We start from the raw sequence: 281,524 nt of genomic DNA, 5'->3' as shown, positions 1-281,524 counted from the left end.
CAATAGGAAGCGTCAAGCACTATTTCCCTGAAATTTTAGCATTGCATTAGACTTCTCAATCTTTCTAAGCTTGTGTAATACCAGTGAAACCAAAATAACTCAGTTTCACTTCGTTGTTTGACTAATGTAGAATTAGTAGAGCAAACTAATAATTAAATAAAAGCTTAAAAGTCACACAATGTGCAAAACAATTGTTGCTTCTTACTCCCAAAACACTGACCCATTTCTGGATTTATTTTTATTTGGACCTTGACAAAGACATCTGGAGCATTTCAGTAAAATACCTCAATAATTTCCCTGGTCACCTCTTCAGAGGATCATTTTGACTGTTGTAGTTAAAATATCGCTCAGTTAATGGAAGGACAGACTAATCAGACGTGGATTAGTCTGTCCTGACATTTAGTCCTCCAGCTCTCCTTTTTTGATCTGTGTTTCCCACTCGTGTACAAACAAGGTCACATGTCGGTTAAAACAACAAAGAAATTGTGAAATCAACACTTGCTTCATCATTTCCCAAAACCTGCACCAGTATTGAGCATAAGCTATTGACCCGTTGATTTAGTGATTCATCGAAGTGCTTCTTCAGCTCAACAGAGAATTTGTTGGTAGTTTACCCTGCAGTGATTTATATTAAACCACAAACTACAATCTACTGGCTGGAAATACAGAGGAACATTTTTTATTTAAATTTGTTCAATTAATCAGTAGACCGTTGATTTTTATGCTCATGCCATTTATGATTTATTAAATATGTGATAGATCCTCAAATCACTGTGAGGAGTCAGCCAGTGACAAATGAACTGATCAACTGATAAATAAATAAACTGAATTGTCAGCAGGGAACAACTTGTACAAAGTTTTGAAGACTGGGGATGAGTAGGCTACACATATAAAAATGCAGACACACACACACAATCACACACACTGTCACACACACACACACACACACGCACACACACACACACACTCTCTCTCTCTCGCTCTCTTAATGTTGATATGACAGGGTTATACTCTCTCAGAGCTGAAACAGCAGTAAGCCTGCAGAGTGTAATTTGATGGCCCTCTTGTGTTTGTACCTATGAAGTGTACCTTCATTGGCTTGAAGCTAAATTTCATCAATATTTTTCTGCACTGATAAATAGCCTGATAATATCATTCACTGTCCTCAGTCCCTCTCTATGATATATATATTTTTTAAGTATGAATAGAGTTTCTTCAAAAATATAATCCCTCCAGTGCTTTCAAACAATGATAGAGAATCTTCCTCAAAACCTGGGTGTTGCCGTTGTTTTCTCTCCCTGTGTGGGCAACAACGTCTTGAGCTTTTTCCTTTAATAAACTCCATGAATCACAGATGTTGTCCAGGTCACCGGATCTGGTTTTTATTAAAGAAGGGCTGACTTGACAGTGGCAGAGAGAGAGAGAGAGAGAGAGAAGATGCAGGATGAATTAAATCAAGCATGAGAGAGGCCAGAGAGTCACAGGGGATTTTGAAGATTGCAGAAGATGGAACTGAATCTAGGATTTTTTCATGTGAAAAGACTGGTAAGGCTGCAACTGGTACTACTCCTACTTCCCCCCTCTGTCCAGTTGCACACTTGCACTTTAACTGTACATATCACTGATCCTCTAATGTAACTGTACTTAACATCCATTGCACATATCTGTATTTGACTCATTGCACATGTCTTTTATTCATTGCACATATCTTTATTTTTATTTTGTGTTGTATATATTTTTTATATTTTAATATTGCCTACATTTTTTCTTATTTTTCCTCTTTTTTCTTATTCTTACTAGATTTTATGTTGAGAAATTCCTTACATTGTACTTGGCGAATAAAGTTCTGATTCTGATTCTACAACGGAAAGTGGGATTGGTAACATTGTAAGACAGTAGGGGGCGATGATACAACATATTGGTTGCCAACCGCCGTAAAATACAAGAAGAAGAAGAAGAAGAAGAGGAAATGACGCGCATGGCGGAAGTTATCGCAAACAGCAGCGGCGCGCCAAATTCGTGCAAAACGTCAACTTCCCTGCACTGCGAGCTTTACCTGCTAACTCTCTGAATTTAATAGGCAGTAGCGGTTATATCATCGTTGCCTGTAAATTACGAAAACGCCGCTGGTCGAGGAATTAATCGCAGGTAAACAACAACATTTTGCCTGTCACCGCCTAATGTTTACATCAAGTTAATTCAGTTTATTTTAGCTTAGTGCATCTTCATGACAGTTGTCAGCGCAGCGCTACCCGCCCCCATCACTCAATGCAAGGGATTCAAGAATTTAAAATAGCAATTTGACAGATGTAACGTTATGTATTTGTCGAAACACATGTTGTTTTCATGTTTGGAGTGTGTGTGGCTGATGTTAGCCTGTGTGTTTCTAGTATGGCGGTGCCTTTCGTGCAGGGCTGGGACCTGGTCCAGACTCTGGGGGAAGGAGCCTATGGAGAGTATGGTTCCTTTATCATTTTCATTTACAGCGCTCACTTTGCTCTTTCTAATACCATTGCATCTCTGACTGGTGTCATTCAGTCAATTTTCTCACATCATGACACCTGATCATGATAACCGCCTCCATCTAGACTCTCCATGAGTGTTGATGTCTTGGACGAACATCTTGAGGTAGTTTGCACGCTCTGAAGCGAAACATTCACTTGCTCAGTTACCATAAGAATAAAGAAAAGGCTGAAAAGGTCATATGATGTTAAAGTCTGGTTTGTGACAGATTTGATGATCTTCCGTGTCTACCCATTGTCACCAGCCTCCTCTTTTCAGAGCCTTTATTCATCCTCTAATTTCTCTCTTCAGCTCCTTTCCTCCTCACTTTCCTTTAGTCTGTTCTATAATCTATCATGTCCCCCCTCTCTCTCTCTGTCCTACGTACTTCCCCCTCTCTCCATCTTTCCCTGCCCAGAGTGCGGCTGCTGGTGAACAGACAGACGGAGGAGGCGGTGGCGGTGAAGGTGATCGACACCTCTCAGGCCAAAGAGTGCGCAGACAACGTCAAGAAGGAAATCTGCATCCATAAGGTAGGTCAGCCACTATGGGCTGAACTGTAAAGGGATTACACAGGTGTTCAAGGAGCCTGTCTTATTTAATCTGATACATTATTGATCCATGTAGGGATGTTTTCTTTGCGCTCGTCCTGCTCCACTGGGAGGTGGGAGGTCAGAGGTCAGGGTCAGCTACAGAACAGCAGCCCTGGAGCTGGTGGGGATTCAAGTTAACTTTATTTGTATAGCCCTTAATTACAGTTGCAGTCTCAAACAGCTTCATCACGTCCAAATTTTGAAACAATAAATGAAAGCGACCTCTCCAACCTTAGATCTTCAATGAGGCAAGGAAAAACTCATGAAAAACCTCAAGAAAAAAAAAAAGAAAAAAAAACAAGACTCAGTGTCTTGCGTACAGACACACAGGCTCTAACCTGCGTCCTCTGGTTGACGGGCCGCCCTGCTGCCCATTCATCATGATGTGGGAGTCACCTTAGAACAGTGATTCTCAACCTTTTTTATATATTAGAGCCATGGACCCCCATTTGATGAGATTTTGTCTCTCGGACCCAAATTTGAGAATATTTTCATTCTTAGATACGATTTTGTCCAGAATTCCATGACTATCTGTATTGTAGGTAGAGAGATAACAGTGACCAAAATAGTCATACTTCTACATTTTCTAATTGTCTTAAAGGGAAACTTCGCCGATTTTCAACCAGCATTGTATCATTACAATATGGGTAGTATATGCAAATGAACAATGTTTAACTTCCCTCCATGTTGCCTGCACCCTCCCCGCTCATTTGCCTCCAGCACGCTGGTTTGTTTTATGATCCTTTGAAAACGGGTGCGATTTATCCAGACTTGATGAGGAAAAACGTTTTGTAAATGAAAATAAGCCTCAGTAAAGAGATATAATGCTGCTTTGTCTCTGCTAACTTTGTCTTTGGTGCTACGCTGCCCGTGAACACACCAGTCAGTGACGTGCGCAATGCATTCTGGTTGTTGTAGGATTCCCCCTTAAGAGCGATAAGGGGAATCTACAGCCGTTTTCTCAGTTTTCTCTGGTCATAGGGCTCCAATTTATAAAAAAAAAATAATAATTTGCGTAATTTGCATTTCTACTAAATGGGTGACCGAGTTTTAATAAATCATCATATTCACAGCAGTGAAATAGGCCTTTAACTTCTTGTAAATTAAATAATGGTGAAGTTTAGCAAACCCTGGAACCCCCTCAAGGACCCCTGGTGGTCCCCGGACCCCACGTTGAGAACCACTGCCTAGAAGATGCATGCTGTCCAGTGCTTTGGTGAAATATTGGGAGCAGAAATTGTTTTGTGATGCTAGTGGAAGTCAGTGGGGTCAGAAATACTTCCAAATGTCTCAGTGAATTCAGTTGAATAGATATAGACCGACACCACTTTCCTGATTGACTGAACATAGTTGTCTTTTTTTACCATCATTTAACCAGGTGAGTTGACTAACAGCACCTTCATCACCAGGAGTCTGTGTTAAACGAATCTTGGTGTGTGTGTGTGTACTGTGTAACGTTCAACAGATGCTCACCCACCCCCACATCGTACGTTTTTTTGGCCATCGGAAAGAGGGGCCGACCGTCTACCTCTTCCTGGAGTACTGCACCGGAGGAGAGCTGTTCGACCGGATAGGTGAGACAGACGGGGCTGGCGGCCAATCACAGGGCTGCTTTCTAGTAGGGTTCGACCCATATGGATTTTTAAAGGCTGATACTGACATTTTTAGACTGAAATCCCACCAGTGCATGATTTTTTTGTGCCAATATTCAATATCTTTAAATTTGACTGTTTTCATGGCAAAAATTTTGAATATTCAGTGTTTCTCCCAGAATTGTATTCTTCTTAGGATGGAAAAGCAGGGTGGCCCGACCCACCTATTCAATGATGGGGGGAACTCTGGGATAGGATAAGGCAATAAATGAGGATTTAATTTACAAAAAACATGATAGAACAATTACATCACTAATTAATTATGAAAAGAAAGAAAAATATTATTGTAGGTTTTAAGGACTGTTGTTATGCAGTTGTGGACGACATGACTGGCCTGATTTATCAGTCTAACTGCACTTTTTGGCAACACTGTGATTGTCTGTTGTATTTTTGGATGGTGGTCATCCATTCAAGATATTACAAAAAGCTGTCTTACTCGTGTCTTTCTCTCTGTCTTAGAGCCTGATGTTGGGATGGCAGAGAAAGATGCTCATAGGTTTTTCCAGCAGCTGATAGCGGCTGTGGTGAGTGAAGCAAACGAGTCTGTTGGTCTGATCCCCCTCCAGTGTTCTGGTCTCTTTGCAATGTAGATAGAGGATATAATGATCTATACTGTTTTATGCTTCTAAATAGTCTTAGTTACTGGTTTGTGTGCGTGTGGAATATATTTATATTTTTAATTACTTTACTTTTAACTTTCTGCGTGTGTTTTAACTTGTCTTAATCTGTTGTTTGTCTATGTATTACACCTTGACTGCCCAAATTTCCCCGTTGGGATAATAAAGTTCACCTTACCATGCCTTAATTCCTTAATTGCGCTTCTTACAGGAGTACCTCCACAGTATCGGTATCACCCACAGAGACATAAAGCCAGAGAACATACTGCTGGATGAGAAAGGTGAGGGAAGACGATGTGCATGCTGCCGCTGAAGGAATAGCTTTAGCTTTGGTTTGGATCCGTTGTAGTTGTTGACGGTCTCTGCCGTTCTTCTTGACCTCAGATAACCTGAAGCTGTCAGATTTTGGCCTGGCGACCATGTTTCGTCACAAAGGGCGAGAGCGTCAACTGAGCAGACTCTGCGGGACGCTTCCCTACGTGGCGCCAGAACTTCTCAGCCAAACGGAGTACAAAGCCCAGCCTGCGGATGTGTGGGCATGTGGGATCGTCCTCACTGCCATGATGGCCGGAGGTAAGATAACAGTCTGTGTTTTACTTGCTTCTTCGCACCGATTGTGATAGAGAACTGAAAGTTGCTGCGATGGCTTACTGTGGCCGAATGCTTCTACAGCTTACTGCTTAGCCTTCTGATTCAGTGTACTGATTTTGAAAGTTGTGAAGGTAAAAATGTCCCCAAATTGAGTATGTTTGAAATGCCAGGATGTGAATTATTTATCAGAATACTATCCAGGAAGTAGGGCTGGGCAATAATTCAATATTATTCTTTATAGTCTTTCAGTGGAATCATATTGTGATGATGTGGTGATATTGTGATACACAATTCTGTTGTCTGAATTGATAACAAGCAAATTGAAAAACTGACAAAATGAAGTATGAAACATTTTAAGGAATATTATTTGAAAGTTTCAGAGTTTTGTTTGACATTACACTTAACATTACTATGCAGTTCAATGTAATTTGCATACATAAGGCATAACGTGATATACCGTATATCAATATTGAAAAAAGTCCTTATGATTATCGTAATACTGATTTGTCTCCAATATTCATAATTGATGTGAACTTTCTCCACAAATTGAGAAAATGTGCCACTCTTGCACTGCAGCTCACATCAGCAGGCATTCCTAACCTACAGTGTTATTATTTGTTTGTTATTTTGTATTATTAAGGGAATATTAATGTCATTTAGTTTTGAGCTATTTCTGTTCCTCTGTTTGTTTAATGGAACCAGCAGTCCAAGGCTTTCGGTACTGAAATGTACGCAGCATAGTTATCATGCATTAGAAATCATTGCAGAGTCTGTATGCAGTAGAAACACTTGGTCATGGTCATTGCGATGCTTTCGTTTCAGAGTTGCCATGGGATCAGCCCAGTGAGAGCTGTCAAGAGTATTCAGATTGGCTCCAGAAGAAAACCTACCTGCCGCCTTGGAAGAAGATACAACCAACACCACTCAGTAGGTCCCAAAAGATTAAAAAAAAGCACACTTGTCTTGTTACTTAGACATTTTAAACCTTTATATTCCACCTGCCACTTCTCTCTCCAGGTCTGTTGTCCAAATTGCTGTTGGCCAGTCCAGAGGGACGCATCAGTGTCTCAGACATAAAAAAAGACCGCTGGTTTACCCAGACCTACAGACCAGGTACTCAAAGCTGCTCCCAAAACCGCTCCTGCCTAACATTTCCCACTCAGTATGACAGAGTGGATTCACCATTAGGTTTAATGTACACTACACTGATTTCTGTTGGTGTGTTTGGCTAGGTGGAAAGCGGACGTCCGATTCCCTCGGCTCAGCAAACAAACTTCTTCGATCCGATTCAGGACTCATTTCCCGAGCTAACAGGTCAGAGCGTTTTGTCTTTGTCTTCCTCACTGTACCTAATTGCTGTATTTTCCCTTAGTGCTTGTAACCGTGAGCCCGTACCGTCTGCCTCTTCCTGTAGTGATGACAGGATGCAGTTCTCCAGCTCCCAGCCTGATCCTGGCTGTATGTGGGAAGCCATGTTGTTGATCGGACAAGCACACGGCCAGGTCAGCTTCTCCCAGCCCGCCAAGCCTGAGCACATGTTGCTGGGTAGTCAGCTGGTCGGCACGCCAGGAGCCAGCCAGGTGATTCACATACTCTATCCTACATTCACATACTTTATCTATATGTCAGGTGAAAATCCTGTATCTACAAAATGTCAACTTTTCAGGAACTAAGGAAAATAGTCTTGTTTTCGTTTGATCGCAATGCATTTTTAACTTTATCCTGTGGGTTTTATTTTGTTTTCATAAGCCCAAGAGGTTGCAGAATTTTCTCAACCCTCTGAGTAGCATGTAATCCTTCAACTGAAGTGAAAACATGAAAATCGCCAAAATAAGACTTGCATCGTTCTCACAGGACAATAGCGATATATGATTTTTGATAAATCTGTCAACATAATAGCAATTAACCCAGTGTGTGTGTGTGTGTGTGTGTGTGTGTGTGTGTGTGTGTGTGTGTGTGTGTGTGTGTGTGTGTGTGTGTTTGGCAGCCAGCAGTCGAGGTCACTGTTTTCATTATGTATGAATACTGTGTATGTGATTTATGTCATGTAAATAAACAAGGAAGAATACATACATTGTAATATTTTCCCTCTATGCTGACAGTCCCAGATCCATGCACTTTTTAAATGCTTCTAAACTCTTCTTGCCCGTTGTCTGTGTGCAGACCCCCTGGCAGAGGTTAGTGCGGAGAATGACGCGCTTCTTCACCACTGTGGACGCCGACGCCTCCCTCTCGGCCCTGAGAGACGCCTGCATCAGCCAGGCGCTTACCTTCAAACACAGCTGCGCCAACCAGGTACATGTATCTGTACACACACACACGCACACAGCAAGCTTAACACACAAACCTCCCACAGGTGTTAAAGTCCATCATTCACATTTCCTTTAACGCCTCTTTCCCCGCAGGTGACGGTGAGCACACTGGACAAACGCAATAACAAGCTCATCTTCAAAGTCCACCTGCTAGAGATGAATCAGAGAGTGCTACTGGACTTCAGACTGTCGAAGGTGAGCCTGAGTGTTTAAAAGGGCTACATGCTGCATCATCACCACATTCATTTGGAGACATTAGTATAATTACCATTAACAAGTGAGACCATCGGCGAGAAGATTGGCAGCCTCTAATGGCTTTTACACTGTTTTACACTGTGTGCCACTGTCAGATGTAGCAGGAAATCTGCTGGTATTGCTTTACGACACAAAAGGAGATTGATTTATGGCACAAAACAGGAAGAAGGTCGCTGTTCCTCCAGCACAAATGGAGCTAAATCTTTCAGTTTCTCATAATGGCAGATGTAAAAGAGTGATAGGCCCTTGTTGGAAAAAATCATTTCCAACAAGTTTATCCTCCTCAGTAAAGCAAAAAAGAAAACTTTTGACTGAAAAAGCTAAGAAGCAGCAACATCCTGTTTGTGAGAGGAGGCAGCAGGGGTTTATGGGAAATGTGGTCTTAGTTTTAGTAGCCCTTTTTAAAAAAACAAACAATATAAATAGTTGGGTCTAACCTAATGTTTAGGTCCAGGAGTAACTTGAACTCATCTGTTTTGTGAGAGCCTTCGTTCATGTCGGTGCGTGTTTTCTGTGTCTGTGTGTTTCCAGGGCGACGGCCTGGAGTTTAAGCGTCTCTTCGTGAAGATAAAACATAAGCTCGGTGACATTATCAGCACTCAGAAGATCCCACTCCCCATCATATAACCGCCCTCGGCCTTATAACTGTTTGTGTCTGCGTACACCCGGGGGAGAAGAACCACACGCATCAGGCAAGATCCATGCTACGGACATTGGAGAGAAAACCTGTATATAGTTAACTTTTCTAAGGAATATACTTTTATCAGAGTATTTTAATCATCATTCTGCTGTGGTCTCCCGTCTGCTTCTACGTGTTTGCGCGTTCGTTTTTCTTGTACTTCTATCCTTGTGAGAACCTGTTTAAATTTTAGACCTTTGGAGTGAGGTCATTTTGGACGGCTCTCGCTTCTTTAAGGGGCTAGTTTAGGATTAGGACTTGGGTTTAGAGTTTGTGCATGTTACCCCTTTGATAAGACTATGTTCAGTCCAGAGTCTTGAATAAATTATTAAAAAGACCAATGTTGTAAGCTAAATGCCAATGCATATCACACTACTTCAGTGTCCTCTAATGAGGATGAGCACTCATTCAGCAATGAATTATTTTAGAATAATTTTGGGTAGATATGATAAAAAATATCTTCATAGTTAATTGTAGGACAAGGAATCAGTAAGGGCTGTTCAGACCCCATAAGTAGCCCACTAAAATTGAATGTCAAAAAAGTAAAAAAAAAAAAACTACACTCCTGTCAGCTGAGTACTGTATACATACATTGTTTAATGTAGAAATGCACTGCTCACTTATTTCAATGTTTATTCTAAACAACAGTATGACACACAAGATTTTGTAGAGGGAATAATAGGAAGGGAACTTGTAACTGTATGTAAAATAATGTAAATCAATTTTTGTGAGTGCATGGTGAGCTGACGGCGCGTTGAACTGCAGGTGTGCAATACTGATGGTTCAAACTTGGGAATGACTTCTGTCAAGTGTGTACAAAACGTGCCTTAAAGGAAGCGGGGACTAATCGGGGATGAAAGGTGATTGCATCCTCAGTATGTGACTAGGAGCCTGTAGCCTTGACGGTGATGGTGACGTTGACGGGCTCGTTATCGTCTCCGGGGGGAGGGGCTGGGCCGGTGGTAGGCGTGGCACTCATGGGTGAGGCGGGTCGGGGTGAAGCTGCCCTGGGAAATGCCATGGCTGGAGCTGCAAAACACAGACGTCAGTTTCAGCATCAGTTAGGCTAGCTGCAGCAAGACTTATTGGTCCGCTCATAAACCAAATCTGATCAGCATTCAAGAGCTGAATCTCTATCTCAGCAGGGTTTCTACGGGTCTTAAAAATCCTTGGAAGTTTGTTGATTTGAGAGAAGCAAAATAAGGCCTTCAAAGTTTTTAACAAAGAATGGATGGCCTTGAAAGTACTTGATTTTCTAGTAAACTATAGGACTCAAAGTCATTAATATGCCTCAGTTCTCTGGACCTTTCTCCCTCCTAGGATCAATCCTACCAATGTCAAGTCTTATCTCAAGACATGCCAATTTTAAATCCTTTAATCCCCCCCCACCCCCACCACCAAAAAAATTACAAAAAACAAAACTTGAATTTGACGTCCAAGTGAGTGGGAACCCTGAGTTAAGAAACTGTTATATTGAACTTTGAAGTAACTCTAAAATGTGACATCTGAACAGTCAGCTTGGCTTGGCGGGTGGGATTGAAAAGGACTTACCTTGGCTGGCTGAGGCACCAATCTCCTCTATTCCTCCCTCTGACCCTTCTCTCACCACTTCATCCTCTGGGATGTTGATGTTTTCCCTGGACTGGCCGTGCTGCCTGGACACACCAGGAGAACAAACATTTTTAGTGCCATGTCTGCACACAATTGGTGGAAAAAAAACATAATTTTAAAGGGCAAATTTCAACTTAAATTTCAGTATTACATACAGACGCACAGATATACAGATACTCACATGCCGAACAGCATGTCATGTAGTCCTGTTGGGAGCAACACAGAATAGTTTACATAATTACCCTATGCTTGCTTTCAATGTAAACATGCAGGCCGTGTAATGGGACGACGGCTTAGTTATGCGTGACAGGATGCTGGTGCTTGTATGAGACTCACGAGGATTGTTGTTGCGGTTGCGTATTACGCACAGGAGCAGCAGCGCCGTGACGATGGCTGCAAAGATAGCTGCCCCAATAGCTGCTCCAATCACAGCAGGGTACGCGTTGAAGGATGGGTCCGCTGCAACACATCACAGTTACCATCGCAACATAGTACACCTATGCCGATGTAGAAACACAGTTGCTACACTCAGGTGGTATCTCGTAGTTGTTGCAGGATGTATCCCCTCCCGCAGTGGTTCTCAACCGTTTCAATGTTGTGGCTTCAGAAATCCACAGCACGCCGAATTCTCGAAATGTAAACCCTACTGTTACCTTACAAAGGGTATATAAAACCAGAACACAAGAACCTGGAGGAAGTATGTGTTCATAGGTTTGTTGAGAACCACTGGCCTATCCTGCCCTGAGCTGCGAGCCTGTCTACGCCCTCAACAGAGCCACCTACTATATTCTGCACAGTACAACACAAGAATCGTCCAGGACAGAGTAGGTACCACACAGGCCAGTTAGAGGGAAGGAGGAGGAGGAGCAGGGATACACAGGGAAGGAGGTACAGAGGAAGTGAGGGAGTGAGTGGAAAGAATCAGGAAGGGAGCGTGTCGCATGGGGAGTGAGGCGGTGTGGTGCGTGACGTTGTTAGCATGTGTGTTTTGTGTTTGTTTGTGTATGTGTCTTTCACCTAAGTGGGTAACAAAAAAAGAAAAACAAAAGGTTAGACCGTCATTGGATTATTCATCATCAGCAACAGCAATCACGGAATCACGACAAGACATCAACAAACGTATTCACATAATCACCTAACTCACCTGCCACCTTTCATCGCACATATCTCTGTTTCTCTTCCCAGCCTTCCTGTCCTTTTGTCATCTCTTTATTAAAGTGATGTTGAACTTTGGTAGTACCTTGGGTTGTGCAGCCTCCTGGCCATGATATAACCCCAAAATCGGCGATTCTCTGTTATCTGTTGCTCCGGTAGAGGCGATTGGAGAATTGCTTCTGAAAATCACACTTCTAGCACTTAAACGAACGCGAACAAAGCAGATTCTGACAATATATAAACAACTAGTCATGCTGCAGAGTTGTTTTTCAGTGAATCGCTTTCTTTATGTTTAGCATTTAGTGTAGCACCGAAACATGGTCGGAGGAAACTTTTGCCGATGGAAGGAAGAAAATGGTATGTTAGATAATACGTCAATAGTACGTCAATAATTGTAAATGGAAGATAAACACAATTTTCCAGTTGCCTCTGCCAGAGCACTGTAGCAACAGACAACAGAGAATCACCGATTGTGGTGTTACATCATGGCCAGGAAGGTGCACAACCCAAGGTACTACCAAAGTTCAAAGTTCATCACAAGATATCCCTCACTCAAGTCCCTCTCTCTTCCTCACTTCTCTGCCAGCAACCACATTTCCAACCACGCTTTCATTACTCCATTTCACTTACCTGGAGTCTTTGTTGCCGAAGGGTATCCAATGGTCCGGTGGTTGACGGGTGTGATGCGGAACTGGTAGGTGAGGATGGGTGCGAGTCTTCCCAGCGTGTGACTTCGGACTTCTGGGTCCTGGACGATGGTGCGCAGCCAGACTGGGGTACCGCTCCTCTCCTCCTCTCCCTTTGAAACATTGCTGCTTCTCCTCGCTGGGCGCTCCTTCACCCATCTGTGCTCCAAGATGAAATGCGTCAACCTTCTGTCTTTCTCTTCATCATCCACTATCTTCCACTCTACCTCCACCTCGCTGCGCTTAGGGCTGCTGTACTTCACTTTGACCAGGGTCGCATTAGGGGGCATGGGGTATCCTGAGGAAGGGACAGAGACAGCCAAACAGAAACACAAGCTACTGAACTGTGTCAAAGATTTCTGGTAGGAAAACAGGAGATAAGCGTTAATGGGAAAACCAGTTCTTACTCATAACCAGTAATGTTACGGGGATCTCGGTTCCTCCCACTGCGTTGGAAGCAGAGCACCAGTACTTGCCGCTGTCTTGTGTCCCATCTGCCTCTCGCACGGTCAGGTTGGCCCAGGCAGCGGCCCGCTGCAGCTGGTACTTCATAGGAGTGTCCCACACTTCCTTTCTCTGGTTGTTGAACCAGGTGATTTGACTGGCTGGAGGATAGTTGGCTGTCAAGATGCAGGTGAGCTGGACGTCATTCCCCTCGTATACAGACACAACACTGCGCTGTGTCATCAACACGGGAGCCTCTGCAGGTGACAAGTGAATATATGAATAAATGAATGAATGAACATCTTCCCTGCAATTCACTGTAAGAAGAACAGGGTGCACTAACCCAGTGTGAGCCTGCAGGTCTTGGTCTGGGCCAGAAGTGGATGCTTAGCATGGCAGGTGTAGGCCTGGCCACTGTGGGCGGTGCCGTAGCGAAGTACCAGGATGTTGGAGTTCTCTTCCGCCGCCTGGCCCTGGCCGCCTGGACCCTCCCACCACAGCATGGCCCTCGGGGCCCCTCCGTTCCAGGTGCAGGACAGCATCAGATATTGCTTGTTACGGGTCGCATAGGCAAAACATACTGGCTCTGCAGGGGGAGAATCTGGTGTAGAGGAGCAGGTTGGAGTAACGTGTGAGAAAGTGAAGGTTTGGATAACGGTGTATATCATATGCAAATTATGAGCATACAATACAAAATATTTTGTCTTTCTTGTAACTTCTTTCTTGCTTTTTTATTGTGCTTTGCTTTTGTTTCTACACTCACACGTGCGTACGCTGCAATATGTAGCATGCTGGAGCGCAGTGTGAGAGCCCATGCATGTGAACAAGGTATTGTTGGAAGTCTGGACTACAGACTGCAGCAAGGTGATATTGTTGGTCAGTTTATCTATTTCGTGTCCTTGGCCAGCCACATCTTGTCCCAAGTCTAGCCGGCCTCCAGTCCAGTGGAGGGAGGGGGAGGGTAGTCCACCGGGCCAGGAGCACAGCAGTCTCAGAGAGGTGTGATTCAGAGCCGGCTCCACAGAGCAGGAGGGGGAACCGTCAGGTGGGTCTGTGGGGATAAGATACGACGTAACAAGGCAGTGATGTGCACAGCGAGGATACAGCACGTCATCAGGAGACGAGAGAATGCCTGTGGGGCTACAATATTAAGTATGTTGGGGATAAGTCAGCTTGCCAAAATTATACAAGAAGAAATATGCTTTTGACTAGATGTTGTCTTCTGTCTCCTTTCAGATAAAGCACACAACCTTACTATATTTTCTAATGTGCAAGATGTGTGTAAAAAAGGGAGCGCTCTATAGCTCCTGAAAAACAGATAGGCTGGAAAGCTTCTTAACTTCTGATGTTAAAGGCAGAGGGGTTGAGTGCTCTATGGAAAAAAAGGGTCTTGTAGTCATGAGGAAAAAGTGATCCACAGCACTCCAACGTAGGTTAAAAACCCTTTATTTGGTTATTCATTATGAAAACTTACAAACTGCCTGATGTGTTGCCTTGAATCACTTTTTCCTCACTCCATAGCTCTCTGGGGTGATGGACTTTGTGTTAGATCAGGCACATGCTCTGTGTAACTAATATAAATGCAGAGTTTATGTGGTGCCAGCAAAAGAAAACAGGAGAGCAGTATGACAAGCACTGGCCTACTAGCCAACCAACGCTTGCCATGGCTGTGACATCACAGCGAGGTACCTGTCAGAGTGCCATCACCTTCCCCGACGGTCCAAACAGGAGAATAGGTCTGCTGCATTCCCACACTCTGCTGTGTGTCTGTGTGTGTGTGTGTGTGTGTGTGTGTGTGTGCCAGGAAGGGCTGGTGTGTAAGCGCATGACTGCATGTGTGCAGGTGCATTTGCCAGCTCGCACGTTAGGTTTGGATGTCTTTGAGTCGTTGAAATGTGAGAGATGATGTAATGAATGGAGTCAGAAAGTCGACACAGGAAAACAGAGAAGGCAGTGAGAGTAGAGCGGTTTATGCTTAACACTGAAATCAGGAGAGGTTTAATTATTGAACGGGTAAAAAGATCAGGTAGCAGTACTTCAGGGATTTGGTTTTAATGAAGAAGGAAATCAAAAGTGATTTGAATCCTGGGTTGCGTTCTTCAGTCCTGTAAATGATCAAGTTTGGATGATTCGCTAAAATATATGAAAATTACATTTCAATCTTTTACACCCTTTCGTATTGGCAGTGCCAAGATGGAAGAACACAGCTTAGGACTGAGAGGTGAGGTTCACAGAAGACAAGGATGGCTAATGGCACGATCCAAGGTCAAAGGTTAGAGGCTAAACTCACAGTAGACAGTCAGGGTGATGGTTTTTTTGGAGCGGGTGTTGCGGTAGGTGTTCAGTGCCAGGCAGGCGTAGGTGCCAGCGTTCATGCGGAGGATCCTGGGGATGGTGTACTGCTGTCCACCGGAGATCTGGGAGTTGTTGTAGAACCAGACGTACTGGCTGGCCGGGTTGGACTGGGCTTGACACAGTAAAGAAACAGTCTCTCTTTCCAGGGCCGAGTAGCCCCGCTCTGTCACACTGTACGGACTCACATCTATCTGAGGAACATCCGGGCCATCTGGGGAGAGAGGACATAAACACATTAAGCAACCTCTTGTTTGACTGTGAAGCATTGGATCACACATATAGGCTGATGATGAAAGAGACAGATGCAGTAAAAAAAAAGAAAGGAAAAGGAAAAGGAAAAACTCAGAAAATTGTTTTTTTCTCGCAAATTTCTGACTCAATTTTTTTTTTTTTTTCTCACAAATTTCTGACTTTAATCTCAGAATTTCTGAGTTTTTTCTCAGAATATTACCCCCCTCTCCCCGGCTGCGTTAAAAAAAAAAAAAAAAACCCTAATAAAAAAAACCTTATACTCTTCTGTAGGTAATACTGGGCTATGGAAGACATTTTTGACATTGGCATTAACACTTGTACCCATTACAAGTGTTAAAACCTGACACTTGTCATGGGCACAACTGATATCTACACAACTCAAATGTCCATTTAACAATTGCTTGAATTTATTAACTGGCAAGTTCAGATTCACTATTGACCTCTCTCTCTGTTGTCTTTTATGTCTTTCCTTGTAGCATGGGCAGGCCCCTATTTTCAAAATTACCAAATTTGGGTCCATAGTGGGCAAACATTAGGCCAACATGGGTTCGATTGGCTTGTAGATGTTTAAAATGAGTCAAGACCGCACAATGCTTTATGGGGTTCAGGACTTCTCTTGCTGAAAATACAAATTCCTCATGTCCAATGTGAGAAGGACTGATTATAAAGGCTTACCTTTTTGTAAAAGCAAAATATTTTCTCTATTGCACTACCCTATTTTGGTAAGTTAAACATTATATCAATTTTATGCAATACACTGGAGGCTGCTTCAACTATAATTCAAATTTACCTGGTCTCGCTATCCATCCAGAACTAGGTGACTTGAACTTGACTTCTGAACCAGAGTGCTCAGAAACAAATGGTCGATAGGTCATAGCAAGGAAAGTGAATTATCTTTCTTCCACTTTTTCCTTTATATTAATTGTCTGAGAAATGTGCATCTCTTGGCCCCGGTGGGTGTTTTAGTAAACCTACAGTAGTACTTTAGTACAGTAATAAACAGACAGTACTTAACAGCCGTATTCTTTGTAAAGTCAAAGCAATCAAGCATCAATTTAGCTGACTTGAGACAAGAGGACAGGCTCTGTAGACATGCCGTGTCAGTGCCAAGCAGAAGCCAATACAGACAATTGAAAAACAAGAGACCAGTAGTAAATCCAAGTCATGCAAAGTAGAGATTTGTAGTTGTCCGCAAAAGCTGAACTATGATTAAAACATCAAACAGTGCAACATTGAATTACTAGACAATGTAAGTTATCATTCAAGGCAAGTTACATGGTGACATTTTGGTTGGTTGCTCTGCGATTCGATGAGTCTGAGCATGACAAATGTTAGGGATGCATGACCTCGCAAATTATCGATTAATCACACATGACAAATGCCAAAGAGAGATCCACATCAGATTGAATAGGCGCATCAAACCAATCAGTATTCATGAATGTGACATGTGATGCGGCATGAATGTGTTATGAAGCTCTTGTTCAGGTTATTATTAATGTGTTATAAGCCAGTGATCATGAAAAGTGCTACTGTCAGTTTTACCCCTTACAAGCACCATGATTAATGAAAGGATAGTTGAGTGAAGACCCCAAAAATGCTCCATAATCTATTCTACTCACAGATGATGTCCAGCCATATGCGGTCAGAGCGCTCTTGGTTGACTTCGTTGCTGGCCAGACAGCGGTACCAGCCTGTGTGGTTGCGGTTGACATCGGTCACGTTGACCACGCTGCTGTTGCCCTGCGCAAAGGTTCTGGAGACACCATCGCGGGTTTCGTGCTTCCATTCATAGCGCAGAGGTGCAGTCCCATATTCCAGGCGGCATTGCATCCACATTGAAGATCCTTCCACTGGAGACGCTTCACTCGGTATGACATAAGGCTTACTGACCGGAACTGCATTCGAGAGAAAGTCACATAGTGTCCAATACAAAGAGTCTACACAACATTTAGATATGTGTATTGTCACTAAAGCAGATGAACAGACATTATATAGAACACCTTGTCCCAGACAGGTAATAATACTTTTTCACCTGCAGTCTGGGGCGCCATAATAGGGGGAATAGGGGTATGAACTACCCAGGGCCTCAAACTGAGGGAGGGCCCCTAAAGGGTCCGGACTAAAATGCCTTTTGTGGTCCTCAAGTGTTTATTTATAAATATTTTATACTTTTATTTCACACTGCTCTGGTTTTGAAACAGGGTTTGGTTGAAATTTACAAAACTGCAAACAAATTTAACTTTCTCAAACATGATACAGCAACTTTTGTGTCATGTGATCTGAGACAAACTGGAAGAAGCCGGAAATTGTCCTCCCTATCAGATTTTGAACAGGTGAAAGTTTGGTTATGACAGCCGCTTAATGCTATCAGGTTAGGGCCCAAAACCCATAATTTCAATTAGAGATGTGTCTGATAATTGAACAGTAAATGAATGTGTAGAGGTGCGTTTGAGTTGTGGATGGGTGGACAACTGGACATAGATGGAGTAATACTGGGGATGAGGGGATGAGAGGAAAGTGGAGTGGGGGGGGGGGGGGGGGGGCAGAGTCGCCACCTGTGCATAAGTCAGTGGTTCTAAACGTTTTTGGCTCATGACCCCTTAAAACGACTCGATGCCTACTGACGAACCCCCTTTACAGGAGTGCATAAAGAAAGAATGATATAAGGAATGATTTTCCTTTTTCAGCTCGTTTCCATTATCAGAGGAGGCTGAAAACTATAAAGTATTTCACAAGAAAAAAGCCAAAAATTAGAGGAAAAAACAAAAAAAAAATAGACATGATGACAATACATTTTTATAGTCGTTTTTTTTTTTTATATATCCAATAAATCATCTCCCGAACCCCCAAATTTATCTCAGGACCCCCCAGAGAACCACTGGCATAAGGGGCCCAGTACGCCCCTGCCTGCAGTAGGTACGGTGTGTTTCTGAGTGCAGTACTGTGTGTCTTACCACGGACAACGAGGTGTACATAGTAGTAGTAGAGTATTGCGCCCCGGTCTGTGTCGTACACGGCCTGGCAGGTGTACAGGCCCTGTGCAGCCAGCGGCAGCTTGTCGATGCTGACAGAGGCGCTGTTGGAGATCACCCTTACGCCTCCGAGCATCTGGGCCAGCTTCTGGATCTTCTGCCCTTTCCCAAAGTCATACACAATAGCTTTGATGGCTTCGGTGCCCGGCTTGGTGAAACTCCAGATGTACATGTCAGGTAAGGTGCTACCGCACTCCAGGATCACCGCTCTGTCCAACACCCCGTACACACGCAAGTCATTATACACCACCTCCCCGGTTTTAATGATGTCCGCCGCTGGAGAAGGGAGAGAACACATGGACACACGCAAACGTGCACGTGAAGGTAAAGGAGATGGCGGTGTTGTGTGGCCCGTTACGTGTTGAGTTACAGGATTGGTTACACTGTAAGATGGCCAAGAGGATTCAAACACACTGTAATGGGTTGACAGGGGGATCCCAAAATGGATACAGGATTACTCAATTAACATTTCCACTGGCAGTCAAACCACCTCTTGTTGTCTTTTTCTTCCTCGCCCTCTCTCTCTCTCTCTCTCTCTCTCTCTCTCTCTCTCTCTCTCCCTCTGTCACATGCTATCTACAGTAATTCTTATATATGGCATCAACAGAAACAGATTAAGTTAGTGGTTCTATTTACCTTTAAGTACACACTAACTATACCAATTCTATTATTCTATTGATCAAGGGTGGAAGTAACTAATTACTTTTACTCACGTTACTGTAAGTAGCTTTTTTGTGTATTTGCACTTTTGTGAGTATTTTTTAAAGTCAGTAATTTTACTTTTACTTGAGTAGGCCTACATTTTTACTGAATTGTTAGCTACATTTTAAATCACATACCACAAAATGTGTAATCCGTTACAGATTACACATTTTGTGGCTCCATTAGCATCAGAAACTGGACAATAATAAATTGACAAATTGTGGAGCCATAAACAATGAATGGCCAGTCAGCAAAGAAGCAATGGCGGTTCGGGGGGGGGGGGGGGGGCAGTGCCCCTGACAACAAGCTTGGCCCCCCCTGTGGCCCCCCTAAATGCAGAGTCTGAAATAATTATTACAGAATTATTTTTTGCGATCATACTGTGGCAAAGCGGAACACAAAAGTAACCCAACACGTGTTATGTTTGATAAATATATGATTTAAGTTGTTTATCCTCCATTTAAATTCCGCGCTATTGTTTCCTCTCCGCGCTCTGGTGCGCTAGGGCGCACCGTGCGCGTAGCGCTGATATTTGAAAGTATGTTATATAATTATTTAATGTTTATGTAAATCGCGGCTATTCAATAATCGTTGTGTTTGATTTGGCCATTTGGCCTATTGACGCCTATTGTTCGTGTAAATGTTTCCTTCGTTGCCATTGGGAATTCTTATGCAAACCGACCTGTTCAGCTTCTCATCACTCTAATCATTCAATCATTCAGTCTAATCATTCTGTCCACAATCATGCATCCCGATTACTCTATTGCTGTTTCAGTACTAAAGTTCATTCATTCTAAATATGCCACCTATTGCCACCGATATCATTGACTATGCTTATTACTCATTACTACATATCATATCTGAATGCTTAATATTAGTGATTATTCTGAGGAGTCCATTGTGTAATTGCTTGTCTAATCTCACTGCCCCTAATATTTCCTCTTTTGTTATCCAATAGAACCATACATATTCTGCTACTGCTACTACTAGTGCTACTGCCTGTTCCTTGTTCCTGTGTCTGTTCAACCCAATCAACATCCATATCATGTGTATGTAACCTCTGTAACTCTGCAAAGAAACACTAAATATTCACCTTGACCATAACTGCCTGCCTCTGCTTCAATATCGGCTTTCAAATTTAAGAAATGATGTATTAATTACTATGGCTTTAGATAAAAACAAACTGTGCACATTATAGCTTACAGTCCTGAAGAACACTCATATTCTGTCATATCTGTTACTGACCCCCTAATCAAAGCAGTCTAGAACCGGGCCTGCTCCATGGTGCTGAAATGTCCGCAATGCAGTGAGGAAAACTATATGAGAACAATAAGGTCTAATGTAACTGGACCCCCGACCAGTACAACTGGCCCCAGCCTGGCCCCCCCAGCTGAAATGGTCTAGAACCGCCACACTGCAAAGAAGAGAAGAGTAATCTGGCTTTACTTCGTTTGTGCACTTCACTTTGTTGTGTAATTTTCCAAATTTTTCAATTAAAAGAATCGAGTTTGAACTCTGTCCTCTCATCCTTTTAGAGTTGCATGGGAAAGATCACAGCTAACAATGTTCTCTTTTCTAAAAAGTAACTCAGTAACTTTTACTCTGAGTACATTTTAAATGAGCTGCGTTTTACTTTTACTTCAGTAGAGTTTTACTCCAGTACTTTTACTTCTACTTAAGTAAAATATCAGCAAAGTAACATATCAAAGTACTTCTACTTGATTGGGACATTCTAGTACTCTTCCCACCACTGCTATTGATAAGCAGTGTCACTTTAAATCTAACTTTACACTTACAGTACCTGTTTACCGAAGAACAGGTAAGTGGAAAGTGGTTTAAATTTTAGTTTAGAAAAGACTTACCATGTGCCGTAGAGGTGAACAGGCTCACAAGCAGAAAGAGGGAGTGCAGCCCTAGCAGTTGGGCCACCATGGTATCATGATGATACTCAGTCCCACAACCTCTTCACCAAAAAAATGTTTAAGCTTTTGGATTACAAAAACTATTATAAGTTTCCCCAACTTCCACTCTTTGATCCAGTAGTTTCACAGAGAATCCACTCGCAGGCACCGGCTTCATTAGACTGAGAGTAGGAAAGGACTGAGGGTCACTAAACTGATTTGGGCTAAATTATTTATGCTTCTACCTCCCTCCCTCTCTCTTTCTCTTTCTCTCTCTCTATCTCTCTTTCTCTCTTACAGCAGGGCTAGAATGACACGGTGATACTGAGCTCATCTATTATACAAGATGGATGGATGGACAGGTTAGCGTTCCATGCTCGCACGTGCGCACACACACACACATGCACATACGCACACACATGCACATTAACTAATAACTGACATCCATACTCTTAACATCAACATTCCTTCACACAGACCTTCCATACCAATCTCCACTTATATATCTCCCATTTTACCAGAATCAATAGCGATCAGTCATCGCTGTAAATAACTTGCATCCATATTCTTAACATCAGCATTCCTAGATCCTCACACGATGATTCATGGCCTACAAATTTCTCCCTGCTGTCTTTCACCCTGTACCTGCTGTGGACACAGTGGTGTGACAACAGTAACATAGTGGGAATGCTGATGAGTGCAGTTGTAAACAGCCACGTGTCTGCATACAGACATAGACACACTTGTACACACACACACACACACATTATCTAGAAAGAGGAATTAAATAGGATTTATACCCTCATAGAGATTCTTTACCCATGTTTTGTGCTTTTTCAGTACAACCTTAGGGTGAAAAAATCTCATCCCTTACACAGACAGCAAGACTTTCCAAGTGCCAAGGGAGGTGATGAGCTCAGCAAAGCCAAAACAGAGACATGTAGTCATTTGTTTAGTGAAGACAATAGTAAAGTATCCCCAGTGGTGTTGGGTGGGTTGTGAAAATGACTTGACCACTGCTGCTCGGATGGCTGCATGCACCGCTGCTCTCTGCAGTCGCGATGACAATTTGGGAGGTCATCTAAGGACCAGAGAGCAGAGTAAACACTACTGATGGGATTTGGATTAAAATAGATTTAGAAATCTGGCATCTCGTAGCAATCGCCTGTGTTTCCTCCCTGCATGCTGTGACCTCGCCCCTATACAGGCAACCATTTGGAGAGGGAAGGGTTGTTAATAGCCAGTTAGTGGGCTGCCTATCCTGTATTTACACCTAATTTCACCTCTGCAAGAATGATTCGAACGTTTTTTACACTGACTTTGTCTATGTGAATGTCAGGTCAGTTAGATGTTTTTGTGTTTATGACTGACAGAGAGAGAGAGGGAGAGAGAGAGAGAGAGAGGGAGAGCTAGTAAGTGACATTATGAGTATGTAATGTGAGACAGTCATGAATGAATGCAAGACGGCGATCAGTTTTCTTCACTTGGCAGAGAGGAGGACTGAATTGCAGCAGAACCTGGACAGACACCGAGGGCCACAGTGTGAGACGGCTTTAGCCTATCAGCCATATCCATATAAGAACAAGATTAAGTAATCAAATTAATTAAAAATTTAAAAATGTAGAGATACTTTTGAATTAGGAACATACAGTCAGAAACCTTTCTCCTTGGAATGAGCATTAAGCAGAGATTGATCGGAAAGTCTCATCCCAAAGTCCCATATCCCATTCCATTCCCATTCATATTTCACTCACTTAAAAAAAAACCCCACCATAATATAATGACAGGTATATGTAGCACCCTGATGTTTTACGTAGACTTGAATATGTCTTATAGGAAAAACATATGTTGTTTAATTTAATACAACTGAGATTTTTTAGGTGCATTTTCTATTTGTTGTATGTACCTCTACATAATGTCATCCATTATTGTACTTTAAGTGACTGAAAGTGAAAATCTTTAAAATACAATATTGATCACTTGCAATAGACATAAAATATATATACATGGTACTACACACTATATTGTTAAATAAGTGTGCTCCTCTCAATACAATGCACAATTTGAATTATGAATGACCAGCAGGACTGCATGAGTACAGATTGTGTTTCAGTCACTGACCATCAGGGGGTGACACAGTCTCTCCTGAACCTTAAAATTAAGTAATATGACACCCACTGGAGGCTTGTTGGCCAAATTAACAGAAATGAAGACAGAGCCCTATAAATCCAATTGGCTTCATCCGTGAAAGTGATTAAATCAGGAATGATTTATCCTCACTAGAGTTAGAGCAGTAAGCCAAAGCAAGGGATTGGAAAATAAGAGCTGAAGACATGAGGCAGCAACTTACAGTCCCACCACAGAGAGTCAGCACCAGCCTGAGACCTGCTGTTGTATTGCGGTCTAATACTCAGCAAACTGTTTACTTTACAGAGCTTACGGAAGGTGCAGCAGATGAGGCGCATGAAAGGAAGAAGCTTAGATACGCTGAGCTGGCAGCTGGAGCTGAATGACGAGGATGGAAAACCAGGTTACGCCCCGCGGAAGATGGGTGCTGTGGGTTTGTCGCCATATCAGGTATAGTTGACTCAGGGAGTCAGGGATTTGTGGTCAGGCCACACAGCTTCAGCAGCAGCTGGAAAGGGCAGCCAGCGGCCCTGGCTGAAACTAAAACTCACTCACTGTGTGATGTCACTGTGTGATGTCACCCCTTAGCACGGTGAGGGAGTGACAGGATTACAGTTATCTGATCACAAAAAATGGTAACTGTAATCCAATATAATCAGATACTTGTGAATAAATTACCTGTAGAATTACTCAAAAACATTTTTGAAAGGAAAAAGAATGTAAAATTAAATATTATCATTGACATGTTTGAAAACACACATCAGATACTTCCAGTGCATATTCTTGAAATTCTTGATATTATCTTGAAATAATGGTGGATACTATAGATGATGATAACTACACTGTATAAATTGCAGTCTTTTAATTGGAATAAACAAATTTTGGAGCCCGTATGGATTTTTGAGGCAAAGTAACTCAAAGGTACCTCAAAGTAATCAGATTACATTACTGAGTTTGTGTATTCCTGTGTGTTACAGCACTGATTATAATTCTGTGCAGGTAATCACTGATCTGTAATTGATTACATATTTGAAAGTAACCTTTATAGAGTAAAAAAAACAGTAGAAGAACTTGGATGGTTTTGTGGTTTTCAGTCTAGGGCACACTGTTGATGTACGTTAACATGGTCATTTTTATTTATGCTAAAAATGCAAGGTTCTTGAACAGCCAGTGTCAATGAATACTAAAACCCACAGATGACCACAAATAAAAACATCAATGTGATAAACCCACAAAAAGTCATCAGTAAATAAAAATGTTCTTTGCAAAGAAAAACATACATGATACAAAAGTACAAGTACAGTAAACGTATTACATCAGCACAGGGAGTAAAACAAATAGGTGAGTTCTTCTGCTCTCCAGTGGAAGCACTGGTCAGTTTGTTGGACTTGGGAGCGCATGATCGCAGGATAGAGAGAGACCAAGCATGAGAGATAGAGTAGGAATCTTTTTTTTTTTTTTTATAAAATAATATCATAGAGGACAAAGTATGGGGTCAACTGCACTGGACATTGGGAGATAATCTCATCCATTCAGTTTGAAGTAATTTCCCACCAGATATAATAGATTTGTGTAATATAAATGCACTCCAAACTCATTTCCACTGAAAGCCAAATCATCTGTAACTTGAACTTCATCTTCAGTGAACTCTAACCCTATGACTTAACCTTGCTGGCAAGCGTTCAACAGCTGGTCCAACAATCTCCTCTTCTCAAAGAATAGATACACAATAAAACACAGGACAGAAGACAGGAAATGTTTCACAATTGGACTTAATTCTAAGGCCAAAAACAAAAAGCTCATCCCTTGTCTGAATTCCTTTGTTCTTTGACCTCCATCTGCTGCCAAAGTAACATGGCCATCTCCGATGGGTAGACAGGCAGCGGGTAAACACTGCCTGCTACCAGTAGTCCAGTCCCAGACACGCTTGTCCGACCCCCTCATGGGAAAGGTTAGGGTTTGAATAGGGTCGTCTCATCTGAGATCACTGGAGAGGCTCGAGTCTGTAGTGAGGGTTGAGTCAGACGTATTGTTCTTTGGGAAACGTGTACGGAGCGACTCCCGGCGGAGGAGAGGACAAGCCCGGTACGGAGGGGTATTTAAAGATGGCGGTGGTGTGTGAAGGGGGAGAGAAGGTATTTTTGGAATTGGCCTGGGTGAAGGTGGTGGTGCTGCTGGTGGCAGCGGGGGGCTGTGAGGAGTGGTAGGGGTGCTGGGGCAGAAATGAGAGAGGGGGGTTGATCGGAGGGGAGTAGGGCTCCGGGTAGTCCTCCTTGTTACAGGCCAGCCTGTAGCTCACATAGTCTGCTGTGTTGGGAAGCTCCTCATAAAACTTCCCAGAATGCTGTGGAGAGACAAGAGGCATGTCAGGATTTACCTACTGTACATACATATGTGTATGTGTCAATAAAGGCTAGTCCCCAATAAAAGCCATGTAAAAAAAATAAATAAAAGTATGGCAGAACTACCAGGAAGAAGTTTAAATGTATACATTTATACCCTAAAATATCATTAAAATTACTGAAATATAGTGGAAATATAATGGCCTGTCTCAAGTAATAGTCTGTCTCTAATAAAGGCCTGGCACTCCCTTTTGTTGAGGTAAATAAAGTTATTGGAAGTTTTACGGTACATAAATACATAATGTACATACAGACAGACAGTTACACACAAACATATTTAAATTATTTATGTCTACACATTCACAAAATCAGTGTTATGCAATGACTTACCAGTTACATTACATGGTTACACTTCCGGCAACTATTTGAACACGCAATGTCTAATGAAAACAAAGACTGGGAAATACAGTCAAATCTACATTTATACACAACACACAACACACACCATACCTGGATGTCATCCCCTGGCCTTTTCCTTACAGGTTGGGACAGTTTTTGGGAGGGCGAGTCATTACTGATCAAAGAGAAAGTGAGAATATAAGTTGGAGGATGAGGATGGCAATAAGGAATTAAAAGCATTTGGGCAGAAAAGAGCATATGAGGTAAAGGGAAAGAGGTAACAGACGGTGTACATACGAGTCGTCATCTTTCCGACTTCTTATTTTGAGCACCAGGACGGTGACAGTAATGCCCATGAGCACCCCAGCAGCCAATAATAAAGCAACTACGCTGATGACATCACTTGTTGCAACCTGGGGCAATGGCTTTTCTGAAGAAAAAAAGAAGCACAGCAACAAATATTCAAACACATGCATTATTTAGCTTTGATCAAATATAGGTGCAGTAAAGGCAATTAGAGAAATGTGGAAAAAAGTGTGGAGTGGTGGAGTAGAAGTAGTAGCTGTAGTAGTAGTAACAGTAGTATTTATGTTGTTTTGTTTGATGTCATCATAGGAGCCAAGTGACCCAGTTAACCGTACCTATGATGCCGATCTCCACGGAGGCTGATCTCGTCCCAATGCTGTTGGTTGCATCGCACACATAGGTACCTTCCAGGTCGTATGTGATCGGCCCTTTAAAGGTCAGGACGTTGTCTCGGATCTCTACATTGCTGGGTATGGTACCATTTACCCTGCAGAACACATAGGAAAATCCATAGAAAACTGAGATACTAGCTCTAAGATTGAAAGCCTCCAGTGAGAAAAAAAAACCCAACTCTTGAGCTGTATACACAAAGTCCAAGGCACTCTAAATCCAGTAAGGAGGGAAGAGACTTAGAGCTTGAAATTTAAAAAGCCTTTATTGTCATGGCTTAACATAGGAAAATCCATCCTAAAATAGGAATCACACATGTTGTGACATCTATGATCGTCAATCAACATTTGTCAACATGAATAGTTCTCGTCCAAAGCCAGATTCAATGCTTTTTGGAGTTTATTTAATATTGCAATAATACCCAAGAGGGCACCCTTTACCACGATTACAGGTGCAATGGTGATGCAGTATCTACCAGGCACAGCTGAGTACCATCGACAGCACTGAAGTACTCGTAATCACAGAAAAGAACGTCCTCAACAGTAAAATAGCTTTTATACACCACACATATACTGGAAAGTTTTTTTTCCAAGTAATATACAAAAGAATAAAACAGAAAACAAGAAAGATCGCTCACTAGTTTCCTGGTTACCTCAAGAGTTTGCATAGCAACCAATAAAGTAGGGCTACTCGTGCCTTGTGGGAATTAACCAGCATGCTTGGAATGTGTCTTTGACCAATCAGATTGCTTGGATGAAACTTAGATGAAACAATTGTATAAGAACAATTAATGGCAGGTGTACATGTTTGATGTACAGAATTTTTGAGTGTGTACACCTAAATGAGCTTAATATCATAATAGCACTAACAGCTCTGAACTGGAAAATGCATTCATATTCCCAGAAAATCACCCTTGCAGTGTTTCCCATGCAATTAATAATAATTGGGCAGCCAGCCCAGGTAAATTAATGACAAGTCAATTTTCTGTTTTGGATTAATTTTGGGTGCTGTGGTGCATGAAGTTGGCGGTTGTCACCAATGTAGTTTTCAAACAATCACGATTTAATGCTGCCAAGTGCCCAAAGCGAGGTAGTGAACTACAATGACCACAATTCACTGCACCTATGACGCAGCGCACTTGTGCTTGTCCAAGTTGTGGTGAGTCTGTGCCAACACAAACTGAATGGACATCACCATTGCAATGCCATTATGCTAGATTGAGAGACTTTAGTGCCTGAAAATATGAATTACTGGGCTTGCTAAATGAAACGTCAATAACAAGTCGTCAATAACCCCCTCCTCCTCCTCCTGTCTCTTGGGAAACACTGCCTTGCTACAGCAAAGCAGTGTTTCCTTTCAGCCTCTTAATTATTACAATTGAGCAACTCCAGAAAGTGTCACTTGATTTCATAACTGATTAAAGTCTGGGCTCTCTTGTTTTTAGGTTGGGACAGGCTTGGTCCTGTACACAAATCTAGACGAAACTGTTTAAGGTCATACATGTGGTGAAAAATACACCAGGAGAAACTTCTCTATGGGTAAACACGTTAGTTTATTCAAGCAATTGCAGCGAGAGAAGCATACAGAGTGGGGTTTGGCAAGTTCTCTAAAGCAATACAAGAAACACACATTCATTATTGTTACAGCTGCATAACAGTGCACATGCTCTGCGCTCCTGAGACACAACAGGTCCAGCAGTGACCTCGCCCCTGGAAGGGTGCGTGACTAACAGACAAAACAAGAACATATGGCTCATTTTGAAACTTTCTAAAAAAAAAAATAAAAAAAAACAAGGAGCCATCAACTTCCACACACGAAAAGCCTGAATGGGAACTTTTCTTTTAGGGTGAATTCACTTTGATAGTAAAGTTGAGTTAAGCACAAACATACAAACAAACAAACAAACAAACAAACACAGAGACAGATACAAATACAGCTGTACTCACAGTCTCCACTGATAGAGAGAGACAGCTGGGTTGGCATCAGCTTGGCAACTCAGCTGGACATTCTCTCTGTTCAGGTACCAGTTTCCATCAAACCCATCCACCGAAACATCTGGCTCGTCTGGTGCACACACACACACACACACACAGACACACACACACACAGAACTAAAATTAAAACCTCTAATAGCATTGCGGCACACAGCTACACACTCCCCATGACTTCAGTGATAATGTTTATTTTTACTTGAGCTGTAATCTGTCCACCACATAGAGAGCGAGAGAGAGAGTGAGAGAGAGAGTGAGAGAGAGAGAGAGAGAGAGAGAGAGAGAGAGAGAGAGTGTGTCTTACACTGGATATCCAGGGTGACACTGTCAGTGAAGATCTCGTCGTTGTAGGTGGTGACGCAGGTGAGAGTCTCCTGATGTGTTTCCCGGCTGGGCACCAGAATGTAGTCGCTCTGCACCGTGAACGTTCCGTCCGAGTTGCGGTACTCTCGGGTCGCCGCTTCTCCCGGCACCCTCGTCTCCCACCTGCTCACATCGGCGAGGGATCGCAAGCGTTTAGTCACGACGCAATGATGCGTACATAGATACTCTACCAGTCAAAAGTTTGGACACGCCACATTTGTCTTTATTTTTACTATTTCCCACATTTTAGAATAATAGTAAAGACATCAAAACTATGAAATAACACAAATGGAATTATGCAATGACCAAAAATGTTATCTTATATTTTCTTTAAATGCATTAAAAAGAGTTTCAAACTAGGAGAAGGGCTCCATTTTTTTTTTTTAAAGAGGAAGGGGTGTTTGCATGTGTGACCAAAGCAAACCACAAAATGTGTTTTGGTGAATCTCAACTCTGCTTCTAAAAATGCAGAGCAAGAAAAAATACAGAATATGCGTTTGAGGCAGAAATAACTGGGGAGCGACAATTCATCCTTCTCCTATTATTGAGAGGTTCATGCCCCCCTGTCTCCCCTTAAAGCTACGACTATAAACACACACACACACACACACACACACAGATACACAAACAGACATCTCACCTGATGGTGCCAGGTGGTTTTCCATTAGCAGAGACACAAGTGGCCACCGGTGTTTTCAGATTGGTTGACCGGGCCACCAGGGTGGGAGTGGACAGACTCATCTGAGTGGTGGGGCGAGCTGAGCCAATGAAAAGAAACAAGAGCGCTGTTCAGATGTGGCAGGTCTTTACTTAAAGCAGGACACTATACACTATAGTATAGTGTTGTTTTTTGTATTACAGCCTATCCAAGGAGACAGCCTGGATGTCAAAAGCCCTATTCACATGGGACTAAATATTAGTAGTGGCGAGCCCATGTAGTTAATGAATCACCCCCAACCTCTGCGTTTCGTAAAACACATTCACACACAACAGTGAAATTCGCTGAAATCTGGATACAACTGTGTAAGGTCAAGATTTCATAATTTGTCACTTCCTGTTTCAGCAAAGCAAATCTTTAAGTTTGCGCCAAAAATGAATTCAAAACCTTCTTCTGTAGATTCCACTACTGCCTCCATTTTTCATGGCAGAATGAAGATAAGACATTGTGCGGCTAGAAGAAGAAGAAGAAATTGCGCGGCAAAAATAAATTCTGTCTGAAATTACTGCACAGGTTTAGCATTATCAGGGGAATTCACCGAATTATGGTAAGTAATTTGCACTGGAATCAGGGCCGGCTCTAAACTACTGGAGGCTCTAGGCAAACTGTTCTACAAATCCTACAAACTATCAAGCAATAAAGATTATTTGTAAGATACAGCACATGAACATCAAAATAAAATGTAACAACTGTGACTGGAATTTTTACTTTCCAAGTTACAGGCATGACAGATTCACACAGGATTAAAATCACAGATGATCTCTGCAATTATTACAAATCCCTGGACATCCCTGGGTAATGTTAGTCCAGTGCCAATAGGGCTTAAAGTCACAATGAAACAAAAAAATACTTTTTCACCTTGTTAGCTAATTCTCCATATTATCATATACACCTATTTAACATTAAATGTCAAAAAATGAAAAAAGTAAACATGGGTGAGAGCAGTTTTGGTTGTCACCCTGAAAACCCTGTATCCTTTTCCCTAGACACCATGGTTACGCCCTGGTGGCTGGAATTTATCATTTTCAAGAATCAGGAATTTGTCTCAAGATTATGCGTAAAGCATTTTTGAACTTTTGTCCACTCCTGAACAGTCCCTCTCTGCGTTATGCCTCACCTCAACATCCCGTTTCAACCGGAAACATGTTGAATTACGGAAGCAAGACACCATGGAAATGCTGTTTATAATTCTTTCACATATCACATGATGTCAGAATTCAGAGTGATGCTCCACCTGTAATTTGCTTAAATGTCACATGCTACACATCCGTCTTACCATAGACAGTGAGGTTTACTGTGTTCTCTCGGTTCCCTGCTGGGAACGTGGTGTATTCACAGATGTAGGTGGCTTCATCAGCGAGGCGGAGCGAGGAGAAGGTGATGGTGGTGTCTTCCAAAGTCGGAGTTCGACGGCGCACTGCTGCGTTCTTGAAGGTGACGCGTTCCCTGTAGGGAGGCGCCACCGACACGCCCAGGGAGGGGTTGGCGATCGCCACGTTCTGCTTGCTGCCGTTAACCAACTTCTGCCATGTTACCTGCGGAGGGAAGGATGGATGGATGCAGAGGGAAGGATGGATGGAGATGAAAGGAGTGATTGGGGCTGTGTAATACTACTAAACTGTAGAATTTCTTTCATCTGAACCTCAGATCTGAATCAACTAACTGAATGAGTATAATAAACAAACAAACTGATTGTGAAAATAGATCCACTTGTGCACAATTAAATGCAAATTAAATTTATTTCAATTGCAAATTAGACGATACTGGCTGCATGCATGTTACATATTTCAAACTGGTTTTGGACAATATTTCAATATTCAATATTTTACAATATATTTATTGGAGTATCCCATTTTGCCGCATGTAAACATCATATCCCGTTTACAAAAACCCAGATAAGCCCTAATCCCAGTTTTGAGAAACCTGAATATGATCTCAGGGATATGCCGATACTAGCCCGGATTCTGGGGCATGTAAGCACGGTATCCCGGCTACTGTCCTTTATCGCATGATGTGTCTCAAGTCGGAAGTCAGAAGTTGAGTCAAAACTTGGCAGCAAACCATGGTGAAGGTAAGCGTGGGAGAATTCTGATGATTCGCAGATGTGAATGGATACAGTGATATAACAAAGCGGGATACTAAATGTGTATGTAAGCAGCGTATCCCGAATGAGACCTTAAATGGAACATGCATTAGTTAGCCAATGTATTTCAGTCATGCTGTCTCGAATGGCTTGCATTCTGAGGTCTCCCGACTTAGCAAGGGTCCACAGTACATGTGAAGTCCGTTTTTTTTCTTTGCTGTGACAAGTTTGATGCATGTTGAATGTGATCTTAAAATGTCTCATAAAAATATATAGCATAAATACAGTGTTGATTTGTTAATCCGGAAGATGTTGCTATGGGTATGAACAGAACATCTGTTTGTTTTTGTTTGGTTGTGTGTGTTTTTATGTCTGCTTGCACTTGCATGCGTTTCAATACGTTCAGGCGGGCGACTACCTGGGAGATTTTGACAGGCGGGACGCTGTTGATGAACCGACAGCGGAGATCCACCTTGGAGCCCACATACCCCGACTTCCCATCATCCATCTCCACGGACTGGGCATTCATTTCTATGGTGGAAACACATGGGGAGAGAATACATAAAAACTACATTCATGCACACATGCCAGGCACACGTACACACACTGGCAGCATGAGGGCTGGAGGCTGGCATGCTGTAAGCTCCTCACAGTCAGTAAAGCGCGTGTGGAGCTTATTAAGCGAGCGGAGCTGTCAGAGGTGATGCCTGTCTCAGCGGTGTGAGAGGTGAGCCGGGGTGAAAGGTGACGGCTTAAAGTGAGGTATAAATAGGTGGAGATCTGTTTGGCTACTGTTCTCACTGACTTACTGATCCCCTTTAACAAATCCACAGCAGAGGCCGTCCCCCCTACTTCTTGACTGTACACCGCTCACGTGTGTGTGCTTGTGTTAGTCCAGAATACAGTCAGTAAGATTTTATTTCATCTGGCAGCTCCATTAAGAACACAATTCGTATTATTCTAGATGGTAAGTATAGGGAACAATGATGGTAACTTGAACAAAACAGCCCAGAACAATGGCTGCCCTCATTCTCATACACACACACACACACACACCCACACACACACACACACACACACAGTCCCACAGACCTTCCATGCCAATATCCACTTATATCTCTTATTTTACCTGAATCAGTAACTATCAGCCATCATTTTAAATAACTTACATCCACACTAGTCTTAACATCAATATTTCTACATCCTCACAGACATTTCAAAATAAAATAAATCCTTTCTTTTTTATGGCCTGCAAATTTAAAATACCTCCCACCTCTTCTTCATGCTCTACCTACTATGGATAGAGTGGCATGATGACAGCAATTTAGTATGAATGTTGATCTGAGTGTGTGTAATATGCCAATGTAAACAGCCACGTGTATGCACACACACTCATACACACACACACACACACACACACAAACATACAAATACAATCAAAAACAGATAGGAAGTATTTCCACTGTATGTATTGGAAATTGTGTTGTATTTTGTGATTTGTATTGGGCAGGTGAGGAAAAAAATCCTGATCAAATATTACTTTGGAACGTACTTCATCAAAACTTCACCTGAAATCTGGTAAATAACACATTCATAATGCCTAAATAAACGCTATCTATCTGAGCTTGTCAACCCATTTGGTCTAAAGTGCGTCCTGCTCGCTTTAGAAGAGGATTGGAGGGGTTTGTGTTGTTGTCCGTTGTAAGAAGCACTGCAGCCATGTGGCACAATCACAACAGCAGCTGAAGTTATTGGCCGTCTAATCAGAGAGGGCTGCCAACTGTGTTTCACAACAGGAATGGAAAGGAACTTGCAAAATTCTCTGGCTTGTAAGTTTAGGAATATCTTTGCAGCAGCAGAACAATGTGTCACTTTATTAGGCAACATTTTCTAAATAAATTATGTCCTTATGGCAATGGCCATTTCTAACTGCTGAGAATGCCTTGCGGTTAATTTAAAAAATATGATGTGAAGCCGTTTTTCAGACATTTCTCAATATTCATTACATGCATCTCCTCTCCAAAATTTGCATAAACTGGTAAAGTTCCAACAATTTAATGCCAGAGAGCAGAGGGCTGGAATATCTCAATACATGATTGATTCCCTCTTAGACAGCATGGATGTAACCCATTAGCCAAGGGTAATTTCCACATTTGGAATATTACATACATAAAAATACAGTGCACTGGGGGATCATAGTCCATCATCATCAAGTCCAATGTAAGTCTCACATTGTCTGTGTAAGTAAAAGGTAAGGATTGCCTCTGAATCTGCCCATCCAGGCAACATCTGCTCCAGAAACATTTCTCTGAGAAACAGCATCAATCTATTAAAACCAAGACTGTCCCTCAGCTCAAAACTTCTTCCTGAGTGACGTCACCTGACCTAGCAGCCTTCCTGAGACTCAAACCCTGAAAACCCCCAAAACCTCTGGATGCCATTCAACGTTTGTAGATCTTACTATTAGGGCTGAAAGATATTGACAAAAACATCAAATTGAGATTATTTGACAGAATATTGCAATTGTGATTTCAACTGCGATTCATATCATATCATCATGTTTTTCTTGTGATACATTTTTATAACTTATTTATATTACTTAAAGAAAAGTGATTTTGTTAAAAAAAAATAGATGTCAGTGTCCCGAATTTCCCCAAGGGGATTAATAAAGAGATATCTTATGTTAGGATTTACTAAGTCTGAGTATAGTGAAAGGTTTTCACCAATACTGTACTTGATTCATGGACCAAAGATTACCTGGAGCACTAAAACACCTTGTTCAGAAATCCATTTTGGACGCCCCTCTCTCTTAAGAAATGAGTTGCAGCCTCTTGGATTTGCAAATTGCAGAAGTACATGTTGCGTTTTCGATTTTTTTTCGATTAATGGTTCAGCTCTACTTATTATTGTCACTATTTATTACCATGCTATTTATTATTACCCAATCGTTTTTACACAATTGCTCATAATCTTTTTCATGCATCTCATTCTATTCATTATAACTTCCTCATGGTACATTGCACCAATACACTATTGGTTACTCATATTTCAATGAAAAGTTGAAATTTAGAGACTGCTTAGGGACACAGAGAGAGTAGACAGAAAAGAGAGAAAAGGGAGTGGGGGGGGTGGACAGAGGAGAAATGGGGGAGAGCAAAAGAGCAGACATTTATTGCAATAGACCGACATTAACTTTACAACAGACTCATCTTCCTGAGCTCAGAGAGTTACCTGCTCATTTAGATTCAAGTCTTTCTGCAGAACAAAACATGCAGATGTATGCATGTATAGTCCAGAACCTTATGTTACTTTACCCTTGGAAAGATCCAGAAGATCTCTGTGTGCCCAGCTGAGAACTGGTACCCTCCCTCTGGCAACTGAGGTGGGCAGGTTCAATTCTATTGTTGAGGAGGAGAGACTTTGTACTGTATGTGAACTGGGTGTTGTTGAAGATGGATTTCATTTTTTGTTTCATTGTACGTTATATGAGGAACCAAGACTGCTTTTATTTGAGAAAATGCAAAACAAGAAGCCTGAGTTGTTCTGGTCAGGAGATGATGTTAAGTTGGAATGGTTATTCAGAGAGGAAGTTTTCAGTGTGGCCAGTTTTATTGGGAGAGCATGGAAACTGAGAATGGAGAAGCTGTTTATTTGAATGTATGACTTTGATTTGTATGATTTGATTATTATTTGTATATGGTTCTTGTTTGTTTGGCGGAACTCAATGTATCTGTGTCTTGTAAGCCCATACGGGCTGGGTACCATGTGATGCACGACACATTCATAAAAATCTATCTATCTATCTATCTATCTATCTATCTATCTACCTGCAGAGGGAATCTTGGGATCTACGGTCAGAAATGGCCTTCACATTTCCGATTAAAGTAAGGAAGCTGAACAGCAATGAACTTATGAATAAAAGTCAGCCAGTGGCTGAGTCTGTACAAGAACAGACAACCAACCAGCTCTAGAATAAAGTGATGAACTGAGGGCTTTTCAAATTCTCAAATCTCATAACACTATGACGAACTGACATGCAAAGACACTGAGCAGATGCATTTGTATAAATTAATCCAGAACAGATAAAAAGGTAGCAGCAATCAGCCTTTTTTTGGACTCAAAAGTAACATAAAACACTGGACTTGAAAGCACGTTTTTTTCTAAAATAAAATCCCAAATTTAACCTTAAACTTCTTCACAAGACGCTCAATGACAACAACAATCAGTTAAATACCAAATCAATTAAAATACCAAATATTTTTTTACTAGATCCCAGCTTAATATATTTACAAGTATATATATACTTGTATGGTTACAATGTATGTTTGGGATATCTAAAGGTTTATTTCGGACCATAAGTAAACATCTTAGTTTTACCTGCAATCAACATATTATACATAATAGTTTTTCACCTGCAGTCAGGACTGAACTCTGATACGCTCTTACAGAAGAGAGGCAGTTGACAAACCACCATCATCTGATCGGTCAGGCTGAGGCACAACAGTTTTGTTTCAACAGGTCAACAGAATTAAAAGTTGGAAAAAAAACGCCATATCAATACAGAGAGCCATAGTCAATACTGCGTATCATCCTGAGCTCGAAGAATATCACCAGAAACTTTGATGGTTACAGTGAGTGTGCTGCTGCCACCGAAAAGCCAGCACAGTACTTTGAAAGAATGGCATTTGAGTATAAAACTCCGCTGGCTGACCTTAACCAAAACAATTTAGAGGAAGGCCTGTATTACAGTTGCTCAATAGTACAGGGTCTCCTCCTACAAGCATGAGACAACACACTGTCATCCAACATGCTGTCAATTTAATTTGAGACATGTGAGGTTCAAAACACGTTGTGCCATAAAATCAGCAGCAAACTTAAAAACACCAGGATTCAGATTCAACTGATGTCTGATTGAATTTTGAGCCTTATTTTAAGTGTGTGACTCCGACACAAAATGCACAGATTCACAGAGATTCACACTCAGTAAAACAACTATAGAGAATGAGTGTCCACACCACATGAGCACTTTATAGCTTCCCATTACCCGAAAGATAGCAATACAAATACAAAAACAAACAATCCAGACCTCAATTTGATGACGAGACAGTGTATGAATTCCCTACTTTAATAAATGTGTACAGCCTCTTCTTTTAATACATCTGTTCAAAGAGCATTTAATTTGCAACAATACATTTTGATATATACCTCTGAGCATGTATGCATGTATACACACTGCAAATACAGACACACGTATCATACCAGCACCGGAACCATCTGCTCTGCTGATCCCCATGTACAACCTGAGCCTTATGTATTTTGTTATGGTAATAAATATAATGGCTTTGTATTAGCGTTTACAATATCTTACATGCCCACTATCATATTTGTGTGCCTGTGTGAATGTGTGCCTGCGGGTGGCCTTGAAGGTTAGCAGTGGGAGTAGATTACAGCATTTAGGATATTAAATTCATCTGCATGAGATAAGTTATGATCTAATTGCTGCTGTACACATACATATGGACAGTTTAATTCCAAAATGTTTCATATCCATTTTAGAAAAAAAAAAGCACATTTCCTGACTGAAGTTCATCATTTAATATCTCTAAAATGTTGTGGATTCAGTGCAAATGTTGCCGTTTTTTCAGCCGTGGGCTTAAGTTGCCTACAATCCTATAAAAAGGACCATTATTAGTTAAAATTTTGTATTACCATTCATTTTGTGAGGGTAAAAATGTAACTTTTCTTCAGATCTCTCCGTGAAATAAATTCTTCATATATTGTTTACATGTGATTCTAACTGTGCACAATCGACCTGGCACTTTTTGACTGATCGATTCAACAGCACAATAACATATTTTATGTGATTTAGGCAGAACTGAGAGCAAGATTCATGAGCTGTTTCATGGCTCCTTCTGTGATGATTTGAGGCTCAGTCATCTCAGAGTTTCCCCTGCTGCTGAATAGATAGGCAGGTCAGTCTGCCTTTCGCTAACCCACCAAATAGAATTTCATTAGTCTGGGTGTCAATGGAGAGATTTAGCATCCCAGAGTGTCTAAAATCTATTTCAGAGGCTTTTCCACCCTGCCAAGAGTAAAACTCTGGGGAAACACTGAATACTTGGCATTTTTGCTATCATTTAGAGCGAGAGGATTTATTTTCGATAATGCTCAATACAGCCAAAATAATGAGATCCACAGAGGTTGGTAGGCTATGTGTGAATGACATCCATGTCTATGAAGCAAATCATTACTTTCTCATGGTTGAGGTGTATGAAGATGTCTGTAAGGATGTGAGGGAGCCTGTGGTGAATTCATGTTTATAACATTGCTATGCTGGCTTCTCTGCCTCTTTCTGCCCACTACATACATGTAGTATAATTCAGACGGATGCATGCGTGTTTGCATGGGACTACGTATTTGGTGGGTACACATCAGACCTGGGTAAAAAACATGAAAACATGCCAAAAAAATCAAGAAAAAAAAAAAAAAAAGTCAATTTCTAAATCCTGCCAGCGCTACCTCACACAGTCACTCTGTTGTGCCAGAGGTAAAACATCTTTCAGCTGTGGCAAATATTTTCAGTTTCCCAGTAGTATCAGTCACACACACACACACACACACGCACACACACACACCTCCCCCACTGAGACTTCCCCCCAGTGAGCTCTGCAGCTGATCTGATTAGGGGCTTTAGGTGAGGGTGGAACAGACATCCTACCTCTCTGACACATGTGCACACACAAACACACATACACTCACACACACACACACACACACACACACACACACACACACACACACATACACACATGCCTCTCTCTGACTGCGTTTGCCCCACATCTCACCCTCTCCTGCCTTCCTTTCCTCTCACTGGTTCCATTCATATTCTGCTATTGTTTAGAGTATGGGAAATGACCTCATCAGTCCTGATGACAACGATCCACAAACAGTGGCAGAGGAAGACCATGGGAACGCCACATAACAATAACAACAATAGTGATATTGTTTCACACTTGAATGTGCAACATTCAAGACCGGTAAGAGCATCCCGGCACGGTATTGTGCTTTGTGTTTATATGTCTGTATCCCTTTTTAACTTGTGCTGGTCTTGTATCTGCAGGTGGCTGAGAAAGACAATGAGATGTGACAAAGTTTTCTTGTAGGCCACATCGCCGGCATGATGGCTTTTTCTAACTTAGTGTCAATTAATTCAAACAGGCAACATTTTAAAAGGTTGCACACAGACGATGGATAAAACAGTTATGTACTGAATTGCATTGCTGTTGTTTGGAATTTGTTTATGTGTTATAAAGTGTGACGTTTTGTTCAGTGCTTTCAAAATGGAGAAGAGTGACTGATATCAGCTGAGTTACGCAGAGCAGCCGGTAATGGTGGCTTACGTGTAATTTACGCTTAATAAACAAAGGAATACGCTGTACCGAAGTGTAATTTGATATAAATTGGCTGTAGCTTCAGACAACCCTAAGGTAAAGGCTGGAAGTGGGACAGAAAGGAGCAGAGATCAGAGAGCCGACTGATCTCTCAAGCTCGACACCAGGTCCATATTTAAGGTATTTACAAGTCTGTGTCAATGACTAAAAATATCAGACTGTGTCTGCTCCGGCACTGTAAATAAAGATCAGCACATTAATCTGCAATGTTCTCACGCACGGCTAGACAGACAGACTACCTACTAACTTCAACCTCGCTCACTGGGTCACCATGGTTACCAGAGGGCTGCTACTACACAGACTGGAAAATGAAAAAAAAAAGAGAGAGAGAGAAAGAGGAGAGAACAGATTAACTGTTTAATCTTTAGACCATCAAATCTGTGATTGATCGGGGATTACACACTGCGTTTGTGTCTTTGGCCTTTTGACTTACTGTGTAGGGAAACCTGAAGCAGAGCAAAGATACACACACACACACACACACACACACACACACACACACACACACACACAATATTCTCAAGCTAAAACCTCCCCAATACATAACTATGGATAGCCTGAATGTAACAAAGGTTCAACTTGTTTGTGATAATAATACTGTGATACAACTAATATACAGTATACTAGTATCTACGACTAGACTCTTTTTTGCGCTAAAGCAACAGATAATACAATATGTTTATTTTGCCAAATTGCGTGTGTGTGTGTGTGTGTGTGTGTGTGTACACGTGCGTTCGATTGAGTGAGATAGAGAAAACTCTTCTTCTACTACTCTAACTTTCTAAATCGATTGTAATCTCTTATTGTATTTGATTGAGGTCTGTGTGCGCACGTGTGTGTGTGTGTGTGGGTGTGGGTGTGTGTGTGTGTGTGTGTAATCTCTGGCACTGTTGGAATGTGGAGTGTGTGCTTGGAGAGTGTTCAAGGGGAGCTCACAGGATTATGATGACTGCTGCTGCATCTGTGTTTTGGGGCAGGAGGAGATGGAGAATCAACCCAAGAGAGGAGATGGAGAGAGATGAAGAAAGGCCCACGGTGGAAGGAGGATCAACTGACGGACAGACGAGGAGGGGAAAAAACACGGGATACAAAATAGGCCAACTCTGGAGAGAGCGGCGTAGGAGACATGCATACTAACAAAAGAGAAAGAGGCCAGAAGGGCTGTGTGTCTGTGCTGGATTATTTCTCTGGGGTAATGTCTGTGTGTTTGGCCCAGTGTTCCAGCTGTGGACAGTGGATTATGCTGATATTCATGGGGGATGTCTGTCCGTCTCAGTCAGCCTTTTCTATGTCTCTGTTTTGCAGGTTTGGCAACTTTTATATGAGGGAAAATGTATCTGTGTCTGCCTGTGCACACACGCATGACAGCACTCATATCACCCTGGTGGCACCAACACACACAGGGAGTGACAGCCTGCTGAGACGCTCAAAATACACTCCAGCTCACCGAAGACAGATACATCGTAGTGACAGTGAGCGGGCTGGGACCTGGCAGCAGTAACGCTGTCACACCCTGCCCGGTCCCTCTTCGGCTCTAATCCACGGCTCTGTCCTTCAACATGACAATCCTCCACACATGGCCTTACACACTGTACGCCAACATACACACACACACACACAGGCGTTTGCAGGCATGCACAACACACACACAGACGCACGGCAACAAATTACTGCTCAACTGTCACTGGGGTTTATCACCGAGTGAAAAAAGCAATCGCAGCAGATGTCACAGCAGCTCAACGCATCCGTATGTTGCCACAATTGCTTTTGTTGTTGCGTCATATGTATACCCCCCTTTATTACAAATCCACAAGGCTCATGCCAGCTGTATGGTTGGCTCCAGCTTAGCATGATTACACCGCTGCACCTGTTACAATCAGGCAAGGGTTCGTCCATTCATTCAAACAGCACACACAACTCTACAACTGGTGGGGATGCCATCTGTAGGGTTGGCCGCATCTTAGTCTGATTACACCAGCGCACCTGCTGCAGCCAGGCGAGGCTTTAGTCGCCTCATTCAACACCCCAGAACGGGTGGGACTATAGGGAACCGGGTGGGACTGACGGATTGACCGAAAAATGTACAGATGGAAAAATAAAGCTTGTTATAATGGTTTTGGAACACCAACATCTGACTTGACTTCCTCACAGATCAGGTGTGAAGTCGTATAACCAAGAACGACCGAATTTGTTACTTGTGTTTTCAGACTTTAAATCTCTTCCAAGTGAAGATGAGAGGAGGAGTTTGATGCTCCCACACTGTCAGACACCACAACTTTATTAAGTGACACTAAAGCTAAGACTGTAACTAAGCAATATAAGAACTTTTAGTAAATTGAGATTTAAAAAAAGAGAGAATGAGAAACAGTAAAACAAACAGTATGAGAAACTTAAAATGAACCAATATTGTGAAAGTATAGTTCACTGGAAAACAACATTGTTTTCAGGTTTAATATGTTGATGATGGAAGTAAATTGATTCATTACTCTGGTAATTAACTATGTATTACCAATACTGTGCCCATCCAATTTCATCCAATCATTAAAATACTGAATCTATAATTTAAATGAGCTAGCCTAAATCTAAGCAAATTGTTAACAATGGCCATGATCACAACAATAGGATATAGAAGGTTATGAACAGTGACATAGTGATAAACAAGGTAAACCATGACCTCCGGTCGGTGATCCTTTTAGTGCAAACAACCACCAATTTTCACAAAAAACAATTACATTCTCAGAAAATAATTTATGCTTTTCCCCTTAAAAGACCCTATCTTCCTGTAGCCTAAATTATAACAGTTTGACACTATGATTTATACTATGAAATTACCTCATAAATTTGTGTCAGCCTACAAAAAATGTGGGTAAATTGAGTTTAGGTGGGTTTACCCTCCACTGTACACTGAAAGTATATTAGGGACATCATTCAGCCCCTTTTGCACAATCCACATCTCAATTGTCTTAAAGCTTAAAAATCCTTCTCTGCTTCTCTTTATCTACATCTCCTCCTTTGTGATTGGTACAGGGAAATCAATAAGGAATAATGGCTTTTACCTGGATCCTCCTCATCAGTGCCTGTTATTTTGTAAATGAGAGGTATTGAATTATAGGGGGCAAAAACTAAGAAAGGGGGGGTCGCCTACCTTGAATAACACAAGTTGTTATCAGGAATATCCAAAATCCGGTGTTTTCCATGCCCAAATCACCGTTGCCAGCTTCCCGATGTGGTTAAATTCCCAGCGTGTCCTCGCGCTTTGCCACCTGGCTCCCAGTCTAAACAAAGCAGCAGGTTCAGGTCAGGACTGTCTGTCTGGAGGTCCAGTCAGCTCTCCATGCGACAAACCCGGACCACACTGTGCTCTGCCTTGTCGGTCTGGGTGCAGTGTGGAGGAATCAACCCACAAACTGTCACACTGAAAGATCTCTTAAACTTATCTCTCTCAACCTATGGATCTCACTTTTTTCTCCCACTCTAATTCCGACTCCCGTCTGACTCGTTACCGAGATGAAGTCCCTGCTCGGCTGAGGCTTGGTGGGGATAAAGCAGCTTAACGCGTGGGCAGATTATTTCCGAGATAGCCTAGCTACCCCCTGTCCCGACCCGACAACTATCTGTCACTGTGTGAGCCGAGCAAACTGGCAGCGAGGCTTATGTGTGCACATTTGGAGAAATGGCACAGCCTAACTAGCTTGAATTATCAGAGTATAGACTCAATTATGGGCCCGGACAGGGGCGTAGTGAGGAATTATGGGCTCCTATGTAGGTTACAGGATGGGGACTCAAGCCCCACTCCACTTTCCTCTCATCCACACACCACCCATTATTATTCCATCTGTGACAAACATCTATATCCACTCATCCACAACTCAAACGCACCTCCACACATTCGTTTACTCAATTATCAGACATCACTAATTGAAATTATGGGTTTTCATCATTATTTCTGATAGAGCTAATTGGCTGAAAACTTTCACCAGTAGTCCCCTCTTCACAATCTGTCTAGGGGGGACAATTTTGTTTTAAATCTAGTTAAATTTTATTAATGCTTCTCCAGTTTGTCTCAGATGACACAACAGTTTTCTGTATCATATTTTTGAGGAAGTTTTATTTGTTTGCAGATTTGGAGACCAAACCCTGTTTCAAAACCAGAACAATGTGAAATAAAAGTATAAAATATTTCTAAATATGCACTTGAGGAGCACAAAAGGCATTTTAGCTTCGGGCCTTCCAAATCTGTTCAAATTAAAGTTAACTTAAACAGACTCAATTATATGTAATTTAAAATAGGTGTTTATTCATTTTTGGATGTTTTTTTGCTAATTCTCTGCTTGGAATTAACAAAATGCCAAACCACAGTAAAGTGAAAGCCACTCCACCACCTTGCAGCACCTAGTCTTATAGCAAGTCACATTGTTACTGCTGACCCACCAGAAGCCAGAAACCACATCGATGTGCTGCTATAGACAGCAAGACACAACTAAATTATCAAATACAAATTCATTCATTGCACGGAAGACAAGTACTGACATTTCTATGAAAATCACATTTTTCTATTGATTATTTCAAGTCATTACTTCAAGTCAAAGTCAAATCTCAAGTCACTTGCCTTTCATGTCTCAGTCATCAGTTTTGTAACTTGAGTTGGGCTGAAATACAAGTCCACACTTCTGGCCATAGACAAAAAGGAAAGTGGAAAACAAACATCTGGCTAATTCTTCTGTATTCTTCTCTACACTGACTGTTAGTCAATGTAATCCATTTGATAAGATTCATGCACACAATCCAGGTAACTCTTTAAATGTCTAAGTCACTATTAATCATTGAATATAATATTGTTTTATTATTATTTTCCATGTGTTTATCTGCAGTAAGTTCCGCTTAAGGTTTTGCTACACAGTAAGAATTTCTTCACTTGTTGTTGTTTTCAATAGTTCATATTTTTTCATCTTGTACTGTCATAGCCCTACTGACTCCAAGGTGTCAGCATTTGGCTTTTACCTCTCACTCTCAAAAAAGTGGGCATTAGTGGGATGATGTGGACGCATTCCACGGTGTGAAATCCCTACATTCTCAATGCATTTTCTATCTAGATATAGCAGTTATAAATGAAGGAGAGTGTAAAAGAGATAATGCTACTGTAAACTAATGGCACATATCCACCTTGTGATGAAGCCCATGAATCCTCTGCTTACTTGCTTTGTGAAATCCCATTCATCGCCCTTTAGGTGGAGACATTGAGTTGTGCTACATAAGGTGTTCAACATGACAGTGCTAGAAATTTCTGGGGCATCACAAATTCTATGGGGTATGCATTTACACAGTACAGGCATGATGGAAATTAAAATGACAATCTCTTGTGTTATTAATAAAAATAGATTTAAGGGAGCCATTCCTTTATAAATTACAGTAAGATATGCATTGTGATGCAGATGGGCGGCTGCATGTGATTCAGAGCACAGTAAGTGAATCTCTGTGAAACCCATCTAATACATGAAACAGCAGTAAGGCTAAGAGAGGGCGTCTACTGCATGGCGAGACATGAAGGGCAAGAGAGGAGGACAGGAGAGCCGAGGAAATGAGACAAAGGTGAGGAGAGGGCCGAGGAGGAAAGGAGACAAGGTCATAACACGCTGCTGTTAAAAATGATGAGTTTCACTTCTGCACACAGCCTGCCCACCTGCCTGCCTGGTGTTCTCCATCAGACACACACTGCAGAGGAGAAAGACGAATCAGCACTCTTCCTCACTCATCCTTATCCCTCCCACTCTTGCTCCATCTCTCTGTTTCCCTCCCACCTTCTTTTACAAGTGTGACACTCTGCAGTGCTACACCAGAGCGGGTGCCACAGCAGCAGTGAGACACACACCGCCCGGGCTGCCAGCCGCTATAAACACCCAGGCCAGACAAGAGCAGGCGGACATAAGTTGCTCCATCATCCAGCCCTACGGGAGGTAAGGCTCCTCAAAGACATTGAAGCTGTGGGAAAAGATTTGAGGACTCGGGGCGTATCCGAATGCCTTATTTATAAAGACGTGGAATATGCTAGAGGACAGAGCTACGCAGGGCAAGGTAACAGGAAATAACTATGCGCATTATGTAATATTTAGGCTTTAAATGCTGGTAAATGCAACACTGAGTCAAGGGTAATAGAAATTATGACAAACATGTGTGGGATAGTATTGCAAACAGAGATGCTTCAACTGAAAGGAGGAAACAACTGTGTCATCTTTCGTTTTACATCATGTCCAATAAACTGAATTGGCCACAGGAGGATTTGAACCAAGTAGAGACGTCTCAAGGGCATTTAAAGGAATTTAGATGAACCTTAACTCTGGAGTGTCACTGCTAAGCATTTGAATACTTATATTTGCTGTTACAGATATGGGCAGATAAACAGAAAAACACATACACAGTGACACATGCTCACACACGCGCACACACTTTGTCAAAGTGACAAAAATGTTGGTGATGTCTGAATTCATGCCAACATAATGAACATGATCTGAATGAGACATTTGAAAACATTTTTTTGATCTTGCATTAGAATTAATGTGACATGCTTTATGTAATTGCTTTTCTTTCTCCCCTTTCTCTCTCTTTCTTTCTTCTCATCCACATACACACACACACACACACACACACACACACACACCAAAGTTGGATGGGTGTACCTCCATCATGGCCAAGTCTCTGTTTGTCTATGGAGTCCTGGGAGGTGAGAATAGTTTTCAAGAAACGTATTTTCCACAGTGGTATTTAGAGGCCCCTACCCTCAGTTTATTGAATAACCCAGTGATAGAATATAATAAAGAGTTTTATATAAATAAATATGTCTCTACATCCTTGATGCTAACTTTTCTGCATTTCTCACCTACCTCTCTGTGCGTTGCCCCAGTGTTGCTGGTCCCAGTACTGTGCGATTTGATAACAGTGTGCGTTGAGGATGACGAGGACCTGAGAGTGGACTGTCGCATCGATCCCAAACCCAGCCAGTACAACAGCTACGAGTTCTCCTGGTCCTCTGGATCCAAAGAGACCCTCATTAACACCAATGTCTCAGGCTCGGCCGCAGATGTGCAGTTTAAAGACCAGAGCTACGTGGAGGAGCTGGAACCTCATGGCTACCGGATGACGCTCACCGGCTTCACACACACACTCCCATACAACACCACCTACATATGCAAAATATCCAAGGTGGTTGCCTCTGTCTACATAGAGAAAGGTAGGTGGATTGAATGTGTGTGTGTGTGTGTGTGTGTGTGTGTGTGTGTGTGTGTGTGTGTGTGTGTGTGTGTGGCAGGGTTGGGGCCATTCATGAATTGAATTGAGAATGCATGGTAAATTCCAATTAAATTCCTGGAGTTGGAATTGGAATTGAACCCAGGCTGTCTTGACTTGCTAAACATTATAAATCAAACATTATGAATCAAATAAAAGACAGTTAAACAAATCAAATGCATTCAATCATAATGTATGTATTACGATTACATGTTATGCATCAAATACAACCTGAAAGGTCCCTTTAACATTTTAGGATATTCAGTAGTGATAATATATAACCTCAGATATGTGGTAAGAAAAACAATAAAAAAACATGGAATTTCACAGAATTTCATTGAATTACATTAAAGTTCCTCAAATTCCAATTCCAGTTCCTCAGCTGAATTGGAATTGATGAGATGAGTTCATTCATGAATTGACCCCAACCCTGTTGTATGGATTTGAGTGAGTGAATGTAAATGAGAATAGGTGAATAAAAAAATTGTGTGAGACAAAGACATGGGTGAGAGATTTCTGTCAGTAGTTTACATCCTACTTTTCTCTCTCTGCAGAACATCTTCTTCCATGTTCAGCTGTCAGCGTGTTCCTCAAGACCTCCTGCTCCTGGATCATTTGTCTGCTTCTCTTCTTCTGTCACACACACAGCTGAGGGCTAGCCTTACACTGACACACACACACACACACACGTCTCGACATCTTTCCACATCCACAGACATCCCTGCAGCAACGTCACATCTCATGATCGTGTCATGATCAGCTTGCATCTGTCTCTTTTTCTCTCCTCTCGTCCGTCCCTTCCTCCTGAGGGCACTGAAATAATGGTAAATGGTTTTCTTAACATTGTTGGAAGATGTAGAATGAAGATGAATGGCAAAATGTAGCAGCACAACTTTTCAGGCAGAGGCCCAAACAGCTGTATGTGTATGAATATACTTTATAAGTTGCCATGCAAATCTTACTGTAGAAGCTGCAGCATTTATTTAATAAAGCAACTCTCATAAAAGCAATGCATTGTCTTTCACTTCATAAAATGTGTAAATAACTGTGCAGTATATAAAAAATGTTTACAATTCAACCTTTGGTCACTGGTGAAATATAATTGGTTGAATGAGAGCATAGGCCTACTATCACACAACACACAAACTCTATAATTGCTAGAGAATAAGGTGATTGTGTTTGAAAATGAGTTTTGATTTACATAGTGTTAGTGTTAGATTGTTAGTGTAAGTGTTAAGGAGTTCACAAAAGTCAAGGAATTACATAGATGCAACTGGGGTCCACAAAACGAATAACCATATCTACTTGCCACAGATTGCATGCTATGATTCCTTTACATTTAGTATAGTAGATCATCTGGTACTCTTAGTAGCCTATCACTGCAAGTTTGCAACACCTTAAAACAACTGTCATTTAAAAACATGGAGCACCCTCTACTTCTGATAGTATGATATGAACAAAATATAACTAGTAAAAATCAATTCAATATAGGTGGGTGCAAGGGGATATGTAAGGGAAAAGTGAAACGGCGACAATGCTATAAAACACTGTAAGTCATGTTAGTTCACCTTGTACTTTTCGAACCTGTAGGTGAGAAAGCGTTTGTCCCTCAGGGTCATCCGTAGTTTCCGACAACAGTGGTGCTTAATGATGGCCGCTTCCACTGGTAGCAGCAAAGGAGCCGAGCTATCTAAAGCTGAGTACCTAAAGCGTTATTTATCCGCTGACGACGATGTCAAGAAGTCGAAGGGGAAGGTTAAAAAGAAACGGAGTAAGGTTCCTGAGAAAGGGTGAGTCGGGGATAATATTTTAATAGATTTATTGCCGGCAGTCCTGTTAGCCGTTTAACTTTAGCCAACTAGCGCTACTTTTCCTTCGTTGTCAACTCGTGAATTAACTAATATGTGTAACTCTTCTTTACATCTCATATGATCCAAGGCTAAAAATAGTGGACGATGATATAGACTGGAAACAGACGATGACTAAAGAGGAGAATGAGTTTGAGGAGGACGAAGAGGAAGCTCCAGTGGTGAGTTCGCTAACGTTAGCTAGCTGGCTGCTAGTTAAAAATAGTCTGCATCCGTTCCCTTAACATGAAGTGGTTAGCCCGCTAGCTGGTGGGTGGCTTCTCATTCATTTATACTGCAAACATTATAAAATGCCATGTATTTGACTTGTTAATGATTCCATTCGGACATGTCTGGGATTAGACAGGGCAAAATGAAGAGTGGAAATTTTGTTATTTTTAAATCTCATAATGTAAATTGTCTGATGCTTCGGGCCTCTGAGCATTTAATATTATGCATTATGCTTAGCATTTTGCTATCTAACTCTGGGATGAATATCTAAATGAAACCCTGTTTTGAGTGGTGCGTTGTTTGCTAGTCAAAAAAACATTCAAGATATCAATTTGTAGTTTAATTGGTTTATTGAACGGCAGAAAAGTTATTTACAGCATAAAACTTGACATGCTTGTGTTTGTCTACTCTGTTTGTCTAGATTGCTGAAGTGATTGATGATCGGCCAGAGGAGGTGAAACGGCTAGAAGCCTTCAGAACCAGCAACAAGTGGAAAGTGATGGCAGGTAATGAACTGATGTGTTTGGGAAAGAGAGAGAGTGAGAAGTGTCTGTGTGGTGAAGAATGTAAGTTGAGTCTTCTCCCCCGGTAGCTGATGAAGAGGACGGGGAATTTCCAGAGCCTGCGGCATCGAGTAGCACTCGCCACGATTCGCCAGAGCCCACATCATTCAGGAGGAGCAGACATGATTCGCAAGAGGCAGGGCCTGTCAGAAAGACCCAGCATGACTCGGCAGACATATCACCTCCCAGGAGACGTCGTCATGACTCACCAGACCTGTCCCCTCAGAGACAACATTCGGGTAAATCTTGGAAGGTGCAAAGCAGAGGTAAGTGAGTCTGAATCTGGGCTCTACCTGAACTTAATTATTGTCGGCCCTTCATCTTCCAATTGTTCTAATAACTATGCTTGCAGATGTGAAAAGAACTTTTGGCTAAGTGTTTGATGAAGCATTTAGTGAAGTATTTGAATATGGTTTTCTTTGTCAGATTCATCCCCAGTCAGGAGAAAACCCAACTCATCATTCTCAAGTCAAAAGCGTTCACCTGATGCTCATCAGTCACCGCTGGCAAAGAGGGCTCAGACCAGGCATGACTCAGACTCTGACCAGTCCCCTCCGAGGAAAAAGTCACTAAAGGGAGGAGCGTCAGACTCTGACCAATCACCTCCGAGGAGGCGGTCAAAAACAAGACGAGGCTCTGATTCTGACCAATCCCCGCCCAGGAGGCGAACACAGACTGGAAGGGCTTCAGACGACGATCTGTCTCCTCCTCGCAGGTCTGGCCAATCACAGGTGAGCAAATGATGCTAGTTCAGCTGGAGTTGGAAACCTCATTTGCCTAATAATTTAGTGTCTCTTCAGTGACAAACTGAATGGAACCATGTTGTTTTGATTCCTTGTTTTCAGGGCCCGAGGATGCTTTCTGGAGCGAAGGCAGGTCTGGTTTCCATAGATGTTCTAAGGAAAGAGCAGGAGGACAACCGACGCAGAGAGAAATCTAACCTGACACTAGAAGGTCAGCTCAGCTTTTCTCTTAAGATACTTTGCTACACAGCTGTTGATTGCAAAGCACACAAGACTTTCTATCACACACTACCTGCACGACACATGCGTAGTCCCAAATGGTTCTAGATTCTAAGTATAGTCATAGTTCTGTTTAATCCGTGTTAAGCTGAATGAAAACTGCGATGATGTTTTAAACCCATTTACTTGCTCTCACCAGATGACTCCCGCAATGCCCAGACTGTGTTCAGAGACAAGAGTGGTAAAAAGAGGGATTTAGATTCAGAGAGAGAAGAACAGAGGAGGAAAGCTGGAGAGAAATCGGCAAAGGATGAGAAATACGCTCAATGGGGAAAAGGGTAAGACTACAACATATTTTTACTGATATTGATACTGAGTATCCTTGTGTGTAGATAAAGTATTGAAATGTGTTATGATGTGCATACTTGTTTCTGTTTAAAATCAATGTGTGTTTATAGGCTGGCTCAGGGCCAGATGCATCAGCAGAAAATTGTGGACGCACTGCATGAAGTCCAGAAGCCGCTGGCACGTCACTGTGATGACGAGGATCTTGACCGCATGCTGAGAGAGCAGGAAAGGGAGGGAGATCCGATGGCTGCTATGCTTCGACGCAAAAAGGACCGCAATATGAAGTTGCAAGGTGTCAAAGGTGAGATACTTTGTTCACTGAGGTGACTGCAGCAAAAATGGTTGGTTACCACCAAATGGTATAAAGTTTTAAGCTGCTCAAACTTGCTGTTTTTGTTTTGCAGAGAAACCACGGTATAAAGGCCCAGCGCCGCCTCCAAACCGTTTCAATATTCTACCAGGCTATCGCTGGGATGGGGTTGACAGGTATAGTGTGTGTGTGTGTGTGAGTGAGTACATGTGACACAATTGTAATGTGTTGATTGTGACCATATGTCCTTTATTTGCTATTAAAATTGTTACATTTTGGTCTTGTACTTTTGACCACATATGTTGGATCCTTGGTTCATACTATGCTCTTGCATTTCCTTGTTGTCTTTCCTGTTTTTCTTAACTGCTGAAATTGAAAAAAATATATATCTTGCATACTTGAGGGTGGAATACCCACTCCATGATTTAAAAATAAAAAAACATTGGTAAACATTTTTTTGTGTGTGTCTCCCAGGTCCAATGGTTTTGAAAAGAAGCGCTACACCAGGATGGCGGATAAAAAGGCAGTGCAGGAAGAAGCTTACAAATGGAGTGTGGAAGACATGTAATGGCAGTCGGAAACAACTGATGGTTAGAGAGCAGAGCTGAAGTACAAGATTGCCCATCCTCATCAGAATTTGTGTGATATGAAAGGCAAGAGCAATCAGCCAGAAAGAACATTTAAATCTGGCTATAAGCAGAACTGCAGACCAGACACATGCAGTTACCCACTGTACAATGTAATTCAAATTACATTTTGAATAGTAGTAGCGACTGGGAAAGACTTGGTAATCTCAGCAGAGATGAACAAATAACAGATTGATAAACTACCAACATGATAACTGTACATAGCAGTGAATTGACAGCATCTTTACGCTTTTGTAATTATTGATTCAGTGTGGAGCCAGAACAGATGTTTGTGTTTTTCACTGTTTTATTAAATAATGTTTTTGTAAAGTGTTGTGCCCTGTGTTATCACTGTTCACACATACTTTGGTTGGTAACATGTACATCCATAAGTTGACAATCATATTATGAAGCTGTATTGTACTGGCAAATATGACATATTTGGTTGAATGTTAGGGAAAAGTGCAATACATGTGCTGTTCAACATGATGTAGCCTGTTAATAAATTATTTTAGTTATTTAATGTATTTTTGAAAACAATGGGAGCCTATGACTTCCGGGAGGTCAGGCAAGCCTGCAGTAGGACAGACCAAGGAGGTTCTATATTTGGACAGACAGTAGTAGCTCCTGGCAAATACACTTCAGTGGTAATAATGGTGATAGGAACAAGTACAACTACACCGGTGTTATCCTTGTATGTACAGTACTTGCGTTGTACAAATGATAAATACAAAGGAATAGCGACATCGTGAGGCCGTTGGGATTAATCGCATCACTGATTGAGTAGGAACCATTTTCAAAAGGAACAGCAGGATTCGGTTCCGTACGGAATATTTTTGTTGATGCACGCCCTGTTGCGCGTTCCGTTCGTGAGGAGGCAGAAGCAAAACATTGAAGAAGAAGAAAGATAGGTTATCTCTGGCTTCACTTTGTTTATTCGTGATTAATGGGGTGAAGTTAGCAGCCAGAAAGGTCGTGGATGTATCCCGAAACGTGAACGGAGAACTGTTATTTAAGTTGGCCGAAAATGAGCGACTGGAGTCCGATAGCGAAGGCATACGACCCGCTGAAAGCTGGCAGTATCGACGGCACCGATGTGGAGCCCCATGACCGGGCCGTATGGAGGGCTATGGTGGCCCGATACAAGCCAAACAAAGGCGTTGTCGGGGACCCGCTCCTCACCCTGTTCGTCGCCCGCTTGAACCCCCAGACAACCGAGGATAAACTGCACGAAGTGTTTTCCAAATACGGAGACATCCAGCGGCTGCGACTGGTGAGGGACATCGTCACCGGCTTCTCCAAAGGATACGCGTTCATTGAGTACAAAGAGGAGCGGTCCGTCGTCCGGGCCCGCAGAGACGCCAATAAGTTAGTGGTGGACCAACACGAGCTGTTTGTGGATTTTGAGCAGGAGAGGACGCTCAAGGGATGGGTGCCACGGCGACTAGGTGGCGGGCAAGGAGGGAAGAAAGAGTCCGGACAGCTGCGCTTTGGTGGGAGAGACAGACCTTTCCGCAAGCCCATCAACCTCGGAGTCTCCTCGGTGCCTGACTGGACAGGCGGCGGGAGAGAGTGGGACAGAGGGGGGGCGAGAGAGAGGGAGGACCGGCACAGAGAGAGGGACCGAGCACCGTCTCCGAGACACCACGACAGAGACACTGAGTGGGGGAGCAGAGGGAGGAGGGAGGACCGGGACCGGGGCAGAGACAGGGATTTCTACAGAGACAAGGACAGGAGCGGAGAGAGAGAGAGGGAGGACAGAAGACACGCGGACAGGAACAGGCACAGGGACAGGAGATGAAGCCTGTTTTCACAGCTTGAGATGAAGAAAGTCAAAACTGATTTCACTATAGGATCAAAGCAAGTCTGACAGATGTTATGATCCACACACTAGTTGTTTTCCTCCATGCAGACATTTCAGAGGGGGGGTTTGATGCCAAGTGGGCAGTGAAATGGAGTGTGGTACAGCAGTGCCGTGTATATAAGATGTGATAAGACCTGTGCTGTGCATGACAATCCTTCACAGATCTGCCTTTTCTGTGAAAACATGACCAGTAGTAAGTGACAACAAAAGCCTTAAAAGCTGAAGCTGCAACCAAATGGAAAAGGGGAATTGTTTTAAAACTCAGCAGTACTACCTATGTGTAATCTTCCAGTTTTGAAATCTGCCTACATGTTAATCTGAGGAATATTACAATCTTGTCACGTTGTTTGAATCTTGTTTGCTTTCCCCAGATGGGCAGTCTAACGAACTAGACGCCATAAGTCATGCAAATGTTTGTACTGATGTAGATTTGTGGAGCTGCATAGTTTAAATTTGTACAAAGCCGCTGACCAAGGGGCTGTCCCATACTGGCTGCCTGCAGCAGGGGGAAACAGAAAGAAAATAAATGAGTTTAACACAACAGTATGTCACTGTCATTTTGATACACATTCTCAACCTCCTAATCCAGAAATTAAAAGGACTATGGTGAAAACAATTGGAGTTCTTTCCTTCACGGCTATCATGGGTAACATTTGGTTGTAAGCCCAAATTTTATGTTTTATGTGCTGCTTTGCCACTAGCAATTTTTGCTGTATAATTACTTGGTAATACAAAATCCAGAGCCATAACCAAAAGAAAAGTTCACTTGGGACAAAGCATCCAACAAGCAACAATTCCCACCCACTTTCTCATAAAACCAAACTTCCATTAAAAAGTATGTTTTTGTCATTCATGGTACGTTTAAATGTAGGCTGATTGTACTGTAAAATTTAACTCGTGATTGGCAACCTGAATTCCATTGAAACATACTAACACGATTTTCCTGACTTTTCAATTACATATTTTCAAAACAAAACATTGTTTTGTGATGTAGATTTGGTTTGCAGACAAGGTTTACAATGAAAACACTAAAAATACATAAATCACCTCAACACATACCATACAGACGAGCACAAGATGATTAGACCATTCAGGGAGTCAGTCTTTTGATATAGTGCAATAAAGTTACTCATCAGAATGACTCATGTAGGTATGATGTAATGACCCAGATTTCTAACATTCTATTGTGTTTTCTTTTTCTAAGCTGAAGTCTCACTTAAGCAGCTACAATCCCCAGTCCCTCCACCTGAAGCAGATGTTGTTTCAGGCATGAGTCACTGGGAGGATTGTTGTCTCTCAGGCTGACCACAAGTACGGCTCAAGTCATGGATATAAAATGTTGAAGATCTGGTGTTTGAATGACTTCATCAAGCGCTATCCAAAGGCTACATGTGCAGCAAAGCCTGGTCTGTGTCTGTGCACATCATCTGCCCACAAGCTGTCATCAAACTGAGCTCTCCGCTGGGAGTTTCATCAGCTGATATGTGAGAAGAAACTGAGAGAAGAGATTGTACTGAAGAGAGGAGATTTCTCAGTAGCATTGATATAACAATTAGAGTAAAGAAAAGCAACTAAATAAAATATACTAAATCGCACTGAATAATGAACATATTTCTTAAATTGTTAGAATTATCAGAACTAAATTGGTGAACTACCATTGCGAGCAAATATTTTATTGTCTCATGCTGGTGCTTTTAACAGCAGAATTTTTACTAGCAGGACACAAACATATGATGTTTTCAAATCTGGAATTAACTCTGAAGTCATCCTATGTCAACAGTTAAGTGCAGGAATTAAAAAAAAGAGAGGATGACAATTACATCTATTCTCATCCCTCTGTAATTCAACTGCAAATTAATCCCTAAAAGTCCCATCATTGCTTTTGTAAGCTTCCAGCAGAGGTGCATAAGAGGTTTTTCTGCTCATTCAGGGAATAGAGGGGCTGACAGTAAGGGACGAGATATCTCTGTTGTGATTGGCTGATTCTAATGATCCACAGTCTTCTATTGGACAACGACGCAGAGAGCGCTGCTGTCAGCCAATCAGAATAGTAGGATGAAAGCAACCCCAACACATGCAGGGGACAGGAGGCATGAGCTGAAAAAGTGATAGACAAATGGATAGAGTCATTCGAGTGATGTGAGGTCTCTGATTGGATGTCTACCGGCATAATGGTTACATGGATCCTGTTCCATAGAGGTACAGACACAAACACACACACACAGAGGAATGGATATGTAGAAGAGAGGGGGAGGGAGGAAAGAGGGACAGGGAACACATCGACCATATAGTCCTCTAGCTATCTGTTTCTCTAGCTAACTCATGTCAAACCCATGGAAGAACCAACGTCATGCTTTAGTTGCTTTTAGTGTAAATAAGACATTACATTATTACATGACGTTACATTATATCAGACTGTCAAACTACCAGTCAGTCATCCAGGCCAAGTACTGTGGCCTGGATTATGTGATTATGAACACATCTTATGCTTGGAAATATTTAGAGCTAACTGCAAACTGGGATTGATTATCATATTATAGAGTTGTACAGTACTGACACAAAATAGGAAATTGTACAATAAGAACTTATGTAAAGTCATTTGCACATTTTAAGTTCATAGAGATAAGATAAAGCACATTATTTTGTTTCTGAATTCCTGGGAAATGTACACGCTAGATTATTTCTACTGTACAGCATAGATGATATAGACTGTCACTCAAAAGTGGTGTTTGGTTGCCCGGACGACGTGGTTCTCAGTCTGCCGGGACGCCTGTGGTTCATCACAGGCCAACCAGCGTAAGTCTCTCTCTGGACTGTCCTGAACTCTATCCTGTGAAGCAGCACACACACACACACACACACACACACACACACACACACACACACACACACATTGATGAGTTATTATCCACATGAAGCCATAGTAAACTGTGATATTGTCAAAAGCCCTCTCACCTGAGGGCAGGGTTGATGGCGATGTTGTCTGGCTGAGGGAGGGCCGGCGTTCTCCTCCTGCAGTGCGGGGAGGGAGGAGGGAAATCGGTCTGGTACAGAGACTGCAGCTCCATCCGCTCTTCCTCTCCTTTTGCCTCATTATTCACCGCTTTCACCCCGATCTGATTACTGTTGTCTTCTCCCTCATCCTCCCCTGGTTCCCTCTCTGGGTCGTTGATCCTCCTTCCTCTTTGTCCCGAGGATGTGAGGCGGGAGTGGTGGGACTCCCGCTGGGCGGTCTGGAGGATCTGGTCTCCTGTAGGGTGACCATTACCTTGGTAAGTGTTTAATGCGATACAGATAAATGATAAATGTCCCATCCTTCCCCCTGAGGAGTGAGAGTTGTCATGATACCTTCTTGCAGTTGTGTTACTCAGTCTTCCTTCATTCATTGTCATTATCAGTTAACCATGGGCCTGTTTCACATCTTAACAGTGATTTTATTGCAGTTAATTTAGCTTAACGCTGTAGGTTACAACCTATTCAAACAGTACTTTGCTGGCAAAGTTTAACAATTCAATTTCAATGGGACGATAAATTAAAAATTGTTTTTCAGGAAAGCGACTGTGACCTTTTTGTGCTCCTTGACATAGAGGCAAAAATCAGTATAGTGTTAAATGTAAAGATGCTAACAGCATCTTTACATTTACCACTATACTGATTTTTGCCTCTTTCACTGTATTTTTCACCTCTTTTTGATTTAGTAATTAAAAATTGTAATGAAATGTTTTTAGGAAAGAAGAACCCATCAACCTTTCCCCTCTCCCGTCTTCACACACACCCCATCCTTCTCCACAACTCACACACACATACACATATCCACTAAACACAACTTCACACACAACCTTGCATGCCCACACACACATTTCAGCACCCACACACTCTTACATACACACACGCAGCTTATCTAATAGCTGATAAGACGGGTTTACCCTCCAGGTTCAGGTTAGACTGCAGACCTTTGCCTCTCCCTTGCTGTGCTCCAGGCTTGGGGCAGAAAGCTTCTTGGGATGTCGTCTCCATCTTAGCAGGAGTGTCTGGGTAGAGCAGCAATCCTGGGACAGGAGACAGGATGGTTGGGGAGGGAAAGAGTGGGAGGTTAAAGGGGCCGTATTATAGGAATCAACATTTTTCTCATTTTAAATACATATGATCAAAGATGTTTAATGGCAATATTGTTAATTTCTATTTTGTTTTGTTTTTTCAAGATTTTTTGTTTTTGGTGGGGGGGGTATTTTCCTTTATTAGAGAGATGTAAGTGGAGACAGACAGGACAGATTGGGGTGGAGACAGGGGGATGACATGCGACAAATGTTTGAGTGGTTAAATTGAGTTATTGCATTTTCAAAAATCCTTCCATTTTTACAGTCTGTTTCAGACTAACTCCAGTAAATGCATCCCCACTGCACTTGCTGCTGATTGGCTCACCTCACTAAATGTTTGCTAACATCCTTCCAATTAGGCAAGTTTTCAGCATTTGAACTGGAAAGCGTCCACACAGCAAGTTTGCCTTGTTTGAATTAGAGGAGCTGGTGTTGTCAGCCAATCAGGGTCCACAACTGTGACTGTTCTGTCTGTCTTCATATTCATTCAATCAATACCTAACTAAATCAATACTTAACTTAAGTACATTTATTTGCAAAACATCATGAAGAACATTTTCATAACCTGAATCACAGTGTATTTGAAAACAAAATCATGAAAACTGAATAAAATGGGACCTTTAAAGGAGACAGGGAAGTGTTAAATGATTAATCTCAGGACATCCTCTGCTCTATCTGATGCTGGGACAGAGGACCAGCACACCTGTACCTGCAACTGTAGGGGGTTCTCCTCTGTAGCGTCGCGTGGGCAACAACAGTTTGTGGTGGGGACGTGGGTGCAACACGTTGGCATTTTGGATGAACACGCTGCCCATTGGCTCCTGACTGTGCTGCTGGCTCATTGACATCACCAGCTCTGAATCTATGTTTATTCAACAAATGCTGTAAAAAATGATCACATCAGGTTTTGTGTATCTTCAGAGAAAATATTTTCTGTTGTGCTAGACTGACAGCTATGCATTGTGGTTGAGCTATTCATGGCATCTCTAAAGAAGACACAAAAATCTTAAAAGCCTTAAAATATAATATATGGAATATGTATTTCAAACTACTAGTAGATAAAGCCTAAAAACAGTATTGCTTACCTCACATTTAGTAGAACAAACCACATAAGATCCGGTACAAATCTTTAGTGTTTCCCTACTGTCCACATTTCTCCATGCCGTGTGAGTGTGTGTGTGTGTGTGTGTGTGTGTGTGTGTGTGTGTGTGTGTGTGTGTGTTTGTGTGTGTATGTCAGGTTATAAACAGAGCTACTTTAAGCTTGTTTACTGCAGTTGTCATGGTGTTCCATTCTTCTCTGGTGAGTGACAGATAGTTACTTGCTGGGACAATAAAGCAGTTGGACCACCAACAGAGAGCTGAAACTTTGCAATGGCTGGCTCAGAACAGATGGTTTAGAGGAGAACAGGAATTGATGTTGAAGGTTTTAGTGGACAAATGAAGACTGGCTGATAATTTTGGAGCTGGGCAGGATTGATTGGGTAGTGAAATAGTGATATTCTGGATGTCATTTACAATCAAGGCAAAACAGGGTAATGAGAGAGAACTTGTTTATTTAGAAGAGGGATATATTAGAGGAAGGTGCCATTATTGGATCAATAGTAAGTGGATCAGTGGATCAATAAGTAATTGTTGCATTTGTACAATCAAGCAGCTCCGAGTGGATCTCTTGACCATATTGAATAACAGGAGACTACAGAAGCTCTGCTCTAGGTATTCACACACACACACACACACACACACACACACACACACACACACACATACAGTATATAAATTATGCCTAGTCTTCATTCTTCCTGTAAACACCCTGCAGCTTCTTCAATCTGCACTCAGAGGCAGAACATTTTGACTGACATTTCTTAGCAAGCTAGAGGTGCTGAACTCGGGGCTCGTTTCCATGGCAGCATGTATAAAATGTTGTGTGTTGGCACAGTGATCCCTGTTTGCAATGTGTTTACAAGTGTAGTAATGATGTACTGATGATAAAAAATCTATTTGACCGCAATCATATTTCATCAGTCCCTCTTAGCTTTGACCCCCACTCCTCCTCCTCCTCCTCCCCCTCCTCCAAAAAACAGAAAAGAAAAGAAAAGAGAAAAGAAAGAAAAAAAACTGCATTCAGTTGTTGCCTTGGAGCATTTGGCTAGCTCTCAACAATGCACTGTACCCTCCCAGAGTGCAACTGGAATAACTCCCAACTATATTCCCTTCATATTAGGACATGTTTTGGCCTGTAACTTGTCATTCAAGAACCTCATGGTTATGAAAATCACATAACAATTCAAAAAACTCATTTTCATTTCATGGGGAATTTAACCTGTGTGTGTATCACGGTTGCCTTACTAGATGTAATTGTAAGGCATTTGTCCCCAAAGGGTACAAAAGATAACATAAAAAAAAATTCAATCCATATTTATAAACTTGCATTTGATAGTTATTAATATAAATTTATATAACACATAACTAGGCCTACCTGAATTGCATCAACTGTGTTAAGCATTGTTTGATTTGTTAGTTTCTCATAGCACTTTAACTTTTTGAAAAGCGTTTCACAAGCATATTATATTACACAACTATAGTAACTTAGTATTAGTAGGCTAGTAGTAGTAGTAATAGTAGTAGTAATAGTAGTAGTAGTTTTGTTATTATTGTTATTTGGCTATATACAGATGCAGTCCAGGTAGATTAGTATTAGTAGTATTAGTAGTAGTTGTAGTATTAGTAGTAGAAGTAGTAGTAGTAGTAGTAGTAGTAGTAGTAGTGGTAGTAGTAGTAATAGTAGTAATAGTAGTAGTAGTTTTGTTATTATTGTTATTTGGCTATATACAGATGCAGTCCAGGTAGATTAGTATTAGTAGTATTAGTAGTATTAGTATTATTATTATTATTAGTAGTAGTAGTAGTAGTAGTAGCAGTAGTATTGTTGTTATTATTTGTTTGTCTATATATACAGTTGCAGTCCAGGTAGACCTACTTGGCAGACTAGTGCACTGATTTCAGCACGCGCCAGCAGGAGTCTCCCGTCCCCATAGTAACCGGTCCTGCCTGAGAGCCGTACATACACAGAGTTAGTCCATTACAGTGTCTAATGACAGCTGTGCTAGGTCCAAGATTAAATTCCAAGGCCTTCGCTCAGTAACCGATAGTGTTTTCTATGCGAAGTAAATCGTTAGACTGATCACGGCGATGTTATATTTGAACATGTTAGTTGTAAATATACGTTAATCCGCGTAGTGCTAATCGTACAGCCTAGCCAAACTCTCGGTATCGCTGCCTCTGCCCTGTTCCACAGTCTGAAGTGTCCGGAAGTTCTGGGGGAAAAAAGTGAGAAGAGCATGAAAAAAAGTACTGGGAAGAAAGTTCTCACCAAGTTTCTCCGGCCATTGAAACAGTGCTTTCTTTTGTACCTCTCAGCGACGGTATAGATACCAGTTCTTAAAGATATAGTTGTGTTTATTATCGATGGGTCTGCCGACGCTGGAGTTTAGTGATTCTTTCCTGGACAGTCCAGAGTTTAGAGAACGGCTGCAGTGCCATGAGATAGAGCTGGAGCGCACTAACAGGTTTATAAAGGACCTCATCAAAGACGGGAACATGCTCATATCGGCGCTGAGAAGTAAGTAGAGTGAAATAAATGTCTTGTTTTGGGGGTAAACTGCGTGTTACAGTTAACACAAACATGCGTATTTGCACTGCTACACTAATAACAGTATAGACAATCCAAGGCCACCAAATAGACGCAGAGCTTTTGTCCTACATTTGTCTTAGTTTAGATTTCTATTCTGTTGTGTTTGGATTGCATTAGCTCTGTAGTCACATAATGGGCCATAGCCTAACAGTTGCTGATTCAGAGTCTAATGGGGCTTTTGTCTACTAATGGCACTGGGGCCATTAACATTCATTCAGTGGCACAATAACATAATGACCAGTATTTTGGGCTGGAGACTGCATTGAAATGTATTTACCATACATACCATACCATTCTGACTAGAATACACTCATGTGCTGTAATGATTAAATAATAAGACATTTACTAATTGCCCCCAAGAAGGAGACTTTGTTTGGTATCCTCCCAGACATAGCCTAATATAAAAGCATAAAGACAACATAGCACACAAAACAGACATACACATTTGGTTCACAAAGAAAGAACCATTTTGTAAGTTTGTAAGTTGAATTGTATGGTGTCCCCCCCTCCTGCTGTATTTGTAAAGAGTTTTGTACTAGAGAGGGTGGCTCTCATTTGTTTGGGCTTGCCTTTGATCACCTCACAGGAGAGCGCAGACACACACCTACACTTTGTGGCTACCGGTGGTTTCTTTGACTCGTCTGACTGCTCTCTCTTGCTGGTTAAGGTCATTGGCCCACACACTGAAGCCTGCTGTACACACAGATGATGCAGAATGTAGGTTGGGTGTTTTGGGACCACACAGGGATGAAACAGCATGGACAGTGCGTGATTAACATGAACCGCTCCTGGCTTGTACTGAAAATACAGGCATTTCAGCATTTTCTTGAATTTTAACTCAAATGTCGACTAATCAGGTTCCTCTGCAAGGAATTTCTGAGGTGATCCTGTGGCTGGCGGTGCCTTTGATGTTAGTTAAGGGTTTTGTATGTCTTTCTTGCATTGAACCTGGCCACCATGTCCTGGGTTGTCTTTATGTTGATCTCCAGATAGGGCTGGGCGATATGGTTGAAATCAATATCACAATAATCATAAGGGTTTTTTTCAATATCAATAGGCCTATATATCATAATATGGCTCATGTATCCAAAATCACGTTAGCCTAAATAATCAAATTCATGTTCATCCCATTAAACCGAATGGTAATGTTAGGTGTGATGTCAAACAAAACTGAAATTTTGCAACTAATATTTCTAATATACCTCATTTTGTCAGAGTTCTTAAATAAAATTAGCTTTTTATCATCAATTTATCAATTTACAGCAGAATTGTGGGTCACAATATCCCAAAATCACCATATCATCACAATATGATTCCACTGAAATATTGAAAATCGCCCAGCCGTATCTCCAGGCAGCTGTCTGGACACCAGGTTGTGAAGTAAGGACTGGCAGTGATGGAATACTCCACTGATGGTTGTATCATCAGTGTATAATGCAGTGGTGTGACTGAAATGGTGCCTTACAGCTGCTGGTGTACAGATTATGAGTAGTATGAGTGAGTACAGCCTTGTGTCGCCCACACATGTGTTCCCCTAAGAGAATAAAAGGTGGAACTGAGCCGCGTCTGTTGTATTCTATTTGTTATAAAGACTGTGGTCGGCCCGACACATTATTGGAATGTTGTTTGGACGCGTAAACACAATCCGAGTAAGCTTTTCCATTAGAGTTTTTGCGAGGTGTGGCAGTTTGTTTACATCAAACTTTCACTCCTCAAGTCTTAGCACTGGATCAAGTGTGAGAGTTGCATAGGAAAATGCCATGGGAGCAGTGTGACTGCAGTTTATGAAAAGTGGGAATAATTTACATTGCTTGTAGCCTATAGGGGAAGAGGAACATGACATTGTATCGAATCAATAATTACCTCATACAAAATGGCATAAAGTGCATTTTTGTGCTTTATATGGAAATAGTGTAATAAGATTATTCTTATAAACAAAGTAAGATCAATAATTAGATTAACTGTGTGCATTTTTACAGTGATTGTTTACAGTGATTGTCTCTCTCTTTCTCTCTCTCTCTCTCTCTCTCTCTCTCAGGTCTTTCTCTGGCGGTTCAGAGGTTCTCTCAGTCTCTACAGGAGTTCCAGTTTGAGTGTATTGGAGATGCTGAGACTGATGATGAGATCAATATAGGTGAGGTGCAAAATAACAACAAATGTCACTAATATGTAAAACATGGACAGTCTTTCTGGATTGGATTGCATGCTGAAACCATGTACAAAGTTGTGTGATCTCTCTTTTGCAGCTCAATCCTTAAAGGAATTCTCTCAGCTCTTGAGCACCATGGAGGAGGAGAGAAGACGATTGGTAAGAATAAATGTGTGTGTGTGTGTGTGTGTGTGTGTGTGTGTGTGTGTGTGTGTGTGTGTGTGTGTGTGTGTGAGAGAGAGAGAGAGAGAGAGAGAGAGAGAAACCCAAAATACGGGTCTGCATGTTCTTACGTTCCTATCCTTGTGATGATGTTTAGAAACAAAAATTAGGACATTTTGTTGGTGGTGTCTTTGAAAAGGGGCCATTTTAATCTTAGGGTTAAGGTTAGGGTAGGAGCTAGTGGATCCATAATATTTGGTCAATAAGTAGGTCAACAAGTCAACTACAACAAGGTATAGCAGTATACATCTGAGCAAATGTTAGATGGTATTTTACATATGAAAGACATACCACTTTGGAACTTGATGTTCCATTTTTTTCTTCATTCTTGGCCTGATTAATTACCTCCATCCATTTACCAGATGTGAAAGTGTGAAGTTTCTCTGTAGAGATGTTTAGGTCCATTTAAACCAGTCATTGTTAACAGATTTGGATGGGTATAAAGAAAAGATTGTTTTCTTTGAACTATTGACACTTCCAGTGATGCAGCATGGGTGTCAAAATGGTAGTGAAGCAGTCTATTATCATAAAAATGTACCTAGACTAGACCAGTCACTAAAGACTTCGCACTGTCTCTGTGCACTTTCTCTCTCTGCATACATTTCTAAAAAGCATTTAGGATTTCACATCTAAAAACACTGAGTCCCCGTGGTTTGAATGCTGAATTTGATTTGAGGCCATTCATATAAAGCTGGCAATGCTGTGAATATCCATCATTTCTGTGATTCTAATAATGTGCTATGTGGTAGTTAAGAGGATCGTGAAATACATATTTGCCTTGATGATTTGCATTATGAGGTTAAGGATTCAGTTACAATATATGATGGAACTGTGAAGACTTCTTTCTATATTATAATTAGAGAAAATTGTATTATTGTTGCATTTAACCGTGAATTGTAATTATGAGATTGATAATCATGAGCTATGTGACGAATCTTCTGAACATATGTATAGATTTATCTTGATTGATAATATGGGATTAAGGTTTTGTTATAACGAAGGGCCTCATGTACTTTATTTGACAACCTGCGATGAAAGGGTTGTGATGAAGAGATGAACAGTTTGTGCTGTGTGACCTGTGACCTGGTACAGATACACATAAGCAAGCAACTATACTTCCCCTGTATCACCTGGCCAAGGCCATGTAGCTGAAAATGTTTGGTGAAGTTAGTGGAAAAAAAACTAAAAGAAAAGAGAAGAGTGTGTGACTCAAAAAAGCCTCTTGTCTACACCTCATTGGATGTGCATTCTTCCTATTGCAGTTTAGACTAATTGCTCTCTCTGCAGACTTTACAGAAATAAAATGTGTGTGACTATGTATTTATTTAATTGGGACTATAAGAACCACAGATTCCCAAAGGGTCATAGAAAGAATGAACTATGGAAAGGATTCTCCTTCCCCTAGGCGTCTTGCCTTGAATACTGGACTTGATTGTGTTGGACTGAATATGCCACTGAACCCCCAGAGCTCCTTCTAAACTAAAGGAATGATTTTTACCAAGGTCTAAGCCATTAAGTTCCTTTGCCCTTTCCTCTTACTGGATAAAAAAACAGAATGGCACTGTTGTCCACCAGATTTGTTGCACTCTCTCTATTGCACTTCCTCGGGATAAAGCTGCCGCAGCTTGGAGACAGGGTAGCAACCAACAAGTGCATCACTATCTTAATGAGAAAGCATGACTTGGCAGATGTCACCATCTGGCCATCAGAATTTCAGTTTGGAAGAAGGTTGAAGTCTTTGTCAGGCATCTTTGACTCGGTGCACCATAGACACCATTTTGAGCACAATTTCCCCAGGCTCTAGTCTAAATCTGGTGCTCACACCAATCTAAATCAAAAATTCCAAGTTAAAAATGCAGGCTAACGTCAGTGTGCGCTCCGTAGCGACTTGGAAGAGATCTATGATTTAGAGACCCTGACTCAACCGGAGGCCTTTGCTTTGTGTGGGAGTGACTGGAGTCTGGCACAGTCTGCGCGTATGCAAGCTTGTGTGCATGTGTGATGTATGTGCATATGTGTGTGCTGCGTCCGTGTCTGTGTGTGTGTGTGTGTGTGTGTGTGTGTGTGTGTGTGTGTGTGTGTGTGTGTGTGTACGTGTGCGCGTGGAGTGGTTGCGGAGGAAGCATGTGGAACCTATTCTGCCAATTCCCCAATGAGACTTTGAGCACAGCCTTGACTGCCTGGGAAAGTCTATAAAAGGGGCCTGTGTGTGTTTGTCTGCTCTCTCTCTCTCTCTCTCTCTCTCTCTCTCTCTCTCTCTCTCTTTCTCCCCCTCTCTCTCTTTCATTTTCTGTCTGTGTGTGTTTTAATTATATGCTTTTCCATTTGGAGTGGCACCACCGAAACACTGCTGATAGGCCTGGACTGCTAATAATACCATCATTATTGAGTTATAAAGGGCATCTCTGGTAACTGGATTACTCTGAAAGAGTAGCTGTCTTAAGCAATCAATCAGTCAGAGTAGACTTTATTAAGATAAGACAATGCTCTTCAGTCCTTTAGTTTTGAGTGCCACCCTGGATATTGTGGTTTGTTGAAGAAATAGAAAAAAAAACAGAAAGTGAAATGTAAGTCATGATAGAGAGCTGGGCATACAGCTATTCAGAGTCAAATACTTAAATATGCTAGACAAGACAAAATACCTGACCAAGACTTGCAATATATAGTCTCAAGACTGATGAGGATCAAGACTAAATATGAACACCAGAGCTCTACTGATCTACTGCGTAACTTTTCTTACTCTTTGACATGAGACTCAACACCAACCACACCCAGTCAATTTCCTTGTACATGCAGTCAGTTGCAAAAGTATTGGGACATTTCTGTAATTCTTTGGGGTATTCTTCTGGTGAAATTTGCAAGTACAGACTGTCAGCCATTGATCCTGAAGCCCTAGTTCACCAAGTGTTTGTGTTGTAAAGAGCATATGTTATACTTAAGAAGTAACATAATTATAATGCAATGCTATTCACTAACGCTGCCCAGTGAGCAGAGAGGTAGCCTACTTACTAATAGTGGCAAAAAAACTGCCTTATTGCACCTTTGCTCGTCATGTCAATGTTTAAATCTTGATTTTCTTTGTGAACATGAAAATGACTTGGAGGCAAGGCCGTGCAATAATTAGAAGCAGCCAATTCACTGCATTTTGCAACATCACGTCCCTCAGATCATGGTTAGTCAAAAGAGTTTGTGCAGTGTGATCAGTTTGGCAATTCAGGATAGTTGCTATCAATGTCACCAGAAACACATCATCACCAATAAATCAGGCAAGGAAGAGAAGTTATCCAAGAATACATCTGTTCAAACTGAGAAACTGAAATTCTTGGGAAGAGTCAGTTGATCATGGCATTGTTGGATAACAAGCAAACATGTTTGAGCTATTTGAACTATCAAATTGCTAATATTTTTCATTTTAGTAGCATTAGAAATGGCATGAGACTGCACTTAAGTGCCTACAGGAATTCATAAACAATGACTTTAAGTCAGGTTTGTGCTTGGCATAACTGTGATATTGATATGATTAGCACCTTGGATAGCTCTCCTCTAAGCTGTTGGGCTTTTGTTATGCAAATAGTTAGTAAATAAACCATATGTATACGAGATCCATGAATTGAATAATGTTTTATCCCTGAAAACAGCGACTGTTGCAGTGAGAACTCTGTCATATAGTTTGCTTGAATGTTGATGTACTTCAACACTTACAAATGTCTCATCAGAAAATAAGGCAGTCCCCCAAATACAGTTGAGCAAAATACGGGAACAAATCAATTTCAAATTTAAAGAAATCTAAACCTGATATTTGCTCTCATAAAAGTGTGAAGTTGGTGATCCATCAACCTCAGGGCTTGATATCTTCATTTGATATACTCATGAGATTCCCTAAATGCAGCACTGTGAGATTTGAGTAGGATGGATTGTGTCTTTAGGGTGCTTTGTTTCAGTGTGAAATACACAGATGACTTGATTACTGATTTAATATCCAGGCCCTCAGTCAGTTTACCATCCCACCACTGTTCCCCAGGTTTTATTGCTGGGGAGAAACCGGCCAGATGTGACTCCATATTCCTTTTTTCTCTAATATTTCATGTCAGTCTCTGCTACTGAATAAAGCAGAAATGCCAAGAAATTAGACTGTGTAAAACAAAATTGTCACTGTATTCCATTTATTTCTTCTCAGTCCCCTTTGATACAAAACATGAGCATCTGATTAGCAACCAGACTCAACAAACTGGCTGTTAGAGCCACTTCACCTTGGCTTGTAGCTAATCAGAGAAAACACTGAGACGTCTCCATTAGGGCTGCAACTAACGATCATTTTCATTGTCGATTAATCTGTCGATTATTTTCTTGATTAATCGATTAGTTGTTTGGTCTATAAAATGTCAGAAAATGGTGAAAAATTTCGATCAGTGTTTCCCAAAGCCCAAGATGACGTCCTCAAATGTCTTGTTTTGTCCACAACCCAAAGATATTCAGTTTACTGTCATAGAGGAGTAAAGAAACCAGAAAATATTCACATTTAAGAAGCTGGAATCAGAGAATTTTGACTTATTTTTCTTAAAAAATTACTCAAACCGATTAATCGATTATCAAAATAGTTGGCGATTAATTTAATAGTTGACAACTAATCGATTAATCGATTAATCGTTGCAGCTCTAGTCTCCATCGCAGCCCCCATGAAACAGCGCAGCATACACAACACTGACTTGGGTGTTGTCTTATTTCTGTCATTGGTCATAAAGTTTACTGTTATGACTTCTTGTCTCTGAGCTGGCTGTTGTGGTTTCTTCCTCTCTCAGATCCAGAATGCAGATGACGTGTTGATCTCTCCACTGGAGAGGTTTCGTAAGGAGCAGATTGGAGCTGTTAAGGTATAGTTGTGTTGTTTGTATCGAAGAGATACTTGAACAGAAACCTTGGATATGTGCTCTCAAAAGATGCACAGTATGTGTATCAGTGTCTGAGAGCAGAACAGACCAAATTGTTTTTCTTATTAATGAATACAGACTCCAGGCTAGCTCCCAAACCTCAATAAATAGGAGTAGGAGAGTTGATTATTAACATAAAGTAATTGAGCCAGTTAACCCACATTTTGACCTTTTCTATAGAGTGCTATAAAACAATCACAGCTGATAACCAATATGTCAAAGACCCTCTGCTGTGGTTTTAACCTGGCCAATAGGTGAATTAATTGGTTAAACTCCAATGAGCAAGTTGTGTGCCTGAATTATCTAACGCTCTGAAGAATTTGTTGACCGTAGGCAGTGATCAGACAGATAGTCCCGCTCTGGTCTGGTCCGTCTCTCTCACCCAGCGGTCAGAGAATCCAATTTGTTGGTCGGACACACGATGGATCACAGTCCAGTGTCAGTAACAAGGTCATGGGAACGGACGCTCCGAAGGAAGAGAGAGAGCAAGACATTGACAGAGAGAGAGAGAGAGAGAGAGAGAGAGAGAGAGAGAGACAGAGAGAGAGAGATAGTTCAAGTCAGAGAGACTATAAACACAAAGTGAGTCTGGTGTCTGGTTTCAGCAGCTGTCTCAAGTCTTATAACTCAGTCTATCTCTCGTTTTCCTCTCTGCTCTCTCTCAGACAGACAGAGAGAGAGAGAGACAGTAGTGTCATACGGTTGGCAGGGCCCAATGAACAGAAGAAAAAATTTTCAGTGATGATCGGAGCGCCCCCTCAGCCTGTAGAATGTAGCAGGAGTGTGTGAGCAACACATGCACACACAAATGTTGTTTTCCCATAGAATGACCCAAGAGTTGCTGGGTGTTTGGAGTTAAGAGCTGCAGCTGTTCTGGAAAATAGTTAGTCATGCTCACATGCTTTCCTGTGTCTTTTGGCAATGTCTCTTTATTTAGATTACTTAATGGTCTCATTGCGCTTCGTCTTAATATATTGGTCCTAAAGCTGAAATGTTAGTTCATCCCAGAATTTTCTGAACTTTTGTCACTTGCGACAGAGACACACAGGTGCAGGTATTGGCAGGGTGCAGCTACCAGTTTGTCTTAATACTTGTTATGATAACAAGGTTTTCACTTATTACTTATTTTCAGTTGGTTGGCAGCAAAATATGTTGAGTCAACATTTCAAACATTATATAAGGCTAAATGACTTTATTGCCATTATTGCTTATAAACTGCATAGAGTGGCATCCAGAGAGAGGCATCCAGGCCCTGTTGGCCAGTCCAAAGTCAAGACTGAAAACAAGTGGAGATCAGGCTAGCCAAATTGAGGACCAAAGGTAAAAATCCACCTTTGTAAGCTTTTAGTTCATGCTAATGTCCTCTTCTCATCCATTTCTCCCTCAGGAGGGAAAGAAGCAGTTTGACAAGGAGACAGAGAAGTACTACTCTGTTCTGGAGAAACACCTCAACCTGTCCTCCAAAAAGAAAGAACCACAGCTACAGGAGGTAAACAGTGATTCCCAAAAACCCACATCAAGTTCATATTACATGCGTTAGGAAACTTGACGTATTTGTGCTGTGGCTGTTCTCGTTGCAGGCAGATTCACAGATGAGTAAAGACAGACAGGTGTTTTACGATGCCTCGCTGCAGTATGTCTTCAAGATTCAGGAAGTGCAGGAGAGAAAGAAGTTTGAATTTGTGGAGCCGGTGAGTTACGTATACACAAAGACCATTTTTATATGCAGTCTTACTTACTCCAATAAAGGTCAGAGCATTCAGAGTATTCACAATGTGCTTTGTATAAAACATAGTGCTGCAATTTTAGACAAGTTAATGGAGGGTTGTTTTGACCTGTATATTCACACTTAGTCACACATTTCCCATTTGTAATGGTTGAGATGTTTTATTGCTTATGAGAAGCAATAAAAATGTTTTTAAAAAAAGTGTGAGGTTTCCAACACTGAACAGTTGTAAACTATTATTATTTTAGCTACATGCATTAGACTGCTGACCTCCACCTGCACTCTGCACTTAAATAGCACAATATGCAAATAGGCAACTGTTAAACTGGTAACATGTCATAACATGTTTTTGTTATGTGATGTATTTTGTTTCATTGTAATTATTGTTTGTACTTTTAATTGTATTCTTTATATTAGATGGGAATGACATATTCACTAGTACACAATATTTCATCACAAACATATGTGACCTGCTCTATCATTTCCAGTCACATTGACCCTCAAAGCATTTTGAGTTTAATACACTGTTGGAAAGAGGAGAATTTAAGCTTTCTGGTGATATCAAAATTATCTTTGTACTCCAAAGATTGAGTGAGATGCACCCCTTGTCTTGACTGTTTCCAAACTATGTTTTTGAGAAAAAGGGCCTCAAAGTTTGAAGTCAATTCTGAGACATTTATTCAAATAAAGAAATCATTCACATCAGGTTGAGATGCCTGACAACTACGTTTTCCTGCGGATGAAACAATAATTTTAATTAGACAATAAAGTGAACGATGGTCAACCTGTTACTATGCAGATGTTCATTCATAATTTTAAGGGACACATAGTAAGGGAGAGAGGGACGGGGAGAAGTGTTGCCAGGTTTTTAGCGACAAAACCCTCCCAGTGCCAATTAAACCCAACCCATAAACAGCCCAATGATCAATGAAACCAGTCCAAAATAACAAGCCAATAACAAAACTCCACAATACAACCCTGACAAACTTTATAAACAACGTTTTAAGTCCTACAGCATTTATAACATTTCCAAGTACATTAAAAACGGCAAACCTGGCAACATGAGGAATGCGAGCTTTGTTGACAAACTAAGCTAGTAGTTCTGCTTGTCACCATACCTTTATGAGCTTCAAAACTATATTTAGCGTTTGAATTTCACAATAATCTTTACACAGAATGAAAGCCAAGGCTTTATTTTATTAAAATCTGATGAAACCCCAAAACAGCCAAAAATCGATCTTTTCTCATAAAATCACGTTTATCCACAAATGCGCCATTGTGACTTCCGACTGAAAATGATAGAACGGGTCACATATATGATGGATCAGTCTTTTTTGTGATGCATGTAAACAGTTTAATCAAATTATCAAGCTCAAGTTCAACTTGACCTTGAACTTGAATCAAATTATAATTGCAGCAAGGGCATTAATGACTGTGTGACTGCAAACATGATCATTGAAAGACAGCCAAGGCAGGCTCTCGCATACACACATTACACACAATGATTGGCCAAAGATGAAAGTGTTTAAGTGATAGATATCAGTAAAGCCCACTTCCTGTTACCATGTCGGAACTTCCTGTATGGAGGTCTCTTCCGCCTGAGAGAAAGAGAGAGAGAGAGAGAGAGACTCTTTGTTGTTGAGTAAACAACGGCAGCAAACTACCAGCTAACCAAACTACAGGCAGCATTAGTGGGTTTCTCTCATTAAATGTTTATTTTTGTATGTGTGATTCAACAGATGACTAACAGTCATTCTTTTGTAATTTTCTCATTATATTTCCCTCTCTCCACACCCAGTCCTTCAGCTTACATTTCTCCTGCGGTTTTCTCTCTCTCCTTTTCAGTTATTAGCCTTTCTGCAGGGCTTGTTTACATTCTACCATGAGGGCTATGAGTTGGCCAGTGAGTTTGAACCCTACAAGCAGCAGCTTCAGTTCAACCTACAGAATGTAAGTGTGTATGTTTACTACAAGCCTCTAGAGCAGACCTGGGCCAAATCACATTTGCAAATACTTTGTTAAGTTTGGTTTGGCCTTCTTGCCACATATGACAGTGCCAGACAGTTTATCCATTCACCAGAAAGTATTTGAAAGTCAATTTAGGATACTTTTGTGTTTAGCTGTCACTAGCTGACATGTCCTGATGTGGGAAACTCCACACATCTGATACTCCCTGCATGTTGAAACACACACTCTGAATTGTGTTTTTAACTACAATTTGAGATAGGCCTGGTTTAGAGTACAAATTACCAGTTTTTGCTGCCTGGACAGCTCCCACTTTCATTGACTGGTACTCCACTGTGACAACAAAAGCAAAGGGCTGTATCAAACATTTCAGTTGCCTTTCTGTTTGTCTTTTTATTTACAGATACATATAAAATATATAATAATGGGGTAAAGTGCTTTTTAATTTACTAATTGCTGTGAAAAAATGTAACAACAATAATTCAACATTCTGGAAGTAAAATATGGCTTGTCTTACCACTTATCACCCATCTAAAAGTGAAAATGGGTGTATAGTTGTTTGTGTGGAATGAAAACATGACATCTAGCACCTTCTGTGTTGCAACCACAAGGTTAGGGGCCTCAAACCTTTATTTTATTTTATTCTATTTTATTTTTTTAACAGACACACTATTTAAAATGCATGTGTTCTATGAGCCACGAGAAATTAATGTGCTGGTTGGACAATTAAAGGATGGTTCTCCATTGTGTGACTGTAATAAACAAGGGCTCGGTTTACCATCATCACAAACACACACACAGTCATCACTGCGCTTAATAAGACTTGTAGTCTAGAAACACACACACACACACCTCCACACACACAATGAGGCGCTGGTCGATAAAAATAAATGCAGACTCACTCAGCTCGTCTAAGATACTTGCCCAACCATTCGCACCATTCTCATACAAATACGTATACAAGCTTCCTTTGTACTAGTCGGTACAGTTTCTTCCAAACAGAACCATAAACTGTGTGTGTGTGTGTGTGTGTGTGTGTGTGTGTGTTGTTTAGACACGTAACAACTTTGAAAGTACCCGTGCGGAGGTTGAGAGGCTGATGAAGAGGATCCGTTCTGCAGAAGCCGACTTCAAAGCCCCTGGCTGCTTTACAATGGAGGGATATCTGTATATACAGGAGAAACGTGAGATACTCAAAAACACACACACACTTTCTTCATGTCTCTCTCCCTCTTTCTCTCTCTCACTCTCACTCACTGCAATGCTTTTATGCTCAAGGACAACAAAAGTCGTAGCTACTCAGCAGCACGTTCTTTCTCTTGTACACAGACACGCTTACATAGATATAGGCGTTAACTTGGAAAAGATTTTCTATGCAAGCAAAACTCATCTTTAGTCATCTATGCCACACTCTTCTGCTCTGTAATGTGTTGCAGGTGCATTGGGCTCTGCATGGACCAGATACTACTGTACATACGAGAAAGGCTCTAAGATGTTCACCATGAGCAACACAGAGGCCAGACCAGCCAGCAGACAGGTGAGCTGGTACACAGAAAAATCTGAAGATAGCCCCTATTGTCAGGGAGAATACCTTGAGGTTTTAAAATATTTAACTCCAGTGTTTGTTTGCTGCAATATGAAAAGCTCTCCTTTGCTAAAACCTAACCTAGTGACCCAATGACATTCAAAATCCTTACAAGACTTTTATCTTCTCTCCACACATTCAACAAAATGCTGAGTGCGTGCTGCAACCGTATCTCCATGTTGACAGAACGGCGTGGTGAACGGCGCACCTGAGACGTTCAGGCTGCGCTCGTGTGTCAGAAGGAAGACGGATTCCATAGACAAACGCTTCTGCTTCGACATCGAGGTGGTGGAGAGGTGAGCGGGGAGGATAAACCGGAGGGTGTGTGTCCGTAACACATGAATGTCTTTTGAATAAATAAATTGATAGGGAGATGTACGGCTAGTGTCGGAATGGGCTCGGGTAAAATGATCCTTTCTCTCTGCAGACATGGCGTCATCACCCTGCAGGCTCTCTCCGACTCCAACAGGCGCCTGTGGATGGAGGCCATGGATGGGAAAGAACCTGTATGAACATGTCCAGCATTAAACAATAACAATAACATCTGGAAAGCGTGTAGGCTACATAGAAAAAGTGTCTAGATTGTGATACGCTCATATGATGATAAAGTGTCAGTGATACTGGGTTCATCACTGATGAGTAAGAGCTTTTGTACTGCCCTATAGCATTTTAAAGCTCTACCATAAGGTAACTACGCAGCTAGAACAACCCACATCTATTATTATATTAAAGACAATTAACTTTGTATTATCTTAAATATAACAAATTTAAATGTATGACGACTATGTTTTTACCCTATCTTCCTTTCTTCAGATCTACACTCTGCCTTCTTTGCTGAGCAAGAAGGAAGAAAGTAGGTATCCTGATTTATTCTCTGCAAACGTGATTATTATCATATTATTTCTTAATATTTCCTACACTGTATCAGAAATGATGGTAGAAATGTGTGTGTTTGTTTTACAGCGTTTCTCAATGAGGCAGGCTTCAACTTTGTTAAGAGGTGTATTGAACTGGTGGAAATGAGAGGTAATTCATATTGTTAAATTAGGCATGATTCTGAGAGAAATGCATTTGTTCTGAGTTTTTACATTTGACAGTGTTGATGGAGTATGTTGAAATATTTGTTGCGTGTGCATGTAGGCATTAACACACTGGGACTGTACAGGACTGGAGGAGTCAACTCTAAAGTGCAGCGGTTGATGTCTACTGTGTTTGGTGAGGAACACACTGCCTCAGTATGATGTTATTTCCTGCACAGAGAAGGTTTAATCCAGCATAATGTTGCATAATTTAAATGGTGTAACAAAAAATCGGCCATCAGCCATTACGGATAATTAATTTGGTATCCACTGATATTTCCCTATAGCGGCCACAGCTCCTCCTGACGTTCACCTGGATCCAGACACCTGGGACAACAAGACCATCACCAGTGGCCTAAAGAATTATCTCAGGTAACATACTGTACATACCAGCATTTTCGAAATAAAACTGCTCATGAATTATGAACTGAGGTACAAGATGCTTACGATTTCTAATGTATGGACAGGTGTCTGGCAGAACCTCTGATGACCTACAGACTGCATAAAGATTTCATCAAGGCTGCCAGTAAGATCACTTGTTGCCTCTTTCAAATCATAAAGCTGTTCTGAACTGAGCTGAATAAACAACCACAGATATGATGGATGTAATTCTATCAAATGTTAACACGCATTCATGCAGGTGCAAGCTGTAGTTTTCCAACTCTATTTGGATTTACTGCCTCATGCTGTATCTGTTATGGAAACAGAACGGAGGAATCACCTCACTTTACTCTCCAGCCATTGACTGTACTCGCTTGTTTCACAGAGTCTGATGACCAGAAGTATCGAGTGAGAGCGATTCATGCCCTCGTTTACAAACTACCAGACAAAAACAGAGAAATGTTGGACCTCTTAACCAATCACCTTCTCACGTACGTACCTATTCACCAAAAAAAACACTTTGGCTTTTCGCACATTTTGTTTTCCTAAAAACATATTTCAAAATGCAGTAATTTTTCGTTCTAGATTTATGCAAATACTCTTATCTATGAAGCTAATTTGGGTTTTATGATGTGAGGTGGACCTTGCTTTGAATACATAAGCATTGTGTGGAATTGGTATTTCTCTCTCAGTCAAGTCCTGTTCCTGAAGTGTAGATGAAAAAATAAATAATCTTCCTGCCATTATAGGTGAAATCATGTAGGGTTAGCTTTCAGTCCATATTCTCTATGGACTCAATGGAGTCAATGGGAAAGTAGGACATAGGAAATAGGAGAATCTCGCTGAAGCGCGCACCTAAAATGCATACATGAAATCACTGTCAGCAAGTCAGTTTAGTCCAAATAACAAGCAAGTGAATACTTTTACAAATTGAAATGAATGCCATTTTATAGACTTTTAGACTATCCTCTCCAGTTGCATTGAGTAGAGTATTTAGCCCGAACAAATCCCAAATAAATGCATTCGGAAATACAGTATATCAACATCAAAATGTGCTGATAGTCAAACTGGCTGACTACATGTACTAACATTTAGGAAGGGGTTGCCTCTTTTAATTGAACGTGTCTTTACCTGTCCAACTTTATATTATACCATACATTTTAATAGTTTATTCATTCACCTTAATTTAATACATTTCTGTTATATATTAAAAATGCATGCAAAATTATGTATGTGGGCAGGGTCTCCGCTCATAGTGACCAAAACCTGATGACTGTCTCAAACCTGGGAATGATCTTCGGTCCCACGTTGATGAGGTCACAGGAAGAGACGGTGGCAGCCATGATGAACATCAAGTTCCAGAACATTGTGGTGGAGATCATCATTGAAAACCACCATAAGGTAGCCCTACACACACACTCACACACACAGACACAGATACACACACAGACACACACACCTTATTGCGGTATGTGTGTGTGTATGGTCCTCTCAGATCTTTGGCGAGGCCCCGGACCCCTCCGTCCCGCTGCCCCAGGCCCCGGCCTCTCGGTCCGCCCCTCGAAGGAGCAAGGCCATCTGTCTGTCATCTGGGAAGAGGAAGCCCCGCCTCTACCCTCCGGCTCTCTGCCTGGCAGACAACGACAGTGAGTCTTACTGCAGCTTACAGCTTATTTATCTCATTACTCAGGACTACCATGCCCCATTACCTGAATTTGAATGACCTAGTGAAAATAAACACCTACACTGCCTTCCCATTAATACATTTTTCAAGACAGTGGGTGTTCCTCCTGATTTTTTTCAAGTCACAGAAAGACAGAGAAACCTCTAAACTGGCGCAGCTGGAGGCATTGCATGCTGGCACAATAAACATTGGTCAGATGACATGACCTTCACTTCTATCCAACAAATATTAGCAGTAACCGTTGCTTAAAAGAAAACTTTTTCTGTGTCTCAGATGCAGACAAAACTCATTAGTCGATCATAGTTTATTCAGTAGACTGCTCACATTGTGGAATGTGTGGAATGTGCTCCGACATACACATTTACTATTCTCTCTTCCTGTTCCTCCAACCCAGTCTGGAAAAATCTGCCCTAAATCACTTCAGCACTGTTAAAAAAACAGTCATTGGTGATGTACCTCCATTTCTGGGCTCATTTTGTTGTTTGGTGGAGTATTTTTCTTATTCCTGTGGATAACTGGGTAAACATAGATGATGTGACGTCATGTTGAGATATTTCCAGTGCAGCTTCAATGGAGTTTGATAGCAGAAAAATGTCCCAACTATTTAAAAGATCAACAAGCTCAAGGGCTTCTGTCTGGATCACTTATGTTCAGTGATCATGCAGGGAAAAATCCATCAGAGAAGAGGCAAATACATATTACAATATATACTGAACTGTGTATTACTGCTAATGGAATTTGGGCAGTGGAAGTGGGATTTGGGTCAGTCCACTCACCTTTTTAGTATTTTATTTATTTTGGTAGTTGGAAAGCAGAGAGGGAGCCAGAAGGGGGAGACACAGGAAAGAAAGCTCTGATGGGATTCAAACTTAGGCCAGCAGGAGCACACATGTGGCAGCAAATTTGACCATTTATCTATCTGTAAGCACTGAACTTAATGTTAGATTTTCCCTCCAGTGTGCCACTTTTCTGTCTCTCCCACCAGGTGACACGTTCAGCAGCAGCCCCAGCACGACTCCGATGGGCAGCCAGGAATCTCTCTCCTCCCACTCCTCTGAAAAGAACGGCTTGTCGCAGACCTCCCCCCCCCTCTCTCCTGCTGCCGTCCCCACCTCCTCTTCCTCCTCCTCCAGGCCCGTGACATCCCCCCCCATGGCTTCCTCCAGCTCCCCGTCCCACCGCTCCTCAAATGGGAAAGACCAGAAGAGCCAGGCAGACAGCGCCACCTCCCCTCAACTCACCCCATCCTCTTCCTGGACGTCCTCCCAGTACGCCCCGTCCCAGCAGCCCTCCTCCGTCTGCTCCTCCATCTCCTCTCTACACTCGGCGGCGGAGAGGAGTCCGCCTGTCAAAGGGAATTCGACCGCCGCCTCCTCCTCCTCCTCGTCCGTGAAGGAGCCCAAAACGCCCTCCAGAGCCTCGTCCTCCGCCTCGCTGCAGCACGCAGCAGTGGAGCGCGCCTCCTCTCTCAGGGAGGAGCGACCGGTTCAGCGGGCGTCCTCCACCTGTTCTCTGAAGATCGCACACTCTCCGGACCAGAGAGTGGCGTCCTGCGCCTCCTCCGCCGTCACGGAGGCCAGAGCTACAGACACTACCTCGCCTTCCCGGCCACACAGGGCCGCTTACAGGACTGCCTCCTCCTCCTCCTCCTCCTCCTCCTCCTTGTTTCCCTACCAGCTTTCCACATCCTCCTCCCTCACCTCCCTGCACATATCAGAGGGTGCGTTCATTTATCGTCTCTTTTTGCACCTGTTTTGCACATGAAAGGATGATCAGTGATTAGGTAAAACATCAGTCACACCTCTGCTTATTTTTGGTTCTGATTGCCTGTTTTCTACTCTAGATTACAAGAGCTGTCACGGTTCGGTGCAGAGTCTGATGTCGCTGGACCCCCAAGACACACCAGCCAAACGCAAACACATCCGCAGCGGCTCCGATCTGACTGCTAAACACCCTGCAGCCACGGCCAGCAATGGCTACCAGAGGCCCGGATCCATGTAAGTATCCGTTTGTGATCATTTTACTTTGCTGTCCACCTGATATCTCAGGCGACATCTCAGACTGTCTGATTCAGACGAAACTGGGAGGGATGATGCATCTTTGCATTGTGTTCCAGCATTTAAAATATTACACTGATCTGCCTAATAGGGGCGCTATAATTAAAAGTCAAATTTTTTAAGTCAAATGTGATATATCAGACACCACTGGTGCAAATGGAGGGATGATGCATCTTGTTACTGATGTTTACTTGTTTTTTTTTTTTAATACTAAGTCTCAGGAAATGCATTCTAAGCACTGTACTTTGGGTGACGATTTCTATGTGTGTGTGTGTGTGTGTGTGTGTGTGTGTGTGTGTGTGTGTTACAGACTATCCTCCAGAGCACCACTGCGGGAGAGTGCAGTATTCTCCTCAGCACTAGATGTTTGTCCCAGAGGAAGGTATGTCCATTTCAAAGACAGAAAACAGTAACTTTTGACCCCTTTCTTCCTGTGGCCCAACCTTTTCAGCTGCGCAGATCATCAGGTGTAAATACTGCACCTTCATCTGACATGAGTCATTAAAGATTCAAATCTGCAGCAGCGTTGTAAAACGCGCTGATAGATGGAATCCTCCTTCACTCTCTTGCTATCTCACTCTGTTCCACCTGCTCAACCAGCAGAGAGTATAAGTCACTCTGACAGTCGGTCGGTTGGTCCCAAAAATTTCAAAAAACTTTACTGCACATGTGTAATGTAATGTAAGGTAATACACTATTTTGACCAGTGGCTATAGACAATAAGAAAATCAATACATTATACATGATTTCTTTATTTATTGCACCAAAATTTCAGTTTTCCTAATTGAAACCACTGAATGTATGATGATGTGCATTAACTATAAACTTACAGAGCACCATAAGCACGTTAAGGCCCTGTAGAAATGCTATGGGAATATTATACTGATTCTTTTTTTGTTGCTCAGTGTTTTTAGGCTGTATTTTAGCCTACCGTCAGCTCTGTGCCTATCAATTACTATCTAGCCTAAAGTAAACTTTTTATTGTGCCAGGAGTTTAGTTTCCTGATTGAAGCCACAGACGCCAAACGCCACACCCTCTCAAAGCACCAAGCTGGTCGCAGCTGATCACAAATGATGTGCTTGTTTCTCTCTTTAGGGAAGCAAAGGCCCTTTACTCCTGTGAGGCAGAGCACAGCCATGAGCTCAGCTTTCCCCAGGGGGCGCTGTTCTCAAACGGTAAGTAAACCACACACACACACACACACACAGTCCTCACTGCCTGCTGAATCTTGGTGTTCATGACACTGTCTTGTTATCAGACTTGCTGAGGCGACTTCTTTCTTTGTGTCTGCAGTTTACCCGTCTGTGGAACCAGGCTGGCTTCAGGCAACGTACAACGGCAGAACAGGCCTCATACCTGAAAACTATATTACATACATGTAATAAACCAAAGGGTCTCGTCACATTAACCAATAACACAAAGGTCTAAGTTTAATAATCTAGATTCTAGGGATCTACAGTACATGCAGTAATATTCTGTGCTGCTGATCGAAGATATAATATATTTATCATGTAACTGTAACTGTGACTGTTATTACTGAACAATATGTATGTTGGACTACTATGGCTGGATATGAATGATGAACAAAGATATGTATATGTATATCTGACTACTATACCTGAAACTGATTAACCAGCATGTGATAGACTAGACATTATGCCTAACTGCAGCGCCACAGGCAGCGTCCTTGGTGCCCGACTTTTCCTCCATTCAAACGTGTTGGTTTTGCTCAATCGATGTTGTCTGCTGGAACAATGTTGTCTGCTCTCTTTGACACGTTTCCACTGGTCTTGCTGTGATTTTGATACCTAACGTTAATGGTAGTTTCTTTGCTGTAACCACAAGAAAGGTACCTGCAACAGTTTATCTACAATAGGCTACAAGGAAACAAAATTTTTTATCAATTGTAATTTATGCATTTTTAAAATTATCAATCAAATTCATTTTGTAGTTGTGTGTTTAATCCCTTGTCTCTGGAACAACATGTATCCCTGCTGGCCTAGGATTGAATCCTGCTATAACCTTCTCTCTCTCTCTCTCCTGTCTCTCTCAGCCCTCCTGTTGTCTAAATAAAGGAAAAATACTTTCCTTAAAAAAGAACAAAACAGCCACTTTGTATTTGTAGATTCAGTATATGTTCTACATCTAGGAGGGATGGAAATGTTCCTGCCCTGTTGCCTTTTTTGGTTATTACATGGGTAGTGTTTGTGGAGCAGAAGTAGCTCAGTGGTTAGAGAAGCAAGCCTGCGTCCAGAATGTCATGAGTCTGAATTTCTGGACTGTCTTGGAAAATCTGGGCAGGGCAAGAGAGTGAGGAGCTCTCCCCTCTTTTTTCAGCTGCTACTGCTGTCAAAGTGCCCTTGAGCAAGGCACTTAGTCTGCATCTGCTTCAGCGGACCTGCTCAGTGGCCAACAGTACGACACTGGTAGTGCTGGGCAGCGCCTAGATGCTGCACCCCAGACTGTCAATATTAATGTGTTATAAGAATATGTCAACTTGTCTCGTTAAATAATTAAACATTGGTCCAGGTTATGGACGTTCACACTAGTCAGAGTTTGGATGTAGTTAAATGAAGGAGGTGTGGAGATGGCAGCACATTAGATTTACCAATCTACTACCAAGATAATCTAAAGAAATATATTGGTATTTTTCAGACTTTTTGGGTCATTTATTTAATTGGAGATGGCAGCCAATTAGACTTAATACAGAACTTGCCCGCTCAACTCAGAACTCTTCTCGATGCAGTGTGGGTGCAGACTCTTGTGCATACAGTTTAAAAAAAGAGGAAAGTCTGCATTACCTAATAAATTATAAAGATTTATTTTAATGCACAGCAGCAGAACATGCTGCATGTTTCAGCATTAGGCCTTAACATGTTTGTTTCTTTGTCTACTGCTGTACGTTAAAATAAATCTTTATAATTTATTCGATAGTGTGGAGTTAAATCTTTTTTGAATCAGCCAACAACACTTGCCAGGCTGAACTACCAAGATAAAGGAATATATTGGTATTTTTCAGACTTCTTCGGTCATTTATTGCACTTAAATGTTTCATTTTAGAGTAGTAAGTAATTTCATTGCATTGCGTTGTTGTTATGGTTTGGTGCAAGTCCCTTGAAGGTTTACTGATAACAGGGTGGTTTAGTGGTTAGAGAAACCCTTCCATAACCAAGGTCACAAGTTTGATTCCCATAGTGGTCAATGTGTGTGTCCATCAGTAGCCATGTGTCCTGTTGAAGTGTCTTTGAGCAAACCACTGAACCTCTACCTGCTTCCTAAGTCTCTCTGGATAAGACCATCACCTGAACTGTGAAATGTGGTCGCTTACTGATGACATCATGACTCAACATCAGTTGTGGACTTGGAACCAAGCTTAACGGTGTCTCAAATGTAAACAATATGCAATAAAGTAAATAATTACAGTTTTCAATATAAGTGCAAACAGTATAAATGGATGTTATAGCCTGGAAAAAACAAGAAAGCTCCTTTTCTGCACACTGATGATAGATTCTGGTTTCATATTGGTAAGAATAGTTGCTTGTGGTGTATTTGCTGGAAGTTCAAAATGAATGGGATCCCCTGAGCAGCAGTGTGTAATGTGACTTTAAATTACGCAGTGTACCATGTGTGTGTTGAAAGACAGTAAAGGTGGGTCAGAAGACATGGAGAATAAAAAATAGTGGAAAGCTCAACCTCAAAGTTCCATTGCTGATATGACATTTCATTTTAAAGCAAGTATTAATGCAGTATAATGTATGTATTTAATCTGTTTTGCATATGTTAGTATTAAGTATTGATGCAATATATAGTATTTATACAGTGTTGATAGTGTTTATAGAATAAACAAGGGAAGGGAGACCAGAGAGAAAGTTATTTTTAGTATTTGTTTTTTTGGTATATGTTACTATTGGTGACAACTGGTATGCAATTGGTACAGATGGTTTTTACACTCAGTAAGTGAAGGAGAGAGATAAGTAATCTGTAGATACAGATTGATAAACGTTTTTTCATGCTTGTGAGTGTGTGTGTGTGTGTGTGTGAGTGTGCATGCATGTGTGTGTGAATGCTGTTAGCTGAGACTAAAACCAAGCAACAAAACAAATCAAATGAGCCACGTATTTGAATTTATTAAGTCAAGTTAGGATTATAGACCAAAGACAGCTGTCCAGATTATAATATGGTCCCTTTCTTTTTTAGAAAAAGTTTTTTTTCATGAATTCACTAATAAAATAACCTTTACTTCTAGTGTGTGTGTGTGTGTGTGTGTGTGTGTGTGTGTGTATGTGTGTGTGTGTGAGCGAGAGAGAGTGAGCGAGATTTGGCTGTATAACTGAAGCGCACAGCTTTAACAATTCTCATGAGCTCTAATGTCAAGCAGTTCAAATAAATGTGCATTATAAACATAGAAATGACACAAAATGTAGTCATGTGACTAACAATCTGTATTTTAATGTTATATTCATATAGATACATTTTTGTTTATCATAGTAACATTTTGTCACTATTGTTCTATCTACATTTAGTGAGTGTGGGCACTTAAAACTTCTGTACAGTCGTATGTACAAGTTTGAACAACCACTGAAGGCACTGAAGTCACTGTGGATTTTCAGCAATAGAGAATCTGAGATATTGTAGTCGTAGTTTATGTTTATTTAGGTGTATACTTTGTGTGTGTGTGTGTGTGTGTGTGTGTGTGTATGTGAAGGAGAGAGGGGGGATTTGCTACTATGAGGGTGAATTGATCTCCCCTAGCCTCCTCAGCAGTGCCTCCAGTGTCTCCATGCTCTGAGATTTCTCCTCCAGCAGCTCGTAACGCAGACTAGAGATGTCTTGCTTGATCTCCTTCAGCTCGCCTGGAAGAAGAGACAAAAAGACCCCCATCAGTGGAAATGAAGAGTTTCATGCTAAAATGTAATATCCAACATTTGAAGAAAAAAAACTAACACTACTGCTCTGACAAAAGGATTTATGGCATGAAGATACAGCATATTATTGACAGATGAATTTCAGATAGCATATTTTTCCCACATGGATATATGGCATTTTGGTAAAAAACAAACAAACAACAACCTTCAAACAACTCAGTCAGTTCAGTCTCAAAATAGTGATGTTGAACTTACCTTCAGTGATCTCATCACTCTCTCTGTCTGTCTGGGCTTTGATGATGTAACGTTTGATCAGTCGCTTCATGATCTTCTGCAAGATATAATGGTCTACAGTTTAGCATTACACATTCCATCAATCATCTAGGCCAGTGGTTCTCAATCTGGGGGTTGTGAGGTAATTTTGGCGGGTCGTGAGATGATTTATAGGACAGGAAAAAAACATCTCTATTATACAAATTTACTATCATGTCTATTTTTTCATATTTTTCTAAAGTTTTTACTTTTTCTTGTGAAATACTGAATAGTTTTAAGCCTCTCAGCCTCCTCTGATAAACAAGTGAAACAAGCTGAAAAGGGAAAATTATTCTTTGGTTGAACTGTTCACCACTCTGCATATACTGATCTAGGCAATGTATTTTGACACACACACACAAACACACACACAGAGACACACACCTGATATCGGGAAGGGCTGGTAGAACCACCATATCCTGAACTTTTGCCCTCACCAAGCTTGAAAATAAGCCAAAGTGAACGTCATTGAACAAAATTCATCACCGTCTGACATTGCACAGGGTGAACTTCTTATCAACACTATGCAGGAGCCTGTGGTTTAACGTTACAGCCACTGGGAGGTGCTCAGACTCTGCCTCAACAAGAGGAGAGCCCACTGGATTAAGAAGGGAAATGTGGATATCTTCATGGTAGTACAATAAATTACTGTATAGGTTGATATATGAGATGTATATGTGTATAATATGCACCTGGTTAAGCTGTGCCCCGTCTGTGCCTTCACCTTGCCCTGCCAGGTGCTGCAGCAGCAGGGATTTGATCCCGTTGGCCAGTCCCAGCATGGCTTTAGGACTGGGAACCAGGTTAAAAGGCACCGGGAGCGTCCTGCCCTCCTCAAAGTAGGAGAACCACAGTTTGGCACGAGCAAACTTCCACTCCACATCAGCATCGTCCTGTCGAAAGGAGGAGAGAACAGAGGAGGAAGACAGAGAAAAAGAGGAAAGAGAAAAGCAACCCCAACCCTAGTCACTTGAGCTTTATACTCAATCACATATTATTTCACTCAAATTCACTCTATATAGTGGCTATAAAAAGAGTTGCCCACCTCAACATTTTGCACATTTGATTTGCAACAAAATAATTTCAAAAAGCGTTGTGCGGATGTGCTCCATGAGATCTATTCCATCAAGATGGAGAGTGAATTAAAAAATATATATACCGGTATGCAAGGGTTTAAAAAGATAACAAAAAACTGTATGTGGACAGTTTTGCTTCACTAAATCACCTCACCAGAAAAAACTTAAATACTTAAACTACAGGCTATACTGTACTTATTGAATTGTTCTAATAGCCTACTACTTTTTTAATTTCTTAAATCTGATATCAGCTTAATAACATTTTAGGGTACAGGGTGAACTCCTCGGAATATTGGAGTACAATGTAAATCATCACCCTCCCTCCTCTATTATGTATAAATAAAGAGAGCACAGTTTCTATTCTCTAATTTTAAACTGAACAGGAATAACTTATTGAGAAGTGCACCCACTGAATTTTTACATCTGGCAGAGGATGATGATTTATTTTGTCACTGAAACGTTGGGAACAGGACAAAAATGCCATTCTCTGACCATGTATTCCACACTGTGTTCAAGTATTCTTCTACGTCGTAAAATCCCACTGGAGCCTGATATTAGATGATATACCAATTCTCATAACCCCTCGCTACAGCTGTTTTGCTCGTGTGGCAATTTAACCTAACTCAAACAAGAGGGAGAGCATTTTAAATCCAACTTTTCTCTTGTTTGATATTAATACCTTTACATAAATTCCTGGAATTTCCTCCTTTCCTTCCTTCTTCTTTTCATCAGACCACCATCATTTCCACCCAAAACCCGCCCAAAACTAAAAAAAAAATGTTTTAAATCCTTTTGCAACACAGGAAAATATGCTAAAAGTAAAGGTGGAGAATACTTTTTGTAGCCACTGTCCATATCTGTGAGTTTGTATCTAACCACATGAAGGTTGGTATTCGAGTGACGAACCTCAATCTCCTGGAAGGAACTGTTAATCATGGCAATGAGCATGTTGAGCAGCACTATCACCATGGTAACGTTGTAAACCCCATACAGCACGTAACCGATGTTCTCAATGAATTTGTGCCCATTGTTGATCACAACAGACCTGACCTCCGACAGGCCAAATATAGCCCAGAACAACGTCTTGAAGCTCTCCTCCAGGCTGGACAGAGGCAGGGGGAAGAAAAGGTTGGCAAGGGAGACCAGAGAGAAAGTTATTTTTAAGTTCAAATGGAAACAATCATAATAGGCCTAACTGAGAGATTAGAGATGCTTTGTGAGAAAAGCAACTGCGACAAAAACTGATTTTTATGCTTACAGTTCACTCTTGTACTTGTATCATTATGTTTAACTGCAAGTGAGTGTGTTGGATGCCATGGTGGCTGAGTGGAAATTAACTATATAGTGACTTTATAGGTTCAAGTTAGGTCCATGCTGTTACAAATGTGTATTTCTATTTGTTGTCTCATTACTGTACAGTCTGAAAAACTACTAAAATACTGGAAAGGCAGTGTGCGCATGCCTGTCTTTCTTATGTGTGTGTGTGTGTGTGTGTGTGTGTGTGTGTGTGTGTGTGCGTGTGCGTGTGTGTGTGTGTGTGAATGCGTGTATGTAAATGTGCTTGAGCATGTCTTACGTGGTGAAAGCGTCGTTCTGTTTGGCCCCCAGGTAGTAGGAGTAGAGGTTGAACATGCCAATCATGAACGCCAGGAAGACCAAGATGAAGATGACCATGAATTTGAAGATGTCCTTGACCGTCCTCCCTAAAGAGATCTGCAGCGGGCCGAAGCTCTCGTTGGCTGGGAGGATGTAAGCAATCCGAGAGAAACTCAGCACGACTGCGACCGCATACAGGCCCTCCGACACTAGCTGGGGATCCGACGGCAACCAGTAGATACGTGCTGCAGAAATACAGTGTGAATCAATGGGTGTCGTTTTACCACTGTATTGTGTGTGCAACAGGGTTGGGGCCATTCAGGAGCTGAATTGAGAATGCATGGTAAATTCTAATTCAGTTCCTGGAGTTGGAATTGGAATGTCACCCAGCTCTAAGGAAACAGAATTGGAATTGAATTGGAATGACAGGAATCAATTGAATTCCATGAAATTCCATGAAATTCCAATTCTAAGAGAGGCTGTCTTGACTTGCTAAACATTATAAATCAAACATTATAAATCAAACCATCAAATCAAATAATATGAATCAAATAAAAGACAGTTAAACAAATCAAATACATTCAATAATAATGTATGCATTATGATTACATGTTGTGCATTAAAGACCACCTGAGGGTGCCGTTAACGTGCCTGCCAAAGTCCAAAGCCATACAGCTGGAAAGATCCTACTCATCTCAGCTATCACCAGCAGAACGGCCCTACAGCCAACATACTGCTTTGTGCTACAGCAGATGTTTATACAGCCGGTGAACTGAAGCATTTAAAGTGTGTCGGCCTATTTGTCTGTACGACTGTCTGTTTGTGTCTGTCTGCCTGTGCGAGTGTGTGTGTGTGTGTGCTCACCCAATGTAAAGTAGTGTATCTCAGGCGGCAGCGTAACATTAATCAGTGTTGTGTGGTGTGTGTGCACATAGGTCTGGGCTAGGACTGCGTGCTTTAAAGCTGAGAAGCGGCAGCTGAAGGAGGCCAGGAAGATCGCCAGCATGCCAAAGTCCAGGAAGTTCCAGGGTTCGACCAGGTACTCCCCCGGCCCCTGACTCCAGATCTCCTTCACCTCGGCCCAGATCATACCTGCAGAGGCAGAGGGCCAAATCAAACCACATAATATACAGGAAAATACCAAATACTAAAGATAAGATTAAACTTGAATGATTCTTGTGGGGAAGTGATAGGATATGGACAAGAGTACGATGAGTAAAACAAATAGAGTATGTCACTGCTGCCACTTTGTAAGTCCAATTTTGGTGATTTTCATGTTTTCTCTGACTTTTTGGTCTTATGAAATGTTTTCAAAACCCATCACATAATGTCATAAAATGCATAATCATCAAGCTAAAAACAAGGCTGTTTTTCTTAGTTCCTGAAAAGTTGACATTTTTGAGATACAAGGTTTTCATCCAACAGTGATGATACTGGAGATAATGTATCAACATATTGAAGATACAGTGTCTTCAATATGCTAATACAGAAATCCTATTGAAAGATTTACAGTTTAACAAATGTTTGTAATTTACATATCATGAATTTATAGTATTCAGGCAAATGTGCATCACTGGCTCTCCACATCATTAGATTTGCAGAGTAAATGTGCAAGTGTGCATCGTTAGCTGTCCACATGATCAAATTTACAAATGGAGGTAACATAAGCAAAGAAATGCGATATAGAATGAAAATTATATATTTGGCTGTCTTTTAACAGAAGGAAACATCCATCCATCGTAAACATCACATTCTCACCGATGACCCAGGATATGATGAGGATCTCCATCCATGTGAAGGGCGTTGTGGTCATCCGGTAGAGCAGCAGCGGGTCGAGCTCAGGCCCAGAGTTTAGTGCTCTGTGCTGATGGTGGGTCATGTTGGCCAGCAGAGTGGTGCCGGCGAAACGGTCGGCAGCATTCAGGACAAGCAGGCACAGGAAAATTGTGAAGGAGGAGGCATGGGCCACAAACTTCATAAAGGGGCTACGCATCACTTTCCCCACCTGATAGAGAGAGAGAGAGAGAGAGAGAAACCAGAGGAGGATGAGAGAAAAGGTCCTGCAGCTCTGTTGTCTGTAAAGCACTTTGTAAAGTACTTTATTTACACTAATAATAATAAAATGATTATGATTAGTTGTAGTGGTAGTAGTTGTAGTAGGAGATAAAACACATAATATGGAGAAGCAATTCAGCAATTATGGGTTAAGATGAGAGTAGTTTGAAGGGTAAATGGTACATACTCTGCTGCAAGGTGCTATCCAGTAAGCCAGAGCCAGGCCAGGCAGCCCTATAGCCACTCCCAGCACCACCAGCAGTTTGACAGCAGTGGTCTGTTGTCTCAAGCCAGGCAGACTCTCATACCAGATACTCAGTAACTGCTGCTGGCAGTTCGGATGTGCCACAAACTGAGGGGCAGAGAGAGCAGGGGGGTAAAGAGGGAGGATGGGGAGTTGGGGTTAGAGAGGGAGGTGGACGGGGGAGAAGACGAGAGAGGCAGACGAGGATTTCAGAGTGTTTATTGCTTCTGTAAAGTGTGAACATAAACAGGCTTAGCAGCCTGAACTCTAATTTGATCTTTTCTTTGTAAGAGGAACCAAGGAGGCAGTAACGGGAAGGAGCTTCATGACACGTACTAGTCTATGAAATATAAATTGTAGGAGACAGCTGAAAATGAAAACTAAGACACATGAATTCGAACTGGGCTTGAAGCTTGTGTGCCCCCCAAAACACTTAAAATGTGAAGACCCATCTAGTTTCAGATCATCCTTGCACTATTTCTTGCCCAATGTAGATGCGTGTTTGAGAAACTTGAAATACTGACCTTCTTCAGTTCATATTTGATGGCTAATTTGAGCCGTGTGAGTGAGGTGCGACCTGGTAGATCATAGCTGTCCTCAGAGTCAGTCTCTCCACTCAGTATAGCCTCCACCTCCTCTGTGCTGCGGCACAGATCCAGCAAGCCCACCACATAGTCCTTACACTGGCTCGACAGGCGACAGTAGTCATTCTAGGAATGCCATAAGGGAAAATGTGCATCAATGAGTGAAGCTCTGTGTGTGCGTGTGTATGTATGTGTCTGTGTGTGAGTATGGACAATGAATGTCTTAGTGGATGTGATAAATGAAAACATGCATTTCTGCGAGAAAAACTGTAAACCAGAATGGACCAGTAACCTCCCATTTCAAATACCAAAGGTCACCTCATGGAGTTACAACCACAACCTCAAAACTGAACGACCAACCAATCTACCAACCAATCTGTTCTCCATACATTTCTGTTAAATGCATCCATAGATGAGAGCATTGTCATTTTCACTCTTAAAGGAGCCATGTGTAGCATTTTTACATTAATAAATCATTACCACATTCATTTTTAGAGATTAGTATAATTGCTGTAAGCAAACAAGACCATCGCTGAGAAGATTGGCAGCCTTTCCCTGCGTCTACACTGCATTTTAAAGTGTAGCAGCCGGGATTTTTGTGGGAAATCTGCTGGATTGCTTAACGGCATTAAAAGGAGATTGCTTTACACCACAAAACTGGAAGAGGGCGCTGTTCTTGCACAAACATCGCTAAAGCTTTGAGAGTGGCATATGGTGGAAAAAATCACTTTGAACATGTTTAACCTCTTCAGTAAAGTAAAAGAGAAAACACGCATGCAGTGCAGGGTGGGGGAGGGGGACAAGTAGCATCCTTTTTGCAACAGGAAGCAATGGGATTTATGGGGTTTATGGATTTTATGGGAAATGTGGTCTTAGTTTCAAGAAATACTAGCACTAACAATATCCCTGGTGTGTAAGGCTACTAATCGTCTTGACCACAGTCTCATATGTTTATGGTAAAAGTACAAAGGTATCGCAATTAATTTGACAATGATATATTGGCATTGTTGATATATTGATACCTCAGGATTCCAGGCGCACCTTTAAAGTTAGTTTACAGGTTTTGCCAAGTATGCTAGACCTTCCATTTATCTTCCTGACAATTGCACCTCAGGCTGTGTTCACCAAAAAAATAATATGAAAGTGTACCTCATACTCTTAACAGTTGACATGTTTACAGAATCTTTTATATTGCTACATGCAACTGAATTGTTGGCATTACTGCTGTCAATCTCCAATCCTCTATAATGATGTATAACACACTCCTGTTAAACTGCTGTGCTCAAGCACAGTAGTAATTATTCTGTTAATATGAGTCAAACCAACAATGCCAATAACGGCTGCAGAGTCCAGGCCCCCATCCTTCTCTGCTTCCTCTGTTCCAGGGTCATAAAACGTTACTATGTTTAGTGTCAGCTTTTACTAGCAGCTGGGCGGCAGCGACAAGACAAGTATACTTTTTGTATACTTGAGCGTGGATTGTTTTGCAGGGTCTCCTGTACACTAGTGCTGCATGTACAGTGATTACAGATACTGAGCATGTGTGGCTGACACATCTTGCAGGACTTCTGTTTGCATCGTTCATTTGTGTCCCTGTGTTTCTACTGTTGATGATTCAAATTCCACTGTGTGTGTGTGTGTGTGTGCATGTTTGCATGTGTGTTCTTGTGCGATCTTTAAAGGCATTCGTACCTTAAACTCTTTCTCGATGTTGGCCAGCACAGCCAGTTCGTTGCTGAGCTCCAGCGCTGCCAGCACCGGGTCTTCGTTGGACAGGGAGAGGTAAGCCGGACTGGCGAGGCCTCTGTAGGCGTTGATCCTTGATCGAGAGTGGCTGAAGGAGTCAAACTGCTGCTGGTAGTTACAGGAGTCGCAGCAGCAGAAGTAGTCATGAGGAGGATCGATGCGAGCCCCTTTACCCAGCAGAGTGTGCACAATCTCGTATTCCTGGCAATGGGCTGCAAGGATCACCGGGGTCACATCGTGGGAGAAGCTATGGGAACGTACACAGACACACATGCAAATGTTACATTTACACAGCAGGAGAATTTAGTTCAGATCAGGGGCATAAACTGTACATGTGTAATCTGGTCTACATAAATATCCTAAGGGCTTGCAGTTTTGACAAATCACCACTCTTTCTCTGGAAGACTCCCTTGTTCTTTAAACAATGGCAAAGGAAACTATTTTTACACATCACCACAGTTTTAAAGCAGTGGTCCAATAGAAAATAATGTCAATGTGGACATCTTTCACAACTTTCATCAACTCTTGCATGTTTTCTCCAAATAAGCACATACAACAGTGAATTGCCTTGCACCCCCCTCCCCCCAACACACACAGACAACCAGACAAAAACAGAAAAGAAAAAAAAATCCTGGAGGGACCAGTCAGCAGTATCCACAACTACCAGTCTGTTCCAGCAGAGAGTAAACTGTACCGTGTCCCGTCTTCATCATAAGCATAGAAGTCATCCAACATGTCTGCCTGGGCGGGGCTCGCTGTCAGACGCCGGGCATCTCTAAATGAAGGGTGAGCCAGCAGAACCTCTGTGATACGAACATATCCTTTACCTGCAACATACACACAAACACAGAGCAAAGCCGCTGGTGTGGTTTGACAGCCTGCTTATCACAGCTTAAAGGGGCATTTCACTCACACTTCACCTTAATACTATTTTGTCCTTAACTTTCAGGTATTTGAATTCCTCTATGAAAAATGTCACGATGGTCTTTAATTCTTTAGATATTTAGTTGTAATTCTTTGTTTTGTTTTGAATTCCCTACTCACTCCTCTTACACTCCTCTAAATCTTCTTCTTCTTTGTTATATCAATCCTTCATAAACACAACAAGGGTTCAGTGTCATCCTCCATGACTTGGTGGACTAATTTCACACTCAAAACTCTTTTGAGTGTGAAATGTTTTGAGTTGTGTGAGGTTGTTTACATTTTTAAGATACAGAGGGCTTTCAGGTGACGTAACACCCACTCTGGCAGCCATGATGGAAGTCCTCAGCTCTTGAGCAATAATAGCTGTGAACTGCTGATTTCTAGACATATAATACAGCTGTCTCAACAGAACTCAATGAATGTAATGTGCTATTTTCAACTGGGAATCAATCATTTCACCACTGATAAATCTAATTGATTTTTGTGTTTAGATAGTTAGCCAGCTCGTTAGCTAGCTAACGATTATATCTGGTCAGCTAAATCATTACTGTCTTGTTGTTAACACATCTGATTTGCTCACTAGCTAACATGGAAGCTAGTGGCTAGTAGTCACATTAAGATTGGTTAATTACTTTGCTAACCTAGCCTGCTGGCTATTTAGTTAGCTAACAAATCCAAAAGCAAGTTGTTCAGTTTAACTGAGCTACTGACTACTTTCAAGCAACATTTCAGAGTGTTTTGGAGAAGAGGTTTACAGAAGAGTTTACTGTGTCATAGTAACCTAAATTTGAAAACAAATCTACCTTATCAGACTATTTACTGGTAGCCTACTCAACGTAACTGAATTTATCTACACCCATGCCACAACAATCTTTTTCAGGTATCTCTCTTTTTCTAACTAGCTGTTATTTAGCCATTATTAGCACACAGCCAATTAACCTCCATGACGGCGCCAGACGTGGTTGCTAAGAGATTTGTGATGCAACTACAAAACTTCTATATGTGAGATTTTATTGGAGGGCTCCATTAAACCTTGGCATGTACACATGCACACACACATGCATGCATACGCGCACACACGCACTCATCTTACTGATGGCTAATAGGAGGGCGTCACCCACTCTTGCCAGTTCCGCCCTCCCCAGCAACAGCTCTGTCACCTCCAAATGCTCATTAGCTACAGCCAACTGCAATGCATTCTGGCCCATGTAGTCCACAGCGTTGACATTCAAACTGGGCATGTGCAGCAGCATGCGCCGCACCTCTGGAATGTTGCCATATTCAGCTGCTTCCAGGAAGCGTTGCTCAGCCTCTGATAGGCTGATGGAGGGAGCAGAGAACATGTAGGCGGGACCACGCAGCGCCTGGCGGCGCTTCACGGCGCTGATGCGTGCCATGAGCTGCCTCTCAGAGCTGCTGTGGCTGTCAGAAACAGAATGACATAAAAATGCAGTATACACTGATGCACAAATATACTGTAAAGCCATTTAAAATCACACTTCATTCGTTTGTTTTCATCTTCATCTCAGTTTCACTGAATCGCTCTATAACAAGTGCAGTTTATTATTGATTAATCATTATATTTTGCTTGAAAATAGTTCTGATGGTATTTAATGCATGGAAAAAGATGACATCCCCATTTATCTCCTACATGCTTTTATTTAGTCCAGTTTGGGAATGCTCATACTTAATGCCCCACAAAAACCCCACCCAAGGGATCTCAGACTGGTAAATCACTCATCAAAATTAACATACAGGAGAAATACTTAAATAAGTTAATTATTGAAAACAACTCATAGAGGTTGTATGATTTGACTACAACAAATAGAAAATCCTACACAGGGTACCTTTGCATTCAATCTCTTACAAAATGTATTGATCAAATTCAAACATGGAATCTTACTGGGTGTGATAACAGTATTAGATACTAATCTTCCAATCTGGATTCCATATTGTTCAACAGAATAATGCGAACATGCTATAAGCATGAGGTCATGTTTTCTACTATCAACTGGATCGCAAAGTTTCAACATTTTGAAGAAAATATGTGACAAAGTTTTGAAAACTTTTGCAAGAGAACTCATCACATTAGAAATTTTTAAAATATCTCATCGTCAGTCAACTGAATGTGATAGTTGCACCGGTTTTTCTCATAGGGAGTTAATAGTTGGCCCTGAACCATGAAAATGAATGAAATGAAATGAATAATTGCAAAATGGGCCTACATTGTCACTACCAAAATGATGACTACCATAAGCATGTTGTTGATGATGGTGCTCATTTATCTTTATCAGAAACACCTACAAACATTTCCTGAATTCATTTTAATTGTATCTTCTGCTATCCACAAGTGATGAAGTGCAACATGGAATGTCACTACTATACTGTAGCTCTTGTTTTGATGATTGTTGGAAAACACTAAATACAAATACTAATTTCACAAGTTGCAGGACAGATGGAAAGTTTTCCGCCTATGCTGTATTAACTAAATGAAAAATTAGCATGCTGTGTTAAAATAAACACAAAAAATACAAATTGTTGTTTATTACTGTCATTTGGTTATCTCCTACTTAGTCAATAATTTCAGTTTTGCAACAGTATGATAGTAGTGACAACTTTTAGGAGATGAACAAAAATCTTTGAAATACTGAAAATACACCAGAGCAGTAAAAGCACATGGACATCTGACTGAACAGTGGATATAAAATGATAACCTACCCAAGACAATGTCCAGGGCAGCAGTTCTCCTCTCCAAAATCATCGTACATCAGCAGGTTGTCGCGGCTCCTGGCCCTGCGGTTGTTGGTGTAACCTGTGGGCAGGCTGTTGTTATTTGCTGCTGTGTGTCTGTGGTTCATCCTGGAGGTGATCAACAGACGCCTTGCTGCCGGCTCACATGCACAAGTCACTGGTGCAAGTGTCTGTGGCATCTCTGTCTCTCTCTCGCTTTCTCTCTCTCTCTCTCTCTCTCTCTCTCTCTCTCTCTCTCTCTCTCTGTGTCCTTGAGAAATAATGTGTTCTGGGTCCCATTATACTTTTATCTACGTGACTTGTTGAACTTTACAGATGTGGAGGAGGACAGCTCTGTTGTGACTGAAGACATCAAGGATTAGCGGAGATATGTGGCATTTTTCTTTTTCTTAGTTGTTTCATTGTAGAGGTTCAACAGGTCTGCTGCTCTGTAATTACTGGCTATGAGAAAACTACAAGCTAACTGCAACAATTAAGTGGCCAAATGAAAGCAGAATATTCCCCAATGCTTTGCCAACAATTTTAATACTTGGCCTGTTAAATTCTATTTTAAACTGCAGTGTGTGAGAGAGAGAGTATATGTTGAGGTTTGTGTGTGTGTGTGTGTGTGTGTGTGTGTGTGTGTGTGTGTGTGTGTGTGTGTGTGTGTGTGTGTGTAGGCATATGTGACTACAAGAGTGACCTGGCTGATGAACAGCAGATGAGATTCCTCAGGGTTTAAATTCCCAGTAGATTTTGTTTCCTGTGTGCTCCAGCTCCACTCTACTGATCCCTATCCAGTGTGGGAAAACTACTCCCCACTCTACACACACACACACACACACACACACCATATACTCAGTACTAGTGTAGTTATTTTTCAGGATAGAACAGTTTGTTGATGTGTTTATGCATCTCTGTGTGTACATTTTTAAAGCATGCAAACATACTGACGTCTCAGTCTAGTCCTCTTGTATTCACAGACACACACACACACACACACACACACAGTATTTTTAGCCTTTTTTCTGGGGGGTATGTTCTTGTTCAGTGTTTTCACAGTTTTTTTTCTTCCCTCTTTTATTCACCACATTTTTCTCTATTTTCTTGCTAACATGAAGCACTTCACACGAAGCACTCCATTACAACACATAAACATGCAAAATCAGATAAACTGGAGTCTGATATCGGATTGTGTCAGTAAAAATTGCCTTTTAAGGATCAGATTGCTGAAGATTAGTCACTTTGGACGCTTCATGGAGTAACAACTTACAGTAACATTTTATGGGGAGGATGGTAGGGGGGAAAGGGGGCGGAGTCTGTCTGACGAAGTCACCAACGTGAGTCTTCTCAGAAAAGAACAGACCACAGTTCTAAATATAAACACTGTCATCTGAAACATACACACTCTCAAGGGGGGGCGCTGCCTCTGCATGCACCTGGATGGTGCTCGTGTGTGTGTGTGTGTGTGTGTGTGTGTGTGTGTCATCTATTAACGCTGGCATATACACACAACAGAGACCACCCAAAGAGCCAGAACTCCCACAGTATTATCACCAGAATCAGACGTACTAAAACAATGTCACCACCCTGACAGTGACACACACACATACACACACACACACATACACATAAGCTAAGCATCTGGGCTTGAGACACTTCAAGCTTCTAGTTTTAAAGATCCCGGGTTATGACCCCTGCCTCGATTAGGGACGATCAAAAAAATGATGCTCAAAATGTTTTTTGAAACACATTTTCAAACTAGTTTTTGAAAAAGTGTGATTATGAGGCATTATGTTCAGAGATCACAGTTTATGTTCACACACACACACACACACACACATAAACTCACAAACACCTAAACTCAGATCACCCACCTTTTTAGATGGCCATAAATCTTGATGATGTAAATTGATATAAATCATGTAAATTCATAGTATATACCAAAGTCAGTAGTATCAAACTGATGTAATTTATATGAGCATAGGGTCTTTCTATGATAAAAAAAATCAAAACATAAATTGATGCTTTTGTGAAAATATAATTGATCTTTGTTTATATTGATGGTTGTTTGACTTATGATGATCACCTTTTTATTCACACACACACACACACACACACACACACAAGTCTCTGTGTGCCTGAAACCTGCTTGTTGCTATGAATATGTTGAGAGATACACAGCACCATCTAGTGGAATGGGTTGGTAGCAGCAGCAGACTGAGAACATTTTCACTTGACCAGGGGCTTCAGTTTGGGGATGGCCGATGGGCATGCCACCTTTGTCTGCCACGCCCATCCACCAAACCCCCCATACATGGCCCTCTTCCTACCACTGGCCTCCTCCATCCGCTCCTCCCAGGGAACAATCAGTTCAAGCTCGACCACCTGTCTTGATCTTTCTGACAGCAGCACAATATCTCGCCAAAGCATGGTCACTGTGATTGTTTCTGGGAAAATTCAAACTGCTTCCCTCGGTCATTCACCAGCTGCTACTCCTGTACTGTTCCTAGTAGCCCAGATAATACTCTCAGCTGGGGCCGGGGCGTCTCTTCCTGTGATGAAAGCAGCAGCCTGCCTTGCTGGGCAGAGGGAATTGCCTTGGACGACCGCTACAGCCTTCAGCACCTGGTTGTGGTGCCAACAATATCATCCATCTCCCAGGGTTTTCGGACAACAGCTGGGGCACAGAGGGCATGATGGCGCCCCAGACTTATCCCACCAGAAGAGAAAGGATGGGTTGGCTAGCAGATTATAGATTGATTGATTCATGAGCTTGGCGCGTTGAGGTTTGGCCCGCCAAAGCTCGGGCTGAGCGATCTTACAGCATGCCTGTTGCCTGCTAAAGCTAAAATATGGAATTTATTTGATCATCTAATTTTGGGTACATCCACATATACTGTATGTCTAAAAGAGTTTTTTCTGACGTGTATATGGAACATTTTCTTAAGTTTCTTAAGCTGTCATAACTCAAAATAAGGGTCTGCCTGCTTCCAGTTTTTGCAAAAAATTGCAAATGTAAACAGACTTTTTACAGCAAAATATATGTAAAACTCATGTTTAGCTGTCACATTAGTCCATATCTCAAAAACTCAGATAATGGTGTATATACGAATTGGGTCTATAAGTAAAGGTATCAATGGCACCCTATACTAATGTTTTCAGAATAGATAATGAGTTCCAATGAGGTAAAAAGAGACTGCAACCAAACGTCAATCCTGTTTTATTAGAACTTTTGGGTGTACATATGATGCAGTGCAACTTATACAATACTGACATTGTCCCATCGCTCCAGCTCTCCCTCTTCTCCTCCTCCACCATCTTTCCCGCCGTCAATTATTGGTTGTAATCCTCCTGATCTTCATCGTGACAGACTTGATGCTGTGAGGGACTCCGTTCTGCGTCCAGGTGTCCCAGAGGATGTGAGTGTTCTGCCCCTGGCTCTGCTCCAGGTCTTGCGGAGACCTGTTGAGGTTTGCCAGGCCGCACTGGTTGAACCACCATCCTGTCTGGTTGTGCTGGGAGCTGCAGCTCTCCACCGTCTGGTTGTTGATGGAGCAGAAAGGATTGCAGCCATCGTTGTCCACATCTGACGCGCTGAACGGAGCCGTGTCCTGGTTCTGATCCTGGTCATAGCCACGGAATGCATCGCCTGCACAGAAACACACACAGAAAAACACACGCATGCACACGTACACACACACACATATTGCAGACATCGTGAAAGCATAATACATGGTGCATGCATGATTTCAACGAGTATACACTGTCCGAAATTTCCACTGTCCTTGATTTGTGTATTTATACCTGCACTGCCTGCATATCTGCCCAGGTGTATACTGTAGAACAGTGTTTCATTGTCCAGGCGGAAATCATCATATGAGGCATAAGAGGTGATGTCATCATGGGAGACCAGAGCAACGTGGAGCTGGAACCGAGTCTCTTTCTGATTAAGGATGTGAAACACCTTTCTGAGGCCCAACCAGTGTTCTCCTACACACACACATATACACACAATATATAAAAACATAGAAAGTGAAGGAGGCCGTGCCATAACCACAGCCACTGGCAAGTGCATCATATAATCAACACCTTAAGAGTTTGTTCAAAGTCAGGTATTTGTACTGTACGACCTGGAAGGTGTCCAAAGCCATCTGTGTAATCTGCCCAGGGTCGTTTGAAGTCAGTCAATCCATCTGTCCTCCTCTGCATCACTGTCCATCCGCCGCCCATATAGTCCATCTCACAGAATACCTGCAGCACAAGTTGTCGTGTTACGCGTGGCGGACGGTGAGAGAGTGAGCGACCGACTGTGGGTGAATCATGTAGCCTACGTTTACCTCAAAGGACGAGTCGGTATTCTCTGGGTGGACAATGTAAATCCCACTGGGGATTTTGGGGACCACTGAGATGAGATTGTCCTTGATGTCACTGCAGTCTCGTCCTAATCAAAGCAAACACATTCTCCTTCGTGATCATGAATAAATTAACATTCTGTAGAGCAATGCTGTTCAATAGCAGTCACTGAGGACCAAAATGAGCATGCAGTTCACTTAAACGGGGAATAATTCTGCATGTCAGCATTCAAATAAGTTATATCTGGGCACAAGGACAGTTGATTCTTCATTGCTAAACATCTCCAACAGTTTCCCATGTGTGTGTTTGTGTGTGTTTGCGTGTGTGTGTGTGTTTGCGTGTGTTTGCGTGTGTGTGTGTGTGTGTGTGTGTGTGCATGCATGCCTGAGTGTGTGTGCAGGGAGTTACCGTGGGACTGCACAGGCTTGATGGAGTACATCTCCGTGTTGCTCCTCTGAACCTCTGAGCTGAGGGTCTGCACTTTGCTCATCAGCTCTGTGACCTGAAAACGTGACACTACTGTACGTACAGTCGGCCAATCAGACGCTTAGAAACTCTGTCACCAGGAGAGAAGCCACTTTACCTGACTGCTGAGGAAGTCCAGCGTTCTCTGCTGCTCTTCCATCACGTCTCTGATCAGCTTACGGGTGCTTCGCCCATATGCCAGCAGAGACTGCTGTAGATGGCCTACACACACACACACACACACACACATGCATGTACACACACATACACATACATACACACACAGACACAAACATACACACAGTAAACAACAGATGATGACAGATCATGATGATAGAGGTGATGATAACACTAGGAAAGAGAAAGAAGTTTTACCACAAAGTGAATGTTTCTCATCTCGCAGCAGCTTGGCAGTGATGTCACATGGGATGGAGCATGCCTCGCGACCTTTGCCCCCTCCGAGAGGCTTTTGGATTTTCACAGAAGCTTCAGAGAAGTCCTCATCGAGTATCTCTGATTGGCTGAAAGGTGTGCTGTTTCCTGTGTCCTGGCAATAAAGAAAGGACCACAACAAAAGTTTGAACGACCACGTTCCCAACTATACCTTGGATTATGTAATCACATTACAAAATTAAAGGGAGAGTAACCAGCCTGGAATACTTAAAAAAAATGTCTGATCTAATTTCAAGTACTTTATCTGGGATTACAGGTCGATGTTAGATTACTGTGAATTATTGAAATGTGGTCTCAGAAGCTAAAGTCCCAAAAATGGATATCACAAGTTGAGAGGGCAGAACAACAGAAAAATAGTCAGAAATACAACACTACCTCTAATTCTTTTTGTGTAGCACATATGGTCATCTACTGAAAAACTTTTGAAGAAGTGAGTGAAACAATGGTTAAAGAAAGATTAATTATAGATTATTTTATGGCATTTCAGCTTTGTTACATAGTTAACAGTAGAGAAAGACGGGAAAGGTAGGAGGAAGACGCAGGATGACATTCAACAACAGTCAAGAGTTGGATTTGAATTCATGATGTAACAAGTGCTGTAACTGGTTGATCCAGCCAGGCGCGTAATGAGTAGTGAGACCGCCCTTCAACTGCAGGATCTGTGTTAAAGCCCCTGAGTCAGCAAACAGCCGTCCTGCTGAAGTGTCCTTGAGCAAAACACAGAGTCCCTACCAGCTCATCCCAGTCATTGCTGTCTCTATTAACTGTGAACTGTCTGATAGAGGCAAATAATAAACTTTCACATTATTATTATCCACCAGGATGCCTGAATCCACCTCTTTAGGTTTCTTTGATTGCATCACCACTTCTTGCAGCAATTTACAGTCACCGGCAACAAAAATGAATGATGCAGCTCTTTTGTTTAAGTCGGACAAGTTGTCTGCAAGAGACATTTGTTTTCAGTCAATCTTGTGTATCAACTAATAGAACAAACTCTCATACTCCAAAAGCAGTTTAGGTTCAAAAAGCATTTAAAAAAGTAAGGATTACTTTTCAATGTTGGTAATTTTGGTAATCAGTAATTGATTACATTTGATACAAGTGATTTGTAATCATCCCAGATCACACTTTCAGTGTAATCCACATGACACTTGGAACAATACTTAGAGGTTACAACATAAGCAGCAAGCACAGATGAATCACCTATTGGCCCCCACAACACAGCTTACAGTACCAAAAATGTTGGCTAAATTGAACTGAAACTGAAAATTTCACCATGTTGTATAAACTCATAGACTAATTCCTGTCCAATCTGAAGAGACACTCACCAGAGTTCTTCAAATGTGCATTTTTCTGCCAAAAGGAAATATTTTCTCTGGCATTTGGCCGACTATAGCACAGCACTGTTAGAGGTTTTCACACTCATTTGATATGAGATAGACAAGAGTGATAGACAAGATAGATGAGTTGAGCAGATCAACTTTTACAGCATGCATATTGTACATACTATGGAGAGACTGGTGGAGGAAGGCAGGTGAGCCGAAAGCAGCAGCAGGAGATTTATCCACATCATGTTCGTCCCGTCTGACTTTGACTTTGCTGCTGTGATTCTTTCCTCCAGGAATGAGGGAGCTGAACTTGTCCACTCCTCCACCAGCAGGCAACACTCACTGAACACAATTTATACTTCTTTTTTTTCTCAAGAAAAAAAAGGTCTGTTCTTTTCTATTCCCCACTCCCTTTCCCTAACATTAACCTTTCCTTCCTTCCTTCCTTCCTTCCTTGCTTCCTTCCTTCCTTCCTTCCTTCCTATCTATGCAGTGTCATCTCCATCTCCTTCCTCGCAGCTGTCAGTGTTTTCAATCTTCACTTTCTTCTCTCACAAGCTTCTCTCTCTTGCTGAGTCTCTATTTCTCTCTCTCTTCCTCACTCTGTCACTCCCACTCTTTCTTGTAAACTCCCATGACAAAACTCCCTGTAAGAAGGGGTGGGGGGTGAGGGGTGGGGGGTGGGGGGTGGTCAAATAGGCCAACGTGTCTATTTATCAGTAGGGATAGAAGTCTGGAGGTGGATATTAGCAGGATGTGCTGATCCCAGATCTGTGGTAAAGAGTGATTACGTGGGCCCCCCTGTCTCTCTGTGCGTCTCTCCATTACTAAGCATTGTTGTTTTACAGGTATATGGCTGCATCCTGCCTCCAGCATGAGAACCAGATGTGGAAGGGAAATGAGACGCCTCCTACTAGCATGTGAATCTCTCTCTCTCTCTCTCTCTCTCTCTCTCTCTCCATGTGTTTGTGTGGATGGAGGGCTGTGCCACAGCTGAAGGTAGGGTGCAATGTAATCAAAGCCAGTGTGTCTCACTGCCTCTCTGCTTCTTCTGCTCTTGTAAGCCCCCTTGCGACCCCCCACTCCCCCCTCTTCCCCTCTCCGAACACTGAGTCAGACATCTGAAAACAGCTTCCCAGAAGGTCAGACCAATTACTCTTGTTAATTGGACAGTTAAGCAGTGAGGAAAGTGAATAGCAATAGAGAGCAACAACACATTCCAGTTCGGGTCCAGCTGGAGCCGGCCTGCTGGCTGCTCGCAAAGAAGACTGTGTTGTAAGTGCCAAGGAAAAGATTTGCCTCTGTCCTGAGCCCATGTGAGTTTATGTCCATGGTCAGTGAGTGGAATGTGAAAAGCCTGGTGCCTTCGCCCTCGGGCCCCCACATCTGTACTATGTTACATGCTCTTGTAAAGCAGTTCATTCATGTGAATGACACACAATATCTGCCAGCCAAGATAATGAGTATAGTCAATCATGTGACAAGACAGTGCGATACTTCTCAATCTTATGCTCGTCTTATTTTCTTATTTGTAAAGGTATGATGCATGGAAACATGAAAGTGTGTGTGTGTGTGTGTGTGTGTGTGTGTGTGTGCAGTCTGATCACATGGTGCACTCTGGTTTTGTAAGCCCTGTATGATAATTATAGCATAGAGTTTCTTAGGGGATTGGATGGTTGGCTGGATGATTACCATTACTATTACTTTTCAATAAATAAAAATATACTAACAACTATCATCTAACCATGACCATGTTTTTTTGCCCAACCCTCAGTTAGCGTGTCCTTTCCTGAACCAAAGTTATTTTTGTTGCCTTTGTTTTTTATTATTCATATTTTTCCACCATCAAATATAAAACAATATAAAAAATAGTACATCTTTTTTGTGTTTAACCCCTTCACTCCCATCCCACAATCCCCCATTGCCTCCCAAATAATCCCCTGATTCATATAGAAAAGAAGTTATTTTTCTTGCCTAATGTCAAGTCAGTGTTGTTGCCTTTCCCTCACTTCACCTGACCTTACCATAGTACAGAGCTCAAACCTGAGGCTGGATCAATAATTGAAAATGAATTAGTTGTGTTGTTCATGGTGTGAATATGAATCTGATAAGTAGTACATGTTCCACTGGTGTATTTGTGCCCTCATTTTGGCAGTGAAAGTGCACTAGTGAATGTGTAATAGTACACAGCTACATACACTTTTCACCAGCAGACTCAGCATGATAAAAAATACAGAGTGGAGATGACTTTATTTAGAATAACAAGAACATATTTTGTCGATTGTTAGCCAAGAATGCTCAACCCTGCAGCGGTATGATCAGGAGACCAGAGAAGACACACTGCGTCACTCACATCTACTGCATTCAGTCGTTGGACTGTTTGCTAAACTGGTTCTGGGTGTAATCAGGTACTTGCTAACCTGTTGTGAAATTATTTTGAGAAAAGGCAAGGCGTCACAGGTGTTAAAGTATGACATCGCCATCTATTGGCTTTTGGCTTGTACTACATTTAGGCTTGTGTCTACTAGTCACTTGCACATTTGTATTCTCCACAGCAATGCACACATAAAAGCTTGTGAGTGCAATTAAGTACCTTGTCTGAAAATTATGGAAATTATTATGTTAAGTTGGTCTATGTTAAGATATCAGACACCATCAGTAATTAAGGTTTCAGCTCCTGTTTTGAACCGTTTTTTTGTGTGTTGAAAATATAATAAATAATGGTCACGATGTTAATATATTGTTATATTATATATGTTTTATTGCCTGATACTCGTGTATGAGAATGAGAAATACTTAATTTGTCAAGTGCAATAAAATGTATGCAGAAACAATTGATAACTTCAGTCAAATTGACAACTTAAAGAATTTCATTATACTGTCACACATTGTACAAGGATGACTGGACCGCACATACTGTATCAAATGTTTTACAGTGTAAAACACAGCAGCCTATACAAAACACTTTACATACAATCAATATCTACATGCATGCTATACTATATTAGTGTATTATAGTAGCCTATAAATTGCATATAGTACGGTTTCCCCTGTAGAAGGAGGTATAGTGAATGACCAATAGGGCATTAGCGAGAGGTAGTTATGAATAAAACAAATAGCTTGAATAAGATGAGAGTCACAGTATTCAAACATTATTTCTTAGGCTGTGAAAAAAAAATGGAGCCCTGAGGTGGAACAGGTACAGCTAAATAAAGTATTCCCCAGACTGGGTAACAATGAACAGCATGAATAGCATGTAATGATAATATAGGATATGCATGAAAGTAATAAATGTACAGTCCATGCAATGGGTTTATGTAGGACCAGTCCAAAGATGTGGAGGTGTGTTACAGCTCTTTGGAAGAAGTTGATGAGGTCACTGATGGACTTTGTCTTAATGGATTGGTACCATTTATGAAAAAGCATCAGTGGAAATCTTTGCTATACCCTTTTCTTCACCCTCGTCTCATGCAGCTCTTTCATGGATACAGACAGGAAGTAGTAGTAGTACTTTATTAATCCCACTTTGAGAAATTTCTTTAGCACAGAAACATCACAGGTGATGCAAGACACCATTTGCAGAACCATCCATGTCTTTACTAAGCAGACAGATCAGGCAAAAATCCACTGTGATTATTCCACAGTTTCATCACACTGGCAACCAACGACCATGTGAAGCTCTCTGTAGATATTTGGGGAAGTACAAACCTACTGAAACAGCTCCTGTGTTGAATCAGTACAGTGTGTAATGGGTGATCTGTGTTGTCCAGGACACTCTGAAATTTAGACATGGCTCTCCTATTGTACAGAAGATTTAGTGATTCACGATTACATCCAATTGCTGAACTGGTTTTCTTTATGATCTTTCCCAGTCTGTCGTCATCCTGTTTTGATTGGCTTCCTTTCCAGCAAATAAGGACAAATAACTGAGAACACAAACAACACTAAACACAAAAAAAAAATAACACAAAAAAGGAAAATAACATACTTTTGGAATTAAACAGGCTCTGTTATGTGACTATTCATTCAGATTTTTGGTTGCTGTATGCAGGGAAACAACACTAGTCCAGCTTGACATTTTTGCCTATTCTTGTATTGAAGTCTTCAGACTGTTGCCCAGCTGAGCTCCAGCACTCCTTGAGCCTGTGTGCATGTTTTCCACTAGAGGGCAGGGAAGCATGGCTGCGTCTGCATGGACAAACTGGCTCAGGCTGGGTTGGCCTCATCAGGGGCGGATGTTTTCTCAATGCAAACTTCCCAACATCCCCACCCCCCAAACCAGACCCAGGCCCACTTAGAAAAAATGATTTCAGCAGCCCAGTGACAGTCTAATGTCTCTCCAACACTCTTCAGACACTTCTTCTGGTCTCTTTTCTTGTTTATCTCTACTTTCCCTTCTGCTTTTCCTTTTTCCTTCATGAACACTGATATAAGAAAACTGGAAACTGCATAGAGGAGAATGGAAGCATGGCCAGAAAATAAAATGTGCTCATGTCCCGTGCATGTTACAGTTTAAAGGGCAAAGGTGACTTATTGGGTGCTGTGATTGTATGTCAACAAAATCTTTTGAAATTAGCTGAATCCAAGTTCTTTAGTTGGTACAGATGTCTGTCCTTATGGGAAATATTTAGCCTGGAACTGCGGCAGCTTTAAACACCGCAACCCCGCCCCTCAGCACTATCACATGAATCTGGACTGAACAGTTGATGTGAAGAAAAAAAAAAAAAAGTTTGGAGGATTTGCTGAAAACACTTTTCTCAAACTAGTTTCGTTTTATTTTTAAATGTAGACGTCTTTCCAATTCAAAGTTTGCCTTGGAAATCAGTGTCGCGTCGGAGCATTTCCCGGCTGTGATTTCACCAAGTTTTCTGCAGGAATAGAAAGGGAAAAAAACGGTCTGGCTACTTGAAGGTATGTGGGAGGCTTGTAACGTGTTGTAGACTTATGCGATTGATTTTGTCTGAGATCTCAACATTAATCCGACACTTAATCGACTGTTTAATCCGATAGTCAAGTTTGTTTTCGCAGCTCATTTGCGTCCAAGAAGTTACACCTTGAAACAAATAGACAACGACACAAAAGTGTAAACAATTCTGGGGTGGAAACAAAAGTGTAAACAAATCTGATCATCTCACTCTACGGGTCAGACCGATCTTCTTCACGGCCTGGCGTGTTTCCCCGCTTATTGTATAATTCACTTTTGACAGAATTTGTTTTGACACCAAGTTGGCGACATGGACGCGCATCACGGCGCGCCTCCGGCCGGGCAGCAGATCGTGCACGTCCGCGGGGACTCGCAGACGGAGCTGGAGGCCCTCTTCAACGCGGTGATGAACCCCAACAAGACCGCCAGGCTGCCCGCTTCCCTGCCCATGCGCATGAGGAAACTCCCAGACTCCTTCTTCAGACCACCGGACCCCCGGGGACACTCCAGACAAGTAATAACAAACAACTGAAAAATACAGCGATTACACACAGGAGGCTTGAATCACAACAAGGTGTAGGCCAGACAGGGGTTTACACACTTTTTCATGTCAAGAACCCCCATGTATGTATATGCTTTCCACCCTATTCAAGTCAAATCAAGTCAATTTTACAGTCCCGGATGGGCGATTTGAGTAGCAACAAGTATAAAAACATGTCACAACTTAAAACATATGGTATCACATAGAAACATTAAAAGAAAAGTGACTGGAGTTCATTCAAGATTCATGAAAATAGGCTTTTTGTTTTAACAAGTTTTGACTCAAGGATCCCATTCTGAGGAGATTATTGTTGTTATGATTTTGTAGAGAATTTGGATATTACTATACCATTACGCTATAGGTGGGGTGATGCACTGTGGGGAGAGTGAAACCTCAAAGTAATCATCTTTCCAGACACTAGAAAGCACAACCCTCTGCCAACGCTCAACCATTCTCCAACTTGCTGTTACACCCAAACACGTAATTCCTATCACTTAAGTTATAAATTAAACTGATTTCTTGACCCTGCAAACATACCCTTAGGATTTGGAATCAAGTCTGTATCTCTGTTTGTTTCATAGTTATGGTTAAAAAATGATAAACATCTAATGGTGGAAAAATCCCAGATCCGGATCACCACCAACATCTAATCAATTGCCCCTCGGCCCAAGGCTAATCTCTCCACTACATTTCATGGAAATCCGTTCATAAGTTTTTGAGATAGCCTGCTGACAGACAGACAGTGGGCGAAAACATAACCTCCTTGGCAGAGGTAATAAAATGTTCCCAGAAAGGTAAGCGGCAGGGCAGGAGGATGAAGTGCTTTGCTGTTCTTCCCCCCAGAGCTTTGCCCTTCCACTCTGGCTGCCTCCGGTATCCGTCCAGACCTTTTCTTCCTGCTGGTTTATGTTTCTGATCACCATTGTTGGCTCCTGGCAGTCGTTAACCCTGCTTGTTTCTTGTCAGGCCAGTTCAGACGGAGGCGTGTGCGGCTCCCTCACTCCTCATCACGTCCGCGCCCATTCCTCCCCTGCCTCCCTGCCAGTCAATTCCCTCTCCACTCAAGCGACAGGTGTAGCAGCCGCACCAATTATCCCAGATGATGTGCCACTCCCCCCTGGTTGGGAAATGGCCAAGACGCCTACCGGCCAACGTTATTTTCTCAAGTAAGGTCTAATTTCTGTTGATCTGTCTACTTTATCTATTGCTGTGCTGATTACTATGAGGGTCTCCCATTTAATAACCCCAGTGGCAAACCTATTGTCACCTTGTTCTAACATCTAGGCCATATTTCTACACACACTCACCCTACTTTAATAGCTCTAGGCTTAGTTACATTAGATCCTTAGTTTTGGTAAATGTCTCCTTGGAGTTCTGTCCTGTTACAGACAAGAATGGGCAGTCCATCCTCCTTAAAGTCACACTGAACTGGAAACTTAACTTTTTTGCCTTTTTAAGCTCATTCTAACTATCATACCATACACCTATTTGACAATTTATGACAAAAAATTACAAAACATTCCCACCCCTCTGACCATCCCATCAAATAAAACTGTGTTTCTCTCCCCAACTGATATCCCGCTGGTTTACACTTTTGAATGATCTCTCTCCCCTTTTTATTGGTGTGTTCATGTGCTGGTGGGAAGGTCCGACATCCGGGACTTCCAAATCGGCTCCTAAACAGCGTTGCATTCATGTGCTATTTTGTCAGAAAATCAAACCCAGAAGACATCCAATAAACAAACGCGGACCTCCTGGATCTTAACAATCCACTTAACTGATTTGACAAACTTCATTCAAACAAATGTTACGTTAGTCTGGCTAACAACAAACTTGCAATAAAAGTGCATGTGTATTGTTGACTGACACAAAACTTTATTTTTCGCCTTGTTGAGAAGATTAAAGGTCACCACTGGGTCATAACTTGGAAATTCGGGCAGCTAAATCTTCCCAGAGTTTCCGACTTAATCATCCGACTTTGGAGGACGTCCATGTGAAATTTCCAAGTAGGAAGTTCATTTTTCTGATCTATCTGATAGCACATGAATGCACAGCTTGCCCCAATATCCTTCAACAGGAAATACATCACATTAAGGAAGCAAAATGCTCTCAAAATGCTGTTTCATTGTGACTTTAAATATTCCACCTGAATTTTCAGAGACAGTATTATAATGAAGAGTAACAGGAAAGGGTGTAGAGAGAGATGCAACAGCGCAGCATTAACCACGACTCCAGCCAAGCAGTTGCACACGGATGCCAAATGCACCAACTAGTTTGGTAACCAGTATGTTTTTAACCAAGTCATTCATGAGAGTACATGTCCTGACTGCCTGCGTTTCTCTCAAGGACTAGTTAACAGCACAGGCACCGGTGTGTGTCTGTGTGTGTGTGTAGATGTGCGTGCACATCTGGTAATACAGGTAAAGCAGGTCTAGACAAAGCGTGCCCACGCATCTTAGCCATCAGGTTACATTGGTTTAACAGACACAGAATACTCAGGCAGTATGTTTAGGCTTTGTGTGTTGTGTGTTTGTAGTCATCTGGAGCAGACGACTACCTGGCACGACCCGCGTCTGTCACAGCTTCAGTCGGTCGCAGCGCAGCATCCGATCTCTGGCCCTCCGGTCCACGCCCACACCCTGCCCAACTCAGCTTCCACTACGCAACCACCAAACATCAGTGCAGAAACAGGTATCACTCTTTTTTTTGTGTCCTCTCACCACCCAGTGTCTCTCTTAACTGCTGCCTTGCTGTTCATAGTTCAGCTCCATCACCAGCAGGCCAGTATTAGCGTACTTGTCTCATATCCTACTTTACCTTCTCCCACCCACAAAATCAGGCAAACCACAATTAGGTTAGTACCCGACATACCTATTTACCCCCAACCTTTCACTTCTACACTGAAAATCTCAGCAACCTACACAGAGATCAAGGACGTGGGCCAGAGTCTCCCTTTTACCCTCAATGCTCCATGCAGTTCCCATCTACCATGTGCATTTTCACTGTGTACTTTCACTACTGTTCAGGTCCACTGCCTGAAGGCTGGGAGCAGGCTGTGACTCCAGAGGGAGAGGTGTACTACGTCAATCACATCACTAAGTCCACCTCATGGCTTGACCCACGTCTAGGTAGCAAACTATCAAACTTTTGTCTACACAACTGACAATTCATGGTTATCAATGCGAAACGTGTGTCACAATTTCCACCGGCAGAGGCTGCTGTTTGGCAAAAAAAAAATATCGCAAAGTTTTGAAAAGATTGCCCTAAAATTTCCTTGCATACCTATACATCTGCATATGTTTGAAACGTTTCACCCTATGAAAAATGTTTTCTTAATTGTTCAACATTATTTTGGCCAAAATATTCATTTTGTATAAATCTTATATTCCAGCCCAGAAGGTGAACCCTGGCCTTATCGGCATGGCACAGCAAAGGCAGGACAAGGAACGGCTCAGATGCAAACACCAGGGCCTCCCTCCACCAATCACAGCACAGGTCAGAGGTCAAATGTAACTGTACTACGTGTCCCATCCAGAAGATTGTAGAGCTAGAAACTGAAGTATTTAATATCGATAAAAGACACAATTAGCTGCATACACTGCCCTACAGTTATCTTATTTCCTATTGCATCTGATTGTATTATGCTGTACATTCAGTTGTGCAATCAGATTTGTCAACAATTTAATTTGTCTTCTATGTAAATGTATTTTCAGTTTTACATGACCTTATTCAAATGGGTGTGTGTGTGTGTGTGTGTTGTAGGACGCAGGAGGAAGGAGCCAGATGCCCAGTGGCATGGACCATGACAGGAACACACAGACTCTTGTGCCGCCTCTGGATGTCAGGATCAGAACCTCCAACCATGAACCTACACTCAACGGGTGAGTTCATGCGGATGTGGATCTGCTTTTACCACAGCGCTGTGTTCATAAAGAGGCAAATTCAGGTCAGGTGTGAGACGTCACCGCTCTGTACCTGTGCATCCTCACACTTCATCAACGGTTTACAGCACTAGAGGAAATCTTTTTTTTTTTACAAATCATGGTCTTTATTGATCTTTATCTTATGGAAAGGATTAGGGCCACATGAAAAATGTATTTGAGTTCTGAGTTTGATCTTAGAATTCTGAGTTTAAAGTCAGAATTCTGAGAATAAAGTCAGAACTCAGAATTCTGAGTTTAAAGTCAGAATTCTGAGAATAAAGTCAGAACTCAGAATTCTGAGTTTAAAGTCAGAATTCTGAGAATAAAGTCAGAACTCAGAATTCTGAGTTTAAAGTCAGAATTCTGAGAATAAAGTCAGAACTCAGAATTCTGACTTTATTCTCAGAATTCTGAGAAATTTTTCACGTGGTCCTAATCCTCTTCCGCTTTATCTAAAAGTTTTATCATTGTGAAAATTTTCCTTACACTATGAATCTTCACACCTCAACTCCCACAATCCTCTTACTATTCTCAGAACTAGACGTTAATGCATTGTCAGACTGTGCAGAATTTGTACTAGTGATTCCAGTGGCACAGATTTAAGGAATGCTTTGTGTGTTTGCGTCTGTTCTCTTGCAGCGCTCACTCTCGCAATGAGAGTACTGACAGCGGTCTGAGTGTCAGCAGCTTACCGCGCACAACGGACCACCTGCTGAGCACCGTGGAACACATGGACACCGGTAACACACACACACGCACACACACACACACACACACATGCACACAACAAACTTTGACAAATACCCCGGGGTTTCCTACAGTGATAAAACAACACCCAGCCTCAACTGTAAAACCCTAAAAAAAAAAAATCAAAAAAAAAAATCCATTATTAATGTGTTTATTATGATTGAGACCAAAGCAATGATGAACACAGAGTCCAACTGCGACATCTATTGACTAAAAGCAACATTGCGACCAATGAGAATCATATTATTTTGGGAGTATCACATGGAGCAAGTCAATTGTTCCAGCTTTAGCTAATGTTAAAGCCATAATATTGGCATACCCTGTTTAAAACATTGATATTTAGCTCCATTGGCAAGTAATACCTCAAATGATTTCCTTCATGCCACTGCCATTTACTGGTATATTCTGTTATCTTACAAGTAAGCTGATATGAATTTGACTTTTCAAACACAATGCAAACTAATTGAGTTCATTTACCTTGCGTGTTAAAAAGGGTAAGAATGGGCTGGAAGCTAGAAATCAATAAGTGTGTGTTATTTATTTAGGTATTTAGGTTAGTCCGCCAGTATCGCTTTTACTAACCCATTTCCTGCGGGAAACCCTGAACACATACTCTGAAACTTGAACAAGAACTGGTGTTTTAAATGAAAGAAAATCACTCATGTTGTCTTCTCTCTTGTCTGTTTAGGTGACTCTGGAGAAGCCCCTCCCATTACCTTGCAGGAGACGATGTCTGTGCTCCCGATGTCGGAGGGGGAGGAGCTAATGCCCTGCATCCCAGAAGGCCTCAGTTCAGACCTCCTGATGGACATGGAGACCGTTCTGTCTGGGTCACACATGGACAAGGACAGCCTGCTCACCTGGCTATAGACGCGCACAGCCGCCCCGCCAAAATACGGTTTGAGATAAGGTCTTTATAATACGACTGAGATTCGGAGGATTCATGGCTCCAAAAAAATGGTACAGAACAACATTACTGAGGAAATACACTACTGTTGTGTGATGGATATGTAACACTACTCCTACCCTTAAGGATGAAATAATCTGACTCTCACAGAAGGTGGAACGCTGCTGGTTTTGTCCTCCCTTCGGGCCTGGGTGCATCAGGGAGCATCCTCACTTTTATATCGCGCCCCTTTTTTTCAGTTTTCCACCTCACATGACGCTCTCCAGTCCTACAGTAAAATGTAGTGAAATATCTTATTTCAGATGCCGTCTTCCCAGTGCATCTCGGTTCGTTCTAATTGCAAATGCTAATGCCTTTTTTTTTCTGCATCTGGTGCTGCTACCTTCCTTTACATAGGCAAGGTAATCTTCATGCTCTTTCATTCCTCCTATTCTATGCCTTTCCCCCCTGTTAGTTAAGCTATATTATAACTATGTAATCTATTTTTTATCTGCTGGGTTGTTTCTGTAGTGTGTTTTTATAAATGTATCTGAATTTGAAGCTGTTAATTATTGGTAAGAGCATTTCTTGTAACCAGCTTCCTCATGTATGTAGAGAAGTGAAGTCTTCATACACAAGATCCCCAAATAAAGAGCAGAATCGCCGATTTGTAATCTGGCCCAAATTAAAGTACCATATGGGGCTAGAACGACTCACTGCTCACACACCTAATGCAACACACTATATAGCATACTATTTATCTTAGCATGCATGACACTAGCTGTGTATGTTACATATAATGGCGTTTATTATTCTATTTACAGACAGTTGTCGGAGGAAATCATGAAGCTTTGTATTACCATATGCTAGGCAGGACCATTGTTTTGTATCTTTTTGTTTATGCATGTGCTTTTTATGGATCTATTTGCTCTCATTTTCACTGTAATCATTTTGGAAAAGAGTTTCTGTTTAATAAACTATTCAATAGATTTGACAAGCAGCAGTGTATAGTCATGTGTCTAGTGGATAGTCGTATGGTAGCCTGGATGCTGAACTGAAGGTAAAACAACACCCTGATAACAGTCTCACTGTAATTCCTTCCACTAGATGATGACTGGTTTCTACTGTGGTTTCCCCCACAGAACTGGGTGGACACCTGTAATTAAGTGGTGTTCATGTTGGTATTTACACAATTGCCATTAGGCTGCTTTATTACTCATTTTTGTTCCTTCATTCCATTGACGTCAGTTGGGTATGGCAAGGTGTGGCACTCGCCATTCCTTACCCTAATTGAGTCTACGTTTGATCTTGTAGTTTTTTAATGTAAAACAAAGATCAGGCAAAAATAGACAGACATTTGTGAGACATATCTAAAATAAAAAAGTAAAGAAAAACACACCCAAAAAAATCACATCAGAGGAGCTTTCAGAGTCAATGTTTCCTCAGAACTGGTAGTTTGGTGACCTATAATTTATGATATTTTCCAAATATCTTCTTGGCTCACAGAAATGTAGTCAGTGTCAATGTGTTTTGAGGTTCTGGTGGCACGTGACATTGGCTGGGATTATAGGGACTTTACCTTTAACCTGATTAACTCCTTTATCAGAGACTTTTAATTGTGAATCCTATTATCTCTACTGTGTGTAATCGAGCAGGCTAGGTTGCAGTTTCCCATGAGTGTGCGGAGTGCTCGAGGGACTTTTACTCCCTCAGTAAGGCCTGTCAGGCTGCACCTCTTTCTGCAATGAGCCAACCGCAAGAGATGAGCACACTGCACCACATGGTAGGCCTTAGCCAGGAAAAGCCTGCAGTGTACACACCTTGCTTATGAAATCTAAAAAACCCCAAAAGCTTGTAACTTTACATGATTTTAGATAGCCACACATTTTGCACTTTTAATGAATGCATGATGTTAGAAAGCAAAATAACATAGGGACAATCTGTTGAGCTACCTATTATTACTCGGCTGCCTGATAGGCTAATTTCATATGTAGCTGCCTGTATTGCTTTAATTGCCTCCTGTCAGGCACCTGGCATACTTGATATAAGCAAACTGCAAACCGTAGGGCCTACAGTTCCCATAGTGAAATACGTTATGGACCGAAGTGATATTTATTCCACGGCCTGATTTTGATGGAATCCAATCAGTAGAACTTATGATTTAATCTATTTACATTTACCTCGCTACCCATTTGGAATGTTCCAAACAGCAGGGAACTTTCCATGCAAAACTAACATGTTGGTGACATAATCGGCCATTTCAACTCCTCCCTTGGTTAACTAGTTAACTTCCACTTCAGCTCTCTATCTAGTTGCCTGATCCGCTCTTGTATTGCTTTGCCTCCTGTCAGCTGTCATTCGTTGTTTAGCAGAATGTATGTCCATCACTTTGCCTGATGCCTTTGAGGAATCACTTTTTAGAAGTCTTCCACAATTGTTAATATTTTAGCACTGACAGAATATCACTGAAATGCGAAAGAGGATCCATGTGGGAAAAATGTATTTGAGTTCTGAGGTTAAAGTCAGAATTCTGAGATTAAAGTCAGAACTCAGAATTCTGACTTCAATCTCAGAATTCTGAGTTGATCTCAGAACTCAAATACAGTTTTCACACATGGCCCTAATCCTCTTCCGTACTGATCCGGTGGTGGATGAGTTGACTCTCCCCCCCGATATGTGAAGCGCTTTGAGTACTTAGAAAAGCGCTATATAAATGTAATCAATTATTATTATTATTATTTATTATTATTATTATGAAGTGTGTGTTCTCATTTATAATCACTGTATTAGGGATGCAACAATGGCTATTAAGAAGAACTTTGCCTGACAAGACTAAGGAGGTTCTATATATAAGACAGGAGGGGCCCACCCACAGGAACAGCAGTGGCCCTATCACCATCCTATAAACATCCGTCACGACATTTGGGCGTGGTTATAGCAGAAGTTATGTGATAAAAAAATATGCTTTGGAAAGACAACTCTTCATGGGTTATATAGCCATCTACTTGTCTTCATCAAGGCCTGTGTAAGTCTTTCTGTTCTTCTATTTTATGAGAATATTCCCAGTTTTGTAGGTAACCATTAGCTAAACACATGATATTTTTAGATATCCTGTATGAGTGGCTTATCCAATTCTGACAGAATATGATTGATGGTAGTGTAGTTTATATCGTTTTCATATGATGTGAATGCATTCATTAATTAGTGCTTGTGTTATCATTAGTATTAACAGTCAGTACAGTTTGTAGTATTAAAAAACCCCACTGTGAATCTAAGCTGCCGCAACCTCTATAAGAAGGAAAAAAATCATTAGCTTCTTTTTACAGTGTTTTTTAACCGGAAGTGTATGACGAATATTTGACAGCCCGGGGACTTTCCGTCTGTCTGCCTAGCTTGCTAAACGGTGAGTGGAAAGGTTACTGTGTGCTGTTTCACGTCTCCTCTCGTATTCTGGTGCCACATAAAGCTGACTGTTGTTCGTTTCTTATGCTGCTGCACAGGTGCACGAGCCGGACAGCTGAAGAAAGCGTGAGAGCAGCTACAGTTTAGCTGTTAGCTGACGGTTGCTAGCTAACGGCTGCTGCCTTTTAAACTGGAAGTGTTTGGTTGTTGTGGCTGGCAAGTCGCATTTATTGCTTGTTAACTGTGTGTTTTTAATCGCTGCTTAACTGCCGAAGACAAATTTGACCCGTCTAAATCCACATTTTCCTCTAAATATGTAACGACGTAGCAACCCGTAGCTATGAGTTGAACCCATAGGTTTAACCACAACTATCAGCTTTTGATCTGCCGCTCCCAGCGATTACGTCTCTTGGGGAAGTACCTCTCCTGCTAGAGGAAAAACCAGACAGTGATTTTAAAATATTTTGTTTTATTGCTCCTTGTTCTGTTTCCAGCTGTGACTCACTACAATAGCAAAATTTGACGGAGGACGATTCATTATTTGAAGCCTGTAGGGGAATTCACTCTGTTGTCATAGCTAAAATTAAGAGACACTCATTTCACGCTTTACTCATGTTTTCTGTCCGTCCTACATGTTAAAATTCCACTGAGATGTATTGGTTCAACAACTATTACGTCTGAGTAACATATTATATATGTTTTAAATGCCATCAACTGTACATTTTTTCTTAATTTTAATTTTACTAGTGCAGTGCCCGTTCGCCCCGCTGCTGCACAGAGCGCTGTTCGCATGTATATTCAAAGTTTATTAATATTGAACGTGTCGCGTGTCCAAATTGTACCAAATCCGACACTGCACGTCCTTGGGTCCCCAGCAATACACCCGCCAAGTGTGAAGTAGATCGGACGAACGGTTCTCGAGATATGCGAAGGACACTCATACAGACTGAGATTCCTTGCTTTATAGTATGATACCTTAACCTTTTTATTTCTAGAATTTTCTTTTTAATTTGGTCAAATACAATTCTTACTAGTAACTGCATTATTCATTATTTTGTAGCGAAGGGGTGCGCAAACTTGTGTGCGTCTTTCTGTGATTGCGTCCTCATATAAATCCTTGTTATAAATATATATCCCATTGTGAACCTAGTGAGAACTGGAACAGGATGGCAACTGAACTGGGAGCTGGACAAAACTCAAAATAAAAATGTCCATACTGCTATTTAAAATCCTACAAGAAGCACTGCTATACAAACAAAATTGGACCATTTTTTTCTCTATCTTTTCCACAGGTGCTGCCAACATTGATGCAGTAAAGAGGGAATTTCCTTATCCGTACCAAGAGAACTGTTGTCCTCAAAGGGGATTTATTTTTTCACATTGGGTTTATCCTATTCAGTCATGGAAGACTAAACTCCCAAAGAAGGGATGTCCGAGCGGGGGGAGGGGTTTGAGATTACATATCCCTTGGTCTGTGTGTGTGTGGTTGAGGCGTTTACTTAATTTATTATATTTAGACACATAACACATATGTTTATTATGTTTGAGTGGCTAGATTGTGTGGTATACTTATGTGTGAGAAATATGCAGGAAAATCAAGTGTACACTGATCCGGGATGACCGCAGTATAATAAGATGATTTTGATTTGAGCATTCATTCATCAAATACTCCATCGTTTTTACCGACCAGGCTGGATTTTGTTGGTGCATATTTTCACTTAAGTGCTCTACTCTGTAACACTGATAAAGGAATAGTGAATTTTCATCAGTGGAAAATGGTTGAGTGTAGGTCTCAGGTAGTGTGGATCCAGACGTGTGAAGTATATGTGCAGGGAATGGTGTATCCAAAAAAATGACAGTGCACCCTTGGGTGCCTCATGCAGTTGGTGTCCAGCACTGTAAGATAATGGTGCTTTTGCTTTCCTTTCTTCCACACAGCAGTTCTTAGTTTGACAAAACCTAACTTGGTGCTCAGTTGAGGTCCCACTTTCTGTTTCACCGCCTCATTTCAATCATTGATTTAAATCAGCATTTTGGAAAACCCCGTTGATTTGTTTAACTTTTCTTCATGTCAGTCTGTGTGTGTGTGAGAGAGAGCGAGACCCTGGGTATTCTCAAACCTCTCTCCCTTTGGAGGACATCTCTTTTTCCTTATATCGCTACTCTTTTATCTAAAAAAATGGAAACTCTTGTTCAACTGAAAAACAACCAATTTTTGATGGGGCTGTGTCGCAACGGGCCTCCACCTGATCTTCAGTATGATAACTCCTCAGGTAAAAAAGTTTTCTGATTCTTTTCTTTTATTATTGATCTGTATGACACAGACTTATTTTGTATAATTACACTTTAAATGCAGTGATTTCTTAATTAGCCTCCATGTGACATGCTGTTATGTCAAGTTAGTTTTTATATTTAAACTATTCTCCTTAAGATTCTTGAGCTGTAGAAGTCCTAATTAATGTAATGTAATCTCCATCCCCAGAGCTCTTTCGCATCTCGACCTTCGCTCGCTTCCCCGCCTCGGGAGTCACGGAGCGAAGTCTGGCGAGGGCAGGTTGGTTCTACACAGGCGTGGGCGACAGGGTGCAGTGTTTCAGGTGTAATGTGACGGCGGAGGGCTGGCAGGCCGGAGATTGTCCGACAGAGAAACACAGACAGCTCTCTCCTTCTTGCTCCTTCATCCAAAGCCTCCCATCTACAGCCAACCTGCTCTCCTCTTCTCACTCTGCCTTCTCTCCGCTCCGCAGCGCTCCAGTCATACCGGTAAGATTAAAAAATGAGTGTCATGCCAAAATACGAGATCCGCTACTTAGAAGAAAGGCGCTCCTACTCTTGCAAAATGGTAGCTGGCATAAAAGTAAAGCACATTATGACTGAATACCAGGTATGAGTCATCTTAACACCTTGGCTTACAAAACAGTTATGTTTTTGACAGAATCATCTGTGTTTTTGAAGTATTAACTGATGAAATCAGGTTGCAACATTTTTCTAAAATGAAAATACTTTATAGTGTTTTGGAGTGAAACCTTTTTAATATTGGAACTGCGTATATTGCCTTGATCTTTCCTGGTAGCGTCTACCAACTTGAGTAACTATATTTAAAATTGTTGCTTTTTCCCCCTTAGCTGTCTGGTCCGGGCCCAGCTCCAGTCCCTGCCCCTAATCCTCCGACAGTGAGCCAAGGTGAAGAGCCGGTGGGCTATCTGAATATGGGCTTCTCCGCTCCCCCCCCCTCCAGCCCGCTTAGCTCCCGCGGTGTGGAGGACATGTCTCACCAGAGACCGTCGACGTGCCACAACCTCAGCATGCGCAGAGAACAGGAGCGCCTGGACTCCTTCCACGCCTGGACGCTCTCCATCATCACCCCTGCTGAGCTGGCCAAGGCGGGCTTCTACTACCTGGGCCAGGGCGACAGAGTGGCCTGCTTCAGCTGTGGAGGACAGGTGTGTAGAGCTGCTCTCGGGAAACTAGTAGGTGACTGCTATACCTGATATTTATATTTACACAGGATGTAATGTAAGAACCCATGTGCCATAAGCCAGGGCAAGAATTCACCCAGAAGCCCAATTCAGATGTTTAAGACCCCACGAAACTGCTTCTTTTCTTCCTTGATTTGATGTATTCCCTGTTGAAACATGTTGGGGCAAGACATAACACAGTGAGGGATCATTCAAAAGTCTAAACCAATGGAATATCAGGTGGGGAGAGAAAGGAAATTTAATTTGATGGAAGGGGCAGAGGGGCAGGAATCTGTGATGGTTTTATTGGTTGGAATATTTATTAACGCCTGCTTGTGCAGCATGAGGTCACCGTTAAAGATACTCTGTTTTCCAGGAAGTAAAAGTAATGGGAGTTAATTTCATGGGGACTTTAAAAGACTGCTGTACTAACCCACAGATGGTTACAGTAGAGGGCAGCAGGCTACACCGTCATAAATCTACTGGACCATCAGACAAGCGGCACCATTCACCAACCACCTAATCTAAATGTTACAGGGTTGAATGTGTTACTGGGGGAAATAATTTATTGAACAATGAACTCTACATATGACAAATGACTTACTGAAAACCCTATTTTTATTTGCAGTTGAGTAACTGGGAGCCAGGCGACAGAGCCGTGTCCGAACACCAGAGGCATTATCCAAACTGCCGTTTTGTCCGAGGGGACAGAGCGGACAACGTGTCGCTGGCCGGAGGTGCAGCGTCTGTGTCGGGGGCGGCGGCAGCTGCCGCCGCCGCCGCCGGGGCGTTGCAGCTGTCTGCTGGAGCAGTAGCTCTCAATAACGTGTCCAACCCTGCCATGCAGCAGAGCGAAGAGAGGCTGCTCACCTTTGTCAACTGGCCGTCGCGAATCCCTGTCCGGCCCGACCAGCTGGCTAAAGCCGGCTTCTACTATGTAGGTAAGGACGATGTATCAAAACTACGAAGACCTTTAATAATCGTGACACAAAAGGTTGAATTACTGTAAGTTCTTTCTCTCCCCTAACACTATTAATTCTAGTAACTGGGGTTTTTCTTTTATTTGTTGGCCTTTCCACTGCAGACAGGTATTCCCCTTAACGGTGTAAGAATGAGTACCATCTGTATTTTCCTTTTTATTTTAGCTGGAAAGTCCTGAAACATTTTTTTTAAGGGAGGCCTGGCTAAGAAGCAGCCACACACAGTTATAAACAACAAAATCAAATAAATAAAAAAATATATAAAAATTCCAAATGTTATATATGTTATGTCTTTTGCTAAAGGTTTCAAGCAAAAGAGGAAATGAGAGAGGAAAAAAAGCATCAACAGTTTCAAACGTCTTCACTAGCCCGCTCCAGCCAGACTTGAACTCATTTTTTAAAATCTTTTCCTTAAACACCCAAGAATAGAACCTAATAGAATTGAACTCTGTTTGTGTTCAAGGCCGTAACGATGATGTGAAGTGTTTCTGCTGTGATGGAGGCCTGCGATGCTGGGAGTCTGGAGATGATCCTTGGGTGGAACATGCAAAATGGTTTCCTAGGTAAATACTGACATTGTTGTTTTTTCATGTGTTCATTTTGTGTCAGAATGTTTCTTTTGCTCATAGCATTTTTATAACTTTTGTTAAGAACCATTAATACAACTACTATTATTACTTAGTTACTGTGGCCAATTATAATTGTCTAAACAAATGTGTAGATGGTGGTTTACATTAATGCATGGATTCATGTACCTCTGGTTAATTGCAGGTGTGAATATTTGCTCCAGGAGAAGGGACAGGACTTCGTTCATCAGATCCAGGCTCGCTTTCCTCGGCTATTTGAGCAGGTTGGTAGAAAACACCCAGTGGAACATCAGATGATTGGAACATCTGGCATTTGAAAAATGGGTAGTAGTGCAGTACAAAAGAAATAAAACAGCTTCTCTGTTTCTGTTTCCTCCCCAACAGCTTTTAACAAATGGAGACAGCAGCTCCAGAGAGTTTGTGGATCCACCAGGTGAGTACGAAACACTGTCAAACAAGAGATTAGGCTCATTTGCTCCTATGAATGAAGGGATATTGCGATTCAAAGCAGAACAGCTAAGCACTACGTTAACAGTTGCTAACAGTAGATCTCTAGATTCAACACAACATACTCGATGATCAATATGTACTCTATGAATAAGCCTGATTTTTGTACATATTCAATAAGACCACAACACCCTTTCACAATGTGCTTAGGTAGAACAGAACATATATCACAAGCTATATGATAGGATTCTGTATATTTGGTCTCATATGTTGTCCATTATCCTTTAGCATCATGAGAGAAGTTGCCAAACTCTTTCATCTCCTTGTTAAACCTTTTTGTTGCATCCCTGTCATAAGATAATACTTTTTTTATCATATGTAAAGGGTTCAAAGAGCCCCAACCCTCATGGAAACTGAGCTACACAAAACTCTCAAGATGTCACCAAGAAAATTTTAGTCATCTCTTGATTCTTATCGTCGTTGAAATTGCTCCAAATGGTTTTAATATTAATAGAATAGAGTGGACTTGTCTGTTCACTCATTACTGCACCTTTTCATTCTATCAGTTTACTGATTTATCAAAGCTAAAATCAAATTGTTAGGGCACTGTAGGAAGCCCTGAATGAAGTTTGTTACCTTTTTTATATTGTTGGTTGCAGAATGTATTTGAACATAAAGATTAAAAACAAAAATTCCTTCAATTCTTAACTAGTTGTAGTTGCCATGATGTGGCTCAAATTAGAGATGGCGTGTTGAATCAAAATAAAAGCTCAGAGGAACCTGGAAAGGGTAGATTTTTACTAGATTTTACTCAAATAAATGGGGGAAATCACTGACATGGTTGTTCATGGAGGTGCTCACTCACTAGACCTCCCCTGGTAATACTTATGAAGTCCAGTTAGGACGCCCTGCTACCCAACCTCACGTCTGCTTACCTGCCCTTCTTCTCTGTCCCGCTCAGTGGTCCACCTCGGTCCAGGAGAGGAGCGCTCTGAGGATGCCGTCATGATGAACACTCCTGTCATTAAGTCTGCCTTGGAAATGGGATTTGAGCGCAGCCTGGTCAAGCAGACGGTCCAGAGCAAGATCTTGACCAGTGGAGAGAACTATAAAACCGTCCAGGAGCTGGTGTCCGACCTGCTGAGTGCCGAGGACCAGAAAAGGGAGGAGGAGCGTGAGATGCTGGCGGAGGCGATGGCATCTGGTACAGCTGACTGTGAAAATTTAGATTTTCAAACCATCAATTCCAATTTCAACTGTGCCGTTTACTACTCTCAGGCCAGTGAACCATCTGAACACAATGTATATATTTCTCATCCCAATCTCTCTCTCTCTTTCAGATGGTTTTACCTTCCTGAAGAGACACCAGGCAGCATTGATCCAGCGTCTGAAGAGTGTTGAGACGGTGTTGGAGCACCTGAGGGAGCAAAATGTGATAAGTATGTTTCTAGTAGTCTTAAGTTTGGGTTAGGGTTAGGTTTGCAAATCATGCTAGGCAGGTTTTGCCATCTGACAACATCCTATTTTCATAAAACAAAAGTTAAATCATCAATTGCCACTCTGTTAGCACAACAAGGTAAAAAAAAAAAAGTTGGATTTCGTGGATTAATGAATGGATTTAATTTAGAGCTCATTTAGAGGGTAATGTCAAACCTTTCGTTGTCTTTCCCTTGAACCTCTTACTGCTACACAATTAATGGTGTAGAATTGTATATGGCTGAGTTTCCACGATCAATAGTTGTCGTATTCGGTCAAATGGACACATCAAATTTTATTTCACACCAGAATGTCCACTGTAGTTGAAAATGCTCAAGATGATGATGTAAGAAAGTGGAGTAAAATAGTCCTCAGCAAATCCTCAAAACTAATAGTCATGATTCACAATATCTAGAAAAACAATCACAGCTATGATTTTAGCCTTTACCGTGCAGCTGTAGCACCTACATATGTTACAATTTAGCACCTTGTGATTTGTGAATAATGCTTCTCCCCCGTCCCTGTTGCCCTGCAGCTGCTGAGGAGTACTCCGGTCTTCAGGCTCAGACTTCGGCCCAGCAGCAGACCGCCAGGCTGATCGAGCTCGTCCTCACCAAGGGAAACGCCGCAGCCGAGGTTTTCCGCAACTGGATCCAGAAGAATGACGTTCTCCTGCTCAGAGATCTCATGGGTACATTATCTCTCCGAACCCCGCCCTCTCAGATTGGGAATGCTACAGGTTGGATGGAAGGAACATATGTGCCAAACATTTGATGTTTCCTCCAGAGTTTATTGTTTTGTATCTGTACAGTTTGACTGTATATATACAGAAACCTTAATTCTGGACAAAATGATAACTGTAAACCAAAAGCACCCTCATAAAAACTGTAATCAAGTGGTTTTCACAAATGTTTCTTCAGGCTGCCACCACAGCACAAAGCATTTAAGTTCCTTCTGTCCTACTAGCGACATCCGGCTTGGTAAAACTCTCAGCGCCCGAGTGAGAAATCACTGAGTTAACCCTAACCCCATCTTAAAAATCAAGATTTCACTGTAAAAAATTGTAATGAAGCATAACCTCTTTAGCTCTTTAGGTAGTCAAAGCACATGCTTTTTTTGTGAACCAGCAACATTAATGTTTCCATTCTTCTGAAGCATTTTAACCAGACATTTATTGCTGGTCATGTAGACTTCTTACGTGGATTTCGAATTTTACGAACGTAAAATTGACAAATATTTATTACCAATTTGTGATCAGTAGAATCAGCTACTTGTCTGAAGTGTTTGGTTGGCCCTTTTGATCACAAGCCAACATTTTTTTTTTTTTTTTGGTGTGTGAGCTCTTGTATTCTGGCTCATCTTGAGCTAATTTAATATTGTCTATGCAATCCAGTCTAGCATTCCAAGCCTTAATTTGTCTTTTCACTCCACTTTCAGCCCAGGCAAATGAAGCAGCGTCACCGAGCCAAGATCTGTCAGGTATAAAGACACACCTACAATCTGCTTTTGCTTGATACTAGTCAGTCAGTATAATGGTTATCACTTCTATTTTCTTAAAATCAGAAAGTTGTATGCAATGTATCGATGGTGAAGAAAAGCATATAGCTTGGAAATTGTTCCATACCTGATCATGTTTGATGAATTAGAAATGTTCTTGGGTGGACATGTCATCATGAGTGATTTATTTTAGGGACCGTTAAAATGATACATAGGCATATTATCAGTGATGTAACCTGGGTTGGGTGCTTTGGATCTTTCGACACCAGACACCCTGTTTTACAGGATGAGAAATAGTAAATACAATAATGACAAACTTTACACTGACACAGAAAATGCTTCTTGTAGCTTAACTGGGACAAGAGATATAAATTTATTGTATCAGATCTCCTAGTGATTGTCTCTGTATTGATTGGTGAAGGGATTTCAGATTTTAGAAGTGAAGTGTGTTTGTTTATGTCATCAGTTTTCTATGAATGTAAATCTATGTGTTGAATCTTTGTATCTTCAAATCTCTCTTCCTTTGCTGACCCTCTGGTCTCCGTCTCTGCAGACCTGCCCATGGAGGAGCAGCTGCGCCGCCTGCAGGAGGAGCGGACCTGCAAGGTGTGTATGGATAAAGAGGTCAACATCGTCTTCATCCCATGCGGACACCTGGTGGTGTGCAAGGAGTGCGCCCCCTCGCTGAGAAAGTGCCCCATCTGCAGAGGCCTGGTCAAAGGCACAGTCCGGACCTTCCTCTCTTAATTAGGAGGCCGTGTTCCCAGTCTCCGAAGCATTTAGTGGTACTGATCTGATTGAATGTAAGCAATACAAGTCTGTAAAATATTTAATAGTAATGAGCAGGAGGGAAGTTCTGGTTTTTTTTTCCTCTGTGTGAATTCTGTCTCTGTCTTCATTGATCCTTAGAAATATTTGATCTGTCGCTAAGGTGCTTCAACACTAGTGTGGAGAATCATATGAAGTGCATGGAAAATGATCTCTAATCTGCATTGTAGCTACTGCAAAAATTTTATTTTGCCTTTTACATCAAAACAAGTAGATGTGAAGGTCTTTCAGCCATATACTTTTTTGTTTATCTTCTTAAAATATTCAGAAAACTGCAAAAGCTTCAACATTTGAATAATAAACATTACTTCAGTGACTATTTGAAATCTAAGCACCCTGGCTGTAGGACAGTGTAATCAATTTAATTGGTGAATATGAACATCACTGCCATAGATTATCTTGTCATCAATTTGGAGGCTCCAGTGACGGTGAAGGAGACTCAGGATGCTGCTTTGACACCACAGATTGACATTTTTGGTGGTACAGCGAGGCGTGACAAGGGGTAGCAGGTAGACACAAGTCAATTCATATCGTGTAATAAACTTAACTGAAACTAATGAATAGAACTATTGAACAATATTCATAAACTCGGTACCAAAGATTCCCCAAATCTATGGTTCTAAACATCAGTCTTAGTCAGACCAACACTTATGGAGACTGAAAACTCTCCTATCACTGAGTAAGATTGTAAATAAAATAAGATGTACAGGTCAGAATACTGGTGCTGAAGCAGAAATACTTCATTTTGTAATGTGACGTGTACAACTCCATAGCTTTCAACATTACCTGCTCTTGTCATTTGCCGTCACAAGCATTTGTAATGATTTCCCCAGCTCTTAAAAGACAAAATCACTTCTGATTTTGCAAAAATTAGATCGAGAACATACAATTAAATATTAAGAGTATAGCACTGTTGGTGTAGAAAAAGTAGGTAAGACTTTATTTTCTGGGTCCATAATTTCCTAAAAAGGAACTGTTCTTTTAAGTTTCCTGGAAAGAACCATTACATTATGTACTAATTATAGGGAAAATAGAGAGTTCAATGGTAGTTGGTAAGTACCTGGCCATTTCTTTTGGAGTTTCCAAGACAGAACCATGAAATTATGTAGTAGTTATAAAGAAAATTAGAGGAAGTAATTAAACAACTATATTATTATTTTTTCCAGTAAATAGTTTATATTCTTTCCAGGAAACTTTTAGAAATTTACAGTATCCTATCGACTCCAAATGGACTGCTTAGATTTTCTATAAAACTACTACATAATTTCACGGTTCTTTCCAGGAAACTTCCAAGAAGTTAAGAATAAATTATTAGGAAATTATGGACCCAGACAAAGCGTTACCATAAGTATACATTTTAAATCAAGTTTCCTAAATGAAAATACAAATTGGTGCTCACTAAAAGGTCACCAGAGCAGCCAATTTCATTTCCCCAATATAAGTCACTGAGGAGCTTTTATCAGTACCTCTGTTAGGGATACTCAGAGGTACTGTGGGTACATTGTGGACTGAAAAGAGAGGCCTGCTCATTCTACTTCAGTGATTTTCATATTTAGGTTAAGCAGAACTGGCCAAAAACATATTCTATATTTTTATTTTTTTAAATAATGGAACCCACTCTCCTATGCAGACTGCTGTCGTGAAAGTTAGCACATTATGGGTTAATACTTAAGTCTGAATTCATCTCAAGACATGCTCATAAAATAGAAAAGTTCATTTTTGAGGACAATCATTTTTTTCAAATATTGCCTATTGTGGAATGAAACCCTTCATATATACTTCTGCCAAACAATCAGATTTTCCCTCTTAAAAGCTATTAACATTACTTTCCCCATGACACGGTTCAACAGACGCTGGCATGCATTTTACTTGCCAGCTGGAGCCCCAGATAGCCTACACCTTTGCAAAATATCAAACTGCATTAACTTAATTCACACGGGATGATGAAGCCTCGTTATTTTGTCCAGAAAAGGTTATCCAACAATTTATTATAAGAACTCAAACACTGGTGGTAAAACCTTCCATCTACTTAATGTAACCAAATATGTGAAAACTACTAATTTAATTTGCACCCAAGGACGACACTGAATCAATTAAAGTTTTTACAAATATTTATTCTTCCACAAGCCTCTGCAGCCACAGTTTAGATGATGCCAATCTGAAAGGGAAGAAAAGGACAAATTAGAGATGTTCATGAACAGCATGAATACACTTTTTCATGCATGTTCTGGCATCAGTGGTTCCTTTGAATGCATCACAAACATTCAGACAAAATAAAATTTACATCACTTGCACAGAATTGACCAAGTCTGAAAGCAAAAACACAGCCACCATGCTACACTGAATTAGCTTTAAGAACAAAAAAGCGGCCCTTCTGGACTGTTGAACTACATCCTGACTGCTGCACCGTGTGGCGGCTGGAGGACTCACCTTGTTGGCAACATCCAACGCATCGTAATCTGGTGCGAGACGAACGTACGCCTTCTTCTCACCATCAGGCCTGAAGACAGGAGTCAGGACGGAGAGGGAAGGATGATGAAATAGGAGGCAATGAAAGGAAAGTAGGTCAGAAGTGTATTAAGTTACCATATTTACATTTACAATGGGAAACTGCAAAGTGCTGTATGAGAAGCCACCAGGGTCATGTATACATTTTGAACAAAACCCTGATTGCAAGTTACTACTGATACTGTTGAAACAAATGATCAATCCAAACGACACAGCTAATACTCGGTAAAGTATTTAATGTTTGGTTGAAATGATTGAATCTATAAAGTAGTGTCATCAGTTCCGCAATTGCTTCCAATAGAAGTCGACATGATACGAGCATTCAACAGCCTGGATTAAGATTTCTACCTGATGAGTGTGTTGACTTTGGCGACGTCGATGTCGTACAGCTTCTTGACCGCGTGTTTGATCTGGTGCTTGTTTGCCTTGACGTCCACAATAAACACCAGTGTGTTGTTGTCCTCGATCTTCTTCATGGCGGACTCTGTCGTCAGGGGGAACTTGATGATGGCGTAGTGATCCAACCTAGGGCAGAACGCTTCATTAGGCCAATGTCCCAAAAGCACCAACACCTCCCCCACTATGTCTACAAAAATTAACTAGGGTTCTCTGAATTCAGATAATCTCATGACAGGCAGACTCTCCACTGCCCATAACTGTCCTACCGCTCAGCTCACGCCTCCAAATCTGCATTTTTATTAGAATCACATTATTCTCCATGACAAACTAAATAAAAATCACATTTATCAATAGTCTGGGTGCATCAGTAGTTTATAAAGCTGGAATCATGCTTTTTCATACTTTGATCGCTGTTACCATCATTTGCACCATGTTGAAGCCATGTCTGTGTGTCAGCACCGCAGTGTGCAGCCATTGTACTCACTTGTTCCTACGAGGGGCACTCTTGCGAGGATACTTGGGTTGTCTGCGGAGACGGAGGGTTTTGGGGCGACGGAAGGTGGGAGAAGTCCTGATCTTCTTCTTCCTCTGGCTGTGAACTCCTTTAAGCACAGCCTTTTTGGCCTTCAGTGCCTTTGACTTGGCCTCAGTCTTGGCAGGGACAGCTGCGAAAAGACAAAGCAATTTGTTAGAAATGAGACATGAGCTGATCAGATGTTTAAGCTAATTCATTCATACTCTTAAGTTTATTCCTTGATAATCCTTAGGTACGCATTTGGTAAACATCGCTTTGACTTTGAGCACCACTGTGTCCCTCCTGTTAGTCAAATATTTAAAATACATGTTTTACATACACTTAACGCGTTTTTAACAGTGAAGATTACTACTTTGTGAATACTCAAATTATGTTTAGCTGATTTAGGTTTGCAATTCAATTCTTGAAAAGAGCAGTAATCTTACCAAGTGGCTCAAAATAAGCAAAACTATATTTAAAATGAACAACCGGACAGGGAAAATAATTGACACCTGACTTCTGTGTAAAGCAACAAGTTAGAAATGTGATGTAAACAAAGTCCTGATCAACCATGCAGTCCGGTCTGCCTCAAAAAGCCTGCATGGGAGAATAATGGTACAACTACATTTTACAACACAAGTTACAACTTGTTGTAAAAAGGAAGGTGCAAAATAAAGCAATCCCATTTCATTTTTCTCAGAATACTGAGAACTTCTGGTTGCTAGATTTGGAAATCCTGCAATTTAAAATAGATTGTTCCTGTGTTGCACTTAGTGTAACTGTTTAAATGCCTAGAATATAAATGTTATCTTTATCTATGGTTCTGGCCTTCAAACACAGACATGTATCCAATACATTAGCATATAGCTACAATATGAACTGCGACATATATGGACACAGCCATTTCGACCCAATTTCAGCGCTTGAAAAATGCAAGAATACATTTAGCAGGTGTAAATATAGTCTGATGCTTAGCATTTGTTCAGTGGAAATCTCAATCCTAATCCTGAAGTTAGTGTCATGCTCTACCCGTTGATACACAGGACTACCATCTACTACCACCGTAGTACCAGAAATACATGGTTCACAGAAACGTTGTTAGGTCCATTACTTTCAATTTTCCAAATCAAATTGTCCTTTTCTTAAAGACAGCCACTCCTGATATAACTCATCATTTGCCCTCCCAACTTTCACGTGTAGAAGCTGACTGGGCTATGCCGGTCCATCGTGCTGTCACAAAATCGCCACCAAAACGCGATATTAGCTAGTGATAACTCACTACGTATTTCTAAAATTTCGTCCGTAAAAGTAGGTCATGTCGGGAGAATCAGGACACAAAGCTGGTTCAAGACATTTCGTGCTAAATAGTGTTCTGGTCAGCAACATCAATGATAGCATGCTAACATTAGCGTAGCACCAAAACGTTGTAGCACAGCGCTACTGGCAGGCAAGCCGAAGACGCGGTCTGCATTTCTAGCTATTTTAGACAAATGGCAGCAATGTCCTTTGCTGATCTAAACTCGAGAACATCTCGAGTACGTATATAGAAAGTACATGTAGCTAGTTGTGTTTTTTTACACGATTTATACATATAAAATTCAACGGTTGACAGACCTTCCTTCTTCACCTTCGGTGCCATGTTGAGAAAGGAAGACTAGACGGGGTTTCCTGCAGTATAATGCATGGGCGAGATTTCAACACGCATATATCGCGGTACTTGAGAAATGTCGCTTTCTTCCAAAGAGCCTCAAAGGAAAGAGTTCCTACCAGCCAGCATCGGCTTTAACAACGTTGTGTGGTAGTTTCAGCAAGTTTCTTGCAGTGGTTTCGGGAGTCAGAATTTTTAGGGAAACGTACAATTACAATTTGCGAGATCTAATCAGCTAAATTTTATAGTGGTCTTTTCAACGTTTTTCATCTATGGGAAAGCCCGTACACAATTGAAAATACCATCACTGTAAAATCTATATTTATAAAAGGGTGTTCAAGAAGTAGACTCTAACTTTGGCTAAAGTTAAATAGTGGAGTCCCCTGACCATGACGGCCTGATGAATTAGGCCTAGCCAGTTTCTCCAGCAAGTAATTAGTCAATTAGTCAGTTAAAACTGATTGTTGTAGAAAAACTTTTCCCCAATTGGATGATACATTTTGGAATAAAACCCTTCAAATCCATTTTGATAGCAAAAATGTTGTAAATATGTTACACATTGATTTTTGATACTTTGATACTGTACATAATTACAGGTCTAAACATCACTCCCAAAGCAGCTGATTTAACAGAACATTGCTTAAGGGTGTGTGTCATGTAACCTTTACTTGTGGGTGAAACCACCATCAGACAACTTTATCAAGCCAGCCCATAAAACATCAATTTTCAAGAGAATGTAACTCTTATTCTAAACAGATGTAGTGTGAGTTGTGTTTGTTTTTGAGTTTCCATTAATATTAAAACTGATGAGAAAAACTTGATGGGCATAATACAAATCCACATTCTCGGAGCAAATTGATACCAAAACAATGCAGAAGGGAATTTAAGATGCTTTCCCATCTCTCAATTGTTTATCATTTTTTATTTATATTAAACATATAAAACAATGAATAAATATTTGAAATGATCTTGATGAATGTACTTTAAGAAGGGCCTTGTCTCCAGGTTGCCGGTTCATTCAACATTCATTCCTTCAACATCTTTCATGAAGCCTTTATCTTTGAGAAAATGTTTGGATGCCATCAGTTACAGCTGAACAAATGTGACAAAAACAGGCAAAATGCCATAATGTAACTATAAAACAGTTTATTATTTTTACTCTGACAGAGAGTACATTGCAAAAATGTGGAAATTAGCAGTCTAACACATTAGAAAGATATTAGAAATGTCTGCGTGTCCGTCTCATCAGTCTGCCCACACCATCAGACGGCTTGCGGCTTATTTTTCTTCACATTTTTCCTGGGGAACCTAAAAAAAAAAAAAAGGGAAATCCAAATGAGTTCTGGCTGCTTGATGACCCACATTTATCCCATGTCCTTTTAATCCAAATGGGGCTCATTGTTATGTTTATTTTACAGGTCCAACTCCAAAACATTTATACATTTTGAAAATTAACTGCTACTTGAAGTTCATTTATCAGTATTTCATGATCAGTATTTCAAGGCCTTAGGTTGACGTAACTTCAACAGCATTTCAGTAGGAGTTGAACTTAGAAGAAAGGAGTCGTTTTGTAAGAGAAGGTGTTTGTCTTTTCAAACCGTGTATATCACATTTTAGAAATAAACTCTTCCATTTGTAGTTGGGTACACCTTCATTCACTTATAACAGGGATGGGGGCAACAGTACCCTGTTTTCAAGAGGGCTTCAAGTTCTGTATGAGCACTACTGAAATCCACCTATCACTGTCTCATTGAAAGCTGACTTTGTATCCTACTTGTAAAAACCCTTGAACCAAGCTAAACCACAGAAAATGCACTGTACTATTCCAAATACACATGGATGTCAATGGGAAAATCAGCCAATGTTTGTTTGTTTATCCTTGATAAGTTGAATTTATGGAGATTTCTGCTTTCTGAAGGATACTGTCAATTTGAAGTCGGCTCACGTCTTGTTATATAATCACACATTTATTCTCTTGGTTACAAAATGAGTGCCAACACCTCCCCTCCTCTTACTTTTTCAACTTGGCTCCAGAAGGTTTTGATCCCGTCTTCAGTGATGCCTTCTTGTCTTTTTCTGTCCCCCCTTCTTTCTGCATTTTCCTTCTCTTCTTCATTCCCTGTCCTTTTTTCTTCTCCTTTTCCCCTTTCTTCTTCTTCTTCTTCTTCCCTACCGCTCCTTTTGGTCCATTTTCTCCTTTCTGCCCCCCCTCCTGCGTTTCTTCCTGTCCTGTCCTGTCCTTTCCTTTGTTGAGTTCTTCTTTGCCTTTTTTCTTCATTAAGAAGCGAGGAGTCGTGCAGATGGTGCTTCTCTTGGGAGGTTTCCTCTGGAGCTTCTGCTTCACTTTGCTGAACACAAATACAGCTTCAATGTTACAACTGCGTTACCATAATTGAAAACTTAACACCAAAACATGACCGCTTACTACAGAGGGATGTAAGAGTATAAATGAGTAGTAAACACAATAAGAGTAAAAAGCACATCACTCTGGCATCTCTGGTTACTGTGGAACTTAATTCTGACAGTCAGTCTCCTTATAAGAAACTTACCTGTGTATCTTCTTGAAGCCCACCATGTAGTCAGGCACAGGACAGCCAGCTTGCTTTATTACATTAGCAATGCTGTAGAGGAGAGATGCAAAGATAGAGAAAAAAACACAGTAGGCAAAGAGTAAATTATAGAACATGTCACAGGAAAAGAATAAACAGCATTTCAGAGTCACAGAAACAGTTATAACTACATCTTCCATCTGCAAAGGAAATTAACTCCCAGTTTTTATGCTTATGAGCTCTTAAATCCACGTACCTGCGCAGCAGTGGCTTGTCATCCTCTGTGAAGAAGGTGACTGCCTTCCCCTGATGTCCCGCTCTGCCAGTTCGCCCTGAGAAACAGGAGAGAGAATAATATGAAGAAAAACTGATCAGCAGATAAGAGGGAAATGGGAGGGAAATAGGTGAAATACGGCGACACAGGATGATTTCATCATTAAATATCTGATTGATTGTATCCGAGAACTGACCAATCCGGTGGATGTATTCCACAGCGCTGGTGGGGAAGTCGTAGTTCAGCACGAGGTTGACGCCTTTGAAGTCGATCCCTCTGGCGAGCAGAGCCGTGCAGATCAACACCCAGATCTTACCGGAGCGGAAGCTGTTCACTACGTTGTCCCTCTGGGAGAGAAACGAACGAGCCGAGGAAGAGGACGGTCACTACCATGACATATGTTACTGACGGTGTATGGACTCATATGGACAGTGTGTGTGTGTGTGTGTGTGTGTACCTGCTGCTGTGTGCGGTCTGCATGGATGACGTCTACGTTGATGCCCTCATACACCAACTCATGGAAAAGCTCCCGCGCTCGGTCTATAGACTGGACAAACACCAGCATGGGTGGCAGGAAACCCTGAGGTGGGCAGCACATGGAGCAGGATGGATGAAAACAAAAGAAAATGCTCATTACTTGTATTCATTCAATGTTTTTTCTTTCTTTCTCTCATGTTTTCCCCCTCTATATCAACTGTTTAAGTTTAAGACAATATTGACTGCGTCCAATTAACTTGTCAAGGTTACTAATGAACCCAGTTTGGATTTTCCTTTCCTAACCTCCATATCATTGAATGTTTTACGATTTTATGTTTGTCAAACCTATGTGTTGTGCAACTAATGCAAAAAAAAAAAATGCATAGGTTTGCTAAGTCTTCCTTTGTCACAATCAACCTCATATCCAGAAAAGAGTCCTCGAAAGACACGATTGCATGATAGTCTGGCTCAGAAAAACGCTGAAATTTAATAATATTAGGCCAAACTACTCCTTAAGAGCTTGAAAAGTAATCGTTCTCGTGTGTCCGTACTTTTTTGATGATGTCCCTCATGGCCAGGAGTTTTCCGTTTTCCGTCCCGACAAACAGCAGCTCCTGTTCCACCGTTTCCACCGCTGTGTTCCTGGGAAGATCATTCACACAGTTTTTCTATGTGAAAAACCGATAAATCCTACAAAATATGGAGGTCTACAGAAGCAGGGCACCGTGGGAAAAGCCTTACCTGTGTCCGATGTTGACGGACACCAGGTTGTCGAGGTTCAGGCGGCACCACTGCTCCACATCTTGCGTGCAGGTGGCGCTGTAGAAAGCCCTCCGCACCCTCGGACCGGAGCAGGCCAGAAACACCGTGGCCAGCTGCTCCCTGAAGCCCGACTTCCCGTCCTCAAACAGCTTATCGGACTCGTCGACAACCAGCCACTCCACACTGAGGGCAAACAGACAGCCGGTGAACGCGCCATTAAAACAAACAAACAAAGAAAAGTCAGAGAGCGACAGATGAAACGTTACCTGCTGAGGTCGAGCGCTGGAGGATCCTGCTTGAGGAGGAAGATTATTCTGTTGGGAGTACTGACGAGTATATCTGCAGAGAGAAATGGAAGAGAGATGGAGGGTGAGGAAGAGTAATCTGAGAGAACAGACTTCTACATTCTGCCTGAATTTGTCTTACCGTATTTTTTGTTTGACTGAGGTCCGTATTTCTTAGCTGCCATGGAAGCCTTGTCAATGATGTGAACTCTGAACCCCAGTCCGTCTGACAGACGAAGCAGCTCTCTGTAGGTCTAAACATAAAACAAAGAAAGCTATTAAAAATACAACTAAATGTGAGCATGGGTGTGTGCGTTTAACCAAGGAGAGAGGAGAAAAAGTGAGAAACTAAGCAAGTGACTTTTTATCCATAATCTGCTTTAGCCTTCGTAAATTTTGCCATGCACAGAATATTTGAATGTTTGTCTAGACCATAGTCCCTATCGCAAACAGACCTGCTCCCAATCAAGAGGCGCCAAACCCTCTGAAATCCCTTGATCTTGTGATGTGAAATAGCCAGGAGAGCAAAAAGACCCAGTGTGTGTGTGTGTGTGTGTGTGTGTGTGTTCTGTACCTGGCTGGCCAGCTCTCTGGTTGGGGAGATGACGACGGCTCTGAAGCCCAGGTTGGCCGGCTGTTGGAGGTGAGCCAGCAGCGGGAGACAGAAGGCCAAAGTCTTCCCAGATCCAGTGGGAGCGCAGGCCAGCAGCTCCCGACCCTGACAGAGACAGGAGACACAGGGGGAATCCCAATAACTACTGGTGTTATGTTAAGAAACCACTGAATGTGTGTGTGTGTGTGTGTGTACTCACATGCATCATCAGTGGTATTGCCTGCATCTGTATGGGTGTTGGGGAGTTCAGTCCTGCGTCTCTGAGGTTCTGGAGGACTCGCGGGTTCAGTCGATACTCGGACTGCAGCTCCTCAAACGTGCACACAGGGTCCGGCACGTCGCAGCCGTGCACGTTGATGCGGTGCTGTGCACGGATGCGGTTCACCTAAATCAGTTGAAGACAGAATGAACTGTTTAGCTCTAACACAGGCGACATTACTAGTGAGGATAGAGCATTTACACTGTGTTTTTATCGGTCGACATGGAGACAAACGCTCGTCATAATCACATGAAACCCTCGGTGGAAGAATATGCGCCGACTATGCGAGCACCTTTTCCTGATGAAGGTGCTTCAGTCTCTTCAGGGACGTTCTCTCCTTCCCGTCCTGGGGTAGGTTTTGGATCTTTCTGTCCAAAGAAGACGTCCAGCAGATTCCACTTCTCTCCGTCTCTTCCTCTGGTCCCCCATCAGCTTCAGCTGTACAGAAGACAGCGGACAGCAACACAGTGTTTAATGCTTTAACTTAGTTCTCTTTGTTAGATTTGAAATGACAGATGGGGTTTGTAATCTGACAGCAGATTCAATTGGTTTTTCAGAAATACAGAATGAGCAGTTAGAGAGCTACAGCTGTTTTTGCACATGGCTCCCTCCATTGCTGGATGGCAAAATTATCTGGTCATATTAAAATCACATTCATTCAGAAATTAAACTAAGTCCATTTGTAATCAGTTGTTTAAGACTGAACAACAGCAAATTAACTATGAACCACAGCCACACACTACCTTCTGTCTCCACCTCGCTGCCTTTCTTCTTCTTCTTTGTCCTCGTGGCTTTCTTTTCAACCTTTCGTTTCCTTTTGCCTCCAGCATCAGTTTCCCCTCTTTCACTGTCCAGCTCATCTTCCTCTCCATCCGCCTCCTCTTCCTCCTCCAGTCCAGTCCTGATCTGGGCTCCATTGGCTGGCCCTGTGCCAAAGTAATCGATCCCAGAGAGAAGATCTGAGGACGCTCCCCCACCTTGAGGTCTCACCACCTGAATTACGTAGCATAGAAAAGACTGCAGTTACTAAAGTCTGCATTTCTGTATCAAAATGTCTCACTTCAATTATCCACTAGCAAATAGCACCACAATTAAACTGATGAAATACTGGTTAAAGGTAGCTAGCCTCCTCAAAATGCTGTGTTGTCAAAAACTTCCAAAGCGAACATAGCAGCATGCTTTCACACTGGCACAAATCAGGTTAAATTAGTGAAAAGATAATTTAGTGACGATCTTATTCCAATACATCAACAAGTGGACATGTAAATATTACCTTAAAACGTTCGGCATCTTTACCAAACCTCTTCAAATCAAATTTTGCTCCTGCTCCAAGCTTCCGAAACAAGTCGAAGGCGTCCATTGCTCCAGCATGGTGTGGATCCAGGCATCACTAGTCAACAACCACGTCATCAACCCGCGCTTCCTGTCACAAAGCGGCCATGTCGCCCTCTGCTGGCTGCGCCCAAAACTGACTGAGAAAAGGCTTCATCTCACCATGGGGTGATTCTATCTGATTCTCTATCTGATCTCCATGGAAACAGAACAGGGGAATTACAGTAATCAGTGGTGGGAACAGTACTATGTCCTACTCATGTATAAGTATTGTTACTTTGCTGATATTTTACTTACGTCGAAGTAAAAGTAGGATACTGGTCTAAAAATCTACTGCAGTAAAAGTTAAAAAAAAAAAAAGTAGCTCAGAGTAAAAGTTACCTAGTTACTTTTGAGAAGAGAGAACAAAGTTAGATGTAATCTTTCCCATGCAGTTCTAAAAGAATGAGAGAACATTGTTCAAACTAGATTCTTTAATTGGAAAAATTGGAAATTACAAAAAAAAAAAAAAGTGCAAAAACCGTTCATTGTGAATGGCTCTACAATTGGCCAGTTTCTGATGCTTATGGAGAGCCACAAAATTTGTACTCTGTAATGGATGTGATTTAAAATGTAGTGAAGTACAATACTTAAGTTAAAATGTACACAAAAAAGCTACTCAATTACAGTAACATGAGTAGAATGTAATTAGTTACTTCCACCCTGCTTATAATGTACTTTGCATTGCACATGACTCTGATTCTATCTCCATAAAAACAGAATCTTCTTTAAATATGATTGTACATTGGCTGCAAAATATGACATAATTAAGTGAACGCAATTTAAGTAAATTGCAGTGTGCAGAATACAACTAGGTCATCTATCAACCTGTTCATATTTTGCACATTTGTCATTTATGCATCTTTTGCTATACATGAACCTAAAGGTCTGTAAACATAAGGCAAACAATCAATATAAACACAATCTTGATTTTAGAGAATCATGAGTATATACTATTGTCTTTTAAAGACTATCATTAAATGAACTGCATCCATTTAATACTACTTACTATAATATTTGCCCTGAAATTACATCCAGGTAGAGGAGCTGAGTTTATGTGGATTTACCCTCCACTACATCATGTGTGACTATGCCAGTGCAGGTACAGTCCTGCCACCTTGAATGTGTACTTGTAGTGTGTTTATTCTGTCATACATCACATTGTCTGCACTATAGTCTCATAAAGTGTCAGCACCAATTAACCAGTTCAAACTCCTTGTGCACCCGTTGTACTTGGCAAAATAAAGCAATCCTGACTCTGAAGACTGTTGCTAAACCTCTAATCTATTCGTAGAAGACTGTTCCAGCAAAGTTCATGATGTTAATACCTCATGAAAAAATATGTTGTGTTTCTTCATGAGGAGAGGAATGAGGATTTTTTCAGGTAGGATCGTGACTTGAAGGGGTGCAAGTTGCTGCTTTCGCTCCCCATTGTGCAACAGGTGCACATGAATGTTTAAGTAAGGTCAACTTCAGGGTAAAAGCACATTGCAAGAGAGAACAAACAAAGATTTCTCTGATACAAACACCTACATTCTCATGTTGAGTAACTTTGAAACCAGGCACAATGTTAACGTTGTGGTAAATCAGTGTATATTTATTGTTTTGTATATCTGATCTGCTGTACAGATATCCAGTCTGTAGCGTCATCATTGCCATGTGCATGATGGGCAATGTAGTGTAGTCTATGATCTTTGTGATACTACACAGAATCCATGTTACACCATGAGCACAGTACTGTCATAACTCTATATTGTATAACTGATAATTCGACCTGCAGTACAGATGTCAGTGTAACACACTGCGTCAGCTCTAGGTCATACAGTCATACAGTTTACATGATTTTGTGATATTGTTTCCTCAATTTGAATGTCTCGCTTCACCTGGCCTAATCTTGCATTATACCATTCCTATGGTTTTCCATTAATGTAACCTCAATTCATTTTTGTTACAAAACGGTTTTGTACTGCTGTATCTCCCACTCAGTCAACCAGATGCTGTTTGTAGTATTGACATTTGGTTCAATCTGGAACAATTTGTATTACCGTACATCTGTCTGAAATCAAGTGTAAATTAAACCATTTGATTTGAAATGATTTGATTTACTCTTTAAATAAAATTCAGTCTATGTCTATTTGTGTATCAGATATTGATCCATAAAAGAATGTAAGTATAGTAGAATAAATAATGAGAGCATATCAAAATATATCTTCAAGACTCCACGGACTTCAAGATGTCTTGAGATTTATATAAAATTAGGTAAGATAGCTAAGATACAGCAATGGCTGGTTATGTAATCTTTCTCCTCAGTCACCACTTGGCTGGTTTGTGGTTGGACGCTCCTCCTCCAGTCGTCCCGCCCGCTTTGATCAGTCCCGACCTGAGTGACCGGCCCGTGTCTTCAGCGGGCCGGTGGCGTTACAGCTGGAGATTTGACGTTCAGCTCATCACGGCTCTTCGCAGCTCTTTAGCAAATCCTCCAGGAACTCCACCACCACCTCTTTACCGGTCTCCTCCCCTCCCTCCCCTCCGACCTCCAACCCCTTCAGTCTATTCAGGGTCTGCTGCAGACCTCCGATTCTCTGCTGGGGGTTGGCACTGTCCCCCTCGCCGTCTTTCTCTCCCTCTGCCCCCTCTCCTCCCTCTTCCACTCGAAGATATTTGATCAGATGCTCCTTGATGCCCCTCCCCTCCTCCCCGGCCAGCGACGCCCCGAGGGCGGGCATGTCCTGTGATTGGCTGATGCCCAGCAGGTGTAAGAGCGCTTGTGAGAGTGTGTGTCGCAGGCTGGCGCAATAGCGGTACTCCAGGAAGTCGTTTGTGTCTTCGCTGTTCTCGAGGGCGGCGGCCAGGGAACGCCACACGCAGCCGAACCGCTCCGCGTCTCCGTAGCAACCTCGCCGGGCGGGGACTGAGAGGGCGGCGGCAGACTTGATCCGCACCTTGAAGTTCTTACAGGAGGTGACCACACAGCAGAGAGCGGAGAACGCATCACGAGACCAGGGGGCCGAGTCTTGGGAGAGAGAAAGAGAGAGAAAAAACATTAGCAACATTAAAATGAAAATTTATATCTATATCTTAAATGGTCATTTGACAGGTACATTTAATGATCAATATCTGTGTGCATTTACCGAGCGGCAAGGCAGGGTTTCTGAAGGCGTTTCCCAAGGCGTAACAGGCATTCCATCGGACCTTCATGGTGGCCTCTGATTGGACGGTTTGCACCAGAGCGCGGACTGCGTCTTCCAGCGGGCGTTGGAACCCGGCGCGGGTCAGCTGACTGTGACGCAGGAAGTGAAGCAGGTTCCCCAGCGCCCGCACTGCGTTGGACTTCACCTGGGAGGGTTGAGGAGGAGGGAGCAAGAACCAATCAAAAAGAGGACTAGAAAACAATGTCATCACGTGGCAGAGACTCACTGCTCATGGGCTCAGCACTAGAATCTGATTTCAAACATCAAGACAAAAATAAAAGCATCTCACCTGCTGGTAAACTAAAAACATTTACAAATTTAGACAGTTATGTGCTTTGCATATAACTCAGACTGAAAATCACAAATAAATGCATTTTGAAATAATAATAATAGCACAACAAAATGCCCCAAAAGTCAAGGGGTCTGAATACTTGCGCCTTGCTCTTATGTGTCAACAGTTGATTCCTCTCACCCTGTCCTTGTCAGCCGAGGCTCGGGTGGCCGCCTGCAGCATCTTGAGCAGCAGCATGTCTGATAGCTCTTCTTGGAAGTCCACACCTACACTCTCCCTGATAACGAGACAGAGAGATGTAAAATTTCTAAAAAGACTTGTACATTGATCTATTTTGTGTGTGTGTGTGTTTTGAGCTGATGCATGCAACAACAAAGATAAGATCCTTTGATAATTACATCAAGAACATCTCACAACCAACATGTTTTCATCTCAGAATTATCTCTGAAATTAGCCATTCCTTCCTTTTTTCTGATGTAGAAAACCGGCTTTCATTTCTTCAAAATCAGATTATTGCATTGTACGGCTTTCCAGCTGTCCGAACACTCAACAGTCAGCATTTAGCGTCTGAGTGGTTTCTTACATGTTCACAATGAGTGTGTCTGTGAGATTGCCCAGGGACCAGGCTGCCTTGGCACGGGCATTTGGAGATCGATCATCTAGGGCGGCGAGGATGGTGTTTGCTGTATCCGCCACGAACATCACATCCTGAACAGAGACAAAAAATTAATTTAAAAAAAACACTCACATCCTGTAAAACAGATCCTCTGTACTTTTTCCAGACCTTAGTCTCTCGGCAAGATTTTAAGATTTTGGTTGGTTTTCAGTTTGCTCATAGTTGCTGGTCAATGTAACTGTCAACTAGGTCATATCACTCTGTCTGAAGATTACTCTGCATATCAACAAATATGTGGATCTTGGGAGCGGGTATACAACTATATCAAATGTATATTCATATGTGTATTGGGACTCCAACAGCAAAATATCCTGGTTTTTTTTACAATTCCCAAATTATTCAAAACTTGGAAACTGTCAAATTCATTTTCCATACATTCCCAGACTTTCACACGAAGTCAAGGTTTATGGGTATTGTAGTCCGTACCTCTCTCAGACAGGGAAACAGGATGTAGACTCCCAGGGCTCTGACTGCTGCGGTCTTCACCAGATAGTTTTCACTGTAGGTCAGCCCCAGCAGCACAGTGATGCACATCATCTGCCTCTTTTCCTGAAAACAACATCATACATCATACAATGACATTTAACCATGTGACATCTGCTGAGATAGAAAGGAGGCAAACCCAAGGGGAACTCACAGGCAGCTGTGCAAAGGCCTGTGGCAGTATGGAGGACAGAGTATCACAGGCGCTCGTCTGTAGTGTGGGATGTTGTTCATTCTGCAGAGCTGCATTCAGCGGCCCACTCAAGACATCAGACCAAAACTGCACCACCTACAATGTTCACACACGAGTAATCAAAAACACATTCATATTTCATAGTCTTTTTTTAACCTGTAGCTGGCCATTTATTAGTTTCATATCATGACATAGAGCACATTGCTAAACCTTTGGTGGATTTGTCAGTTTATAAAAAAATAGCAAAATAGCTGTCCTTAGGGTCTTTGCATTTGCTTTAAGGGTCATTCAGTGTGGACACTTAAGGAGTATTTAGGTGCAAATTAAGTGTTAAAGTGTTAACTTAAGTGCTGAGGCTGATTTCCTAAGTCGCGTCAATTATTTTCTTCCTGTGTAATAACAATTTGAGTTTGGTAATTTTGCATCTTAGATATTTGACCATCTCTGAGCAAATTAACTGGTCCGTCCTCATGCTGTACATATATATAAAGAGAGTTTGTCATTACTTGGTTCATGGGGACCCTGGAGCTCTCAGGGACGTTGCTCTCTGCTCTGTACTGCTGGATTACACTCGTCCCCAACTCCTCCAGTAACTGATGGAAAGAGGATGAGAGAGATAGGGGAGGCACACATATTTAGTCACACAGGTGGTACGCTTCATTTACAGGCACCTGACAGATATCAGTGCACAGAAATGAGCCTTTCACAGATATGGTGACATTGTGTATATTTCATTCATAATGTAAGTGTATAAGAATCATTTTGTTCAATCGCTTATAATGACATTTAAAAATGGTCAAATTTACACATTACTTTTTAGGGAGAAAAAAAAAAATCAGTGCAAAAAAAGAAAAAAACAGAGAAATGGTAAAAAAATAAAAAAAAAAGAGGGAGTACACAAACCAAGCGTAGTGTGGAAGTGACAGATGGGAGGAGGGAGAAGCGGTTACCTTGGCTCCCTGGAGCTGTATGGAGGGGTCCGTCTCCCCGAGGCAGCGAGCGCTCACCTGCCCAATCTCGCACAGACATGCTTGGGCTAGAGAGAAGTAGCCGCGCACCAGGTGGGCTAGAACCTGAAACGCACACATCACACACACTTCAAAATAAAAAACATGCAGACTTACCAAAGCTCTGTATTTGAAGACATTCTTTTTTTGTTTTGTTTTTTAATCATCACTCACCTGCAGGGCCTCCAGCCGGACGGGCGTGGGCTCCAAGGCAACAGGTCCCCCTGCTCCCGCCCCCTCGCCGTCTGATTGGTCCTCTCTGGGCTGAGTCACCAGCGAGACACACAGCTGCAGCAGCCAGGGCGGGCCGGCCTCCTCTTCCCCCGGGGTGCGAGGAACACGGGGCGAGCGTGTGTTTGCGGGCGTGTGCGAGTTGCGCTGGGAGAGTGCGGCCGGCGCGCGAGAAGGCGAGGACACTCCCTCTCTTTGCCTCCAGCTGAGAGCAGAGTCCTGCGGCGTGAAGGAGCCGGCGCTGCTGCTGCCCTCTGGCTGCCGGAGGAGGAGCTGCACCTCAGGGAGAGGAGCCTGAGTCGTCACCAGAGCCCCATAAAGTGTCAGGACTGACACACGCACGTTCACGTCTGAGGGGAGAACAGCAGTGTTAAAAAGACACCTGTTTTACAAACCTGAACTGTGCTGTTATGCGCAATGGTATCTTTTCATCCAAAATACAGACCTCTATGGCGCACATAGGGACGCATCTGTTTCCAGAGTGGACTGAGCAGACCAGGTCTCAGGCGGTGGTAGGGAGCGTTGCCCACCAGGTAAGCAAGACACTGTAACATAACAATAATGCTTGGGGGTCATTGAGGGTCTAAGGTTGGGAGTGGTGTCATTTTTCGTTTTATATTTACTGTCTTAAAATGTGGGCATGTGAAGCCCTTTGAGACTGTAACTGAGGGCTATACAGAGCTATACAAATAAATTTAACTTGACTTTCACACAAGTTGCACGCTTAATAGCTGTGGTTATCCAAGAGTCAAGATGGCGCTCATGTGGCAGGAACTTGTAGCCGCCCAGCAACTGAAGGCATGTTTGGGTGCTGCCACTGTACAATGAAGACTGAACTCTCACCATCAAAATAACTAATTAAGGCTTTTTATAAGAGTTTTCTGTATTCGAACTATGGGGAAGAAGAGGGGAAGACAGTGGAAGACACGAGAGAGAAAACTCAAGACTCCACACACACACACACACAGCTGGAAAGCCAGTGCACTCAACCACTCGACTATCAATGGACCCCAGCTAGTGCTATCCTTGGTGTCAAACCTGGAAGTAAAACGTGTTTATCAAGTGTGCGCGATCGTACCTTTATGACCTGCGTGAGTGTGTGAGCGGAGGTCTCAGCCAGCAGAGCCAGGCTGAGCGCGCGGTGCAGCTCTCTGACCGCAGTAGCCAGGGAGAAGGAGAACGGGGTGTAAGAGGTGCGAGGAGACGCCGTATCTTCAGCCACGCCCAGGAACTGACGGGAGCCCTCCAGCATGGCGGACAGCACCTGAAGCGCACACGCACGCACCTGGAGGGAGAGAGGAAAGGGCAGATGTTACAGATGCATACGTCTAGCAATATTACAGAATAACAACATAACATGGGCATAATGTGTCCAGCAGAAACCTAAATGGTTCTTCTTTAGGAGAGATAATTCAGTTATCATATTTATGACAGTGTGAGTGAGTGTTTTACCTTGGGCGAAGGGTCCTTCAGTATAATTGTGAGGAGAGTGAGAGGCGGCGGTCCTCCAATAGGAGAGTCCGGGATGAAGGAGGACCAGTAGCCGTACAGAGTCCGCTTCTCCACTCCTTTCACCACCGCCAGCAGGCAGTGGAGCGCTCCCTGACGCACACGAGCGTGGTAAAGCCTGAAGGAGAGAAATATTGAGCCGATAAGTCACCCAGTGAATAACATCTCATTGGATCATTCACACCAAGGTAGCTCTGTTGCAGAGTGGCAACCTCTGCGTGCTTTCGCTGTTAGCTAGCTTTAAGAGAAAAAACCCAAACAATTAAAATGACTGGTTCCTAAAATGGATGGATATTTCAAGTAATTATCAGAGGTACAAAACTTTCAGAAAGCATAATGTATTTTGTCACTCAACCGTAACTTGTGAGAGCTTTTTCAAGACATCTTAAAGTTGTAGTAATGCAGTTGCATGACAATATGGATACTGATACAGGTTACTGAGAGGTGAGAGCAACTCAAGAGCATCTGAATTTGCAACATCAGAATTGTATAATTTTGAGTAAGTTTCAACAAACAAATATGAATTTTCACAGACACATTTTAGCCTTAATTAAATTCAAAGACTTTTAACCACTCAACCACCATATATTAATTTAATTACAATTTTCAACCCTGAATTCAAGCACATCAAGGAGCTTGTGCAAACAGCTGCAAATATAATTTTGCGAAGGAAAAAGATTACATTAGAAACATGAAACTGTTTCTAGTCAAATGTTTCTAATCAAAACCTATCAAATTCTTTAAATCATACTGCTCCAAAATCATCTTGCAGCACTCTGGGTGTAGCAGACAATTTACAGTGCTGATTTTTTCTGTTTTCAGGATGCCCTGTTGCATGATCTTAACTGTGCAGATAGCAGAATATACTTTTAGTATTAAGTTTAATCTTTTCAGTCTTGTAGCTACGGCAAAAGGCACAATAAGTTCTTTACGCAAGCACGGTGCTGCTGGCAAAAAACAGATGTTCTCAGTGGAAATATGGCCTTAACTGTTATAATGTCACATGGGATTGCGAGTTTCTGTACCTCAGTTTGCTCTGAACACCGCCTTCTGGGTCTGAAAACTCTGAGTCTGAACTGGTCCTTTTCCAGGAGGGGTAGAGAGAGGGAGCAGAGGGTTTAGACCAGGACTCTCCTTCACCTCCGCCTCCCTCTCTTCTTGCTCCTCCTCCTCCACCACCACTTCTTCCCCCTCCTCTCTGAGGCACAGGCACTGCCTCCCTCTCATCTTCTTCTCCATCATCCCCTCGGTTCTCCTCTGTGCCCGTCTTCTTCCCCTTCCCTTTGGATTTTCTCTTTTTATTCTGAGGAGAGACGTTACACCCAGGTTGTATTAAACATCACTTTTAGGTGGAAGCCTCTAGAATGAAAACCAAAAGGAAAGGAAAAGCCTGTCTTACCCCTGAGGCTTTGGCTGGTGCGGCAGCTTCCTTTGGCGGTTCAGGCGGTTTTGGTGCAGAGAGACCCTCGTACTGAGGAAGAGGTGCTGGGTAAAGCACAGGTGGCCACTCCACACTCACACCTGGCGCTCCCTGGAACATCAGCCTCTGCAAAATGCATGTTAAATGTCACTAAGTTATCACTACAATATACACCGTCATGCAGTATTGACAAGACAATGATATACCAATACAAAAATCCACAAGTGTGTGAGAATTGTGCACCTTTAGTGTGGCCAGTACAGACCCAAGCTCCTCCCCTCCACCAAATCTCCACTTCCCACCTGATAGAGAACACTGAAGCCCCTTCAATGCTGCTTGGATCACCTGGACACAAGGAGGGGGGGGGGAAGTGGGTCACATATGACTGAAAGGTTTTTTTTCCCCTCATAAAAATGTTCATTACGACACAGTGATAATGCGTACCATGCAGTAGAACAGCTCGTCGGTGTTGGGGGGTTTGGGTGACTGCAGTGTTTGCAAGAAGACTTGGAAACAAACACTTCTGTATTGATCGTCCAGAGGTGGCTGACCAGGGATCCTGAACAGAAACACACACACACACACAATTAAACCAAGAATCAACATGTCAATAAGCATAGCATTTAGCAACAGCAGTGACAATAAATTCCCAATTTGTGGCCTATTATGCTAGTACAGAGGTAGTAAACTCCTTAAGTATTTGGACAGGAACACACAGATTTTAGGCTTCATATACTTTTTACTTTGTATGCGAAATTACAAAATCACTCTAAGGTTAAAGTGAAAATGGTCAGTATTGATATTAGGGTATAGGGTATATTCAGCCATATTAGATGAAAAGTTCACAAACTACACACGTCTTGTATATGGCATCCCATTTCAGGTTTCAGATTATGTACATTCAAATAGTCAGATTATGGCAGTTTTCTTAAATAAGAGAGATTAAGATAAGGGGAGGCAGAGAGTTGACTAAATCAACCAGTGCTAGTTCTATAAAGTTATAATGGTTTCTGAATGCATTTCTGTTGCCTTATGTTCTTATGGGGTGCAAACTTCTCCTGTATAGCTCATTTATCGACTGATCATACTTTTTTTTTTTTTAATGGACATTTTAGCTAATACCAGTCCACACACAAATACAGCTAATGAATGGAGATTTTGGATGTAACTGTTGAAGCTGGACACACATGACACACAGACAAACATGCCTAATATGGCTATGGCTACTGGCTAAAGGTGTACGGATGCTAAAACCCACCTGAGACAGATGTTGGCCATACAGGTGAGAGCAACGCGGCGTAACTCCATATCCGGCTGAGATGGAGAGCTGTACAGCAGCAGGATACCATCCTCACCCAGTAACTCACTCAGGTGCTGCGGACAAGAAAAATCACTGTGTAAACTAAACCCATGCACATTATTATAGCGGAAAACTATACTCAGTCATCATATACTTCAACACACTTTCCAAGTACCAGCACTCACCTTGTGGCACTGAGGTCCATTCCCATACACTGTTGTGGAGAGCGCCAGCAGGATTTCTGAGTGTGTCCATGTGCTGCACACACTCAATGCGTGGACAGTGTAGCTCACCAACACATCCAACGTCTGCTCATCCATTATTACCTAAAAAACAAGACACATGTTGAAAGCAGCAAATACAAAAAGTAAGACAAAAAGGGTTGTTTTTATAGGAAATGACCAGGTACACCAGGAAAATACTGTTCCTGTAATTTTACATGTGTGTGAAAATACATTAGATGGGTATATGTAGCCTATACTGTAGGTGCTACTGTTATTAAAGCATAAGTTTTACCTTTAGCTGATTGAGCAGATGGTGCACTAGCTGGCAGAGTTTGATGACCAGATGTTCTTGACTCAGTGGCACAAGACAGCTCGCATGTTTTAGCAGAAGACACACGTCCTGAAATGAAAATGAAGAGGCTGAGCGCTATGAAGACCATCTTTTCACAGCAACAAACTCTTGATGCCAAAGCCAGCATGGAGAAATGATGAGTGACAGGTTCACGGACGGTCGTGTAGATCAGTGATTCTCAACCTTTTTCATACCTAATTTAGTCCACATTAGAGCCACGGACCCCCATTTGATGAGATTTTGTCTCTCAGACCCAAATCTGAAAATATTTTTATTGTTAGATATGATTTTGTCCAGAATTCCATTACTATCTGTATTGTAGGTAGAGAGATAACAGTGGAACTATTATCAAAATAGTCATTCTTCTACATTCTCTCATTGTGTTAACTTTAATTAAATAATGCTGAAGTTTAACGTTTCATCAATTTGCTGGGGACCCCCTGGAATCCTGTCAAGGACCCCTGGTGGTCCCCGGACCCCACGTTGAGAACCACTGGTGTAGGATATGGTGAGGAAGAGTCCAGAGATTACGTGGGCGCACAGTGACTGAGTCTTAAAGAGGGCTGATTGATTTAGGGTGTCAGCTGTTTGGAAGAGGCTGTTGAGGAGGCAGGCAGTCTTGGCCAGGATGGACCAGTCAAGTCTCCCAGAGGAGGTTTTGGACAGAACTGCTGAGTCGTCTATGGGATTAAGGTGCAGAGTGTGGACAGAGATCTGCGCTCATATGCATATTGCTGAAATTATAATACCTTATATTTGTTCAGTGCTAAAACCTCACAATTCATATTTAAGAGGTTGAATTGGCTTGTGACTTGTCATCTAATATTGCCTTGGCCTTTCTCACAACACAACCACTAACCATATCTTATCTGAATATTATAGTCTAGTCAGAGGTTCCCAAACAGGATCCTTGAGGTTCTAGGGTGTCCCTAGCAAAATATCTGAGTTCAATTTCACTGTTGACACAATGAGAGGAGGAGGAATGACAGCTGTGACCAAAAGTTTCACCCACCTACAACAAACACCTTTTCATATGTGGGTCGCTGAGGAAAAAGTTTGGGGGTCCCTGGTCTGACAGGTAGCCTAAACGTTACCGTCTTTCCCAGATAAACTGTAAAAATAAATAAATAAATAAAAATAAAAAAAACAAATAAAAAAAGATGGACGTACTGAGTCTGACGTCACCCATAGGTTTCCAAGTTACTAGAAGCGTTAAATCTATCATAAACACGTCACTACAAAAGCCAAAGTTGTTGTCGGTTACCTCTGGTCGGATATTGATGTTGGGGTTAAAGGTTTTGTTGTAGTTTTCGGAGATGAGCTGGTCGAACAGCAGGTTCAGCTCTTCCCTCAGGTGGGCTGAGTCTCCCCGCAGGGACCTGAGCTTTGAGGCGCAGCGGGCGAACTGTTTCTCGGCGTCCGACTGGGAGCTGAAGGGCCAGCCCTCCGTCCCCAGCGGGGTGAAGGGGGCCGCGTCGGCCGACAGAGCTACCGGAGGGAAGACAGGGGCACCGGAGGGGCCAGAAGCCGGTGGCAGCCCGGTTCTAGCCGCCATCTTCTGAGAACGAAGGGAAGTATTTTTTTTCCTCTTCCGGTATTCTTCTTCTTCTTCTTTTTGTTTAACGGCGGCTGTTATCCAACTTTCAGGTGCATTACCGCCCCCTGCAATGACGCTTTCATTCTACATGTCTAAGTTTATAACAACAAACACAAAAACTGAATCCTACTTATTAACCCAGTGTCCCTCAGATAAATTACTAAATGACATTCCCTGATGGAATATTAATCAAAGATGTTTCCAGTCTTCTTGTGAATTTTCTCAAAGGTTCCAGCATAGGTACATACATTACATACTGCCCTCTGCTGGTCAACATTTCCTGACCCTGCAAACACACAGTTTTGATTTGGAATCAAGTGTCTATCTCTGTTAGTTTTGTACTTACGGCTAAAAATACAACATCTAATCAATTGTCCCTTGGCCCAAGGCCAGTCTGAATTTCATGGAGATCTGTTCATAAGTTATTGAGATATTCTGCTGACAGAGACAGACAGACGAACTAACAATAACATAAATTGACAGAGGAATAAGCAAATGTCATAGTTGAACCCCCTTAGAGAAATCCCCCCTCCACAGGGAGGTCAGATACATAACAGCACCCCTGGAATTGGTAGATATTCAGTGGCTTGCTCAAGGACATGTTGGCAGGGGGATGTATGCCAAAATCAGGCCATAAAACCTGGACCACCCATCCGGTTGAAGAATTGTGTCTTTACTATCGACCAGTGATGTCAGAAAACTATTTTAAATTAGGTGCTTGTTGGGGTGTCCTGGTGGCTCAGTGGGATAAGGTGTGTACCATGTAAACACAACATTCTGGGTTTTAATCTGGCCCAGGACCTTTGTCTTATCCCACTCTCCCCCCCCCCCCCCCCAATCTTGCCAGTCTCTCTCTGTTGATCTGTCTAATAAAAGATGAAGATGCCAAAAAAGCTTTAAAAAACATTTTATTCTCATTTCAACCTAACAGTTTCTCTTCCGCTTGAGTTCTACCTAGTGCCAGAACAGGCACCGATGTCATCACATGTAGGCCACACGGCATAAATTCATCTTAATCTCAAAAACATCCAGCTTGATAGCTTCATCTTTTTCTGTAACTATCCATTTTATAATTCCACTTTCACACTTTCCCACTAGGAGGGTAAACACTTCAGCGTTAGATGCAACCGCACCAAACAAAGAAAGTGTGAACTCATTTTCTACAGTCTATGGTGTGAATCATGGATGTGGTGTGAATGCACAGGGTGCTCGCTTCAGTGTTGCCAACTCTCTTCCAGATAGCAGCTATTCATAGTTTTCCCATGATGTCACATGCATTTCCTATCAATATGATGCTTTACCATATACACAGCTCACTGGCTGTCATTTGATTACAATCACCTGTTATTTTCCGACCAAGATGGCCGTGTGGTGATGTAATAGAATACTATGAATTGGCTGCTCAAAAAAGCCACCAGATGACAAGAAAGTAGTGCAACAACACAACTTTAGGCCCAATTTAGCTGTCACAGTTTGAGAAACATTTGAGATCTGAGCCAAATCCACGTGTTCACCCATCCCTGAAGCTTTTTTGGGAGTGAACACATTAAAGAGTAACTAACCCCTAGACTACTTTAGTGGGTTTGCTGCCATCTAATGGTTAAAAGTGTTCCATTGCAAATTGCCATCTGCTATTGGTTGATCTTTGGTGCCAGGTGATGTCACCCTGTAGTACTCTATAGAAGACAACAGGACATCACCTGGCACCTAAGATCAGCCAATAGCAGATAGCAATTGCAATAGCTTGCTTTTAACCATTAGATGGCAGCAAACCCACAAAAGTGGTCTAGAGTTTGGTTATCCTTTAACCCCATTCCCCAATGGCCTGAAAAGGTATCTAGATTTGTTGTTAGTCACTCGAGTCACCAGGGGGTCTCGGAAGTCACTAAATCTCGTGACAAAGTTGCTCAGTTCAGTCCATTTAGGGAGAGGAGATGAAAACACCCCAAACAGAGGAACTGCTCCCTGGTCTGCCTGTGATCAGGAGAGTTTGTTTGAACTGAGAAATCAAGGGAGTGAAACCCTGAAAGTTCTCTTCCATTTCATGAAGCCAGTTAAATCTTTGACAGTCTGATTCGTCACCCAAACATCTTCAAGATCACACATTTTTGCAGTTAATTGTTGGAATCAAGATCCCAATACGAAGCAGACTGTATACTAAAAAAAAATCACGTTCATAATCAGTCATTAAGAGCAGTAACATTTTGTAAGTGAAGTGGTAACAAGATTGTTCAAGCAAGTACGAAACCTTTAATTGTTTAGCACATATTATTCTTTAATTAAGTCCAAGCAACAGTCAAGCATTTTTACATAATCTCAGTAAACACAGAAAATTAAGGTATTTTAACAAAAATTTCCTGTTGCTTATCATCTTAAGTCAATTTCATGAAAAACAAGTTATTATACAACGTATACATATGAAATAATGTACAAGGTCCATGCATCAACGCACAGCCAAATAATCATGTTTGTAAAGTACGAGTCAATCTGCAAGAGAGACGCGTGTACACAGAGTGTTGGGAGTGTGTATTGTTTGTGTTGTGTGTGTGCGTGTGTGTGTGTGAGAGAGTGGGTGTTTCTAAGAATGGCCCTAGCCATCGGTACATCACAGTCCAGACAAGAGCACAGCTCCTTCCTCTGTTGGTGGTAGTGTGGTGGGCGGCAAAAACTACGGCGAGACTGAAGAAAAGGGGGAAAAGCAGGAGGTAGGTACGTTTGGAGAAAGGTGGGAGGGGTAAACGTATGGCGTGGGACCGGGGTGTTGGGGACCGAATTAAAAGTGGAGTTAAGAAGGCATGTCTGGGTCTCAGCCTGACTTGAAGAGTAGAATGGCCACTTGGCCCAGGTAGAAGTAGATGAAATGCTTCGTCTCGTGTGTCACGTAGCTGCCAAAGTTCCTTCCCACAATGCAGTGCCATGTTGGGTTATACTTCTTGTCAAACTCCTGCAAGGGAAACAACATTAAGTGTAGCACTGAAACCTTTTAGTCGATCAACAGAAAATTAACCAATTCTAATTTTTATTCTAATCGTTTGTCATTTATCAAGTAAAAATACCAAACATTTGCTGCTTACAGCTTCACAAATACAAAGATTTGTCAGTTTCATATCATTAAAAAATGAAAACTCTGGGATTTTGTTGGTGGCTGGTCAGACTAAATAAGCAATTTTAAGAATCTCTTTGGGCTCTAGTAACTTGTGATGGGCATTTGTCATTATTTTTGACTGTTTATAAACAAAATGATTAATCGACTACTCAAAATCAATAGATTAATCGATAATGAAAATAATCGTTAATTGCAGCCCAAATTAAATGAGCCTAATAACAAGAGTGCATTAGAATGGTATGACCACTTTTACACAATAGGTTTCAATAAATGTTACCCTGTGCATCAAGTACATGTTTAATATTCATCTACACACCTTTTTGATGTAGGCAGCAATGTCCTTCTCAATGTTGTACTTCTCCATGGCCTGCGTTGCGCAGTCCACCGCATCCTGCTGCATGTCCTCAGACATGTCCGCATTCTTTATCACTGCCTTCCTGTCAGTCATGGTGGCTTTGGACTGAAGAGGGGAAAAAAAAAAAAAAAAAAAAAGAAAAACAAATGACAATATGCAAGAGTTTTCTACACCTACCAAAAGATCCAAGATGGGCGCCAGGAAGAGACCCGTCTTTGAAGCAAAGTCTCAGTGCGTGCTAATGTTGCAGTGGTGGTCAGACCTAACACACCAGTTCACCTCCAACACCAGTAAAAGCACCAATTAGCGAGTTAATCACCTTGGTGGCAACTTAATATTCAGCTATAATATATTCCATTTGCGGTTTTGTCGTCTCCAATAACTTTTGTTTTCTTAAGACCACAGTTCACTTGTTTTGGCTTGTGCGCTGCCATCTTGGACCGAGCCAGCCGAGCCAGGATTGACTCCTGGGTTAATGTATTACTTCAGATTGACGGAGCTGGCGACAGGCTCATGACTTGCATACCCAAAATACCACCAATGCGGCTGGAATAAGCTACAGTAGAACGGCTGCAAGAACACAAAGTGTAGTGAGAGATTAAAAAAAAATAAAAAATGCTTCAGGCTGCGCTTCAGGAAAAACCAAAGGCTGTATCCATTATCTGTTTCTTATGCACATTATGGACCCAAGATCTATAATCTACCACAGTGGGAGGAAATCTGGGTAACTTAATGAACACATTTTATGTTAGCAGGAGATAAGGTTCCACACTATCAGGAAATACTACAAATGCCTCATTTGTGGGGGGGATTTTGACAGATTTCAAACCCATTTCCAGTCTGTTCAATTTCACGAACCAACCACAATTCCAAATTAGCTCCCATTTGAATTTCTTATACAGTGCTGTTGGAAATAAGTCTATAGCCCACGCTACAAGGCCTGGACTGCCCATGAGTGACCCTACTGAATATGACTGAACTCAGCTTCCTGCAGTGGCTTGCCAACTCAACAGATCAATTAAATTGATCATCTGTGGAATGAGACTGAACAAGCTATTCACAAAACAGATCCACTATCAGCCATCTTGATATCTGTAGGAAGCACTGGAATTGGCACGGAGCAGATCAATGCTCCTGACAGCTTGGAGAGTCCCTGCCCTGACTTCTTCAGGCTGTTATTTATCAGGGCAAAAGGGGGGGGGGGGGGGTGCAAGGATGGTGTTGAGGTGCAGGAGGGTACACCAACACGCAACACCCCAACCCCCCTACACACACCTCCCCACTTGGTAAATACAGTCCTTTTTAACAGTCTGATGTGAATTGGTATGTGCGTACATAGTTTAAAGGTTTAACAGAATGCTGACTAATAGGATGAGAGCCGGGTGTTATTGTGGCACAGTCTGTCCCTAAGATGTTCACACATCAGTCTGGCTTCACCGTGCATCTAGCCGCTGTAAACCAAACCTCACAGTACTGGGAATGATCTCACCGCTTGCATAGAGGATAGTGGCACAGGAAATGCAGGCACAGCAGAGGCCTGCAGATGTACACCACATCTTTGGTTTCATTTATTTTCGGCATCGCACTGCCTACTATGCCTCTAGTTCCAAGTCAAGTAAAGTTACAATCAACCCAACAACAGAAAACTAATCCAATGGAGCAGAGGAAGGAGGATGCTTGTGAAATCAGGCAGGGCTGCAGGGCTTGTTTTTGAAACTGAGCAACTCTGCCAGGGACCAAAAAGTGGTTTGGCTTTGCTTATATTCTGTGACACACACTATATCTGTCAAGTAGGCATCATTTTCCAAGTTCACACTTATCAGTCACCTTTTGCTGCACTGGCAAAACTAATGACAGTGAGACACCTTGTCCTAAAACGCACCACACTGACCCGGGTGTCATTTCACCGGTAAGCCTCCTCTGTCCAGACCACCTGCCCTCTCATAGTGAAAGACAACTTGCAGGGTTAAGTATCCAGGCATGCTGCTCCATGCTGCGTGGTCGCGGGCACGCTGCAGGGTGCAACACACTGCACCAGAGCCCCGCTATCCGAGGGTGCAGCTTCTCTGCACAACTCCCCAACACCGGGCTCATGCAAATTAACCGAACTTTAAAAACACAAGTGCACACGCCGAGCAGGCTAGTCGAGGCTCAGGTAAAAGACCGCACGCAGCAGAAGAAATCATTTCCCCCCCCTCCGCCAGCTGAAAGTCTACGTTTTTTTTTTCCAGCAATACATGACGTACCCAATCAATCAATTAATCATGCAATCGACTCTTACCGTCTTTCACTGAAGTTTGGCGTGTAGGTGTGTTATTGGGAGCTGGACGCTTCGTTGTTTGTCGCTCATTTATGCTGTTACAAGCGACGTGTGTACCTGCTCCGCCCTCCGCATCACACCGACTGTCTTATTGGCTGAAGTGGAGCCTCCACCCGGGCGCTGGCGTTTTCCTCTAGCGGGCCACTGCCTGCATCTTATTTCCACCCAGAATGCACCGTTGCCGTCCTCCTCCCTCTTCCTCATCCTCCTCCTCCTCCTCCTCCTCCTCCTCCTCATCTTCTTCAGGGAGGGAGAGCGATCGATGTGGGTGATTGGGTTGATCCTTTAATATTGATCCTCATACTTGTGATATCTCCATGTGTGACAAAGTGATAATGGTTAGCCTACTCAGGTGTGATATTAACGCAAATCCAGCAGCGAATGATAAGGTAGACCTAGTAGGCTACACACATTTTCCAAAATATGAGGTTGGAGAAATTATTTGTGTTTCAAGCTCTTTTTTTTTTTTACAGTCTATGGTTTAAAGTCCTTTTAACCTCATTGATTTTCTTTGTTTGTAGCCTATTTTATTTTTTCATTCTACTCTCAGTTGTCTGTGGGCTACACACTACAGAATGAAGCTTTATTTGTACTAAGGAGTGGTGTGCATCATAAACCAACATAACCCTCGATTAAACCCTCTCCATCTCACTTTGCTCTTCAGATTTGTCTCATCAGTGGGCTGCAGGAAAGGTAGTTTTGTCTCACAAGTTTTGGAAATAAATCTTGTTGCATTTTGAACTACTCTTGTTGCACAAAAGGTCAAGAGGGTGGCAGTGTCGGGGAGACTTTGCTCTAATGGGATCTAATCCAGTTGATCCAGTAAACCATCTATTCCCTAGGCAAACTAATCAGAAATACCACTGGTTGATATGCCATTTGCCAAAACACCAGTTATCATGTTCCTGTCATTTAGTTGTGCAGCAGTTCATGATGTCTCAGGTAATTTCGTAACAGCTTTGGGAAACCAGGGAACCATTTGCAGCTGCAGATATAGGAGTCCATGGAAAAATAGCAGAGGTGCAATCACAATTCATAGGATTCCCATGTTTTACAATATACACAGCTCATTGGTTGTGGCTGTCATTTGATAATAATCACCTGTTCATTTATTACAATCACCTGTTTTTTTGCTACCAAGATGGCCATGTGGTGATAGAACAGAATATTACAAATACAAATGTGGAAATGGTTATCATCCTGTCTGTGGAAGTCTATGGCAAGACTAGACCTATGTCCAATTTCCCTACAAGCAAAGTGTGTGTGTGTGTGTGTGTGTTTAGAGGTGGGGAGGGGTGGTTGGGGGTGTTAAAGATATCAGTCTGCCCCTTATGGACACAGATTAAGCACCAACTGTCTCCTCACACTTGTACAAGATAATTTTAGAATGGGATTTTCGTCATCTTGCATCTGGTGAAGTTTGGCCTTCTCTTCTGATTTACAATTTGGCCCAAATGAGAATTGTAGGCGCAGATGGACAGTATTTCAATATATATATATTTGAAATAGGTGTTTTCATTCCTTTTTGTATTTTGTAGGTGTGGAAATCACCATATAATTTGTAACACTACACTAGCCAAGGACGGTAGCAGAAAAACTTCTTTGCAACGGTTTTCCAAATTCCTTGGAAGGAGGACTGACTGAGCAGTGACAGCACCCAGGGAAATGTTATGGTGATACAGCCACATTTTCTGGTTCACAACTGTTAACCCTAAAATAAAATTCAAACACATTGAGCTGTAAACACTCAAACATTATATGAGCCCACAAAGTGAGTTTCCATTTCATAGCCATGATGATGTCACTCATGATAATGTCACAGATTAGAACTTTGACTCTGGTTTATGGATGACCGATTCAAATATGCAAGATTATAGGAATAACATGCAAACTGTGTTTTAGCTACTTTAGTATATCTTAGTATATTTACTCTGAGCACAAACAGTTTAGCATAGCTAATACATAGTAGAACATAGCTTTACTTAAATTTTGTATTGTGAAATTGCTTGGTAGAACTGTGATAAAAGGATGGGCACTAATCTCACGTGTTTGTTAAGACTGGAGTGAATGAAATCTTATTTTGGGGTTCTGAGATATGAATATTGCATTTCCACCTTCCTTTCAAGAATTTGTGTAAAATACACTCACAAAGGTCCTGGATTTGGGCTTTCACCTCACTTGCAACTCAGACAAGAACCTTCAGTCTAGTCAAATTAATGTAAGTCTAAAGCGGTCTGCACTTGTCAGCTGGAGTTTTGCTGTTCCCTTGAGATGAATAGTATAATCTATGAATCTCATAATTACAGTAAATGTATTAAGAAAAACACAAAAATGTTAAAATATTATTGAAACTTTTATTGACACAGATCAAAGCTTCAAGATACTGGAGATTATACTTAGCAAAATCAGAACTCATCTTCGTCACAGCAAGAGAATGTCCTAGGAAAAAATGCAAACCACATTAACGACACATTCCCTCGTTACCTCCCGGTCCTCCCTCTTCCCTCCCTCCTCCACTGTTTATTATTACCCACTATTTACCACTCTCCTTACGTGCGTGGATCCATTCTGCACCTCCTAGCCCGCCTCCTGGTTTTGATCCGAGCTTTGCTCCTTTCTTTTAATAAAAAAAAAAAAAAAAGTATTAAATCTGACAAGAATAAACGCTCATCAGGATGCCATCAGTAATTGCGTCTCTGAGGTCCCACACAAAAAAGAAAATTTCTCTTTGGACTATTTGAAAGCCAATTGAGTTTGAATAGTTTACTACAATGATTCCGGTCTGATGGGGTTATGCGGGCTGGGCCGGGGTCGGGATCCTCTCCCGGTAAAATGCTCCCATGCTCCTGCTCCATGTATCCATCCTGAAGCCTAATCCTAATTCTGATCTGATCCTGAATCCTGATCCTGATCCTGATCCGGCTCCGGAATGGGGAGACAATGAGCCCAGTCCAAACCTTCAGAATACCAGCAGAACCAAAGAGAAGGAGGCAAGTTAGAATCACACCTTCGCAAATAATAATAAAAAAAAAACACTGTCAATAAAAATCTGTCATTAAAGGCATCTAGGAGGGAGTTTACTTTAAGAAAAACAAGGGACACCATCTACAATCAGCTCCAAAGAAAAACTAGCAATTACTTTACTGAAACATGAACAAAAGCAAAAACAGACCATTGGGTCTCCAAACAGAAAGTATAGAACATACACAATTAAATGATGCTGTCATGATACAACAAAACATTTTCTTATTTTCATTTTTTTTTTTTATAGAAAATCTGCAGGACCGGTGTGCAGAACCACTGGGCCCTAGCAGGTACTGACAGAAGGCAAGTAACCTTGCTGGTACACTGAAATATAAAGGGGGCATGCAGAAGTAACTACAACAACTAAAGCATAGCAAAACAAAACTTGTATGTTACTATTGAAAACATTCAGTAACAGTACTCTGCTATTGTCAAGCGTATGTTCAGAATACAAAATTGACTAAAGCCTTATAATGTAGATTTCAGAGTTAAGAGGCCACAGCCGTCATACCATTGCCGCCACATTTGACTCCTCCTCCTCCTGTTTATCTTAATATGAACTGTGTTTCCTTTTCCTCTGTTCCCATCCTATCCTGCTCCTCTGAACTCTACAGAGAGACACACGAGAAGGTCAAAGTACAATAGTAAATGCAAGGCCAAGAAAAAAAAAAGTAAACCTTCCCACCCCAAACATAACAACAACTATAACATAAAGCATTCAATGAGGACAATCCCCCCCCCCCCACCAAAAAAAAGGTGCCATTCCTTTTCACACACATCCTAGAATCGGTGGAGGAAAGGTATATAGAGAGGGGGAGAGATCAGTTAGAAGAAAAGGGATGCTCTTAATTTTGGGGGTGAGAGGGGAGGTAGGGGAAAGGGAGAAAAGAAGGATGAGGAGTAAGACAGGGCCACATACACAGACCAGAGAGTTTCAGCCAAATCTCACCTGGTCTGCCAAAATGGAAACTAAAATGAAAACCACAACAAAGAAGTGGAGAAACAGGAACACACAACAAGAGAAACAGGAAAGCGGTTAACACAGCAGATGGTCCATCATGGGAACTACACAGGATCCATTGAGTGTCATGAAGCCTCTCTCTCCCGGTCTGAGGTGCGTTGTTAGGTTGAGCTGGTTGGGCGGTTTAATTACGGTGTGGTGTATCTAGGTGCGGGAGCGGGAATGGGAATGCCGGGGAGAGTAACGCGGAGAGCCTCTGCTGCGGCGCGGCGAGTAGCTGCGTGAGCCGCTGTTGCTCCGGCTGCGGCTGCGGGAGCGAGAACGACCGTAGCTGGGGCTGCGGGGACCGTCCACCTTCACACGAATGTAGGCTGTCTCTCCCTAAACACACACACACACACACACAGACAGATAAGCACATGTGGGAAAAGAGCTGCTTCATGAGACTCGGGTCCACAGAAGGAAGAGATGCCCGCAGTCATATGGTTACAAACAGAAAAAAAACAAACACAATGATACATGACTGACAAAACAAACCCTCTCATCAGTGCTGCGCTCATATCTTTGTCAGCGTGGTCACAGATACGGTTACACTCAAGAACAAACATAAGTCAAAGCCTGGATCCAGCCCCTTGAATTGCTAATTAGCTATATACATGTTCATTGGCCAATGCATTCCCAAATTTTACATGATTGCAGGATCTTACCATGCTTTCCTCTGAGGTGGCTGCGTGATTTAGCAAAGATTTGTATTCTGATTAACCTTCTGATTCAATTCAAGCTCAGTAGAAGTTCTTAAAATAGGATGGCATAACGAAAGCGTGTGCAGGCTAGATTTTTTTTAGCATATGTTGCATGCAATTTTGAGATACTGCCTAATGCAATGGAAATCTGAGTGTGCCTTGTCTCAAGTCCGTCTTAATTAAAACAAAGTCAGTTAGTGTGAACTTCCAAACATTCACCCCAAGTGGCCACTTTATAAGGTTTGAGATAAGAGACCAGAAAAATGACATTTGCCTTTATTTACGTGCACTTAGGTGCATAAAATATGTGGATTACATCAAACACTTTGCTACTACGATTGGTGAGGAATGATCTATGCTGAGGATTGGCATATCATCGGCCAATCACTGATGATTTTTTTGCATAACATGCCTCAATCTTGCAGCCCCAGAAGTGGCAGATTCAGACAGAATAATGAAGCAGAGCAATAATTTATTCAGGATGCATATCAGGCAATGCTTTACGGCCTTAAAACTGGCCTTTACTTACTGTCCGATTGTTTTTTACCCTCATTCCTGCTTTCTTTATCTGACTTGTTCCATGTTCCTCTTCGGGGCTTACCTTGAGAGACCTTTTCAATTCCAAAATCTAGTCCCAGAGCTATTCCTTGTTGAGTTAGCCTGAGGCTGGAACCCTAACCTACCTCGTGAGAGCGAAACTTAGTGTTATCCAGCTTGCGGACAGCGTAGGTCATGTCTTCTTTGCGTACAAACTCCACCACCCCGGTGCCATCACGGAACACATCAGCATAACATACATCACCTGCCTCTCGCATGTGGTCCTTCAGGTCCTGCCAGCTTCCACTGGGGGGAAGACCTGGAAGGAGAAAGGTGGTAAGAGAACTGAGACATCCTTCTGAAACGGACCTTAAAATACACACTGAGGTAAAGAGATAAACAGAAAGTGCAGTCAGAGGAACACGTCACCCACCTGAGACGATAACCCTGTACTCAGAGCGTCTTGAAGGGGGACCATACCTTCCCCTTGGGGTTCCCACTGCTCCACCACCACCACCACCACCACCTCCTCCTCTACCACCTCCGCGTCCACTTCGAGGAAACTCAACCCGCAGGCGGTAGCCATCGTAGTCATAACCATCACGTCCGTAAACAGCATCTTCAGCATCTCTGGGGAAACCAAACAGTTGCCACTCATCAAACAAAAACAAAACAAAAAGAAATTTTAAACAAACATATGCTACATTGCTTGAGGGATTGTCATGAAACTGAAGAAAGACATTTCTACTGCCATCAATATGTACTGCCCATCAGATTTTCCAGAAATTAATATATTTGTTTCTACATGATAGAACATTTAATTCTTGGTTTAAAGTGACTGGCTCAACGTCCCATTTGACAGTCTCAAAGGGCCTTCATGGGGGGCATGCTTACTGCAGGTTTGTTGTACAATGTTTTCAAGAAATAGGTCACATGACTTGGATGGCTACATATTAAGTGCGATACATTGTTTTCAATTAGGTAACATGGTCAGCAATATTTCCCGTCAAACGTTCCCAACTTATGAGCCCGTTTATATTCACTTTAAGGTTTGATGCCTTGCAGGTGACATAGACAATGTTTGTTAAGAACAGATTTGAGTGCAGCTATGAAAGGGAAAGAAGACACGGCTGAGCATTGCAGGTCACCTCGGGTCCTCGAATTCCACAAAGGCAAACGGTGGTCCTCCTCTCCGGTTTTTCAGATCAATATCTCGAATTGTTCCATATTTATAAAACACATCTTCAACGTCTTTAGTGCGTATATCCGGAGGGAGATTCCCCACGTATATTCGACAGTCGTTATTCCCGGCTGGTCCTCGAATGACACCTCCGCCAGACATAACGATAGTACAGAAACACTGACAGGTAACGTTAACGTCACTATAAGTTAGCAAGCTGGCTAACAAACCGACACCTAACAAACAAACATCAACAGAAAATAGGAATCTATGTTTGTACTTGCTTGTCTAATTATACTGACAATTTGTAGTTACAGGTATGCCTTGAAGGCGGTGAATCCTTCAAACTTGGGCGTCAAAAACACAACCACAACAGCTAGCTTAACCAAAGGTGTTTTTATAGAAGATTCGCTATCATTTATTAGCCTAGCTGGTCGAACAGCTACAACCAATAACAGAAAGACTAGCCGTAACGTCATGGGGGCTACTGCTGCATTCAGGTAACATGGGAATAAACTCGGAAAGTCCTGATGATTCAAAGACTTGTAGGTAGCCTATAAAGCTGTCAATCAAGTGCCATGATCGAAGTTTTAGGTAGACTTTGGTTGTTTAATTGTTCTCAGCCTTTTCACACATGCATTTATTGAGTGATGCATTTGAGTTATGTTTCAGTGCAAACCAATCAATACATTGTCCACCACAAGCAAAAGTCCAGCAAGTATTTGTGTCCTGCCATGGCAATCTAAGATGTGATCACTAAATGGGTTATGTAATTATAATTTCTCATTTTGTTTGTTTTATTTGAGATTAATTGTGACTTTTTGACAGACTTTGATTTTATCCATTTTCCATATCCCAAGGAGGTAGACATGAATTGATGTCAGTAAATACAAATGAATAATCGCGACAGTCTGAGGCCGTTGGGCAAGACTGCTTCCTCAAAGTTATTCCTGTAGCAGAGAACACCCGATGAAAATACCAATAATTATTTTAGAATTATGTAAGGTCTGGTTCTCTTCTTTTCTACCTGTTCAAAGCTGAATTACAGAAAAAATAAAATGCCTGAATGGTTTTGAGTTACAACTGAGTCTTTAATTGTTAATAACTTAGAATAGAAATTGAGATTCAAATATAAAACTTCGCCACATTTTCAACAATTCAAGCTTTCAACTATTCAGTGTTAGACAGCCGCAGCATTCATTCATTAAAATCTTAAAATAAATACAACAATTCCCTTAGAACGAGAAACAATAACAATGAACCATTACCAAATTGCACCCCCACCCCTCCATGCTGCAAGTGAGTCTTTCTTCATGCTCTTGTGGTCTCGCAGAACGTGGCACTCATTAATATCAAGGCCACTGACAAATAATAGTTTGTCCATGATGTGTTTTGAGTTCAGACCACATCTTCATCACATCATCAAGTCTGTCCTAGAATGTTTCTCAGTCCTTTTTGGCTTGTTTCTCCTTGCGTCTCTGTCTGGCCTCAGATGCCATTTTGAGCAGTGACAGCAGAATAGGCACACACATGGGCAGGAAGAGAGGTATGTAGATAGCAAACTTCTGGTCGTCGGGAAAGTAGAGGAGATGGAGGAGCGAGGGGTCGAAGAAAGCTCTCTCCGAGGCCAAAATGGCCTCTTTACTGTACTGCAGAGCAAAGCCGAGGTTCCCCGCCTCCAGTTCAGCCACAGCCAACTGCAGCGATGTGACGGTACTGGACACCTGAGTGATAGGAAGCAATCACAAGTTAGATATAATGTATGAACTGACTGCTAAAAACAGAGCAGTATAAATGATAAGCTATAGTTCATAATTACCAAGTTTCTGCATTTTTAGCTACCAAAAAAATAATAAATATTTTCCTTTCCTTGCCTAGCAAAAAACAAACATCCTTTATTAATGGTATTAGTAATCTATTCTAAAATTGCCTTTAATTGACACAAACAATAAAGCCAGATTTTCACAGTAGAGATTAGTAAACTAGAGCAGAGATCCAACAAAAATGTTAAGTGAAACAGTAATATGTCACCATGAAAAATACTGCTTTGTATTATACTACCACATTTACTGATGTGGTAGTAGAAAAGCTAAATATTTACTAAATATTTTTGTGCTCCATGGCTGAGTGTGATGTTTTATTGAAACCTGTATAAGAAACAAAAATGTAACCAAAATTACAGAAACGATTCATTCTTCTCAATTTAAGTCACTGTACTTTAAACATTAGTCATCATTGTTTTCAAAGTCACTTAACTTTTTTCACAAGCAGGCAATTAACCACAAATATATCCCACCATATCCAAGCATTCTATATGCTCAGTGTATTTCATACATGGTGAAAAGTAAGTTATTGTTATTGTGTTATTATGTTAATGCATGCTAAAGAACTCATGTGTTCAACTAAACGTTTTTGTCAGGGCGATGAAGGCCATGTAGCCAAAATTGTTGGGTGGAATCAGTAAACCATGAAAATAAAAGAAAAGAGAAGAGCGTGCGACTTTTCTTCATGAGTGTTCAACTAATATTTGGGATGCATCAAGAAAAGGGCGCACATATGAATGCTTTCCCTCATGTTTACAAGACTAATAAATGCAACACACACTCTCATTCTCTCTCTCTCACACACACACACACACACACACACACACACACACACACACACACAGGCAGACTGATTAATGCAGGTGTGTGTGTGTGCAACTTACCTGCTCAGCAATGTTGTCATTGATAACGATGTTGCCTATCTGGTCAAGCAGCTGTGCCAGTGAGGTGATGGTGGTAGTTGCTGTGGCAACATTCTCCACACTCCGGCTCCACATGAGGCGGTCCAGCTCCCAGTCAGCCAATCCTGTGTCGCCACACGGTGCCACCAGGAAGCCGGGGGGAGAGGCAGATGACTGCACACCCAGCAACAGCCTGACAGAACATGGCAGAGGAAGGTTATATTGGGCCTGTAGGAAGCGGAATAGCTATCATTATAGGTATCGACTTACCGAAGCTGTGCAAGGAAGACTCCCATGACTTTCGCCATGTTAATGTTGATGTTCACAGGGAACGCAGCCTCTGGTCCGTAGAAATCATTAACATTATAGACCTATAAAAACAAGGTTAAAAAGACATTTTGTTGATTCAGTACCCAACACAACAAACACAGACATATGACGGCTGAGAGTGCAAACCACTATAAACCAAATTAGTATTCATTTATTTTAAACACCTACGCTTACAAATAAGCTATTGCCATCTGCAAGATTAAGACTACTGTCACCCTGTAATGCCCTTGGAGTGGTGCTAATCTTACCATGATGCCACCCCACCGTGGAGAGTGAAACGCATTGGAAGGCACTGCTTGTTTTTTGCGGCTGTGGATGTAAAGGGGCGAATGGTGGGCGTCCGGGACATACAGCAGAAAGTTCAACACCGGGTTGGAAGAAGCAGCATTAGAGCCTGGAAACAAAACACCTACATATAAATACACTACAACAAACCATACCCCGTTTCTGCTCCTAGGAAACATTTCAAAAACATTCTTTTTCTCTCTGTTCCTCTTACCCAGCCGAGCTTCCACAGGGTTGATGACGTGTGCGAGGCTGTCAGCGTTGAGTGTGTAGGCGCTGAGGCTGCTGTCAAAGCGAGGGTTGACACCCAGCATGGCGTAGTACAAGATCTATAAAGAGAATACATACACACAGACATAGCTGAGTATCTTTTCATTGTGATGTGGGTGCTTCTTTCTCTCTCTCTCTCTCTCTCTCTCTCATACACACACACACACACACACACACAGACTGTACCTGAGAGTCGATGCTAAAGTTGGCCACGGGGGCCAGTTTTGTAAGCAAAGGCTGGATGTAGCTCTGCACAGCACCCTCTATGTCCCAGTGCAGCCGGTGTGACTTTGGGTCCGGGTTCAACAGACTGAATGTTATCTCATAACCTAAACAGAGGAGAGTATGTAGGGAAAAGAGAAGGAAACGGATCAAAGAGGTAAGGTTAAAAGTATAGATCAACTGGATCAGAAATTAAGTTGTGCCAAAACAAAGACTGACCTGGGCTGGATTTGAAGGCCCTCATGCTGTCAGCTATGCTCTCCTTGTTGCCGGGGCTGAGACGCACTCTGTCGCTAAGGGCGGCAGTGATGTCGGTGTGGCTGAATGACATCACCTGCAGCACCTGCTTGATGCGAGGCTCCAGGTGAGCCAGCAGCTGCTTCAGCGTCTTGCCCACTCTCATCTGGGCACCGATACGCAGCATGGCTGTCCGCCGCTGACCAATATACACTTCCACATCCTGAGAGACATGGACACACGTTAACATATAAAAAACACATACACGACAATGTAATGCTACAAAAAGAAGGGGCAGAAAAGGGTTAACAAGGGCCAGTCTAAAATATTAAAACTAAATCTATAGAAAGACTACAGAAAAGAAATGTAAAGTTTTAACCTCAGGCAGCAGTGAAGACGACTCTGGAATCACATACACAACCACAGAGCCACATGGACTCTCACTTAGTGTGTGTAGAGAGAGATCTGCATCTGGAGAGAGAGAGAGAGAGAGAGAGAGAGAGAGGGAGATTATTAAATTATTACTTAGTAGTCTCAATAAGAAAAGCGCATGCTGGCACCATTTGTCCCCCGGTTCAGTAAGATGTAAGGGAGTTGAAAGCTGAATTTAACAGTATCTCACCTGCAGCAGTAGGCTGGTTCAGCGCATCCTCCTCCATGATTGTCGCTGTGCGGTACTTAGTCTCATACCTGTACCTCAAAGCTGTGTCCTCTGGAAACAACAGAAACAACAGAATTTGAGGGAAGAATTCCTCGTTTTTCTTCAATCATAAGGGCTCATACAGCATTAATAAATCATCACCGTCTACTGTGCGGTCCTCATCCTGTGTCTGTGTGAGTGGGACCTTCTTCTGCTGCTCCGGTGTCAGCGTTCCACGAGCCAACACTACCTCCACATCAACACTCAGCTGCAGCTGCAAAACAGAAAGGAGAGGGGAGGGAACACATTTAAAAAAAGGAAGACCCAAGTGAATTACACATGGAGGATTACATGGATCGCAAGATGGGGATACACATTCATGGGAATGCACACAGACCTGTAGCTTAGCCAATTCGTTTATCTGATTGACAGGCAACCAGGCGCGGTATGTTTCAGTCGTCCGCCACCACAGAGGGACTCCCACAATGATCACCACCGCTGCTATGGACAGAGCAGCCAGCTGGCCTCGCTTACGCTCTGAGAGACAGAGACAGAGACACAGAGGGAGGGAGACAGAGAGAGAGAGAGAGAGAGAGAGAGAGACAGACAGATAGATAGATAGATAGATGGAGATGGAGACAGAGACAGATGAGCATCATGACATCAATGCCCTTGTTCATGTGAATATCAATGTCACTTTCAAAGATTTACAATGCAGTAGACTCTCAAAACATTTAAGCCAGTGGTGTCCAGTCATGTGCCATGGAGGGCCAAGAGTCTGCAGGGTTTCATTCCAACCAAACAGCAGCTAATTTCACGAGCACACCTTCAACCAGAGATGAGGAATTAACCAGCGAAAATCACCTACTGATTGGACATCGCTGATTTAAGCCAACTAGTTCACATGAATCCGCTGATTACACAGAAGACTGAGCTAGATGCTGCAATCATCTGTGATGTGTAAAGCTGATTTAGAAGGTGGCAAAACAACAGCATTTCTGCTGCCAATGCCTGAAATTAATGGGGAGGTATAGCCGCTGCTAGTAACTGGTAGTAGCCTACTAGTACTGTGGCTAGCTAACTGTTAGCATGAGAGTATCATAGCATGGGACAAACAGGGGGCTCGTGCGTTGTCGCTAAGCAACTGCTGTACAGGTGAAATATCCTCTTATAAATTACAGTCCACTGGTGTAAATGTTGCCTTCATATGGGAAGAAAATCATTTATACAGAAAACATTATGAATCTACTCACCCACTTCCGCGGTAGCCATTTCTGTCAATGAACTGAATGGGTGCGTTTCTTAATACAAGCCGTCCAATGATATATCACGTGACCGACATGGACCAGGAACCAGGCGAACTGTATGAGATAAAAAAAAGACAGTAGGTAGCCTACGTTACTTATGCAAAAGCACAAAACAATGAGGCATGACCAAGCGTACATACAATTTAATGAAACAGAAGAGGGAGCGCGGGTTGTAACATACATTCGCCTGTGCTACATCCGGGAAGCCAATAGGTTGAGAAACGCTGTAAAGAACCCGTCCCGTCGGCTCGCCCCGCGAAAATATAAAACGCACCCAAGTTTGCGGAGAAAATTTGACAACTAGCGCCCCTGCTGGCGCCTTTACTCCTACACAAAATTCACAGGAATTCATATGCAACAGTCGTTTTGAATGTATATTGTTGTAAACTATAACTTTAAATGAATGTCCCAGCAACAATTCATCGTTAAAGAGGAATGCCAACCATTTCACATATACTTGTACTATATGGAGCCAGAACAGTGACTAGTATTTGGCATTGGAAAAAAAAAGTTGCCATTGTATTTGGAATTGAAAACAAATTGTCATTGAAAAACAGGACATTGGCATTGAAAACAAAAATTTAACAAAAAAAAAAACATTGCCATTGAAAAACTCGCTCCAAGTCTGTTGAGCGCACGTAAACGCGCCATGTAAAACCCATAGGCTTTTTAACTATGTTAATACCAGTAGGCCTATTTGGGTGTATTTGTTTCTATTAACACTTGAAATTGCATGGACTGGACAGTGGAAATGCTATGGTCTAATCCCTCCATGACTTTTTCCAAATATTTGGGCGTTTTCAGAATTCTAAAAAACGAGGATTGTAAATAAATTTTTTTACAATTTTCTCCCTGCAACATAACCCCAACGCTAGTATAACGGGCTACAGGGCGTTGACAGGTGTGAACGTCTCTCCCTCTCCTTCTCCTCATATCTTTCCATTGACCAAGTCAGCGCCATCAAAACTCAGTGTGAAGTAATTTCACACATATTACTCACTCACCTTTAGAACAACAGTCTGATGAGGTGCACAGAGCTCCTGGACATGAAATAGTCTATGTCTACATGGGACAGCCTGTCTGTGGATAAACTGAAAGATTAATTGCGCAGTATTGTATTTCTGTGTAATATCCAAACATGAATATTGACAGCTACTCGTCAGAAACAGACTTTTTTTCAGACAAAACCTGCCAAAGAACAGCTTCAGAGAAATCCAGTGTGTTGACTGTGGGTCGGAATAGAGGAGAGTCTTGTTTGAGTCTTGCATCTCCAACAGACACTGGTTTGTCATATGTGGATGCTGTTGAGCAGCATGTCCTGCAAGTCATGTACCAAACTGCTGTCTGGTGCCTCAGCCGCCTCCCACAACCCTTCATCTGCCTGCATGCTCAGAGACAGATCTGACACTTCTCTACTGCAGTGAAAGTCTTTCGCTGGGTTTGACTTCTGCTCCTGCACTCGCATGGACCGTCCCAGCATCTCTCATTTACTCCTGGAAGGAACTCAGGAACTCAGGAAATTCAAACTACAACAATTCCCTTGAGTAGTGGCAATAGGAATTTTTAAATGGGGGGACAGGGCATCACTAATTTATGGGGTCCAAGGACCATAATGAACTGATAAAAATGAATGTGCAATGTAGTTTGTTTTTAATCAATTGTGTGTATTCAAGATTCAGCAAATACATTTGAATATGCTCAGAAACAAATTATTAAACAAATTATTACCTGCAGGACAAAGTTTCTATCACTGCAAGGACTCATTTGACTTGTACTGTCCAATGATTATTTAGGTGAAAAATAGACTCTGGACTGGTCTGATTCTGGACTGATCTGGAAAAAAAGAAACGTACAATATTGACACCTGTCACACTCTTCAGCATTTCTTTCTGTCAAAAAGGAAGCCTTGGTCACTCAAAACAATGCAACCTTACATTTCAGGCAGTTTCAATGTGTCAATCTGAGTTAAACAGCCAATGACGTACAAGAAGATTAGGAGTGGCCAGTCAGATTTCAAGGGTAGCCAGTGCCACCCTGGCCCGCACCTTCCCTTGAGTCATATTTGCCAAATCACTGTTATACATTCATAGTTTATTCTTTCACTTTCATTTTGAAGCGTGACAAAGCTCCGCCCCTCATGTGCTTCACCCAAGACAAACCAGGAAACAGAGGTTGTTATTCTTCCACACTGAGAAGAGACAGACACACCAAGAGACAGACGATAAGATTCAGCTTCAGACCAAACCCACGACTTCCACTGAGGGAGGACAGCTACAGGAGGGAATACTGGGAATACTGGGAATACTGGCACTTCAACCTGCTGCTGACTCCTCACAATGAACAGGAGATTTAGAGAAACACGACACGAGGGAAAGTAACTTTCAGGGAACTTTCTAGAGGTGGGAGTGGCACCACAACTGGCTGATTCACTTCCTGTTTGAGCTGTTTGCCCGGTGAGTTTTTAGCTTCACTCAGAGAGAAAATGGCTTCCAGATCAGAGGAGAATCTCTCCTGTCCCGTCTGCCATGACATCTTTAAAGATCCTGTCGTCCTGTCATGTAGCCACAGCTTCTGTAACGGCTGTCTGCAGAGCTGGTGGACAGATAAACAAATACACGAGTGTCCAATTTGTAAAAGATCTTCAAAGAGTGAACCACATGTTAGTTTGGTGTTAAAGAACCTGTGTGAGGCTTTCATACTGGAGAGAGATCAGAGAGCTTCAGCAGAGTCTGAGCCTGTTTGCAGTCTGCACACTGAGAAACTCAAGCTCTTCTGTCTGGACCATCAGCAGCCAGTGTGTGTCGTCTGTAGGGATTCAGAAAAACACACCAACCACAGATTCAGACCCATCGACGAAGCTGCACGGAATCACAAGAAGGAAATCCAGGAATCACTGGGGCAGTTGCAGGAGAAGCTGGAGCTCTTTAATAAAGTTAAAGGAAAATGTGATCAAACAGCAGAACACATTAAGGTCCAGGCCCGACACACGGAGAGGCAGATTAAGGAGGAGTTTAAGAAGCTTCACCAGTTTCTACAAGAGGAGGAGGAGGCCAGGATCGCTGCACTGAGGGAGGAAGAGGAGCAGAAGAGTCAGACGATGAAGGAGAAGATTGAGAGTCTGAGCGGAGAGATAGCAGCTCTTTCAGACACAGTCAGAGCCATAGAGAAGGAGCTGGGAGCTGAAGACGTCTCGTTCCTGCTGAACTACAAGGCTACAGTGGAACTAGTCCCCCTGCTGGATAATCCACAGCTGGTCTCAGGAGCTCTGATAGATGAGGCCAAACACCTGGGCAACCTGAGCTTCACAGTCTGGGACAAGATGAAGGAGATGGTCTCTTACACTCCTGTGATTCTGGACCCCAACACTGCCGATCCTGACCTCTTCCTGTCTGAAGATCTGACCAGTGTGAGACGTGGAGAAGAACAGCAGCTTCCTGAAAACCCAGAGAGGATTGAGTGCTACAACTACTCTGTCCTGGGCTCTGAGGGCTTTAACTCAGGAACTCACAGCTGGGATGTTGAGGTTGGAGACAATACAGACTGGGAACTGGGTGTGTTAGCTGAGTCTGTCCAGAGGGAGGAAGAAATATCATCTGGATCATGGAGAATATGGTTCTATGGTGGTAAATACAGAGCATACTCTCCATCACATCCAGACACTGTTCTCCCAGTGAAGAAGAAGCCTCAGAGGATCAGACTGCATCTGGACTGGAACAGAGGAAAGCTGTCATTCTCTGATCCTGATACTAACACACACATACACACCTTCACACACACTTTCACTGACGGGCTGTTTCCATACTTTAACACTAATGAAGAATCCCCTCTGAAGATTTTACCAATGAAGGTCTCTGTAACAGTAAAATAGCGAGTTGGAGATGAAGATGATGGCGATGATGATGATCTGCAGGGTAGCAGACTCTCTGTAAGTCCTAAATCCAGACTGGGATAAAAACCCAGACTGGCCCACCACACCAGACCCAGATACTGCACTGTTAACTGTTTCATAGACTGACATGACTTTGCATCTGGCCATGCAGAAGAATTATTTCAGAATTTACTGAAAGATTGAGCTCAAAGACATTGTGGCAGTGAAATCTGTTGTATTGTCAACAGGCTTTTGTTTTAATGTGTGCTTTGACTAACATTTATTTTTGAGTGAAATCAATAAAATACAACAAAACTCATTAAGCATTTGTAGTTGTGTCTTTGAATTTATTTTAGAACTCCAGTGTAATGACAAGTATTGGTTTGTAATTGTCACTGATTGACAGGTCAAGTCCACTGACTTCAGCAGTACAACACTTGATGTCCCAAAACTCAGAGGGTCAGAAGCCAAAATATTGCACAGATTTCATTTCCAGTGTTATTACCTCACAACACTTGGACTTTCAAAATACAGTATGTGTAGGTATCTGTTTTCACTAAATAATAGATAATTCCTGATTATGTTCTGAGTGAACTGACAATCATTTTTTGTGTCCTTGTGTTTATAGCATTGTAACTCCCTTATCCTACAAGGTAGAGGCTGACTGACAGTTCAATAGCTCTGCTTCTCTAGTTTTCAGTTGTGTATAATGATATTTGCTCTCCGAAATGACTGAATAAACATATGGTTAGCACAGATGATTGGTTTTTAACTTTGGATCCATGGACTTTTGAGGGTTTAATGGTAGTTCAGATTATAGCTGAAACAAATGAGATTCCTATACTGACCAACAGTCAGGGCACATGAGTAGATATTTACTGTAAAATTCTAGCCTGATCCTGTGGAGCCAGAACAGTGATTTTTGTATTTGGCATTGAAAAAAAAAAGTTGGCATTGTATTTGTAATTGAATAGATAAACAATGTAAACAACTTTGAACGAGAAAAAAAAAAGATTCTGAGTGCATGGTCAAAAAATGAGCAAGTGTGTTACATTTAGTTTGTTTTTTATGCCAAGTTTTTATTTTTTGATGCCAATGTTATATTTTTCCAATACATGTTCTTTTCAATGCCAATTTGTTTTCAATTCCAAATACAATGCCAACTTTAAAAAAAAAATGCCAAATACTAAATTCACTGTTCTGGCTCCATAGTACCCCAGGACACTTCCGTCAATGTTTGTGAACTTGCACCACTCTCCAAGCTAGAAATCAAAGAGAAAACCCTTGAATTTGTGATGTCACTGGTACTGACTTAGTTGAGATGTTACACCAAAATGAATTTTATATTCTAGCATTGCTGACAGATATAAACCAGAATTTAAACCTCATTTGGGTGCAAAAACTCAAAACTCAAACTCAAAAAGAACACAAAAATTTTATAAGTCAACAAAGTCAGCACCCCATTTGTTGTCTAAGGACCAGTGCCAGATTGTACATACCAGTGACAAATTCAAGAATGAATTCTCCTGTTTCTAGTTTTAGGAAAGAGCGATGCATCTTCACAAGTATTGACCGATTCTGCTGTGGCACAGGAATAACGTGAATTCTTAAAATGGGTGGCATTCACCTTTAAGCCTACTTTGAAATAACATTTGCCCACAAAATCATGTTGAAATTCAGTATAGTGGCACATTGTTGCCCTGTGCTGCACTTTAAACAAATGCAAAGGCAGGCCTCCAAGGACCTTTATTCTGAAGTCAGTTGTTTTATTCACACAGTACTAACCCACTGCTAGCCACATCCTTTAACTTTGAGTTGGCTAGTCCACTTCTAACATTAGCTAGCCACAGTATTACCAGAAGCTGAAAGTAGTTTGGCTAGAAGGTGTGCAATAAATAACATGCACAGAAAAAAACATCTAGCAAATTGCAGGAGCTGAGCTAAAATCACTATATCATGTTGTCAAACAAGCCTATTGCCCGACTACTAGTGCCAGGAAGGCAGTATAAAAGTCTAAAGTACATCTACAGAATACTTATTGGGTTAGTCGGTCAGTACAAGACCAGTGAGAGACAGAGGACCACAGAATGTCATGGAAGATAGCAGATGGACATCATGAGCACAGGAACAAAAAAAGTCACCCAAAGTGATTTCTAACGGTTTGTAATTTTTATTTTAGTTTTTTGTTCTCCACTATTTGACACACCAAGTGCTTCAAGAACAATATTAACATCACAAACATCACAGTACTCCAACACAGCAGTGACTGTTTCCCCCCTACAGACCCCACACATTGGTCCGCTTGATAGATAAGTCAATAGAAACCATCTTCTCTTCCCGTGGGGCTGGGGTGGGGTGGGGGAAATCAGGGAGGGGGGTGACACACAAGCATCACATAATATCGACACCTTCACACAACTGAATACATTGATTGTGTAATTTAAAGCTAATGTTATACTGAGAACAGACACACAAGATGTTTCTCCGATTACTGGTGATTAGAAGAGTGACAACAGAAAGATTAGGATTAACCATTAGGATGAATCTTGGTGCGTAGTGGTTTGTAGTCTATCTACCGACCTCTGCTGGAGCTACAGCCGTCTCTGGTTTTACCAACTTGGCGTGGTGTGTGTTTAAATGTACGTTGTGCACGCCACACCCATCTACTCTTGGACAGTCACTCAAAAAAACAGACAATGCCATCTGCAAACTCAACACTTCACGGTGCTCATCTTCTGATGCTATCTTGCCGTTGATTTGTCCTCTAATGGATGTAATCATGCCACTGGTTATTGGTTGGTCCCACTGCCAGGGAGGATGTTAGTATAGTGTTTTACAGAAGAGCCGACACTGCATTCTGACAGAAGCGAAACACCGACACACACATGCTAATCTGGCCTGCTTGGGAGTGGCTGAAGATTTCTCATGTAGGAGAGAAAAGTGGAGAAAGGACAGGGATGGAGTGAGGTACAGTTCAGAAGAGGCATGGAATGAATACTGACTTACTATCTCGACTTAATTTTAAAATTTCACTTTTAAAATCCTATCTGTAACTCCTAACCCAGTGACTGTTATAGACAGACAGGAAATAAAATAACGATTTCAAACAATTTTCCACTTCCGTCTTAAATTGTCTCTGCACAAATTTAAATCCCTTGATTAGACTGATTAGACAGAAAAAGAAACAAGCCTTTTCCCTTTTTCAGCATTGTTATTTCACATTATGTTTTCAGATACACATATCTAACACTGTCATTTTGGCGACTCAATGACAACCCTAAAGTACAGTAGACAGCGCAGGCCTGTGATTGATGGGGGAGTGAAGGGGAGTATAGCAGAGCAGATAAGACTATTAGTTGGCCACAGTAGAATGTGGGAGTGACGCGGATGTTTTAATAGGCGTGATTAGCCACGTAGAGGGACTGTCCTGCCGCACCGGCACTTCCAGAAGACTCAAACTTGCCCTGCGCAGCCAGACCATTCGCCTGAAGAAGACAGAGAAGAGGCAAATAAAAACTCTAATTAACACTGAAATCATCACTGCACAGAGAATGTTCCGGTTTCATTTCACTATGCGAGGGTGCGACTGTCCTGTTCACGTTCGGGTCTGACCTCAGCGCGTTTGATGAACTCCTCGGTGGCGGCCTTCTCATTGTTCTGGTCTCCCTTCCACGCGGTCAGGGCGGAGGCCTGCAACGCGCGGCCGTAGGAGAAAGTCAGGGCCCAGGGCTTGGCGAGCGGGCAGTTGTTAATGGCGTTAAGGTTCACACTGGCCTCTTCCTCGGACTGGCCACCTGACAAGAAGGTCACTCCTGGGGAAAGACAGACAGACCGACACACATACACATACAGTATTATCTACAAGGGCTGAAAGATAGTGACAAAAAATCGAATTGCGGTTATTGGACAGAATATTGCAATTGCGATTTAAACCGCTGCGATTAATATCAAGTTTTTCTTGTCATACGTTTTTTAGAACTTTAAAATTGTTTAAAGAAAAGAAAAAAATAGATGTCAGTGTGCAGGATTTGCTGAGTTTGAGTATGATGAAAGATTTTCACCAATGTTGTACTTGATTCATGGACCAAAGATTACCCGGAGCACTAAAACACCTTGTTTAGAAATCCATTTTGGACGCCCCTCTCTTAAGCAATTAATTGCAGCCTCTGTGATTTGGAAACTGCAGAAGTTCATATTGCGATTTAGATTTTTCTTTTTAGATTAATTGTTCAGCTCTAGTATCTACCTGCACAAAGCCCCTAAATTTTGCTGAACACATCAGCATTTCAACTCTGCAGAGAATCTATTTTGCCTTGCTAATCTCCATTTCTTCTACCTTCTGTAGATTCCAGCGAGCTGCTGAATATAAACCATACAGGGTGTATCTGACCTGTGACAGCAGGAGGCACGGTGCGGCGCAGGGCAGTTACAGTAGCCATGGCGATTTCCTCGCCGCTGTACTTGTTGGGGCAGGAGTGTCCGGCTGTGACCATGTTAGGTTTCAGCAGCGTCCCTTCCAGGTACACATGGTGGTCTGCCAGAGCCTTGTACACTGCAGCTAGGACCTAAAGGATAAGCAGGAAGAGAGGTGACAGAGAGCAATGTATGTAAAAAGACTGCAAGAGCGTTGACACACACTGACATGCAGTAACACATAAAGTTAAAATTTGTGTCGGTGTGTTCCTCATTAAAACTCACCTTCTCCGAGACGTACTGGCAGCGCTTCAGGTCATGCTCTCCATCAGGAAGGATCTCAGGCTCCACAATAGGAACGATACCATTCTGGGACACATGACAAAGTGTGGAAGTTTAAGGCAAACTCTTAGATACTTTACATACAAAATGACACCTGCAGACATCTCACACCAACCTGTTGGCAGATGCTAGCGTAACGTGCCAGTACATTGGCATTCTCAAAGATAGCCAGCTCAGAGGGCGTGGTGTCGGAGATCTTCAGCACACAGCGCCACTTGGCGAAGTCTGCGCCGTCCTTCTTGTACTGGGCACAGCGCTCACTCAGCCCATCCAGACCTACACTCCCACACACATAACACAAGACATGCATTAGAAATACATTGAGGCTCATGTAATGTTTGAGAGCGCGTGTTCCTAATGCCTTCTTACCCTGAGTGGTGGTCTCTCCATTTGTTCCAGCGAGGGGCACAACACCTTTGTCCACCTGCAGAGAGGCACACAAATCTGGTTACAAATATAAATAAAACACCCAATTGTTATGACATTACACGAATATGTCCTACAAATTCTCATGTACACCAATTTTCTCTTATGTATACATATATATATATCTCTATAGGGGCATATTTGTTATTTTTATATATTTTCTAGAGCACCTGAAACAAAATCCCACTGGATTTCACTCCTATAACTAGACATGACCTCCCTAAACTTATGACCTTAAGCTCAGCTTATCCTCACAACATGATCTGTTGTTGACACCCACTGTGTGTGTGTGTGGGTCTGTGTGTGTTTATACATGTTGACAGTGAGTCTGTGTTTTTAGTAGCAGCCCTTCTAGTTTCACCTGCCAATTAAGTGAAGACTTTTTTTCTGCTAAACTGAAACACTTGGCAGTAGTATAATACCAATTTAACAGTCCAGAGTGTTTAGATCAGTCTGAGCCAAAAAGAACAGAAACAGAAGAAAGCACACTCCTCAAGACTGAGCTTCCCATTATCACCTGATATTACTGACTATATGGGAGACTGGATAATGAAACGCAAGTTCTTGTATTTTGGAAGACTGGGGTTGTGCGTAACACCCTATGTGAGGAAGGACAGCCAATACCTGAAACCAGGTATATGATGGTTAAAATGCAGCGGGAGAATGGATGTGATTGTAGGAGAGGATAGATGAGTAATTAGTTGAAGGCTTTTTACAAGTTAACAGGCAGCTCATCCTCAGGTGTTGAAACTACATCAAAACATGACTTTGCTGAAAGAGAGGAGGGAAGCGTTACTGAACCTCAACCATGCAGTGTGTTTGTTGGTTGCACCTGCTCTACCTGCACCTGTTCCTGTGAGGAACGTAAAGACATGCGAGCCTCGAGGCGTTTGTGCCAGATCTGAGCCCTTATGCTTATCCTATGTAGAGCAGGGTCTTTGGTTACTTTCATATGTTTCATTTATTGTTGTCTGAGCTGATGTTCAGAAGAATAAAAGGGCTAATCTAAAGTGATTGTCAGGCCAGATGCATCCCACTATTCTCCAATTCAAGAGGTCGGCGTTTGAGGTATAAGCATGACCAATGTTGCTATTAAGTTAGTAAAACTGGTTTTGCCCAAGTGGTCGATTGCAGCAGTGTGCATTGTGTACCTTGATGCCAACAACAATGCCGCGGTCTTTGATCAGCTTGGAGAAGTTAGTGCCATCGTCTGTGCTCTGATAGAGGGTTTCGTGGAAGAAGATGACGCCTCCGATGCAGCTGTCGATGCGTTCGTCGGCTGTGAAGAGCAGCTGGCGGTAGCGACGCCTGTTCTCCTCTGTGTTCTCAACCCCGATGGGGGTGAAACGCTTCGCCATGCTGCCTGTAGGCACACACACATACACGAATGAATATGCGTACGGAGGCTACATACTGATAGGAATTAAAACACTACATAACTGTACACTTGTGGATAAATTACAGCCGAAAACGTCCGTTCCAGGATTTGAACCTGGTAAAGGTTTAATACAGTCAGGGATCAAGAGCTGCATGCAAACGTTCAGAAAACAGGCTTTGATGCTCCTAGCAAGTCTTATGATGATTAGGACATCCATCCAATAACATTGTGTCAGTTATGGCCTTTATACTGTACATCCATCTCTGGATTAAAATTATAAATGATTTTAAATGATTATAAATGAGTAGACAATCCAAGTGCTCCCATTTTACACCTGGTTCAGTGGATATTGCATGAAATGTAGTGTGAATGTTGCAAGTACAGATCCAAAGGTTTTATAGTGATTCTGCGAACCAATAATCTCACCTATAAACTCAGTGGTTTGACTAATAGTTGGCCCTGGAGTATATTCAACACATTTCATCACATTTAGTCAAAGTAGATTCATATATGCATTTGTGGTATTCTAACCCTTGTAGGGAAATCTGAGTGCGGGTTCAGCACTCCTGAAACTACAAGGGATTCAGTGAATTGTTCAAGGGCAGCAGGGCAGAGGCTTGCTGACACATGAGCTTGAACTAACCCCGTTAACCCGAACCCTAACTCTACGGGTGCCACCGCAGATATGGCAAACTTCAATAGCCTAAGAAGCAAAATTTGCAGTGCAAGGATAGCAGGATTTGTCCGTTGCGTTTTGTGCCAATAAAACCCATGATATTATAGTACTAACAATGCCCTCATCTAGCCCCTGGAGGTCATATTGCATAAGAACCTGGGAAAGATCATCCTCTGTCATTGTGCAAAATGACATGTCTCTAGAATATAGCACTTCTCAGGAAATCTGCCAAAAAAAGCAGGTGAGAGACAACAGGATTTATGATGCACACACACACACACACACACACACGTACCGGTGGACTCATCGGCTGCGAGGATGCCTTTGCCTGGAGCTACTATCCTCTCAGCGATCTCCTGCAGCTCCTTCTTCTGTTCAGGGGTCAGCGCGGGGTACTGGTGAGTCATGGTTGCTGAAAGAGAGAAAGCAACACAGAGATTACATTGTTTCATGGTATGTAGACCTGGACGACTGCCCAGCACTGGCCACACGGGTCCTTCTATTGCCTACAACATGGCTACTTCCAGCCCTAAACTGTCCTGAGTGAGGGAAGGATGGGTGAAAAAAAAAGTTCAATTCCTCCACGATCAGTCACACACTACCAACTACTCCCTGCCTGGCACCATTTGGTGCAGTTAAACTCCCCTGTGTGACAAGTGTAGTGTCTTTTTGATGCATAATAAAAACATTATGTGTACCTTCAATTGCCCAAAAATAGCCTATATTAAATTCAGCTTCAGGTGAAAATTATGACACAAATCACAGGTTCTCCAAATGGGCTCTTTGGTATGTGCAGAAGGCGAGAAGTATTAAAATATTTCCACACGGGGGATGAAATAGTGAAAGGTCTTGATGTGTTGTGTTTGATATGGCTGTATAGAAACAGCAACTGGGCCTGTCACGACATGCTGACATGCACACACAGGCTTCAGACCAGCTTACATTCTTCCTCTCTTCCCCTCTTCACTCTGCCGTAAATAAGCGGTTACGTAAACCCTGCCCCCCCCCCCTGGATACACACTGTGTAGCCACGGCGATTACTGAGGAAGACAGAGAACGGAGCGATTATGTAATGGCCCTTCCTATAAACTCTGCTGCCAGTCCTCATTATAGCTGGAGGACTGGACACTGCTCCGCCCCTTTCTCTCTCCTCAGCAACACTCTGCCCTTTTCTGCATCGTATTCCTGTCATTTTATCTCACTTTTTGTGTCACACATCCTAAATGTCGTTATTTGTTTGCCTACATTAATACATGACTTGACTCTTCTCTTTTTTTAACACCCCATTTCATTTAGTCATAATATTCCAATGACCAGCTTCCTACATCCTCTCTATCCATAATTGCACACTGAAGCCGGTTGAAACCTACTGGTTTGCTCACTGAGGCGTACTCTTACTCCTGCTGCTTTCTGCGTACAAATGAAGTCTGCTGGACACATTCAAGATGTACACACACATAAGGCTTGTAAAGTCCCATTTAAAAAAAAACCTCAAATTCATCACTCCCACTAAGGCTGAGTGTTCCAAGAAACAAGCAGTGATGCCTCTCTGTGATTCACTTCACAGGTTGCCAAGCCACTCCCAGCTCTAGCTACATCACTAGGATAGCTCTGATCAACAACACAAACACACAGGCATATGCCACAATATGGTATGAGCTGCAGCTGAATGTGTCGGTGGAAGCTACTGCACACAGAATACCTGCTCATATCAGCACTGTATGGAGTTGTATGCACTCGCACTGCTACACTGAGATCTGCTGCCCCAAGAGACACAAGAGCTGGATAGAAATAGCTGAATTTATTTCTTAATTTATCATAGCTGTAAGTAAACTGTTAGAAAACTAGGCTACTCTACGACTGTTGTTATCCACAATCCACATTAGGCTTCCTCATCTACATTCATCATCCCTGTTCAACCCGCCCAGTGAGTGGGGACGACTAGTTTGGATTATCAGTCTAAACGACCATCTAAGGCTAAAGATTGCTTGTCTTGAAGGGAGAAACCTGTCTTGGAATCAGGCTGCTGGATAGTACAAAATAAACCTCAAAGGTCATATTCTGTATCAAGTAACAGAAACAAAGTGGCCTTCAGGCTTACTGGATAATAGGCATCAGGTGAAACTTTTTGCAACGTAGACCTACTTTGATACATAAGCACATACATGTATGTTACAAACTAGCACAGCAGCCGCATGCCAAGCTGAGACTGGTTTACTATGGTAGGACACGGCCTGAGACAGCCTGTGTTCTCTGTGATAATCCTCAGCTTACAGCTATGAGATAACAACCTTCAGAACACACGCAGAGGCACGCCATTGAAAACAATGTACAATTACTACAGCACACATTTCGACAAGAGTGCTCACTGCTAATAGTTAAGTTCTGCATGATGAAATCAGCGCAGGTCTATTCCAAGAGAGCAAAGGCCCGCAGGTTACAGTATGTCTCATAAGAGGATAATATAGAACAGGAGCATAATGCAGACCCCTCTAATGAATAAGTGAGAGTATTTACACTTGATAAAGGCCAACCCAAGGGCACAAGCAGGATGTGTGACTGTGTGTGTGTGTGTGTGTGTCTGTATAGCCTTGCCCTCAATTTTTAGCCAGACAAAACTCATGCTCAGCAAATACCTGCCATCTTTTGCGAAGCTAAACTACGTGCTTCTACAATTTACTTTCACTGACTTTGATTCCAATGTGGTTGTTTTTTGCTGAGAGAACATTGCAAAATAGTTTGCAGTGAAGGTGAAATCTATATGTTTTGCAATTTGAATTGCTCACTCAGTCGAAACACACACACACATTTGAGATTTTTTCATAAAAAAACATCTTCTGGTCAGATGAATGTGGAGCTGATGGAGCATGAAGGGTCAGGGTGAATGTGGAGCGACGTGGAGCACCCAGCACCAGCACCCAGCACTAGTGAGTAGTGACAGGCATGTGTGCAGTCGACAGAATTCATATTCTCTTGTGCTTCATATATTTATTTGAATGAATTTTTCTGCTAATACTCCACCAAAACTAGACTGTAACATTGTTTTGTTACAGGTGCTAAAGACTAGTATTTCATGACAGAGTTTATCCCCTTGGCATACTGCATCTACTACACCTTCTGCGATATTGCAATTCCTCCAGGCAAACTACCTGGAACACAATAATGTCTGGACAGTGTTTCAGACCAGGTATCAGTTGATGTATCATATTGCCTCAAAGCATATAAAGAGGTCATTGAGGATGTGGTACCCAACAATGTGCATGTGACCTGCCTGTGTCGTATGATCAGCCCAGTAGCATTAAAAGTACTTTAAAGGGTAACTTCGGTATTTTTCAACCTGGACCCTATTTCCCCATCTTTTTGTGTCTAAGTGACTAAAGAAGACAACAATTTTTTGGTCCAGTATTGAGCGAGATCGCTTCAGCCGGCAGCCGCGAAACGAGCTGCAATGTAATCCGACGGGGCAAATGTGAACCGTCAATGTACGTCCACTAAAAGTGCTTGTTTTTGCCACTGACAGGCTCAGATTGTTATTATAAGTGTCTGACAACATTATGGAAAGGACCCTACAGAGAAATGAAACGTTTTTCTTTACCTTTCGCTTGATCTGGTCTGTGTGTAACTTCCTGCAACAACTCAACTCTCGCGAGACTTGGTTACACACAGACCGGATCAAGCGAAAGGTAAAGAAAAACGTTTCATTTCTCTGTAGGGTCCTTTCCATAATGTTGTCAGACACTTATAATAACAATCTGAGCCTGTCAGTGGCAAAAACAAGCACTTTTAGTGGACGTACATTGACGGTGCAATTTGCCCCGTCGGATTACATTGCAGCCCGTTTCGCGGCTGCTGGCTGAAGCGATCTCGCTCAATACTGGACCAATTTCAAAAATTGTTGTCCCCTTTAGTCACTTAGACACAAAAAGATGGGGAAATAGGGTCCAGGTTGAAAAATACCGAAGTTACCCTTTAAGGGAAAAATCCAACCTAAAACACTACTAAACACTATTTAAAAAATGATGAAGTTTGCATTTCTGGACCCATTTTGTTGTTTGGTGGTGTATTTTCTTATTCCAGCGTATAAGTGGCCAAACGTAGATGATGTGACGTCACATTGTGATATTTCAAGCGTAGTGACAATGGAGTTTGATAGCAGAACATTTTTCAGCTATTAAACATTAAACATCAGCTCATTAAACATCAGATTTTGGTGTCCGGTCCCTCAAAATGAAAGAGCGAGTTCTTCTTTCTAGACCTCTCGACGTTCAACAATCATACAGGGAGAAATCCATTGTAGAAAAGGCAGAGATACCAATTTCTCCACAGAGAGTAGCCTCAATAGACCATGATGCAATGCAGCCGCAAGACATGTTGAGTTTTGAGTAAGGGTCATGGGTCATTCTGGGCAACGTCACTAACTAATCTAGACATAAACAAGGCAGGTTGAGGGGAAGTGGGTACACCAACAAACCAAATTACAACACTTCATTGCGAAATAACTTGATCACCACAAGTTGATCATATCCAGAGGATGTGTCACACCGAACATCTCCATCTCTACTCAGAGTTCCTCCTGAGTGAGATCTCATCTGCACAAGCTGTCACAATTACTCTTGACCTTTGGAAAACTGAATACTAGCTGACCTTCATCACTGTCAGCCGCTCCAAGCTAGCCACCGCTCTGAAAGCCGTGGAGGGAAGCCACACTCCCACACTGCCTACAACAACATGGAGAACCTGGAACTGCAAAGATATGCTGGTTTGGCGCCAAGATTGATGAGCTCCTGAAGCAGATGGGATGAGGCAAAAGAGTGTGTGACATCCTGCATCATACATTTAACATGGCCTTTACCAAATCCTCCAGGTACTGGGATGTTCATCGCTCATCCTGCAATAAGGCTGTACAGGCTGATCAGGGTGTTTAATTTCCAGACAGACATCTGCCATGTAGAAGTGGATCTGGTCCAGGACAGGCTGAAGCGTTAAATGAAAGAAGACATCCACGATAATCTACTTCAAGTCCTGATTAATGGCCTCAAAGTGCCAGACCAAGAAATTGAGGAGGCTTCAAAGGGCAGTGCTTCAATCTGCTGATACTACTCAAAACACAGTGTTCAAAACACTAATGCTTATTCGTTTCCAAAGTGCATTTTTGATCTGATGTTGTAGTTGCAGGTTCCAGTGAAAGCAGAATTGGAGATGGACAAACTGCTGCTGCCTATTTACTTATGTTTATATTTTGTTTGGGAATTTAACTTGGGTCGAACTTGAAGGATGGTCTTCGCAATCACTACGCCTCCCTAAAGATGTGACCCTGACGTGATTTGACTGCGACTGGGCATTTCTACATTAATGCCCAAGGAAATGACTGTGTGCTTTTCATAACAGCTACACTCTTGATTAGGGACTGTTTGAAATGCACTTCAGGATGATTGGCATTATATTTTAGGATGGCTGTGAAAAGAAGTTATTTTAGGGACCTGTCCTTTTTTTTTAACTTTCAGCTCTTATCCCACAAATTGCCTGTGTGTGTGTGTATATGTGTATGTGTGTGTGGGTCAAGATGAGAACAGATAGTACAGATTTATAAGGCAGTCTCAACAGAATAAACTTTAAAAATTTTGTAGAAAAGAAATGATAGACAGTTAAGACAACTGCCCTGCTTTCCATTCCTAGGTTGTTGCACAGCAGTAGACCTGAACAAGACACACGAACGCTGTTTCTGCACTGCGACATCAGGATGCAACAGCCAACTCCCTACTGTGGCATCATGCAGAGTCACCTAAGCATGAGAAGATACCACTACGCTTGATATGTTAAGTTAATACTGTCATTTAGCAGTAGTCCAAGGCAGTGCAGTGATCATACTGCAGACAATACTAACAGACATGCAATATCAAGGAAGAAAGACAGGATGACTTTCTGTAATTCACGTTTAAATTCACATTTTTAGCATTCTAATTCAGCCATTAAAGGGTTGAATCACAGCCCTTTAATAGTGCCTTAATTAGGGCCTAGTTAAGACAATATTAGAGAACAAATATAAGAGAACAAATATAAAAGTATTACTTATCTATCTGATACCTCTGTTCAACTTAGCCAACATTTTCTCTGGTGATGCCATCTACTAACCCTGCAGTTTATACTTCTATAGAAACTAACCCATTAACCTGGTAGAGGACCGGATGTTAGGACCGGACATTACTGTATGTGTTCTTCATGCTACAACAGTCAATCAATCCTTATATCTGAAAACTCATACCGCATAGGCCTACTTACCAACCCAGTATGCAGTAAGAGTTCACAAAAATATAAGCACATTAAACTCAATCCATAATGCAACATCTACATCTATAGTAGACATTATGCAGTTGGTTTGATTTTCTAGAATTTCTACAGGCATTAAACTAGTTTCAAGCCAGCATACTAAAATGCCTAGTAATTAGAAGGCTGTATGCAGGGACACAGTGGGGGGTAAACTCAGTGTACCCACCTAAACTCAGTCTTAGGGCTGGGCGGTACTGCTGAAATTAAGATTTTTTTTCAATATCGATATGTATCATGATATGGCTTACATATGCATAATCACGTTAATGAATCAAATTGATGTTCATTGCATTGGACTGCATGGTAATGTTAAGTGTGATGTCAAACAAAGCTCTGAAATTTCCAAATATTCCTTAAAATGTTTTCATAACCTACCTCATTTTGTCAGTTTGAACTAAAATAGCTTGATGATATTATATGATATCTCAATATCATCATATTATCACGATATGATTCCACTTTAAAGACGATGAACAATACTGAATTATTGCCAAGCATAAAACTATATGATATAAATTGATAGCTAAGAAGTATGGAGGTTACAAGATGATAGGGTCTTTTAAAGGAAGAAAAACACAACTTCATACTTTTCTGAAAATATACTGATTCATACTGACAGGTGTTACTGCCTTCTGGTGATCACCAAGGTCACAGTTTACCCACCTTTTTATTCCCCTCTACATCGCAAGCTGCGCGAGCTGTCAGAGGGCAAAATGTTTCGTGCGGGGCAGCAGCACTAACAGTAAGAAGCCTGCTTGCTGGGTTTGTGTTTTGTTACCCGGTGCGGATTGGCTGCTGGCCTTGACACTGATGCACGTCCGTGTGACAGGGCTGTTTTTATCTGGAGGCCTTGATCCAGCAGCGCTAAGAGGATCACTCACCCTGTTTCCCATGCAGCACCGTGCACCTAGCGGCTCTCTGACACCAGAGCCTATTTCAGTCAAGGCTCTGTGCGGTGCAATTCAGAAAATGGTTGACACTGGTGAGAATGAGCAGAAAACAGTAGGCGACATTTCCTCTTTAACATTACCAACTGAACTCTTCCAACCCCACCCCGCCGCCCATCAGAGGAGGCCTACGTGCTTTGGCACAGATACACAGGACAGGACACCTCACCCCCACCCATCCTCTTCCACTACCGCTGCTTTCCGGATTAAACACATTTCAAACCAAGAGCGGCCGACACAGATTCAATGAGAAGATGATGTATCAATTTTAAGTGACAACGAATCGAAAGAACATGCAACAGGCTCATTTCACCCTATTTCATCCTCGAAGGCCATAATTTCCCTCCTTGCTGTTGCGTATTTAAATAATGACGCAAAGACCTTAGTTAGAAAGAGGATAATTTTGCAAGGTAGAAAGCTTTCTACCATAAGAGATAACGGCATATGAGCCACAGGTAACGTTAATTCATAGCTAACTAGCAAGATAAAGTTAGCTGCAGGCTGTGCAGTGCAGCATCACACCACATCATCACCGTCATCAACAATAAGTAAAGAAGCTGCCATACTTATCTGCTCGGCTTTCTTCCTTACCTGCTGCTGGATTTAAGAGCTAAAGTGGTCAGGTGCGCTGTGTGGAAGATGCAGAGGAGTCTCCTGTTTCACTGCTGCAGCGCAACGTGACTCTTCACAAACCCTCAAGCCGGAGGCGGAGCCTAATAACATTGCGTCATATGATTGATATTGAATATTCATTGCGCATGCGCTGGACCCCGACGTTCTGGACAGCATCATGATTCATGGCGAGAATGCAGCATGATGCTGCATCTTTGAAGAAAACAAGAATAAAAGGATTAAAATAGCCTATTTAATGACGTACATCATGCACGGGTGGGTGCTCACCTTTCTGTCTCTCTGAGAGAAACTGAGCACCCTGCTGCTCCTTTACAGTAAGGGGCTGAGCTCATAGTCCACACACTTAATGAACACTGGACTGGTTTGCCCAGAGTGCCAGGCCTCAAATTCAAATGATACTATCACAGTATGAGTGGTTTTGTAGGAGCTTTGCATATCTGTGTGATTTCAGAGGTTGCTGTAGAGTTTTGCAAAAATACTGACAAGAGGCCAATTATAATGTGAGGTGGCAAACTTTGATAGAGGCCACTAAGGCAACTAATACTAAACGCATCACTGCATAAAACTTGCAATAAAAATACATGGAAAATCAGATTTCAGAACCAATCAAAACCCTAAATTAAGTGTTTACAAACATTACAGAAGTAAAAAATAATATATGTATTGATATAAAAGGTCAGTGGGAAAATAACAGACCATACTCCAAACTGACATACATGAGAACTCAATGGCGTGTTAGTTTTGAAATACATTAACATTAGGGAACATTAACATTTGTAAGGCTTAGATATATTAATCTTTTTTGATAGTTTGCTGCATTTACTGAAAAGTGCACAATTCTTTAACCAACCAAAGACATACTATTATTTGTTGCTGGAGAAAAAAATGTAGTATAGCTCTCATGACAGGCTAAGCAATGAGTTATTACTATTCAATGATAATAGTGATAATACAAAATACTGCTCTACAGAATAGTGATTTTAAAGCACAGAGATTTTAGCATTCTCTCTCTCTTTCTCACCCCCATCCCACACAGAAAAAAACACGTAAAGCAGCAGAGAGATTTACAGTAAGAGTTTAATATTCCATCTGAGCTACAGGTAATTACAAAAATACAGAATAAAATCTGTCCAACAATGCAACATTGACTTAAATTTAATCACAGTTTGTAACATAAAATTTCATCCAAAATATTCATAGAAATCTTACAAATAGGAATTAAATCTTATAAACAAGCATTTTTGTGACAAAAAAAGCAAGCTTAGGATCACATGTGTGTGAGGCATTCTGGATACACATTAGGGCAATAATTTACAAAATTATAATATAATCTGGTGATCAGGCAAGTGCATAAAGGTGTGATTACAGGCTAGGATCACGGCAGCCTTTGACAATAAAAAAAAAAAGCCCTGTATCTATCAAAATGTTCACTCTGGAGGTAAACTCATGTTGTTCATTCAACCCTTGCAGCTCCTGGAGAGATCTACGTATTCAGCTGGGAGCCATCTTGGAATCAAAAACAAGGCTGACTTGGGAAAACCAGTAAGCGCTCCCCTGAGTCCCAGGTTATGACTGATGAAAAAAACCAAAAAAAACTATCAGATGTTGAAGGCATACACATCTTAATCTGATCCTGTGATGCTTGAATGATTTGTATGGTACAGGAGGAGAGAGATTTAAAGAGTAAAGGTCACCATGGGAAGAGTCGTATCATGGCATAAAGAAAGGAACAAAAGACGGGTTGTAGAGTGAAGATCACAGCGTAATAACTGGGGAAACTGAAGCAAGGGGTCGTTCTTCTTCCTCCCACTTCTGCCAAAGCCGATTCATAATTGCACATTACTGACAGTGATGCAATACGTGAACAAAGGCAGCGGCAGCAAGTCATTCGTGGGAAGGAAAGGAACACTGTACATTGTCTTCAACTGTTCATACGACTTTTCTCTGTGGGGTGAATTTGATAGTGGTCCTGCATTATGTATTAATGGGGCAACTGTGTGTTTATTCAGTCACTGGAAAATTGGAAGCAGTTCAGTAATAGAGTGATCCCTCTTGCATAATTGTTGAGGCTTGAATAAATGTGCATAGGTGCTCGTTGGAGGAAGGCAAACAAGTAAAAAAAAAAAACTGTGCACAGCATACCACAAAAACTAAAGAACCAAACTCCCCAAAATGAGTGGGGAGTGTTGTTTTGACTGAAATCAACTACTCCTCTCTACAGAATAGATCCAGTTTAACTGTTACCAGCTGTTTTGGCTGACTTTTACTAAATATTTCATCTGACAAGGCGCACCACACCTGTGTGTAAGGGCGAATAAGTGTGCAGTCATATTATCTATACCTTAGTGTGTGTGTGTAGCTACACTGTAATCTCAGAGTCCTTCACACAAACACTTCTCTACGTAGACCTTTTTCCTGAGCAGGTTGCAGTAGTTGTGCTGGGCCGGGCAGCGGTACAGCAGGGTGAGTGTGTGTGTCAGCATCCAGGTGTGTGTCTGGGGTGGCGGGGGGGCTGAGCAGCGAGTCGTAATCAAAGCCCTTGAGAGGCTGTAGGGACAAGGTGAGCCCACGTCGGGCTTTGGCCGATCGGTCCGGTCTCTCTCTCAGCTCCAGAATCACCTGGAGAGTTAAAACAGAGAAAAATCACTTTGGTAATTGATGTTTGAACTTTGTGAAGGAACTGCTCCGTAGAAATTCATCGGTTACCTCCACAGGCTGGCGTTGCAGCAGGGCAAGGTCAAACGTTGTGCCATGGAAGAAGGTTTGGCGTTTGAAACGGTCAAGGGTCCTCAGGCGGCGGGTTGGAGTCTTGCACAGTAACTGGAGAGAGATGTGTGCGGGTCAATATGGCCAAATCCAGGAGTTAGTACATAGTGGTATATACCATATAATAGTCAGAATTGTAGCTTTCAATGTTCTGTAGTAATACTGTTTCACTAAATACTGATGTTGTGTGTGTGCTTGTACCTCAGTGATTAGCAAGGCCAGCGGAGGGCTGAAGCTGAGCGGCATTTCATAGGGAAAACACCTCACTTTCCTCAGCATGCTACAGTGGTCTAGCTCTGGAGGCACAGGGAACTGAGGAGAGGTGAGGGAGCATGAGGGAGAAGTAATTCAGGTTATCTGCAGGTTTCAGAAAGCCTCAATGAATTTATAAACGAAATTAAGAAACAAAGCTGTCAAAACCAGCCTATTTCTGATTGAACACACTTAATGAAAGTTGTGAAATTATAAGTGAGCAGAATAGGAAAAAGAACACCAGGAAATTGACTGTTAAGGAACATGAAGTCCGACTGTGTTTAGTCAAACAGATTGGATGCATACTGTACTCTGGATTAATCTAAGAGTGGACATGAAGTGCAAGGAAACCTGTCAGTGCATGATGAAAAAAATAATGCCTCTATTAACTGGATTTAAAACACTGTAACACTTTTTAGGACTATAATTTAGATATTTTATTTTAAGACGTTTTCTTTTAAGGACCTGCAGATACTCTAGTGAAAATAACACTGTGACTCAATAATCACCTCATGCAATTTTGTACTATTTTTATCTTTAGTGACATTCAAATTAAATTACGCCACAGAATAAGTAATAGACAGTATTACTCGTTCACCATGCGAAACGGACTGAGCCCGTGGGCAAGCAGACACGTTCATTTACACATGATGCTGCACACTGTAAGGTCTCACCTTCCCAGTAACCAATGAGAAAAGCAGAATTCCCAGAGACCACCAATCAGCTGCGTGGTTGTAGGGTCCGCCACTCAGCACCTCGGGGGCTGGAGAGCACAGAGCGTGTTCACACCGCTGGATTATGCATGAACTGTGTATTTGTACATCTATATCTTTACTTCCTATAGCCTAAAAAAATCTGTGATAGATTATGAAATACACACAGTAAATGTTTGTCAGTTAATATATCCAGGCATCTACAGCTCACTGCTTAAAAGAGAAGTGACATGATTATCTACAGAGGTGGATTTAGAGTATGAGTGGATTTCAGTGACCCCCGTTCTCACCCATGTACTGGATAGTTCCACAAATGGTGAAGGCTCTTCCTCCTCGCTCCAGGCGGCGGGACAAACCAAAATCAGCCAAACGGAGGTGTCCTGGAACAGACCATGTCCTCTGCATTATCATGTGTGCGTGACATGCATCATTAAATGTGCTTATGTTCACATTCTTCTTATTTAAAAGGATGAAAAGATGATTCATATTGAAGAGTAAATAAAATGTGTAAATATACTATTCCCATCATAACCAGAGCTCATTTTTGTATGTTTTTGTGTGCAATTGGATACAAACGCTGTTCCCTCTCACTAGTAACAAATACACTTAATTGCACTGAGTGTGTTGACTGACAGCTGTGCAGAGTAACAGGATGTTCTCTGGAATGTTCTGTACTTCTGCTGGAAACCAGAGCTATGCTGCTCTCTGCTGGAGACCGAGTACAACACAAGCTATTTACCATGGTCTGTCAGCAGGATATTCTCCATCTACAAGAAAAGGGTGAAAGAAGACTAGATGACACATACACATTTAACCCAAACTTGACCAAAACACTAAATTAACTATATAAAGAAATAAATTAAATAGCTACAAATCAGTTTTTCTATACATGTTAGAATGCTGAAATTTAGTGTGAAGGCAGTTAGCAGATGATTCTGAACTTGTTAGTTTTTCAATTATACTCAAGATTGCACATTTTCATAAAGAAAACACATACTTTGACCATTTTGATCAATTTCAACATCATTGCACTTATCTCAACTAGTACTATAAGTGTACTAAAGGAAAATTTGAATTTACACAGAGGGTGTTAATGAGTTAAACACAACGATGCATCAATGGTCTGACAATAATCAATTATCATCAGTGTGTACTGACAGATGAGAAACCTATGATGTAACTGATCTATTCTGAAGCAGTATTCATTTTGGAAAAAATAAAATCAATACCTGAAGTTCAAAATTATAGGATTCAGTTGGTAAAAGTTCCATTATTTGTCAAGTAAGGACTTACATTACCTACAGTATTGTAAAAAGTACTAAAATTTGTTTTCATTTTTTTCAAAAGTTAGATCTCTCATTTTGGTGCACAACTCGTTAATTTCCTCCCACTCTTACCTTCACATCTCTGTGGACGATCCCAAAGTCATGGAGAAATCCTGTGGAAAACCAGAAGAAAATCAACACAAATACAGAACCCAGTCAGAGCCCTAAAACATCTTAAATCCATCACTCTGTCTACACACTCACATATGAAAAAACCTAGCATCACTTTGTCCCAGGAGGAGATCCCTTGAGGTTTCCATCTCAGAAATGACTTTAATTAACCTCTTTTTATAATTACTTACAATTAGACATGGTTAAATATGGAAACTTTCATGTAGAAATATTCCAATCTTTTGAAAAAGTTTGAGAGGTCAGAAGTGTAAATAGGTTGAAAATGTATTGATGTTTGTGTTTATATCGTTGGAGTGTACTCACCAAGAGCACATCCCAACTCTGCTGCAAACACTCTCACTGTGTCTTCTGTGAACTGACCAATCATCACCCAGTATGTGTACAGGTCTCCTGTGCTGCAGTAGTCGCACACTGTGGGAGCGGACACAGCGTTAAGACGGGTCTCTGGTGTAATGTGCTGGGTAAAGGGGTGCTGGAGTTCAACGGGACGTGATACACACAGTGGTGAGACAGAGGGGAAAGGGGGGCGGTGCGTCATCTGGAAGTGAGGACAGTGTAAAGCTATCTTCCTCTAGAGACCGAACAGAAGCGACAAAGCTGAGCTGTATTTTGTAGGCAGAAGGCTTAAAGAGTGCGTGAAATGTTTTCAGCCAGTCTCCACCTAGTAGGAATGGGACGACATGCTTATCTCATGATACGATTCGATACGCGATATGGGGTTCATGATTCGATACGACCACGATACGATGTAATAAATAAAAGTTCAATGACAACCAAGTATGACTGTGCAGAATTATGAGCCACAACTCTTTCTAGCAATGGCATTGGCTTGCTAGAATGTAAACAACAATTTAAAAATGTCATTACAAAGTGCAAATAATATCATTGCGATGGAGCGCTTGTGAAATTGTGATGGACAAGCCGTCTCATTTGTGATTACTACAGCAGAATAAAATGTAGCTAATATCGCGATTCAATTTTCTGCCACATGATACGTATTGTCACATATTTGTATTGCGATATATTGAATTTCGATGTATCGTCCCATCCCTACCGCCTAGTATACAATTTTGAAAGATGCAAAAAAAGTGGGGGTGGGGAGCGAGAGCGAGTAAAGGTGTGTGTCTGCGATAATGAACCATCCATCTCTACTTGGGGGGGCGGTAGCAATTTTCTGATCGCAAAGCATTTGACGCTGCCAAAGGCGAAATACCTGCCTTGACATCACTGATTGAGATGTGACCAGAAATTGGAAAAGTTGAACTCTTCAGCCCACAGAGAGTAGCGCAACGATTTCCTGCCCCTAGAAGTGGATGCAGGACTGAATTCGATAAGTGTTGAAATTTAAGCACAGGATTAATGCTATTCGCTATACAGAAGCCATATAGCCATGTTTACAGCTCAAAAAAAAGCATGATGTAGTGCTGATTCCCTCTGTAAACAAGGAGCGGCGTCATCTCCTTTGGATTGTGACACATGTATCCACATGAGCTGCAGCAGCGTTCAACATCTGGTCCCCAGGCTAACACACTCGCTGCTCACAGGGGGTGGGGGAACAAATTGGGTCACATTTTCTGAGTCAGTGGTTGAGTAGGAAAAAGGGCTAAATGCTCGGGGGGGGGGGGGGGGGGGGGGGGGGTGCAGAAGAACTACAGGACTGACACTGCTAGAAAAGAACTTGCAGGGGACGAAGCAGTGGGTGGACTGGAGAGGTGCGGGGTTGAAGGGGTCGGTAAAATTCGCGAAAAGACACTCTGAGTGAACGTGTTGGTTGTTCCGTCCATCCATTCGTTCATATTCGATCTACACGTCAAGGATTGTGGGTAGTTTCTGGGCAACGCTACTGGTGCTGAGGTGAGAAAAGGTACAGTGGGGGGTTTTTTGGACAGTGGGTCTGGGTTGGGTTGGGTCGGTTCACTGTTCTCTGGGTGACTCACTAATGTAGAGGTGGCGCTGCGTCTGCCAGCAGTCCTCGAGGTCGTGGACAAAAGGGTGACGAACCTGACGCTGTGGGCAGAGGTCATAGGTCAACCTGAAACAGCTCAATTCTGACCAGCCATTAAAGAGAGGGCCATACTTTTCTTCCAGTGGATACGTTTTTTTCCATCCACCAGTCTAAAAGTTTTCTGAAGGATCACTTGACCCACAAATTGAGTAAAATTGTTTCTAATCCCAGTCTACTGAGTCACGAATGTACCATCTCTGCCTGATGTGAAATGTTTTCTATATGTGTGTACGTTTCCATATGGCCTGGTAAAAACACATTACAAAATAGCTAATTATTTTCCATTCGTAGCGATTCTCTTCACAGGATTCCCACAAAACACTTTTCAATTACTTTTAAGGTCTTGTTAGATGGAATTCAAGGACTCAAAAATTGGCATGTTTTGGGTTAAGACATGACAAATGGTCAAAATCATCACATTTTTACTCATGAACTTGTCAAGTCAACGCAAATATCCATCATAGGGTTTTCCTCAGGATGTGAAGTGTTGATTGTTGGATAGACAGAAGTCCAGAGAGCTCCGGGATATCGATGAATTCGGGTGCTATATTTTACTAACACAATCAAGTATTTTCAAGGCCATCCATTCATTTTCAAAAACCTTAAAGGACTTGTTTTATTTCTCTGAAATCCACAAACTTTCAATGATTTTCAAGGCCTGCGGACACCCTGCTTTCAGCACCCACCTGGACTATCACCTCTTCTTTCGACTGCTCCAAGACACCAAGTCTGAGAATCTCTGATTTAGGTATAACCTGTTGACAGACACAAACACACACAGATGAGATCCTGAGCACCCAAGGGCAGCCGGCAGAGAGCTGAATGACGACTTTCACATTGACATAAAGTTTGATATTTTGGTACTTTAATTTTATCATTGTTGATGTTAAAATGATGACTATGGGGTTAAAATTATGGTATGTAAGCCTTCACTTGAGGATTATTTATTTTCACCATTATAAAAGAAAAATTAACTACAAACCTCTTTGCACATGCTGCTCACCCTCCATTTCAAGGTACCAAAAGGTTAGACAGATTATCGTTGCATTAAATAAAGTTTTCTTTCATTTTTCACATAGTACCAAGTGGCATGTACAAAAAGGGCTGTAGTTCTTACTTTCTATTTTACATGGCAAAAAATACCGAGCCATTTTACATACTAGGTAAAAAGAGCATCAAGCCAAAACATCAAACTATGTGTTTTTGTCACTGTCTTTCAACTTCAGACAGCCTATTTGCATCCAGCAGTTTCATGAATTAATACACATTCATGCCCATTCATTCATGGCTGCAATCACAAAAATAAAATGTGAGATGCAGGGAAAGGACTCACTTTGACAGCGTATGTTTTCTGTTTGGCCTTGTCTTTCACTTTCAGGATGGGTCCAAACGAACCTTTGGCGATGTAACCCAGCACCTGTGAGGGCGGAGCGTGGCGAGACAACAACATCAGAGACAGACCAGGTGAAACAGTAGAGACGGGATATAAGAGAGCACAGCACGGAGCAAACAAGTGAAGGTGTGTATGTAGGAACTGAGTCAAGCTCTACCTGAAAGTGTTCATGTCCAGGCATGACTTTGTGGGGGAACTCGGGCAGAAACATGGTAATGAACCCTGGCAGACTCCACTCCGATCTCAGCTTCTCTGGACCGACTCCTGCCAGCCTCAGCACGTGCTCTGGGATGTCGGGGGCCTTGGCCTGGAGCATGCGACGCTGCCCCAGGCGCAGAGCGGGCGGGGCCAGGCGACAGAGGCCCGCCGGGATAGATAGACCCACGCTAGAGAGGAACCCACGCCATCCGGACGAGCAGTGCTCATCCTCCTGCCCTTCAGTAGGCCTCTGTAGGGGGGGCAGGGGACAGACGGACCAGGAAACAGTCAAGACACAGTCAAACAGGAGGAGATATAACATTAGGCAAGACAGTTTAGTGGATGGTGCTGTTGGTGTAACAAAAAACAGTTCACAGCTCTGTGGAATGATGGTAATTACTCTAAATTATGGTTTTTAAAAGTCATTTCTGGTGACTTTTGAGAGGAGGATTGTGATTTCCAAGCATTATTTTAAGAACTTAAACAATCTGAATGCAGACAAAAGCCTTGCGCACTGAATTAGGGGACATTTAAAGACATTTCTAGAGTCTCAAATTGATGAACTGAGCTGTTAATCCAAGGACTGTTAATACAACCCTTCTTCGATTGCCCCTCTGAGCTTCGGCCTCTGATAACTGGACACTCTGTTTGAACCGTTTCCTCAGAGGCCACCGTATCAAAACGGGTATGCCCGGCCCTGGATTAAAGTCATGTACCCATCCCACTTGACCTCCTGGGAGTTCATGGTGCCCAGAAATATAGCTCGTAAGTCAACAGTGCTGTCTTACGCCATGTAGGACAAAGGGAGAGTTTAAATATTTATTTTAACCTTTATCCAGGGAAAGTCACCTGAGCACACTTGCTATTTTCCAGTGATGCCTCTGCTGTTGGTCACTGAGCAGCTGCACTTCAGCAGTTGGGGGTTAAAGGAAAAACCTATTACACTCTCATATATCATCAATTTGTGATGTTCACTTCATTCCAGGAGTTATTTTGTGATGAAGTGTTTGTTTGTGTATCCACTTTCTCTCAACCCGCCTCATCTACTTCTACGATGATTGTTGAACGTCGGTGCAAAATGGTGAGTCTAGAAAGTTCCGGGTTGCGTCTGCTCCAGGACAACTGATAGCTAACCTCATGTCACTATTTGAACTTGTCTGGACATGACTGGACATGATGAGGCAGTGTTGGTGGTGTAAACTTCAGGAAATATACATAGTAAAGTATCTTGAATAGGGCAGAAGAAGAAGCAGTGATGTGCTTGACAATCCCCAGGCAATGAATGATTTGTGCACATATTATGACTATAGACTTACATGAGTTTAATGACTGGGACCAAAGAATCTATCTTTTCCTATGTGTGTGATTGACCTATGGTATCTAATTTGAACATGAATCATCTTTCAAACTAGTGAACTGGGCAGCTGCCAGGTATGAATCTGTAACTGCATGATGTGAAGCAGGGCAGTGCTGAAAAAGTGCACGCTCAGTCAACTTTCCCTGCATAAATAAAGGTTAAAAAGCCACACAATTTCTTTAAACCCTCTCCAACCGTTCTTGCTCGCCTTTGACTTGTAATGCAAAAGGATATTTAACTGGAAAAAGGCGCGTGGCCTACATCCATTCTGCAGTCACTCGGTCACATAACCCCCCTTGGGCGGCACAGCAGATCTGCTGTGGCGCAAGATGGGTGTATTCAACCATGCAAGATGTTATTATCATCTGAGCCCAATACAGAAACACATCTATCCTGATACAGCAGAAGTGACCATACTCATCATGGAATATCCACTTGACAGATTAAGCAATGTCAGAATTTAATTTGGACTTTAAACCAGCTCGAGCACCATCACGTGCTAATGAAGCTCCTTTTATTCATGTGTGTAATTAACATTTCAAATGCAAGGAGGTTTAGCTCCAAGGAGGTTTCAGCTCAGTCAAGCCGGCCAGAAAAAGACAGACTAAACCCGGAAGTTTAGCGATTTTGCCTTCAAAGTAAAAGTAAAAAAACAGCAAAAAAGCAAAAAAAGTATTGGGGTGCACATAACGTTTTGGGAAAACATCAGTAGTAATCTTCATGTACTACTGTTTTTTTTTTAATCTTCACTGTGGTACGATGTACTGCTCTAAAACGTTGCAACCCACTCTTATCCCGTAAGGATTGTCGCTTGCTCTTGCAGCGTCGTTGCTGCCTGCCGGTTTAAAAGCACCGAATCGCCATGGAAACAGGGAATCCCCCCCTACGTGCGTCACACCTTAGGAACCAGGAATCTCACTCACCTTCCTGCTTTTACTGCCGTCGGCCCCCATTTCTGTGACAGGACGTCAACACAGTAACCTCATAGTGCGATGTCTGCTCCTCTCCTCATCCATGCACTCACTCTGCTCTGCGCGCCTCTGTGGCATCCATATAGTCTCCTCGGACCGCAGATCCTCCTGTGCAATGCACACAGACTTTTTTAAAGGCTGGGGTGGGACGGGGCTGTTAAATACCAGAACGTGGTCTTAATTATCTACCTGCAATTATTCGGGCTGTCCAGCGCAAAATGTGATAGATATGGCGACATGAAAACAAGTTAATCCCTGGTATGGGCAACGTCAGCGCAAATCCGCCCACTTCTTTGCATCCAATGAGACTGCAACCTCGCTGCGTCCAGCTCCCCCTGCTGCTCCACCACATCACTAGACCTGCAGCATTCATCCTACAGCCGAGTGGGACCTTCTGTGGTCACTGTCCTTACAGGTTACTACAGGTCACTTTGCATGGTGGATCCCTCTTCAGTTACAGGCTTCTTAGTTTGCAGTGAATAGGCAAATGGATGCCTCAGTAAAATTAAAATCAAATTATTTAGCACTTAGTGCTGGGGCTGGACGATATTGATACACAATCGTACTGCAATTATTTTGCTGAATATTGTATTTTTTTTTTAATATAAATTGCAATACAATATACAGATTTTTCAATATTTTAGATTTTTCATCAAACAAGAAACATTTTTAATCAAAAACTGTTGCTTAAAAAAAATTGCTGCTTAAGATTTGCAGTTTTTATACAGTTTTTTTTACAATGTGCAATTTAATTTTTAGGCCAGAAATTGGGCTCAGCACCAGAATACGATGTTTAGAAGTCCATTTTGAGCAGCCACCACTCTGATAAAATAATGATAAATAAAAAAATTTTTTTTTAGATTAATTGTGCAGCCTGACAATGCATTTTCTACTGACTTCTCCATTCAATTATTGTGTTTACTTGGTTGTATAAAAAACATAAAACCAGCAGAACCATAAGTTCTGCTGTCTCAGCATGATGGATAGTGCAAACCAACAGCAGACCAACATCAAAGGCAAATTCATACAGCAGTACGGTCACAGTAAATATCAGAGCAAGCCCATGGTCGGATTCAATGGGCCACTGAATCAGACCTGAGCCAGGAAACCACCTTCAATTTTCAGATAAGTGTCATCTTAAAGCTCCTGGCTTAGCTGGCTTATATCAACAAAGCTACAGTATCAGTTGTGGGAGGTAAAGTGCAGAATGGCCATTTTACTTAAAATGCCACATCTCACTGAACTCACGCTTGTCTTAAAATGAACTCTCAACTAGGAGTAAATACTCACGTTTTGGAAATACAACAAGTAGCGAGCCTTGAACTAGAATCAATAGTCAAATGAATTTAAATGACATAGTATCAAGTGAGTGCATTGCAATTATTGAGCTGTGATAGCGTGTTAAAAGCAAACAAAAATAAAAAAAACGCATCAAACCAAGACATGACAGCGCAAGTGCCTTTTATTTGGGACCAAGAACATAAAAAGCAAACAGTGCCATCCATACATTTTACTTTTACAACTTACGTTCTTAACCAATGTATGGACTTTCTACAAAATAAACCGGACTGTTGAACTTTAAATAAACAAGTAGAAAAGCTTTGTGATTCCGTGTGTGACGTGTCAGGGTAACAGGAGCCGAGGGTTGGACAACATCAGGTTCAGTCATCCTCGTCCCAGTCCTTCTTGCCCTGGGGAGCTTTGGGTCCCCCTGCAGGTTTGGCCATGATGATCTAAGAGGAGAGGAGACAGCAGTCAGACAAACAATCTCTTCTAGCTACAAATCTGAGCTGTGAGATCCACGCAGCAGGCTGCGGCTTCTGAGGCAGGACAACAAGAGATATCACTAGAGAGTACCTGGTATACAATATCACTTTGGTAGAATATTACCTTTAAAAACAAAAACAAAAAAAAGCATACCCTGATATGGCCTCATGAACAACCTCTCACCTGTGACAACCACCACTGGCATTAAGGCTTTTCTTTTTCCATTTCAGCTGAAATGTTTGCCACAGCACACACAAATGTTATCAGAGCCGCATTGCCCAAGTTCATAAATGCGTTCCAAGAATAACTTTGGACTTTATTTTCAAAGTGAAAGGAAGTGATTTAAATCACTACAGATCACTGAGGCAGACATTCATGGTGATTACATATTCATGAACAATATGCGGCTATGTACGCTCAAAGTGAAAATGTGCTACAAAAGCAAAACATTGCTTCAAGGCAAGCCGAATATTTTATATTTACAGTATGCTAAGGTTTTCTGTACAACATTTAATAAGGTTTATTCAAATGAAGGCATTTCAGAAAATAAAAAGTAAAAAGTCCTCCTTGTCCATCCTTGTCAATACCAAACAAATAACTGCAAAAATAAATGGGAACACCAACATTAAGTGTCTTAAATGGCAAGAGAAGAGCTTTACTGCCCCTGGGGTATTGGCCACCCTGGAAGAGACCGCTCCAATCAGGACAGAAATGCTTCACCACATAATTAAGGTAATTCTGATCAAGCAGAATGTGTTTATAGTGATTGGTGTGTAAGGTGTTGAGTTGACCTCAGCTATGGCAGGAAAATGCCCTTCAGACCATAAACACAGCCACCAGAACCCTTATTTAATATACCTTGCATCTCTTTAGTTATGTTCCCTTTATTGTTGCAGTTACTTTAATAAATTATGTTACATGCATTATATTCAGTTCTAAACTAGTCTGAATAAGGCCATTGCAATGAAAAGAGTCCATGCAGCATGCAATCACACCATATCTGTGCTCTATGCAAGTTTTGGATTTAGTCCAGTTTCAGTGACACACCACCTACTATTAAAAACACCCATGAAATGGCTCAAGCCTATCAGTCTGTCTTAAACAGTTGCAGTTATCCTTTCTCTGTTGAGTATTGTATTGCACTCAATGTTAGTAGTGACAGGCAGTCAGAACAACACATTTTACACCTCAGTGTCCCGTGAGTGAATGAGTATATCTGTGCAGGTTTTTCGGTGTCAAATCCACACACATTCCAGCACCTACTGAGGGAGGGTGTGTGCGCCCTCTAATGGTGAGTTTCAAAATTATCAGGCTCGTCTTCCCAACCGTCCTTGTCCCAGTGGCCTCTCTGCTTGGGAGCCCTGGGTCCCCCTGCAGGCTTAGCCATGATGATCTGGATCGCACATATACACACACTAACATTAACCACCTGTGGACTGTTATCTCACACAGGCCCCTAACATTTAGCCTGCTGGGTTGAAAGAGAGAATTAACTTTAAATGAAATGCTAACAAACCAGAATAAAACCAAATAAACAATTAACATGAAGTGAGTCCTCCGCTTGTTGCCTGTATCAACCTGATAGGAGAAAATAAAAAGTTAAGAGTGTGAGTGTGTGTGTCAGGGCTCTACATGTGTGTTGGGAACCCACCTGGTCCACTCTCAGTACTGTGACGGCAGCGTTGGTGGCCAGTTTGATGCCCCAGTGTTTGACCAGGTAAGGCTCCAGAATGCCAGCCTCAAGCATGTCCTTCACAGCGGGGCCTTCTCCCTAAACACAACGTTACACACAGGCGCACCGTCAGTCATCGGATCCAAACACTCGACAGTGCAATACACACATCCACAAATAAATGCAATGAGTTGCTCTCCATTAGGGTAAACAACAGTTAGGTAGCCTGAAACTTAACTGTAGTCTGTTCTTTGAACCAATGGGTACTAGTAGCAACAACCACATATTTTCCTCAATCTGACAAGTGCAGGATTAAGCAGATTAACAGACAACATTTCTAAAGATTAAGTGTCAATATGGACACTTAACTGGACTATGTGGAAAGGGCCTGGGTAACACACCACCATTTTAAGACTTTATGTTGAGTATAATAAATCAATATATTGTGTATATATTGTATCAAGTGAGACACTTTTTAAAATATATGGCTGTTGCTGTAACACTGTTTTCATTTAGTTCAATATGGGACCTTCTGTACTTGACGCCTATGGAATTTAAAAAAAAAATGTTTTTTTAAGTAGACAGCAAAAGCAGTGGGAGAGGAAAAAATGACTTACTCTAATAGAGTACAGTTCACGAAGGCTAGAAAATGTAGTGCCACTTGTCACCATCACAATTCACTTGACAAAAATATAGAAACAATGCTACATGATTTACCGTTAAAATGTCACTGGTTCACTGGTTTTAAAAGGGGAATATCACTCAATTCAAGACGTCATATCATTCACATTGTCTAGTCCAGGCCATAATTGTAAATATCTTTCTCCTAAAGCCAGAAACTAAACACCCAAGACTCAAACTGGCTATGGCATCAAAATGTGAAATCTGGCAACAAATGGGAGACATTTTTTGTGGACCAACAGAAAATTGTCTTGAGTTTTCATACCCACGTAAGGATGTCACATTTTCTGGATATCAGTTCTGAACCAGAAAACGTATTTTTTATCTCCAAGAAATTACTTAAGAAATTGTTTTTTTTGTGTCACCTTTGCCTCTTTCCCCATTCATTTTCTAATGAGCAGGTCATACAAATATAACACATACACACCTCAATGTCGAAGCCCATGTTTTTGTTTCCCTCGTGATGCACAGCGTACAGTTTGGAGATGAGCTCGCTTCCCTTCACGCCGGAGTTCTCAGCCAGGGCGCGGGGCACGGCCTCAAAGGCATCGGCGAACTTCTTGATCGCATACTGCTCCAGACCCGGGCAGGACTGCAGAGAGAGAAGAGGAGGACATGTTTCTGTATGAGAATCAATCCGTTTCATCAATTGTCGATATGGTAAAAACAAGACAAAAAACAGGCAAATGATGTGCTTGTCTGAACTCGGTCTATCTCAGCAAATGCACTCAAATCTGCGTACCTCTCCGTAAGAAGTGATCTGTTTGGCCAGCTCGATCTCAGTGGCTCCAGCTCCAGGTACCAGGCGCTTGTCCTGAAGAAGGGAAATAAGATTGACACAGCCAAGATTTAGGCTGGCTGTTGTGCGGGCCAGAGTGTAAATAACAAAACCTCAAGGGTAAGACTCGGTGGTACAGAGTTGGGCGTCACAAACCGGCCTACTATTGGCCAATGTTGGCCTTTCAAAGATTTAATGGTACAAGCATAAATTCTAAACATATTCATAAAATAAAAGGCAAAAAATGCCTGCAACATCTGAATGATTTTACAAGATGTTCATATCTGCACTGGACATTAGGGGAAAAAAATAAATCAAAATCACACAAAACCCCTAAATGTATGTTACCATGTTTTAGAATACTGTGAATCTGACGTAGGCTATAATTTTATATTATCACCAATATTAATTACACCATCAACAAATTGAAATAGCAGTGAAATAACCTTCACTATAACTTCATCATCGTATCATTATTACTCCTTGAGAGAAATATGAGAAATGTAGGGGATACTTTCCACTGAGACATCCATCTTTTTTGCAATCACAAAAGATTTTTTTCTTTCTTTTTTTTTTAAAAAACAGGCAGATATCTTTAATTTACATTCCCAGTTACCAAAATCAATACCAAGCCCCCACCCAAAAAACACAAACAAAACAAAAAAACTACATTGGTTTAGCCTTTGACTTACCCTGACCAGAACCTTGAAGGTGTTGACTCCATCATCAACGGCCCTCTCAATGTCATCCATCAGGTTGTCAGTGGAGCCTCTGATCACCAGTGTTGAGATGGCACCATCCTCCTTCTCTGTTTAAACAGTTGAGAGTATAAAACACTCTCAGTGTGCCCAACAACAGAACTGCTTTAAAAAGAAACATATACAGCCACATGACTGGAGAAAAGACAGTGTGAGTGTTTTACCGTGTTTGAAGACGACCACCTGGGTGTCTCCCACCTCTGTCAGGTAGACGTTGTCACAGTGACCCATCTCCTCTGGAGTAGGAGCGGTCTGGGAAAGGAGAGAAGTAGCATTATATATGGTGGGATGGTCCGTATCGTTTTTATACACATTTCAGTAGATTTGAACCGTGAGTGTTGGCACTCACCATCCTGGGAAGTGCTACAGCTCCCACGGTCTTGCATAACCTCCTCAGGTCCCATTTGGAGTTGAGCCTGAGGGGGAAATAAGAGGAAGTTACTGAACATTGCTACAGTGTCTCGTATGGTTGAGGAGAACTAGCACGAACATTAGCATTCACTAGCATTACCAACCAACTGCAATCTCACATTTACCAATGCCAAAAACTAAGTTCACCTCTCCACAATAGAGGCTAAGTGTCAATTGTGCATGTACTACCAGACTGAATGCCTAGATCTGGGGGTGTGTCCAAGTACTTGTGTCTAGTATTGTGATATTAAATTATGTCTTTCCCCTCAACTTTTGAGTATATAGAAGTCCCTCAAGAAGTAATAGCAATAGTAGTAGTATGTGTAGTCTACAATTTTTGCAAATTCGACATCTCCAACACCTTTAAATAGGGTGCTGTTTCATGATAGGTAAAGCGTGGCACTAACATGGGGTTAGCTCCCACTGGGGTCATCCATACTTTGGATTGTATGCCTCATAAAAGCACTGTAAGGCACTTTGAATTAACATCTCTACAAAATGTCTAAGTTATATTAAGTTACAATCATTTTTTTTGGCCAATTCAGTTTTGGCTCTAGCTAGGTGCCTTTGGTGTGAGACAGATCTTGAGATGTAAAACTCAAAATGTAGGTCCTTTTCGCTCCAATTACTTGATAATGATCATTTCAATTGATTATCAGTAAGTAATCTTGCTCTTACCTGACCACCATGAGCTTGTACTTGTTGGCGTAGTGCAGTGCCATGTCGGCCACCTTGCCCCCAGTCACCACCACGTTGACACCGGCCTCCTTGATGCCCTTCACCTGCGCCTCCATCATGTCCTCCTCTCCCTTACTGAAGTTCATCAGCTCCTGGGCGCTCTTTATCAGCACTGTGCCCTGAGGGAAAGAGAACACCGTGATTAACACTTACATCAATAACTTGGCGGTCAGAGTATATTATCATATTTCCTTGTTGACCCCTTGAAGTAAAAAGGACTTCAGTTGCTCAGAGACCCAACCATAAAGCAGTCCAGAGACGACATAACTCAAAAAAAATTCACAAAAAATAATATTTTCACACCTAATAACCCAAAATCATCTTTCTCCACTCTTCCTTTAAACCCTGAACAGCTGTTTACTCAACCGGCACTTGGTAGAATCACATTTTAACTGACATCTTCTTGAGGCTATTTGAGGCTCTGCCAAGTTGTGTTAGGTCGTCTTAAGCGTGCCTGTGATTTCAAAGAAGATGGAAGGATCCCAAAAAATTACAGAAAGTATGATGATAAAATCTGCTTGACTGGTAAGAGCCTATTCTATCACTGCTTCTTTGTTTTCCATTGCTCCATTCTCAAATACTGTGTAGTCAGTTGCTGCCTTAAAGCATTTGGCTACCATCCACCAACACCAAGCTCCCTCCCTCTGTTCAGCTCGCATAAATCCTACCCATAATTTCTTTTTACATCAGAGCAACGTCATGAACCTAGGTCTGATTTCTATTACATGCAATCTTTCACAAGTAGAGGTAAGTACCCATTTTATATTTTAAAAGCAGGAGATTAAAACCTACACTGAAAAAAACATTTGCTATTAAGTTTAAAGGGAATACCACTTGTGTTCAAACTGAAATATGACTCTTGTTGTCCTAAACAAAATAATCCCATTTTTCAAACCAAGGACTAGAAAACAAATATTCAGACCACATGGCCAATTATACAGGGCTAATGTGAGACTAACCAAAGTGCCAAGTGAGTAGGGAGAGCAGAGTCCATTTGTACAAACGAAAGCCTATTTGTCCTTCAGTTTGAGGTTTTGTTAGTCAGACTGTACCAAAACACAAAGGCAGGTTTTCTCACCTTGGTCTCTGTCACCGTGCAGTCGAAGGGGCAGGAGAAGACTGCAATCTTGGCGTCTTTAACTGATGTGATGTCTCCCTCTGTCTCCTTCTTGAACACCATGCCGTGCAGCATGGAGGAGGCCGTCAACCCACAACCCTGAAGACACCAGAGACATTAACTTAAGAGGCAAACACCCACCCACTAATTCTCTTAAAATGGACAACGTTACTTACCAAGATCTTGCATACTCTGACGCTGTCAACATTGAAGCTGCTGGATTCCGGGAAGATGGAGACTGCAGCACCAACGGAAACAAAGATGTTAGACAAATAAAAGATGAATACTTCAGCCAAGTGAATTATCTTTTTTATTTTATATACAGATAGTCTCCATGTCTGACTCACCACAGGCCTGAGCGATGAGGCTAGAAAGGAAGTCTTCGTTGCCGTACTGTTTGCTCATGACTGCCGTACGGATAAGAGCTGACGCCTCGTCAACATCATGGAGGTTCTTGGCTGAGGAACACACACATTCTGGCAGGATCTCCAGAGCCTTCTTACATGCCATCTCATAGCCTTCAATCACCTATGGCAGAGTGCAATGGAGACAGTGAGCAAATACAGCATCTCATTATAGTTCGGCCACTTCCTTGGACCATATCTCAGCCATTTCAATACCTCGACATCATTAGACAAGTCAAGTTAAAGATGAACACATAGCCTTGTTCATAACTTAACTAAGATGCTGACAGATTGGACAGAAGCAAATAAGTAGGCTCCATGTTATGCATTAACTGTATTCTGCACTGTACTCTTCCTTAATGAGTTGGCCTATATGTATAAAGTAAAGATCATGATTGAGAATTTTGCATCGTAGTGGATTGTAAAACGCCTATAATCTGGTGCAAATGTCCTTAGATTATCTGATGCTCAAGCGTTTTCATTAAACCCTTTCCATCACAAAACCTCAACATTGCATCACCATATAATCTACACATGTAAATCACAACAGAATAATGATTTTCACATAACAGTGCCAGATAAATCACTAACAGAATATAGTATGACCCATACAATGAGATGTGTTTACCTCTGACACAGACAGGCCCATTCTGAGCAGCTCTTCAGCCAGCTCCAGGAGAGCGCCAGCAAACACCAGGACAAAATTCGTCCCGTCTCCGACCTCCTGCTCTTGCATGTGGGATGCCATCACAATCATCTTGGCTGCAGGGTGTTGCACCTGAAAAAAATGACATTCAAGAAAACAGTTACATTTTATTTAAATTATTAATCATTCAACAGAAATACGCTGCACAAAAGTGTAAGATTTCCTCACCTCAAGCTCTCTGAGAATTGTTGCAGCATCGTTGGTGACGAACAGCTTCTCCAAGTGGTTGATGACCATTTTATTCATGCCTGAAAAAAAACAATGTATCAGCAGACCCATTACTAATGCCAAGTGGATTCAAATATTCCCTTGGTTCAGATCTTTCCTATTCAACATTTTAAGAGCTGTAGTATTGACAAATACTTTAATGAATAGATCTTATTGTTGGATGAGAGTGCTTACCGTTTGGCCCATAAGCGGTGCGTGTGGTCTGAGCCAACTCCTTACAGGCGCGGATATTACGGAAGACTGCCTCTTCAAGACCTGAATAGTGCTGGATGGAACAATAACATCAGTCAATTGTCATGAGTATCCAAAGATGGTGCATTAGATTTGATTAGTGTCCATGTCAGACAAGGACTGTCAATTGGACTCTTATTAATCATTACTAAAATTCAACGCAACTCATATCGAGAGATTTTAATGCAGTTCTCCTTTTATCCTGGGACTCGGGGCTGCGATTTCAGAATCTCAAAATGTGCAGACCAAGCCCAGGCAACGCCTTGTCCTGACAGCGACTCACTCTTGGCGTGCCAAATAAGGTAACGTTTAACAACAGCTAAAGATGTGTAACGGCAAGCTTTTACACTTAAAACAGAAAGCATCCAACATCTCTGACCAGCACTCGTCAGCTGAGGTGCACTCAACACTCAGCGCCACAGCCCAGTTCTGACAGATGAGTATACAGGCAGTAGACGTTACCGTTAGCTAATCGCTAACTGGGTGTGCTTGGTAGTCAGCCACTTAACGTTGCTGCTGTCTAGTCAGTTGCCACTGAAGCAACAGTATTTCAGACATACATAACGTTAGCAGTTTAAAGGGCTAGGGGAGATAGTCAGAGGTAGAAGCCGCTTTTGTCTAGCTAACATGCCACCGTTTCTGTAGCAACAAGCGGCCTAGCGGTGTTCTAGAACTCTCCCACATGACTGTGTATGAATGTGCTTCCTCAGAGGCTAACGCTAGCTAGCACGCTAGCTCACAAATTACACACTTTACCAAGTCCAGCTTTACGATTAACCTCACCTTAGCGCCATCCTTCAACATTTGGGCAAAGCCCGGAGCTTTGGGTACGTGGAGGGCCATTTTCAGATGTTTAGCAGCCCCGGTATCCTAGAGAAGGTAGCTGCAGCGTGGTTCAGCACGGTACAAAGCCGGAGAGAAAGAGGAGGAGCGTTTTCGGCTAGGCGTGACTGTTTCTGACAGGATGGAACAAGGGACAAACTTAGCGATTCGCGTTTTGCCTGTTATTCGCCTGACACACCACCTGGGGGAACTGTTGTCTTTATACTGGATGTTTGCAATAGTTATAGCATGCCCATGATGTACACGTTGATATAGAACCTCCTTGATTTCCTACAAGGGGGTGCTTTACCAAATGCACAGCTCATTGACTGTGGCTGTCATTTGACTATAATCACCTGTTAAATTATCCAATCCCCTGTTATAGTCCTATGGTAACAGCATACTATGAATAGGGAATGTAAGAGTGAACACATCATTAATAGCAATACATGAAGGCTTATTTACTGATTTACTATTACCAGCAGCCTTTTTTCTGCTAAATCTTTGCAATATAAAACAAAACCAACTTTGTTTAAGCTTAGCTTTTATTGTTGTGTAGCTACAATTTTTTTTCACATTCACAATTCATTTTCTCCCTTTTGCTTATTACTGCAGGAAAAGGGGGTGCCAAATAATTGATACAGGGAAAGGGCAAAGAGGAAAAGGGGCATCATTTGAGGGTGCTTGCTCCACAGTCACTGTATTAATGAACTGATGGATATGGCTTTATCACATCATTATCAGGTAATGAGGTAAGGAATGAGCCTTTACATCTTCCTCATAACATTATCAGATGATTTATGTATACAGTGTTGGTACATGAATCATCCACAGGCCATTACAAGCGCCTACCTCTCTCTCAAAGAAATATATAAAAAAAGAATCCCTATTCCCACACTGCCTTACCTACATACAAAAATAAAGTCACCTTTCATAGAAAATACACTATATAATTTGGTACAATCAAATGACATTTAAAAAGGCATAATAAATGTTAGTCAGTAACATTATTGCATACATATAAAGTAGAGACAAATGCACCTACCCTCCATCAGTAAATTTAGTGTTAGTTCCGCTGATACAATTTTGGTCTCATATAGTGTTGATTTCTAAGTAGATTTCAGAGACTAACACAACATTTCTATACACATAGTGTGAGAACAAACTACAATATTAGTGTTTACAAAAACAGTAACAGACATTTGGTTGTAGCAGCTATGACAGGTACATGCAGCACAATACAGATATCCCTTTGGTAGCTACACCCACAACTAGCTAGTCTGAGATGTGTAAACACACACAAGAATTACTGGTACATTGCTAATTATACCCAGCGTAGGTAGAAAAGAAAACAAGTTACCGTGTAAGTTTCCCAGTATCATGACAATACATATACATATAAAAGTAAATGTAACAGTCACACGTCAACAATGAAAAATATAAACGAAAATTGGGTACAAAAGGTCCTTTGTTTCACATACACACACGCATATGTAGTTCAGTTGGGTTTGCGGATGTTGTTAACAGCCGTGTGGGCCCAACCCCCCAACGTGTCTGACAGGTGCGTGGCTCGGCGGGTGAGGTTGGAGCGGCTGAGTTTACCGCTGGGGTCCAACCTCCTCATCATCACTCCTCCACAACGCTCCCGTGCCCCGGTCCTGGCAAGAGGAGAGAGAAATGATTACTAGTTACCGTAGAAGGCAAAAAACAGAGAGAGTGAATAATGAAAGTATTTAGCAAGTGACAGGCAGAGAAAGAACAGGCCGATTTGAGGAGAGGGTAGTGGAAGAGAAGGAAAAGCGACAGTGTGAGAATGACGGAAACAGCAGCCTTTGCTTTGGTCGAACAATGTAAGTATCACTGGTCATAAGAGAACATCACCTAGAACCAACTTTAATTGCAACTGGTCAGAAGCTGCCAGAGACTTTGACAATGTCATACGAGCAGCCCATGCATCGCCATGCAGCCAACAGGCCAGCTCTCCCATGCACTTTCCTGTCACAAAATTTACATTCTTCTCCACATAACGACCTTTCTTTTAGTAGCATAGCGCTTGAGATGTGAATTTACCTTCATCCCTACTCCATAATTAGGGAATAGTTGAACTGCCTGTTGTAGGAGGAAAACAAACTTGTGGTTACATTTCCAACAGAAGCGTAACAGAAGTGTATTTGGTTTGGTTGGGTGGAATTCACACAGATAACGGACAAGGTCACTGTCCACATATGTGCCTTTCTGTCATTCACAACTTATCCACTACTTTGAGGGGGAGGAGCTGGTTCAGACAACGATTCAACATTTCGAATGTCAACACAGGAAACAATGTATAAACGGCCCAACTCTCTCTCTCCAATGTGTTTTTTCATCTGGCTCCAATTCCCACACCAACGACATCCCACACCCACAATTCCTCCTCCAACTGTGTCCCCCTCGCTCCCTCCTCATCCAAATACCAGAAATACAGACCTAGTTTTAAACTGAGGCGGGAAGAATGTGTGTGGGGGAGGGGAAGGAAGTTTGGAGACAGACGAGTTACAGTGCCGACTGGGGATTCTTTGGGTGGGGGGTGGGGGGGTGGGGGGGGGAGTGGGAGCAGTCACCCACTCTGAACAGAATATGTCTGAACAACAGGAAATGGAGAAGTATTGCGCTGATACCACCCTCAAATACACACATCTTTCTCATTCACCTACACACATGCATCCACACACGTGTACAGAAACACTGTTTATTACCCACTATCACAAATAACCTGATAAAACACACAAAACACACACACACAGCTCTCAAGCCAAATCGACACTTTCATTATCAGTAATATACAAAAACTAAGATATTAGTACTTCACATCTTTAGTGATCAAAACATTTCATTTGACATGATGATGATGCTGTACCTGTCGTCTCTGCCAATGATGTCATCAAAGGCCCTGGACAGATGCTTGAGCTTCCTGAGTCCACTGGACACAGACTCCAGGTCCCGGTCAAACTTCCTGTGAGAGCAGAACACATCTGGATCAACTAATAGAGTGACAGATCTGTCAACTGCATCATGTATGAATGCTGCTGTGTAGCTGGTTATGAAGCTCTGAACGGTAAAGGACTCACTGCCTCTGGCTCTGTGTGTTGGGAGAAGCAAAGGGACTTCGTAATGCAGCCATGCGGACCAGCTGCCTCCTGCCTCCTCCTGTTTTTACCCCCCGTACGTTAGCGTCAGCCTCAGGAGTGCCTTTTATTCCAGATCTGTGTCTGGAGCCTGGAGTACGTCTGGGTGTGACCGCTGATCTGGGGGTGCGCCTGGGGGTTGCGGTGGCTGTAGGTCGACCAGGCGTGCGTTTTGGGGTGCGAGAAGATACACCACCTTCCTCCCCATCACATATCCGACCTGGTGTCGCTACCAAACACTCCTCACGCGCAGCCTCTTTGCTCCTCTGCATCCTCTGGGTGAGAGAGGCACATAAGGAAGGGACACAAGGGAAGAAAGAGATGAGGAATGAGGGAGAACACACAAACAAGTTGCTTAAACCAACAAAGAAAGGACATGCCATGATTATCATAATTTTATAACTAACTTATTTAACAAGGGATATACCGATATAGGTGTTAGATATTGGCTTCAAACGGGCTAAAATTGGACATCAGCACATTAATTTTCCTAATGCTACAATTTCACAGTGAGAGCCATGTGTAACATGCCAGAAATGCAAACAAAGTGACTTGATTTCCTGACCTTTTCACACACACAAAACCCTTGAGAGGCCTGCTCAGTAGATCAGAAACTGCATTATGCCAGAAAAATGTTGTAAACCTCCACTATTTTAGTCTAATGACCCAAAACTACTAATTTATACAGTTCAATGTGTGAGATTTTATTGATCCCCGTAGACAAGTTCTCTTCACACTTGCCTCCGTCCATACCTTCCTTCAGCCAGAGGACCTGTGTTCAGGAGCATACACCATGCTGAAGTGCCCTTGAGCTAGACACTGACTGAATCCCTAATGATCAGTGTAAAATTGACCAACAAACAGGCTGGATTGCAACATCAAATCCTGTGTATTGGGATATATTACACATGCCTCCTCCACAGGAGATGACAGCACAAGGTCAGCTACAGAACAGTGCCGCTGTAGCTCACGGGGATTCAGTCAGTGTCTTGGACGGTTGTATGCTTGCTGGCGCAGGGTCCTGAACCCAGGTCCTCTGATTGAAGGAAGGTCTCTCTACTCACTATGCCACCCTGCTGCCCAGTGAGTTAAATATAATGGCTTGGAGCATCTCTTAGTATTGCCTGATACATTAGGATTTGTACTCAGAAGAAAGTGTTTCTGGTGCATCTCCAGCTTGAACCAAAGTAAAATCATGTGAATCCATCTACCTGATACACTCCACTTATGGAGTTCCGTGCACTGCGGGTGAGTTTGCGGACGGTGCTGGATTTAGGCTGTGCCTGCAGGGTTTCCCAGGTTGGATTCTCAGGGAGGGAGTTGGTCTGGACAGTCCGCAGCGGAAGCCTCTTTCGCAGAGACATCCGCAGGGAGTTTAGAGAAGATGATGAGCGAAGCTTGCGGAAACGGTCGGGGGCTTCGGGGCTCTCTGCCCCATCAGATTCGTCCAGGACTGTATGTGCCCGCCACACTCCCACCACCGCTGCACCAACCCCATTCATCATCGAAGCTGCTGAGACAACCTACAGGAGGGGAGTGGATTCAAAAACATGTTGGGAGCATATCAGAACAGCAGATGTGTGGTCCTAACTGGTAGACCTGGCTTGACTCTTACAGGTGATGCTTCACATCAAGGTAGCATGGTAAGTACAGACAAAGGAAAACCAATCTAACACTATAGACTTCTGTGCTTATGTAAATTAATTCGCTGATTTGAAAGCGTATTTCTTTCATTGATGTCCTCTGTCAAAACCTTTTCAATCCTCGCCATTGTAACATTTAATCAGCATAATTATACCACTACTACTACTACTACTACTACTACAACTAATAATAATAATAATAATAATAATCACAACACAGGAAAAATGTTGATCAAATGTGATCTGGCGATGGACTGAATGTTTTCCTGGCAACATATATGAAGGCGAGAAGGACCCTACCAGCCAGTACAATAGAGTACATTTAAAGCGGCAATTAATTAACGTTATGTGTCTAAAGTTAGATCGGTGTTGCTTGATCCGACTTTGTTCCTTGGAGGCAGCGCATTATTATTCCTGCCCTGCCCTGCCCAACAAAGCAGAGGCTCGCTGCATCCCAATACAGCCAGAAGAGAAAACTCATTCGCATTTTCACTTACTGGACTCATGGGGACGTTAGTTAAGTTACGTTACGGTAATCTTAACGTTAAATTTGTCTTCAAGTATGTTCCATGACCAGCAACTGACCACTGATCACCACAGACAAGAGAAAGGCTTTGCTAGCTAACTTAACGTTAGCTATCGAACTAGTATACATTATAGCGTTAGATAACATGAATAACTCATCTTACACAGAATTAAATGTTACCAAGGATCGGTAAAATAAGTGGGAAAAGACAACAGACAGCCCACTATCCAACCTTTTATATTACGCTAGCTTACCTAAATTTGTAACTTGCGAAAGTCGTCTCTCCTCTCTGCTTCAGTCGCCTCTCTGGTATTTCTTTCTTTCAGTGTTTGAATTTGGCGGCGGACCGGAGACTGCACACACAAAAGCCACGCCCATCACGCGCAGACCCCTGGGTGACGTAATACGCTCCCCCTCCCCAAGCAGGCTGTAGAAATAGGGATTCAAGCATAGACCATAGGATTCAAGTCATCATGTCACCCCCAAGGCTGTCTGAGAAATGCTATTCATTTTCATTTTTTGGCACAGTTTACAACATACTCCATTCAGTTCAACATGAGACTGATCCCATTTCCACTGAGACCAAGGACCAGAACATACATCACTATTTGCTAATAACACATACTTATAAGAGCCCTCGTGTACTGCTCTGCTCCCTCTTCATGGGACTCACTGCAAAATGATAAAAAGCTGAAAGAGCCAGTCTCTCTTGGTGAGGTGGTTTGATACTGCACTGCTGTGCTTATCTGGAAAATTGTACTTTACCCTCACTTTTATGTGACTTTGATTGGATTTTGCTTTTGTACATTGTTTTATGTTATGTTATCTTGATGCTCCTTTATTGACCGGTCTTCCTTGAAAAAGAGATTATTTATCTCAGTGGAAATACATGGTTAAACAAAGATTAAATAAAATAAATACATTGATATGGAAAATATACAGGAATCTGTCCTGTTGGACTTAAAGAGAGAATTGACATCCACTGTATAAGGACAGCATGTATAAGAAAACTGCATATTATATGTATATATGTATATATGAAGACTGAATACTGTAGAAGAAGACATGATTTACAATAATCTGTACATGTCACTCTACATACATTCAATATCTTTGTATATTCAAAATGAGAGATTGAGATGAGAGCTGCCTCTGTCAGCTTAGCCAAACTGCACAAACGCCATACAGCTACTTGTTCCAGTGATGCACTTTCTACAGCCAATGAAAACCTGTGCTGCTCATTCGTCACTCTTACGTTGTGAGGCTGTTCATTTGCTCACAGTATTAAATCCTGCTTCTTTATTTATATACCCAGCAATTTGGTATTGGGATTAGAAGAGAAGTGATTTAGAATAAACTGACCAGCAGATGTCACTAAGGAGCTACATGTGAAATGCTTTTAAACACCAAAACACTACTGTGCTTTGAAAACTTTGTCATGCCCATTGATGCTTTTTCATTAGTTGATCTAGGAATCCAAGGATGATTACATTGATATAATAAATGGGCAAGAGTGTGGACCATCGTGGAAAAGTTTAATTTGTTGCATTTTTGTATTTGATTCTTCACACAACCCAATTAAAAGTGAACGAGGGATTGTAAACAAAAGTCACATGGACTCACAAGAAACTAATTTCATTGGTTGTCTGCACTCTTTGCTGTAATTTGCCTTCTCTTCTCTTCATACCATTTAAGAATACATGAAGAAATAGCTGAATATGAGCATCAATCGAGACTGCAATTTCCTCTTGGTTCATTATGTTATATTAGGCTTTCCAACCATGAGTAGGCCTGACTGCTGGCTATCAGATGTCCACATCCATCTCCTTACACCCATAAAACTGTGTGTTTTGGGGTTGTTTCCTGTAGTTGGTATGATTCCTTTCTCACTCCTAACCAACTGCACTGTAGTTTGCTTGGAAGAGGGTAGAGACCTGCTGTTTCAGGTAATTTCGGTACGGTTATTTGGTGCACATCCAAGTTTGAATGGTGTTGTTCTCACCTGCACAAACTGACAAATTAAAGGAATAAATGCTCCAGAGAGTACCATTCCAACCATGCTTGCTGTGAACGCACCTTTATGGTGAACGTCCACAACGACCCTGACACCTGACAACCTATGCTCAAACATATTGTCTGCAGGTTTCGGTTAATGTCTGCGTTGGCCACTTGAAAATTTGCAAAAAGTAGCAAGAGGTCTACTCCTCCTCTTGCTATGCTTGCAAATTCTGGCTGCTCACTTTCCCACAATCCTTTTCTATGTGTGCTCTCCTTCAAATGAATGAAATGAATAGGGAGTGTCCCTTTGAATTTCCCTCCCAGTGGACATCAACCGTTAGATTTGAGCTGGACTCGTTCGGAGCCCAGGACTGGCCACCCTGTAGGGGGAAAATGGTATTTCACAGTATAATGAAGTATTACTTTGCATGTGTGCATATGATATAGAAAACATGCTCAGTGAGTTGAACTTTCCGAATTGTTATTAGCATTATTGTCTAATTGCATCACAAGTGTTGCCAGTTGGTAGTGCCTTGATAACTCATCCTGAATTTTAGTATATAGTATGTTTACTGTATATACGTATATGTATAGTATAGAGCCAGTGCAACTGCACCAACCCATTCTCTGAGATGTGGTGCTGGAAAGCTCTAGGTGTTGAGTGATAAAAATCCTTTATAAAGTTGATAACATCCCTTAAGTCTGCAACGGTATAATCCATTAGCTCTCAATGTCCTTGCCATTTGTTTATAAACAGGAACGCCTTGTATCACAACTGTTGTCAGTAGGCAATGCCTTAATAACTCAAACTTGATTAAGGAATATACCATATGCTTGATTCAACTCAATAAACAACATAGGCCTTATTAAACAAAATAAATCAATGCAATCTTAAGGCAAGAGGCATGAGTGATGCATTATGGGTCTGAGAGGTAAGCCGTTAAAATGTCACACAAAGAAGATTGTAGAGCAGATTTTGCATAATCGGAGAACAAGCACAACTTTTCAGGACCAAGTGAGGGGAACGAGAATCTGATAAGAACAAATGTGTGTTATGAATTAGCAGGTATGAAGCTATTGCTAATTAACTATGTTAGCAATCATGCTAACTTGATTAGGCCTACTTACCTTTAATGAATTCTGAATTATTCTGAAGTATTCATAAATGAATCCATCATTTATTCAGTATTCTTAAATGTAAAAAAAAAATAGATAATAAATAAAATTTACTTATTTAAGAACTTGGATGAGGATATCTAGACATATAGGCCTAGCCAGAGCAAATAACACATTAATGCTACAGATGTCATTACATTATGTTGCAGCAGTTGAAGTTTTATTTTAGATTTTTTACTTTCAAACATCAATGAGAAAAAGTGGTAACTTTTTGTAGGAATAAGCATAGTTATCTTATACTTTTAGCTAGTTTTCTATCATATATTATATGGCAAGGATTATAATGTATTATGATACCTTGTGTGTATGGTTCATTTTATATGATTACTAGACATTTAACTTCACTAACGGATCATTTTAGCATACTATGGGCACTTTAATACTGTTTAGTTAAGACAGGTCTGTCTTTGCAGCACAGGCTGACAGTCTCATATTAAAACACAAGTCACTGAATCCCTACCAGCTCCTGGGGTGCTGTTCTGTCACCGATCCTGACCTCTGACCTCTCTGTGGAGGGCGCAAGGGGAAAGATAATTGTAAATGAAGCATCACATTATTCTGAATTACTGACTTTTGGACACTCATGTGAGCACTAGCGGATGACTGCCTGCCTCAGAAAGCTTCCGAATAAGTACAATTCTCGGAGCCTCAAAGGGACCCAAGCATGTTTTTTGGCCAACTTTCTTCTTTCACAATAAAAACCTCTTCTCATTGTTCAGCAGACAGCTACATCTCTTATTTTCATGTGTCTGATTATAGTGCAACCACACCTGTGCATTCTTGTCATACTCACTATCATACTCATTCTGTGCAACACTGTGCTGTTGTCATTCTGTTTTATGTGAACCTGTTTAGTGTTCTTTTATTGTTTTAAACACAAGGACCTAGACCTTGACCCAGGCCTTGAAGAAGCAGCAATAGCTTGTGTGTGTGTGTGTGTGTGTGTGTGTGTGTGTTAGTCCCTGTCATTCAGTCTCATTGACAGTAAATGTATAACATGGTTTTAACAAGCCTTGCTTGTGTTGTTGAGTCAGGAGTTAAAGTTCAATAAAGATGAGGAAACTAGAAACTGTGATTTTGATTCTGAGCCAGAACTATTCAGACATATCTTGTTTCTTGTATTTTTATCTTGTTGTTTGAAATACAATGAAGAGTAACAAAATGCAGGATGGTTTCCTTCAGGTTCATATTGCAGTCTTCACAGGTCTGCCTGCTATAATCAATAGACAGTAATATAAAACAGGACAAAGTCACAATGCGCCAGACAGCAAACACTCTGTAGACAGTGGGCTACATTTAGTCAAATTTTAATAAATGTTAAACACAATATAAAATTAAATACTGTATAAAGAAATATCCCTAGTCTTTTTAATACAAAAGAGGAGATGTTTTCATGGCTTCCCTCACTTGGTGGACCAGAGATGGCTGGTTGGGTGAACTGTGGGTGAACTTCACTTGCTACAGCACTGTCAAAAGAGAATTAAAGCATTAGGAAGTTTGGTGTTGGTGATCCAGAGTCAGTGTGTGTGTGTATTTTTGTGTGTGTTACCTTTGCAATCTTCTTCCACCGTGAGACGATGGCCAGAAGGGTGGTGCAGACCACCACCACCAGTCCTGCCACCATGGGCATCAGAGGGAATTTCATGGTCTTGTCTATAGATGAGGAAAGTGTTAGATCCATGAGGAGGAAAATGAGACACCTGCTTTTTCTTGGATGCATAGCATTGATTGATGTATCATGCCATGCATTGATTATACACAGTGGATAAGAGCTAAGATATCAAATAAGATGTTCAGTAGATGTGGCATAAGCAGAGGTGGGGACTCAAATCACATGACTTGGACTTGAGTCACAATTTTAATTGCTAGAGACTTGACTTAATGCATGAAGAGAATACTTGAGACTTGACCTGACTTGGGACTTGAGTTTGACTTGTACTTTGATGGCTTGAAAAGGTTTCTAAAGTCTTGACAAGTGTTGTGGTGTGTAAATTGGTTAGATTGAAGGCTATGAGATTTATTCCACCAGATAACTGAATTTAAATTCTGTTTTCTAAAATTCTGTTTCCTTAAAAGATATTAAATTGATACTGGACTCTTGATTTATTCTGACTTGACTTGGTGTTCTACATTTAGACTTGAGACTTGACATTAATGACATGGACTTGACTTGGTAATCTACATTTAGATTTGGGACTTGACTTGAGACTTGTGCCTCAAGACTTGAGACTGACTTGGTTACGTGCACTGACCGTTGACAGTGACCTGGAAGATCTTGCTCCTTGGTCCATAGATGGAAGACACTATTACGCACTCATATGCGCCCTGGTGCAAACTCCTGTCCACCCTGTTGACTGTTAGCTGGGTTGTAAAGCCATCGCTGGACAGCATGAAGCCGCCCGTCGACAGATCCAGCAGACTTCCCTCTTGTTGCCACGACACAGAAACAGGTGGATTGGCCCGGACATCACACTGCAGCACGAGCTCTGCCTCTTCTTCTACTGCCACCTTCTCCACTCCAGAGAGCATCGGGGCATCTGGAGAGGAAAAATCAGGGTAAATATTAGGGCTGCTAAGTTGTTCTGTGTGGTGAAATGAGCGATTTTTATCAGAGTGGATAAAAATAACTACGTAATTTTCCTCTCAAGTATAATTTTTCGGCCCAAATAAGGGATTCCTGATCCTGACCCCTTTCAGTCTAACAAAATGAATAGGGGTGCAAAAATGATTGCGTTTAACTACACCTAATGTTATCATTTTTGCAATGAAAAAGAATACAAAAATCGCTAGCCATACTTAGCTTAGCACTCCAGCATTTTGTGGCTTTGTGAAGCGAGGATAACCCAATATCTGCACTACTGTTGTTAGCTAAATGTTGTTTTTTAAATTCAGTAACCTGTTAAAATATGTAAAAACTTCATCACATGTCATTTCTACTTACATTATTTAATCTATTTTAAGAACAGAACAACTGGCAAACCAAAACCCCCGTTCGCCTTCTCCATAGGCGAAAAAATAATGGATCCGGACAGAACCAGAAAGCGCCAAAATGATGACAACACTTATAAGAGGACGATACATTACAATAAATCTGACACTTATTTCTCTCCTCTTTGACTCACAGGTGACATTCAGGGTGGCTGAGGCGTTTGCACTGGCATTTCCCTTCAGCTGGCAGGTGAAAGTGGCATCGTTGTCTTCACGGGTGACAGGGGAAACACACACGCTGCTGCGGCCCTTCTTGTTGCCTTCCTTCAGTTGGACCAGAGCCCCGTTCCTCAGCCAGACCAGCTCGTCCTCAGCCTGAGGCCCGGAGCCGCCTCCAGCCAGGCAGAGCAGGGACACAGTCTGCTCCAGCTCTGTCTGGACAAATCCCTCCATGTTAAGTGCCGGGTCAGACTGGATCTCCATGCCTTGGAAGGAGAAGAAAAATGAAAATTTAAGGGAGGGTTGACTAAACTAGTGAAAGCTTGGATTGGTTAAAAGTGGTAAAAAAAAAAAAGAATGTTAGGATGTGAAAGCTGTCAGGTAAGATGTCAGACTTTGAGAGTAATGGATAACCTGAAGTGGACAGAAGAGTCTCACCTAATGTCTGGATTACACAATAGAGCAGAAAATGGATAAGAGGAGCTTTCAACATCATCTTCATTTTGCGTGTCCTTAAGTCAGCCTGCAGAGAAGATAAAGATCATCAGAAAGAGAATCCATTTTATATAAAATTGTCTGGCTCCAAATTCCTTTAATCTAAATTTGCATTAATATCTCACAACTTCAATACTTTTCAACAGAACATAATATGTGGCTATGGTTCTGGACCTAACAGCCAAACTCCTGCAGCGATAGATCCAGGTGAACCTTGCATCTCTGGTGATTAGCATAGTATGAGATTACACTTAGCGTTACACCAACTGCTTTACTCTAATGAAGAATAAAATCGCAAACATTTTGAAATCAAGACATTGACTTGATTGAACTTCTAGCTGCTTGTAAGAATATTTTAAGTTGTTTTCATCGACCTGGGTTCCTTTTTTGCTGTTTTGGCAAACAAAACTTTGCTCTGGTTGTTACTGTAGCTTGTTAATCTCCTGCTCGGTCTTTGGAAGACTAACTTGTCAGGTTACTGATCATCCATGTCTCTCTACAATCCAGCAGGCCCAACACCTGCATCCCTACATCCTATGTTTTGCAAAACAAACTCACAATACAGGAAAAAAAACCTTCATCTGCAGGAGCTAGAGGACAATATTACTGGACAGACAGGCTAGCTACCAAAGTTCATAGTTGTGTGTGCTGAAAAATGTCAAAATTTCAAGTGTTGATCAATATTCAGAAAATTCACACAGAAACAATCCTTTATGCCTCCTCCAAAATGTCTTTAAAAGTTCAAACAGAGCTGCACATTGGTGGACTATTTGCCCGGTCGCCTGAAATATTCATTGTTTTTCCATTTCAACCCGAACTCTCGCCTCAACTCCTCAACATGAACTTCGTTGTCGTTATTCTTCCATGTAAGCTAAAATTTTCTTAGGTGTAAAATTTTCTTTGTGTAAAACATAATAAAAAAAAACCTGATTAATTTAGATAGAACATTCTTGAGTTCATTTACATGTTCAGAAATATTCCAACATTATTTGCAATTATTAAGTGTATATACCATATCCTGTTTAGAATAGCTGGGATAACATATCTAGGATGTGAGATATTAAAACATGTAAACACTTTAAACATGTTTACAAGGGTATTTGGGATAGAGATAAGAAGATGCATATAAGCACCTCACACTGAAAATGGCCTTTACCAGGATATAAACCAGTATCTAGAATATTCTGTGAAAGTAAACTCACTCATTGTTACATTATGTTAGTTTCTTTCCACCAGTGTTTATTGTTACTACACGTTAAAGACAGACTAAAATAAGAGAAAGCCATCTGTTAGATAGGGTTAGGCTCATCGCTGTGGCATTCCTGTTAGGGACAGTTTCTACTTACTGTCACTTATTACTTCAAGTGTGTCAGAAGACTGTATGGTTGCCATAATAAGACAATAAAACACAATTACAGTTCTACTTAAAATAGTTAAGAGTTATTATTTCTTCCTTTAATGGTTGAACGCCAGAACAGCAATATATGATCAACCCTCTCTGGATTCATGATAGTTCAGGCAGTTTTGTAGCCTCCTCACACATAAAAAGATGTTCGTTCTGAGATGACTGAAAGATGCTTACCGCAGAATTATTCAGTTTTTCTTTGCAGTTCACTTCGCTGGGTTTCCGTTCTGAGGCTCCCTGTGTGTGAACAGGAGGATGTGGAGGACTGTTTGAATCCTGAATAGCCTTTATATGCTTCACCTATGCACAGGAGGGCACATTTTTTACAACTTAACTTCCTTCACCATTTCTAAACTAGCCTCCCATCATTCAGCTTGTCTGTTCCCGTCAACACCCTCTCACCCCCCCGTTCAGTTCTTTTATTGTGGCACACTTATAATGTGCAAACACTGGAAAGAAAGGAACTTCTTTATTGGTTATAGTGGCACTAAACCTCTTGGGTGTGGATGTAAGGATAAAAATGTAATGCACCTTTTACTGGTTTCTTTACCAAAATATTTTCACTTATGTTAAAATAGCACTGTATTTTCTTTTTTATTATGAATGTATCTCAATTATGTGAGTAATAATTAAATCATTTTCTGGGTTGACTAAATAAAAAAAAAGCTGCTAATCCTGTTAATAGAACAGCAACAAAATAGACCAGCAAGGCCATAATGCATTGATAATGTGATTTGCTATGAAAGTTATCCAACAACATTAGTCATACAGACTTGGTAGAGAAAAATGTTGACGTGGAAATTCACGTTTTAATACCTGTGGACAGTTTAATGGATTATGAAATGGAGGGCATGGGTTAGAAAACTTGGAGCATCGATTGGTAAACCGTGGGCATGGGTATCAAAAATATGTATTTTTTATCAATTTTGGGATGCCATACATTTTTAGAAAATGAAAATAATAATCAATAATTGTAAATGAATTATTAAAATACATTAATTTCAAACAGTAATCAGTCATTTTTATATATATTCAAAAACATGAACCTTTTTTCTATGTACTCAAAAAGTTTGAACCCAAACCTCATCATACTCTTGGCAGCTCATCCTCAGATTCTCATTCCAGCCTTTTTCAGACCTGGATTCAGTTATACCTGTGCTTGACACTAAATTACTCAATAGAGCATGTAGTGTGTGGTTGGAGTAAATGAGAACAAGTTTGAATTATAAATCCGGCTTTGAATCATAATATTCCATAGTGTAACAACTCTAACAGGTTTTTCTCCCTTCTCATTTTCAATTTTCGAATGACTCACTGTGCCATGTGTGATGTAAAGGTCTTGGTGTGGCTCGGGCCGTAGTCCAGTCTAGTGTTGTTACTGTAACAGAAGCAGGAGATGTGAAAGGCAGTTTACGTGAGGAGGAGGAGGAGAAGGTGAGGATGAGGATCAGCCTCAAGTGCAGAACTAAAGAGCAAAGGAGCAGGAGACCAGCGGATGCAGCACTTGGAGACAGATGGGGAGCACAAGGGTCAGGTGGACAAACATACTGATATGTGTGTGTGTGTGTGTGTGCGTGTATGTTTCTAATAAACAGCACTCCCGTTCTCACCCACTAGAGAGAGGCATTGACAAATCTACAGAAAAAGATACCTTCAGCTGCTGCTAAGAGACCCACAAATTATGACCACTGAATATTGACTTCAAAGATGACCATCACTTTTGAGGCAAGCACACTGTCAGGTAACTTTGTAATCAGAATGTGTAAAAAAAAAAAAAAGAAAAAAAAAAGGTTTATGGGTAGAGATGACTTCTTCTTTATGTAGTGATATTTATGTAGTGATGTCAGAAGATTGTGAACACATTGAACACATTGTGTCCTCTCTAATCTCATTTTACAATTCATAGCAGGTGTCTTTTATTTTTTGTTTTTTTTTGCTCTGCAGTGTTGTGTACTCTACTCATTTTATAAGCCTTGTGATGTTATTTTATCTGTGATTTATGATTGAGTTTGCATGCACAGAGCCAGCTGTCATGCCTATAGTTCACGCTTGCTAATACTTTGTTGATGCATTTGCATAATATAAATAGTGGATTTTACTGTTCTGTGGTTTCATAAACATATTTTTTGTCAACCACTTTGTAACTTTACTATGATAAGTAGGCTACATGAAAATAAAGTTAAAATGATAAAGATTATTATCAGGCAGTGGATAGCTTCTTATTATTCTTACTGCTATTATTATTTTATTATTACACAGATTTTTATTTCCCTGTGTTTCTGCCATAACCCATAACACACACTTTAAGCGTCACCAGATTGTATATTTAGTAACCCTATATTCAATCTTTGACAGCTTCTTAGCTTGCTCTCACAAAATCCCTTAAGTGTGTATGGTGCAGACAGATCAAAGGTTAGCAGCAATTGCGACACAGCTGGGGAAGAAGCATGTGTGAGATTGCACAATTGACCACTCACTAACCCTACGCACACACACACACACACACACACACACCTGAAGCCTTTTCAGCTGTAACGGGTAAGCTGATCGCTCTGCTTGTGCCCTCTCATATTAAAGGTAGAGATCTGTTTGATCGTACAGACTTTGCCACAGAGAAAGGCTGAAGGTGACTTTTGCCTTGCTATTATTACAACTGATATAAATGTCAAACCTATACTTGAATCTGTGTCATTCACGGGGAGTTAAAGATTAAGTATCGCAGATTAAATCAATATTATTGTCCAGGCTGGGTTGTTTATTAACCTAAGGATGAGATAGCACTACCTATATCTTAGTGAATAATTACTTAGGTTACCGAGTCTGTAAATGGAGTGCGTGTATATTTATGTGTGCGTGTGTGTGTGTGTGTGACTGTATTCGTTTATGTGACCATCTACATAAGGATCCCCGGGTGACCCCGGGGATTAAATCAATGGTCAAAGTACATTCAGAGGCAGATAAGATCAATGGCTAATGGCACATGTACACACACACACACACACGCACGCACACAAACACACAAACACAATACACACATCATGGCTGCTCTGTTAGAAATTAATCAGAGACCATAGAGCTCCTGCCATCAGAGGTCTTTGTGTACACTGCACAAACAGGCATTCTTCATCAGATTACTGGGCCCTGTAAGACCACACACACAAACACACACACACACACACACACACACAGCCTAATATGTTAAACAGACAGGTTCACAAAGTACTGAGAAAAATGCACTTACTGCCTATGCAAATACTCAGACACACTATATCCCCTCCCCAGCATTCACATACAGCGGAAACATTCATCCGCCCGGCTTTGCCCTCTTATGGAGAAACAAAAAAATACTTTTGTTCTCCTCTTCTTCTTCTTCTTCTCCCTCCTATATCCATGCCCTCTTCATCTCTCTCCTCCCCAGCCGGTTAGTTAATCAGTAACTTTGAAGGGGTGCATACTCCGGTTGTATCTTTAACCCGGCCCTCATGGATTGACTGGCCCGTGTTGGTGCACAGGGCAGCGTCCCCCCCCCCCCCCCCCCCCCCCCCCTCTCTTTCTCTCTCTCTCTCTCTCTCTCTCTCTCATTCTCCCTCCTCTCTCCCCTGTCCCTCGCTGCTCTCCCTTCTCTCTCTCTCTCTCTCTCCCCCTCTTCCTCGTTTGTGTTTGAATGGAGAAGTTGGGTGTCCCGGAATCTGCAGGCCCCTCGCCGGGCGCTCCTGGGGCAGTTGCTGGGGTTTCTGTTGCCAAGGCGGCAGGGGTTGAGGGAGACGAGGCGGCGGCCATCAGCTCCAAACTGTTCCGGTATGCGTGCGTGAGGCGTTTGCTGCCATTGGCCTACAGAGAAGAACTGTACCATGTCTTGCGGCTCACGGGCCCACTGGTGAGTAGGGGAAAGTTGAAGTGGGAAGGGGGGGGGGGGGGGGGGGGGGTGTTATGCATTGGGTTTGAGGTGCTACAATTGTAGTACATTCAGTCACTATAATCCTTTGTAATAGTGTTACTACAGCTTCTTTTGTAAGTGCACCGTTTTCCATTAGAAAGCTTCTGTAATCAACTGCTCTTCTGAAATATACACACCTACAGTTATTTCACAGTGAAAGGTGGTAATATCCTAGTCTGTTGGTGTTGTACAGTAACTTTGTCTGGTGATTTCACCACACTCCTCTTTAATTTAAGATTAACTTCCACATAGCTGAGTGCAGTGATAAGCTGCCTCAGCAAAGCAACCCAGTTAACAGCAATAACACACTGCATCAGTTTCACCTGATGATCCCTGAGCTGCATGGTCGTAAACCTCTCTGTCTTAACGTGTGTGTGTCTCTCTACAGCTGGTGTCTCGGATCCTGAACTTCCTCCTGCAGTTTGTCATCACCATATTCTGTGGTCACATAGGCAATGCAGAACTGGCTGGATATGCACTGGCCTCAGCGGTAGGCTACTACACTCCTTTGTGGCATGTAGACTCATGATTTTACTCACGATAAATGGAATCGGTCAGAAATATACTATTACTAATCCAACTACTACTATTACAACTACTAGTACTACCACTACTAATACTACTGTTCCCACCACTACTCATAATAAGAAGAAGAATGCAAGTTTTCTTGAGAAGAAGAGGGAGAGGTAGGCTTAATGGGATGGGTGGAAGCAGCGAAGGACAGGGCTGCATCTCCCAAAGCTGTTGTTGTGATGCTGGTGATGCGGGTCAGGGAGTTGACATCTGGCTCAGGCTGCTGATTGGTGTTGGAGATCACAGAAGTAAGGCAGTTAGATGTTAGAGCTTTGAAGCCGATGAGAAGGACTTTTCACTGAAACCTGTATTTCATCAGAAGACAGTGGAGGGCTTGAAGAACTGGTGTGATCTGGTCTCTTGTACAGGAACTAGTGAGCATCTGAGCAGCTGGGATCTGTGCATGCAGTGTTTTTGTTTATCTCTAAACACAAAAGTGACAGAAAGGGCTCCAATGAAGGAGCAATATTCGGATGTAAATGCTTACACTGGGCAACATTAGTTGAATTAATCCTTGTTGCAGAGAAGCCAGATTTAGCAGAAGTAAGAGCATCTCATCTTTCTGTTTTTTTTTATCATCGTATTTTTAGCACTTGCACTCAACTGTCTCACTTTGCTTCTGTTTTTATCACTGTGCAAATGAGCTTAACTAATCTAAGAGTATTCAAGCAGCAATGCTCTGATGAAGGAACAAATCATTAGTGTTTTGACATTGTCTGTGTTGTAGCAAAGCCAAATTTAGAATGCAGGGATTAAGACGGCAGGGTGAGTCTGCATGTCATTGCAAAACCAGAACAGGAAAAATTCCGTTCTTTTACTTTGTGTTATGGTTGCTCTGCCTCCAGAAGCGAAATGCATTCTGCCGGTTGATTTGGGGAGAATGCCTTTTACTTCTCAAGTGTGTTGTTAAATATAAATATGGACATTTGGGCTACAACTGAGTAGATTCATAGATTCACAACAGAGAACAGTGAGTTTGTTCCTCAAAGCTCAAAGGGTTGTAAACTGGGAAATGATGGACAACATTTGTAAAGGGTAGAGCAAAGAAGAAAAATTATTCTCCTATTGGAAGATATTGCAAAAGATGTTCTTTAGAAAGACATTCTGCATTTCTAAGTGACAATTTTCCAGGCTGTGACAAAATTCTCCCAGTAAATCTTCATTCTTCTTCTTCTTCATTCAATTATTGAGCCTTGGACAATCAATATACAGCATATTGCACATGTGCATTATCCAGAAGCCCAATTCAGGTGTTAAAGGAATGAAGTAGGCTACTAACCCCCCAGAGTTGAGTGTGTGAGTGCAGGGTTGTTATTGGAGTTCCCTCCCAACGTGATGAGACCTCCCATCACATTTATTTTGTTGAATTAGGCCCACAACATCTCCAGCAGGCTCTATAGTAGGTTTTGGTGTCCCAGAACCGCCCTCTTCCATACCTGACCTTAACATCAATAGAACTACAGTATTCTGCACCACGCTGTACCTAAAGGCTTACACCTAGTTCACAACATTACCCAATAATTTCTAAATGTACTATTGGTCTCAACAACAGTAGGCTAATGGGACAGATGACCTTACTGGCTTGAAATGACTTGTTCAGAGAACAAATTGTGTCAGCAAACAGTAAGCTAAAATCTGCACTAGGCAACTGTTGGCAGCTCCAAATGCCAGTGTAACTGTTTAAATTTTTTTTTACCGTTAATACCCAGTAAAAATGTAACATGACATCAGTAAACTGCACACAGCATGCTCATGTTTGCCAACCTGGCCAGTCTGTGATCACTTCATGCCAAAGAATACCAAAGGGTAAAGAGGCAAAGGTTCAAATGTGGTGAGTCCAGCTTTCTCTGGACGGAGCGCTCACTGCTGTTTCCATTTTGCTTGTTTGTAAGTTTCGATTCATCACTTCTTGCGGCTGGAGCATACCCAACACCACAATTTAATTTGGGCAGTGATGGACAGACAGACAAGCACACTGAGTAACAGACACATGGACAGACTCTAATATGACTTGTGCAGTTGCGATATTCTTCACCTACTGTCTACAGTTAGACTACAGTTTTTGTTTTCTAACTTTGGGTATTTTGTTTCCTACCTCTCAGTTCATCAATGTGACCACAACTTCAACAGGCTATGGCCTTGCATTGGCTTGTGACACACTCATTTCTCAGGTGAGCACAGTGTGTTACATGTAATGGCATCTTACCACCATCTGTGGAAAGACATTTGAAATTTGAACTGAAGTTCTCAGTCCTCGGTCTGATTTGTGTTTTGCAGACGTATGGCAGTAAGAACATGAAGCGTGTGGGAGTAATTCTCCAAAGGAGTACGTTGATCCTGATGCTGCTCTGTCTGCCCTGCTGGGCTCTTCTCATGAACTCTCACAACTTACTACTCATCATGCAACAGGAGGATGAGGTGGTAAGGTAAATTCACTCACACATTGAAAGAATGCATGTAAAGTAATTGGTTATCCCATTCTTTATGAAATTGACACATTAGTACGCTATGTGTGCGCATACTCTGTATGTGTGTCTACAGGCAAGGAATATTGATGGTCAATTGAAGGTAAAATGTTAAATCAGTTAAGGAAACAATAAAGCAAAGAACCAGAAATATACTGTGTGTAGACACACTGTTTTAGTCATTTTTTTCTCTTTGGCACCAGTCTTTTGAAGATTTGGGAGTTGTCATTGTATATATATATATATAGACATTTGTCTATATTTCAAATGAAACACATACATACATGCATGCAAACACAGAAGCATGTAAGAACATAAAAACGATATAATGTCTATGTGTGCACACTTGAAGTTGTACCAAAGTAATATTACTCTGTTTTCCCCTTTTCTAGAATTGCCCAGCTCTATGCGATGGCATTTATACCAGCTGTTCCAGTGAGTAAATTGTACTGAAACATCTAGAGTCTAAATGTTCCATCTGAGTGTTCTCCTTGGAGTCTGAAAGTTCTGATGCCCTAATTCACTAAAATAGTGTTGTATTGGCAAATTACGCAATTTTCTGCTCTCAGTAGCTTGAGCTAGTAGCGGAGCGTTTCTGTATTAATCACTAAGAAATGCAAATCAAGTTGAGGTGCAAACAGTCCCCCAAAATAGTATTGCTCACTCAAATTGCCCCATTTCATCACTAGTTGCATGCACACTCTGTACTGTGCTTAAAAGGCTAGCAGCAAATTGATGATGAATGGGGCATCTTTGAATGATTTCAGCTTCTAAAAGTTGTAAGAAAGATATTCTCACATGGAATACCCTCTCCCTTACGTGCCTGACGTGTTGGGGACGATGCTTTTGTGTGGAAGCAATGATTGCAGCAACTCTGATGGCCAAACGGATCATGCTGTGCAAAGCCTTTGACTGGACCGCATTTCAAAAGACTGCATTCATGCTTCAATAATTGGAGTAGTTGATACTGAAAAGTGTTTGTGAATTAACCAACTCATTACTGTGCGCACAAAATATCAAGATTTGCACATGCATGACAAGCATGGGGGCAATATTGCTGTATTGTATTAACAGCTGCATTCTCTCTGCGCTCTTCACTCATAGAGCATGGCTAGTGCACAGCATGGCTTTCTAATATGGGTCATTTCAGATGTATAGCTCACACTTAAGGCAACAGAAAGTTTAGTGAATCAGGGCCTCAGTGTTCTGTTTGAGAATTCTGTCTGGATTCTAGAAGGCCTATGGGGGCGATCACACCGAGAAGCGTCGCTACAGGCGCAGCCGCGTCAAAAACGCCTCGGCAGACTGCGTCGGGCAAAACAGCTTGGTGCGCCTATGGAGCAGGGCTGCTTGTGCGACCGGGTTAAAGACCGCTAATATCAACTTTTCATGTGTGTTTTCCTCTGTCCCACCGTTCCCACCACATCAAACCGCATCAAAACAGGAAGGAAAGCCCGCCTTCTGCTTGATTTGATTGGCTGCCTGGCCCAAATGTGACATTGACGAGCGGTGCGACTCCGCGCCTTGCGCTGAAAAGTTGAGAATATTTTAACTTTTATGCGCGCCTAAAAACCGCCAGAAAAACGCGACGCGTGTCGCAAGAGAAGAGCACGCACCAGGCGCACCGTACCATAGGAAAACAATGGTTTTGGTGGCGACGCGTTTCTAGCGACGCTTCTCGGTGTGATCGCCCCCTATGAGTGTTTTATATTGGAGTTCCGTCTGGAAGTTCCAAAGTCTACCTGAAAGTTCTGTCTGGCATCTTAAAGTTCTGTTTGAGAGTTCTGTCTGGGTCTGAACATTCTATATGTGAGTTTTATATGGAATCTGAGTGTTCTGGTCTGAATGTTCTTTCTACAGTCTTTGTGTTGCGTCTGTCGTCAGAATGTTCTGAAAATTCCATATTCCCTTTGTCTCCCCCTCCCACAGGCTATGTTCCTGCACCAATTACAAGTTTCCTACCTTCAGAATCAAGTAAGATTTTATAGATTGGAGAAACACTTTCTAAGTAATACTTATGCGGATGGAATATGAGCTGTCCAGATTGTGTACCTGATTGTGAACTCTATATCTTTTTATCTGTTCAGGGGATCATTCTGCCTCAGATGTACACAGCAGCAGCAGCAAACATTGTTAACCTGGGTGTTAACTATGTCCTAATCTTCAGCCTGAAGTTGGGTGTGATGTAGGTGTGCTCATGGTCTGCTCCTCCCCCACTTTCTCGTCTTTGATGGACTTTGTGTTCTTTGTGTGATATGATATCAAGTTCATAACCATAATCAAATCAAAATATATTGTTCTAGCCTCTATAACAAACTCAAGAAATGGAGTCTCCGTCTCCTTTGATCATGTTACTATTATCCATCGATAAGCAGCTTGGTCAGTTGTAAGGGGGCTGGGCCAGAGGCATAGCCAGGATCTTGGAGAGAACAGAACAGGAGGTCAGAGAGCTCATTATGCATTTACGTCTATACTCAAAGAAAGATTTGTTTTCTTTTTAAAGGAGAGTCAGTCTACTGGCTTTTATTATTTTTGTTCTTTATTTAGACAGTGAGAAAGTAGAGAGGGACACAGGGTAGGGGAGAGAGAGAAGAGAAAGCTCTGGCAGGATTTGATTCTGGGTCCAGCTGGACAAACATTCTGCTCTGTAAAGGTCTGACCTTCTAGCCCTCAGCATCTCTAGCAGGAACTGTGCTCATTTTCAAGGCTTAAACTCCTAAAATGGCTGATATGCTCAACTTTACCATACCTTTACCTCATGTACCTGCTGACCTCTTCTGACCCCTCACTGTGGAATGCTTGCCTTTTCTTTGCAAAGAGAGAGAGGGGGAGTCTGTGTTAAATAGCAGGCACCAGATTTGTAGCATGGAATCACACCAAAATACAATGATGTTTTACTATGTGTCTTTGCAGTGGATCAGCAATAGCTAGCAGCCTCTCTCAGATCACCATCTGCCTGCTTTTGTTTGGCTACATCCGATGGAGGAAGCTCCATGAGCAGACATGGGGAGGTGAGACTTATCATGCATGCATAAACACAGTTATACACACAATTACACAGACACACAAATGTAAATATGTAATAGTCAGGGATTGAATCAATGTTTCTGCTACTCATCTGGGCCTAAAGGTGAATGATGTATAGCAATTTTGTTGTAGTAAACTGTCTTCCTCTACAGGCCGTGTTGAGTATTTTTCTTTGTGTGAACTTGTGTCTCTTCCTGCAGGTTGGTCCAGTGACAGTCTGCAGGAGTGGGGCTCCTATATGCAGCTGGCTATTCCTAGTACATTAATGGTCTGCTTTGAATGGTGGATCTGGGAGATTGGAGGTTTCCTTGCTGGTCAGTGTTTGAGCATGTCTTTGCATTGTTCACTAATGTTTCACTAATAGTTAATTACGTAATATCAGGCATAATATAATTATTCATATAAATATTTTACAGCCAGTTATCTACCATTATCGTATCTGTCTTTCTCACGTCATCTCATTTAAATGGATTAGGATCTTTAGAAGCCTAACCCACTGATTATTACAAACATTAAAAACATACCTGTTTCCTGTTAGCATTTGTTTAGCAGTGACAGTCCAAGTCAATGGGGTATGAAATCATTGCTCTCCAAATTGCATAGGTAAGTCTTTTCAAACACTTTTATTACTTATTATTACTACAGCAAGGAATTGCACTGAATTGCTTGCCAGTAATAGATTAGCATTCCTTTGACTTGCATTTGCACTACAAACAAAAGCCGGTTTCAGTTTCTACGTTTCTAACAAAACCTCTGAAAAAAAAATGTTTTGAATGTCCTGAATGGTGGTTTGATTAAGGCTTCACTAGGCAAGATTATTATGTAAAAATACTCCCATCTGATCAGCCTAAGTCACAAAGTGGGCATGCAATAGAGAAGAGCGTCCCATCCCCGCTAATACAGATGCTGCAGAGATGCTCAAATTCAATTCTGGCATTGGGGATGGACACTTCCCTGCACACAAGAAGTGATAAATTGAAAGTTAAGAGAGAAACTAAATTGTCTCAGCAGCGAGCGAGCACTCCATCGCCAACGTTACATCGCTTGTCTCTTGTCCCTTTGGTATGTCACATGATTTCTCGGTATTAAGGGTCTCAGTTACCTCTCGCTGTCATTTTGCTGTTTCCAATGTGAGAAGTTGCCTGGTGTAGCTTTAATGTTCAATAGAATAATCTTCTTAAAAACCTGAATCTTCCCTTCAACACATCAGGTATACTAGGCGAGGTGGATCTTGCTGCCCAGCATGTGATGTTGGAAGCAGGAGCCATAACATACATGGTATGGATCACACATTTGTTCACTTGAGCATCTACAATCCACATTATTTTGTAACATGTAAGTGACACCAGTGAGTGATACGGGGTCCTCACAGTTCCCTCTAGGTGTTCATGTAGCTGCCTGTGTGCGTGTTGGGAATGCCCTGGGGGCGGGGGACACTGCCAGGGCCTTAGTCACCTGCAAAGTGGCCCTGGTTCTAGCAGGTTAGAGGAACACACACACACACACACACACACACACACACACACACACGCACAGGATTAATATTGTGTAATGTTTTCCCTGTAGGAGTGATTGCTGTGTTCCAGGGTATTGTGATCGCTGCCTCCAAGTCTGTGCTTGGCTACATATTCACCTCTGACGAGTGAGTTTAAGACCATCATGCATTGCTGTACCATACAAAAGACATCACTGTTTTTAACGATCTTCTTCCTCTAATGCCTGCAGAAACATTGTAGAGATTGTCGCAGGGAACCTCAACCTCTACACGTTCCTACAGTTCTTTGATGCACTGTTGGTAAGTTGGAACAGACTGGGATGCTGTTTTTGTCTTGTTTTTGATTCCTCACATCGAATAGTACACAGAGCTGTCATGTTTCTTCTGTTGAACCAATGCCTTTTTTCATTCTTTCAATCTGTGTGTGTATTCAGTGTGTCTGCTCAGGGATTCTTATAGGTTCTGGGATGCAGAAAATTGCTGCCTTGTCCAACCTGGTGTTCTACTACTGCATAGGTCTGCCAGTGGCAATAGCTCTGATGTTTGCTGCCAAGCTCAGACTATTAGGTAATGCTTTCATCCTATGCTCTCTTTTTCTATGTTTCTGTGACCAGATTTCAAATGGAAATCCACCCAAATAGGAATCACAATTATTCCATTTTATACAGAACAGATTAAAATACACACACTCTAGTCTATGCTTCAAGTGACACTCTCCAGCACCGTTTCAGTGACAGTGATTAGGAGCCTGAGCTTATGGACATAGTCACAGCAAACAAGGTGATTTTACAATTAGCACTAACATGAACATTTCCATTCAATTCAGCCTTTTAATAACTGTTAGAGGTGTGGCTCCACTCAACTTTATGGCTGATGTAATTTCCTTCCCTGCAGTCTGCCATTTACTCCCTGCAAGTGTGGACTTCTGCCTCTACCCCAGTCTCATATTCACTCAAACATGTGCACACACACACACACACACACACACACACACACACACACACACACACACACACACACACACACACACACACACACACACCTACATACACACACACACACACAGCTCTGACCTCACATGTTAAACTTTGTGATGTGTGTGTTTTCTGTATATTTATATCCTTTGTTTTGTGTGTGTGTGTGTGTGTTGTGTGTGTGTGTGCCTTCTGTTAGGCTTCTGGCTGGGTCTCTTGATATGCGCTGTCATTCAGACGTGTTTCTTCATTGTTCTCATCATGAAACTCAACTGGCAGAAGGTCACACAGGAGGTAGGATGTCCTGATCATCCTTTAAAACCGCTCATAGTATAAAAAAAATGAAAGGTACTGAGGGCAAGAATGTCATTTTGGTCATGAAATGGACACGTCCCATTAGGGAAAGACACTTTCAGGAGTCAGCTTCGTCTTAGTCTTTCACGAAGATGTTTATTAGTTTTAATCAGTAAATCTATTTTTATGTGCCTACTCGTGAGCCTCACTCTCATGTCTTTTCAGGCTCAGTTGCGAGCTGGCAAGACAGTGCTGGTGACATCAAAGCGTCCTGCTAGCATGGTGGGGATTGAAGCTTTGGTCCCTGACCTCTCTGACTGTCCAAACACAGTAAGTGTGAACAGTATGAACAGTATGTGGTGTTTAGTTAAGTAGTATTAGTTTAGTTAATTTCACTTTTTGTGTCTGTTCATGTGCGTATTGTTATTATTTATATTATACTCACACAGTGATTAACAAAGCATCTCTGTGTCTTCCCTAAAGGCCCCGTTGGAAGGTGAGGAGGCTCCCACCCCAGCAGGCTACAGTGCCGTCAACACCCAGGATCAGGAGCAGAAACCGGGCCGTGAAGTTGAGGGCAGCAACACGGACGCAGCAGGGACCCAGGGGGATGCGGAGTGGAGCAAAAACGCTCCAGACATCAAACCCAATGCTCTGCTGTCTGTCACTCAGATCATCTTGCGAAGGGGACTCGTTCTCTTGGCGACAGTTCTCATCCTGGCCATAGGTGTCACTGTCCACTTCGCTTTCCCCCCTCCAGAGCCCTCCGCTGAGACCAGGACCAACTTCACCCTGGACTGGGCCAACAACTCCACTCCTACGTCCACAACTCCACTGGAGCAGAGCCCACCCCTCTAAGCAGTATCTGATCTCTGAATGCAGACACCTAGTGGCTGCACACAGTTAATACAGTTCTGCCAAAAATAACCATTTCCCCAATTTATTCCTAAAGAGAAATGGTTGTTTTGAGCCAGCAGGTGTGCTTCACCACAGATGGTGGTTCACTGTGTCCATTCATTTTTACAGTCTATGTATCTAACAAGTAGGGATAAAGAGGCCGATGAGGAGGAGGTGCAGAATGAACGACTGAATGAGGGTCGATAGTTTATAAAGCCCATGTTTTAACCCATTCAGCCTGAGAGCATTGCTGCAGCCAAGACATGAGGGAGAATGTGCTCCACTGGGACTACAAGACGCATTACAAATCCCTCAGCAAGAGACCAGCTGGGCATCAAGGCATAGATGGTCTGCCACTGATACCTTTTGATTTCTCAAGCTATCCCTTTCTTGATTTACAGTATATTTAACTGTGACACATACTGTAGCTTCTTTCTTACTAAGATTAAATCTTTTTTTTTTCTGTTGTTTTAACTTTGAGTTCATTAGATTCACTGTAAATATCTGATCTATAATCTACATGTATTGTGTAAATATCTAATGCGTAATATAACTATAGGAAATTTTGAATTTTAAGGTTACAGTTACATCTGTAAATTTGTACATTTCTACATTGTGTCTTGCTGTATCGCTGTCAATGAGAACTCTGTCCTGGTTTTCTCCAGGACAGAGAGAATTAATAAATCATATCAAGTTATATTTCTCTTTACTTCTGTGGCTGATAACATTGGTCAGACCACAATAACACGGCATGCAGTCAAAAATGACTTTTGAGTTGTTTGGCAATGAACCAAGCCATAAGGTGGATAAGGTACGGTGGATCCTAGACAACTTTAGGGGACGATTCAGGCCAAAAAATCCCCCAGAATAATGCTCCCAAAAAATAATACAGTAATTTTATCTTTTATACTAGCATCAAAGGGTAAGAAGAGACTACTTTTATGGAAACAGTGCTTTGTAGTGGTACATCATACATTTGTATATTTCTGACATTCATAAATGGTTGATTTTATGCTGTCAACAAAAATGTTTTTTTTTTGTTTGTTGTGTAGCTTTGTTTAGGCTACTGGTAGGCTATGATTGCGAAGGATAAGCTAGCTAGTTATCTGTTCCTGTCCAGAGTGAACAGGTGGTTGATTTGCTCAGTTTGAAATGTCTTCATCCAGCCAGGATGTTGCAGTTTGAGGGTACAGACCCTTCATTATCATCAAATTTGGCAACACAGATCAAAGGAAAGAAAAAGAAACCGAAGAAAGAACAGCTTTCTCTATCTTTGATGATGAAAGTACACATGCACAGATACACAGTAGCCTAATTATAGCATTTAATCATACCATTTCTAATTATGGCATCCATTCAGGCTATATATTGCGGAATAACAGGCAGTGGAAGAAAATCTCCTTTATGTCTTGATTGAAGCCTTTCTTACGCAACCCCTTTCTATTTAAAGCACATAGGCCTATACTGTATTTTTCTGGTTCAGGTTTTCATTGGTCCAAATGCCAAAACATGACTAACTTAACAGCTAGATGACTGACAGGGTTTCAACTATTAAACTAATTAGAGCAAGAAACAAAGAAAACTAATACTTGCATAGCAAAATCCTATTACCACAGCTGGTTTCTGTCTGAAAATATCATTTTAGTTTGTTAGAGTTGTGGTTGTAAGAGGATGGGCCACGTGCCTGCATTTAGTTCTAAAAAAAAAAAGCAATGTACCAACAATATTACTTACAGTAAAAGCATGCAGTGCTCATTGCTTGTTTGCATGATATGTTGGATGTGTGCATGTGCATCATCTTTTGATTTATACTGATGTATACAACAAGCTCCAAAACTATTTTTTTGGCTCTATACTCCTGTCACTAAATCAACTAAAAAAACTATTGTATTTAGTATAATTTTAGCTGTCCACATACTTGGCTTTCAAATGGTGGGTCCATATACAAAATATGCTATAATTTTTCACCTGTCCAATCAATATGAATTAGATTAGCGTCCAATAATTGAAGCTGCCTACTCTATCATCTTAATCACTTTATCTTGTGACACCCAAAGTTAGGAGTACAGACAAAACATCCAAAATATATTGCTGTCTAAATCATTTTGGTGTCGACTGGATGCCTCCTTTCATTGCATATGCACTTATTTGGTGTCAGAGGCAGATTTTCAGAGCTTGGGTTTTGTGCCTCAGACTTACAGTGCGGTTCAGCTACTGTGTCTAACAGGTGAGGGTAAGCAGGAACGGGCAGGTCAGAGCGCTGCTCTACCTGACACTAAAGAGTCAGAGGGTCAAGAAGACATAAAACCTGATGCAAGCAACCGCCGGTCCGACTGCCAGCATGAAGCGGTAAAGGTCACTCATCTCATCAGAGCAGCCTGATGAGCAGCTCACTGATGAAGACTCCAGCAGCAAGGATGAGGAGCATGAGCAGCACGGTGAGGCCGCGCCGTAAAACCAGCTGGCGGACTGACAGAGCCACTCCCACGGTGACGCTGGCTGTTCCACTCTGGCCCAAACCAAACACCTCCAGCTTCCCCTCCTCTGGGATCACAGAGCTGGAGCGACCCGTCTTCACCTCGGCCTGTTCCTCAGCAGAGTCTGGGGTTTTGTTCGAGAGTTGTAATGAGGGAGAGGGAGAGGAATGGATTTAAGTTTCACATGGAATCTTCCTAGTGAAGTTTAGCCACACACTAGTTCCCAGAATGAAGGTGTTTATATGGAGGTATAGAAGGAATAGGAAATAAGAAAGTAGCCTTTATTTACCCTTATTTTGTTCCCTTTTTGTTCCCTTGTTCCCATCTGTGACCTGGACTCCTGCTCTCACCAATGCCTATTCAGAGACATTGATGACAGCTATCTGCAATGCAAGTCAACTAAAAATACATCTTTTTAGCAATTAAAAAAAAAGAAAAAAGAACATTTTACTACACAATATTAGTATGGAAAATGCTGGGCGCAAGATTTAATTTGCAGAGAGTAACTTGATTGCAAGGTTTTATCTGCAAAAACAATTGCATTGTAATGATGCTTGAATCAATGATATTCATCCACGGACAAGGGATATCCCAGGTGTCGGCACTCACCTCTTCAGTGGCTTTCTTCCAGTTTAGTTTATACAGGAAAATTAGAAAGAACGTGGACTGTATCAAGACACAAACGAAAAACCCTGCCCACAGCCCTAGAACAGAAATGGAAGGAGGGAGTTATTAGCTCTAGTGCAAGTCTGATTAGACTGTTACAATATAAATCTGATCTGTCCTCACCTACAATGCCCATTTTTGCAGCGAACATCAAAGACACTCCAATGGGGAAGCCAATGAAGTAGAATCCCACCAGGTTACACAGAGCACCAATCATCTGCTTCCCTGCTCCCCTAACAATGCCTCCTGTCACACCCTGTGGAGGTAAAATACACATATATCCAAATTCTGCGCACAGCACTAGCAAGTCTGGTTGGCTTTGCTCAGCATTACTTTGTGCAGCAGAGGCGCTCACCGAAATGGCATCAGCAAGGTGGATGAAACCATACATGATCATGATATCAGCGACCCGCTGAACAATTTCTCTAAAAGACATGCAAATAGAGATTATTTTTCAGATACTGAAATCATTGGCAAAGGCAGCTGAATACAAAGTTGAAGGGAAGAGGCTTTTGAGTGCTTAGGTGAAATAAGTGCATCTACCGTAATGAACTCCAGCCAACTAATCAATAACAGTAATTGATGGATTTGCAATAAACTGGAAATGTCTGCGGTAGTAATTCTGTCCCAGCCTGAATTGATGGCGCTGTAAAGTGTAACTGAAGCAAGGAGAGAGGCTCACTTCACTGTCAAGGATCAGTGTCTTTTGAGGTTAATACATGATGAATTACATGATGGGAATACACAAGCGTGACTGTCTGGCTTTCTGTGCCAGGGTTTGCCTGAGAGTTTTGGTTTCATCATATTGCGAATGCAGAAAAGTGAATGTTATTTGTCCAAATCTGTACTTACTGCTCCGTGGTGAAAATGTATCCAATCACATCCTTAGATGCACCAAGACAAGCTCCAACAAAACATGAGACTATAACTGGATTGGGCATGAGAAATACAGTACATATTAAGTAAAGCTGAACAATGCATGAATGCATAATGTAGATTAGTGTGCATTTTTAAATCACAATTGACAGAGAGAGCAGAAGATCTAACAGATCTTTTGGTAGCATGATTTTGATGTAATGAACAAAAATGACCTATGTGTTTGTAGAAAGTGTGGTTTATTGATCAGAACTAAGGAAAACATGTTAACAGACCCAGAAGAAAGAGCTCTCCTCTGTAATATAACTTGACACACTAGCATATAGGCAGGCTTTATTTATGCATTGATTCATACGTGCACAGATGAGGGAGACCTTGCTGGACAGCTTGGCCTGCTCTGTGTTCCCAGCACCAAGAGCATTTCCAACTCGCACGCTGGCAGATACAGAGAACCCCAAGGGGAACTGTGGGATAGGAAGAGGCAAGGAACGGATCATTGTAGCAACCAATTATCTTAAAGGAATACACCAAGATTTGGGGAGATTTGCTTGTTGTGAACATAGACACCAAAATCATTCATGTGTCCCCGCTAATCATTCGCTCCAGTGCTCCATGCTGACACTTTAGCATACAATATGTTGAGTGTGTAGAAGACTATTGAACATAAGCTTATGTGCATACTGATCTTAGCTTCTCTCAGTAATTTTCCTCTCCTATGATAAGTTCTTCTTCAGTACTTTTCCAACAAACTAAAGTTGATAACCAGTTCCATATACGGAGTGTGATGTTCCGCTAATCTTCAATATTCCACTGTTGCCATGTATTAGTTGTGTCTGCCCAATCCCAAAACTGCACACGCACATATGCACAGACACTGACTAGTTTGTCTACCTTATCCTCACATTTGTTTCCACTCTTGTTTGTCTCTTTTTTTATAAAACTGTTGCACTTTCCCATAAGTTTAGTTCAGGCTACTCAGACAGACTATCTCTGTACACTGTTCTCCATATATTGTATACATGTAATAGTTAAGAATTTGCTGAACAACACTGAACCAGAGCAAGGCTCATTTCTTCAATAAGTGATAGTAGTCGACTAGCATTTTTCAAACTATCGTTTTTTTATTATATGTCCTATAGATTCATAACATTTAAAAATAAATGTCGTTAACTCATGTTGCTAATGTAGCAAGGTTTATTTTTGGAACTATTTCAGGTGAGCAACCACATTACACTGTACCATGATTTTTAGCTGTACACAGTCTCCCATTGCCCAACATGTTCACATCCTATGCAGTGGTCCCCTTTTTTTATATCATATTTCATGTAAATCTCCTCCACAAAACCACCAGTTGACTGCATATATCATTTAAGATTACTTACCATTTAGCTTTAGAGCTGCTACAAGTTCCCCTTTTCTCACTTTTTAGATGCTTGTGGAAGAAAATTTAACATACATGTAACAGCTTAACTGGTCTCCATCGGGGAATGCACTGTTTCATGATGAATGGTTACCTCACTGTAACCTTTGGGCCATAACTTACTAGGCCAGAGGTCCCTTGTCACAAGTGGCTCCTGGATGTCCCAGACTATCTGTAGATTCTCTAAACTAAGACATAACATATGATGCTGTAACCCTTTTCTGTGACCTGTTCCCATGTCTGCACACTGTGCGTCCTTGAAAGATGCATAAAGACCAGCTCAAATCTATTCTCCTTCGAAGAAGTGTATGTAGCCTATGTGCTGTGTGCATCTCTTCCTCTCATGAGACCCCTTTTAATAAATATATACTCAAGTAAGACGAACCTCTGACTCCAGAACTTTTTCCTCAACAATGCTAGTCAGTCACCGACTAGCTATCACTCAAGAATGATCTACACAGAACACATGGATGATCTATGTTGTCATCACTTAACAAATAAGCTGACCATTCTCCCCAAAGCTTGGTGTATTCTTTCAAGCACATCTTCAAATAAGCCAGAACTTTCTCAAAGGTGTATGCGTAATTATTTCAGCAATCCAAAACATACTGGCAGAAGACCAAGGTAAAAATAAAAAAGTGAAGAAAGAGTGAAGAAGTCCTAATTATAAGACAAAATGTACTGTAAGGGAGTTACCATGTAAGCAATAGCAGCCAGCTCGTAAACTATAGACTGAGCTCCCAACTCAGCCTCACTAATCACACCTGCCAGGAATGCTCCGATCTCATACAGCCACCACTCCAGACAGTGCATGAGCATGCTGGGAATGGCCAGGTGGATGAAGGGACCCCACTCCTGCAGGCAGTCCTGTGACCAGCCTAGGAGTAAAAGGTTCATGGGTCAATCGAATGTAAACAATGTAACTTCCCCACTGAATCTACCATAACAAATAACTGGTCATGATATGTTGGATTCATCTAAATGTATTGCTAACCATTTAGAGAGTAGAATAGGCATATAAACCTGTTGATAAACGACAGACTATAATTTTACTGACAAATTGTGAGACTTAACTCTAACTTCTTTAACTTGGAAGAGCTGTGTCACCGCTAACCTCTCTCCTATAGAGCACTAAAAGAGCGGAGCTACAGTTGTCAAACATTACTTCGTGGAATGTTAACAATGGACAACCAATTAAAAAACTCTGAAAACGTGAATAACGTAAGAGGCACCTGAGAAGCAAACACTTGATCAAGGCCAGAACGAATCCAGAGAACAGAAAACATTTTAATAGCATCAAAGTTATATTGTGGTCTAATGACAAGTTATCCCTCCATTCAGCTCACCTTCCCATGTCGCCTTGTGAAGCCCCCGAAAGCAGATATACACATACAAGAAGACAGCCAGGGAGTACTGCGAGATGGCGTTGGCTGCCGCAGATCCACTTTGGTGGGGTCAAGAGGGTCAAACAGGTTTATTTACATCTGATCATCGGCATCCAAACATAGATATGAAACAAGGCTTCAGATAAATGTTGTTTCCAGTTAATTATTAAGATTATTACAGATATTTCAGAGTATAATTTAGCTCTAAAAACATGCTATAGCCTTTAAAGACTTCATTGTTGCTGGGTAGAGGAAGAGTGGTCGGCGTACTCACGCGACACCCAGATCCAGACGATAGAGGAAGATGTAGTTGGTAATTACATTTAGGACATTCCCCATCGCTCCGGTTATCACCTGGGGCCACATGATGCCCTGTAAGCCAAAGCACACTCAAAAACAATGTGTTGACACAGTATATGTTCATAACAACACCTATTGACTGAACAGATGTTGTTATTAACCTACATTGTGTGAAAATGCACAACATTAACTCATCACTGACATGAATAACAATCTTTCAGTGATTACTGTGTATCACACCAGTGGTTTTGTAGCCAAAATGCACCTGATTCTGAAGATACCTCCCTTGCAGCTGGTACATGAAGGCAGCCTGCAGAAACAAACATAGGACAATGAATTGGATTAAATACAACGGCAAAATGCAAACCGCCAGGCAACAGGAATGGATATTTTGGTGTTTGTAAGAACACAGAGCAAACTGAACTCACTGGCAAAGCAGGCATGAAGATGTTCACATACAGCTGGGAGAGTCTTTATGGCAGACGGAAATAAAGGAAAGTTGTAATTAAGCAGACGCAATCGTGCTGCACTGAATAACATGATGATAGATGATAGGTAAGTGTTGAATTTGTGCTGTTCAGCAGCTGTGATGCACTGATGATAAAAGGTGTACGTCTGGTTTTGGTGGGGAGTGGAAAGCGTTCACCTGGCGACTTCTGGGCTCTGCCTGACAGCCAGCAGAATGGGCTGAGTGTTAATGAGGACGGCCCAGCAGGGGAAACAGGATAAGAGCAGAATCAAAACCCCCCTTTGCAGTATCACTCCTACTCGTTTTAGGTTACCGCTCCCATAAGTCTGCATGAAAGAGATTGAACAGTGAGTCAGGGATACAAAAAATAAAACAATGCTTGCTCATGTCCACAACAAAGGGCATAACTGATACAAGAAAACAAACTCGATCCAAAAGAGCCTTGTTGAGCTGGTTTCAGGTGGACCTGAGGAATACTGGGAACACAGCAGTGGTGGTTAAGACCTGCTTAGATAAATAAAATGAATGAATAATCTCTGTTGAGGATACTACCTGAGATATGAGAGTATCGCAGGCCGATGCCAAACCGGAGCCAATGGAAATACCCGTGACATTTATTACCTATATTGAAATGAAACATTATTAAACAAAAATCTTGATAGACAAGAAAAACAGGTTCAGGCTTGGATAGATAAATGGTTGGATGAAATAAGTAGATAAATTCAAGAGCAAAGCTAGAGATAGGATGACAGCAAACCAGAGACCAGAATGCCAACATAAATAGATTTTGGAAAACTGTAGCTCTGAGCCCTCTCACCGCTATTGCCAACGCCACCCCTGCCAGCTCTGTTTTCCCCAGGTGACCACAGAACACCATGCTGACGAAACCGATCAGAAACACCATCAGCTGTGAAATGACCTGAAATGCAAAAACAAACAAAATCATGTTCCCTCCTTTTTTTTTTTTTTTTTTACCTTCGAAACATAAATCATCCTCACCGAACATAAATTAAATGGTGCAACTGTAAGTGCAGTATAGACCTGATCAACACATTAGAAAACATTATTTAAAAAGACCTTGAGTATAGGCCTAATATATATCATATTGTAAATTGAATGCATCCTCAAGATCTTTTGCCCAGCACTTGCTAAAATAACTGCTACACATAACTTTCTGGCCAGCTTTTGATTTTGAGATTATGACAAAAATTTCAAAGGATCTTGGAACTATTTTTGGCCCGTTTCTTCTGTCTAAAAATGCAGTCAAATGGGTATAAACTGTCAGCCTAAGGTCTACAACTTATAAATAACTCATAAATTGAGCAAGCACAAGCTTTGCTAGGGCTGAGATACAATATATCACACTTTATGTGTCTGATATTTGAACTGGAAAGGCTTCTAAAGCATGTATTAAGGGCACTAAAAGGGCTAAATCTGTAATAGCCTTCAGAAGTCTCTAATAGTCTTTCAGGTCTTTGGAATATGGCAGTATTTTTTTTATATGCAGTCCCAATGGTTTAGAAGTGTTTAATATGTTTATCACCGGTGTAATAAAGTAGGTGGGAATTAAAAAAATGGGACAATCCTTGTCTTAAAACCAAAGTGGCCATTTAAGGCCGGGATCAGACCCCTTCTAAATTCATGTATCCACATTGTTGAGTCCCTACCATGTCTGACTAGTGTTTTGATGAATGCCGATGAATGGCAATTCAGAAATATAACAAAATTATGTATGTGGCAAAACACTTTTTAAAATTTTTTTTTTAATAGAGATACAGGTCTACAAGCACCAACAAAAGGGATGTACCAATAATAAGTCAAAGATACACGTTCAGTCAATCATTCTCAATATTATTAAATACAACCTTTATAACTAGGACAGCATCTGGCATTACTAAAACCTTGAGCCTGGTAGTAAATTTTAGCTACTTGGTGCATCCAAATGCAGTCTTACCACTGGTCCTGCAAGTTTCAAAAGTTGAACAATTTCATTCTTGTAGTCCACAGGTATCCAGAGCTTGATGCTTTCCAGGCAGGTGCCACAGCAGGCTTGTGAGTCAACACCATGAGCAGCATCAGTAGGTGTTTGGGCTGTTTTGTGTTGTCCATTCACTCCTTTTGTGCGGAAAGTTTTTGTTGCTGAATCTTCCATACTGAAATGAGATTCAGCACAAGACAGAAGTCTAACCTATGACTAATTCCCTTCAGAAACAGGCAAGGAGGCTGAGGATGTTACAATCAAAAACCAAGACAATGCCCGCCCACCCTGCTCTCTCTCTGTGAGAGCTGGCATGTGAGCAGGGGCGTTGCTAGAGTTTCTGGCCCGCTCCGCCCCCGGCCCTCCGACACGCTACACACTCCAGGAAAACTTTGGACCTAGTCAAAAATAATGTGTTAGTTATCCTTTTAGTTATTCAAGGGTGGCACAGCTCTTACTGTTAGTGTGAATAACCAAAAGCCTCATGTGTCAGTGTGTGAATATACATATCTATTATTAACAAACACATTGTATGAGTAACAGATTCTATTGTGACGTTACATTCTTACCAAAGTGAAGGACAACTTAAGAAACTAGATAGGTAATGATACATTATCTTCACCATCAATGTAGTAATGAGCTAAAATGAAATCCCAGCCTCGATTGAGAGCACCAATTACCATCACTGGTCAATCTCTAAACCTGGTAGTCAAGTCAAGTCAAGTCGAAGTTTATTTAAAGTGCAATATCATACCAGGGTGTCTGAATACACTTTACAACAATGAAACAACATTAAAAGAATCAAGGAGAGACATAACAATAAATTATGTAAAAGTTAAACAAAATAATATCACAAAAAATAATAGTGGTAGAGAAATTAGGAGGTTTAGGGTTGATTATAGAAGAGTGAGAAAAGGTAGGTTTTGAGTTGTTTCTTAAAAGCTGCCAATGAAGGGGCAGTTCAGTTCTGACGGAAGTGGGAAGGTTATTCCAGAGGAAAGGACCACGGTCAGAGAAAGCTCGACAGCCAGCTGACTTTTTGTGCATTCTGGGGATGGATAAGTAACCAGAGTAACCGAAAGGTAGTTGGGTGCAAGTCCATGAACTGCTTCATAGGTTAGTGTTAACATTTTAAAATCTGATCGAGCTTGTATGGGCAGCCAGTGAAGGGAAATCAGAGTGGGTGTGATATGATCAACTTGGTAATGGTAATTGCCCTCTTGTGGCTGAAAACCATATAAAATCAAACAGGGACTGGGCACAAACGCAGGACCTTGCAGTCCCCAAGACCTGACACTACCACTGCACCTAAAGGGCCCAGCAGCTATGTGCCCTTCAGTGCTGCTACAGTTCAGTATGCTACCTGTTAGCCTGTTAGCTTGCTCACTAAGTCAATATATTGAGATATAACATGAGGAAATTATTGTGGTAGAAAGTTGAAAAAGGATCCTGGTGAAAATAGTTTTTTATTGTCACCTGTTGGTAAGTCAAAATGATTGTCCTTCAGGGTTTCCGTAGTCAGTTTGATTATAACTGCAAGCTACTGCTTTTCCTGGATGTTGCCACAATCTGAAGCTTTCCGAGAGTTGAATTTGAAATTGTGGCATTGAAAGTTTGGGTAGAGTTTGCAGATTTGTACTACATGTAACATCAATTTTGAAACTGTTTTCCAATGAAATTGAAACTTAATATTGAAAAACTGAATTTCAAACAAGTAAATACAAGTTACATGCTTTAAAAATTCTGATTCAAGTTAAAAATCAACAGGATTGGTTCAAGTTACCGCATGGGAACTTCATCCACTCTTATACCCGGTGTTCTTGTTTTGGGATCGACCTTTGGCTGTTAGATCAACTGTGGGGAGGACACAAAAATAGATGCATAATGATAAACCCTAATGTCTTGAAGAGTCATTAGGGTTTATCATTAGGGTTGTTGCCTCAATCTGTAAAAGTAAAGTTTACAAGTGTTAGGTTTAGCAAGAATGTGGAAAATATGTTTTTTCAAAGTCTGCCAAGCTAAACTGGCATTCAACATTTCTCAGCTATTCTGTCGGTTTACAAAACGATGTTGTGTATCACAGTGGGACTGGAGGTGTTACTTTGAGACGGCCCACACACACACATTAACACAGACCCACCTAGTTACATTGACAAATACTTAAGTCTTTACACACACACACACACACACACACACACACACACACACACACACACACACACACACACACAGGTTTACACTCTTTCCTCGAGGCTCCACATCACCCTTAGTGCCCCCCAATATTACACTGAGGTTTGTGCTATTGCAGTTGTGTTTCTCTGTGTGTGCTATTATATAAAGTGTTATTGTGTCAGGCAGTTTTCTTACAGTAACAAGCATTTTGACCCATTTAAATTGATTTTTTTTTTTTGACATTTTGGGAGATTACTATTATTATTGTTTATATTTGCAGCAATCAGGTAACCAAAGGTCGGTTAAGTTGAAAAATGTACTGTTTGGAGTCATCTGAAAATGAAAGACCGAAAGATGTTGGGTTTAATTGAAGATTATATTTCTTTTCGATAAATTCTGTTGAAAATGTCTTGGATTTTATTTCCGAGTATTTTCTTTTTTGTATTCTTGAAAAAGAATTGTTGTGAATCAAGAGTTTGAATTTGAATAAAGACTATTTTTTGTGCTTTTGAGTGTTATGGTTGAAGCTTTGCTTTTAGTTCTTTAAAAAGTAAAGACTCAATTGACTTAATTTTGAGTCAGTTAAAAGAGTGTAAAGAGAGTCTTTACACTTCACACAGTTTTTTTTAAGTGTTTTGATTGAAGTGTGTTATTACATTATGCACTATCTACATTATGAGCTGCTATAAGGCCTGATAGGCTAATGATAATGTGTCTGAGAAACAACTGTATGCCTGTTTCATTTCTGTTTTTAGACTTGTTTAAATTATTTCATGTTTAAATGTTAATGAAGATAGTTGAAATTTTCCATCCCTATTGCAAACTAATTATTGTCAGCCAGCTTCAAAATGTCGGTAAACAAAGCTTTCAACCTCCCAATAAAAAAAACAATGTAAAAACTAAATGAAGTCTATGCAATGCAACTGGATTTGCTGTGTTTAACTAGCTCATCTACCTAGCCTGCATATTTATGTAGCTCCCACTTTGCTGATTGTTGTCAAGCCATTTCATGGTTGTAGAGACGCAAAAATGTAATGAGAATATGCTCAACTCACTTCCTCCACCTTCAGGTAGATAAATCAGCCAATTACAGTAAAACAAGACACATACTTGTCTCCTATTACCTCATTATGTGACATGATTTTCTTCCCTCGTCCTCGCAGAGCAACACCTCTCTGGAGGATCAATATTACCTCTCTCTCTGGTTGTGGCTCTCAGACTCTCCCATTGGGTGGTGCTGTTTTGCTCTAATTGAAATTTAAACTCTTAAAATTTCTGACACGCCAGGCTGCTTCATTGAACTTTTAATGGATTTCTAATCATTTAATCAAATAATATAAGCATTTGTTTCTCCTTCAATTGGTGCAAGTCATTATCACAGTCAGGCAACATTACAACATACAGTCAAATATAGAGTAAAACACTGGGTTCATAGCTTTTTTATTTATTTATTTATTTATTTTTGCGATTTCAACTGTTTCCTTTGCCTGGGGGGCCGTGGCAGTGGAGACGAGAGGAGAAAAGAGCAGAGGGGGAAAGGAAACGAAATGGAGAGAAGAGAAAATTAGAGGAGGCCAACGAGAGAGGAAGGGGGGGTGACACCTAGCGTAGGCTCTCATTCATTTTACTGGTTCAGTGATGCAGCAAGGCCCACCAGGTCCACCCACCCACCAAATTGTATTCCTGCGGCCCCCCCCCCCGTCCCAACCACACGCACAGAATCACACACACGTAAATATGTTCCACCAACCAGCGGGGCTGGCGTCCGCCGTGACGTCACACTGCAGTTCTTCTCGGGCTCCACTGGATGACAGTGGCAAGTCACCGCTTACATATGATGAGCCGTCATTCATAATGGCGACCGTTTCAGTGTGTGTACGTGAGTGCATTTGTATATGTGTTTGTGTTTGTGTGCATGTGCGTCGGGTGGGGTTTGTGTCCGATGGGGTAGTAATGGGGTATTGAGGAGGTGGAGTGGGTTTAGCAGAGGGGGTAGGTGGGTTGATGTAGGTGTAAGGGAGGGCGGCGTGGAGGAAGGAGGGGCGAGGGGGGGAGTAAAATCGCAAATGAGAGGAAAATTGTTTTGAGTCACAGCAGATTTGGTGGAGCGAGATAAGGGCTGATGACGGTGGTGGTGGTGTGATGAGGATTAGGGTGGGGGGGTAGGGTTTGGAGAGAGTAAAAGAGAGGAGGGGGGATGAGAGGGTGTATGGAAGAAGGTTTTTGGGAGGGGTAAGAGTATTTGTGCGCACAGTGTGATAGCGGGTGTGCATCTACGCCTGTGTGTGTGTGTGTGTGCGTGTAAGCTGGAAAATTTTTCCTGACTACGAGAGAGGGGAATTGAGGGAAAAGATGAAGAGATAGCTGGTTTAGATAATGGCGGCCAGAGAGGCGGATGGGGTGGGGGAGGGGGGGGGGGGGGGGGGCAGAGTGTGTCACACAGAAAAGATAGTGTGATGGAACAAGAAAGAGTAGTGCAATGATGAGACAAAAGAGGTGAACGTTTGATAGACAGAAAAAAAAGGGGAGACAGTGCATAGGGTGCACGGAGGGAGGTGCAGGCCATGGATGAGAGGATGGATGGCTGGGGATGGGGGGTGGGGGGCAGGGGGGGGGGAATTGAAGGAGTGCCAGGGTGATTCAACGTGTTCCTCTCCCTCCTTTGTTGGCTACGTTGCGGGTAGCTTGGTGGTGAGGGCTTTCGGCGAGAAGCAAGGGAACAATGACGCAGAGGGACTCGTAGCGTCTGCTGGGGCTGATAATGATGATGGTTAAAATGATAACAATAATAAGTAGCTTCTCGTGGAACCCTAAACCGCCGGCTTGTGACGCATACGTCACAGATCATCACACATGACACACTGCACTGGACACACAGGGGCTATCTCACGTTGGCAGTGTGTGTGAGAGAGAGAGAGGGAGAGGGGGGGAGAGAGAGGGAGAGAGAGAGAGAGGGTGGTCAGAGGGAGCAAGCGAGACACAAAGAGAGACAGAGGTGGAAATAGAGAGAAAGAAGGAGGGGGGGGCGAGAATTATGCTCGGAGTCTGTCACCTGCATACACTTCACATTCACATATGGGACGCACATGGGAGATGTGTGATGGAAGTCAAAAACGAATGAATGTGTGTATTTGTGGCTGCCCCTTTTGGACGTTTGCAATCTTGTGTAATTGCGCTTCTATTAATACAGAAAGAAAAAAGAAAAATTCAAAGCCAGCCACTCAAAGAAAGCTAAGATGCAGCATTTTCAAATGTGGCAAAAAAATGTACACGATGGAGATGAGGTTACCACATATTTTTGACCACAATTTTGGTTTAAATCAGAACTGATGCAATGTCTCCACCTACTTAATTTGAATTTTTGAGCTCTTCAGTGATTCTGATCTATTTCATCAAGAACAAATAAGAGGAGCGTGGACTCACCGCACTGAAATAAGAAGAGACGATACAGATGAAAAGTAATTTAGCCGTGCCCGAAGCAAAAGAAAGTTTAGTGTCTGTGCTTTTGATGAAGACATGATTTTCTTTGGTGAGTCACATAAAAAGTACTCTAGCTAGTCATGGTGACGCAACACTCGCATTGTTTGGATGTTTCAATGCATTATAAAAGTATGGTTTGATTTTTTTTTAGCTGTTGTTGAGATGACGTTTTCTGTATTTTTAACTTCACCATTTTCATAAGGAAGGTTGGCTGAGGCTACAGTTTAGGTCCTAGGAACAAAGGCTTTCTGGACCCATGTTTATAAAAATCAGTTCACAATCCTAAAATATAATTGTCAATTTTCTATAGTAATTACAGACAATTGTGGCTTAATCAGTTCCTTGTCTGACCTGCTCAAAACAGGCATCAAGGGAACACAATTTAAATTCCACTATTGATTTAACAGTACCGTCCTAATGCAATGGACAAGCCTTCCCAAGCCCCACCAAGCCTGATTTCTCCACCATGACTCATCCACCCTCTAAAACAATGCGGCACTGTGGTGCTCAGTCCCTCATGACACACTGTCCTTTCCATAGCACCCTTGATGAAGCTGCTGGTTTGTCCGCAGGGGTAAACACAAACAGACAGTGCTACAATGTGTCTCACGGACCGTTCACATGGGCGTGAACACGAACGTAAGAGCGGAAAATCCAGGAAAATATCAGAAGCAAACAGGTTTTTGAAGACATCTTGTTTCATCCACTCCAAAAGCTTCCCATTAAGCTCATGGGGTTATTATGTATGACTGGAAGAAATCTATTATGTGTGTGTGTGTGTGTGTGTGTGTGTGTGTGTGTGTGTGTGTGCGTAGTGGTGGAGGGGGAAGTTATTATATATGTGACAAATTCGTGCTCGGAAATGACTATGCGGACCATGCTTTGTTGACTCATGGACTGAAGAGGCTCATTGACTGTGGCAGCTGGTTGACCTTGGAGAGAAAACAACCTGTTTTTATCACTTTCGGTTTTTCTTTCAGGGTTTTTTTTTTTTTTTTCCTTTTCTGAGGAAGTGAAGCAGGAGATGTATGATCTGACATGAGAATCACAGAGCGGCAGAGAGCGGCAGCGACCTCACCCAGAGTGCTCTAGGCCTCAAATACACGAGCAGTTTGAAATGTTTTAAAAATATCTCCGCTCCTTAAAAATCTACACAGAGAACCTCATTTTGGAATTGGATTGAAGACAGTTTAATTATTGTATCTCCTCAGTCCAAAGTCCGAAAGGCAAAAGGTCTTAAATACAAAGTAGACAGATCTTCGTTTGGGCCTAGTGGCCTTCATGTGGAATTATATGTTTTGGGTTTAGCAGCAGCACCAACAAACATTGGCAAGCCGCATCCTTTCAGACATCAACATACAAATGATTTTAGCTGTAAGTGCTTATAAGGAATGGTTACATCCATTCCAGCCGTTTGAATTCAAAAATCCCATTTTTCCCACCTGAAAAAAATTGCTGGCCTCCAACCAGCCTTCACTGCATTCTTTGTGAAGACCATTTCATTCCCAGACTTCACTACGGCAACAGCGTCCTTGTCCCAGCGTCCCACATCACATATAAAAAAAAATCCAGTATGTTCTGGACGCAGCTGCCCAAAAGCACTTGTTCAAGAGACCACATCATCCATCGCCTCAAAATGTGCCATGCCTTTTGCAACTTTTCTCCTTTTCTGACCTTTTCCAACATAACCCACGACTCCTGTCTAGAATCTGCAGATGTCTCCCTGCTGGTCTTCTGCATCCAGAACCAAGCGCCGCAGTCTCGCTGTCTTACTGGCCCCACTTTTGGAAACTCACTCTTCCAAGACTCCCTAGAGAAGCAGACACACACACACGCGCGCACACACGCACACTTCCCTCAAAAAAGCTGCCATAACTTTCCACTTCTTACTTTCTTTCAATATGTATTTCGATCTCCTTCTGCATCCTCCTTCACTCCTGATTAATTTGTGTAGAGCACATGAAAGTATTAAGTATTATTAAAACTCGTTTCTGTGCTGGGCTAAGCTATATCATTATATATATTTTAGATGTAGTTTCTATAGTTTAGAAATTCATATTGTAGAATTCATATTGTTTTATACTTCATTTTTGTCCCCCACAATGAAATTGGGGGAGGACTACGGATCGGTCTCAGTTTGTCTGTTTGTTCGTTGATCCGTGCATCTGTCACATGCAATATCTCAGACACTGTTGACTGTTTTTTGACAAAACTTGGGGGAATGATGCATCTCATCGCTGCTTTTCAGCATTTTCAAAATTACACTGATTGGCTAAAGGGGAGCACTACATCATTTGCTTGTACATCCATTCGTCACACACTATATTTGATATTTTCTTTGCCTAATATCTGGTCAGATTTGGGCCAAAGGCGGCTGTAACAATTCCAAGTCCAAACCAGGTCAGATATTTGTTACTAATTGGCCCAGAGGGAAGCCGTTTCGACTTTGTCTTTGCTTGTTAACAATATAAAGTTTCCAACTCAGTATGCGGTGGGGAAATATTCATAATCAATATGTCTGCCTCATTGACAGTGTTGCCATGGCAACACCGTGAACATTCTAACACGAGCTCTGTGGTTTTTTTCACACCTGAATGTTTCCAGTCACTTGAAAGTTGCATAAACCACTTAACTAAAATGTTTCCAAAATGAAATGCTTTCAAAAACACGCATACTATGTGTCTATGAATACAAAAGTGCCTTAGAATAATTAATTCATAAATTCACAAGAAACATGCACAAACCCACACACAGACACACACACACACACACAAAACAAATGTGTGCACACGCATGCACTTCTACACACACTTCCACATATGCACCACATGCATACAGTAGTGTTCATTTGCACAGGAATTAGAGTAATAGCAAAAGAACGAGAAACAAAGCAGCGAGGTTAAACAGCGTGAGGAGATGAGAAGCTGCCGGTCCAGACAGAGATTTTGATTTTCCTGTAGCCAACTGCTGTTAAGGCACATAAAGCAAAACCACCAGCAACTACTAATACAGATGGACTGAATTAATCTCATTCTTGTTCAGGGACATGAAAGTGGATGGAGGAAATTGGGCAGAGGAGTGGAGGTGGCGAGGCGGGGGAGGGAGGAGGGGGGTGTTATTGGGTGCTGGTGATGAGGCTTGAAAAGGGATGGAGGAGGGGTTGAGGGCGGAGGGGTGGGGGGTAGAGGGGGTGGGGGGTGGGGGTACTGGAGAGTATGAGTTAAACGCAAAGAGAATTAGAATGAACGATGACAAGATCTGCTCCTTATCGCCCTCTTTTTTTTTATCCTCACTGGGGAATTTAAACAGACAGATAGAAAAAAACAATTTCGTTTCTCTACATGACCCACACAGCCATCAGATACAGTTTGCTGCAGATTTTATTAGTTAGATATTTCACATGGAAATGTGAATAAAATGCGACCACATAGTGACTGACTGACAATTTGGAAAATAGCTAATGTTGCTGTTGAAAGGTTACCTGCTTCTCACTAGAGGAGCAGAAACAGTACTAAACCTTTTTTTTTTTTTTACATTAATCTCTCACTGTCTTACAGCCAGTGGATAACGGCCTCCATTTAACACACAGCTTTTTGAAACAATCCCTTAGCTTTGCTTATGAATAAAAGACTACTGGTGACTCAAGCAGATATTCATGATGAAGAAATCAATGCAATAAGTTTCTATTCATGGAAAAACAATCAAGCTAAAGCCTAAATCAGATCAAATTTGATTGTTTTAAGGTGTTTTTTTGTTTTTTTTCTTTATTAAATTTTTTTTATCAAGATGTTTATCTAATTGAGTTTGCAAAACTGAAGCCTGCAAATAAGAAACATCAGAATATTTATATTTTACATTTAAATAAATGAGGTTTACGTGTCACACTTGGTATAGTGAGGTGTATCATTCCTATTTTCACAACACACTTTATTTATGAATGTGAATTTTATTAATTAACCTTTTTATTCACTCTATTGTCTTCACGTGCATGCACACCCACATACAAGAAAGGAACATTTACTATGCTATACTGATGCTAATGTGGTTTACATCGAATGTAATGTTCCCTTTCATTGTGACCTTTTTCTGTTTGAATTGCTCTTTTGTTCCCCTCTCTGACATTTCCCTCTTTCCTGTCTCTCTGTATGTCTGCATTCGCCTTTGTTTGTGCATAGAGATGAGGTTATTATGCTTGATACCTTTAATAAAAAATCATTTTTTGTTGATAGCGTTGTAGGAGAGACTCTATTTTGTTTAGTTTGGTTATGATTGTGTCTGTGTGTGTGCTATAAACTATTTTAACTGGTCAAACCTTGATCCCACCACATTTGATCCAGCTCTTTCAAGCCTGACCTAAAAAGAGGGAAGAGCAGGTGTAGCAGAAGGAAATAGATGGTAGAGATGGTCGATTTTAGCTTCAGATTTATTTTATATTTTTTCGATTTACAGGAACAGAAACAGCATCATGTTGGCGGTAAATCCTATTAAGAAGAATTCTCTCTCATTAATATTTAATTCTATAGGCGATGTTTTCTTGATATCGTTACGTTGTTTCTTTTCACTGTCAGGTTGATGTCTGTTTCTCAAATTTGCCAGCAAGACTGTAAAAGGCCGAATCATTTTGTAGTCTTTTTGGATTTTTTACATTTCTATTATTTTATTTCCAAACACATGATTCTGCTTCAAATTTCACTTTCATTGAATATAGTTTATGTGACAATGTGGCATGTAACTACAGCTGTGGGCTATGAATGCAAAGCCTGTCTCTTTTGGGTTTGTGTGTATGTGTGTGTGTGTGTGTGCGTGTGTGTGTGCGTTGCCTACAGGTGACTCATCGCACTGCAGATGACCACAATGTTTTTCTGCTGCTTGAGTGTTCATAGCTCTCTTTCTAGCTTTCCCTTTCCTATGATTCTCATTTTCTCCCTCTCTTTCTTCCCTTTCTTCTATTTTTCCTCCGCCGTCTTCTCGCCATTTAAATTCTCTTTATGTCCTCCTTCATGCTTTCTTTTTTCCATCAGTGGGCTTCTTTAGGCGTTACAAAGTCTGCATCCCCAGATTACATAACACCCCATCTCCTATCATTTCTACGGACGCCACAGAAATGAGATGCAACAAATAAGATGTGAGGGACAAAGAAGTAGAGAGGGCATTTACATTTTCGAGGATTTCGTGTGTCTTTGTGTGTGTGTGTGTGTGCGCTGAGGAAGCCGGTGACCAGGAACAGACCAGGTATAATCAGCCATAATGTTATGTTACGATCTGATTGGCATGGCAGGCGTCACAGAGAGGGGCGGGAAGAGGGCTGGGGAGTGGGCTGCTGACAGAGAGAGAGAGAAAGAAAGAGAGAGAGAGAGAAATAATGATGATGATGATGATGAGGATGGTGGTGATGAGGGGCCATGAGGCGAAACAAAGGAACAATGGCAAAAAAGGTGAGGCTCAATTTGTGCTTGCCACTTCCTTTTCTTTTTTCTCCCTCTCCCCTTTCCCCTTTAGCGTCAAACTCACATCAATCACACATCCATTTATCCCATCCCTCTCTCCCTCTCAATTACATCCTCTCCTCCATTTCTGCTTCTCTGCTCCACTGTCATCTGCATCCCGTGACACGCGGCGTTGCTGCTTCGTAATGTTATGTATCATTTCACATGTGTATATTTTTCGTAGAATGGTGTTGGTGTCGAAATGCTACGTCACCTCACTCACAAATCTGAATCTGTTTATCCCCTCGAGTAGAGAAGGAGCCAGACCTGAATTCGGTGGGTGAAATTTGCCAGGTAACAGTGAGCAAACACACACACACGCACACACACACACACACACACACACACACACACACACACACACACACACAGGCGTGCACACAATCACAAATGCACGTACACACACGCCTGAAAATTGCCTTTACTAAAGCATATAAGTCAGTTTTGCTAAATTTAATTGGAAACTTGAATTTTACTAAAATATATAATACTAAAATATAATAAACGTGTGCTGTTCACTGTTCAAAGAATATTAAATCAACTTGCTAGGATGAGCTGATTAAGCACAAAAACGGTTTAAATCAAGGGAGATTGGAGATTGCAGATTGCAGGAAATAATGTTACTTTTTTGCATTTTATGTTTTGTGTTTATTTCTGTAATCTTTTCATGTTCCGTTTCCTTTTCATGAGTCTGTTGAATTATTATTCACATTGACAGCTTATCATTTCATAAACTTAGTAGCCTGTTGGGCACAAAATTATGTTAGAAAAGCACTGATAAAGCGATATTTGGGATGCATTTTCTGTCCAAACACAGGTACACATTTGACAGGCTTGTGTCTGATAAACATACATCTAATTATTTATTTTTTTGTGTATAAATGAATCCTAATTGTTGCAATTACTAACATGCATCATGTTTTGTACAGCATAACATTCATAGTCAAAGTAATCCAAAGTTAAATAACAAAAATTTGAGATTGTAGATTGTACTAATCTGGGTTCACAGTGCACCTGCACACACACACACACACACACGCACACACACACACACACACGCACACACACACACACACACACACACACACACACAAACACACACACCATTTACATTGTAATTACCCCTGAGCCTCTCTCCAGGTCCCTGTGGGGCCTCAGGCTGAAGACGGTCTCAGACGAGTCCCAGTTGTCCCATTGAGGAGATCATTAGCCTGGTTAGAGTAATCCACAACAATCTGTGTGTGTGTGTGCGTACATGCGTGTGTGTGTGCGTAGGTGTGGGTGTTACTTGTGTGCTCATGCGTTAAGCGGCTGTTAAATGGACTCCACGGCCTTTAGTGTCCGTGGACATTAGCTTTATTGGTGTGATCTGAAAAGTTATTTAGTGACAGCTGGGATTTCCCTCCCCAGGGACAGAGGCACTGAGAATTCATGATAGCAGGCATGAATGAAAAGGGAAATGAGCACCAAATTGAAAGACCAGAAAACTGCCGGAAAAAAGGCACAATTGAAGTGATTAATTTTCTTTATATTTACAAGAAAATTAGGTCTACTAGCAAGAATTCTCAGTGCCTCTATATATTATAAATATACTAATAAAAAATCCTTAACATAAGCTAATTTTATTAACTTTTAACCAAAGAATAGTCTAATTTATTCTTACACTATAATAAGAATGAATTATTTCGTTTTGAGACATCTTGTAAAATCAGCAATAAAATGTACCTGTTATTTGATAGTATCAACAAAAAGATGTTTCTCCAAATGCATTTATAAACAAGTTGCTATCACATAATGTCAGACAAAAAACACTGTATTTTATCCAACTCCTCTTTGGAGTCTGGCCCTGCTTTAGTCTTTGTTATGTTGGGGGATTGTCTGTCAGTGCCATAAAGCATCAGACATACTTGTGTCTAATGTATTCTGTTTTTAGGAAATCGATTGTTCCAGGATGGAGCTGCGCTCTACATCAGCAGTGGGATTTGTTTCAGCCTCTTTGTGGAATGAAATAAGGTGTGGGATGATTTTAGTAAATGTGAGCGAATAGTGTGGCTGGTTTTTTGTGTGTTTTGGGGTTTAGTGGGCCTGTGTCAGGGGTTATAGAGCAGCTGTGCATTTGCCTGTCTCGTGGTGCGACAGCAATCATCTGCATGCAGTGCTGTATTGTCAGATGCGCCTCTAGACTCTTCGAACCAACCGTGACCTGGCCAATCAGCAGGCTCTCTCTTTCTTTATCTCTCGCCCTCTCTCTTTTTCCCCTCCCTCTGCCATTTTCCTCCAAACGCTGTTGTTTGGAAAAATTGTCCTCCCCTTGCGCTCTCTGCTGGAAAAGAGAGTGGAGGGAAGGGGAGCAGAGAGGGGGAGAGGGAGAGGGCAACTGATTGCTCCTATTGTTTAAGAGTGAGGCTTGCAGCCTCTTAGGGGATAATTGGCACACAAGGAGGGTAATGTGTTTGGACGGGAGAGAGGAGTGAAAGAAAGAGAAATTAAAAGAAAAGGTGGTGAAAGGGATCATGGAGAGGTTGCTGTGAATGGGTTAGTTTTAGAGGTATGAGGGGAAAAAAATAAATATGAATGGGTGAAACAAACATCACACATGTACACACACAAACAAAAAATATGACAATATTTCATTCATTGGATGTACACAGTGTGTTGTGTTTCAACGCAACTGAAATATCCTGTGGTTTCCTAGAATAGAATAGAATAGAATAGAATAGACTAGAATAGAATAGAATAGAATGTTTTTCCTTTTTGAGCATCGCAGTGATTTTATATTCTGGTGCATGTAAATAGCATGCTCTCATATCTTGATTATTAGAAACCAGAAAATGATAGCTGGGACAGACTCTTACTGGGCAGGATACTGAGAAACAAAAGCATCTTATCTGTGTACTAATATGTTGGTTTTTGTTGTCTGTGAAGTGTTGCTTCATTTGAAAATTATTTTGAAATATTCTTTTAATTCCTGTATACTGGGATATTTGTGATTGGGACAGAAAAAAAGCACATAAACAGCTTATCCTGAAAAAAATACAAAATAATAAAAATAATAATATGAATATTAAATGTTAGCAGGAAATCTGTATGCATTTATGCCCACTCAGTGTGATGGACAAATTTTGTTTAGAGGCCCAATCCAGTGTTTCAGAGCATGAAAGTAGAATCCTGAAGAGTCATAACTAAAGAGAGAAAATTATATTTTATAGCTTTCTATACCTATTGTTGTTCAAAATGTATTGTTGTATTGTACTCTATTTACTTCTATTTTATGTTTTCAAAGAATGTTAATGTAAATAAATACAAAATGCATTTAAAACTCCTTGTATCACAAGCTCAGTCTGTTTCATAATGAAAATAAAAACCAGTCCTGTATTTTGAATACTTGCACAACGGCTAATCTCTGTTTACATCTGGTTTAAGGGTCAGAGTTTAAACACTATATGTACAGCTGATTTTCTTCATACATGATGTACATACACACATTGCCATTAAATCAGCTGTGATTGAGCAAAAACATGCGACCATCACTATAAAATACAGCAGTCCCAATTTGTTCTGTGCTTGCATTTGAGAAGTGTAGACTCTGATTATTTGCGGAAATCTTAAAATTTAAACTGGTAAAGGACGCACACACACACACACACACACACACACACACACACACACACACACACACATATAAGCTCTGGCAATATTTGTGAGTTTGCGATGCACTTGTTCTATTTCTGACTCATATTTTTGTATCTATTTGTGTCCTTAGTTTCCTGTAAAGCACTTTGTGACAATTGTGTTTGTTAAAAGTGCTTCATAAATAAACCTGACTTGGCCTGAAGTGAGGAACAGTAAGAGAGGAACAGTAAGTCCAGTGTACAGGAAATGGTTACGGAAATGGAGCTATTTTGGCAGCAACTGCCACATTTTTAGCAGCTAAGCATTATAATGTGGTATTTTAAAACCATATAGCCGTATAGAGTTTTTTAAATCCATATAACCATAAATAATCAATAAAATAAATGATAGGCATTGCAGAAAGCCCAGTCTTACAAGAACAATCTTTGACCAGCGGGATGACTTGAACATCATGCTGTGAAGATTGTGCTGCAAAAATGATCAACGGTGCGATATTATCCGAAAGAATTGCCAAGAGTTTTGCTTCACTGCTTCATCAAAGACAGGCCTGCACTTTCCTCTGTGTGCCTGTTTCTGTATTTCATATTCCAGTCACAAGCTGTGTGGTGCAACTGCTCAAAGGGTAGGGTTTGGTATTTTGGCATTTTTTGGTTTGATAAGTTTTGTGCCTCGAGGTCTGTCTGGGATAGGATGGCTACACATAAAATACGTGGACATAGACGTTTTAGCTCGATATCCGTGATGAAAATGAATATAGAAAATTATAGAAACGTTTACAATTAGAGCTTGCATGTGTGCTGAAGATGCCGTGAACATCTTAGAGTGTTAACGGTGTCTCTGTGCTTGTGTGTGTGCGCATGTGTTTGTGTGTCTATGCTTGCGTTACAAATGAGTGCATTTGTAAGGCTACTATTTGTGATATTATTTTGCGTGTGTGTGTGTGTGTGTGTGTGTGTGTGCGCGCGCGTGTGCGTGTAGGTGCGTGTGTGTACAGTGTGTCTAAATTGGAAGGCTGTAATTAAATGCGTAGACCTCTCCACTATCTCCTCCTCCAGCCAGCGCCAGTGACGCACAAACCGCAGCACAGCCATGAGTCATCAGGCCCCCAGGATCACCACCCCTCCTTCTATCTCTCCATCCCTGCCTCCATCCACCTCTACACAGCTCTCTATAACCCTCTCTGCCTCTCACTACACATTCCTCTGTCCCACTCTTTCTAAATTACCCACCATTCCTCTCCTCCCTATTGCCCACCCCCTCCTCCCCCCGGCACACACACACACACACACACACACACACACACAAGCAATCACTTTTCCCTATATACTCCTTGAGATTCTTGCTCATTTCCACCTCAATCCGACACACTCCCGCTTATCTCTCGATATCTGGCCATCCCTCCCTCTACTAACCCCCCACCTCCCACTTCACTCGATCTGTCTTTACCCTCTTTATCTCCCCTGTTAACCTTTCCACACCCACCCATGAACTGCTGGGTTAATAAGTTTGCTACAGTTACAGGCAGACGGGCGGAGAGAAAGACAGTCGGAGATCCTCTGAGGAGAGCGGCACACAAAGAGGAAGAGAGAGAGAGAGAGAGAGAGGGGGAGTTGTCGAGAAAACGTAAGAGACAAATTGTGAAGAAGAAATGAAAGACTTGGTGGGAACGGGGAGGAAGACGGCGAGCAAAAGAGCAGCAATGACAGTGTGTGCATTTCAGAGGGAGAGAGACACAAAGCGTGGAGTAGAGAAGACAAGTGAACAAGTCGGAGGAAACGAGAGTGGGAATGAGAGAGAGAGGGAGAGAGAGAGAGAGAGAGAGAGAGAGAGAGAGAGAGCGTGATTTGAGGCATTTGCCACCTGGCGTCCTGAATCATTATCTGACTCATGCTAATCTCTTATCGCCTCAGCCAAAGACACACACACACACACACACACACACACGCGCGCAAACACATTCACAGACACACACATGCGCACGCACGCACACACACTATTGCAGAATGAAAAAAAAAAAAAAGCACAAAAGGAGTCAGAGCAGCATTTGAGTGTCAGACAGCGTGTGAGAAGAGTCAGGGGGCACCAGAGAGTAAGGAGGAGAAACACTCAAAGGACAGAGAGGAGAGAATCTCTCTCAACTGTCTGACGAAGTCTCAGCTGCGTTTAAAGAGAAAAAAGGGGATGTTTCATTTTCATCTCTCTCAACATTTATGATATGAGTAGGAAGGGAGAGCATATTAAATGTATGACTCATAAATGTGTGTGCCTCTGTGCCCCACCAACGCCCTGTAGAGAGGGCTGCATCTACTGCTGCAGGAGGGGGAAAAAAAAAAGGCAATTTCGTGCTTTACTTGGTGTGGTTATCCAATTAGTTACACAAAACATGTGGCTAAGCGGATGTATGCCAATATGCTTCTGTTCCTGATAGATGTTTTATCCTCGGGAGAGCCTTCACAAAAATGTAGCAAAGCCTTCTGATGAAATATTGCATTTTGAGTGCAATAGTTTTTGTATTCCGCAATAGTTTTTCATGTTATGGAGGGGATGATGTACTATTACCCTCCGAGCTGGCGGTGATAATTCGAGGTATTCCGCTCACAAACACTGTAAGCTGTGCGTTCATTAACAAAGCTACGCGGTTTGATTGTACGACGATTTCCCAAACTTTAGGTATTATTTATGTGTTCAAAGTTGTGCACATTAGTCTTGTCTACATCCTGGACATTCCTGATAAACCCGCCTTCTCTTGGAACACGTGAATGAGCTCAAAAATGATACGTGAACACCTTAATTTAGAATAGGATACATACAGTAAATAGTCCCTAGTTGGGAAATAGGTCTTGACACAGTAATCATTACATGAGAAAAACAATAACGACAAGAAAGTTTGCTGCTGTAAGAGAGAACAAAACAGTGTGGAAATGTAACGTTGGCTCTCGAGCAATTTACTTCTCTCTCAAGTCAGCAACGCCTTAGTGCTGCCAGCAGTAAAGAAGTTGTATGCCAACTCTGCAGCTGGGAACTGTTCCATGTTAGCTTCAAAGTTTGTGATTAACAATAGGGACACTGGTTGCAGACATATGCTGGGGACACACAACACATCTTTTACTCTCATTTTAGCACTGATATGGCCAAATTTCAAGCTTGGGAGAGGGTGAAGGACTAGATGCTGATCCATTGGAGAACCTGCCTTTTGCCTTTATTACATAGTGTGTAGCGAAGAGAGACAGAAAAGACTGGGGAGAGAAAGAGGGGGATGACATGCCACAAAGGTCCTGGGCTGGATTCAAACCCAGGATGTCACAGTTTCATGGTATGCACCTTAGACCACTGAGCCACCAGGACAGCCTACTTCAACATACATTTTTAATTTTTATGGTTTGAATTTGGACACATTTCAAGGCACTCCTAAAAGTATGACATTGCCTAAAGCAAGACTTTACGAATACAGACCTTTAATAACCCATGAGAGTTGAGCTCACAATAAAATTATGCATAACAAACTGTTGGCTGGCAATACTATCAGTGTGTGTGATATTCAAATTACTGCCTCCAGCCTACATAGCCTAATTTCTGAGTATATCCCTCTGCCTAAAGTTGGCAGTGTAGATGGACAAATATAGTTATATAGATACATTTGAATTCTGTGTGCACAAAAAATTAAAGTTAGTTTTTGCAGAAATGTCTTGTGAGCAGGTTTGAATTCCATGACCATGAGCTTATCTGTGAATATTACAACAAATTTAGCCTGAGAATTGGTTCTTCTTTACTGTTTTGTGATGAAGAGATTGTGCTCGTTTTGAAGATAGTGTTGTGAGTCCCTGTGGATCTGAGTCATTTAAACTGTAATCTCCTATTCTTGCCTCACTGCCTAGTGTTTGCACCCTTCCTTCAGAATGTCTAGAAAGTTTGAAGTATTTGAAAAGAAAGTGGTCTGTTCCCGGGCTAATTGTTATGCCAACTGCTGAGATAATTGAGAAATAAACTTTCAACAATGTATAATATGCAAATCAACAGACTGACAGCTCCTAAATGCAATCATACATTAGGTTGTTTTAAATGAGATGTTAGGTATTGGACAGGCTAGACAAAGGTATCTGTTTGTGGATACTACTCTAAATTTTGATAATAGGGGAAAGTCAACATGTCCCGTCTGGCAAAAAGTCGCTTTGTTGTTCCATTCATCAGCATTAGCGCTTTTCAGTGGAAGCGTGAATTAGCATCCAGTTGTATTGAGACAGGCGGAGCATTTAGCTCAATCCCAGCTTGTGATGGGATAGATGTCTACTTACTCAGTTGCTGTTGATGCTGCTGTTGTGTCGATGTAAAGTGGAACAGTTTGTCTGAGGACGTGTTGCAGCGGGAACAAAGTTGGGCAGGAGGACTCAGAAGACGACAGCTTCCTGACTATAAAGTGGTAGCGCGAATGCACCGCCATGCTAACTTTCCCAGCGTATTGTGTGATTTCCCGCTATCCAAGTCCAGCTATCAAAAATCTTGGCGATACATTCAATTCTACTCTCTCTCTAAAATTGTGTTTTTCCATCTTCACAGTTTCACTCATATCCAACCAATGTAAGGATGTACTAGGGTTTCCGCTATGGAAACCCTAGTACATCAATTTGTATCGTTGAGACTGGATTACCTGTTCTCCGGTTTACTGATAGCATTAAAAAAATCTTCATCACGTACAAAATGAAGCTGCCAGAATGCTGCTGCAAGAAAATTTGACTACATTTCGCCTATCCTGTCCCCCCCTACACTGGCTCCCAATTCATGCCAGATGTGATTTCTAGGTGCTTCTGCAAACATATAAAACTTACATGGGTACCATCCTCATAGCACCATATATACCACCACACGCCCTCTGATTGCGAGATGCTGGATACTTATCTATATCTATAGCAGTCAAAAAGAAAACTGCAGGCAGCAGAGCTTTCTCTTGCTCTGTCTTTCTTTGGAACAGTCTGCTGCGATTAGAGAGGAAAATTCTATAGATCTCTTTAAATCCAGGCTTAAAACCTATTTATTTTCACTATAATTTGGCCAACCTTAGCTTTCCACAGTTACTGGGAGTGACTCAGTCTCTTCAGAGAGAGGTTAGACAGTTAGCTAGCACCAGTTCAGGCTCCTGCCGATGGGAATTTAGCTTGTGTGCCCTGTTATCCTGGTCTGTGTGCACCTGTTCATTCATGTTGCTGCATGTCTGTCTGTGTGAGTGTGAGAAAGCGATTTAGCTCATCTGCTGTGTGTATTGGTGAGTCTCCTATCTCGTTCCACTTCAGGTTGTGGTTGCGGCTGGGCAGCATCGGTGTCCTTTGTGGTCCTCAACCCTTCCTGCCTCCTCTCCTGGTGGTAGCTGTTGTCCATGGTGACCGAGACGGCGCTGACGTCCCTGGACTGTGTGTCGTTCCTATGATGACCTTGATGATGATAATGACAATGGTGACCGAGCTGGTTGTTTCCCCGCACCAGAACCAGACGTTCACCCAAGGGTTGAAGACGCCCAGCATATGACATCATTGACAAAAGAAAATGGTTGAGAAAACCTAAGGTAAACATAAGAGCGTAAGGGATTATGCCTGTTTTAATTCAAATATTAAGGCATTGGAACACACAAACATGATTTGGTATAAAATTCAGTCACCCAACAACAGAGAAATGCTCTCCATGTTGTATTTCTAGACTTGCATTAGGCTCAGAGGCACACAATCCTCTGTAGGCTAGTAATGTAACATTTGGTTTCATTAGAGTACCAAACATTGTAAAAAAAAATCAGTTTAATGCCAATTTCCAAGACATACAAATATGCTTCACAATATTGGAATTTGCCACAGCATGACAGTGCCTGGTAATTGGTATTATGGCAGGGTGCGCAATCTCCCCATAGCATTCACTATGGTGATGGAGGTAATCATTGGGGCATCAAAATGGGCCGTGGGTGGGGAAAGGCTGCAGGGAGTGATTTGCCTCCTGCCAATCAAGGACATATTTGGATTAAATGACAACTATGACTACAACAGCATCCTGTACAAAAAGCATGCTTACCAAGTTGAATGATTTGGGATGAAAGTAAAACCATACAAATCATGAAGCATGAAGGGTAATCTGTCAGACAAAAGATTCTTTATTGATGAGGATGCAATTCCAACGAGATCCAAAAAGCCTGCCTGTGTGTATACCATCTCCCTCTTAGGATGATGGTATACACTTACTGACAAAAAGCAGAATCAGGGGTTAAGGCAGGATGTGCTACAGAGCTTAAAATGTATCAAGAGCTCCATGTTTCCAGGCAAACTAAAGTTCTAGTTAATGCCCCAGCTGGTGTGCCTTTGACATTGTATAAGATGCCCATAAATAAGGTGTAATCCCATGCTGTCTTAGCAGTGTAGTACTGTATGTGAATGGGATCCCTGAGTTATCCCATGTCAACCCTTTATCACTATAGAATTATAGTGCACAGTACAACATACAAAGTACAAGTAAAAACTGGAAATAACATTGACCAAGTTTAAAGACATAAGTGTAAACGTAATGCCTTTTCGAGCAATTAAAGGTATAATATGTAACATTTCCGCATTAAAATATCTACAAACGACTAGACCTATGTTATATATTTTGTTGAGTTGTGTACTTACATCATCCCAAATGTTTCCAAACCCAGAGAAATCCGTAATTTTATTCAAGGTAACGGTGCGTTTCATTTGGTTGCCTGTCAATGCCGTCATATTCCCTTTACCCCCTTCCGGGGAAACACGGGAAACACCAGATGATACGTCAGAGAGTGAGGAAGGACGTCGGCGAACTAGCTAGCTAGCCACTCTAGCCACTCTGTTGTTTTTTTCATTCTATTGTTTTTATTGCTCACTCGTGATGGATCATGATTATTCATTCCCGTTTGCTGCGCGTTCTGTCGCCGAAGCTGTCCCCGTAAAAAAACTCCCATGATCCCACGCTACTTCACGACGTCATCAAACTACGTCTTTTGTTATTGTTTTGATTGAGAGACCCCTAGCGGCAGAAATTACATACTGTGCGTTTAAGTGCCCCTAAAGAAGAAGTTCAGCTAGCATAATTGCCATGTAATTATGATAATGCATGTCAGTGGCCTTTTGCTTAGTTGGAAATCAACTACCAACTCTTTCAACTTACTGATGTTCTCCTTGGACCGCCGGACAAATCTCTCCACCAGACTCCTACAATCTACATTACCCTCACTGATGCATCCCATAGTACTCATCAGCAAACTTCTGGAGGTGGCATGACCCAGAGTTAAATCTAAAATCTGAGGTGTATAGGGTGAACAGTAAAGGTAACAGCACACTCCCTTGAGTTGCGCCCATAGTGCTCTGCAGCGTGTCTGACTCACTGCTCTGGAAGTGGACAAAATGGCCTTTCGATGAGGTGTAGCCCATAATCCAGGAAACCATGGCATATCAGAGCTCAGAGCTACATCGCTCTGAGCTTCTTCCTAAGCAAGAGGGGCTGCAGAAATAAAAAAAACACGATTCTCACCATGCTTCCTCGTCCCTCCAGGTGGGAAGACGCCCTGTGGAGTGGGTCCATCACCAGTGGGCTAGGGTGCTGCAGGACTAACCTCTTGAAGGTTTTCCTTATGTGATGTCAGTGCCACTGGCCTGTAACAGGCTAGCTAGATGAAAACATCGAGGTGGCAGGGCCTGGCCAGTGCCTGTATCCACCCTTAACATTTGCATACAGCAAGTCCAAACTCTTCTCATACATTTGACACATTTTGTGAAGTTGGTCAGAGTGGTGGAGGAGAGGGAGACATGGCTAAAGTCTCCAGAGATGATCAAGATGGGGGGGGCTGGAATGCTGTGTCTGTGTTGACCATGACAATCGATAGAAGGCTTGAATCTCCATGCGCCTCGTCTCACTTTTACCCCCGCTCTCTTCCTTCTCCAATATGCCACATGCAGATTCTTTGGACCAAGGCCGGCTGCTGTCCTCAGGGTGTACTGCAGTACAACAACGTACTATGTAGTCCAGTAGTGCCACAAAAATTTATTTTATGGATGAAAACAGTCATGTGGCCTTAAATGCTCACTGCTGACCAGTGTAAGCTGTTGAAGAGAAGGGCACCTAGGACAAAAAGGGCAGCTCAAATTCAAATATTATTCAGTTCAAATACTATTGTCACATGAAAATGAGGGCACCTTCAACAAAAACACGTTTAGTTCTTTCAGTACACATCTTTATGATAGCTTTCCATGAATCACTCATGACTGTTTTACCTGTAGCAGTCCTATAAGCAAAGATCTAATGGATCAAATTGGCAAGATGGTGATGCCAGATTGCTGTTTTTTTTCACAAGAGGACATTGTTTTCATCATAATAACAATATAAATAAAGCCTGTAAATTCTGCTGTATATCGTGCCTAGTCTTTCCCTGTTTGCTCTTTTGCTTTCTTTCTCTACCGTCAATGCTATCTTTCTTATTCTTTCTCAAGCACACAGGCAGACACACACAGATAACCATGCTCATTCATGGAAATAGAACATTTAGAGGAGAGATAGATAGATAGGGAGAGAGAGAGAGAGAGAGAGAGAGAGAGGTTGAAGAAAAATAAATGATAAAGAGCATAAACAGCCATAATGAAGAAGGTGATGAGTTGAAATGATACAAAGAAGGCAAGACAAGTTTTTATGAAACTCAGTTATATATAGAAACCACAACACGAGATCAGTGTCTGGATTAGTAGAACTGACAAAATGTCATGTACGCTAATGCCATTATCTGGAAAACAGATTTTGTAATATACTAATTGTACAAATTTAGTTCGTTATTAGGTTGGGTTACAGTCTTTTCATTAATCACAACTATCACAATACATGTTATGTTATATTTTCATGACCTTGACATGACAAAGTAACCCTGTCTTACACAGATCTGCCTCATACAAACAAAACAACAAAAATCTGTTTCTCTCTCTTCCTCTCTCCCCCTTTCTCTTGCTCGCTCTCTCTTGTCATGCAGTGCTGGTGGAAATTATATTGCTCCTCAGTTGAGCTATGTCTTTTTTTGTTGTATTGGATGTTCTCACTGTATGCCTGTGATGTAATACATATTGAAACTAGGCTGTCTGCTGTGGTTATGGAGACATACACAAGTATCAAAAAATGTCTGGGGATGTCCTCTAGAAAACGTGGCAGCCTGGCAGCACATTGAACCTCTCAAATCTAAGAATATCTTTGACATCTTCAGTTTTAACACAGCACAGCACAAAATAGCTCTAATCACAGTTAGGAATTATCGTTTATTAGCCAATTACCATGGCCTTGTATCAGTAATTGTTCTGCTTGACCTGACTGCTGCCTTTTATCAGACTCCAAATCTCTTTATTTGCTAAATACAATATATGAACAGAAATTTGTCTATAGTATAGTATTTGTATATAGTAACACAGCACGTACTGACATGATACAACAAAAACAAGACCTCACATATAGTCCAGAGGGACAGTGCAAGACAGACATTAGACAAATTCACACATCACTCTACAAATATACATTCAACCACTATGTGCTGAAGCCAAAGACCTGTGTGACTAAAACTGTGTGAATATTGAAAATGAGGAAAAAGCACTGAAAGGTTTATCTTCTGTCCCAACAAAAGTATTGTTGGTACAGAAGTGGACTGTATGGGTATAATTTTTTGTTGATATGAAATCTAAACCATAGTTATGACCTTTTGAGCTTCAAAAAACACACAAAATGTAGTTACCGTGTAGGGGCCTGTTGTGTAAAAGTGAGCATAATGTTGCAACCTAATACAGGAAACTTCTTAATTGCTCACATTATCAAGGTTATACACTTTGTCACTGAAATCTACCAGTGTCACCTTTGCACAATATGTGGAGGCATAATGCACCATCATAACAAAAGACAGACAAACACAACTTTTAAACTATCTTAGATGTAACGTCAAGTAATGACTGACACACCTCAATTTAAAATATTGGTGAAATGATCAGTTAAAGATCAGTTAAAGATAAGCCTGAACAAGAGGCTGATTGATTACATTGATTACATTACACACGTTACTCGTGGAAACCTCGTCACGTAAGCCTTTGATGGCATTCGAGTAATTCCACTGCTCAGTTCTGCAATTTGAAAAGAAACAACAAAAAGTGTTTGATGTGAGGATCAGGCTGCAGGCTTTTCAATGTGATTTCCACTGTAAGGGAAAGATATTGAATGAAGAAACAAGATCAGTTGTTACACTCTTATATATAAACAATGTACGTATATGCACAGATGTCGACCTCTTTCCATGCAGAATTTGGGATTTCGTGAGCCTGGAATTATCTGACGAAATTGAGTTATCCAGATATTCATGATCTTGGAATGTTACTTTATGCTTGTGTGGTGTTATTTGTACTTTTGGGGTAAACATTTAAAAGATAGCAAGTACATAACGGTTTTGCTCGATGGGATGTAAAAACTTTGATGCTCAATATCTGAGAACTGCACTCCAACCAGAGAGAAATGCATACTTTCAAGCTCATAATTTATAAAAGACAAACTTGATGTGAGAATGCGTGTTTAACTCTATTAAAACTGTACTGCGCACCAGGCATACGCACAGTTTGAAGTCAGTGATGTGGGATATGGGATAATAACGATCAAAAGCATTACGAATGTATAACAATGCAGGATGCAAAAAGATGCTCAACATCAAAAACAATGTTGAAATATATAGTAAGGTTTATTTATATGATAATGCCTACAGTAATGACCATGTCTTTGTCATTTTGCCCATATAGTTTTACACGAAGGAGAAGAAGCAGATGTACTGTACACATAATGACAAATTTAAAATGAGATGTTCCCCTAAAGGTTTATCCAACCGACTTTATGAAATAGACGTGTTCAGGTATAAAAAATAAATATACTTTCTCCTTTGATAATCTTTAGCAAATCATCCATATCAAAATAAACGCCCAGTTCAGTGGAGTGGTGTGTGAACAGAATGAGGAGGCACAACACAAACATCCCTCACACTGAAGGCCCATATTGACTGTGGGTCAACATGGATCGTTTCAGTGACTGATATTTAATACTTACAGTGAAGGAGCAAATGATGATGCACACCAGTGCCGTCTCCCACACACCAGTGGCCTCCTCATGTGATGAACCTGGAACCAACATGGGCACAGTGAGACAAAAGTGTAGCGATACCAACTATGCAGGTGTAAAACACACTTATAATCCTATTACAAGCCATGCAGGTGCAAAGCAGTGACTGAGCCAGAAAATATTTTTTTCCTAAAACACACATTTAAGTAGTTAATAGAATTATGTGTTTACCTTGGGTTTGTGCCCTATAATACCCTTAAATAGTGAAGCCTATTCCTTAAGCTAATCCCTACATTACAACTATCACAACACCTCAGGAAGACGCTTTCCCCAGAATTTATCACCAACAATTCTGTATTTGTCTTTTAAGCACGAGTCAACCGGTGTGAATCACTGGCAACAAGCCCATCTCCCTGGCAAAACATACAGGTATAATGCATAAAATTAAATGGCTGGCACCTCATATTCTAAGAAGAGAAATAACCTTTGAAAGAGGAAGAACACCTACTTTAAAGTGCAGTTCTTACCCCACCCATCAAAACATTGGTGCAATGTGGAGCAGACAACCTAATAAAACTGGACAGGTCAGTCACATTGAATAAAACACAAGTTGACAGTAGATGCTCTGAAAAACACTTTCTAACAATCAGCACCATTCGCCCCTTAAGATCTCTATAGTCAAGTTGCCTGTACATGGTTGACCAATGTATTAAAAGGAACATTTAGAGAGGACTCCTGTGTATTTGGTTCATAGCACTGTGATGACCAACTAAATGATCTAATCTTGCATGTTCAAGTCCTTCATGCAATTGTAGCCTTTTATTATTTTCTTAAAGCAAGTCCATGATGGAAAGTGCTGTGTAACCTTTATGCCCAGCGCCATGAAGCTCGATGTCTCATTTTAAATCTTAAGCAAAAATTAATCAGGAAGAGATAATGATAACCAAGCGAGAGACTGATTACATTCTGTCCGATCGTATCCTGCATTAATCATGATAATTTTGATTTCTCTCACCCTGACACCTCAAGCAAGCGTACTCTATTTTGCACTGATACCATCAGGTTGGCAGCTAAATTGTATTAACTGCTCCCTGGCTTCCTGTCTGCTATCAAAACGTGGGTAATTCAGTGTCTCGGTGTTCGGATATTCTTATAAACCTACTTTCCCATTTTATGGAATGTCAATAAATCCATACGAGACATCTATCAGGACATTTATCAATACAAACATCTATCAAGACCTGCTAAACCAGGACATGCTGGTACAAAGCATACACACTGAAAGTCTGCAGTGTTGTATGAATCAGTTCAAAACATTTTAATGACACTAATTCATGTTAGCATATGAAAACTTCAGGATCTGAAAAATGACAGGCCTACTACAGTGAAGCAGGAAATACAATTTATGATTCATAATTATTCAATCCTTCACTTGGGCAATTGCATGATTGAAGCTACATATCCTCCTATATCCTTCTATCTTTAAACCTCAAACACGTGCTTGTTGGTCTATCACACAGGCACACACAAGTACACACACACACACACACACACACACACACACACACACACACACACTGTTGTGCTACCCTATTCTTCCTTTGGAGGATCAGAGGTTTTGTCGCTGTAGGTGTCTGCGATGAGTCACACCGGCAAATTACCGCGTTTCAAACGGCTTTCAAATTACTTCCCTTCCAGTCGGGTGGTGCGCTGATAACCGATAACAGTTTTCATTTCAACAAGGAGTTTTGGAGGACTCATCTTTCCTTCTGTTTGTCTGCCTCGCGGTATAGAGCCTGTGTGGAGCCTGTATCTGCGTTCATTAAGACGACCTCCAAAGGGTGTTCGGCCTACATACAGTGAGGTGGCCAACATAAGGCACAGGGAGCGGACAGACGAGCGTTATAGAGTCTATAGTCAAATTCTCAAAAAAGGTCAGTCAGTCATTGCTCACATTTCTGTAAAACTGCAAAATCCATAAAAAAAACATTTGAGTTTGGGGTTAATTTTCTATTCTCAAATCAATTGACCTTGGGTCAATTCAAACTAGCGCTATACATAGGCTGTATTACCAAAGAGACACGTGGGACAAGTTTTTAAGCCTATTAAATCCTTGCTTATAAAAAGGCTCATTTTAGGCTGAAAAAAACATTGAAAACATATAGGTAGCCCCAGTCACTCACTAAGTTACAGAAGCAGTTTTTGACAGAATCCTGTCTGCATGCAAATCCTCCTATGTTCTCACTGTCATCATTGACAATATTAATGATATGAACGTGACAGAAGCCTGTAGTGAGTACATCTCAGTCGGGATTCAGTCTTTATGAAAGGATGACTAACTCTATTCAGGACTGGATTGGTCAAGCTAACCTTACTGTCTCACCAGCCTCCAATAGAATAGTACAACAGTGATGTAAAACAGGCTCTCTGTCATGAACACAGGCTCTACTGGGCCTGCTAAGCAGCAACAACACTGCTGTTAATGCATGAGGGAGTTAGACATCTTGTAAACAGTTCCCCACCCTTGCACTACATAACAACTGTGCTCTTAGAAACGCATCACATTTTCCTAATGTTTCCCACAAGTTTGGTCGTAAAAATAAAGTTACAAAAAGCTTTAGAATTGCGGCACAGAGAACTAAATACAGGGATCTTCAAAATCAACAAGGGTCAGTGAGAAATACTGTATGTACCTAGTGATAAGAGCAAAAAAGAGCAGAGCAAACAAAGAATGAAAACTAGTAAGGTATTAAAATACTTACTTCCTAAATCATAAACTTATCATCTTATAAAAATTGTGATTTTTTTTTTTTTTACCATTAATTGAATCATTTTAGAATGAAATATTAAAGATATTTGTGACACAAAGCCTTGTAGAACCTAAATAGAAAAAAATGGAGGTTGTCCACAAGTGAGACATTTAACTTGCACACTCTGCTCTGAAAAACTGTAAAAACGTTACTCTACTGCATTCAAACACACAGTTTTACAGATAATGAACATGGCTCACATTAATACCTAGGGCTGGGTATTGAAATTTGGTGTTATAGTTAATATATGTATATAGTTAATATAGGTTTGCAATATGTGCCATTACATCTGCAATCTGTATATGTGCCATCTGTTTTCTGTGACGCAGTGATTACACATGACATGGATGCAAGCTATTATTATTAGAAATTTACATGCTAGGCCCTATTGTACTACAAGCAGCTTGATACGGGTCTAGTGTCTTGTCATGGGGCTTTGAATGTGTAGCATTGCCTCTGAGACTGTGTGTGTGTGTGTGTGTCAGGGTTGGGTTCAATTCACTTTCAATAGTGTGTTTGCTGATGCATGTGCCAGATGTCTACAGGAGAGAGGGGAGGAGATTGATGGCGAGTACTGATGTCGCATGCTCTGATATGAGTCGGCTCATCAACTCCAAATTCATTGCCTGCTCCCGGCCTGCAACACCATCCGTCATTGACGCCACCAGTTTCTCAAAGGTTGCGACGCACATCTTACAGCTAATATTCAAATGGTAAATAATTCCTAAGTTGCAGACAATGAGAGAATAGGACAACAATCACCACAATGCGCACACATTATTCAGACAGCATCCGCTTCCCAAGGGGTCCATGGACTCCCACCATAACTCTTCTCATAGGCCTAATTTATGCATTAGAGAGTTGGCATTCAGCCATTGTTTTGCGCTTACTCTCTCCCATCATTTATACTGGCATGTAGAATCAAATACTACTGTTAATAGCATATTCATCAAGGTGGCGGTGTTAACCCATTACCCATTGCTTGCTAGGGGAGTCGTGTTCATTCATAATGCTGCACACCATAAAACTACAGTAGAAATAAATCATTAGTTGCAGCAATATAGAGGAATTTTAGTGGTTTGGGAGTGTGGAAGCGCTACGAAATCGAGAATGGTTTGAGTCTGTATCTCAAATCATTTTCAGGACTCTTTCTTGTTTGTTAGTTGTTATGTTCTTAATTCAGTTTTTAGATTTCTACCTTCTGCTGTTCTGTGGTTTATATCATATCTAGAGCAAGCACAAGTCTGCAGTACAAATGCAACTTTAAATAATTAGCAATTTGTAATCGTGCACAGCTGGTGAACCTTAGACCATTAAAAGCACTGGTCCATGACAAAGCATCACATTTTAAATACACTACACAGTTGTGTGCAGGACAAATGTATACTGTGAAGTGTGAAAAATGTACACCCTGTTTTGCTCTGGTCCAATTTAACTGTCAAACTGTATCTTTGCAGCAAGCCTTAGCTATAGTAATGTTGTCATGCTAGCACTGTAAGATTAGAAGCTGCAGTGTTCAACCAAGACATGATAGCGATAGATCAATACACATCGCCATTGAAAGTATTAACAGAAACTGTATACAATATATAATAGTATATAATAGCCAATAGCATAACAATATCAAATAGAATAGAAATGGTATAACACTCATTTCAAGGTAGTGATATAACATCTCAATAAATAGACTTGACATAGATGTGTGACATAATGCCCATTTCCCACATAAATAATCGATTTCTCAGATCGTAACACTATAATCTATCAGTGAGCAGAGTAATGTGTAGGCCTTCATGGGCTGGTCATGTGATTAAAATTTCCCACTGGCACCAACCTGTTTATAAAGCGTGCATTGCATGCTTGAATTGCAAGATATTCTACAGCTATAATACTATCCAAATGTAAATATTCAGCTGCTTAGAGAGAGAGGGAGAGAGAGAGAGAGAGAGAGAGAGAGAGAGAGAGAGAGAGAGAGAGAGAGAAAGAGAGAGATATAAAGAGAGAGTTCTGGTGTTGGGAATGGACTTTTCTTCTTCTGGTTGGATGGGCAACTTCTGCTTCCAGTATCTCTACAACCAGAACACTGACACAAGGGCTTGTTGCTTGGACTGAAAGGACGCCATTAATCATAAATCAGACAGATTGTTTAAAAAACTGCATATGCCTGTAATTTTCCTTTGACACACAGACACAAGACATGCATGCCAGTAGACTGTGTAGGTGAATGTAGCTTGTGGCAAATTCCAACTTTTGAAACACACAAAGGAAAAAAGATGAAACCGTAGATCATGGTGTGGGCGCCTGGGTCCTCGCTGCACACACCATCAAGCGCCGGCTATGCATTGTGTTGTAGGAACCTCATGCTACAATTACTTCTCCTTCCCTCCCCTGACAAAGTGGTGTGGGCGGAAAAGCTTCTGTTATTCATCAGCTCTATTTTATCACTTCCAGGTAGAGACCCTTTCTGTGTGAGGGAGCTGCATTAGCACACTTGCTGAAAGATCCCCAGCCCGCATTACCATAATTATGGCCAATATGTCAGCAAAAATTGGGGAATTCATCACTCCTGATCCCTCCTCATCTGAAGCATGTCGATTTTTCAGCTTCGCCTGACGACCCCCCACGCCCCTCCCCGTCTCCCCTCCCCAATCCACTACTACCAGTGGAGAAAAGAAGGTTAATTAAATGGAACAATAGGCCATCCACATTATAGCCATCGCCTGTTTATCTTGTCTCAGCAGTTTGTACAGGGGAACCAGGAGCAACAGCGTGCCCCAACCTCCTCCAAAGGTTCATTTGTCTATAATGTACATTACAGTAAGAGAGAGAAAGTGTGTTCGTTTATGTTTGTGTGTGTGAGAGTGAGAGAGAGAGACAGAGAGAGAGCATAAGAGAGGGAGAATGGGAACTATTACTGTGCCGTGTGTGTGTGTGTGTGTGCTCGAGTGTGTGTATTCCATTAAATGCAAGCACGGTGTACCACTGCTAATCTATGTGAGTGGCCAAGCAGGCGGGAGAGTGTGAGTCAGTGCGGGGGTGCGGACATGGAGTGAGGGTAAGGGGCCCACTAATGCTGAGTGGCAGTTGATAATGCCAGACCGTTATATCAGCATCTGCCCTCGGGCTCCATGCTTACCTCTCCAAGCCTGCTGCTGCCATCAAGCATTTCAACATACACACACACACACACACACACACACACACACAACAACACGATTGCCTTACAAACACATCACATTCTGCAGCAAACAGTCCCTTGCACGAAATCTAATCAAACAGAGGTTACGTTGTGCCTCGAGCTATCACAACAAATTACAACTTCATTTGATCTGTGCATATTTCATCTGCAAACACAAGACACATATTTACATACACTGGCCAAGAGAAAAGCCCATCTCAAAAGAAAAAACAAAGCAGCGTTTTGGTACTGCACAACCTCAAAGGGATAAGTGCCTCAATTTCAGCTAGTTTTCCAGTCAGAGAGTGAGCATATTTCTTTGCTGGAATCAGATGTAAAAATGTTCCCTCCTCTTCTCAGAAACATATATTACTGTGTCGTCACTGCAGCGTCATTATGGGCTTTTGAATGTTTGTTTTGATGCTTCTTTGATAAGCCTCCATTCCATATCATCCCCCTGTCTGTGATGGCTTTAAAATGACACAGACCGTAGACGATATGCACGTCTTCCTCCTCTGAAAATATTCTAATTAGATATAAAGCAGCAAAATCCCATGTTCACATCAGCAGAGCGTGACATTTTAAATCAGGCCACACCTCAAGTGCTTCATAAAGTTGACTCATGTGACTGTGATGTCTGCGCTCCTAATATCCAATTAACCTTAGAAGATAATGGAGAATATAGAATCTCTATTTGTGGTTAGCTGAATACACAGTGCAGGCATTAGGTTACAGCGCATGTACACACACGCACACACACACACACACACACACACACACAAACACACACACTATAATGGATAGTGAGCTAACTGATTTGCGCCACTGACAATCTGTGACATAGTGTAAACCTGATCTGATTTCAAATCTGGTCACATAAAGCCATGATGAAGTGCAGACTAACCCATGAGGACTGACAGCTGCATTTATTGGCAGACAAGGCCAGAGCAAAAGCCTGGGCACTAAACAAATGAAGCATATGTAAATGAGCACAGCTTTAACATTGCAGATCAACGTGTTTCTCCATCACAGCTCTAAGAATGCCGGAAATGGCAGTGCAGGTCTGTCTTTAAGTTCAGCACAACATGAGAGCACCTGTTTCATAAGCTGGGTACCAGACACAGCCGTATATTTATTTGCCCTTGAACCATAATGTACAAAATGCTCCATTAGAGCAGACCTTGAAAGTTAGCCAGAGCCGAAAAGAGAATGGCAGCAGAGGCGAAGTTGTTTTTATTGCAACATAAATAGATAGAGCAGAAAGGAACATGATAAAAGGAGCACAGGTGAATTCACATGAGTGGGTCATGTAAACAAAGCATTGCTCTGAGCTGCTCTTATGTCAACCCGCTGAGTTATTTACTTCAGCAAGCTCAAACGTTCAATTCTTATCGTGATGCTTGAGGCAAGACTGTATAACCTTTGGACAGGCTTATGTGGATTCCACATCGCACCAATTAGTGCTTTCCAACAAAAAAATGAACCCATGTCCATTTTGCTGCATTTTTCATCTCCTTGAGTGGGCATCAAAGAATTAGAGCCACTAATTATAATACCAATTCACAAAGCGTATTTCCCAGCAGTAAATGTACATGCGCTGATTTGTGTTGTGGATGAAAATTATTGATTTGTGTCTCTGTGACGTGATAGACAATGATAATGAGAGAGCATGGTCTAAGAGCAGAATTTGCTGTTGACAGATGGAGAGCAGCCAGAAACGATGTGAGACAAGGGGTGGAAAATTGTGCAAGCCCAGGAAATTGGGCAGAAATTGAGCAGCAAAGCACGGCTGCTCCCATGGCCCATGGGCCAGCCACAGAGGATCAGGGGCACCTCAAACAAAAGCCCAACCATCGGGCTGTGAGAGGAATAGGGCTCTGGAGTGTGCTGCAGATGCAAGTCATTGATTCTTTGGAGCACGTCACCAAATCACCCTAATTGATAGCCTGTGAACGAGGTCACTCTGTCTTTTCCTGCTCCTGAATCTGAAACAAGCTGGAAGAGAGGAAGGAAGGAACAAGGGAGGAAGAAGCTGCACACCAACCTTTAATATGCGAGAAAGAAAATGGCTGCGTACCAGCGCTATCTCTACAATTTTCTCTTTTCATTGAGGAAAAGTACTATTTCATTCATGCCATTTCCGTTCATTCATCAGCTGGGGCCAGCCTAGACTCACAGCTCCATCTCGACACCAACATTCTTATCAATGGACGTGACGTCAGCACAGCCTGCAGGTTGGGGGGTCACGTGGTCCGGGGAGGGTATATACAATAAAGTTGCGCTGACCGCGGTGCTGAAAACACTCACTCAATTGTACATTAGTACCAGTTCAGCTGCGATACAAATATCCCACACAACCAAATAAAGCACCACCAGTTTGTTTTTTTTAATGTTGCTTATAGGTTGAAGAGAGCGGGGGGAAAAAGACAGAAATTCTCTCTGTTGATCCACTATTAATGAAATAATCTTGGCTTTATCCGCGTTGTGAGTTTCACCACTTTCCCCCCCCAGTGGGACTCCAGGTAAGTGGAACGAAATCTCACTCCTTATCATGCAGAAACACCCAAGCCATCCTTATTTGTTGGTTTGGGACATTTTTTATTGTTATTATTGTTATTAGGCTATTATTATTATTATCATTTTTACAGTATTATTCGTTTTTGTCTGGACGGGAAAACAGGAGGAATAGAGGGATGTTTGAGGCTTGTGGTGTGTGGAAGAATGCATTTTTTTCAGTCTCCTAAGTTTACCAGAAGAATTAACCTATGTGTTTCTACACCGATTGTTGGTTGTTTGCTATTTGTTAAGTAGGTATGTGATCGTTTTTCTATCATAATTTTATTACGGCGTGGAAGTGAATACATTTGTAACTTTGGCTAATCGATAAATATTGTTTTAACCATTTTCCAATGCTTTTTCAATCGGATTAATGTTTAAAATAAGTTAATAAGTCGATACATTTCTGAACAATCCCAAGTATTTATTAGTATATTATTATACTGATAATATAGGAACCCAGTGGAATCCGTTTATCTGGGAGGTGGGTGAAGAATAAAGCCACTAGAATGCGCAAACAATTATGTCTAATGAATATCTGTGTGCGCGTGCCGCTCAGGAGCCCCTTTATATATTTTCGGTCTTTTCAAATGAGAATGGAACCAAGAAGTGTGTCATTTTTTAGGATTTAAAAACTAAAGCAAGCAGCAAACAGAAAAATACTTTAATTATCAGGTGAATTGGCTAATTACAATACCATTATACGGCAGGCCAGTTAGATTATTAATCTGATTTTTTCGTTTCCCACCTTGCTGATCTAGTTTAGAAAAAATAGAAATAGTTGCGAATTAGGCTGCACGTTGAGTCGTGCAGCCCCAAATTGTGTTTGACTGCATTCCACCACTGTCTGCCACAGAGGAGGAGGACTTCAGAAACATGCTCCTACTACACAAGGACAAAGCCATGTTTCTTTCTGAACCGTTTCCCCGTCCCTTGTGCAAAAAGGCTTTATCTCTTGAAATATGACATCGTGCTCAATTACGATTTGGATGGACGATTCAGGGACCGTAGGGTTAAATAACCTGCCGTAGCTACCGGCTTTACGCATGACTTCTCCGTGCGTGCAGCCTTAATACCAGTCTCATGGTCACATCGCTTTGGCGCATGGAATACCAAAATCACACCTAAAATAGAGATATCTCGGATTCATTTTTATTTTCTGTATTTTAAAACGAAGTAGCTGTTGTGCGCTTGAAATAGCAGTTGCATGCGTTATGGTTTGGTTGGTTTGGAGGAAGAGGTGAGACATTTTTTGTAATACCTTTAATTTTGAAATTGAGACTGAACAGTCAGTTCATCAACGTGTCTTTTTGCTGTTGTGGTAGTTTACTCAGTTAAATCTCATGGGAAAACATTAATAGATGTGACCATTCAATATTCTCCATCAAATTCATCCGCGCGGTGGAAAGATAATGACCCGGTTAACGCACGATTACAGGCAAAAATGGGCTAATGTTTAGTTTCATAGTGGAATTGCTGTATGCAAAATATTACCTTCCCCTTGAATAACCTGGGCATTTTGAATGGTGAATATCGAAAGAACCACTACTGACCAATATGGGGTTTATGGTATTTACGGTCAGATCAGACCTTCATCTCCATGTCTCCATACAGCTCGAGGTCACACAACAATGGCAAAAAATCGACCTAATGAGAAATGTTATAAACTGGAATATTCCATTCCATCAAAAACATTCAGAGGAAAAAAAAATCGCTAACCATTCTATCTATCTTAAAGAGAATCGTGCAACTTTCTTTGTTGGATCTGGCATGGTTCACCAGAAAGCACTTCGCTGCATGTTCGCCTTGATCTAAAAAGACCAACTGCTCAAAATCCTCACGGATTTTCGTTATGGTTGCTTCATGGTGGACGGTCCAAATTTATGCAAATTAGAATTGAGTAGGTTATGTTAATTCTCCATTCATATGTTCTGATTCTAAAGCCAATTAAGTATTGCTTACCAGTCATCCTCG

The 281,524-nt window shown here is 41.7% G+C and overlaps 25 protein-coding genes and 1 non-coding gene across 34 annotated transcripts; 9 read left to right on the top strand and 17 right to left on the bottom strand.

The window, feature by feature from the left end:
• Window positions 1-2,023: 2,023 nt before the first annotated feature.
• On the top strand, window positions 2,024-9,505 carry chek1 (checkpoint kinase 1). The gene is made up of 14 exons (XM_078286714.1): window positions 2,024-2,148; window positions 2,391-2,456; window positions 2,921-3,035; window positions 4,561-4,669; window positions 5,207-5,271; window positions 5,576-5,645; window positions 5,749-5,937; window positions 6,778-6,882; window positions 6,973-7,068; window positions 7,188-7,269; window positions 7,370-7,535; window positions 8,119-8,250; window positions 8,361-8,462; window positions 9,054-9,505. The coding sequence occupies exons 2-14, from the start codon at window positions 2,392-2,394 to the stop codon at window positions 9,147-9,149; spliced, it is 1,392 nt and encodes a 463-aa protein (XP_078142840.1). The 5' UTR covers window positions 2,024-2,148; window position 2,391; the 3' UTR covers window positions 9,150-9,505.
• A 579-nt stretch (window positions 9,506-10,084) lies between these two features.
• vsig10l2 (V-set and immunoglobulin domain containing 10 like 2) lies at window positions 10,085-21,370 on the bottom strand. Its single transcript, XM_071898117.2, has 12 exons — window positions 21,301-21,370; window positions 18,659-19,012; window positions 17,324-17,599; window positions 15,388-15,663; window positions 13,861-14,148; window positions 13,441-13,698; window positions 13,061-13,354; window positions 12,598-12,951; window positions 11,149-11,271; window positions 10,994-11,018; window positions 10,753-10,856; window positions 10,085-10,230 (listed from the first exon to the last, which is right to left on the bottom strand). The coding sequence occupies exons 1-12, from the start codon at window positions 21,368-21,370 to the stop codon at window positions 10,085-10,087; spliced, it is 2,568 nt and encodes an 855-aa protein (XP_071754218.2).
• Window positions 21,371-25,486: 4,116 nt separating this feature from the next.
• nectin1a (nectin cell adhesion molecule 1a) lies at window positions 25,487-32,587 on the bottom strand. Its single transcript, XM_071898237.2, has 9 exons — window positions 32,477-32,587; window positions 31,252-31,510; window positions 29,898-30,015; window positions 29,199-29,380; window positions 28,850-28,967; window positions 26,849-27,000; window positions 26,505-26,637; window positions 26,319-26,382; window positions 25,487-25,810 (listed from the first exon to the last, which is right to left on the bottom strand). Exons 1-9 carry the CDS (start codon window positions 32,585-32,587, stop codon window positions 25,487-25,489), a joined length of 1,461 nt encoding a protein of 486 aa, XP_071754338.1.
• A 13,586-nt stretch (window positions 32,588-46,173) lies between these two features.
• LOC139910828 (uncharacterized) lies at window positions 46,174-47,791 on the top strand. The gene is made up of 3 exons (XM_071898270.2): window positions 46,174-46,227; window positions 46,408-46,734; window positions 47,345-47,791. Exons 1-3 carry the CDS (start codon window positions 46,191-46,193, stop codon window positions 47,440-47,442), a joined length of 462 nt encoding a protein of 153 aa, XP_071754371.2. The 5' UTR covers window positions 46,174-46,190; the 3' UTR covers window positions 47,443-47,791.
• A 649-nt stretch (window positions 47,792-48,440) lies between these two features.
• On the top strand, window positions 48,441-51,974 carry bud13 (BUD13 homolog). Its single transcript, XM_071898222.2, has 10 exons — window positions 48,441-48,580; window positions 48,729-48,819; window positions 49,290-49,374; window positions 49,461-49,697; window positions 49,858-50,162; window positions 50,277-50,385; window positions 50,593-50,731; window positions 50,852-51,042; window positions 51,146-51,227; window positions 51,526-51,974. The coding sequence occupies exons 1-10, from the start codon at window positions 48,441-48,443 to the stop codon at window positions 51,617-51,619; spliced, it is 1,473 nt and encodes a 490-aa protein (XP_071754323.1). The 3' UTR covers window positions 51,620-51,974.
• A 575-nt stretch (window positions 51,975-52,549) lies between these two features.
• Window positions 52,550-54,220, top strand: snrnp35 (small nuclear ribonucleoprotein 35 (U11/U12)). The gene has a single exon (XM_071898232.2). The coding sequence runs from the start codon at window positions 52,705-52,707 to the stop codon at window positions 53,476-53,478; it is 774 nt and encodes a 257-aa protein (XP_071754333.1). The 5' UTR covers window positions 52,550-52,704; the 3' UTR covers window positions 53,479-54,220.
• A 6,747-nt stretch (window positions 54,221-60,967) lies between these two features.
• Window positions 60,968-81,563, top strand: arhgap42a (Rho GTPase activating protein 42a). Of its 2 annotated transcripts, XM_071898087.2 has the most exons (24): window positions 60,968-61,259; window positions 63,370-63,465; window positions 63,578-63,639; window positions 68,502-68,573; window positions 70,018-70,119; window positions 70,211-70,321; window positions 72,202-72,306; window positions 73,376-73,505; window positions 73,758-73,858; window positions 74,093-74,202; window positions 74,334-74,412; window positions 74,720-74,759; window positions 74,870-74,932; window positions 75,047-75,121; window positions 75,273-75,357; window positions 75,453-75,511; window positions 75,752-75,857; window positions 76,608-76,767; window positions 76,862-77,012; window positions 78,036-78,770; window positions 78,894-79,047; window positions 79,418-79,489; window positions 80,204-80,283; window positions 80,402-81,563. In XM_071898087.2, the coding sequence occupies exons 1-24, from the start codon at window positions 61,106-61,108 to the stop codon at window positions 80,488-80,490; spliced, it is 2,991 nt and encodes a 996-aa protein (XP_071754188.2). In that variant the 5' UTR covers window positions 60,968-61,105; the 3' UTR covers window positions 80,491-81,563. The 2 variants fall into 2 exon arrangements, with proteins under 2 accessions (XP_071754188.2, XP_071754189.2); XM_071898088.2 differs by lacking the exons at window positions 75,453-75,511; window positions 75,752-75,857.
• Window positions 81,564-83,294: 1,731 nt separating this feature from the next.
• trpc6a (transient receptor potential cation channel, subfamily C, member 6a) lies at window positions 83,295-95,368 on the bottom strand. The gene is made up of 14 exons (XM_071898089.2): window positions 95,229-95,368; window positions 93,604-93,932; window positions 92,281-92,413; window positions 91,533-91,833; window positions 89,781-89,966; window positions 89,200-89,364; window positions 88,716-88,962; window positions 87,822-88,049; window positions 86,938-87,202; window positions 86,268-86,463; window positions 84,978-85,178; window positions 84,670-84,726; window positions 84,229-84,304; window positions 83,295-83,961 (listed from the first exon to the last, which is right to left on the bottom strand). The coding sequence occupies exons 1-14, from the start codon at window positions 95,366-95,368 to the stop codon at window positions 83,834-83,836; spliced, it is 2,652 nt and encodes an 883-aa protein (XP_071754190.2). The 3' UTR covers window positions 83,295-83,833.
• Window positions 95,369-98,447: 3,079 nt separating this feature from the next.
• On the bottom strand, window positions 98,448-102,340 carry angptl5 (angiopoietin-like 5). Its single transcript, XM_071898240.2, has 8 exons — window positions 102,022-102,340; window positions 100,437-100,608; window positions 100,180-100,283; window positions 100,005-100,098; window positions 99,581-99,684; window positions 99,374-99,494; window positions 99,048-99,233; window positions 98,448-98,892 (listed from the first exon to the last, which is right to left on the bottom strand). Exons 1-8 carry the CDS (start codon window positions 102,085-102,087, stop codon window positions 98,573-98,575), a joined length of 1,167 nt encoding a protein of 388 aa, XP_071754341.1. The 5' UTR covers window positions 102,088-102,340; the 3' UTR covers window positions 98,448-98,572.
• Window positions 102,341-106,541: 4,201 nt separating this feature from the next.
• LOC139910773 (transcriptional coactivator YAP1-like) lies at window positions 106,542-113,845 on the top strand. Of its 2 annotated transcripts, XM_071898189.2 has the most exons (9): window positions 106,542-106,753; window positions 107,050-107,280; window positions 108,274-108,473; window positions 109,844-109,998; window positions 110,334-110,435; window positions 110,699-110,802; window positions 111,070-111,188; window positions 111,870-111,970; window positions 112,666-113,845. In XM_071898189.2, exons 2-9 carry the CDS (start codon window positions 107,077-107,079, stop codon window positions 112,845-112,847), a joined length of 1,167 nt encoding a protein of 388 aa, XP_071754290.1. In that variant the 5' UTR covers window positions 106,542-106,753; window positions 107,050-107,076; the 3' UTR covers window positions 112,848-113,845. The 2 variants fall into 2 exon arrangements, with proteins under 2 accessions (XP_071754290.1, XP_071754291.1); XM_071898190.2 differs by lacking the exon at window positions 110,334-110,435.
• A 1,999-nt stretch (window positions 113,846-115,844) lies between these two features.
• Window positions 115,845-125,854, top strand: birc2 (baculoviral IAP repeat containing 2). 3 transcript variants are annotated; one of them, XM_078286553.1, is made up of 14 exons: window positions 115,845-115,888; window positions 116,190-116,266; window positions 117,558-118,538; window positions 118,748-119,028; window positions 119,391-119,708; window positions 120,352-120,664; window positions 121,167-121,266; window positions 121,475-121,553; window positions 121,675-121,723; window positions 122,699-122,941; window positions 123,078-123,176; window positions 123,749-123,904; window positions 124,651-124,692; window positions 125,264-125,854. In XM_078286553.1, the coding sequence occupies exons 3-14, from the start codon at window positions 118,334-118,336 to the stop codon at window positions 125,455-125,457; spliced, it is 2,079 nt and encodes a 692-aa protein (XP_078142679.1). In that variant the 5' UTR covers window positions 115,845-115,888; window positions 116,190-116,266; window positions 117,558-118,333; the 3' UTR covers window positions 125,458-125,854. The 3 variants fall into 3 exon arrangements, with proteins under 3 accessions (XP_078142679.1, XP_078142680.1, XP_071754301.2); XM_078286554.1 differs by lacking the exon at window positions 116,190-116,266 and having other exon boundaries at window positions 115,868-115,888; XM_071898200.2 differs by lacking the exons at window positions 115,845-115,888; window positions 116,190-116,266 and having other exon boundaries at window positions 118,430-118,538.
• A 1,777-nt stretch (window positions 125,855-127,631) lies between these two features.
• On the bottom strand, window positions 127,632-130,652 carry rpl23a (ribosomal protein L23a). Its single transcript, XM_071898179.1, has 5 exons — window positions 130,574-130,652; window positions 128,930-129,110; window positions 128,395-128,571; window positions 127,969-128,038; window positions 127,632-127,696 (listed from the first exon to the last, which is right to left on the bottom strand). The coding sequence occupies exons 1-5, from the start codon at window positions 130,596-130,598 to the stop codon at window positions 127,682-127,684; spliced, it is 468 nt and encodes a 155-aa protein (XP_071754280.1). The 5' UTR covers window positions 130,599-130,652; the 3' UTR covers window positions 127,632-127,681.
• Window positions 128,804-128,875, bottom strand: LOC139910831 (small nucleolar RNA Z17). Its single transcript, XR_011784585.1, has one exon. It is a non-coding gene; the product is annotated as a small nucleolar RNA Z17 (small nucleolar RNA).
• Window positions 130,653-131,613: 961 nt separating the features above from the next.
• ddx52 (DEAD (Asp-Glu-Ala-Asp) box polypeptide 52) lies at window positions 131,614-137,199 on the bottom strand. 2 transcript variants are annotated; one of them, XM_071898202.2, is made up of 15 exons: window positions 137,099-137,199; window positions 136,566-136,818; window positions 136,118-136,257; window positions 135,766-135,951; window positions 135,528-135,671; window positions 135,096-135,207; window positions 134,936-135,008; window positions 134,649-134,852; window positions 134,459-134,549; window positions 133,888-134,010; window positions 133,627-133,777; window positions 133,413-133,488; window positions 133,157-133,228; window positions 132,623-132,955; window positions 131,614-131,915 (listed from the first exon to the last, which is right to left on the bottom strand). In XM_071898202.2, exons 1-15 carry the CDS (start codon window positions 137,183-137,185, stop codon window positions 131,870-131,872), a joined length of 2,091 nt encoding a protein of 696 aa, XP_071754303.2. In that variant the 5' UTR covers window positions 137,186-137,199; the 3' UTR covers window positions 131,614-131,869. The 2 variants fall into 2 exon arrangements, with proteins under 2 accessions (XP_071754303.2, XP_071754302.2); XM_071898201.2 differs by having other exon boundaries at window positions 131,615-131,915; window positions 136,118-136,263; window positions 136,569-136,818.
• A 1,567-nt stretch (window positions 137,200-138,766) lies between these two features.
• Window positions 138,767-149,629, bottom strand: heatr6 (HEAT repeat containing 6). The gene is made up of 20 exons (XM_078286851.1): window positions 149,339-149,629; window positions 148,015-148,122; window positions 147,684-147,824; window positions 147,457-147,572; window positions 146,643-146,757; window positions 146,442-146,543; window positions 146,178-146,324; window positions 145,804-146,081; window positions 144,722-144,896; window positions 144,348-144,554; window positions 143,715-143,814; window positions 143,213-143,619; window positions 142,982-143,104; window positions 142,538-142,624; window positions 141,993-142,127; window positions 141,782-141,904; window positions 141,263-141,387; window positions 140,860-140,956; window positions 140,328-140,532; window positions 138,767-140,209 (listed from the first exon to the last, which is right to left on the bottom strand). The coding sequence occupies exons 1-20, from the start codon at window positions 149,627-149,629 to the stop codon at window positions 139,644-139,646; spliced, it is 3,648 nt and encodes a 1,215-aa protein (XP_078142977.1). The 3' UTR covers window positions 138,767-139,643.
• Window positions 149,630-151,939: 2,310 nt separating this feature from the next.
• dynll2b (dynein, light chain, LC8-type 2b) lies at window positions 151,940-155,529 on the bottom strand. Its single transcript, XM_071898213.2, has 3 exons — window positions 155,414-155,529; window positions 153,094-153,237; window positions 151,940-152,615 (listed from the first exon to the last, which is right to left on the bottom strand). Exons 2-3 carry the CDS (start codon window positions 153,223-153,225, stop codon window positions 152,478-152,480), a joined length of 270 nt encoding a protein of 89 aa, XP_071754314.1. The 5' UTR covers window positions 153,226-153,237; window positions 155,414-155,529; the 3' UTR covers window positions 151,940-152,477.
• A 2,302-nt stretch (window positions 155,530-157,831) lies between these two features.
• Window positions 157,832-162,243, bottom strand: srsf1b (serine and arginine rich splicing factor 1b). The gene is made up of 5 exons (XM_071898207.2): window positions 161,866-162,243; window positions 161,151-161,347; window positions 160,864-161,036; window positions 158,988-159,818; window positions 157,832-158,409 (listed from the first exon to the last, which is right to left on the bottom strand). Exons 1-4 carry the CDS (start codon window positions 162,057-162,059, stop codon window positions 159,642-159,644), a joined length of 741 nt encoding a protein of 246 aa, XP_071754308.1. The 5' UTR covers window positions 162,060-162,243; the 3' UTR covers window positions 157,832-158,409; window positions 158,988-159,641.
• A 299-nt stretch (window positions 162,244-162,542) lies between these two features.
• On the bottom strand, window positions 162,543-167,904 carry pigs (phosphatidylinositol glycan anchor biosynthesis, class S). The gene is made up of 12 exons (XM_071898206.2): window positions 167,860-167,904; window positions 167,004-167,143; window positions 166,769-166,880; window positions 166,589-166,678; window positions 166,346-166,437; window positions 165,949-166,189; window positions 165,694-165,836; window positions 165,452-165,566; window positions 165,201-165,346; window positions 164,893-164,993; window positions 164,605-164,815; window positions 162,543-163,621 (listed from the first exon to the last, which is right to left on the bottom strand). The coding sequence occupies exons 1-12, from the start codon at window positions 167,876-167,878 to the stop codon at window positions 163,343-163,345; spliced, it is 1,689 nt and encodes a 562-aa protein (XP_071754307.1). The 5' UTR covers window positions 167,879-167,904; the 3' UTR covers window positions 162,543-163,342.
• Window positions 167,905-170,111: 2,207 nt separating this feature from the next.
• Window positions 170,112-172,034, top strand: LOC139910824 (E3 ubiquitin-protein ligase TRIM35-like). Its single transcript, XM_078286747.1, has one exon. The coding sequence runs from the start codon at window positions 170,396-170,398 to the stop codon at window positions 171,779-171,781; it is 1,386 nt and encodes a 461-aa protein (XP_078142873.1). The 5' UTR covers window positions 170,112-170,395; the 3' UTR covers window positions 171,782-172,034.
• A 1,894-nt stretch (window positions 172,035-173,928) lies between these two features.
• On the bottom strand, window positions 173,929-186,989 carry aldocb (aldolase C, fructose-bisphosphate, b). 3 transcript variants are annotated; one of them, XM_071898268.2, is made up of 9 exons: window positions 186,882-186,989; window positions 179,312-179,428; window positions 178,114-178,325; window positions 176,906-176,960; window positions 176,652-176,812; window positions 176,480-176,563; window positions 176,172-176,346; window positions 175,394-175,593; window positions 173,929-175,266 (listed from the first exon to the last, which is right to left on the bottom strand). In XM_071898268.2, the coding sequence occupies exons 2-9, from the start codon at window positions 179,421-179,423 to the stop codon at window positions 175,174-175,176; spliced, it is 1,092 nt and encodes a 363-aa protein (XP_071754369.1). In that variant the 5' UTR covers window positions 179,424-179,428; window positions 186,882-186,989; the 3' UTR covers window positions 173,929-175,173. The 3 variants fall into 3 exon arrangements, with proteins under 3 accessions (XP_071754369.1, XP_071754370.1, XP_078142601.1); XM_071898269.2 differs by having other exon boundaries at window positions 186,857-186,901; XM_078286475.1 differs by lacking the exon at window positions 186,882-186,989 and having other exon boundaries at window positions 179,312-179,965.
• Window positions 186,990-188,099: 1,110 nt separating this feature from the next.
• On the bottom strand, window positions 188,100-198,267 carry rskrb (ribosomal protein S6 kinase related b). Its single transcript, XM_071898231.2, has 13 exons — window positions 197,988-198,267; window positions 195,667-195,957; window positions 195,450-195,533; window positions 194,803-194,871; window positions 194,049-194,118; window positions 192,415-192,522; window positions 192,052-192,092; window positions 191,394-191,421; window positions 190,945-191,034; window positions 190,616-190,704; window positions 189,891-190,001; window positions 189,630-189,743; window positions 188,100-189,542 (listed from the first exon to the last, which is right to left on the bottom strand). Exons 1-13 carry the CDS (start codon window positions 198,015-198,017, stop codon window positions 189,306-189,308), a joined length of 1,362 nt encoding a protein of 453 aa, XP_071754332.1. The 5' UTR covers window positions 198,018-198,267; the 3' UTR covers window positions 188,100-189,305.
• Window positions 198,268-199,479: 1,212 nt separating this feature from the next.
• On the bottom strand, window positions 199,480-208,456 carry cct8 (chaperonin containing TCP1, subunit 8 (theta)). Its single transcript, XM_071898152.2, has 15 exons — window positions 208,310-208,456; window positions 207,470-207,560; window positions 207,236-207,315; window positions 206,990-207,139; window positions 206,305-206,485; window positions 206,134-206,195; window positions 205,919-206,056; window positions 204,781-204,959; window positions 204,041-204,107; window positions 203,856-203,943; window positions 203,626-203,741; window positions 202,898-202,969; window positions 202,583-202,747; window positions 201,454-201,573; window positions 199,480-199,768 (listed from the first exon to the last, which is right to left on the bottom strand). The coding sequence occupies exons 1-15, from the start codon at window positions 208,367-208,369 to the stop codon at window positions 199,697-199,699; spliced, it is 1,641 nt and encodes a 546-aa protein (XP_071754253.1). The 5' UTR covers window positions 208,370-208,456; the 3' UTR covers window positions 199,480-199,696.
• A 439-nt stretch (window positions 208,457-208,895) lies between these two features.
• Window positions 208,896-213,999, bottom strand: pimreg (PICALM interacting mitotic regulator). 2 transcript variants are annotated; one of them, XM_071898242.1, is made up of 6 exons: window positions 213,936-213,999; window positions 212,724-213,035; window positions 211,456-211,787; window positions 211,245-211,340; window positions 210,419-210,457; window positions 209,884-210,006 (listed from the first exon to the last, which is right to left on the bottom strand). In XM_071898242.1, exons 2-5 carry the CDS (start codon window positions 213,015-213,017, stop codon window positions 210,427-210,429), a joined length of 753 nt encoding a protein of 250 aa, XP_071754343.1. In that variant the 5' UTR covers window positions 213,018-213,035; window positions 213,936-213,999; the 3' UTR covers window positions 209,884-210,006; window positions 210,419-210,426. The 2 variants fall into 2 exon arrangements, with proteins under 2 accessions (XP_071754342.1, XP_071754343.1); XM_071898241.2 differs by lacking the exon at window positions 210,419-210,457 and having other exon boundaries at window positions 208,896-210,006.
• A 4,307-nt stretch (window positions 214,000-218,306) lies between these two features.
• Window positions 218,307-220,266, bottom strand: tmigd1 (transmembrane and immunoglobulin domain containing 1). Its single transcript, XM_071898115.1, has 4 exons — window positions 219,978-220,266; window positions 219,108-219,392; window positions 218,405-218,508; window positions 218,307-218,321 (listed from the first exon to the last, which is right to left on the bottom strand). Exons 1-4 carry the CDS (start codon window positions 220,264-220,266, stop codon window positions 218,307-218,309), a joined length of 693 nt encoding a protein of 230 aa, XP_071754216.1.
• A 5,300-nt stretch (window positions 220,267-225,566) lies between these two features.
• Window positions 225,567-235,525, top strand: slc47a1 (solute carrier family 47 member 1). The gene is given in 17 exon segments (XM_071898178.2): window positions 225,567-225,779; window positions 226,228-226,329; window positions 228,515-228,583; window positions 228,690-228,838; window positions 229,270-229,312; window positions 230,807-230,851; window positions 230,965-231,062; window positions 231,791-231,888; window positions 232,105-232,218; window positions 233,115-233,182; window positions 233,277-233,385; window positions 233,471-233,546; window positions 233,630-233,799; window positions 233,802-233,966; window positions 234,573-234,667; window positions 234,893-234,997; window positions 235,151-235,525. Coding segments are annotated over 17 exon segments (2,094 nt in total).
• Window positions 235,526-237,932: 2,407 nt separating this feature from the next.
• slc47a2.1 (solute carrier family 47 member 2, tandem duplicate 1) lies at window positions 237,933-245,309 on the bottom strand. Its single transcript, XM_071898114.1, has 16 exons — window positions 245,112-245,309; window positions 243,975-244,076; window positions 243,710-243,778; window positions 243,335-243,483; window positions 243,117-243,159; window positions 242,954-242,998; window positions 242,663-242,760; window positions 242,350-242,447; window positions 241,700-241,881; window positions 239,939-240,047; window positions 239,560-239,635; window positions 239,063-239,132; window positions 238,831-238,963; window positions 238,651-238,745; window positions 238,331-238,397; window positions 237,933-238,165 (listed from the first exon to the last, which is right to left on the bottom strand). The coding sequence occupies exons 1-16, from the start codon at window positions 245,307-245,309 to the stop codon at window positions 237,933-237,935; spliced, it is 1,767 nt and encodes a 588-aa protein (XP_071754215.1).
• Window positions 245,310-281,524: the final 36,215 nt, after the last annotated feature.

Source organism: Centroberyx gerrardi, chromosome 11 (assembly GCF_048128805.1).
Source record: "Centroberyx gerrardi isolate f3 chromosome 11, fCenGer3.hap1.cur.20231027, whole genome shotgun sequence".
NCBI classification, from domain to species: domain Eukaryota; kingdom Metazoa; phylum Chordata; class Actinopteri; order Beryciformes; family Berycidae; genus Centroberyx; species Centroberyx gerrardi.
Note: the sequence above shows the minus strand (reverse complement) of the source record. Positions and strands in the feature narration are given on the sequence as shown.

What these genes read in the sequence shown, in the direction of transcription:
- chek1 (XM_078286714.1), top strand. Translation starts at nt 2,392, where the DNA reads ATGGCGGTGCCTTTCGTGCAGGGCTGGGACCTGGTCCAGACTCTGGGG. An exon ending in GGGGAAGGAGCCTATGGAGA is followed by an intron (nt 2,457 to 2,920) that starts GTATGGTTCCTT and finishes TTCCCTGCCCAG; the next exon opens with AGTGCGGCTGCTGGTGAACA. An exon ending in CACTGCCATGATGGCCGGAG is followed by an intron (nt 5,938 to 6,777) that starts GTAAGATAACAG and finishes CTTTCGTTTCAG; the next exon opens with AGTTGCCATGGGATCAGCCC.
- vsig10l2 (XM_071898117.2), bottom strand. Translation starts at nt 21,370, where the DNA reads ATGGTGGCCCAACTGCTAGGGCTGCACTCCCTCTTTCTGCTTGTGAGC. An exon ending in GACCTGCAGGCTCACACTGG is followed by an intron (nt 13,355 to 13,440) that starts GTTAGTGCACCC and finishes TGTCACCTGCAG; the next exon opens with AGGCTCCCGTGTTGATGACA. An exon ending in CAACCGCAACAACAATCCTC is followed by an intron (nt 11,019 to 11,148) that starts GTGAGTCTCATA and finishes TGCTCCCAACAG; the next exon opens with GACTACATGACATGCTGTTC.
- nectin1a (XM_071898237.2), bottom strand. Translation starts at nt 32,587, where the DNA reads ATGAATGCCCAGTCCGTGGAGATGGATGATGGGAAGTCGGGGTATGTG. An exon ending in AGTAAACCTCACTGTCTATG is followed by an intron (nt 30,016 to 31,251) that starts GTAAGACGGATG and finishes TCATTGGCTCAG; the next exon opens with CTCGCCCCACCACTCAGATG. An exon ending in TGTCACCCTGGATATCCAGT is followed by an intron (nt 28,968 to 29,198) that starts GTAAGACACACT and finishes TGTGTGCACCAG; the next exon opens with ACGAGCCAGATGTTTCGGTG.
- LOC139910828 (XM_071898270.2), top strand. Translation starts at nt 46,191, where the DNA reads ATGGCCAAGTCTCTGTTTGTCTATGGAGTCCTGGGAG. An exon ending in TGTCTATGGAGTCCTGGGAG is followed by an intron (nt 46,228 to 46,407) that starts GTGAGAATAGTT and finishes GCGTTGCCCCAG; the next exon opens with TGTTGCTGGTCCCAGTACTG. An exon ending in CTCTGTCTACATAGAGAAAG is followed by an intron (nt 46,735 to 47,344) that starts GTAGGTGGATTG and finishes CTCTCTCTGCAG; the next exon opens with AACATCTTCTTCCATGTTCA.
- bud13 (XM_071898222.2), top strand. Translation starts at nt 48,441, where the DNA reads ATGGCCGCTTCCACTGGTAGCAGCAAAGGAGCCGAGCTATCTAAAGCT. An exon ending in CAAGTGGAAAGTGATGGCAG is followed by an intron (nt 49,375 to 49,460) that starts GTAATGAACTGA and finishes CTCCCCCGGTAG; the next exon opens with CTGATGAAGAGGACGGGGAA. An exon ending in TACGCTCAATGGGGAAAAGG is followed by an intron (nt 50,732 to 50,851) that starts GTAAGACTACAA and finishes GTGTGTTTATAG; the next exon opens with GCTGGCTCAGGGCCAGATGC.
- snrnp35 (XM_071898232.2), top strand. Translation starts at nt 52,705, where the DNA reads ATGAGCGACTGGAGTCCGATAGCGAAGGCATACGACCCGCTGAAAGCT.
- arhgap42a (XM_071898087.2), top strand. Translation starts at nt 61,106, where the DNA reads ATGGGTCTGCCGACGCTGGAGTTTAGTGATTCTTTCCTGGACAGTCCA. An exon ending in TGATGATGAGATCAATATAG is followed by an intron (nt 63,466 to 63,577) that starts GTGAGGTGCAAA and finishes TCTCTTTTGCAG; the next exon opens with CTCAATCCTTAAAGGAATTC. An exon ending in AGCAGATTGGAGCTGTTAAG is followed by an intron (nt 68,574 to 70,017) that starts GTATAGTTGTGT and finishes TTTCTCCCTCAG; the next exon opens with GAGGGAAAGAAGCAGTTTGA.
- trpc6a (XM_071898089.2), bottom strand. Translation starts at nt 95,368, where the DNA reads ATGAACCACAGACACACAGCAGCAAATAACAACAGCCTGCCCACAGGT. An exon ending in ACATCGAGAAAGAGTTTAAG is followed by an intron (nt 89,967 to 91,532) that starts GTACGAATGCCT and finishes TGGCATTCCTAG; the next exon opens with AATGACTACTGTCGCCTGTC. An exon ending in GATACACTACTTTACATTGG is followed by an intron (nt 87,203 to 87,821) that starts GTGAGCACACAC and finishes GTATTTCTGCAG; the next exon opens with CACGTATCTACTGGTTGCCG.
- angptl5 (XM_071898240.2), bottom strand. Translation starts at nt 102,087, where the DNA reads ATGATGTGGATAAATCTCCTGCTGCTGCTTTCGGCTCACCTGCCTTCC. An exon ending in CCTCCACCAGTCTCTCCATA is followed by an intron (nt 100,609 to 102,021) that starts GTATGTACAATA and finishes CTTTATTGCCAG; the next exon opens with GACACAGGAAACAGCACACC. An exon ending in CAAGCCTGTGCAGTCCCACG is followed by an intron (nt 99,685 to 100,004) that starts GTAACTCCCTGC and finishes TGCTTTGATTAG; the next exon opens with GACGAGACTGCAGTGACATC.
- LOC139910773 (XM_071898189.2), top strand. Translation starts at nt 107,077, where the DNA reads ATGGACGCGCATCACGGCGCGCCTCCGGCCGGGCAGCAGATCGTGCAC. An exon ending in GGCCAACGTTATTTTCTCAA is followed by an intron (nt 108,474 to 109,843) that starts GTAAGGTCTAAT and finishes GTGTGTTTGTAG; the next exon opens with TCATCTGGAGCAGACGACTA. An exon ending in ATGGCTTGACCCACGTCTAG is followed by an intron (nt 110,436 to 110,698) that starts GTAGCAAACTAT and finishes CTTATATTCCAG; the next exon opens with CCCAGAAGGTGAACCCTGGC.
- birc2 (XM_078286553.1), top strand. Translation starts at nt 118,334, where the DNA reads ATGTCAGTCTGTGTGTGTGTGAGAGAGAGCGAGACCCTGGGTATTCTC. An exon ending in GGCGGAGGCGATGGCATCTG is followed by an intron (nt 122,942 to 123,077) that starts GTACAGCTGACT and finishes TCTCTCTTTCAG; the next exon opens with ATGGTTTTACCTTCCTGAAG. An exon ending in GAGGGAGCAAAATGTGATAA is followed by an intron (nt 123,177 to 123,748) that starts GTATGTTTCTAG and finishes GTTGCCCTGCAG; the next exon opens with CTGCTGAGGAGTACTCCGGT.
- rpl23a (XM_071898179.1), bottom strand. Translation starts at nt 130,598, where the DNA reads ATGGCACCGAAGGTGAAGAAGGAAG. An exon ending in AGTGCCCCTCGTAGGAACAA is followed by an intron (nt 128,572 to 128,929) that starts GTGAGTACAATG and finishes GTTCTGCCCTAG; the next exon opens with GTTGGATCACTACGCCATCA. An exon ending in AAAGTCAACACACTCATCAG is followed by an intron (nt 128,039 to 128,394) that starts GTAGAAATCTTA and finishes TCCTGTCTTCAG; the next exon opens with GCCTGATGGTGAGAAGAAGG.
- ddx52 (XM_071898201.2), bottom strand. Translation starts at nt 137,185, where the DNA reads ATGGACGCCTTCGACTTGTTTCGGAAGCTTGGAGCAGGAGCAAAATTT. An exon ending in TCCGTCAACATCGGACACAG is followed by an intron (nt 134,550 to 134,648) that starts GTAAGGCTTTTC and finishes TGATCTTCCCAG; the next exon opens with GAACACAGCGGTGGAAACGG. An exon ending in CAGACCGCACACAGCAGCAG is followed by an intron (nt 133,778 to 133,887) that starts GTACACACACAC and finishes TTTCTCTCCCAG; the next exon opens with AGGGACAACGTAGTGAACAG.
- heatr6 (XM_078286851.1), bottom strand. Translation starts at nt 149,629, where the DNA reads ATGGCGGCTAGAACCGGGCTGCCACCGGCTTCTGGCCCCTCCGGTGCC. An exon ending in CACCAGCCAAAGCCTCAGGG is followed by an intron (nt 146,082 to 146,177) that starts GTAAGACAGGCT and finishes GTCTCTCCTCAG; the next exon opens with AATAAAAAGAGAAAATCCAA. An exon ending in TACAGCTCCAGGGAGCCAAG is followed by an intron (nt 142,625 to 142,981) that starts GTAACCGCTTCT and finishes TCTTTCCATCAG; the next exon opens with TTACTGGAGGAGTTGGGGAC.
- dynll2b (XM_071898213.2), bottom strand. Translation starts at nt 153,225, where the DNA reads ATGACTGACAGGAAGGCAGTGATAAAGAATGCGGACATGTCTGAGGAC. An exon ending in TTGCTGCCTACATCAAAAAG is followed by an intron (nt 152,616 to 153,093) that starts GTGTGTAGATGA and finishes TTTCCCTTGCAG; the next exon opens with GAGTTTGACAAGAAGTATAA.
- srsf1b (XM_071898207.2), bottom strand. Translation starts at nt 162,059, where the DNA reads ATGTCTGGCGGAGGTGTCATTCGAGGACCAGCCGGGAATAACGACTGT. An exon ending in GTGGAATTCGAGGACCCGAG is followed by an intron (nt 161,348 to 161,865) that starts GTGACCTGCAAT and finishes TGGTTTCCCCAG; the next exon opens with AGATGCTGAAGATGCTGTTT. An exon ending in CTAAGTTTCGCTCTCACGAG is followed by an intron (nt 159,819 to 160,863) that starts GTAGGTTAGGGT and finishes GTGTGTGTTTAG; the next exon opens with GGAGAGACAGCCTACATTCG.
- pigs (XM_071898206.2), bottom strand. An exon ending in GGCCTTCAAATCCAGCCCAG is followed by an intron (nt 165,837 to 165,948) that starts GTCAGTCTTTGT and finishes TCCTCTGTTTAG; the next exon opens with GTTATGAGATAACATTCAGT. An exon ending in CCCTGTGGAAGCTCGGCTGG is followed by an intron (nt 165,347 to 165,451) that starts GTAAGAGGAACA and finishes TTTTGTTTCCAG; the next exon opens with GCTCTAATGCTGCTTCTTCC.
- LOC139910824 (XM_078286747.1), top strand. Translation starts at nt 170,396, where the DNA reads ATGGCTTCCAGATCAGAGGAGAATCTCTCCTGTCCCGTCTGCCATGAC.
- aldocb (XM_078286475.1), bottom strand. Translation starts at nt 179,468, where the DNA reads ATGAAACAATGTAATCTCTGTGTTGCTTTCTCTCTTTCAGCAACCATG. An exon ending in TGGAGAGACCACCACTCAGG is followed by an intron (nt 176,813 to 176,905) that starts GTAAGAAGGCAT and finishes GTGGGAGTGTAG; the next exon opens with GTCTGGATGGGCTGAGTGAG. An exon ending in ACGCTAGCATCTGCCAACAG is followed by an intron (nt 176,564 to 176,651) that starts GTTGGTGTGAGA and finishes CATGTGTCCCAG; the next exon opens with AATGGTATCGTTCCTATTGT.
- rskrb (XM_071898231.2), bottom strand. Translation starts at nt 198,017, where the DNA reads ATGGGGGCCGACGGCAGTAAAAGCAGGAAG. An exon ending in ACGGCAGTAAAAGCAGGAAG is followed by an intron (nt 195,958 to 197,987) that starts GTGAGTGAGATT and finishes CCCCCCCTACAG; the next exon opens with AGGCCTACTGAAGGGCAGGA. An exon ending in TGCAACGCCAGCCTGTGGAG is followed by an intron (nt 189,543 to 189,629) that starts GTAACCGATGAA and finishes TTAACTCTCCAG; the next exon opens with GTGATTCTGGAGCTGAGAGA.
- cct8 (XM_071898152.2), bottom strand. Translation starts at nt 208,369, where the DNA reads ATGGCCCTCCACGTACCCAAAGCTCCGGGCTTTGCCCAAATGTTGAAG. An exon ending in ACATGGGCTTCGACATTGAG is followed by an intron (nt 201,574 to 202,582) that starts GTGTGTATGTGT and finishes CGTTGTGTTTAG; the next exon opens with GGAGAAGGCCCCGCTGTGAA. An exon ending in CAGTACTGAGAGTGGACCAG is followed by an intron (nt 199,769 to 201,453) that starts GTGGGTTCCCAA and finishes CTCTCCTCTTAG; the next exon opens with ATCATCATGGCCAAACCTGC.
- pimreg (XM_071898241.2), bottom strand. Translation starts at nt 213,017, where the DNA reads ATGATGAATGGGGTTGGTGCAGCGGTGGTGGGAGTGTGGCGGGCACAT. An exon ending in AACACACAGAGCCAGAGGCA is followed by an intron (nt 211,341 to 211,455) that starts GTGAGTCCTTTA and finishes CTGCTCTCACAG; the next exon opens with GAAGTTTGACCGGGACCTGG. An exon ending in ATCATTGGCAGAGACGACAG is followed by an intron (nt 210,007 to 211,244) that starts GTACAGCATCAT and finishes TCCTCTTGCCAG; the next exon opens with GACCGGGGCACGGGAGCGTT.
- tmigd1 (XM_071898115.1), bottom strand. Translation starts at nt 220,266, where the DNA reads ATGGAGATCCAGTCTGACCCGGCACTTAACATGGAGGGATTTGTCCAG. An exon ending in AGCCACCCTGAATGTCACCT is followed by an intron (nt 219,393 to 219,977) that starts GTGAGTCAAAGA and finishes TTTCCTCTCCAG; the next exon opens with ATGCCCCGATGCTCTCTGGA. An exon ending in CTTCCAGGTCACTGTCAACG is followed by an intron (nt 218,509 to 219,107) that starts GTCAGTGCACGT and finishes CCTCATCTATAG; the next exon opens with ACAAGACCATGAAATTCCCT.
- slc47a2.1 (XM_071898114.1), bottom strand. Translation starts at nt 245,309, where the DNA reads ATGGAAGATTCAGCAACAAAAACTTTCCGCACAAAAGGAGTGAATGGA. An exon ending in ACCTTGCTGATGCCATTTCG is followed by an intron (nt 238,964 to 239,062) that starts GTGAGCGCCTCT and finishes TTACCTCCACAG; the next exon opens with GGTGTGACAGGAGGCATTGT. An exon ending in TGCAAAAATGGGCATTGTAG is followed by an intron (nt 238,746 to 238,830) that starts GTGAGGACAGAT and finishes TTTCTGTTCTAG; the next exon opens with GGCTGTGGGCAGGGTTTTTC.